Below are 274187 nucleotides of genomic sequence, written 5' to 3'. Positions count from 1 at the left end.
CTCACCTCGAACCAGGAGCTCCAGGGGGTCACTGGGGGCCGACCACACGTGGGGGGTGTCCCTGTTAAAGCCGTGACATCTGAACGTCCACCTATGACTGGGGGTCACGGGACCCACGGGGAGCAGGGCCTGCGTCTGCCCATTGGGTCGTCGCTGTGCATCCAGGGTCCAGGAGGACTTGTGTTCTCCTTCCTTAGTCAGAATGAACCCGTCCAATCCCTGCCATGAGCCACAGTGGAGGGTCACGTTCCCTCCCGAGGTCACCACAGGGCTCGGCAGGGCTGAGAGGGTGGGTTTGTTGTGGACCCCTAGGAGAGAAGGAGGGAGCTTGTGAAATGGGGTTCACACCCCCCTCCCCTCCCCCAGGGCTGGGCTGTGAGAGGGACACACCCCTGAGAGCAGACCCCCTTCCTGAGGGCAGAGCCTGAGGCCGGGACCCCCGAGTGTCCTCTCACCTGTCACCACCAGCGCCAGGGGGTCACTGCGCTCTGACCAGCCAGTGGGGCTGAGATAGTAACAGTGGTATCTCCCTGCGTCGGGCTGTGTCATGTGTGGGATGGAGAACTTGCCCTTGTCCCTGGGCTCCAGTGGGGGCTGTCTGTCCCGGGGAGCTGAGCTTCCCTCTTTATCCAAACGGAACTCCCGGGCCCCCAGGGTCCCCTGACAGCAGATGGTCACGGGGCTCCCCCAGGGGATCACAGAGCCTGGCTCAGCCCAGATGGTGGGTTTGGGGAGGGTCCCTGGAAGGACGTCAGAGGCTGGGTCACAAGGCATCCTCACCCCCAGGTCCCCAGCTCTCAGCCCCAAACCTCCCAGACTTCCCTTCCTTCAGCCCAGAACCGCTGTTCCCCATCCCCATTGCCTGGGGGTGGCCCCTTGTCCGCATGAGCAGGAGGGAGCTGGGACACCTGGGGACAGACTCACCTGCCTGCACGTGGGTCCTCAGGCCCACACGCAGCCCTGGAAGAGAGACCCCTGTGAGAGATTTGCCCTGAACCCTGAGCAGCGCCTCTCCTCCCCGTGAGCCTCCTGAGTCCTGGGGTCTCCTGACAGAGCAGCCTGGCTGTGGGGGGGGGGGTCCCTCCGTGCCTAGGGCTTCCCCTCCCCCTCCTCCATCTCACCGAGGCAGAGCAGGGCCGTGAGGCTGGGGGTCATGGCGTCTCGTCCCTGTGGTCCAGGCGGTGCAGATGGAGGAGACCACAGTGCCCTCAGGACGGAGACCCGAGGGTGTGTCCACTGGGAGGCTGGTCCTCCCCGTCACGGGGCTGTCACGTCAGCAGCCCCACAGGAAGGGGAACTGCCCCTGCTTGACAGCCTGGCTCTCATTCCCATGACAGACCCGGTGTCTTCCTGAGACGCCCCTTCCAGGTGAGGGTGACCCGGGCGCGTCCTTCCCTCTCAGAGCCTCGCCGTTGGGGTCTCCTTCATCCTCAGCCCGTCCATCAGCACGTCCCTGTGGGGGCCTCACCATGGACAGGGGTCACCCAGGCCCTGGAGATGCTTCAGGGAGGATGCAGGTTCCTGCTGCCCCGCAGAGCTCAGATCAGCAGAGACGCACGTTTAACATCTACCTACAGCTCAGTGGAGGTCAACGTGGCAATGAGCACAGAGGAGAAGTTCAGGGAAATAAGGAAGGAAACATGCCTGCTCCCCTGGCCCCGGGGTGTGGGTTTGCTTTCTACCTCAGCCCCCTTCATGGACTTCTCCCTTTTTCTTGAAACAGCGTCCGCCCCACCTTCCTGGGAACAAGCCCCTGAGTCGTTCCTGCCTGCTTGGTGGCCCTTGATCCTTGGACAGGGCTCTCCTCCCCGTCCTGTCATCCTGCCTGGAAGCTTGGGGGACGTTGAGTTGAGTTAGAGGTCTCACTTTGAAGGAAGACATCTCTATTTCAGTCTGTCCCCACTGCTCTTGTAACCTTGAGGGCAGTGCCCTTTCTGAGCCTGAGTTTCCTCCTCTGCATGTTGTCACGAGCCCCACTCCTCGGAGTGGCTGTGAGCTCAGTGTGTCAGGGTCATTGCAGGATCGTCATTGTTAATTTCCAGAGCAGGTGACAACAGGAGTGGGTGGGACAGGAAAGGACCCTGGGCTCAGACTCCACGGCAAAGTGGGTGATTGTGGTGCCCACCCAAGAGCCCTCCTTGCTCCTACCACTGAGAAATGCTATTTTGAATATTTCTGAAACACGTACCTACAGACACATGCAGAAAAAGAGAAAGAAAGTTTCCCAAATGGAGAGAGAACCAGAGCAAAGACGAGGGAACTAGGCTGAGTGGCCCCCGCTGGCCGGGATCATCAGGGGGTCATAGGGAGGAGGTTCCCACCTGTGTGGACAGAGAGAGGGACCCAGGGCCCCACAGGCGGGGAGGGGTCAGGGCTCCAGGTGAAGGCTGAAGCTGCGGCCCCCCTTCGCCGCGTTTCTGGACGGGCACTGGGTTGGCTCTGCTCGCTGCCCCAGGCCCGTGGTCAGCATTGAGCCACCTCCCCTGTGTGGCATGAAACAGACTCAGTCCGGGATTGTCAGCCATGGGCGTCCCCTCGTGGGAGTGTGAGGGTCCCATTGGACCATCCCCGAGGGCACAGCTGTGAGCAGGTGCTAAGTCTGAGACGGTGGAGAGCCCGGGGCAGGAGCGGCTGCAGAAGTCTCCCCTGGTCGCCTGACGCCCAGCACAGCCCTGGGAGAAGCCTTCTAGGAAAGATCGGGGGTGTGAGGGGAGCGCCTTTAACAGGAATGGACATCACAGTGACCCAGTAATGATGACAGTGCTACGGACAGCCGTCTGCTGACACGTGGGGGTGTCCTAGGCAAGGAAATAGAGTCAGTAGGAAGCCAATAAAGAGGTGAAAAAAATATAGAACATACTTGATGTGAATATCTTGGGTATAACAGCACAATGAGTGACTTTGCTGAAATAAAAATATGAAAAAAAATCAGTAGGAAAACACGACAGTCGATTTAAATTAAACGTGTTTACATATCTGAAAAAGAAAGGGAGGCAGCCATATGGATTATTTTATAGAAGAACTGGCAGTTATTGAAAAGAGTTAGAAAAGGTAGAGATGAAAAATCCAGTAGAATCAACACATTAAAAAATGTCATCCCATCAAGGACAAGACAGCTGAGGGACCCATTATGAAACCGAATACAGTATTGAGGAAATGTTCCAGAATGAAGGTTAGAGAGACCAGAAATGGAAATTCAAGATACTTGGGGAATAGAATGAGGAGGGCCAACGTCATATCTGTTGTGTCAGAAGGAAAGATCATGACATACAACAACAGCCAAAGAAATAAAGAATTGAACATTTTTCAGAGATGAGGACAGGCCAGCTAAGTGCTAGGACGCATGTATTTAAAGTGACATCTGTATCTTGACCCTTCTTGGTCAATTAAGAAAATGAAGGTTAAGTTAAAAAAAAAAGTATCTCAGACTGAATTGTACACTTCGAAACGGTTAATTCTATTTTGTGTAAATTTCAACTGAAAAAAAACAAGGACCTGGGGCCCTACAAATGTCCTGAAACTACTTCCTGTAGAAAATGCAAATTACCATTAAGAGAATGACAAGCTCATTGGGACCAGACTACCCCCTACCAAAAGGCGATGCCAGAAGATATTGGAGAAATACCTTCAGGGAATTCACTGGGAAGAATTTTACAGTGAGCCAAATTATTTTTAAGGGACAAAAGTGAAAGGCTCATCAGAGGGTAAATCCCTAAATGCGAGGAGATTCCAGGCACCACGTCTGACCTGTGGGAGCTGCGTCCATTCCGCTAAGCCCACCACGTCAGGCTGCGTCTTCCTGAGAGATAAGGAGGGTTCTGCGGGGATGGATCCCTTACCCATCACACGTATGTTCCTCTCCTCGTAGCTGAGTCACACACTTAGTTTGAAATAAGAAATGTTTTCAAGTAACTTGATAAAGAGAGAATGAGAGTGAAAGAAGGCATTTCCAGAGACGCAAGTTCTTAGATATTTTACTATTTTCGCACTCAGTGAAAGGAATACTAAGAGATGTAATGGAGAAAGTGAGATGTAACATGAGAAAAAAAGCACCGAAAAACTAACAAACACAACTTGTACACACACCCACAGATGCACCCACACGTGTGCACACAGACACACAGATGTGCACACGCACATACACGCATATAGAGCACCCATATTTCAGGTAAAGCATAATGAGAACATTGTCTTCTCTAATGGAGGAGGAGAATGCATAGTTGTTTAGAAATAAAAATGTAAATACATATGTTAACATGGAGTAACTGCCTAAAATTAGAAATGGAATAACTACCAGTGTGCTTGGTGTAATTAAATGAAAGAAAAAATTTTCGGCTTTATTGAGATATAAGTAACAAAAATTATATATATTTAAGATGTACAACTTAATGTTTTTATTTTTTAAAAAAACATTTATTTATTTATTTATTTGGCTGTGTTGGGTCTTAGTTGTGGCATGCAGGATCTTCGCTGTGGCAGGCGGGACCTTTCGTTGCGTGCGCGGGCTCCAGAGTGCACGGGCTCAGTAGTTGCAGCTCGTGGGCTTAGTTGCCCCGTGGCACGTGGGATCTTAGTTCCCTGACCAGGGATCCAACCTGCGTCCCAAGCACTGGAAGGTGGATTCTTAACCACCGGACCACCAGGGAAGTCCCACTTGATGTTTTTTTTTTTTTTTTTTTTTTTTTTTTTTTATTAACATATTTCCATACATATTTCCATACAAATACAAATATAAGATTTTTAGAAATTTCATGTAATGTCTGAAACATTTATATTAACATATTTCCATACATATTTCCATACAAATGCAAATATAAGATTTTTAGAAATTTCATGTAATGTCTGAAACATTTATATTAACATATTTCCATACAAATAACCCAATGAAAGTTTAGTATTAGTTGTTTTGTTTGTTTTTTTATACTGCAGGTTCTTATTAGGCATCAGTTTTATACACATCAGTGTATACATGTCAATCCCAATCGCCCAATTCAGCACATCACCATCCCCACCTCATCGCAGTTTTCCCCCCTTGGTGTCCATATGTCCATTCTCTACATCTGTGTCTCAACTTCTGCCCTGCAAACTGGCTCATCTGTACCATTTTTCTACGTTCCACATACATGCATTAACATACGATATTTGTTTTTCTCTTTCTGACTTACTTCACTCTGTATGACAGTCTCTAGATCCATCCACTTCTCAACAAATGACTCAATTTCGTTCCTTTTTATGGCTGAATAATATTCCATCGTATATATGTACCACAACTTCTTTATCCATTCGTCTGTTGATGGGCATTTAGGTTGCTTCCATGACCTGGCTATTGTAAATAGTGCTGCAATGAACATTCGGGTGCACGTGTCTTTTTGAATTACGGTTTTCTCTGGGTATATGCCCAGTAGTGGGATTGCTGGGTCATATGGTAATTCTATTTTTAGTTTTTTAAGGAACCTCCATATTGTTCTCCATAGTGGCTGTATCAATTTACATTCCCACCAACAGTGCAAGAGGGTTCCCTTTTCTCCACACCCTCTCCAGCATTTGTTGTTTGTAGATTTTCTGATGATGCCCATTCTAACAGGAGTGAGGTGATACCTCATTGTAGTTTTGATTTGCATTTCTCTAATAATTAGTGATGTTGAGCATCTTTTCATGTGCTTCGTGGCCGTCTGTATGTCTTCTTTGGAGAAATGTCTATGTAGGTCTTCTGCCCATTTTTGGATTGGGGTGTTTGTTTCTTTGATATTGAGCTGAATGAGCTGTTTATATATTTTGGAGATTAATCCTTTGTCCGTTGATTCATTTGCAAATATTTTCTCCCATTCTGAGGGTTGTCTTTTCGTCTTGTTTATGGTTTCCTTTGCTGTGCAAAAGCTTTGAAGTTTCATTAGGTCCCACTTGTTTATTTTTGTTTTTATTTCCATTACTCTAGGAGGTGGATCGAAAAAGATCTTGCTGTGATTTATGTCAAAGAGTGTTCTTCCTATGTTTTCCTCTAAGAGTTTTATAGTGTCCAGTCTTATATTTAGGTCTCTAATCCATTTTGAGTTTATTTTTGTGCATGGTGTTAGGGAGTATTCTAATTTCATTCTTTTACATGTGGCTGTCCAGTTTTCCCAGCACCACTTATTGAAGAGACTGTCTTTTCTCCATTGTATATCTTTGCCTCCTTTGTCATAGATTAGTTGACCATAGGTGCGTGGGTTAATCTCTGGGCTTTCGATCTTGTTCCATTGATCTATGTTTCTGTTTTTGTGCCAGTACCATATTGTCTTGATTACTGTAGCTTTGTAGTATAGTCTGAAGTCAGGGAGTCTGATTCCTCCAGCTCCATTTTTTTGCCTCAAGACTGCTTTGGCTATTCGGGGTCTTTTGTGTCTCCATACAAATTTTAAGATGATTTGTTCTAGCTCTGTAAAAAATGCCATTGGTAATTTGATAGGGATTGCATTGAATCTGCAGATTGCTTTGGGTAGTATACTCATTTTCACAATGTTGATTCTTCCAATCCAAGAACATGGTATATCTCTCCATCTGTTGGTATCATCTTTAATTTCTTTCATCAGTGTCTTATAGTTTTCTGCATACAGGTCTTTTGTCTCCCTAGGTAGGTTTATTCCTAGGTATTTTATTCTTTTTGTTGCAATGGTAAATGGGAGTGTTTCCATAATTTCTCTTTCAGATTTTTCATCATTAGTGTATAGGAATGCAAGAGATTTCTGTGCATTAATTTTGTAACCTGCAACTTTACCATATTCATTAATTAGCTCTAGCAGTTTTCTGATGGCAGTTTTAGGATTCTCTATGTATAGTATCATGTCATCCGCAAACAGTGACAGTTTTACTTCTTCTTTTCCAATTTGGATTGCTTTTATTTCTTTTTCTTCTCTGATTGCCGTGGCTAGGACTTCCAGAACTATGTTGAATAATAGTGGTGAGAGTGGACATCCTTGTCTCGTTCCTGATCTTAGAGGAAATGCTTTCAGTTTTTCACCATTGAGAATGATGTTTGCTGTGGGTTTGTCATATATGGCCTTTATTATGTTGAGGTAGGTTCCCTCTATGCCCACTTTCTGGAGAGTTTTTATCAGAAATGGGTGTTGAATTTTGTCAAAAGCTTTTTCTGCATCTATTGAGATGATCATATGGTTTTTCTTCTTCAATTTGTTAATATGGTGTATCACATTGATTGATTTGCGTATATTGAAGAATCCTTGCATCCCTGGGATAAATCCCACTTGATCGTGGTGTATGATCCTTTTAATGTGTTGTTGGATTCTGTTTGCTAGTATTTTGTTGAGGATTTTTGCATCTATATTCATCAGTGATATTGGTCTGTAATTTTCTTTTTTTGTAGTGTCTTTGTCTGGTTTTGGTATCAGGGTGATGGTGGCCTCATAGAATGAGTTTGGGAGAGTTCCTTCCTCTGCAATTTTTTGGAAGAGTTTGAGAAGGATGGGTGTTAGCTCTTCTCTAAATGTTTGATAGAATTCACCTGTGAAGCCATCTGGTCCTGGACTTTTGTTTGTTGGAAGGTTTTTAATCACAGTTTCAATTTCATTACTTGTGATTGGTCTGTTGATATTTTCTGTTTCTTCCTGATTCAGTCTTGGAAGGTTATACCTTTCTAAGAATTTGTCCATTTCTTCCAGGTTGTCCATTTTATTGGCATAAAGTTGCTTGTAGTAGTCTCTTAGGATGTTTTGTATTTCTGCGGTGTCTGTTGTAACTTCTCCTTTTTCATTTCTGATTTTATTGATTTGAGTCCTCTCCCTCTTTTTCTTGATGAGTCTGGCTAATGGCTTATCAATTTTGTTTATCTTCTCAAAGAACCAACTTTTAGTTTTATTGATCTTTGCTATTGTTTTCTTTGTTTCTATTTCATTTATTTCTGCTCTGATCTTTATGATTTCTTTCCTTCTGCTAACTTTGGGTTTTGTTTGTTCTTCTTTCTCTAGTTTCTTTAGGTGTAAAGTTAGATTGTTTACTTGAGATTTTTCTTGTTTCTTTAGGTAGGCTTGTATAGCTATAAACTTCCCTCTTAGAACCGCTTTTGCTGCATCCCATAGGTTTTGGGTCGTCGTGTTTTCATTGTCATTTGTCTCTAGGTATTTTTTTATTTCCTGTTTGATTTCTTCAGTGATCTCTTGGTTATTTAGTAACGTATTGTTTAGCCTCCATGTGTTTGTCTTTTTTACGTTTTTTTCCCTGTAATTCATTTCTAATCTCATAGCGTTGTGGTCAGAAAAGATGCTTGATATGATTTCAATTTTCTTAAATTTACTGAGGCTTGATTTGTGACCCAAGATGTGATCTATCCTGGAGAATGTTCCGTGTGCACTTGAGAAGAACGTGTAGTCTGCCGTTTTTGGATGGAATGTCCTATATATATCAATTAAATCTATCTGGTCTATTGTGTCATTTAAAGCTTGTGTTTCCTTATTTATTTTCATTTTGGATGATCTGTCCATTGGTGTAAGTGAGGTGTTAAAGTCCCCCACTATTATTGTGTTACTGTCGATTTCCTCTTTTATAGCTGTTAGCAGTTGCCTTATGTATTGAGGTGCTCCTATGTTGGGTGCATATATATTTATAATTGTTATATCTTCTTCTTGGATTGATCCCTGGATCATTATGTAGTGTCCTTCCTTGTCTCTTGTAACATTCTTTATTTTAAAGTCTATTTTATCTGATATGAGTATAGCTACTCCAGCTTTCTTTTGATTTCCATTTGCATGGAATATCTTTTTCCATCCCCTCACTTTCAGTCTGTATGTGTCCCTAGGTCTGAAGTGGGTCTCTTGTAGACAGCATATATATGGGTCTTGTTTTTGTATCCATTCAGCCAGTCTATGTCTTTTGGTTGGGGCATTTAATCCATTCACGTTTAAGGTAATTATCGATATGTATGTTCCTATGACCATTTTCTTAATTGTTTTGGGTTTGTTTTTGTAGGTCCTTTTCTTCTCTTGTGTTTCCCACTTAGAGAAGTTCCTTTAGCATTTGTTGTAGAGCTGGTTTGGTGGTGCTGAATTCTCTTAGCTTTTGCTTGTCTGTAAAGCTTTTGATTTCTCCATCAAATCTAAATGAGATCCTTGCTGGGTAGAGTAATCTTGGTTGTAGGTTCTTCCCTTTCATCACTTTAAGTATTTCATGCCACTCCCTTCTGGCTTGCAGAGTTTCTGCTGAGAAATCAGCTGTTAACCTTATGGGGGTTCCCTTGTATGTTATTTGTCGTTTTTCCCTTGCTGCTTTCAATAATTTTTCTTTGTCTTTAATTTTTGCCACTTTGATTACTATGTGTCTCGGCGTGTTTCTCCTTGGGTTTATTCTGTATGGGACTCTCTGCGCTTCCTGGACTTGGGTGGCTATTTCCTTTCCCATGTTAGGGAAGTTTTCGACTATAATCTCTTCAAATATTTTCTCTGGTCCTTTCTCTCTCTCTTCTCCTTCTGGGACCCCTATAATGCGAATGTTGTTGCGTTTAATGTTGTCCCAGAGGTCTCTTAGGCTGTCTTCATTTCTTTTTATTCTTTTTTCTTTAGTCTGTTCCGCAGCAGTGAATTCCACCATTCTGTCTTCCAGGTCACTTATCCGTTCTTCTGCCTCAGTTATTCTGCTATTGATTCCTTCTAGTGTAGTTTTCATTTCAGTTATTGTATTGGTCATCTCTGTTTGTTTGTTCTTTAATTCTTCTAGGTCTTTGTTAATCATTTCTTGCATCTTCTCAATCTTTGCCTCCATTCTTATTCCGAGGTCCTGGATCATCTTCACTATCATTATTCTGAATTCTTTTTCTGGAAGGTTGCCTATCTCCACTTCATTTAGTTGTTTTTCTGGGGTTTTTTCTTGTTCCTTCATCTGGTACATAGCCCTCTGCCTTTTCATCTTCTCTGTCTTTCTGTAACTGTGGGTTTTGGTCCACAGGCTGCAGGATTGTAGTTTTTCTTGCTTCTGTTGTCTGCCCTCTGGTGGTTGAGGCTATCTAAGAGGCTTGATGGGAGGCTCTGGTCTGATGTTTTTATATACACTTACCTTGTGAAATAATCACCACAATTAAGCTAATTAACATATCTATGACCTCACATACTGAACATTTGTGTGTGAGTATGTGTGTGGTGAGAACACTTAAGGTCTATCCTGTAAGCAAATTTCAAGTCTACAGTGGAATACTGTGAACTCTAGTCACATCACTGTACATCACATCTCCAGAAGCTACTCGACTGCGTAACTGAAACGTTCCCCGTGACCAGCATCTCCCCATTGACCCCTTTCCCAGCCTCTGGCAACTACCATTCTCCTGTGTTTCTATGAGTCTGACTATTTTAGATCCCCCAGGGAAGTGAGCTCGGGCTGTATTTGTCTTTCTGTGTCTGGCTTATTTTACTTCACATAATGTCCTCCAGCTTCATCCACGTTTCCCAAACGGAAGGATTCCCTTCTTTTTAAAGGCTGAATAACATTCCAGTGTGTGTGTGCGCGCGTGCGCGTATCTCACATTTTCTTTATCTCTTCATCTTTCGACAGGCATTGAGGTTGTATCCATATCCTGGCTAACGTGAATAATGCTGCAGTGAACATAGGAGTGCAGATATCTCTCTGAGGTCCTGGTTTCATCTGCTTTGGATATATACCCGGAAGTGGAATTGCTGGCTGTTATGGTAGGTAGTTCTATTTTTAATTTTTTGAGGAAACTGCATACTGTTTTCCACAGTGGCTGCACCGATTTGTGTTCCCACCAACAATGCATAGGGTTCTCTTTTCTCCACAGTTTTGCCAACACCTGTTATCTTTTTTTTAAATTAACTTATTTAATTTATTTATTTTTGGCTATGCTGGGTCTTCATTGCTGTGTGCGGGCTTTCTCTAGTTGCGGCGAGCAGGGGCTACTCTTCGTTGCGGTGCACGGGCTTCTCATTGCGGTGGCTTCTCTTGTTGTGGAGCACAGGCTCTAGGCGCGTGGGCTTCAGTAGTTGTGGCACACGGGCTCAGTAGTTGTGGGTCGCGGGCTCTAGAGTGCAGGCTCAGTAGTTGTGACACACAGGCTTACTTGCTCTGTGGCATGTGGGATCTTCCCGGACCAGGGCTCGAACCCGTGTCCCCTGCGTTGGCAGGCAGATTCTTAACCACTGCACCACCAGGGAAGTCCTATAGTGTCATGTCTTACATTTAGGTCTTTAAACCATTTTGAGTCTTTTTTGTATATGGTGTGAGAGAGTGTTCTAATTTGATGACTTACATGTAGCTGTCCAGTGAATCCCACCACCTCCTTGACGTGAAAATGAGAGGCCACCTTCACTCTGCCCTTCATATCGTGGGGCTGATTCCATAGGTGCCGTGACGACTCTAAGGGCTCCTAGAAATCAGCACCCAGACAGAGGCGAGGAGGGCACCTGCTCTTTCCCCCTCTCTCAGCTGGGCATCTTCCCTTCATGCATTTCTCCTCACTGTGACCACCCAATAGGCACCAGTGACCTCAGTTATACTTGAGACATGAAGGCCCCTTCCTTCATCTCCACTCCCACCCCCAGGTCCGGTGGGAAGCGACCCTTCTGTAAAGGTTTAGTGGGGAAGGGCTAACAGAAGCTCAGCCCAGGACTGGGGAGACGCTGTCTCCTCTAGGCTAAGAGGACGCTGTTACCCAGCAGACACGGCGCTCGTGCCTGTGGGTGAGAGTCTGCAGCCCCAGTGCCGCCTGGAACAAGGACAGAGGGAGGGTGTGGCGTGTCTGCATCTTCATGTTGTTCTCAGCTCCGTGTCTTCCCTCAAAGTTCCGCCCTCCCGCCTCCCTTCTGCACACACCTAGCACGGCCTGGACCCTGCGGTGGGGTGAGTGGCGTAGAGGGACAGGGGCTCCCCCTGTACTGTCCGTCCCTCCGTGGGGTGGGGCCACCTGTGGCTGGCGTCCCTGTGTCTCTCTTCTCCTCCTCCAGCTCAGAGCCCTCCTGGGACGGGGCTGTGAGCCGAGGGTCTGGCTCCTCAATGGATGTGGGGAGGGGGCTCCTCACCTGAGAGCAGGGGCTCCAGGGGTCGCTGGGCTGTGACATCAGGGAGGGGGAGGTGCTGAGTGAGCTGTAGCACGTGTAGGTCCCACTGTGGGCTGAGGTCACAGCACTCAAGGTGAAGCTGGCCTGAAAGGGTGGAGCCGTGTCCTGCAGACGAAGGTTCTGGGGAGGAGTGAGTGACCCCTCCTTGGACAGATGGAGGGGATCGGACCAGATCTCAGAGCCACGCTGCAGGGCCGTGTTCTCTCCCCAGGGCACTGACGGTCCCGGCTGGGCTCAGAGGGAGGGTTTCCTGTACATTCCTGGGGGCGAGGAAGGTCATGATGTGTAGAGAGCCACCCCCAAGACACCCTTGACCCTGAGCTGAGGGACCACCATCCTCTCTCCAGGGACCCTGTCTGTGACCCCCTCTCAGCTGCTCTCAGCCCCCCTGTGTGGGTCTCTCTCATCTCCCGGCACCCGCTCCATTTTTCTCACTCACTCTCCCTGGACCACTGCCCATCTCAGTGTCTGCTCTAGGACCCCCTCCCAGCACCCCATCCCCACCAGGGGTGACTCTGGGCCCAGCACGCTGAGCACACAGTCAGGACGTGGGGCAGGACAGGGGCCCCCACCAGCACCAGGCTGTCTCCACGGAGCACGAGCGAGCCCGGCTGGGCTCAGAGGGAGGCCTCCCTGTACGCGCCTGCAGAGAGGGGCAGTGGCACCGAGGGGGACGCTCACCCCACACTGCTCACTGGGGCTGCAGTGAGAGCTCTCCCTGGCCCTCCCAAGCCTCTCGCTAGTGGTTCTGCCCCAGGAGGGCAGTATCACTGACCCCCATCACCCCAGGGCTCACTGGGCACAAGGCTCAGGTCAGGGGTCCAGGAAACGATGGGGCTGGGGGCCCTCACCTGTGACCTGGCGATGCAGAGGGTCACTGGGGTGTGACCACACATGCGCAGGGAGCTGGGAGAATCATAGCATCCGCAGGTCCCCCCACGGGAGGAGTTCACGGGCCCCACAGGGCACACGGCCTGTCCCCTCCCATGGGTCCTCGATGTCCTGTGTCGGGCGGGTCAGCACCTCCCTCCTTCAGCAGGTGCAAAGTGCCCGCTGCAGACTGTGAGCTGCGTGCCAGGGACACGCTCCCTCCTGAGGCCACCACAGGGCGTGGCTGGGCTGAGAGGGGGGGCTCTGTGCACCCCTGAGGGAGGGGGAGGGGCTGGGTTAAAGGGGGAGCGTCACCCCGCTCACCGCAGGTGTGGGCTGCGAGGGGAGACGTCCGTCCCCCTGCGCCCACACTCTGCTCCCTCTGCCTGTGAGGACGCCGCCGCAGTGGGAGGGGATCCGGGTCCTCCCTCCCGCCTGTCTCCACCAGGGGCAGGGGGTCACTGCGCTCTACCTGTCTTTCCTGCTGCGCGAGACACACTGATACTGCCCTGCAGGGCTTGAGCTCGAGGATTCAAAGGGGAAACTGGCCTTGTTACTGGAGTCCCGTGGGGCCTTAGCCTCCCAGAGTCCAGAGGGCCTCTCTCTATACAGGCGGTAGACATCTGCCCTCAGAGACCCCGGACACCACATGGTCACAGGGCTTCCCTTGGTGACCATGGGGCCTAGGTCAGCCCAGATGGAGGGTGTCAGGTGGATTCCTGGAAAGGAATCAGACCCGAAGTGTCAGGGGTGCCTTTCTCCCCTCAGTTTCCCCATCTGTCACCCCCAGACCCCTTCCAGACTGGTCACCATCATCCCAGACCTGCTGTGCTCCCCCCAGATGACCAGGGGCTTGTGGGATTGAAGCAGGTCTTGGGGAGGCTCACCTGCCTGGACCTGGTCCCATGGGTCCGGGCACAGCCCTGGGAGAGAGTTCCCTGTGAGCGCCCATCCCCCAGCACACATAGATGCTCCAGGCCTGGTCTGGGCCCTGAGCGCTGGGGTCAGATCTGGGGCTGAGCACACCCTTCCTCCCCCACCAAGTTCTGCCCCCGCTGAGCCTTCTTAGACCTGGGGTCTCTCAGCTTCAGACCTGGGAGGAGAGGGGCCCCTTCCCCCTCCCTTCCCCAAAGCCTGCCGAGGCAGAGAAGGGCAGTGAGGGTCGGGGTCGTGGCTGTGCCTCCCATGGTCCCCAGCCGTGCTGGTGGCTTACAGAGTCCACAGAGGCAGCAGGACAGACAGATGCACGGGGGGTGACAAGGTGCGGGCTCTGTGTTGCACGTTACTGGTCCCTTCCTAGCAGCCGCTCAGAAAGAGGAACAGCCCCCCAGGGCCTCACGCTGCTCTCCCTGCAGGATGGGGCCCAGGAGACAGCAGGATCTGGGACCTTCCAGACCACATCTGGGTCTCAGCAGACCCCACGCACTCTGCCTCGCCTCGGGCCAAACCCAAAGACAGAGAGTGACACTCGTGCCAGGACAGAAAGTTGAGGTCGCAGGGCGGGGCCTAGGAACAGCCCAGTTTGGGCTCCGATTCTTTCTTTTTTTTTTTCCGCTGCAGAAATCTTTCCTGTTTCCCTTTGGCCCAAGGCTTGGAGAGGGCTCCAGGGTGGTTAACAAGCTGCCCAGCGGCTGCAGAGAGAGGCTTCAGGGAGGAGCCCTGACCCCAGAGGGGCTCCTCACAGCCCGCTGGGCTCCGGGGGCTCCTAGTGGTGCTTGAGGCGGAGCCTTTGGGAGAGACGCTCGCCCAGCGCAGCCTGGGGGCCGGGCAGCCTGCGGAGGTTGGGCAGGTGGTCGCCCATCTCCTGGATGAGTTTCACCTGCTCATCCAGGAAGTCCAGAGGTGGGGTCTGCGCGGGGAGAAGCCCGGGCCTGCGGAGCCGCAGGGCCTGGTGCGGGTTCTTCTCCGTCCGCCGGGCGGCTTCCGTGGCGTCCTGGGCTTCACCCACGGCTGCTGGGACGGCTTCGGCACGTCCTGGAGGCGGGCGCGGCCACTGCGCTGCTTCTGCCTTTCCCGGTGAGCTCGGGCCCTCCGGCTTCTCCTCGGCCAGTTCGCGGAACGCTGTCTCACGCCCTCGCGAGCCGCTGCGTCGGGTGGAAAGAGAAGCGCGGAGACGGGTAGGTGTGGGAGAGCGGCAGATGCTTGGTACCAGGCGGGTGACGGCGGCCTCCACCCGGCGGAGTAATGGTGACGAATGTGGGAGCTCATGCTTGGTCGGCAGTACGGAGCTAAGCTCAGAAAATGGTGTGGGCTGGTCCCGGAGGCCGAGGAGAGCTGGGTGGGTGATTCCAAGGTTGTGACTGGAGAGGAGCTTGGAGGGCGGTCAGAGTCTGGAGGAAGGGGCGCCCCTGGGTCTGTTCCGTCCAAGCGCCGTGGAAGTGAGAGACACATGCGTGGCAGCGCCCAGCGCACTGCTTGGTTCCAGTTCTCATTCTGCTTTTCATAGAACCTGTGTGACCTTGGAGAAGCCCGTTCCCTTTCCCGAGACGCTGAAAATGCAAAATGTGTTCCTTCCTTCCAATGTTTATTGAGCAGTTACTATATCCAGACATGAGATTCATTGGTGAAGGTGACCGATTCTTGCCCTGGACTCATGGAGCTCTGATGATGACAGCAGACGATACACATATTTAGACAATAAATAATTTGGGTCTAGTTTCGTTCAGTTGTACAGAAGGAGAAAAACAGTGAGGCACAGTGACAGGTGGAAGCCCAGCAGCCTTGTGATGGGAGCGTGGGGACCTTCTGGCGAAGGAGAGACCCGGGCTGATAGAGGTTAGCGCAGGAGTGGTGAGGGGCCGACACCCTGGGCCGGGAAGAGGGGGAGCTATTCCGAGCACTGGAGTTCAGGGGGTGCTGGGCCCTGCTCACACAGCGTCTAGTGCACCCTGCAAGCGTGCCTGGGTTTTATCCTTAAGACAAGAGGGTAACTTTCAGGAAAGGAAGGTATGAACACACAGCCGTGCTGAGATGGTCGCCACTCCGCAGGGACTGGACTGTAGCAGGGCTGTGACGGTGATAAACGGTGATGCAGTTCCCGCACCAGTGTGACCACTAGGTGAGGAGTGGGTCAGCACCTCCGTGGTTTATGAGGTTTCCTCATGTAACCCTTCCACAACTCCTACAACAGAGTACCTTCGCAGTTGAGTGGGATGAATCAGGAAGACTTCTAGGTGGTTTGGAAAGGGGTCTGTGGTTTTCATAATCGGCTCAAAGATGACCCCTTGAGGAGACACAAGTGTGGTGATAACGCAGGTGTGTGTGTCTGGGGAGGGGCGGTGGTTAAGTGGGCTGAGCTTGCTTTGAGGTAGGAGTTAGCTTTGCTGGTCCTGAGAGGTCAGCTCCTTCTGCATCAGCCTCAGGGAGTGTCAGCTGGAGATGCTTGGAATTTACTTGAAGGCAGGTGGAGGCCCCGGAAGAATTAGTTTTAGGGGAGTGTCCTGCAGTAGATCAGGTTGGAGCCATGAGAATCGAATTCCTCAGCTGGGAGTGAGGCCCTGGGATGGAAGAGCCAGGAAGGAGGTGCTGGGTTGCACTAGCCAGTCCTCCTGAGTCTGCCGCCGAGCTTGGCGGTGGTGCTGGACAAGGGTCCTGGATTCGCGGGGCTCGGGGCCAGGGCTGTGGGATGGGTTCATTGTACGTGAGGTGGAAGCAGGTGAAACACTGAGGGCTCCTCCACCGTCTGCCTTGCTTGTCTAGCGGAGCCGGTGGGGCTGTCACAGAACGGATGACGCCAGGGGAGAAGGAGGCTCGGGGAGATGCTTCTAATCCTGTCCACTGACACACGGAGAAACCACCACCTCCCCCCTGCACTGGGAACACGGTTTTGTTTCTCCCAAACCCTTCCTCTCTCTGACTTCCTTGTTTCTATCCACAGCAGCACCTCTGGTCATGCCTCTGCATCCAGACCTCTGAGTCGTTTCCGCTCCTCCCCACCTCTTGTCCCCCAGACAGTAAGCCTCATCTGATGCTGTGGATGGTGTCTCTGTGCTTTGGGTAAAACCCCATTTGGAGACAATAAACAGTTTGTTGTTGTTGTTGTTTATCCATTTATCAGTGATGGACTTTTGGATTGTTGTCACTTTGTGTCTACTCTGAATAATTCTGTGAACACACTTGCGTAGAAGTTTCTTTGCATACCTTTTTTGCAATTATTTTTCTTTTCTTGTTTTCATTGTGGTAAGAGCACTTAACACGAGATATACGCTCCTTACCCATTTCCCTGCAAAGCATGATATTGTAAGTGATAGGCGCATAGTGGTACAGATCTTCAGAATTTATTAACCTTGAACAATTGAAACTCCACCTAGAAGTAGAATTTCTGGTTTGACTTTTTAAGGAACTTCCAGTTGCTTTCCACAGTGGCAGAACCATTTCACATTCCCATCAGCAATGTATGTTGGTTCAGATTTCTCCACATCCTCAACACCACTTGATTTTTTTTCAAATTTTGGCCAATCTTGATGGTATCGAGTGGTATCTCATTGTGGTTTTCTTTTCATTTTCCTAATGACTAATGAATTGAACATCTTTTCATGTGCTAGCTGTCTATTTGTATCTCTTCTTTGTGTAGAAACGTCTATGCACGCCTTTGACAATTTTTTTAAAATGTGGTCATTTCTTGTTGTCGAGTTAAAGGTATCTTTACAGATCAGGAGACTGTCCTCTGATTAGATAGATGATGTGCAAATATTTCTTCAAATTTTGTAGGTTGTCTTTTACACTCTTGATAGTGGTTTTTGATGCACACACTTTAAATTTTGATGAAATTCTATTCATCTATTTTTTTCTTTTGTTCGGGTCCATTCAGTGTCATATCAAAGGAACTATTGTCAAGTTCGAAATTAAGATGATTTGCTTCATGTTTTTCTCTAAGGGATTTATAATTTTAACTCTTCAACTGATCCATTTTGAGCTAAGTTTTGTATATGGTGTGCATAAGGGTCCAGCTTCATTCTTCTGCATGTGGATATCCAGCTTTCCCAAGTCCATTTGTTGAAGAGACTGTTCCTTCCCCATTGAATAGTCGTGGCACCGTTGTGAGAAATCAGCTGATCCTATATATGGGTTTATATGTTGGCCTTCACCTTTATTCCAAGCATCAATATATCTGTTCTCATGCCAGCACCACAGTTTTGATGACTGGAACTTTGTAGTAAGTGTTGAAATCAGGAAGTGTGTGGTGTCCAACCTTGTTCTTGTTTTTCAAGATTTCTTGGCTATTGTGGGTCTTTTGCAATTACCTTGAGTTCAGAGAAATGGCTTTTTTCCTGCAGAAATAGACTTTGGGATTCTGATAGGGGTTGCCTTGAGAGTATTGTCATCTTTACAACATTAATCTTCCAAGCCGTGATCCTGGGATGTCTTGCCATTAATTTAGGTCTTTTCAAATTTTCCTCATCAGATTAAAAACAACTACAGTGTATAACTATTGTGCCTCCTTTGATAAATTCATTCCTATCTATATTTTTCTTTCGGATGCTGTTATTTTTCACCTCAGTTGCTGTGTTGAAATCACCAGCCCCAGATCCTGTGACTGACTTTCTGGAAATGGTCTTTGCAGAGTCATCAAGTGAAGAGAAGATCGTACTGAGATGGGGGGTGGGGGCTTCTCACCCAGTGATTTTGGCATTCTGATCTGATGAAGAGAAGAGACACATGGAGAGGAATGCCAGGTGACGACAGAGATACACAAGGAGATGTCAGCCCTGTGGAGCTGGGGGAGAGCGTGGAGTTGTACTGCCACAAACGAGGAGGCACCTTGGCCAGCAGTCACTAGGAAGAGGCAGGAAGGATTCTCCCCCAGAACCTTCAAAGGAACACCCTCATTGTGGGGTTCTCGTCCAGCATTGAAAGACAACACGTGTCTGTTGTTTTAGTCTCCTCATATTGTGGAAATGTTACGGCAGGCCTAGGAAACTAATACAAGGAGGAAACGCGTAGTATTTGCAAGATGGGGCTCTGCTGTCAGCAGGCTGGGCTCATGTCTGGCTCTTCTCCCCTCTGTAACTCGGAGCCTGCGGCCTGGTCTCTGAACTTACCTTCCTCAAGTGGACACATGGATGATAGTAGTAATGTCTTCCTGAGGCTTATGAGGGGAGCAAATCATCCATTGACCTTAAAACTCCACACCACTGCATGTCCTCTTGGTATGTGAAGGATGGAACATTGCTATGGGGACACTTCTGTGGGGACACGTGAGGCTCAGCAGCAGGGTGACCCAGTGCTGGTCCCTGCCGTCCCTTTAGGGGACCTGGTATGGATGGGGTCCCTGGGGGGACACAGGACCACGTCCAGCCTGAGGACAGGAGCAGAGAGTGGGGGAGCGGGCTGTGGACGCCCCTCTCCTGGCCGCGCCCCCTCCAGTGATAGTTCCCCTTGGGGGCACTTGCAGTGCCCTCGGTCACTGTACGCCTGCAGCCGTCCTCTGCGGGGATGTCAGGGTGCCTGTTTCTGCTGGAGCTCAGAGCGTCCCTCTTCGCCCAGGCCTGGATGGTCACATGCTCAGGGCTGCATTGCATGTCGTCTGGAGTTGGGCCAAGTGTTCAGAGGCCCAGCTTCTCACCTGGGCAGCAGCTGGTCATGTTGTGTGGAAAACACAAGGCTAGTGTGTAAAGTGTTTGCTGTGACTGATCAACGGCCATTTTGTTATAAATTCGGTCCCTAGTGTAGGGTGTGGCTTTCCCCACCCTGCTTCATCCCCACCTCACTAAATTGTATGCAAATAACGACAGGTCACAGAGCAAAGTGCACCACTTACCAATAATGAGGAGTAGACGTGAGTCGCTACGGGAGAGCCAAGAAGGACGTGGCCCGTGTTCTAGCCCCTGCGCTTTCCACCTGACAGCACGGCCCACCGCACCTGGTGCGTAACGACCGCAGGGATCACATGGGAGTTTTCCTTCCTCTCTTTATAAGACTAAAGTTTTGCCTCCCTAAATAATACATGCTGTCTCCCTTCTAATTAAAGTACAGTTGATTTACAATGTCGTGTTAGGCGTACAGCAAAGTGATTCAGCTATACATATATATATATATTCTTTTTCAGATGCTTTCCATTATAGGTTACTACAAAATATTAATATAGTTCCCTGTGCCACACAGTAGGTCCTTGTTGTTTATTTTATATATAGTAGTGTGTATATGTTAACCCCAAGCTCCTAATTTATCCCTCCCCCTTCTTCTGCTTTGTGGAAGTTTGTTTTCTGTGTCTGTCAGTCTCTTTCTGTTTTGTAAATAAGTTCATTTGTGTCGTATTTTCGTTTCCACATGTAAGTGATATCATATGATATTTGTCTGTCTCTTAGTATGATAATCTCTAGGTCCGACCATGTTGCTGCAAATGGTATTATTTCATTTTTTATGGGTAATACTCCATTGTATATGTACACCACAGCTTCTTTATCCATTCCTCTGTCACTGGACATTTAGGCTGCTTCCATGTCTTGGCCGTTGTGAATACTGCTGCTCTGAACATTGGGGTGCATGTATCTTTTTTCATAAGAGTTTTCTCCAGATATATACCCTGGAGTGGGGTTGCAGGGTCATATGGTAGCTCTATTTTTAGTTTTTAAAGAATCTCCATACTGTTCTCCATAGTGGCTGCACCAATTTACATTCCCACCAGCAGTGCAGGCGGGTTCCCTTCTCTCCACACCCTCTCCAGCATGTATTAATCGTAGACCCTTTGGTGGCCGTTCTGAATGGAGCGAGCTGGTGCCTCACTGTGGTTTTGATTTGTATTTCTCTAACGTTAGTGACGTTGAGCATCTTTTCGTGTGCCTGGTGGCCATCTGTATGTCTTCTTTGGAGAAATGTCTATTTAGGTTTTCTGTCCATTTTATGACTGGGTAGTTTTTTTGTTTTTTTGTTTTTTTCATATTGAGCTCCATGAGCTGTTTTTTATATTTTGGAAATGAATCCCTTGTTGATTCCATCGTTTGCAGATATTTTCTCTCAGTTGTAGGTTGTCTTTTCATTTTGTTTATAGTTTCCTTTGCTGTGCAAAAGCTTTTAAGTTTAATTAGGTCCCATTTGTTTATTTCTGTTTTTATTTCCATTACTCTAGGAGACGGATCCAAAAAAAAAATATTGCTGCAATTTATGTCAAAGAGTATTCTGCCTATGTTTTCCTCTAGGAGTTTTATCGTACCCAGTCTTACATTTAGGTGTTTAATCAATTTTGAGTTTATCTTTGTATATGGTGTTAGAGAATGTTCTATTTCATTCTTTTATATGGAGCTGTCTGGTTTGCCCAGCACAACTTATTGAAGAGACTGTCTTTTCTCCATTGAATATTCTTGCCTCCTTTGTTGGAGATTAATGGACCATAGGTGTGTGGGTTTATTTCTGGGCTCTCTGTTCTGTTCCATTGATCCATATGTCTGTATTTGTGGCAGTATCATTCTGTTTTGATTACTGTAGCTTTGTAGTATAGTCTGAAGTCTGGGAGGGTTATGCCTCCAGCTTTGTTTTTTTCCCTCAGGATTGCTTTGGCCATTCTGGGTCTTTTGTGGTTCCATATAAATTTTTAGGATTTTTTATTCTATTTCTGTGAAAAATGTCATGGGTAGTTTGACATGGGATCACATTAAATCTGTAGGCTGCTTTGGGTAGTATGGCCATTTTAACTATATTAAATCTTCCGATCCAAGAGCATGGGATATCTTTCCATTACTTTGCATTATCTTCAATTTCCTTTATCAGTGTTTCATAGTTCTCAGTGTATAAGTTTTTCACCTCCTTCATCAGGTTTACTCCTAGGTAGTTTATTTTTGATGCAGTTTTAAGAAGTTGATTTTATATTTTCTTTTTGGTATTTCATTGTTAGTGTAAAGAAATGCAACAGATTTCCCTGTGTTAATCTTGTATCCTGCTACCTTGCTGAATTCGTTTATCAGTTCTAATAGTTGTTGTGTGGAGTCTTCAGTGTTTTCTCTATGGAGTATCATGTCATCTGCATACAATGACAATTTTACCTCTTCCCTTCCGACTTGAATACCCTTTTTTTTTCTTGTCTGATTGCTGTGGCTAGGACTTCCAATACTATGTCAAACAGAAGTGGTGAGAGTGGGCATCCTTGTCTCGTTCCAGAATTTAGCGGGAAGACTTTCAGCTTTTCACCATTGAGTATTATGTTGGCTGTGGGTTTGTCATAAATAGCGTTTATTACGTTGAGATATGTTCCCTCTGTACTCACTTTGGTGAGAGTTTTTATCATGATTGGGTGTTGACTTTTATCAGATGCTGTTTCTGCATCTGTTGAGATGGTCATGTGGTTTTGTCTTTTCTTTTGTTGATGTGGTGTATCACACTGATTGATCTGTGTATGTTGAGCCATCCTTGTGACCCTGGCATGAATCCAACTTGCTTATGGTGTATGGTCTTTTTGATGTGTTGTTGGATTCGGTTTGCTAATATTTTGTGGACCATTTTTGCATCTATATTCATCAACAGTATTGGTCTGTGATTTTCTTTTTTGGTGGTGTATGTGTCTGGTTTGGGGTATCAGAGTGATGGTGGCTTCATACAATGACTTTGGGACTGTTTCCTCCTCTTTAGTATTCTGGACACGTTTGAGAAGGATCGGTGTAAGTCCTTCTTTGTATGTTTGGCAGAATTCTCCCGTGAAGTCATCTGCTCCTGGACGTGTGTTTGCAGGGAGTTTTTTTGTTTTTTTAAATTACAGATTCTATTTCACGTCTAGTGATCAGTATGTTCAAAGTTATCTATTTCTTCTTGATTCCATTTTGGTGGGCTGTATGTTCCTAAAACGTGTCCATTTCTTCTAGGTTGTCCAATGTGTAGGAATAGAATTGTTTATAGTATTAGCTTATGATTTTTTTATATTTCTTTGGGGTAGATTGTTATTTTTCCTCTTGCATATTCTTATTTGGTTTAGTCGGGTCCCAGATTGTGTGCTTTTGAATTTGATGTAATGAAATATACCGTTATAGTTTTTCTTCACTTATTCACTGTCATGCTTGAAAGTTGATCCATATTATTGTATCAGTTTAACTTTGTGTATACTTCTGTCATATAAAATTCAGTTGCATACATGAGTATATACACCAAACCATTAATTTTTGGTGAGATTTGTTTCTATCATTTGGTCTGACATGAACGACCCCTCTGTCAAAGTTCCCCTGAATGTATACTCATGGTTATGTACACATGTTCCTCTAGGTTATATAACTGTGGGTCAGAGCTGCGTGTCTCTTCCTTTTAACCAATGATTCTTATTTACTCTCCAAATTGACTGAGGCAAGTAGTACACCCACCAATAATGTACTGGGATTCAGAGTGCTCAGTGTTTCTCCCACAGCTGAGATTTCCATTGTTTTCTCTTTTGCCTCTCATGTGGACGGACTAGGAGTTTGGCATCATAATTTCATGGAAACCAGGGCATAAAACTGATGTGGAAATGATCTAATCATGATGCTCTATATAAAGGACTCATCTGTGTGCATCGGGGTCAACATTGAGCTGTGCTCCAGCTGGATCAGACTCAGTTCTCTGGGAAAGAGAATTCTACTCATTACTTCCCCACTCTGCCTTCAGCGCGTTCATACAGGTACCATGAGGTTGGCCACGAAGAGAGTATTTACACTAAAGAAAGACATGTCATGAATCTGGGCTTTTTACAAAGTGGTATATTCCTAAGCCTGTTTGATATCACAGCAGCTGGCTGTCACTTCAAACGACAGCTTGTTCCTTCACACTGATGGTGTTTCTGGAGAAACTATACCAGGTGTCATCTGACGAGGAGAGAAGGGCTTGAAGGGTCAAGAGAGGGTTTTAGGGAAGACTTTTTGATTTACCTGTTCCAAATTTGGCCCCAATTTCACCCATTCATTCAGCTTTTAAACGATATTCTGTTTCTTTTTTAAAAAATTAATTTAGTTTTATTTATTTATTTTTGGCTGTGTTGGGTCTTCGTTGCTGCACGCGGGCTTTCTCTAGTTGCGGCGAGCGGGGGCTGCTCAGTGTTGTGGTGCGTGGGCTTCTCATTGCAGTGACTTCTCTTGTTGTGGAGCACGGGCTCTAGGCATGTGGGCTTCAGTAGTTGCCGCTCGCGGGCTCTAGAGCGCAGGCTCAGTAGTTGTGGTGCACGGGCTTAGTTGCTCCGCGGCGTGTGGGATCTTCCCAGACCAGGGCTCGAACCCGTGTCCCCTGCATTGGCAGGCGGATTCTTAACCACTGAGCCACCAGGGAAGTCCGATATTCTGTTTCTGAGTGAAGGGATGGAGGTCAGTAGCACACACCAGCGAAGGTGGAATTTAAAAATAAACAAATGTATTACATGAAAGTGGGCCAGAGCAAGAACATGCGTAAGGTGTGGACGCAGACCTGCCATGTGGGATGCACCTCACGGCACAGGGGTGGGAGGGGACGGGGCAGTCAGCGAGAGTCACCACTGGCGGGGAGGGAAGGCACCACGGTTAACCGAGGCCCAGGCCTCCACAGGGACTCCCAGACCTTCTCCTGCACCCACACCGTGTCTCTCCCTCCCTGGTCAGACAGTTCACACAACACGTGCTGCAGATTCTCTTCCAGAACGTCCTGGGCACAGAAGGTCATGTCCAGGGCTCCACCACTCGGGACGGTGCATGGTTCCCTCTTGTGTTCAGCTCCTGGCTGCATCTTGGGTTCCTCCGTGGCCGTGTGGAGCCTGAAAGAGCAGAATCCCGAGGCCCAGCAGGATCAAGCCAGCCACGCCCATCCGGATGAGATTCTCCACTGTGTAGTCTTGGGGGTGTGCGGCTAGGATTTGTGGACAAAGAGGTCACAGAGGTCAGAGCAGATCAGAATCCCCCCAGAATCCAGGGTGTCCACCCAGGGAACCCGCCTCCCGTTGACAGGACATGACCCTCGGAGCCCAGCCCCATATCTGAGTGATTTCGCCTCTCGTGGGATCTGACGTGTTTTGTGATGGGTGGATGGCGTCAGCTGCTCCTGAGAAGCATAAAGTGAGGGTGTGAGTGAGGAACTGGGGAGACACGAGCCCTTCTCCCGGGTTCTGTGTCCTCAATGCCCCCAGTTCTCATATTACAGCTCTTGCGCAGTTCCTTAATGAGCCCTTCCTCTAATGTGCCAGGTCCCCTCTGCCCTCCTCATTGCATTCTCTCAGCCTCCCTGTGTGCTTTGAACTCAGAACCTGCTTTTGAATCACTTTGGAACCGAGTTGGCTGTGCCCCCGGTGCTCAGGATTAGTGAGAAAAGTGGTCTCTTAATGCAGAAATAATTGAGTGCTGTGTGTCCTGTGTTCGGTCTGAGATTGAAGACCCTGTAATCTTATTCTCCTACTTCTGGGAGTTCCCACTGATTCAACAGCTGAGGACCCAGGATCCAGTGATGAGAGTTTGGAGTCAGGGGCATTGAATGTCCTCCTCTCTGGAGCCCCCCTGTGTCCCCTCATTCATTACTACCTCAGACATTTCTGGGGACAGCGCCCTGAGCTGACTGAGTCAGCAGGGACAGGGCTGGGGTCCCTCACCTGAGACCGCGAGCTCCAGGGGGGCACTGACGTGTGACAGCAGGTAGGGGTCACTGCTGAGTGAGCTGTAGCACCTGTAGGTCCCACTGTGGGCTGAGGTCACAGGACTCATGGAGAATTCGGCCTGGATATGCTGACGTCGGTACTTTGATCTAAGACGCAGTGGGGGACGGGTCGCCCCCTCCTTGGACAGAAGGAAAGTTTCCGTCCTGCTCCCTGACTGACACAGCAGGGTCACGTTCTCTCCTGAGGCCACCACGGGGCCCGGCTGCACCGAGAGGGAGGGCGTGTCAGGGAACCATCCTAGAGAGAGGAAGGGGGGTGAGGGGCTGCCCGCCCCCTTGGTTCTGAACTGCGACTCAGCAGGGCCTCCCTGAGGCCCCTCATCGCTGTCTGTCTCTGTTTTCTCTGAGTCTCCCCCTCTCCCTGCCCACCCCCGTCTCCCTCTGTCTCTCTCCCTCCCTGGGGACCCCGCACGCCTGGTCCCAGCATCACCACCTGGGGCCCCCCTGGCAGGGCCTGTGCAGAGTCGGGGTCCCTGACCAACCCGCTGGCTCCTCACCTGCCACCAGGACGTCCAGGGGGTCACTGGGGGCTGACCACTCGGAGGAGAGGTTGTGCCCACCGTAGCATCTGTACCGGCCCCCGTGGGTGCTGGTCACCGGGCCCAGGGGGAAGTCGGCCTGCGAGAGCCCAGCCTGGGGCTGCCGGCCAGGGCGCTGGGGGAGGGCCTGTCCCCCCTCCTGGGACAGAGCGAATCTGTCGTAGCCGACGTTAGAGCGACACTGGAGGGTCAGGCTCTGTCCAGAGGCCACGACAGGGCCCTGCGGGGTCAGGAGGGAGGGCTTCCCAGACACACCTGGGGGAAGACCAGCCCTGGGCTGTAGGGGCTGGTTCCTCCCGTGAAGCCCCTTCTCCCGTCCTGGTCCCCAGGCCTCACTGTCACTCACACTCTGTGTCTCTGTCCTGTGCGCCCCACTCCCCCCTCACCCCACCCTCTCATCTGGGACAATCCTGGGAGAAAAGCATGTAATAATCTGTCTCGTGCCTCAAAAAGTGGGTGAGGCCAGGGTGGGACTTCCTCACCTGGGACCAGGAGCTCCAGGGGGTCACTGGGTGCTGACCACACCTGGGGGGTGTCCCTGTAAAAGCCGTGGCATCTGAATGTCCACCTGTGGCTGGGGGTCACGGGACCCACGGGGTGCAGGGCCTGTGTCTGCCCATAGGGGCCTTGCTGTGCATCCAGGGTCCCAGAGGACTTGGGTTCTCCTTCCTTAGTCAGAATGAACCCGTCCAATCCCTGCCATGAGCTACACTGGAGGGTCACGGTCCCTCCCGAGGTCACCACAGGGCTCGGCAGGGCTGAGAGGGTGGGTTTGTTGTGGACCCCTAGGAGAGAAGGAGGGAGCTTGTGAAATGGGGCTCACACCCCCCTTCCCTCCCCCAGGGCTGGGCTGTGAGAGGGACACACCCCTGAGAGCAGACCCCCTTCCTGAGGGCAGAGCCTGAGGCCGGGACCCCCGAGTGTCCTCTCACCTGTCACCACCAGCTCCAGGGGGTCACTGCGCTCTGACCAGCCAGTGAGGTTGCAATAGTAACAGTGGTATCTCCCTGCGTCGGGCTGTGTCATGTGTGGGATGGAGAACTTGCCCTTGTCCCTGGGCTCCAGTGGGGGCTGTCTGTCCCAGGGACCTGAGCTTCCCTCTTTATCCAAAGGGAACTCCCGGGCCCCCAGGGTCCCCTGACACCAGATGGTCATGGAGCTCCCCCAGGGGATCACAGAGCCTGGCTCAGCCCAGATGGTGGGTTTGGGGAGGGTTCCTGGAAGGACGTCAGAGGCTGGGTCACAAGGCATCCTCACCCCCAGGTCCCCAGCTCTCAGCCCCAAACCTCCCAGACTCCCCCCTCCTTCAGCCCAGAACCGCTGTTCCCCATCCCCATTGCCTGGGGGTGGCCCCTTGTCCCCCTGAGCAGGAGGGAGCTGGGACACCTGGGGACAGACTCACCTGCCTGCACGTGGGTCCTCAGGCCCACACGCAGCCCTGGAAGAGAGACCCCTGTGAGAGATTTGCCCTGAGTCCTGAGCAGCGCCTCTCCTCCCCGTGAGCCTCCTGAGTCCTGGGGTCTCCTGACAGAGCAGCCTGGCTGTGGGGGGGGGGTCCCTCCGTGCCTAGGGCTTCCCCTCCCCCTCCTCCATCTCACCGAGGCAGAGCAGGGCCGTGAGGCTGGGGGTCATGGCGTCTCGTCCCTGTGGTCCAGGCGGTGCAGATGGAGGAGACCACGGTGCCCTCAGGACGGAGACCCGAGGGTGTGTCCACCGGGAGGCTGGTCCTCCCCGTCACGGGGCTGTCACGTCAGCAGCCCCACAGGAAGGGGAACTGCCCCTCCCCAGGAGCCTGGCCCTCGTTTCCACAGGGCTCAGGCTGGAGTGGGCAGCGGGCTTCTGCAGACATATCTGACCACGTCTGAGGCCTCACTTGACCCATAAGCTGCTGCCTTCGTGGCCTGAAGTCCTTTTTGACCCAAGCATCAACACATATTTATTGGGTATTTGCAATATGCCTGGCTTAGAAGTACATCCTTGGACATGACAGATTCAAACCCTGAGCTTGCAGAGCTCAGATTGGCAAACAAACGAACAACTGAACAACGACCACCACCAGACAACCTCAGAAATATTCAGTGTATTTGTTTCCTGTTGCTGCCGTGGCAACCACTACAAGTCCATGGGTTAAAGCAACACAGATTTATTACCTTTACATTCTGGAGGTTAGAAGTCCAAATGGAAACGATTGTGTTAAAGTCACGTTGTTGTCAGGCTGTGTTGCTCCTGAGAGCTCTGGGGTGGAATTCATTCCCTCACGTGTTCAAGCTTCTGCAGGCTGCCATGTCCCTTGACTCAAACCCTCCCATCTTCCAAGCCAACAGGCACGTCTCTCCAACTTCTGCTTCCGAGTCCCATCGACCTTGGCTCTGGCCCTTCTGCCTCGCTCTTTCACTCATCAGGACCTTGGTGGTAACATGGGGCCCCCCCGGGTAATCCAGGACCGTCTCCCCATCTCCACCACTTAGAAGGTGCCTTGGGGGGATCTTAAAGGGAAATTCAAGGCTCATCCTAAGAGTACAAAATGATAGTACTACAAATAGGACTCAGTATCCTTCCTCGCGGGGTAAGGTAGAGCAGGTGGTGAGTTTCGAAATCGCGATGACTTTCCTGCCCACCCCGGCTGCGCAGAGGGACAAGAGGACAGAGCCTGGGAGGCCACGCCGACTAAGAGGACGCCCCGGGCAAGTGCCCATCACCCCCAGCGCGGATTTCAACACTAAAGGTTTCACAGGAAGCAGAACAGCTATTTCCCTACACGTCAGTCTCTGTTGCCATCCCAAATAAGATGCGTGACATCTCCTTTTTCAGAAAACAATTTCTGCCCGTCATAAACCCCAGATGTGTGCTCCAGACACGGTCCAGATACGCCGTCAAGTGCCGAGAGCCCGATGCCGGGTTTCGAGCTGGACGGTCAGAAGATCAGTGGTTCCTGCCCAAGGTGTTTCCTCTCCCCACACTTCAGTGGTTCGTGTTCATCTCCAAATGCTCCTAGATCACGGAGTCCTGTTTGGATTAATGAGATTTAAAACAAGCGCACGAATGGAGATGTTGGGTTCTTTCCTTCACAGCCTTGGTCATACTGGGGTTGATGAGAGAGGCGACTGAGGGCTCCTGAGGAAGGGGAGACCCTGCAGAGAAAGGAAGCGTGGTACACACAGAATAGGAGGTTTGCCCAAACCACTTCCTGGTTAGATGCAAGCTGTACATTTTGGGGTGGAATACCACTCAAGCCATATTGTCCTTGTTTCTCCTTTTTGGTGATTTGGGCTTTCCTAACTTGGTTAATTCGGCATGCCCCAGGTTTCTCCAGAGTAAAGCTGTTATTTGCCCTTTGTAATTAATCATTGGTTTGTGGGGAGGTACTTTGAGAGTTTGTGCATATCATGCTCCTTATTAAATTTTCACTTATAAGTTTAGCAGCTACTGACCCTATGCCATAGCAAAAGCTTCTCTTCTCCCAAATGCACCCATTCACATGGAAATCACATGGTTTATAATATCCCACTACTTTTAAATGCCTGTAAAATACGGCCAATCCTTCTTGTGTTTCTTCTGTCATAATAAGCAGACGCATCTAGGCTTTCTTTTTTTTTTTTTTTTTTTTTTTTTAATTTTATAGCTACTTTATTTATTTATTTATTTATTTTTGGCTGCGCTGGGTCCTCGGTTCGTGCGAGGGCCTTCTCTGGTTACGGCAAGTGGGGGCCACTCTTCATCGCGGTGCGGGGACCGCTCTTCATCGCGGTGCGCGGGCCTTTCACTATCGCGGCCCCTCCCGTTGCGGGGCACAGGCTCCAGACGCGCAGGCTCAGCAGTTGTGGCTCACGGGCCCAGCCGCTCCGCGGCACGTGGGATCCTCCCAGACCAGGGCTCGAACCCGTGTCCCTTGCATTAGCAGGCAGATTCTCAACCACTGCGCCACCAGGGAAGCCCTAGGCTTTCTTATTTCCTCATGACTCAGAGGCTGTATGGTGTGTTTTAATTTCTGGTTGAGCTTGTCCCCGCTACCCGCATAGCTCTTCTCTTTGTGTGTTTTCCTAGGTATTCTTACGTTTTTATTTTTCCATATGGAGCTTAGTATCAGCTTGTCTAGTTCCAGAAGAAAAGCTTGTTAAACTCAAAAGCTTTTGCACAGCAAAGGAAACCATAAACAAAACAAAAAGACACCCCACGGATTGGGAGAAAATATTTGCAGATGGTGTGACTGACAAGGGATTAGTCTCCAAAATTTACAAACAGCTCATGAGGCTTAATATCATCAAAACAAACAACCCAATCAAAAAATGGGCAGAAGACCTAAGTAGACGTTTCTCTGAAGAAGATATACAGATGGCCAAGAGGCAAGTGAAAGGATGTTCAACATCACTAATTATTAGAGAAATGCAAATCAGAACTACAATGAGGTATCACCTCACACCAGTCAGAATGGCCATCATCAAAAAATCCACAAACAATAAATGCTGGAGAGGGTGTGGAGAGAAGGGAAGCCTCCTGCATTGTTGGTGGGAATGTAAATTGGTGCAGCCACTGTGGAGAACAGTATAGAGGTTCCTTAGAAAGCTAAAAATAGAGCTGCCATCTGATCCAGCAATCCCACTCCTGGGCATATACCCTGAGAAAAACATGGTCCAAAAGGATACTTGCACCCCAGTGTTCACTGCAGCACTGTTTACAATAGCCAAGACCTGGAAGCAACCTAAATGTCCATCGACAGAGGAATGGATAAAGAAGACGTAGTACATATATACAGTGGAATATTGCTCAGCCATTAAAAAGAATGAAATAATGCCATTTGCAGCAACATGGATAGACCTAGAGGTTGTCATACTGAGTGAAGTAAGTCAGACAGAGAAAGTGAAATATCGTATGATATCCCTTATATGCGGAATCTAAAAAGAAATGATACATGGGCTTCCCTGGTGGCGCAGTGGTTGAGAATCCGCCTGCCAATGCAGGGGACACGGGTTCGATCCCTGGTCCGGGAAGATCCCACATGCCATGGAGCAACTAAGCCCGTGCACCACAACTACTGAGCCTGTGCTCTAGAGCCCGTGAGCCACAACTACTGAGCCCACGTGCCGCAACTACTGAAGCCCACGTGCTTAGAGCCCGTGCTCCACAATGAGAGAAGCCACTGCAATGAGAAGCCTGCGCACTGCAACGAAGAGTAGCCCCTGCTCGCCACAACTAGAGGAAGCCTGCGCGCACCAACGAAGACCCAACACAGCCAAAAATAAATAAATAAAAATAAATAAATTTATAAAAAAAAAAAAAGAAATGCTACAAATGAACTTATTAACAAGACAGAAACAGACTCACAGACTTGCAGAATGAACTTATGGTTACCGGGGGGAAGGATGGGGGGAAGGGATAGTCAGGGAGTTTGGGATTGACATGTACACACTGCTATATATATATTTTTTTTTTTTTACACACTTTTTACAGGCATTCATTCATTTATTTATTTATTTATTTATTTATTTATTTATGGCTGTGTTGGGTCTTCGTTTCTGTGTGAGGACTTTCTCTAGTTGCGGCAAGCGGGGGCCACTCTTCATCGCGGTGCGCGGGCCTCTCACCATCGCGGCCTCTCTTGTTGCGGAGCACAGGCTCCAGACACTCAGGCTCAGTAGTTGTGGCTCACGGGCCTAGTTGCTCCGCGGCATGTGGGATCTTCCCAGACCAGGGCCCGAACCCGTGTCCCCTGCATTGGCAGGCAGATTCTCAACCACTGCGCCACCAGGGAAGCCTCACACTGCTATATTTAAGATGGGTAACCAACAGGGACCTACTGTATAGCACAGGGAACTCTGCTCAATGTTATATGGCAGCCTGGATGGGGGGGAGTTTGGGGGAGAATGGATACATGTATATGTATGGCTGAGTCCCTTTGCCGTGCACCTGAAACTATCACAATGTTGTTAATAGACTATACTCCAATATAAAATAAAAAGTTTAAAAAAAGAAGAAGAAGAAAAGCTTGTTGGTGTATTTGGAGGGCTGGGGTACGTTTATAAACTAGCCTACGAAGAACTGACGTGTTTGTGATGCTGAGTCACTCTGTCTAAGGATGAGGTGATTTTCTTAATTTGTTCAAATCTAATTTTTGCGCCGTTCAGAAATGTTTGAAAGATAATACATTTGCATGGGTTAAGTTTTGCACATTTCTTATTACATTTATTCCATAGAATTTTCCTTTGTTGCTGTTGACATTCAGGGTGAAGTTGGGATTTATTTGTGTATATGAAAATGGTTATTTCATAGAAATTAATTTTGTAGGGACTACTAATTTGATTTTTTTTAATGGTTGAGTGACTTTTATCATTGCGTCTCTAGGGCTTTCCAGTCTGCTTCCTTTCTACACCCTCCACTCTCACTGCATGGTACAGCCCTCCTCCCCGCATCCTCTGTTTGCCCAATTCCCCAAGTTCTGCACGTGCAGCTTCTCCCTGGTGTTCACAGTCTTCCAAGAACTGCTTCATCCTGCCTCTCCAACTCTGTTTTCCCGTCAGTATCCCTATCAGAGCAGAACAACTGCAATCCATGTGCGGGCAGGGTCTTGCATTGCCAGAAATTCAGTGGAAAAAAAAAGTTGGCGATGGTGCATTCTGAGTCCTCTAATATTCCACCCTCTTTTTGGGGGGCAACTGGCCTAGTTTCCTAGCACCTAGAGAACAATGAAAAATTTATGTAGATGCAAAGAATTATAAAGATATGTCTGATTTGGAAAGCCTATAATACTACAAAATAAGAATCTAAAAGTGTAAAACCCTCATAAAAACAATAGGAATAGGACGTCCCTGGTGGCGCAGCGGTTAAGAATCCACCTGCCAATGCAGGGGACGTGGGTTCAAGCCCTGGTCCGGGAAGATCCCACATGCCGCGGAGCAACTAAGCCCATGCACCACAACTACTGAGCCCACATGCCACAACTCCTGAGGCCGCGTGCCTGGAGCCCGCGCACCACAGCCAAGAGCAGCCCCCGCTCACGCAACTAGAGAAAGCCCGCACACAGCAACGAAAACCCAACGCAGCCAAAAATAAATACATAAATAAAATTTTTAAAAAAGGAATAAATTCTTTCTCCCAGGCCAGGATTTCCAGAAGTTTCCTTAAGAGCTGATGGAACCAGATGACAACTAGGACAGGACGCCCTTTGGTTATTGCCTTTCTTTCCGGTGGCCTTCCAGAACATTCTTGCATGTTTCTCCCTTTATCCTAGTTAGCTGTCTCCACTCCAGGCCACTCTCATCTGGCCTCTGCTACCCCTGAGTCGGTGTAGAAAGGTGCAGGCTTGTAACCAGCGCCCATTTCTTTCTCTCCCTCCCTCTGGCAGCAACCTTCGGTGGCCGGGCTGTGGTTTCCTTTGCTAGAGAGCTGCCGTGTTAGGCACTGCTGGGGTCCAAGGCTAGATGTGCAGCAGTTCCAACGGGTGTGACCTGAAATGATCTAGAACTGTGGTCTGATCTAGGAGGTGACTAACCATTGTTCAGCTCTGTTCTCCTTGAAAGGGTGAGAGGACCTTCTGACTTCAGAACTGACACATTGGGTGGGAGGGAAAAGAGGAAGCAGGGATTGAAAGAAAAATTGTCATATGATCCAGAAGGCAAAGACGCAGAGGCTTTCAGAAGGGCTGGAGTCAAGTGAACAGACACTGCATTAAATCCATTGACTTTAGGTTTTCAAGCACACGTTTTTAGCCTCTGTTTCATATGCCTCTGGGTGACCTGCTGGTTTCCTGTTTGATCTGGTTGACAGCTCTGTAGGTCTCAGCATCCCACGGACAGTATCCCTTCTCAAGGATGCCTACACGGCTCTCCACATTTGGGGGAAGGACCTTATCAGCCCCAAACCGTGAAGAATGAAACCATCCCTGGGGAAAATTCCAAGCAATGGGGAATAGGGATACATTCCTATGAATGAATACATTCCCAAGTGTCCATGAGTACATTCCCAAGTGTCTCTTCCTTTGGAAGGAAGATTCTGCAGGGTATTCTGTACACTCTCAGAGATCCTGGTGGAGTCTTGTTCACATCACCTCATGCAGGGACCTCAGTAATGCATCCCTATTTCAGGAATTCCTTTCCTTCAAGCTTTCCCTATCCCACTCCCTCATTCTTGCTTCTCAAATAAACTACCCACACTTACATCCCTGTCTTAGGTCCTGCTTTCAGAGTAACTCACAGTAATTCAAGGATGGGGGAAATGCCATGAGGTGTTTTGTTTTTGTTTTTTTCCAATGACATGATCTTTTGTCTAACTGCTCGAGATCACTCACCTTAACCATTCCATGACTTCTTGGACTTTACCCATTTATGCATCCATTCACCTTTCACAAATCTTATCCCTGTTCACTAAAAAAATATTAAAGCATGTCAACCCATGGCCATCCCAGGAAATGAGGAGATAAAGTTGAGCAAAGCAGATGTATTCTCTGCCCTCATGGAAGGTCTGGTGTCGTAGGAAAAACTGAATTAACAAAACAATTACACAAATAAATCTAAAATGGGAAGAAGGATTAGTCCTATGGGAGAACAGTTTAAAGCAATAAGAAAAATAAAGAAATAACCAATTTTATTAATTTGGATTTGAAGGTGGTAAAGGAAAGCTAAATTATTTAAATTATAGATAAATGCCCAGAATCAATCAGCATTTTCTAAATTAAGTGCATTATAAGGAAAGAGAAGGAAACATTACAGACTGTCATGGGCAAGTCTTCAAATGGGTGAATCTTAACACATTAGAAGAAATAAAAATATCACAGGCATATTCAACCCTGATTGATTCCTGAATGCGTTTCACTCTACAATCAAACCTTTACGAGATACACAAAACACTATCTAACTGGGATGCATGGTTAACCTCCAGTTTACTCTGGGAGCATGGGTGTTCTGGGATCCACAGGAACCCATGTTTCATGGTCAACCACGTGTCCTGTGACATTGGGGAGGGTGGTCCCAACTCTAACCCCAAGTTGCATCTCCAGAGTGAGGTTCATGTTCTGATTGGATTTAGTTAAGGGTGATCAGTTGCAGAGTTCATTGATACGTGAGGGGAACCCCAGAATTCCAACGTGTGGAGTCTTCTCTACGGTAGGTCAACTCTCCCATCAGTTGGGTCATTCTGAGCATGTTCCAGACTCTGGCTTTCTCCATTCTGTACATAACATCCTCATTGCCTTTCTGCAGACTGTCAGTTGAGTGGAGCTGAGAAGAGATTTGTCTCAGGATAGAGTAAATCCTGTGCCTGACCCCCATTGCTTAACTGGACCCAGTGGACGATGGGACCCTAAAGTCTAGATTGATTATCTTACTCCCATTTTGAAAGCATAAGAGTACATTTAGTCTTGGATTTGCTGTTATACAGACTCTTTTATTTGTTTTTATTGAAGTATAGTTGATTTACAATGTTCTGTTAGTTTCAGGTGTACAGCAAAGTGATTCAGTTATATATATATATGTATATTTATATACTCTTTCAGATTCTTTTCCATTATAGGTTATTACAAGGTATTGAGTAATAGTTCCCTGTGCTATACAGTAGATCCTTGTTGTATATATATATATATATATATATATATATATATATATATATATATATATATATATATATATATATTGCCGTGTATCTGTTAATCCCAAACTCCTGATTTCCTTCCCCCCCTTTCCCCTTTGGTAACCAGAAGTTTGTTTTCTAGGTCTGTGAGTCTATTTCTGTTTTGTAAATAAGTTCATTTGTATCATTTTTTTAGATTCCACATGTAAGTGATAGCATATGATATTTGTCTTTCTCTGACTTACTTCACTGAATATGATAATCTTTAGGTCCATCCATGTTGCTGCAAATGGCATTATTTCATTCTTTTTTATGGCTAAGTAGTATTCCATTGTATATATGTGCCACATCTTCTTTATCCATTCCTCTGTCTATGGACATTTAAGTTGCTGCTGCAGTGAAAATTGGGGTGCATGTATCTTTTCAAATTAGAGTTTTCTCTGGATATATGCCCAGGAGTGGGATTGCTGGATGATATGGTAGGTCTATTTTTAGTTTTTTAAGAAGCCTCCATACTGTTCTCCACAGTGGCTGCACAAATTTACATTCCCACCAACAGTGTAGGAGGGTTCCCTTTTCTCCACACCCTCTCCAGCATTTATTGTTTGTAGACTTTTTAATAATGGAGCACAGAGTACTTAAAATTCCTTCCGTTGAAGGCTGTTGGCACTTGGATAGGGAAATTCTCTGACTTAAACCTATTTTTCTTCATTTGCAAGGTGCTCATTGCATGCCCAGAGACAGGTTAGGTTGACCAGATGTTCAAGCAGATGTTACAGTAGGATTGCCTAAAAGACAATATGAGGAAGAATTTGCTCTAGAACTTTCTCATGTTTTCCAAAAAAAGATACTCCAAGTTTTTGGACTATCTCTTGAGTGTAGGAGAGCAATGGGATTCAGTTTTCCATAAAGACAGTGTCCATCTTTCTCACCCTGTGTCACTTCCACACCACACACACCATGTTTCCAGAGCACCCAGTATCTCCAAGTTTTTAGAGGCTGGATTGGCTCCCTTGATTTCCATTTTCTTCTGTGATATCTCATTCGATTTATTACCGCCACACCCACTCTGCTGTCAGTCACCCAGACAATATAGAGGTCAAACCACCAGATGTCTGGAGTAGTATTTGACCAGCCAGATATTAGAGGCATGTATCCAAAGAGTAAAAATCCCTCTGCACCTAAACAGGGGCTTGAAAACAGGTGACAGGGAAGGCCTATTGCTGCTGTTTGCCTCTGCAGAGTAGGATCCAGGACTCCTCAAGACATGGCTCCTGTAGAGAAATAAGAGGAGAGGGAGGATCAAGGGAGGGGGGAGGGAAAGGGGAGGAGAGGAAGGAGAAGGGGAGGAGAGGAGGAGAGGGAGGAGCTGGAAGGACTTTGGGGTTTTTGGTGACGATGCCTTCCACCTGTTGGAACAGGAGCCCAGTGGGAGGTGGCGGTTCCTGGACGCCGAGGAGGGCAGAGGTGGGGAAAGACCTGGTGCGTCCAGAGAGGTAGGCCTGCAGGATCCTCCAGACACCATGATAGCTTGGAATAGGTGGGAAGGGAAGAGGGCACCATGGCAGCTCCTCACCTGTGACCACCAGCTCCAGGGGGGTTCTGTGCTCAGTCAAGGTGGACCTTTATTAACAGAGGCGGCGAAAATGCTGGGCAGTGTCTCCACTCACTACAGTGATGGGGAATCTGGCCTCTGCCTCGTGTGGATTGAATTGAGATGTGATAGGATTTCTACCCTGTTCCATCTCCGGGTGGAGCACCTTAACCCCAGCAGGGCCCCTGCACGCATTGGTCACAGGCCACCCCCAGGGGATCACAAATCTGGCTCGGCCCAGATGGAGGGTCTGGGCAGGGACCCTGGGAGAGAAGCACAACAGGATCTCAGGGTCCACTGTGACGACATAGACGTTCCTGCCCTTCGAGGGACGGGAGGGACATAATGCAGAGATTGACCCTCCCAACTTAGGTCAGCCCAGGCGACAGAGCACTAAGCAGGGACTGCAGGGGTGACTGTCCCCACCCCAGGAGCCTAGCAGGTCCTGGACCAGAGGCTGGACGGAGGCAGGGCCTAGATCCCACCCAGTAGCTCCTGCCCCCCTGTCCCTGGAGGCCTGAGCCCAGGAAGGGGGCGGCATCAGGGGATATGGCCAGCCTCTCGTCATTTTCTCTGTACTTGTCCCAGGGGTGGGAACAGTGCCCTGCAGGTCCGGAAGTGAGCAGGACAGGCTCCCAGGGGCCACAATGGGGCCTGCATCACTGGTCTAACAGGAGAGAAGTGGGTGCTCACAGGTCCAACTCTAGATTTCCCTGTTTGGGTCACAAAGACCTTGGTTTTTGGAAGGTGTTTCTAGCTAGATGTGTCATAACCAGACTCAACCCAAGTCCAAATGAAACAAGCATGGTATTAACTTGTCAGAGATGGATAGAAACGTGATAGGTAGATAAACAGGTAGATTGATTGATAAATAACTAGATGATACATAGATAGATATATAGATAGATACCTAGACACTAGATAGCTAGCTACACAGATACATGCACAGCTCCATAGGTAAATACACAGATACATGGTTACATAGATAGACACACAGACAGTTACATAGATAGATACATAGACACTAGATAGATAGCTACACAGATACATGCACAGCTCCATAGGTAAATACATAGATACATGGTTACATAGACACACAGACAGTTACATAGATAGATACATAGACACTAGATAGATAGCTACACAGATACATGCACAGCTCCATAGGTAAATACACAGATGCATGGTTACATAGACAAACAGATCACAGTGGGGAATATCGGTGGGGAAACTTGCTCACCTTCTGGTCCCCACAGGCTGACTGTTCCCAAAGCACACGTTTCCTCACCCACACAGCTAGGTTTCCCACCTGCAAAAGGAGAAACAAACTTCTCCCGACAACTTCATGTTACTACATTGGGAAGTGCACAGAGAGGTACGTGGCTCGTTGGGAGAAACTCAGTCCAGGCCTCCCTCACGTTCTCCAGGGCAGGTTTCACCCCGTCAGGTACCATGCTTTGTCTCTGTGCCCCTCTGTATCCTGTGACCCTAGGCTGTGCCCTCCACTCTCACCCCTGCCTCCAAGCTGGCTCAGGTCATTTCTAGACTGAAAGTTTCTTAGTCTACGGGTGTGAATGCACTAAAGAAAAAGTTGTGTTTGTCCAACGTGGGTGGGCGGGGCTTCTTGGACTGTTACGTGTGCAGAGAACCAGGAGGGCCTGGGATGGTGGCTAGATTCTTGTCTGGACCCTGGTGCGGGTCACAGGACACAGGCCCTGAGGCTGGCATGGGCGGTCTTGCGGCTCCCACCCCTGAGGACTTTTGAGTCCTACCAGCATGACACCAGGGGAGGGGCCGGGACACGGAGGGAGGGAAAGACCTGGGGTTTCCCAGGGTCACAGCCCAAGGGAGGGGCTGGCTGAGCCCACGGTACCAGGTGGGGTCACAGGCAGAGCTGGATTGTTCAGGGAGGGACTTCCTCAGGGTCCTGGGGTCAGCAAGGTGAGGTCTAACAGAGACGGAGAAGGGTCTGCAGCGCCGTCTGTGATGTCCTCCTGGGACTTGGTGGGGCTCAACCCGTCCAAGGGCTCAAACCTGAGGCTGATCCCAGGCTCTACATTCAACCCCCAGGGGACACCCAGCCCCAGTGGTCGCTTTCGTTCAAGGAGAAGAGAGCCAGGTTCTTGGTGTCTGAAATCCTTCCGGGCGTCGAGGTCCGTGTGCTTTATGATTCTTGGCTCAAACCCCCATATCTGCCCAGACCCCCAGTTCCCCCAGCCGAGCTGACCAGCGCCTCTAAGAAACAGAAGGTCCAGAGCCCTGGGCTCTGCCCTGAGACAGAACCCAGGGAGGCGTCGTGCGGATTCGGGGGCGGTGTGACTGCGGCAGGAGGGCCTGCCCCACGTGCTGCAGGGAATGTGGGCTCTGCGGCCAGAGCCACTCTCCTCTGAAAAGCACTTCCCTTTCTGTGTGAGAGCAACCACCCTCATTTCCCCGAAACACAGGATGAGAAGGCTGGCGACACACTCTCTGTTGAAACGCGTGCCTGTACAGACACTCAGACACAGCAGCTCTGCAGCACTGTTTACTTTTTTTTTTTTAAACTCCTTGCACACACGCTATTTTACATGAGTGTCTCATTTCTTTTTTTTTTAATTTTTTTTATAGCTACTTTATTTATTTATTTATTTATTTATTTTTGGCTGTTTTGGGTCTTCGTTTCTGTGCGAGGGCTTTCTCTAGTTGCGGCAAGCGGGGGCCACTCTTCATCGCGGTGAGCGGGCCTCTCACTATCGCGGCCTGTCCCGTTGCGGAGCACAGGCTCCAGACGCGCAGGCTCAGTAATTGTGGCTCACGGGCCCAGTTGCTCCGCGGCAAGTGGGATTTTCCCAGACCAGGGCTCGAACCCGTGTCCCCTGAATTGGCAGGCAGATTCTCAACCACTGCGCCACCAGGGAAGCCCCGTCACTCATTTTGATATGATGTCACCCCAGGTAGCAAGGCTGGTGGGAGAGGGGGCAGGGGGACGTTACTGACAGAGGGCCGTGCTCCATGGAACCTGCCACAAACCTACGAGTGCTGTCATGGAAGCAGCACACAGGCAAGGGCGCCGTGGGTGGATTTTTAAGTGAAAAAGCAGAAAAAGTGGCCTCTCAGTTATTTTTCTTGGTGGGAAAGAAAACAATGATATGTACACTCAAAAAAAAAAAAAGCTGGGAGAAATAATAACAAGAGTGTGCATTTGTCTAGCTCTTTTTCTTTTTCTTTTTTGTCTGAGTATCGTTTTCTTTACTCACTCTGTTGTCCAGTTCGGTTTCAGACTCAGAGAGCGACCCAACCTCACTCTCACTCACGTTCTGCCCCTGGACCTTCAGTATTGGTTCTCTTCTCCAGGACCTCAGAGAGTTCAGACAACATGGTCTCTTACAAGCCCTGTTAGAACAATGGTGTCAACTTTATTATTCAAACTGGGCATCTTTTATTTGAGTTATTCAGATTTTGAATAATTTGATTTAAACGAACCATTAATCACTAACTCTTTAAAAAAAAATTTTTTTTAAAGAAATTCACGTTCTTTTATTTATTTATTTATTTATTTATTTATTTATTTATTTATGACTGTGTTGGGTCTTCGTTTCTGTGCGAGGGCTTTCTCTAGTTGTGGCAAGTGGGGTCCACTCTTCATCACGGTGCGCGGGCCTCTCACCATCGCGGCCTCTCTTGTTGCGGAGCACAGGCTCCAGACGCGCAGGCTCAGTAATTGTGGCTCACGGGCCCAGTTGCTCCGTGGCATGTGGGATCTTCCCAGACCAGGGCTCGAACCCGTGTCCCCTGCATTAGCAGGCAGATTCTCAACCACTGCGCCACCAGGGAAGCCCCTAAAAATTTTTTTTAATTGAAGTATAGTTGATTTACAATGTTGTGTTAGTTTCAGGTGTACAGCAAAGTGATTCAGATGTGTGTGTGTTTTATATATATATATATATATATATATATATATATATATATTCTTTTTCAGATTTTTTCCATTATAGGTTATTATAAGATATTGAATATAGTTCCCTGTGCTATACAGTAGGCCCTTGTTGTTTATCTATTTTTTATATAGTAGTGTGTATCTGTTAACCCCAAACTCCTAATTTATCCCTCCTTCCCCTAATCACTAGCTCTTTATCAAGAAGCTCCAGCTTTGGGGAAGAGGTTCTGTTACTGAGTGCTGATGGTACTTGATGCCATCAGAACAAAATGCACAGTCATCTGAAATAGGGATTTTATACTATTTTATATTGTTGTTGAATCCTTTCTATAATTCAGAAAAATCATTTGTTTTGATCATTTAATCTTTTTTTTATTATATTATGAAACAACATACCACCTTCTTGGAACCACTGATTTCTCATTGACAGGACTCTGTTTTGTGTTATCAAAGCACCATTAAAAGCCCTACACGGTGTATGTCATTCCTTAGGAAATTAAAATGTGGAGAAGTTAGATGGTACTGCATATAAATGAACATGCTGTCATTGGTATGAATTAGATTTGTGTGTATGTGTGCAAGCACATGTGCCTGTGTGTGCATGTATTTGTGTGCATGGGTGTGTACGTGTGTGTGCATGTGTGTGTGTAGAAGATCATGGTGCAAGGCAGTTCAGCAGAAGAAATGAAAAGTCTTTGTCTATCAGTGATCTGGTCTCAGGAGCTGCCCCCACTTAATGGCAACACACACACACACACACACCTACACACACCCCCCCACACACACAGTACTGAAGTTTGATACTTAGCCCCTCCCAATCACTATAAACAGCCTCGCTGGCATTTACTGCGTCTCAGCGTCCCCCTGTCCACACTCCTCCCAGGATGGTGTCCAGGGCAGAGGCAGCAGTTGTCCGATGGCACTGGTGACGCCCCAGGTTGGAGCTGACTGGGTCTGTGGGGTCTGCTCGCTGGGTGGCTGGAGGCCCTGCTGACGTCTGGGTCCAGTGGGCAGGGGGTCCCTCCTCGCGGTGCTCCCTAAGGGCTTGGGGACCCTTCAGGTCGTCCCAGTGTCCACTGTGTCCAGGGGTTCAGTGTCTGAGCATCTGCTTCTGCCCCATCTGGTCCGGGTGGGATCTCTCCTCCCACCATGACAGGACCCACTGTGGCCCCCCGGTGGTCGCCCCCCTGGACACACCTGGGGGGTGAGGTGTCCAAGCGCAAGGTAGACCCTCCCTCCCTGGCCACGCAGCGCCACCACGTGGCTGTCCTCCAGCTGGCACTTGGGGACCTCAGAGCAGGAGAGGATGTCCTTCCATGCAGGCAAGTCCCTACACCCCAGGGCCCTGAGCTTGTGCTCTGTGTCCGCTGGGTCAGAGGGTCAGGAAGAAGAAACTAGTCCTGGCGTCCCGTTTCCCGTCCTCTCCCTGGGCCCTCCTCCTCTTCCCACCAATACCCCGAGATGGGAAAGGTTTTTCTTTTCTTTTTGTTTTAATTGCCCCCAAACCCTGTCTGCTCCCCACGGTGGCCTCACTGCCTGGCCTCACAGGGATCCTTTTCAGTGGAGCAGACGCTGGACCTGGCCAGCCATCCGTGCTCCAGGGGGTAGAGTAATGAGGAATCCCCTCCAGGAACGCCAGCTCTCCACACTGCTTTTTGCCACGTGCCCGCCTGTTCACCTGTCTACCTGGGGTCAGAGTCAGGCCAGATTTTAGGGGAAATGCACCATTCCAACTGTGATGGTGAAATTATGCGTCAACCTGCCTGGGCTAAGGGACCCCCAAGAGCTGGTAAAACACTATTTCTGGGTGTGTCCGTGAAGGAGATTCTAGAAGAGATTAGCTTCGGTTTAGTGGCCAAGTGAAGAGATCCACCCTCACAATGTGGGCAGCACCATCCCATTTCCTGGGGGCCCCAACAGAACAAGAAGGGCAAGGGTGGTGAATCCCCTTTCTCTTCTTGAGCTGGGACGTCCAGCATCTGCCCTCAGACTTCAGAGCCCCTAGTTCTCGGGCCTCCGGATGCTGGGATTACACCAGCCACACTCCAGGTCTCGGCCTTCACACCCACCCTGAATTCTATCACCGGCTCTCCCGGGTCTGCAGCTCCAGATGGCAGGTCATGGGACTTCTCCACCTCCTTAACCCCGTGAGCTTGTTCACATGATAAATCTCCTCTTTCAGATACCCATACAACCTATGTAACAGCACCTATCAGTTCCATGTATCTGGAGAATCCTGAATAATACAGTAATAGTGGGAAAATGAGAGAGAGAGAGAATGAAACAGAAATTCAGCCCAGAATGGAACCAAGGAAACAATGATGAAGACTTGAGTTAGGAAGCAGATCTCTGGAGGAAACTAACCTTGAGTACAAATAGGAAATTAAAGATCAGTACTAATGAAAACTGAGTTGGAAGGCTGGGCCCCCTCTGAGCCAGGACAGAAACCTCCCAGCTGGTGAGATGCAGCTGGTCCTGAGGTCAGAGCAGTGAGTCAGGTGCCCACATGGGCCTGCCCCCGTCACTCAGAGCTGGCCGACAAAAATAAAGAAAAGAATAGGGCATTCTGTGGAGGGTTTGTACAAAGTTTAAGTATGCTAATGTTTGCATAGAACTAAAATAGTCATTGCACTATTGTAAGAGCTGGCTGAAGTTTTAAAATATTCTTAAGATATATAAGAACATTTGAAATACCAGGCCTGTAACAGGCATGCAGGTTTCTTATGTTTCTATCAAAAAAATATACAAGACGCAAAAATTGAGAACTGGATGCTGGCGGCCCCTAGCGGGTCTTCAGGGTAACGTTTCGTTTTAATCCGAGTGGGAATCGCAGGTCTGAGCCCATAAGTAGGGCGGTGACCGCCTACACGTCCCACTCACAGCGGGATCGGGGCTCTCCGGGCGAGGGGCTCCCGGTGACCCCACGTCCTTGGCGGCGCAGCTGGTCCCACTCCGGAGACGTGGTCGTGCAGATCCCAAGTGTTTCCATGTTGAGACAGCACGGAGTGGCCTTGTTTAGAAGCCCTGTAGCTTCAGCAACAAGGCTCAAGTGGGGAATTGTGGACAGACCTAAATCTGTGTGAACTGACATTAGGAAAGACTATATTTGGTTATATCTGTTCATATAACACGTCCATGAGGCCCGCCCACGTGTCAGTGATGGAGCGGGGCGGGGTCAGGGAGAGAGGCATGAGGTCTCCCGGGTGTGGAATTCGGAGGACGCTGGGCGGACTGGCATTGTGCACCTGGAACAGAAGGTGAAGAGCAGACTTAGGCAGGTATGGGGATCTGCTTTCTGCACAGCCAGTGCAGGGTAAGCCCTTACCCGGGCGGAGGCCGTCTCGCTGTGCGTTTCAGCTGTGTAACTATTATGGCCAATAGACCCAAAAGTGTAACGACTCACGTGATAGGAATTAGTTCCTCTTCCAGGAAACAGGTGAAGTTGATTCCAGCTCAGCAGGGAGGTGCTCTAAAATACTGTGTATTAATTTTAAAATGTGAGGGAGCAGATCAGGAGACGCCTGCCATTGAAAAGATATTTCATCACAGTTCCCAGGAGGAGGGGGCATGCATGCCACCCGCCAGGGCCACGTAGGGAAGCACCGGAGACAGAAAGGAGATGGAGTGAGGGGGAAATGGGAGCCTTTACTGTGGTTTCCACAAGCAAGAATGGGCAGGAAAGGGTAAGCAGGCATGGGATTGGCTGGATTAATGATTTCAGCGGGTTCTGGGGTGGAGGGGGCGTCCCTAGTTGCCATGTGCTTGGCCCTAGCGTGACAAGGGCAGGTGGATCGTGGCCCAGACTGTGGACCCCCATAAAGGAGGGGGTGCGGGTATGGACTCTGGATTGACTGGTTTGTATTTGATAAGTGCACCCCAAGAAGAGGATTCTTGCTCAGGAGCTGGGGCAGGGTGGGGGGCAGTGAGGGAGGAGGCGGGAGGACAATGCAAGTGACTCAGGCATATTATCGGGTCATCTAGGAAAAGGTGTGTCCAGTGTCAACCTTAAAATTAAATGTCGTTATTTTACTGGCAAATGAGTTTATTTAGGAATGGCAGAGGAATTGCAATTCAGGACATTCAACCTATGGCAAACCACAGTCAAGTCCAGAGAACAAGGAAGAGGAATGTTACTTTATAGAGAAAAAGGAGGAAGCTGGAAGGGGCTGCTTTGACTGAAAGTCCCTTGGAGAAAACCAAGAGGTCAGGGTGGTGGTGGTTTCTCATTAGCTGGGCTGTTGCTGTTTCTCCTTGGCTAGGTTGTGGCTGTTTCTCATTGGCTGGGCTGAGGCTGTTTCTCATTGGCTGGGCTGAGGCTGTTTTCTCATTGGCTGAGTTGTTGCTGTTTCTCATTAGCTGGGCTGGTGCTGTTTCTCATTGGCTGGGCTGAGGCTGTTTCTCATTGGCTAGGTTGTGACTGTTTCTCATTGGCTGGGCTGAGGCTGTTTCTCATTGGCTGGGCTGTTGCTGTTTCGCATTGGCTGGGCTATTGCTGGGCAAGGAGAAAATCATCCTTCTTCTGAAAATCAAGCTTCTTCCTGCCCAGGAATGTAAAGTAAGCTGCAGCAGAGGGTCGGGGTGAGAGAGCTCCCCTTTAGGGCTTCCCAACTCCGTTTTAAATTAGGTTTCCCTTTATTAATTTTCACACTAGCATATGCATGTATGACACACGTTAAAGCATCAACTTTATAGAAACCTGAAATATGACTCATACAAGGGGTACAGCAGCCTCTATTCTACAGGGTCATCTGGGACCCAGGTGCCACACTGAGCGTGTGGTTCCAGGGTCACCCGGGGCATCCATAGCCAGCAGCAGAAGGGAGAGCCGTGAGGGTCTTGTGTGGGAGGTTCACGGGCCAGGCCTGGAAGAAGCTCCGTCCGTGCAGCTCACATGCCACTGTGAACTTCATCCCAGGACACACATAACTGCAGGGAGGCTGGGGAGATCATCTCGCTGGGAGCCCAGGAAGGGAGGACACGGTGCTGGTGAGCAGGCGCAGTCCTGTCACACGGGGACCACCTGTCACTTTGAGCACTGGGCGGGGCGGGGGGCTAACGGGTTGTGGGGCGCGTTTCCAGTCTCCACTGCTTCCTACCCGACCTCCTCTTACGTAGAGGTTCTAGGGACACAAGAAATAGACTCTCAAACATTGATCATTTCACAAGCTAGTGGAAGAAGGAAACATTCCTGCAAGGAGATACTTAGAATTCAGAGTGAGGCATTCAAGCCCAGAGGAGCCCACAAGCGGAGGTGGTGCTGAGGACCAACACCCAGTCAGGTAGACAGAATAACAGCCCCAAAGATGTCCACATCCGACTCCCTGGAGCCAGCTGCTGTGTTACCTTAGGTGCAAGAATGGTCTTTGCAGGTGTGATTGAGTTAAGGATCTTGAGGCGGGGGCGGGGGGGTGGCTGGAAATGAGCTTGGATGTTCCAGGTGGACCCAATGTAATCACCAGGGTCCTTGTAAGAGGGAGGAGGCAGGTCAGAGAGAGGGAAGGAGGTGTGACCACAGAAGCAGGAGTCCTAGTCAGAGGGAGGATTTGAAGAGGCTACAGTTCTCCTTGAAGGCAGAGGAAGGGGCCCCGAGCCAAGGAATGCAGACGGCCCCCAGACGCTGCTAAAGGTAAAGGAATGGATTCTGCCCTGGAGCCTTCAGAAGGACCGCAGCCCTGCTGACCCCTGATTTTAGCCCAGTTTAACTGATGTTAGCCTTCTGACCTCCTGAACTGTAGGATAATAAGTTGTGTTGTTTGGTGCCACTATGTGAGTGGTTCGTTACAGCAGCAACTGCAAGCTTATTGGGATGAACAGCCTCCAATCCCAAACCTGAAGGGCATTAGCCAGGTGACGGGGTGAAGGTCAGATCAAGGACAATGTCCTACAGCTGATGGGTCCTCTTGTGTTTGGAGAATGCATGGCGTCCAGTGGGGATGAACTGGAGTAGGGGTGGGAAATGGGGACCTGCATGTTCCTCTGGGTGGACCTAAAGCCTGAGGGACCCTCCGTGTGCAGTCGTGGTCTCATCAACTCCCTCGCCCACTCCACACGTGTCCGTGCGTGTGGGTGTGTGCATGTGTGTCTGTGTGTGTATGCGAGCATTCATGGGTGTGCACATGGTGGGGGGGATGGGAGCTGTATCAGGTGGGGCAGCTCTGTGCCTTCACCCAGACAGAAGTCCCCTCAGACATCTCCCTCTCTCATCCCTGAGACACACACTTGGATCACAAAACACGGATGCACTTTTTGTCGTTTCCCTCACTAAGTTTTGAGTGACTGTGGAGGCAGAGACTGGGACCTAGAACCTGTGTACCCAAGCGCCACATGCAGGGCTGAGGCAGTTGGGCCTGTGAGGACATTTATTGATGAACAAGGCGAAGCATGATCCAGAAAACAGGGTATCAGCAATAAGCTGCGTAAGTATAGCCCAGATTCAAGATCAACAACTGAACTCTAGGAAGGTTTGTACAGTCAGCTGAGAAAACGGATCTCTGGGGGCAGTGGAAGAGTCACAGGACATATCTGGAATCAGCTGGGCGACTGTAGGACCATAGCTGGGTCTCTAGAAACAGCCAGGAGACTGCAGCTGGGTCTCTGGAAACGGCCAAGCACTATAGCTGGTTCTCTGGAAATAACCAAGGGACCACAGCTGGGTCTCTGGAAACAAGTGCTACACGTTCTCTCCAAGGAGCTAGTTGATTGTGGGAGGGGCCACATGGTGAATGAATCTCCTAGAAGTTGACTGGGGGTCTCAGAACTCCAGCTCTTGCTTGCAGGAGAATTGACTGGATGACTTCAGGAAGGGACGATTCCACAGGGAAACCCTCCAAATGTCCACTGCAGGCTTTTGCAAGAGTGCCCTCCTGTGTCTTTAGTGCAGAGGCCAGGTGGGCCTGGGGTCAGTTTCTGGCAAGGACTGCGTACATGCTGGACTTGGCTGTGGGCTCCGTGGACAGCAGGGACACAGCTCTGGCCGCCCTCTGTGCGAGGGCCGGGTGGTCCAGCTGGGCATATATCACCTCCTGGGGGCCTCCTGCAGCAGGGGCCTGAGGAGGGAGACTCAGGGTGAGTGTGGGCAGCTGAGGTGAGGGAGGGGCTGTGGGAGGGGAAGACTTTGGTCGCCAGACTCCAGGTGCCCCCGCAGATCCCACCTCCTGAATCGCCATTATGTGGTCCCCTCCCACAGAGAAGCAGGGTTGGTCTGTGTGACCAATAGAATATGGCAGAGTGAGGCCACCTCCATGGGGAGCCCACAGAAGACACTGTGCCTTCTGTTCCTCCCTCTTCGGGGTCCCTCCCTCTGGGGGAAACGGCGCTCCTGTCCACAGCCAGGGGACTGAGCCGTCGTGGAAGTGGATCTTCCAGCCTCAGCTGAGCCTCAGATGAATGCAGCCCGGGTTAGCATCTTGACAGCAACGTCAGGACAGACCATGAGCCACCACCACCCAGCCGATCTGATTCGTAATTCCTGGCCCAGGAAACTGAGATGATTTTGTTAAGCTGCTAAATTTCAAGGACTTTGGTACCCAGCGGCAGGTGACTAATGCAAACACTTACTGAGGTATCCACCTCTCCATTCTTCTCAGGAAATCTGTAGACAGCGGCCAGATCTGGCAGGGAGAGGACAAGGGGTCAGTTCTCTGGGGTGGACCTTAGGAGGCAAATATGCCCGACCTCATAGCTTCATATTTTGTCTCCCACCCCATCTGGAACATCCTAGGATGCTCCCAAACGCCCCCTACCACATTGCTTCCTGATGGCACTGAATCCCCACTTCCCCCTCCCAGACCTGTCCCCCATCCTTGTCTTTACCTGGTGTCCCATCTGGGACGTCAACAGCTGGGCTGAGCCTGAGGAGAGAGAACATGTGAGCCCTCAGGGCTGCCTGGGGGCAGGGGATTGGGGGCCCGGGGGTCATTCCCAGGAGCCTCACCTCTCCTGGGGCCTCTGCTCCTCACCTTGGCTTCTGGGGGGCCCTGAGGACAGTCAGGTGTGAATTAAGAAGAGAAGCCTTCCTCCCAACACCCCAAACAGCCTGCCCGGGTCACCGCACCCTGTCCCTGAGACCTACCCCGTTTTCTCTCATGCTGACGATGGAGGAGAAAAAGGCCCAGGAGGAGGAGACAAAGGAGAAAGGCCACAGGGACCCCGATGAGAATATAAACATGCTCTGTCGACAGGCCTGTGGGAGCTGGGAGGATGGAATCCGATTACCAGCAGCATGCATTTATCGCGCACCTGCAGCACACCCACCACGCGCTGGGGGCTTGTCGTGTTCCCACTTACATATCGATCTCTCATGCCCAGTAGTCCTGTGACATGGGACTCATTATCCCCACTTTACAGAACCGGGTCTGAGCGCTCAAGTCCTCTGTCCACACGGCGTTGGTCGAGCTGGAATATGACCAGCACCAAAGCCCCTTCTTTCCCCCTTTCCCCAAAGAGCGCGCACCGGGTTCCTGCTTTTGCGTCGCCCTTGCCCATCAGGACGGTTACCGTCCTGCGGGTGCGTCTGTGTCTCCGAGGAGCGAGGAGGGTCTGGGTCAGAGGCCTGATCTGGACAGAGAAGCCCCTGAGTCCCCCATCCCCACCTCCAAGGGGTCTCCTCCCCGGACCCCGACCTGCTCGCTCTAGAACAGCCCCATGGACCTTTCTGTGAGGATGGTTACCACCACGGTAGTCACGCGGGACAATTTTCATTGAAATTTAGGTTAACTAAAGTTAGAAGTCAGATCGCCAGCTGCCCTAGCCACTGCGCTACCCCTGGCCAACGACACCCTCCGGGATGACGCAGATACACAGCATCTCCTTCCTGCAGGAGGCTGTGGGGGACAGCGGTGCTCTCCACGCTCTGTGCACCTTTACGGAGACGGAAACCCAGTAGGAATCGGGAGCGGGCCCCTCGGCCTGCTCACCTCCTCCTGGGTTCCCACCCCAAGCACAAGAACCCCCATCTCTGATCTCTTCCTGCTTTTCACAGCAATTCCTGATGGGGCGGAACTGCGCTTCTGTGAGTGGAGAAGCCAGGACCCGATGTCCTCTAGCTGCCTGAAGCCCAGCCTTTAGCAGGTGAGGGGACGGTGCGCCAGCCATGAGCTGGACTCCACGCATGCGCCTTCGGTCCCTCACCTCCTTTACATCCCCTAAGTGCTGTGCTCGGCATTGCTCCTTTTACAGGTGGTCCAGCTGAGGTCTTGGGGGCTGGTACACCCGCAAGGTCGGAGCCCTTCATCCCCTCCTGTGGTCAGCGCCCCCCTCCCTCCCACTGCTCCAGAGGTGGAGTCCTCAACATCCTTTAAAATAGAAAATTTCATTTCTTGGAGCATCGTTTCCTCAACACTGTGTCCTTGGTCCAGGATCCACGACCCCATCCTGCATTTTAACGCCATCGCTGCCTGAGCTTCCCCTGATGACGTTTACTACGATTTAAAATAGCATATAGGGTGGGGATGGTGGTGTGCTGAATTGGGCGATTGGGAATGACATGTGTACACTGATGTGTATAAAATTGATGACTGATATAAATTTAAAAATAAGATAATTATCTTCTAAAGATAATTATCTTCTGAAGATAATTAAGTCAGTGAAATTAATGGAGATGGGGGAACAAATACATAAAACAATCAAAAATATTATTAATAAATTAAAAGCTAAACTACCCACAGGCAAGGTCTGTGTATCTCTATATCTGACACATTGTAAATAATAAATGAAGATTTGTTCTGCCATTCTCTAAAAATAAATAAATAAATAAAATAAAATAGCATATATGTTATACACATACAAATAATATATAGCAATATATTTACATCTATAATGTATATTACATATTATATAAATATGCTTAATACTTAAATAAGAAATATAAATATATTTTAAATTATGTGTTTTTAACTTATATATGTATAATTTAATTTATATGAATAATTTAAATTATACATAATTATGCTATACATAAAAACTATATCAATTATACATATTTAATATATATTATGGTACACATTTTAATACTTACATATACAAATTATAGTAATACATAATACATGATAACATAATATATAACACACTCATGTAACAATATAGTAATGTATATTATATTGTATTACTTATATATTTAATAGTGTAACTATATTCTAATATACTTAAATTATAGATCTGAAATTTTACATTGTAAGTTATATGTTTATATTTATATATGCCCGTATATACTTACATACGTCTCTATTATTCATTCTAATGAATTTTCCCGCTAAAGTTTGGGAGCCCAGGGACCTTTTCTCCTCATTCACCATGTGCATCAGTCCCACAGCAGGAGGGTGTCTGGTGCACGTGAGATGAGAAGAAAATATTTCCTCGGTATTAATAAGATTAGCACTTCTCCAGGTTGTCCCATTTGGCAGCACATTTAAGCGGGTGTCCTGTGTAAGTGAACTCCTGTGTCCCCAAAGCAGCACGGCGGGGTCGGTGCCCCAGGAGGGTGTGGAGGGGGTCAAAGTGTCCCCAATGGGCGCTGACTCCAGGACATCCTGGGGGCTGACTGCACACAGGGACAGGGATGGCCTCATCCCAGAGGTCCCCCAAAGCACCATCCAGCCCTGGTCAGGGGTCCAGGACCATGTGACGTGCCCGAAGGAGGGTGGGACACATGGCCTAGGGGCCCCACAGATTCTCACCCAGTGGAAAGGACAGTCAACACCATCCTGAGGGAAAAGACACAGGTTCCCTTGAAGGGGTCTGTCCCCACCCCATCTCTGGAAGCCCACTCCCCGCCAGCCCAGCAGGGCAGCTCTGTGCCCACCCTGATGCTGGGGCTGAGTGTCCAGGCCAATGTGGTGTCCAGGTGAGACCAGGCTCTAGAGACCCGAGCCAGGTGTGAAGGCAGACGTGTGTGCAGAGGGAAGAGGGAACCAGAGGGCTTGGGGGTCAGGAGGGGGCAGGGGAGCCTGTGCACGGAGGACACAGCTGGGGACAGGGTCCAGGGGCCTGGGGCAAACCTGAGGGCAGGGCAGAGAGCTCCTCACCTGTCACCGCCAGCTCCAGGGCATCCCTGGGCTCAGACCAGTGACTACCTGTCCGGTAGAGGCACTGATAATGCTGGGCAGTGTCGCCACGCACAGCGGTGATGCTGAATCTGGCCTCCGTCTGGTGTGGGCCAATTTGAGACACATTATGCTCATCCTTGAAGTCACTCCTATTTTCCTTCCTCTCCAGACGGAATTCCTCAGCCCCAGCAGGGCCCCTGCACACGATGGTCACAGGCCACCCCTGGGGGCTCACAGAGTCTGGCTCAGCCCTGGTGGAGCGTCTGGGCAGGGTCCCTAGGATGGGTAAGAGCAGAATCTCAGCATCCGTTACGTGAAAATCATCACATCACATAATTCACCCATTTTTGTTGCTCAGTTCAGTACTTTTTTTTTTTTGAAACTTGCAAAGTTGTGCAACCATCACCACAGTACATTTTTTTTTCTTTTTTTTTTTTGGCTGCACTGCATGTGGGATCTTAGTTCCCCAACCAGGGATCAGACCCGCACCCCCTGCATTGGAAGCATGCAGTCTTAACCACTGGACCACCAGGGAAGTCCCGCAATCCAATTTTAGAGCATTTCCATCATCCTCCGCCAAAAGACCCCCCCATGCCCATTCTGTGAGCCTCTAAATTCTCATTACTGCGGAGTTATTTTCCCCACTTGACTTAAGGACCCTGAGACTTGGTCACATCTTGCTCAGGATGGCGTGGGAGGTGTCAGAACAGACTGGGGGCCCCCGGGCATGTCTGCTGCAGGGGGCGGCTCCCTCCTTGCCCACGGCCACTCTAGAGGGACAGAGAGAGCTGTGAGGGTGGCACAGGATGGGAATGACCGGGTCATCCCTGGGACAAGGAAAGCAGGGGTGTCAGTCGGTAGGAATGATCTGGGCTGGGTCTGAAGGGCAGCTGCCAGTGCCAGGTGGGATTGTGTGGGGTGAGGGGTGCAGTCTGCAGAGCGGCAGCGGAAGTGTGTGTGTGTGTGTGTGTGTGTGTGTGTAGGAGCTGGAGCACAGATCTGATCCCACATTCCTCAGCAGGCGAGTGTCTCTGTGTCCAATGCGAGTCTTCTGTGCTTTCATTCCTGGGTTTTCTCTGTATTTTTACCTTCGTCTCAGCTTATTTCCATTTCCCTGTTACTGAGGCTCTGGAAACCCCATCTGTCTCAGCTAGCCTGCGGGCAGGGGGCAGAGCGGGTTTGTAACCCTGAAACAGGAAGTTGGCCTCACATTCAGCAAAATCCCATAGAGGCAGGGGACTGGCAGAGGTCGCTCATTCACTCTTTCTTTCTTCTGACCACATCTTAGTTCCCATCTATCTGTTTACTGATGCCTCCGTGTACCACTGATTCCACAAATATGAGAAACACCCAGGATGCCTGCCCTCTTGGGGCTGAAAGTCTAGAGAGAGGATAGACATTGACCAATAATTGTGCAAATCCACGGGTACAAACGGTGACACGTGCCCTCGGGGTGAGTGGGGGAATCTCGGGGGCAGATGGGAGGCAGAGCTGCCGTCCTCTGGGAGGTCCGAGGGAAGAGGTATCTGAGCTGAGATCTGAGGTCAGGGATGAATTACCCAGGCCGAGGGACAAGGGGACACCAGGCATTCAGGGTGGTGAGGAGGTCCGGAGCTGAGTGGGAAGATGGCATTTAGAAAGGGAAAGAAAACCAAGGTAACTGAGATAAGTGAGCCAGACAGCGTGGGGACAGCCAGATCCAGACCAAAGAGAGGTGCGTGGGTCTCAGTCTGTCTGAAGGTAAACTGTGAGAGGACTCTAAGGAAGATTAAGGTTTTCCTGAAGATAAATTATATACTATATATATATTTAAAGTTTTTAAGTAAAACTTTAAAATGATCATTTAAAACCACATCACTGTGTGATATAGTCTGTACGGGAGGATGGAGACGGTGGGATTGAGGGTGATTCTCAGAGTCTGCCCTTGGCGAGGTCACATTCTCTGCCCAGGGGCTGCTGAGGGAGATCTGGGCTCGTGTGGGGAGAGCTCGTGGGCTCAGCCTGGTCCTTATGACCTGAATCGTCCCTGTGGGCCATCAGGAGCAGAGGTGGAGAACGCGGGAGAGACCTGGGCGAGGGTTATACGTTTGGGGTTGTTTGCAATTCGAGGTGTACGTCAGGGCCCCCAGGATCGGCTCCACTCTCACCTACATCTGCCTGCGGGGTGCAGAGGGGATTGGGGAGAAGACTCACCCGCCTGCATGTGGATCGTGTGGCCCAGACAGAGCACTGGAAGAGAAGTTCTAGTGAGAAAGACGCCCGCTATACGGTTTCCTCATGGGGCTGCAGTCAAGGGGGGGCCTTGAGGGGCCAGCGGGGTAGGGGGTGGTCATCGTCCCGTAGTTTCCCGACACCCCTGTCAACATTGCATCTGAGTACGCGCCCTCTCCTTGCTCTGAAATAGTCTCAAGACAAACCCCCAACCCGTCTTCCAAGCAGGTGTTCCTCCCCGGCCCCCCAGCCCTTCTCAGTCTGCACTCAACCCCATACCCAGGCACCATTTCCAGCACTGAACCTTCCGTGGTAAGACTTAGGTCTTGGCCAGAGCTGAGGGGGACCACTTTGCCCCCCTAGGGCCCCAGCATCTTCTGGGCTGGAGTCGGGATGGAGCTGGGAAGCAGAGACCCTCTGCCCCTGGATTCCTACCCCTCCATTCCAAGACTCACCCAGGCCCAGGAGGGTGGTGGGACGGGGCAACATGGCCCAGCCCCGGCCCCCCGCGCCGTCCTGGAGTTTGTGAGTGAAGGACAGAGCCTGCAGGCGACACGAGAGAAGAGGATGTGGTGGCTAGGGGCCCTTTCTGGGGTTTCGACATCAACGGCCTCACACAAAGGGGAAGAGCTCTCTCTCCCCTCCCATCCACGCTTCCCACTAACGAGACAGAGGCGGGGCCTGGCTTCCAAAAGATGTTTGTTCCCGCTGTGCACCGATGAGGCTGAACTCATCTCCAGAGGCGCCGCCTGAGGGGAGAGCTTCATTCTCAATCTCTGGGGCAAGCAGTACACGGATTTGTGCGGCAAACTGACTTGACTGTTGGTCCCAGCTCCTCCACACGACAACCATCTGTTCTTGGGCAAAGAGTTACACCACTTTATGCCAACGTTTCCTCGTGTTTAAAATGGGAAGCCCCAGATCCCCCTCCAAGTATTTAATATTACAATATATGTTACATTCCCAGCAAGGTACTGAGCTCATTAAAGATCTCTCACTAACATGGGTTCTGTGCCTATCTTCCCGAAGTGGCATGGGAACCAGGGAAGGGGAGGCTGGTCCGTCAGCACATGCAAAATCCTAAAGGGATGGGATAATCAGGAGACAGACCTTGGGAGCAGGGCCAGGGATGGGGAGGGCGTTTGTGCACACGGAGCCCAGCAGGACAGGCGCCCCATCACGGAGTCTCACGTCCACCGCCCCTGAGGCCAGGGAAGAGCTGCTTCTCCCAGGGGTAGCTGCGCCAGACATTGATGGTGGTCTACACAGCAGCCGATGCTCACTTTTTCCTTATTAACAGAAACCTAGTTCTGTTTGAGTGGCCATGTTCCAACCCTGGGGCTGGGGGATAGGGGGAGTGCAGAGGATAAAATTTGGGTTAAGGCAATCCAGCAATCCCATTTGCAGTGATTGGTCCAGAGGGGGCACATGACCATGTATGGCCAATGATACTTAAAGCAGGATATATCAGGGTTTCTGGGAATCATATTTCTCTCAATAACAGAGGGTCTCATAAGACTTTTACCTCCTTTTCTCCTGTCCATGGGCAGCTATATCATGATGATGTGATATCTGGAGCTGCAACAGCCATCTTGCAACCATGAGGCAACAAGCTTGACTACAATAGCAGAAATACTGAACAAACTGAGGGGAAAGAATACAAGATCCAGGGTTCATAGAAGGTCCTCAAGTGCTGAACCAGCCCTGGGACTGCCTATCCCTGGAATTCTTAATAAGTAAACAATAAATGTACTAGATTTTCTGTCAAAATTTCAGACTAAATCTGTGGGCCACACTCCATTTTAAAATAATAATTATTTTAAAAACTAAAATTGCTTAATAGACTATTTTAAAGGTCTTTTTAAATGCCTCAAAGAAATGAACACTAAGTGAAGGCTATGTAGTCAAAAATTAAAGGAAGACAGGATTCCCCAGAGTCAAGTTGAATGCTGAACATGGCTCTCACCTTGACAGTGATGCATTAAGTTTTATTTTCATGGCCTTGCAGATGGTAGAGGCTAAAGGATAAAGTCCAGGGGTCACCCTCGTTGACTAACACCAGCCAGCCCTACGTATCTGTGTCTTTCTGGTCTCTCTCTCTGTCTCTCTCTCTCATCTTCATTAGTGGCTTTTATCAGGTTTATTGAGGGGTAATTTGCAGACAACCAACTGCATCTATTAAATATGTGCAATTCAATGAGCTCTGGTAGTTGTGAAACCACCATCATAGTCAAGATTTCCATCACCACCAAGATTCCATGTTCCCTTTGTGAAAATAAGCAAAGTAACCTCATTTAAAATGGAGTCGGGAAGCCCTGAAAGGGGAACTCTCAGGCATGTAGCACTTGGTACAGCCTCCATTCCCAGTAGGGAGAAGGAAGACGAGAATTATCTAGACAAGGGAGGACATTAATTACATGGGAATTTCATCCCCTGCTTTAAGAAAAAGAAGGAAGATCCTTCCGTGCCCCAGCAACAATGCTGTAACCACTGCTTCCAGCCAATGAGAAAATGTCAAACCTCTAACTCTTGTTCTTCAGTGAATTTCTGTTCAAAATAATCCTTCCCCATTTCCTCCTAAAACCCAATAAGAGGTGACCTCCCCTTTATCTCTTTAGACTTGCCTGTGATCCACCATAGCTGGCCTGTCCCAAAGAGCAATTTTCTGCTATTCCCGAATAAACCATTTTGCTGCTAAGGTAACTGGCTATTTTATTTTTAAGGTTGATACTCTTTGGTCCCAGGTGATCACTGCCAACCAAAGAATGTCACTTTCTATCTGGCTCTACAAGGATTGAGTCATTAGCCACTGGAGTTCCTCACCTTCGACACACCCTGAAGGTTGTTCAAGGCAGGGATCAGGAAGGAGGCACTCTGTGCTCTGGGAAAACTGGCAGAACAGGCCTTCAGAGAGTTACATATTTTCAGGAGAAGATTTTATGAACCCAATTTCTTGCATCTTCTCGTACTTAGAAAAGCACTAAAGTCATTAACTAAGGTATCTATTCCTCGTGAGTAGCAGCAACTTTCTACAGAGATGTGTGCTTGACGGCATGTACCCCTTCTCCAAAATCACATAGATGCTGATATCGGAGCAGTTCCTCAGAGCTCTCTGAGAGGCTGTCTCGTGGGCCACAGTCCTCAGTATGTCCCCAAATAAAACAGAACCTCACAACTCTCACTGTGCATTTTGTGCATTTTTATTTCAGTCAACACCATTGATCTTTCTTTTCTTTTTAGAAAATATGTATCTGCTAAGTTATTTTTTTATTGAAGTGTAGTTGATTTACAATATTGTGTTAGTTTCAGGCATACAGCAAAGTGATTTGGTTATATATATATATATATATATATATATATATATATATACATATATATATATATATATATGAAAAAAGAATACGTGTGTGTAACTTACGTATTCTTTTTTCCAATTCTTTTCCACTATAGGTTATTACTAGACTTCCCTGTGCTATACAGCAAATCCCTGTTTATCTATTTAATATATGGTAGTGTGTATCTGTTAATCCCATACTTCTAATTTATCCCTCCCCTCCTTTCGCCTTTGGTAGCCATAAGTTTGTTTTCTATGTCTGTGAATCTGTTTCTGTTTTGTAAATAAGTTCATTTGTACTATTTTTTAGATTCCACATGTAAGTGACATCATATAATATTTGTCTTTTTCTGTCTGACTTCATTAAGTATGATAATCTCTAGATCCATCTAAGTTGCTGCAAATGGCATTATTTCATTCTTTTTTATGACTGGGTAATATTCCATTGCATATATGTACCACATCTTCTTTATCTATTCATCTGTCATGGACTCTTAGGTTACTTCCCTATCTTGGCTATTGGGAATAGTGCTGCAATGAACATTGGGGTGCATGTATCTTTTCAAATTAGAGTTTTCATCTTTTCCAGATATATGCCCAGGAGTGGGATTGCTGGATCATATGGTAACTCTATTTTAGTTTTTTAAGTAACCTCCATACTGTTCTCCATAGTGACTGCACCAATTTACATTCCCACCAACAGTGTAGGAGGGTTCCCTTTTCTTCACACCCTCTCCAGCATTTATTATTCATAGATTTTTTGATGATAGCTATTCTTTTTTTTCTTTCTTTCTTTCTTTTTTTTAAACATCTTTACTGGAGTATAATTACATTACAATATTGTGTTAGTTTCTACTGTATAACAAAGTGAATCAGCTATATGTATACGTATATCCCCATATCTCCTCCCTCTTGTGTCTCCCTCCCACCGTCCCTATCCCACCCCTCTAGGTGGTCACAAAGCACCGAGCTGATTTCCCTGTGCTATGCAGCTGCTTCCCACTAGCTATCTATTTCACATTTGGTAGTGTATATTATGTCCATGCCACTCTCTCACTTCGTCCCAGCTTACCCTTCCCCCTCCCCGTGTCCTCAAGTCCATTCTCTATGTCTGTGTCTTTATTCCTGTCCTGCCCCTAGGTTCGTTAGAACCTTTTTTTTTAGATTCCATATATGTGTGTTAGCATACGGTATTTGTTTTTCTCTTTCTGACTGACTTCACTCTGTATGACAGACTCTAGGTCCGTCCACCTCACTACAAATAACTCAATTTCGTTTCTTTTTATGGCTGACTAATATTCCATTGTATATATGTGCCACATCTTCTTTATCCATTCATCTGTCGATGGACACTTAGGTTGCTTCCATGTCCTGGCTATTGTAAATAGAGCTGCGATGAACATTGTGGTACATGACTTTTTGAATTATGGTTTTCTCAGGGTATATGCCCAGTGGTAGGATTGCTGGGTCGTATGGTAGTTCTATTTTTAGTTTTTTAAAGAACCTCCATACTGTCCTCCATAGTGGCTGTATCAATTTACATTCCCACCAACAGTGCAAGAGGTTTCCCTTTTCTCCATACCCTCTCCAGCATTTATTGTTTGTAGATTTTTTTCGATGATGGCCATTCTGACCGGTGTGAGGTGATATGTCATTGTAGTTTTGATTTGCATTTCTCTACTGATTAGTGATGTTGAGCATCCTTTCATGTGTTTGTTGGCAACCTGTATATCTTCTTTGGAGAAATGTCTATTTAGGTCTTCTGCCCATTTTTGGATTGGGTTGTTTGTTTTTTTGATATTCAGCTGCATGAGCTGCTTGTAAATTTTGGAGATTAGTCCTTTGTCAGTTGCTTCATTTGCAAATATTTTCTCCCATTCTGAGGGTTGTCTTTTGGTCTTGTTTATGGTTTCCTTTGCTGTGCAAAAGCTTTTAAGTTTCATTAGGTCCCATTTGTTTATTTTTGTTTTTATTTCCGTTTCTCTAGGAGTGGGTCAAAAAGGATCTTGCTGTAATTTATGTTATAGAGTCTTCTGCCTACGTTTTCCTCTAAGAGTTTTATAGTGTCTGGCCTTACATTTAGGTCTTTAATCCATTTTGAGTTTATTTTTGTGTATGGTGTTAGGGAGTGTTCTAATTTTGTACTTTTACATGTAGCTGTCCAGTTTTCCCAGCACCACTTATTGAAGAGACTGTCTTTTCTCCATTGTATATTCTTGCCTCCTTTATCAAAGATAAGGTGACCATATGTCCGTGGGTTTATCTCTGGGCTTTCTACCCTGTTCCATTCATCTGTATTTCTGTTTTTGTGCCAGCACCATACTGTCTTGATTACTGTAGCTTTGTAGTATAGTCTGAAGTCAGGGAGCCTGATTCCTCCAGCTTCATTTTTCTTTCTCAAGACTGCTTTGGCTATTTGGGGTTTTTTGTGTTTCCATACAAATTGTGAAATTTTTTGTTCTAGTTCTTTGAAGAAGAACTACCAGTGGTAGTTTGACAGGGATTGCACTGAATCTGTAGATTGCTTTGGGTAGTATAATCATTTTCACAATGTTGATTCTTCCAATCCAAGAACATGGTATATCTCTCCATCTGTTTGTATCATCTTTAATTTCTTTCATCAGTGTCTTACAGTTTTCTGCATACAGGTCTTTTGTCTCCTTAGGTGGGTTTATTCCTAGGCATTTTATTCTTTTTGTTGCAGTGGTAAATGGGAGTGTTTCCTTAATTTCTCTTTCAGATTTTTCATCATTAGTGTATAGGAATGCAAGAGACTTCTGTGCATTAATTTTGTATCCTGCTACTTTACCAAATTCATTGACTAGCTCTAGTAGTTTTCTGGTAGCATCTTTAGGATTCTCTATGTATAGTATCATGTCATCTGCAAACAGTGACAGTTTTACTTCTTCTTTTCTGATTTGGATTCCTTTTATTTCTTTTTCTTCTCTGATTCCTGTGGCTAAAACTTCCAAAACTATGTTGAATAATAGTGGTGAGAGTCAACAACCTTGTCTTCTTCCTGATCTTAGAGGAAATGGTTTCAGTTTTTCACCATTGAGAATGATGTTGGCTGTGGGTTTGTCTTATATGGCATTTACTATGTTGAGGTAAGTTCCCTCTATGCCTACTTTCTGGAGGGTTTTTATCATAAATAGGTGTTGAATTTTGTCAAAAGCTTTTTCTGCATCTACTGAGGTGATCATATGGTTTTTCTCCTTCAATTTGTTAATATGGTTTATCACATTGATTGATTTGCATATATTGAAGAATCCTTGCATTCCTGGGATAAACCCCACTTGATCATGGTGTATGATCCTTTTAATGTGCTGTTGGATTCTGTTTGCTAGTATTTTGTTGAAGATTTTTGCATCTATGTTCATCAGTGATTTTGGCCTGTAGTTTTCTTTTTTGGTAACATCTTTGTCTGGTTTTGGTATCAGGGTGATTGTGGCCTCATAGAATGAGTTTGGGAGTGGTCCTCTCTCTGCTATATTTTGAAGAGTTTGAGAAGGATGGGTGTTAACTGTTCTCTAAATATTTGATAGAATTTGCCTGTGAAGCCATCTGGTCCTGGACTGTTGTTTGTTAGAAGATTTTTAATCACAGTTTCAGTTTCAGTGCTTGTGATTGGTCTGCTTATATTTTCTATTTCTTCCTGGTTCAGTCTCGGATGGTTGTGCTTTTCTAAGAATTTGTCCATTTCTTCCAGGTTGTCCATTTTATTGGCATATAGTTGTTTCTAGTAATCTCTCATGATCCTTTGTATTTCTGCAGTGTCAGTTGCTACTTCTCCTTTTTCGTTTCTAATTCTACTGATTTGAATCTTCTTCCTCTTTTTCTTGATGAGTCTGGCTAATGGTTTATCAATTTTGTTTATCTTCTCAAAGAACCAGCTTTTAGTTTTATTGATCTTTGCTATTGTTTCCTTCATTTCTTTTTCATTTATTTCTGATATGATCTTTATGATTTCTTTCCTTCTGCTAACTTTGGGGTTATTTTGTTCTTCTTTCTCTAATTGCTTTAGGTGTAAGGTTAGGTTGTTTATTTGAGATGTTTCTTGTTCCTTGAGGTAGGATTGTATTGCTATAAACTTTCCTCTTAGAACTGCTTTTGCTGCATCCCATAGGTTTTGGGTCGTCATGTTTTCATCGTCATTTTTTTCTAGGTATTTTTTGATTTCCTCTTTGATTTCTTCAGTGATCTCTTGGTTATTTAGTAGTGTATTGTTTAGCCTCCATGTGTTTGTATTTTTTACAGATTTTTTCCTGTAATTGACATCTAGTCTCATAGCGTTGTGGTCAGAAAAGATACTTGATACGATTTCAGTTTTCTTAAATTGACCAAGGCTTGATTTGTGACCCAAGATATGATCTATCCTGGAGAATGTTCCGTGAGCACTTGAGAAGAAAGTGTATTCTGTTGTTTTTGGATGGAATGTCCTATAAATATCAATTAAGTCCATTTTGTTTAATGTATCATTTAAAGCTTGTGTTTCCTTACTTATTTTCATTTTGGATGATCTGTCCATTGGTGAAAGTGGGGTGTTAAAGTCCCCTACTATGATTGTGTTACTGTCAATTTCCCCTTTTATGGCTGTTAGCATTTGCCTTATGTATTGAGGTGCTCCTATGTTGGGTGCATAAATATTTACAATTGTTATATCTTCTTCTTGGATTGATCCCTTGATCATTATGTAGTGTCCTTCTTTGTCTCTTGTAATAGTCTTTATTTTAAAGTCTATTTTGTCTGATATGAGAATTGCTACTCCAGCTTTCTTCTGATTTCCCTTTGCATGGAATATCTTTTTCCATCCCCTCACTTTCATCTGTATGTGTCCCTAGGTCTGAAGTGGGTCTCTTGTAGACAACATATACATGGGTCTTGTTTTTGTATCCATTCAGCCAGTCTACGTCTTTTGGTCGGAGCATTTAATCCATTTACGTTTAAGGTACTTATCGATATGTATGTTCCTATGACCATTTTCTTAATTGTTTTGGGTTTGTTATTATAGGTCTTTTCCTTCTCTTGTGTTTCCTGCCTAGAGAAGTTCCTTTAGCATTTGTTGTAAAGCTGGTTTGCTGATACTGAATTCTCTTAGCTTTTGCTTGTCTGTAAAGGTTTTAATTTCTCCATCGAATCTGAGTGAGATCCTTGCTGGATAGAGTAATCTTGGTTGTAAGTTTTTCCCTTTCATCACTTTAAGTATGTCCTGCCACTCCCTTCTGGCTTGCAAAGTTTCTGCTGAAACATCAGCTGTTAACCTTATGGGAGTTCCCTTGTATGTTATTTGTTGTTTTTCCCTCGCTGCTTTTAATATTTTTTCTTTGTATTTAATTTTTGGTAGTTTGAATAATATGTGTCTTGGCATGTTTCTCCTTGGATTTATCCTGCATGGGACTCTCTGCACTTCCTGGATTTGATTGACTATTTCATTTCCCATGTTAGGGAAGTTTTCGACTATAATCTCTTCAAATATTTTCTCAGTCCCTTTCTTTTTCTCTTCTTCTTCTGGGACCCCTATAATTCGAATGTTGGTGCATTTAATGTTGTCCCAGAGGTCTCTGAGACTGTCATGAATTCTTTTCGTTCTTTTTTCTTTATTCTGCTGTGCAGTAGTTATTTCCACTATTTTATCTTCCAGCTCACTTATCCGTTCTTCTGCCTCAGATATTCTGCTATTGATTCCTTCTAGAGAATTTTTAATTTCATTTATTGTGTTTTTCATTATTGTTTGTTTGCTCTTTACTTCTTCTAGGTCCTTGTTAAACGTTTCTTGTATTTTCTCCATTCTGTTTCCAAGATTTTGGATCATCTTTACTATCATTACTCTGAATTCTTTTTCAGGTAGACTGCCTATTTCCTCTTCATTTGTTTGGTGTGGTGGGTTTTTACGTTGCTCCTTCATCTGCTGTGTGTTTCTCTGTCTTCTCATTTTGCTTAACTTACTGTGTTTGGGGTCTCCTTTTCACAGGCTGCAGGTTCGTAGTTCCCGTTGTTTTTGGTGTCTGACCCCAGTGGCTAAGGTTGGTTCAGTGGGTTGTGTAGGCTTCCTGGTGGAGGGGACTAGTGCCTGTGTTCTGGTGGATGAGGCTGGATCTTGTCTTTCTGGTGGGCAGGACCACGCCCAGTGGTGTGTTTTGGGGTGTCTGTGACCTTATTATGATTTTAGGCAGCCTCTCTGCTAATGCGTGGGGTTGTGTTCCTGTCTTGCTAGTTGTTTGGCATGGGGTGTCCAGCAGTGTAGCTTGCTGGTCGTTGAGTGGAGCTGGGTCTTAGCATTGAGATGGAGATCTCTGGGAGAGCTTTCACTGTCTGATATTATATGGAGCTGGGAGGTCTCTGGTGGACCAATGTCCTGAACTCGGCTCTCCCACCTGAGAGGCACAGGCCTGACACCCGGCTGGAGCACCAAGACCCTGTCAGCCACACAGCTCAGAAGAAAAGGGAGAAAGAAAGAAAGAAAGACAGAGAGAGAGAGAGAGAGAGAGAGAGAGATGGAGGGAGGGAGGGAGGGAGGGAGGGAGAAAGAAAGAAAGAAAGGGAGAGCAAGAGAGAGAAAGAAAGAAAGAAAATAAAGTTATTTAAATAAAAAATTTTTTAAATATTAAAAATTTAAAAAATTATGAAGTAATAAAAGAAAGAAAAAAAAAGGAAGAAAGAAGAGAGCAACCAAACCAAAAAACAAATCCACCAGTGATAACAAGTGCTAAAAACTATACTTAAAAAAAAAAAAAAAAGACAAACAGAACCCTAGGACAAATGGTAAAAGCAAAGCTATACAGACGAAATCACAAAGAAGCATACATGTACACACTCACAAAAAGAGAAAAAGGAAAAAAAAATCTATATATTTAAAAAAAGGAAGAGAGCAACCAAATCAATAAACAAATCTACCAATGATAATAAACTCTAAATACTAAACTAAGATAAACATAAAACCAGAAACAAATTAAATGCAGAAAGGAAACCTCAAGTCTACAGTTGCTCCCAAAGTCCACCGCCTCAATTTTGGGATGATTTGTTGTCTATTCAGGTATTCCACAGACGCTGGGTACATCAAGATGATTGTGGAGCTTTAATCCGCTGCCCCTGAGGCTGCTGGGAGAGATTTCCCTTTCTCTTCTTTGTTCGCACAGCTCCCGGGGTTCAGCTTTGGATGTGGCCCCGCCTCTGCGTGTAGGTCGCCTGAGGGCGTGTGTTCCCGCCCAGACAGGACGGGGTTAAAGGAGCAGCTGCTGCGGGGGCTCTGGCTCACTCAGGCGGGGGGAGGGAGCGGTACGGAGGAGGCAGGGCGAGCCTGCGGCGTCAGAGGCGTCGTGACGTTGCAGCAGCCCGAGGCGCGCCGTGCGTTCTCCCGGGGAAGTTGTCCCGGATCACGGGAGCCTGGCCGTGGTGGGCTGCACCGGCTCCCAGGAGGGGTGGTGTGGAGAGTGACCTGCGCTCGCACACAGGCTTCTTGGTGGCGGCAGCAGCAGCCTTAGCGTCTCGCGCCCGTCTCTGGGGTCCGTGCTGATCGCTGTGGCTCGTGCCCATCTCTGGAGCTCGTTTAGGCGGCGCTCTGAATCCCCTCTCCTTGCACGCCGCGAAACAAAGAGGCAAGAAAAAGCCTCTTGCCTCTTCGGCAGCTGCAGACTTTTTCCCGGGCTCCCTCCCGGCTAGCTGTGGTGCGCTAACCCCTTCAGGCTGTGTTCACGCCGCCAACCCCAGTCCTCTCCCAGCTGAGCCTCAGCTCCCAGCCCCGCCCGCCCCGGCGGGGGAGCAGACAAGCCTCTCGGGCTGGTGAGTGCTGCTCGGCGCCGAGCCTCCGTGCGGGAGTCTCTCCGCTTTGCCCTCCACGCCCCTGTGGCTACGCTCTCCTCCGTGGCTCCGAAGCTCCCCCCCCACCACCCGCAGTCTCCGCCCGCGAAGGGGCTCCTAGTGTGTGGACACCTTTCCTCCTTCACGGCTCCCTCCCACTGGTGCAGGTCCCGTCCCTATTCTTTTGTCTCTGTGATTTCTTTTTTCTTTTGCCCTACCCAGGTGCGTGGGGAGTTTCCTGCCTTTTGGGAGGTCTGAGGTCTTCTGCCAGCGTTCAGTAGGTGTTCTGTAGGAGTTGTTCCACATGTAGATGTATTTCTGATGTATCTGTGGGGAGGAATTTACTCCTCCGCCATCTTGAAAGTCTCTCCTCTTATTTGTTGACCAAATAAAATTCCTCCCTCTCCCTCTGTCTCTGTCTCTGTCTCCGTCTCCCTGTCTCTTTGTCTTTCTCTTTCCCTCTCTGTCTCTCCATCTCTCTCCCTCTCTGTGTCTCTATCTCCGTCTCTCTGTCTCTCTGTGTCTTTCTATCTCTCCGTCTCCCTCTATCTCTGTCTGTCTCTCCCTCTCTCCCCCCTGACCTCTTGTTGGCTCACTCTTCCTCCTCCCCCTTTCTAAACTTTATTTTCTGAAAGGCAGCCCTATAGCCTACACCCTTGGATTAATTCAATTTCACTTCACTGACTGCTGCCCTCAGTGGCACGTGGAGCAACCAGCTCAAGCCAGTTCCTGACACCTGGCTGTGAACATCCCTCCCCGGTGGCGGGTTCAGTGATGTCAGTTTTAGAGCTTGAATTCAGCCACGCTGTGAGTATTTACACCCCAGAAATTGACAGATACTACAAATCAGTTATTTTCTTTCAGAGGGCTAACTGTTAAGCATTTGCAATCACTGCTGGGCAATTTCCAAAGGCCACTTTAAAGAAAATTAAACAGAGCATGGAAAGAAAAACTCTGTGAAGTCAACATCCTACAGGAAAACCAGAAAAGTGATAAAATCCTGTCTGTGTCCGTGGTATCCCCCCACCTACTCCATTCCTTCCTCACCTAAAGTAACCAACTTCTGAAATCGTGTGTTCAAACTTCCCTTGCATTTTTGTAAATATAATGTGACCACACACATATATATCAGTGTTCATATAGGTACATATGTTCATTGTCATTTTTAACTTTATAACAAAATATAGTTTTCAAAATGCTTTTTGAAATCAAATACAGAGTAAATGTGTGCTAATGTTCTATTAATTCATTAACGATGGAATCATCATTCGAAATTCCTATCTTTACTCAACTATTTACCCTTTCCATTTTTCTTCCTTCCCTCCTGCATATCTGTTTCTACTGGGATTATTCTCCTTTTGCCTGAAACTTTCATTCTTTTGGTGCCCATCTGTTGGTGAAGAATACGATTTTTCATTGCCGAAATGGCTTTATTTCACCGCCAATATTGAAGTTTTCTCTTGTTGTAGAGTTCTAGGTTGGCAGGTTTTTTTTTTTTTAGCCCTTAAATATGGCATTAATCATTTTTGTTGCAAATGAACTGCAACTCTTCTTGATGCTCCTTTGAAAGTAATGTATCCTTTTTCTTTCAGTGCTTTTAAGATTTTGTCTTTGGGGTTCAGCAGTTTTCCTCTGATGTATCTCAGGGTGTGTGTTGACTTTTATTGACGTGTACTAGATTAAAAGTGCACATATCAGGGACGTCCTGGTGGTCTAGTGGTTAAGACACTGCACTTCCACTTCAGGGGGCGTGGGTTTGATCCCTGGCTGGGGAACTAAGATCCCGAATGCAGATCCCCGGTGGGGGAATTAAGATCCCACATGCCGTGCGGTGTGACCCAAAAAAAAAAAAAAGTGCACGTATCAAATGCACAGCTTGATGAATTTTCACAAATTGAGCACGCTTATGTGTTCCAGTAACTTCTCTCCAAAGGTAATGCCTACACTAACTTCTAACAGCATGGGTTAAATTTGCTTGTTTTGGTTCTTTAGGTCAACATGAAAATTCTCTTCACTCTTTTTGTGTGTGTGTGTGGCTTCTGTTCATCCAAATGTTTGTAAGATTTGTCCATAATAATGCAGGGAGCTGTAGACCTTCAGCTCTGGTTGCTCTGGAGAATTCTATTGCGTGAATCACCACAATGAGTATATCCATCCTAGTGTAAATAGGCATTTGCTTAGCTTCTAGTTTAGGTTAGTGATGGACAGTGCTGCTTTGAATTTCTTAACACATGTGAAGTGATGAACATATATGTGCATTTTTGTTGGAATAAACCTACAAGTGTAACTGCTGTGTGTTGTGCTAAACACACATTTATTCAACTTTAGTAGGTACTTCTGAACATTTTTCAAAGTGATTGTATTAATTTAATTAATACGGATTAATTAATTAATCTGAGTGTTCTGGTTATTCCACATCCTCACCAAGCCCTCCAATTTTGCATCTTTTTATTTTAGCCACGCTGTGATGGGTGGTGGTACCTTTGTGGTTTTACTTTGCATTTCTCTAATGACTGATGCACTTGGGAACATTTTCCTATGGTTTTTGTTCATTTGAGTATTCATTTTATTTTTGTGAAATGTCTGTTTGAGTCATTTTCTCATTTCAGAAAATTGGGTTGACTAACATTTTTTACTAAACAATAGGAAGCTTTCTCTTTTTCTTATTATGCATGTGAGTCCTTTATCAGATATGTTCATTGTGATTATCTATTCCTAGTCTAGCTGGGGTTCACTTTCTTATTGGGGCATTTTGAAGAATAGAATTTCTGAATCTTATTATAGTCCCATTTATCTAATTTTTATTTTATATTTAGTGCTGCTGCAAAATGTGAAGAAGCTTCCTGTGTATTCCTCCCAGAACTATATATGTACTTTTTAGATTTATGTCGTCAGTCCTTGGGAAATAATGGTGTGTGTGTGTGTGTTGCGTGCTAAGAGTACACATAACATTTTGCATGTGGAAATCCGATTGATACAGCACAGTTTATTGGAAGGACCATCCTGTTCTCATTGAGCTCCTGGGTATCCTGTGTCATATTGCAGGAGACTGAACCCATCTGTTACCAGCCTTTCCATCTGCTCTAATGTTTAGTTTGTGTGTCTGTGCACCCATATCTCATGGATCCAGACACTCTAGCTTCATGACACCTGGGAGTGTGAGTCTTCCCAGCTTTGTTTTTCTTTTTCAAGATATCATTGAATAAGTTTGGCCCTCAGTATGTCTAAGAAAAAAAAAACTCCCTGGGTTTTATATATATATAGCAGTTCGTATCTGCTAATATCAAACTCCTAATTTGTCCCTCTCCCCACCCTTTCCCCTTTGGTAACCAGAAGTTTGTTTTTGTCTGTGAGTCTGTTTATGTTTTGTAAATAAGTTCATTTGTATCATTTTTTAGATTCTACATGTAAGTGGTATCATATGATATTTGTCTTTCTAGGTCTGACTTAACTTCATTTAGTATGACAGTCTCTAGGTCCATCCATGTTGCTGCAAATGGCATTATTTCATTCTTTTTTATGGGTGAGTAATATTCCATTGTATATATGTACCACATCTTCTTTATCCGTTCATCTGTCGATGGACATTTAGGTTGCTTCCATGTCTTGGCTATTGTGAATAGTGCTGCAATGAACATTGGGGTGCATGTATCTTTTCGAATTAGAGTTTTCATCTTTTCCAGATATATGCCCAGGAGTGGGATTGCTGGATCATATGGTAACTCTATGTTAGTTTTTCCCTGGGTTTTGATTGAAATTTCATCAAATCCACAGATTCCTTTTGGGACTATCAACATCTTTACAATATTGAGTCTTTCTACTCTCTATTTAAAATTTAGGACTTCAGAGTTTCTCTCAATATGTTTTGTAGTTCAATGTGGTGTTCTTACACATCCTTTCTTAGATTTATTGCTTTTATTACATGTTTTTAGATTATTGTGTATGTCATTGGTTTTTTAAAATTTTATTTCTACCACCCCCCCTTTTTTTTTTCTTTTGCTCTTATGAAGAAACGTGGTTGGGTTTTTGTGGACCTTCTATATAACAGCCTTGCAAAATTCATTTATTAATTTTGATAGTTTGTATAGTCTCTTGGATTTTTTATGTACACAACAGTATATTCTGTTTTCAGTGACAGTTTGTATTACTTTGTTTCCAATGCTTATGGCTTTCATCCCTTTTTCTTGCTTTTTTGTACTGGCTAGAATCGCTAATGAATATAAATGATGACATCAAGATTTCACCGTTTAATATGATGCTTTTTGTAGGGCTACTTCCATCTTCTTTACCAGATTAAGAAATTTCCTATTTTACTGTAGTTTGTATTTTTTTGTTCTGTTTTGTTTCCTTTACCGTGAATGGCCATTTAATTTTCTTAAATGTGTTCTGCATCTGTCATATGTTCTGCATATAATTTGTCTCTTTTTTCCTCTGTTAATGAGGAAAGTTATAGTGATGTGTTTTTTTTTGTTGTTTTTTGTTTTTTTTGGCTGCGTTGGGTCTTCATCGCTGCACGTGGGCTTTCTCTAGTTGCAGGGAGCGGGGCCTACTCTGTTGCAGTGTGCAGGCTGTTTCTTGCGGTGGCTTCTCTTGTTGTGGAGCACAGGCTCTAGGTGTGCAGGCTTCAGTAGTTGTGGTATGTGGGCTCAGTAGTTGTGGCTCATGGGCTCTAGAGCACAGGCTCAGTAGTTGTGGTGCACAGGCTTAGATGCTCCGCGGCATGTGGGATCTTCCCGGACCAGGGCTCGAACCCGTGTTCCCTGCATTGGCAGGAGGATTCTTAACCACTGCCCATCAGGGAAGCCCCTACTGATGTATTTTTAAATGTTAAGTCATTCTGCATACAAGGTATAAATCCCACTTGGTTATGAAATAGTATTGTTATTATATAACTATATTATTTGCTCATTTTTATTAAGGATTCTTGAACAAGATTAGCTTGTAATATTTTATCACGTAATATCCTTAGTTGGGCTTTGAAATCAAGGCTTTGCTTGAATTCCAAAATGGGATATAGAAAACAGTATAGATCTTCCTCAAAAAATTAAAAATAGAACTACCATATGACCCAGCAATCCCACTTCTGAGTATATATCTAAAGGAAATGAAAACAGAATCGCTAAGAGATTTCTGAATTCCCATGTTCATTGCAGCGTTATTCATAATAGCCAAGATATGGAAGCAACCTAAGAGTCAATCAACAGATGAATGGTTAAAGAAGATGTGGTATATTTATACAGTGGAATATTATTCAACCATGAGAAAGAAGGAAATCCTACCATTTGCAAAAGTAAGGATGGACCCTGAGCGCATCATGCTGAGTGAAATAAATCAGACAGAGAAAGACAAATGCTGTATGATCTCACTTCTATAGGGCATCTAAAAAAAGCCAAACTCATAGAAACAGAGGGTAGAATGATTGTTTTTTAAGGGCTGGGGTGGGGAAAGTGAGGAGATGCTGGCCAAAGGGTACCAGCTTGCAGTTGTAAGATGAAGAAGTTCTGGGGATCTAATATATAGCATGGTATAGACAACAATACTGTACTCTAGACTTCAGCGTTGCTAAGAGACTAGATCTTGTTCTCAGCACAAAGAAGAAGAGAAATGGCAACTATGTGATGGGATGGATGTGTTAGCTAATGCTACAGTGGTAATCAAAGTGCAATATTTAAATGTATCAAATCAATATACTGTACACCTTAAACTTAAACAATGTTATATGTAATTATGTCTCAATGTAAATAAATAGACAAATAAATTCATGGGCTATAAGGTATATTCTCTCTTTTTTCTCACTGAAATGTTTTTTATAAGATTGGTGTTATTTTTCCTTTAAAGTTTGGACGAATTCACTTTGAAGTACTAAACACTGTTTTATATGTACTTATCTTGGGTTTCTCTGAGCTTCTGGAAGCAGTGGCTTGATGGCTGATCCAATTTGGGAAACAAAAATGGATCACTTTGGTTTTTTGTTTTGTTTTGGTTTGGTTTGGTTTTTGTTTGTTTGTTTTTTGGCCGTGCCATGCGGCATGCAGGATTGGGTTCCCTGACCAGGGATCGAACCTGAGCTCCCTGCACTGGGAGCACTGAGTCTCAACCACTGGACCACCAAGAAAGTTCCCAAAATGGATCACTCTGGATAATTAAAAGTTGGATAAAATTAAAATTAGATAAAACTGGATAATTTCTAGGTCATTATCTCCTCAAATATTGCTTTTTCTTCATTCTCTCTCTTCTTTGCTCCTAGGGCTCCAATTAATCATACGTAGAAACTTTTTCCTGTGCTCCACAAGTCTCTTAGAATTTTCCTTTGGGTTTCCATTTTCTTTTCTGAGTACTTCAATCTGGATAGATTTACCTTATGTCCAGTTTATTGTTTTTGTCTTCTGCACTGTTCCGGCCCCCCATGACCATGAAGTCAGGGTCCAAAAATCATTAGGATCCAATGACACGAGAGGTCGTTGTCAGAAAAGCCATTGTGACTGGAGATGTCTTCAGTGACTGAAGTCACAAAATTCAAGGGAAGCCAGAAAAGCCATGGTCTGCTAATAAGCAAGACCTGGAATGTTAGCTCATCTCTCTTAGGACAGAAAGAATAAGTCACCCCAGGTCTCTGAGTAATGCCTCTTGGTCATATGCTCTCCGGAGACTGTCTGAGCATCTCCTTCAGGGAAGATGCCCATTTTCCTTTGAGTCTCCTTTGCAAAGAGTGTGGGGTGTTCAGGTGGCGAGCCAGCTCCGTGAACCAGCATTGTCCAATGAAAATACAGTATCAACCGCAAATACTAGCCACGTGTGCGTTTTTAAATGTCCACACTAAAAAAGCAAAAAGAAACTGGTGGAAAGTAATTATACATAAGTAATTATGTTTCATTTAACCCAATCTGTTTTAAAATGTTATCTTTTCAGTGTAAAAAATGACCAACGACATAGCTCACACTCTTTCTTTTTACTATGTCTTCCAGGTCCAGGGTGTGTTTTATAATTGAAGCACATCCCGGCTGAGACTGGCTTTGTGTAGATTGATCAACAGACACCTGTGGGTAGCGGCCACCACGCTTGATGGAGCATCTCTAAACACACCCTTGGTACCTGAAGTAAGCAGAGGTCTCCTTCAGTCAGTACATCTGTCTCTGGCTCTGGCTCTTCCTCTCTTCTGTCTCGCTTAGTCTGACTTTATGCAAATTCTCTGTCTCTCCTTTTTTTTCTCTCTCTCTGTCTCTGTCAGTGTCCTTCTGTCCCACTGAGTCTGGAGGGCCTCTCTGTGTCACCAAGAACCTTTCTCTGTCCCCAAGAACCTAAGGTGGACCTCCCATACATGTCACTACCTGGGTAAAAAGCTTAAAACAGCCCATCTGAGCCCCATAGAGGACTGGGGCTAGCTGGGCATGCTCACAGGTGATCACAAGCCTCGGGGTATCAGTGGGAGCCCATCATTCATAAGAGGTTTGATGTTCACCATCCTTCAGTAGCATCTGAACGTCCTTGCAAGGGCAGAATCACAGAGCCTGGGGAGAAAACAGCCCAGGGAAGCTCATCACCATGGGAAGCTCTCCAAGGAGGATCAGGGGAGAGAGCAAGGCAGGCAGGTGCTGTCCCATCCATGGCCAGCATGTGCAAACAGAGGAACTGAAACAACCCAACTCGACAGACAGATGTGCGGGGTATAAGGTGCGGGGTATGAGGTGCAGAAGCTTAACCCCAAGTATGTTTCAGTTTTCCTGTTGATTTTCTCACAAAAAGGGAAGTAACTGCTTTCCTTGAGCTTTGTTCTTTCACCGCCACCCGCATCAGCAGTGAGGGGTGCTTCATAGCATAACTGATGTTTCACCAGCTTTGCAAGCAAACCGCTGTTCGCTTATCTGGAACACCATCCACGGCCCACCATCAAGTTCAGATGGGTAATTTGGTTCTTTTCGCAAATGAATTTTATTTCTTAGACTAGTTTTAGGTTCACAGCAAAATTGGGCAGAAGAGGGGCCTTGCCTGGTGGCACAGTGGTTGAGAATCCGCCTGCCAATGCAGGGGACACGGGTTCGAGCCCTGGTCTGGGAAGATCCCACATGCCGCGGAGCAACTAAGCCCGTGAGCCACAACTACTGAGGCTGTGAGCCACAACTACTGAAGCCTGCACGCTTAGAGCCCGTGCTCCACAACAAGAGAAGCCACCGCAATGAGAAGCATGCACACCGCAACAAAGAGTAGCTCCCGCTCACCGCAACTAGAGAAAGCCCGCGCGCAGCAACAAAGACCCAATACCGCAATAAATAAATAGATAGATAGATAGATAGATAGATAGATAGGTAGGTAACTAAATAAATATTGAGCAGAAGGGAAATTCCCTGACGGTCCAGTGGTTAGAACTCTGTGCTCTCACTGCCAAGGGCCCAGGTTCAATCCCTGGTCAGGGAACTAAGATCCCACAAGCTGTGCAGTGCGGCCAAAAAAGAAAAAAAAAAAATTGAGCAGAAGATACCAAGGTTTCCCATACATCCCCTGCCCCCAGACATGCACAGCCTCGCGCATTATCAACACGCTGGCAGCAGAGTGGTACACGTGTTACAACTGATGAACTCACATGGACTCATCATAACCACCCAAAGCCCATAGTTTACGTGACAGCTCACTCTTTTTCTTTTTTTCTGAATTGTTTTTTTTTAATACAGCAGGTTCTTATTAGTTATCTATTTTATACATACTAGTGTAAGAGGGCTCACTCTTGCTGTTGTACAGTTTATGTGTTCGGGCAAATGTATGATGCCATGCATCCACCACTGCAGTATCATACAGAGTAGTTTCACCGCCCTAAAATTCCTCTCTGCTCCACCTGTTTATCCTTCCCTCCTTCCTAACCCCTGGCAACAACTGATCTTTTTACTGTATCCATAGTTTTTCCTTTTCCAGAATGTCATAGTGTTGGAATCATAGGGCATGTAGCCTTTTCAGATTGACTTCTTCCACTGGGTAATAAGCATTTAAAGTCCCTCCATGTTTTTTCATGGCTTGATAGCTCATATCTTTTTAGCACTGAATAATATTCCATTGTGGATGGACCACGGTTTATGTATCTATTCACCCGCTGAACAGCATCTTGGTTGCTTCCAAGTTTTGGCAGTTATGAAAAAGCAGCTGCCGTAAACATCTGTGTGCAGGGTTTTGTGTGGACGTAACTTTTCAATTCATTTAGGTAAATACCAGGGAGCACAGTTGCTAGATCATATGGTAGTGAGCAGGTTTAGTTTTGTAAGAAACTGCCAAATGGTCACAATGTACCATTTTGCATTTCCCACCAGCCATGAATGAGAGTTTCTGTAGCTGCACATCCTCGCCAGCCTTTGGTGTCAGTGTTTTGGATTTTGGCCACTCTGAGTAGGTGTGTGGTGGAGACTTGGTTGTTAAGATATTGAAAGAAGTGCAGAGCATGGGCTGAGAAGTCAGACGGAATGAGATCTTCCTCTGATCCTGTCTCCTACAATAACCTTGGACAAGTCCCTTTCCCCATAAACTTTCATAAATGTGAGTTTTGTGAGTTCCCTTTCTTCAAAAGCCAGTTGACCAATACTTAGTCATTGCCTGTCACACGCTTGGTGTCTGGGGTACAGGAGTGAACAAAACAGATACGGTCCCTGCGCTCAGCAGAGCTTCCATCCAATGAGGGGTTAGAATCAATCAGTTACTTAGCTACTCATCAATTATTTAACTACCACTGTGATATGAAAAAGGGGTAACACCACTGTAACAGATCAACCCTAAAATACCAGTGTGTTAACACAAAGGGAGTTTGTTTCTTACTCACGACCGATGTGGGTCTTCCTGGGAAGCGTTTGAATTTCCTGTCTTAGGAGGTCTCAGGAACATCAGCCTCTTCCATCTGTGGCCCCACTATCCTTGTGGGCAGCAGTGTCCTCTGCTTCCAACCAAAGGAAAGAGAAAGAGAAAGCAGAAAGGGTAGGTCCCCCTGTAAGTCGCTGGCCTGGAAGTGATACACATTATTATTTTTTTTTTATAAATTTATTTATTTATTTTTGGCTGCGTTGGATCTTCATTGCTGAGCGCGGGCTTTCTTTAGTTGCGTCGAGCTGGGGCTACTCTTCATTGCGGTACACGGGCTTCCCATCGCGGTGGCCTCTCCTGTTGTGGAGCACAGGCTCTGGGCGCACAGGCTTCAGTCGTTGTGGTACAGGGGCTTCAGTAGTTGTGGCTTTCGGGCTCCAGAGCACAGGTTCAGCAGTTGTGGCACACGGGCCTAGTTGCTCCGTGGCATGTGGGATCCTCCCGGACCAGGGCTCGAACCCGTGTCCCCTGCATTGGCAGGCGGACTCTTAAGCACTGCACCACCAGGGAAGCCCAATACACATTATTTCTGCCCAACTTTCTTGGCGATAATTACTTACTACAGTCACAAGCAGATGCAAGGGAGACCAGACTCCCTTGTGGAAAGCCACCTCCCAGGAGTATGGATAGCAAAGGAGCATGTCATTATGACCCCTCCAGCTGACACACCATCTGAGCTGATGGATGCCTCCGTCCTAGAAAGCACCAGCTAAGCTGGAGTTCTGAGGAACATTAAAGGCATGCATTTCCACGTTCTCTCCAGAAACCCACCAAGTGCTGGCTAAGCTGAAGGCAGTTGTCAGCAGCAACCAGAAGAAAGGGAGGTGGCCGTGGGAAAAGGGGTTGGTTCCTCACCTCCCTCACCCTCTGTTCTTGTCTCTGTGAAGGGCTCCACATGGCCCATTCATTTCCCCCTTGATCCGAACACGACGGGTGGGACCTGAGACTGGGCAACCTCTGGATAGGCGTCCAACCTGAAATCGCCAGCCGTGGCTTTGGCTGCCATAGTGACGGTGGCGAAGGCCTGAATTGTCTGCTACCGTGTACCACGGGTAGTTGGGTAATTTGGACATGTTCCTGAACGCTGGTGAAATCTTTATCCCAGAGCTCAAGATTTCCATCTCTATGCAGACAGAACCCATCAGACCTGGATAGCTCCCAGCCCCAGAGGGTCACGAAATTCTTCTGGTCCAACAGCGAGTCTGGATCATCCAGGACGATGACTCTAGAGTAGCTTTCTAGAAGGGGATCAAATCTAGAGCCTCACGGGACTCCCCTGGTGGCCCAGTGGTTAAGACTGCACGCTTCCAATGCAGGGGGTGCGGGTTCGAGCCCTGGTCAGGGAACTAGGATCCCACATGCCGTGTGGTGCAGCCCAAAAAAAAAAACCTAGAGTCTCACGGAGTCCAAGCACTTAAGAGTTTAGACTCCAAAAGCACTCCCCAAATAAGCTCACCATCCCATCCTTTTCTTATCCAGTTCCGGCTCTGCTGGTGAGAGTCGACTGCATTGATCCAGGATAGACCTTAGCACTTTAGGACAGAGACTTACTCTCTCGTATCCAAATCTTGTGGCCCAGACTCAGCCCTAGTAGAGAAATCCAGGTTTAAAATGCTCCATTATTCACTCAGAATCTGTATTTGATTAAGCCCCTAAGCTCCTGGTTCAAGGCCGGGGCAGGGAAGCCTGATGCTTGGGTAGACAGTACCGTCTTTCCATAGTCTCTGCTCCGCCTTGAATCACTGAGGTCCCATAGCATCGATCCAGGCAGGACTGTGGTCTAGGGAAGGCCCTGGATTTTCAGCATCCTGGTCCCCCAGCCCAGAGGTCCCCTCCTGCCGTGTCAGAACTCACCAATGGAAAACCAAAAAGTAAACATGGCAGGCACGATGCTGCCTGCCCAAGGCTCAGCCTTGCCAACAGACAGATGTATGGGCTGTGGTGCTCAGAGACTCAGTCCCAACCATCTCGCAGTTTTCTTGCTAAGTGTTTTAACAGAAAGTTCATCCACGTGACCTAGTTCCTCCTTCCCTTGACTGGGGGTCTGGGAGAGGAGGACTGTTCCAACCACACTCATGCCCTAGTTGCATCTCCCATCCAAACACCAAATCCAGATGGGCAAGGCTGGCCCTAGGGTGTGGAGAGAGATTCTGAGCACCGACAGGGGTTAGACATAAATGGTGCTGTAACGCCAGCTCTGTCTCACGTAGAACATGGGGCCTTAAGCAAGTCACCTTCCTAGGGAGGTGCGACTCGGTGGCTTTCCTTTTATGTTGTTTCAACAAATACATATTTATTGGGTGTCTCTTAAGGACCTGAGTCTGTGCCAAACGTTTGAAATATGCAAATGAATGGAGCTCCCAGTCTGATGAGGAAGACACACGTCAAAGTTCTCCAAAAATCATGTGATTGCAGGGGTGATATGTAACCTCTAGTAACACTAGATTTTTTTTTCCCCACACATCAACCTCAAAAGCTCAGTAGTTTGTCTCAGTGGAATGTCTGTTTCTCGCTCATGTAACCCTTCAGTACGGGTGCCCCCAGGTCGGCAGTTGGAGTTCCTCCATGGGGTGACCCATGTTCCCAGGATTCTTCCAACTTTTGGCCCCAGCACCCACTGAGATCTTGGAGTACTCTGCTACCAGAGAGGGGAAGGAGAATGAGAGAGTGAAAATGAAGCATCCATTTCTTTCTTTCTTTCTTTCTTTCTTTTTTTTTTAAATTAATTAATTTTTTTTTGGCTGCGTTGGGTCTTCGTTGCTGTGCGCGGGCCTTCTCTAGTTGTGGCCAGTGGGGGCTACTCTTGTGGTGCGCGGGCTTCTCATTGTGGTGGCTTCTCTTGTTGTGAAGCACGGGCTCTAGGTACGTGGGCTTCAGTAGTTGTGGCATGCGGGCTCAGTAGTTGTGGCACACGGGCTTAGTTGCTCCGCGGCATGTGGGATCCTCCCAGCCCAGGGCTAGAACCCGTGTCCCCTGCATTGGCAGGCGGATTCTTAACCACTGCGCCACCAGGGAAGTCCCACATCCATTTCTTTTTTTAAAAAGTCCTGAAGTGGCAGGTATCACCTCTGCTCTCATTCCATGGATGAGAATTCATCACGAGTCCACAGCTGGGTGTAAGAAAGTCTGGTAATACAGTGTCTTGTGGGGCAGTGATAACACAATATATGAGAAGCCATGAAAGTTTGGTGCACAGTAAGCCATAGCTTACTCACGCCGTAGGCGCTCCAAGGGAAAAAGTGGGGATGACTCTGCGTAAAAAGGGGACTTGACCTTGAGTGCAGACCTCGGGGGAGGCCCCCCCCAATGATGCTGAGCTTAAGTAGGAGTGTGAGGGCGGATGAACTGTCAACAGCGCTGAGAGTTGAGGAGAATCTAGGCAGGATCCTGACTCTCGCCCTGAGTCAGGAAATAATTTTGCGAGTTCTAGGAAGTTGACACAGTTCCCAAAGCACTGGAAATCGGAAGACATTGAGGAGATGCTTCAATAGGGATTGAACGTGCAGGGCTTTGTAAAAGGCTATGTAAAGATCTGGGATTTGATCTTTAGGATAGCGGGAAAGGTTTTAAACGTAAGCCTGGCATCGTCAGATTTTTGTCTAAGATAGGTCTGTGCGGCCACTTCATGGAGACAGAATCGGAGGAGGCAATAAAAATAAGAGCTCACATTTTCTGAGCACCTGTTATATGCCAGTCACTGTTTTGAGTCCTTCATATGGATGGTTTGCTTAATTCTCACAAGACTCAGTAAAGGAATTTACTGATCTACTCCTCAGTAAAGGAGTAGATCTGTTTTATAGATGACAATGAGGCTCAGAGGGGCAACTAATTTGATTAGTGCTGTGCATCAAATAAGTGTTGGAGCTGGATTTCAACCTGGGAAGACCCTATGTTCTCACCTATTATTGTGATACTATATTTAGCAGTAATATATAATATAAATGTACATTTTATATTTATTAAAGAGAACAAAAACTGTGTGTACAGACCACTTAAGGAGCTCTTGCCCTCCGGGGAAGCGTTGAGTTGCTTGGGGTAGGATGATATCTGTCAGGATTTTTAAAAAACGCGTGGTTTCAAGAATGGAAACTAGGCTGAAGAGAAATGCTGATGGAAGTTTGGTTCCCAGAAATGTCTGACTATGTTGTTTTAGATTACACTTCCCACTGCAAAAAATAAAACAAAACAAACAAAAACAGGGAAAAAGCATAAAGAACATCTGTTTGTCAGCCTTGGAGAGCTTCCAAGGCAGACAGAATTTATGGTTCCAAGTTGCAAAAGGGGAAGGAAACCAAGAGAGGGGAATTTATCACTTGGGGATAGTTTTCCATTGACAGTTTGCTGATACTAAAAGTAAAAGCAGCAGAGAAGAGACTGAAAAGCTGGATGGAACTTTTGGCCGTCTCATTAAACAATATTTTCAAATTGAGGGCATCAGGCAGAAGGGCCAATCAGGGGGAAGTACCCCATAAACAGCCCTGAAGGACCACATCCTGGGATGAAGGTGATCTGGGCATTAGCAAGACCTCAGAAGGGGAGAAACCCGGGTTTAAAAAGTGAAAAGGACTGGTCCCTAGTCCACCTGCCTTCCAGAAGCAAAAATATATCCTCTCTGGAGGAGAACAACCATGCAGAGTGGCAAAGTGTCCCCGAAAACATCACACGCAATTATTGGCGCATAATCAAAAGCAGTAAGGCATCGTGTGGTTAAGATTAGCCCAAAGAACCCAGAGGGGGGAAAAAGTATGTAATAGAAATAGACCACATTGGACTTCAAATTACTATAACCACTATGTACAAATAAATGGCAAGATGGGGAATTTCAACAGAGAACTAGAAAATATGAAAACAGATAAATACAAATTCTAGAATTGAAAAATGTAGTTACTGAAACTGTGAACTCAACTATGGGGTTAACAGCAAATTGGACTCAGCTGACGAGAGAAAGAGTGACCTGAGACATAGGTCAAGAGACATATCCAGACAGAGGTACAGAGAGACTGAAGAATAAATATTCAGAAGAGGGCATGAGTTACCTCAATTAATAAAATAAAGGGCATGGGACAAGTATGCGACATGCTAAAAAGGTCCAACATATGCGAAACTGGAGTCCCATTAAGGGGAAGAGAGAGACAGAGGGAGGGATGGAGAGAAGGAAGAGAGAGAGAGAGAACTGCAGAATTGCAATCTCATGTCACCACTTCTGCTAACACAACCCTCGTCTGAACCACGTCAGCTGTCACCTGGATTATTGCAAGAGCCCCCTAACCGCTCCTGCTGACTCGTTATTGTTTGGTTTGGTTTGGGTTTTTAACATTCTTTTTTATATTCTTTTCCATTATGGTTTATCCCAAGATATTGAATGTAGTTCCCTGGGCTATACAGTAGGACCTTGTTTATCCATTCTATATGCAATAGTTTGCATCTGCTAATCCCAAACTCTCAATCCATGTCTCCCCCACACCCCCTCCCCCTTGGCAACCACAAGTCTGTTCTCTATGTGTGTGAGTCTGTTTCTGTTTCTTAGATAGGTGCATTTGTGGCATATTTTAGATTCCACATATAAGTGATATCATATGGTATTTGTCTTTCTCCCCCTGCTCATTTTTAACCTCCCCACTTTGGTCTAATCTCAACCAAGCAGCAGTGTCACCCCGTTAAACATAACAATTCCCTCCCAGAATTGGGGCCAAGCCCGGCAGATAGGGGAGGGCGGACACAGCCATGGCTGCCGAAGTGCTAGGGATGCCAGCCAAGCTCGGTTCTGGAGTTTGGGCAGATCTAGATGAGAGAAAATGACCAGCCAACATTATGGCTGTCATTCTAGGAAGTCATTTCCTTGAGAGTAAAAATCTGTTGAAGGAAAAAGGTGGATCTTACAAGAATGATGACGAGGCAACCGAGAAAAGCTAGCCAAAAGCTGATTCCTATGGAACGTTTTATTATTCCCGGGAAATTATGGGATAAAATAGGACTTTGGCTTTGAGCAGAGGCCTTGCTGAGAAGAGCAGTAGTGGAGGTCTTCACAGGGAGAGATTCTCCCTGTCCACCCGCAGTCTCCAGAGCCGGGAGGAGGTTGTCAAGTAAGACCCTGGTCTGTCTCCTTTGAGAGGGAAGGTCTGAGGTGTACGTCACCAGTTCCCAATTACCAGCCCTCAGGATGGAGGTGCAAGAATGATGTCTGGGTGTCCACACTGGGATGTCCACAAGAGGACCGAAGGCAGCAATCCTGAAATGGTTGGCAGTGTTTCCATATCTATAGTACACCAATACATTCATGAAAACCAAATCTCTTGTTCCTCCAAAAACTAAAGATAGAACTACCATGTGATCCAGCAATCCCACCTCTGGGTATTTATCCAAAGGAAACAAAAACTTGATCTCGAAGAGTTATCTGCACTCCTGTGTTCATTGCAGCATTATTCACAATATGCACAAGATATGGAAACAACCTAAGTGTCCATCACTGGATGAATGGGTAAAGAAGATGTGGTGTGGAACTTCCCTGGCGGTCCAGTGGTTAGGACTCTGCACTTTCACTGCTGAGGGCCCGGGTTCAAACCCTAGTCGGGGAACTAAGATCCCTCAAGCCATGTGGTTTGACCAAAATTAAATAAAATCATTTATTAAAAAAAAAAAGATGTGGTGTATATATGAATACTACTCAGCCACCAGAAAAAATGAAGTCCTACTATTTGCCATAACACGATGGTTGGATCTTGAGGGCATTATATTAGGTGAGATGAGTAAGACTGAGAAAGACAAATACTATATGATATCACTTATATGTGGAATCTAAAAAAAGTGAAATAGTAACAGAGAGTGGAATGGTGGTGACCAGGGGTGGAGGAAACAGGGAGATGTTGTTTAAGGATACAAACTTGCAACTAGTAGATAAGTCCTGGAGATCTAATGCATAGTATAGTGATTATGGACAATAAAACTGTATTCTAAACATTAAACCTGCTAAGACACTAGATCTTGAATGTTCCCACCGCAAGAAGAAATTATAATTATGTGACACAGCAGAGGTGTTAGCTAACGCTACAATGGCAATCATACTTCCATATAAACGTATCAAATCAGTATGTGGTTCACCTCATACTTACACAATATTATATGGCAGTTGTATCTCAATTAAAAAAAAGGTTGGATGGGGAACTTCCCTGGCCGTCCAGTAGTTAAGACTCTGTGCTTCCACCGCAGGGGCACGGGTTTGATCCCTGGTAGGGGAACTAGGATCCCACATGCTGCACGGCCAAAAAGAAAATAAATAAATAAATAATAAAAATTTAAAAAAAACACAAAACAACGGGATCTTTCTCCAAAATACAAGCCGGATTCCATGGAATAAAGCACGCGGATAATAAAATACAATTTGGCAATAAAATGCAACCAAAACTAGCCACTTTGTATCACTCTGCTCAGAGTCATTCCAGGGCTTGCCATCTCAGTCAGATTTACAGGGCTCTGCATCTTCTGTCATTGTATCTCTTCACCGGCTCTGCTTCAGCCACATGGGTATCTTTGCTATGCCTAGAACACACCAGGCATGCTTCTGCCTCAGGACCTTTGCACATGCCGTTTTCTCTGCCTGGAATGTCCTTCCGCCAGAGATGCACGTGGCTCCTCACCCCATCCTGTCCTCTAGTCCTGCTCCAATGTTTCCTTCTCACTTAGACCTTCCCAGACCACCATCCTTTCCAAAACTGCTACACCGCCTCCAGATTGTATATTTATCTTTTGCTGGTGTTTTTTTTTTCCTTCAGCATGTATCACTAGCCTTGTTATGTATTTTCTTACTAATATTCTTTACTGTCTGTCTCCCTCTAGAATGTATTGGTATTCTAATCTCTAGAGGTTTTTTTTTTTTTTTTTTTTGGTAGTGTTTCCCACTGTGTCCTTGCATCTAGAACAGTAACCGGCACGTAGTAGATATTCAGTAAATGTTTTTGAATGCTGATGGATGAATAGATACATACAGAATATGGGAAGTATAAGGAAGCATATAGTGCGTTATCATCGAATACAGTTCCAGAGACTAGATTTCTATATATGACTCTGGGCTCTGCTAGTTATAAGTTCTGTACTTTGAGCAAGTTAATCAATCTCTTTGTGCTTCTGCTTCTTCCTCTGTAAATTTTTTAAAGTAATTGTTCCTAGCTCAGAATCACATCAGACTTCTCATCGACCACTGTGGAAATTAGAAGATGATGGAGAAATGTATTTGAAAATAACCTATGTACCAGTAAGGAGAGATCCCAGAGTGTATTGTTAGGTATCAAATCAAGGTCAAGACAGTATTTATGGGACTTCCCTGGTGCCGCAGTGGTTAAGAATCTGCCTGTCAGTGCAGGGGACACGGGTTCGAGCCCTGGTCCAGGAAGATTCCATATGCCGCGGAGCAACTAAGCCCGTGCGCCACAACTACTGAGCCTGCGCTCTAGAGCCCATGAGCCACAACTACTGAGCCCACGCACTGCAACTACTGAGGCCCACGTGCCTAGAGCCCAGGCTCCTCAAAAAGAGAAGCCACTGCAATGAGAAGCCCGTGCACCGCTGCAACTAGAGAAAGTCCCTGCGCACAGCAACGAAGACCCAACGCATCCAAAAATGAATAAATTTTTTTAAAAAAGTGTTTTGTGTTGTTTAAATAAGTAGAACATACTATAGAAGAATAACTTTATAACATCCAGGACCGAGGAGGAGTTTCCTAGATTCTTTTCCACATTTAGTTTCTCAATCCAACTGGAGTTAATTTTTGCATATGGTGTAAATTAGGAATCTAATTGTTTTATTTTTCCAAATGGACAATTAATGCTCCCTTCTTTTTTTGCATCTAATCAATAGATCTTTATTGAGTACCTGCTCGATGTCAGACATTTGTTGAAGGAATAGCTAGGTTTCTCCTTGTGATTTATTTTGAAAATTGTACAATCAGGTACTTTTATTATTTTTAAATTTATTTTATTGAAGTAGAGTTGATTTACAATGTTGTGTTAATTTCTTCTGTACAAGAAAGTGATTCATTTCTACACGTATATATATTCTTTTTCATATTCTTTTCCATTGTGGTTTATCCCAGGATATTGGGACAGTTAATGGTCTTAATTTCATTCATGAAAGTGCTTCTTTTCTCCACTGGTATGTGATGCTCTGATAATCAAAAATAAACACATAAGTAATTGCCACCTGTAAGGCGCTGAGGGCACAGGCTTAATGAGAACAGATAAGGTACCAAGATCCCTTCTAAGACTGGTGTCCATTCCCATCACCTTCCCAAACACAACCCCAAACCTTTCACTCAAGTAGGAGTTCCCTTTTTGTTCCTCCACAGCGCCCTCTGCTGCCTCCTGTCAGATCCCACGTCGCAGAATGCCTAGATAATGAGGGACGTTTCCCGCATCTGTCCCCTACCCTAATTCACAAGCAGCTCCAGGGCTGCTTCTTCTCTGTCCCCAGAACGCAACATAGGCCCAGAAAAGTGATTGCTAAGTGTCTTAAGTGAATAAATCAGCCAGCATTTGTGGTTTTCTCTTTGGCAAAAAAAAAAAATTTCCAGATAAACTCACGACTGTTGTGGAATATTCAAAAAATACAGAACAGCACACAGAACAAGCATTACCCGTCAGTTATACACCAGAGAGAACCACTGGACTTTGCCTCCTTTTATCCACTTTTTTTTTCAATTTTCTTATTGTGGTAAAATACACATAACATAAAAGGTACCATCATAACCGTTTATAAGTGTCCAGTTCAGTAGAATTAAGGACATTTACATTGTTGTACAACCATCACCACCATCCATCTCTAGAACTATTTTCATCCTGCAAAACTGAAACTCTGTACATTAAACAACCAACCCCCAACCCCCTTCCTCCATCCCCTGTCGATCACCGTTCTACCTTCTATTTCTATGAATCTGACTATTCTAGGAACCTCACCTAAGTGGAATCATCCAACACTCGTTATTTTCTGGTTTTCTTTTATAGTAGCCATCCTAATGAGCGTGAGGTGGCTTTTATCCAGCATTAAAGGCTGTTTTAAAATATCAAAATCCTGGGTAAGAGTCCTCCCCTCCTGAACTCATCCTGCAGCCTTTTGATGGGCTCCAAGTGGTGCGGTGGTTTGGGGGGTGGACTAGGGGTTGGTCTCTGCTTCTCCTCCAGGTTACTCCTGTAGCGGGATCCCCACCAGGCACAGGGAGGTGGGCACATTGGGAGTTTGTGTCTCCCGTGTTTCAGAGAGTTGCTAGAATCCAGGAGATGGACCAGGTTCCTTTCGTGAACATTATCATTTCATGCCACTCAGACCTTTCTCCAAGATCCCAGTTCAGTTCAGTTCAGTTCAAGTGGGAAAGGGGGAGTGGAATTCCATGCAGACTCAGGCCAGCTGGGTCTTTCACTGCTCACATGCTTGAGGAGTGAAGGAAGCTGTGCCTCGAGGCTTTGGGCTGACGGATGCTGGGCAGGGGTGGGGGCGTTTGCAAGTAGGGTGATGGAAACGTAATCAAGTGTCCGATTTATATATTTAACATGAATGATAACAAGGATAGTTAGCATTTGTTAAGTGATTTCCAGGTCTGCACTAGGTCCGTGACATGTTTTACTCCCGTCAATTGCTCAGAATCGCCTGACACAACGGAAAGGATTATTGTCCAGGTCGGAGGAAGAAATGAGAGCCCAGAGGGGAGATGTCACCTTCACAAGGTCACACAGCAGCTGTTGTGGGTGATGGGACCTCTTACAGATTGTGGTACACGGAAAAATGCTCCCCCCACAAAGATGTCCACTTCCAAAGTCCCAGAGCTTGTAAATATGTTCCATTACGTGCAAGAGGCTATTAAAGTTGCAGGTAGAATCAAGGTTGCTACTCAGCTGATCCTGAGGTGGGGAGGTGAGCCTAGATTAACCAAGGTGGGTTCCAGGTAATCACGAGGATACTTATTAAAAGAAGGAGGCAGGAGAGTCAGGGGGAGACTTGAAGATGAAGGACGGGGTCACGAGCCAAGGAATACAGGCGTCTCTAGAGGCTGGAAAAGGCACGGGAACAGATTCTCCGCAGGAGCCTCCAGAAGGAATGAAGGCCTGCCCAGTGAGACCCATGTTAGACTTCTTGCCTCAAGAGATGTAAGTTAATACATTTGTGTTTTTCTGAGCCACAAAGGCTGTGGTCATTTGTTACAACAACCATAGGATATTACTACAACCCTGAGAGCTGAAAGCAGAGCTGGCATTTGCACTGATCTTTGATCTTTACGTCCTATATTAGTCTGCTAGGACCGCTGCAGATTGGGTGGCTTAAACAAAAGGAATCTATTGTCTTATAGTCCTGGAGCCTGAAATCAAGGTGTGGGCAAGATTGCTTTCTCCCGAGGCTTCTCTCCTTGGCTTGCAGACAGCCAGCTGTCTTCTACCTGTGTCTTCATGTGGTCTTCCCTCTGTGCCCGCACACGGAGAAAGATAGCTATCTGGTGTCTCTTCCTCCTCTTGTAAGGATACAAGTCCTGTTGGATCAGGGCCCCATCCTTATGACGTTGGTTAACTGTAGTCATCTCCTATTTCTGCTTTGATTTTTAGTGGAACTCATCCTGCTTTCATATTCACTGATACTCGGACACAATGACGCTGCTGCATGATAACCTTTATGAGCATGTTTCCTTCTCTAGGAACAAGGAAGTATATGGTCAGTAAGTTGCGTTTTTTAAATAAATTTATTTATTTTTTATTTTTGGGTCTTTGTTGCTGCGTGCGGGCTTTCTCTAGTTGCGGCGATTGGGGGCTACTCTTCGTTGCGGTGCATGGGCTTCTCATTGCGGTGGCTTCTCTTGTTGCAGAGCACGGGCTGTAGGTGCTCAGGCTTCAATAGTTGCAGCACGCGGGCTCAGTAGCTGTGGCTCACGGGCGCTAGAGCGCAGGCTCGGTAGTTGTGGCGCGCGGGCTTAGTTGCTCCGCGGCATGTGGGATCTTCCCGGACCAGGACTCGAACGCGTGTCCCCTGCGTTGGCAGGCGGATTGTTAACCACTGCGCCCCCAGGGAAGCCCGGTAAGATTTTTCTAAAGCACGTTACTGCCTTGGGAGATGGCATTGTTGTCGGTTCCTTTGATTATTCGTATTTTGTGGATTGTATTGGGATGTTCAGGTTTCTTGTGCCAGCCTCATGGATTTGCACTGCTGTGGATTTGCACTGTTGCTGTTGAGGCTAGGGCGGGCCTCCCCAAAATATGCCACCACAGACATGTTGTTTATTTTGTGTTGAAGTTGCTTGAGGAGCAGCTGATGTGAGAAGGACACTCTGACCTGTGTCTCCCTGAAAGCGTCTCTTATACGAGAGGTACGCTTCCTGCATCTGGAGGTAGAAGGACACCCTTATCCTCAGAGACAGGGAATTTGGAGCCAAAAAGCCTGTAGAAACAAACCTTGCTGCTTTACTAATTTACTAGCCAAGCCCCAACTCTTTAGATTCTTCACCAACTAAACATCCAAAGCCTAAGTTTCTTTGTGCTGTCAATTCCTCACCAATTTATTCTTTGTCTAAAAAGTGTAAAAGCTGCCGGCTTTAGCCACTTTCTTAGGTCCTATTTCTATGAGTCCTCTGTGCGGACTAATTAAAATTTGTTTTTCTCCTGTTAGTCTGCCTTGTGTCTACTTTATTATTAGTCCAGACACAATAAGTCAACAGGGGTGCAGGGGAAATTTCCCCCTCCCCGACATAGTTCGGTGTAATTTTAAATTTTATTTCTTTATTAACAGATTTATTGAGGTGTAATTGATATATATTTTTAGAAACCTGCACATGTTTTTTTTTAAATAAATTTATTTATTTATTTATTAAACTAATTAATTTATTTATTTTTGTCTGTGTTGGGTCTTTGTTTCTGTGTGAGGTCTTTCTCTAGTCGCGGCGAGCGGGGGCCACTCTTCATCGCGGTGCGCAGGCCTCTCTTGTCGCGGAGCACAGGCTCCAGACGCACAGGCTCAGTAATTGTGGCTCACGGGCCCAGTTGCTCTGTGGCATGTGGGATCTTCCCAGACCAGGGCTCGAACCCGTGTCCCCTGCGTTGGCAGGCAGATTCTCAACCACTGCGTCACCAGGGAAGCCCTGCACATGTTTAATGTATATTATTTGATGAGTTTCGACCCAGGTAGTAATGGTTTTAAAGCTCCTTCAAGTTCATGCATTTTCTGTCCGTTCTGCTCTTCAAAATGCCAGCTCATTCCAGGCATTTTCATCTCCCAGTACACATGGGGAGGTGGAGGCTCCCCAAGGAGAAAGGATGTGGGGAGGGGTTGGGGAGAGCTGGGGGGCGGGGAGGGCGGTCACTTGGCCCTGGTCCTGGAGGCTGATGGGCAGAGACCGCCCACCCGGGGCTGCAAAGAATTAACTTGTATCTTGGGCTCCCTCTTGTGGCCGCAGTGGAGAAATCCCCTTCCAGGTTGAAGGAAAAATGTTTATTTAGGCTGCGTTGGGTCTTCGTTGCTGCGCGTGGGCTTTCTCTAGTTGCGGTGAGTGGGGGCTACTCTTCGTTGCGGTGTGGGGGCTTCTCCTTGCGGTGGCTTCTCTTGTTGCGGAGCACGGGCTCTAGGTGCACGGGCTTCAGTAGTTGTGGCACACGGGCTTCAGTAGTTGTGGCACGTGGGCTCAGTAGTTGTAGGTCACGGGCTCTAGAGCGCAAGCTCAGTAGTTGTGGCGCTCGGGCTTAGTTGCTCCACGACATGTGGGATCTTCTCGGACCAAGGATCAAACCCCTGTCCCCTGAATTGGCAGGCGGATTCTTAACCACTGTGCCACCAGGAAAGTCCCGGAAAAATGTTTTTTTATCCTACAAATTCATTTCTTCATTCAGTAAGCATTTGCTGATCCTCTACTGCGTGCCAGACACTGTTTGAGGTTCTTGAGGTCCATCAGTAAACAAAACAAAAATCCCTGGCCTTGAGGATATTGTATTCTTGCAGAGGGAGACAGGCAATACACAGTATAGATTCAGAGTTCCATCTATGTCCCTGGTACCCAGAAGAGGGGCTTAAATACTAGAAGCTTCAATGGCACTCTACTTAGTAAATAAAATAAATTGTCTGGGTAATTATGATTGGATTTCTATAAAAGGCCAGCTAATTATAGCAGGGTTCTAGGAATTGGCGCATAATTATGTACAGTCACTGAAGTATGTAGAGTAGCTAGAAGCACCTAGGGGATCATGGTATAGTCTTAGGAACCACCAGCTGGGTAATTAGAGTCCCTGGAATCTGCTGGATAATTACCACAGACTCAAGGAATCTACAGTAATAAGAGAAGGGTCCCAAGCACAGACATCAGGAAATGCTGGAGATGTTTTTGATTGTCACAACTGGGGAGTGATGCCATGGCATCTAGTGAATGGAGGCCAGGGTTGCTTCCAGGCATCCTGCAATGTGCAGGGCAGTGCAGGACAGCCCCACAGCAAAGAGCCATCTGTCCTGTTTTAGTCTGTTCAGGCATCTCTAACAGAATGCTATATAGCGTGCAATAACAAACATTTATTGCTCACAGTTTTGGAGGCTGGGAAGTCTGAGATCTGGGTGACAGCGTGGTTGAATTCTGGTGAGGGTCCTGGTTTCCTCACATGGTGGAGAGAGAAAATGGTCCCTCACCAGACATGGAATTCTAGCAGCACCTTGGTCTTGGACAGCCTCCAGAACTGTGAGAAATAAATGTTGCTCATAAGCCACCTGGCCTCTTCTTTGTTACAGCAGCCAGAGCAGAGTAAGATGTTGATCAATGCCTGAAAACATTTTATATATACTGAACCCTTGAGTAAGGTTAGTTAGTAAAAGTAGCAGTGATTGTACTCTTATTCGTAGTGTATCAATCCAGTCTCAGTTTGCAAGCAACAGAAAATAACTGGTTAGTTTTGGCCAAGAAGGAATTTGTTACCAAGATACTGGGTAGCTTTTGGAATGGAAGGGAAGACTAGAGAAATCAAGCTGTGAGAATGGGCAGGAAACAAAGGAGGCAAAGCATCTTTGCCTTAACTCAAGAGGAAAAGTCCCACCCGTGGGACTATATGATAGGTTGAGCCCAGGACCCCTGCTCATTGTCTACCTGTGATATTGTGGTTTATAGTAAGAAATATAATTTGGTCTTTTTCCCTGTTTCTGTCACAGAGCTCCTAAAACCCTTGGAATTTCCTAAGTGATACGAGTGATAAAGGTGTCTTGATATTCCTAACAAATCCCTTTCAATCTCCCCTGAATTTGTTAATGAGGCGACTTTTGGAAGCACCTGAGGGTGGGGCTGGTTGCCAGGGGAACCAACCATGTGATTAGAGGGTTGGAACTTTCAGTCTCACCACCCTCCCCCCAACCCCGACCTCCAGGGAGGAGAGAGGGGCTGGAGGTTGAATCAATCACCAATGGCCGTGATTTAATCAGCCTTGCCTATGTATTGAAGCCTCCATAAAACCCCAAACGGAAGGGGTTTAAACGGAGAGCTTCCGGGCTGGTGAACATGTGGAGATTTGGGGAGGGTGGTACCACTCAGAGAAGAGAGTATGAAAGCTCTGAGCCCCTTCCCATGTAAATACTTTGCATCTTTTCCATTGAGTGAACGGGTAAGGCACCCAGCTGGTGTCCGGAGAATTGCTTGGTGGTATGGGAAGAAACACATGTGGGAACGGGTGTCAGAAACATACTACCTCAAACGGTGGAGACAGCTGCCACAGAGGAAGGCCGAATAGACTCCCCACTAAGGCTGGGACCGCTGGGAGCTTCTTCCCAAAGAAGAGAAGGGTCCCAGCTCGGAGATCCGACAGTGACACACGCGCTCTGCAGCGCTGTGGCCACCGATCCTGGTGACTCCTTAAATAAAACCTCTCTTCCCACGCACGTTTTGCCACGTGCCCGGAGGGGTTTTTTATTAACTGAAGAGACTAACAAGACTGAGGGTGAGATGATTGTTACAGGCTGAGTTTTTCCTGCAACATTTTATTATGAAAATGTTTCAGACACACAGAGAAGTTGACAGAATGTCACAGTGACTGCCCACATACACACTACCTGGGTTCAACCATTGACATTCTACTCTGTTTTATCACGTAGCTATCCATCAACCCACTTGGGGTGTTTGGGGTGGGTGCCTTTATTATTTTTTTAGATTATTTTATTTTTTAAATTTTCGGCTTCATTGGGTCTTCGTTGCTGCGCGCGGGCTTTCTCTAGTTGCGGCGAGCAGGGGCTACTCTTCGTTGCCGGGTGCGGGCTTCTCATTGCGGTGGCTTCTCTTGTTGCAGAGCACCGGGTCTAGAGCGCAGGCTCAGTAGTTGTGGCGCATGGGCTTAGCTGCTCCGTGGCATGTGGGATCCTCCCGTACCAGGGATCGAACCCGTGTCCCCTGCATTGGCAGGCAGATTCTCAGCCACTGCGCCACCAGGGAAGCCCCTGGGTTACCTTTAAAAGTCAGTTGCAAGGACTTCCCTGGTGGCGCAGTGGTTAAGAATCTGTCTGCCAATGCAGGGGACACGGGTTCGAGCCCTGGTCTAGGAGGATCCCACATGCCACGGAGCAGCTAAGCCCATGCGCCACAACTACTGAGCCTGCGCTCTAGAGCCCGCGAGCCACAACTACTGAGCCTGCGCTCTAGACCCGGTGCTCTGCAACAAGAGAAGCCACCGCAATGAGAAGCCCGCGCACCACAACGAAGAGTAGCCCCCGCTCGCTGCAACTAGAGAAAGCCCACGCGCAGCCACGAAGACCCAACACAGCCAAAAAATAAAATAAAATAAATAAAACAAGTAAAATAAATAAAGTCAGTTGCAGACTTCAGTATGCTTCCCCCTGAATATTTCAGCAAGTGCATCATTACCTAGAGTTCAAACTTCATGTTCCTTCTTTTTTGTTGTGTGTTAAAATGTGCATTCAGTGAAATGAAATGGACACATTTAAATGTACTAGGAGCTGTGTTTTGACAGTTAGATACCCAAACCACTATCAAGATGTAAAATACAGTCATTGTTCCTGAAAAATGGTGGGTGCAGGGGCTGGGGGCTGGGGGGGATGGGGAATTGGTGTTTAGTAGGAACAGAGTCTCAGTTTTAGAAGTTGAAAAAGTTCTGTGGAAGGTGGCGATGGCTGTACAACACTGTGAATGTGTTTGGTGCCACTGAACCGCACACTTAAAAATGGCTAAAATGGAAATTTAATGTTATGTACATTTTACCACATTTTTAAAATGAAAAATTAAAATTGAATAAAAACAACCTTAAGTGGGGATCATTAACTTCATTTTGCAGCTGAGAAAACTGAGGCCAGATCAGGGGTGTGAGTTCCATGGGACTGCAGACCTACACAGTGAGGGATTTGGGATTTGAACCCACATGTGTGTCCCTCTGAGTTCATCCATTTTCCTTCTCCAGGCAGTTTTCCATCCTCTTGTGCAAACATTCCCAGCAGTTGTAATAAAAATAGCAGAAGTAGTGGCGGTTGTAACAGTAAAAGGAAACATGATAACCAAGATGAGTTCCATCCACTCACCAGATTCTTACTCAGCCGTAAAGCGAAGAAGAGCCGATACATTCCACACTGTGGATGAACCTCGAAATGTGACTCTGAGTGAAAGAGCCACACATAGAAGGTCACCCACCGTATGATTCCATTTCTAGGAAATGTTCAGAACAGGCAAATCCAAAGAGACAGAAAGCAGATGTTCTGGAACTAGATAGAGTGATGCTTGCACTGCTTTGTGAATGTGCTAAAAGTCATTGAATTGCATGCTTTAAAATCATTAATTTTTAAATTACTTTTTAATTTATTTTTTTCAAAACTTTTTATTGAAGTATAGTTGACTTACAGTGTTTTATTAGTTTCAGGTGTACAGCAAAGTGACATTATATATATATATCCATATATATACTTTTTCAGATTATTTTCCATTATGGTTTATTACAGGATACAAAATATAGTTTCCTGTGCTATACAGTAGGTCCTTGTTGGTCTATTTTATATATAGTAGTGTATTTCTGTTCATCTCAAACTCCTAATTTATCCCTCCCCCTCCCCTTTCCCCTTTGGTAACCAGAAGTTTGTTTTCTATGTCTGTGAGTCTGTTTCTGTTTTGTAAATAAGTTCATTTGTACTATTTCTTAGATTCCACATATAAGTGATAAAATATTTGTCTTTCTCTGGCTTACTTCACTTAGTATGATAATCTCTAGGTCCATCCATGTTGCTGCATTATTTCGTTCTTTTCTATGGCCGAGGAGTATTCCATTGCGCGCGTGCGTGTGCGTGTGCGTGTACGTACCACGTCTTCTTTATCCATTCATCTGTCAAAGGATGCCTAGGTTGCTTCCATGTCTTGGCTATTATAAATAGTGCTGCTGTGAACATTGGGTGCATGTATCTTTTCAAATTCGAGTTGTCATCTTTTCTGGATATATGCCCAAGAGTGGGATTGCTGGATCATATGGTAATTCTATTTTTAGCTTTTTAAGGAATTCTCCATACTGTTCTCCATAGTGGCTGCACCAGCTTACATTCCCACCAACGGTGTAGGAGGGTTCCCTTTTCTCCACACCCTCTCCAGCATTTTTAAATGGTTAATTTGATGTGAATTTCCTCTCGATAAAGAAATAACAGCCATTGAGCATTTGCTGTGCGCCACACACCACGTAAGCCCTTGGACAGGTATTAATTTATGAATTGGCAGCACCATATGGGGTAAGGATGTCTTGCTCCATTTTTTTTGGAGAGGGATATTCCAAGCCACGGGGTCACAAAGCCGGCAAACGGCAGATCTGTGATATGTCCATCTGGCACCAGAGCACTTCCTTTTAAAAATCATCCTTCGGGGCAAAGAGAAGGACCATGTTGTGGGGATCGAGGTTCCTATCCCTTCCTCCACCAAGTCAGCTCTGCTTTCATTTCTCTCTGTTTCGGCTTCTGAGCACGGTTTCCTGTTAAGCATGAATTGAGTTGCACTCCCTGCCCCCTATCCCCCCAAGAGACTGTGAGTGAAAAAGTGAGAGCAAAAGAAAGAAAGAAGAGGAAAGAGAGAAAAAAGAAGTTCGAAAATCCCTGAACGCTCCTTTTCCTGCCAGCATGGCTCAGAGGGGATTCCAGGAGCCTGTAGCTTACGCTGCCTTTTTCTTAGCTGGTGGCCAATCGCTGTGTGGCTGTCATGGCTATAAATAAAATGGTTTAATTTTTGTCACACCTGCTAGAGCTAAACACACCTCCAGCATCTGGGCCCACGTACCATTTCCTGCCAAACTCCATTCACAGCCACAGTGCCATGCCCAGGTTTGCTTAAACCAGCACCCCCTCGCCCCCACCAGTGGCTTCCACTGCCTGAAAATAAGCTCTAAAATCCCTCTTAGACTTCAGACCCTGCACAAGCTGGCCCTGCCCACCTCCCTGGCCTCATCCTCTAGAACACCCCCTCCCTTGCTCACACCAGCCCCTCCCACCACACAGACACACACACGAATTGGTTTTCCCTCTGTTCCTCCAATGCTAAGCTTGTCCCTGCCTCAGGGCCTTTGCACAGTCTGTTATTTCCGCCTGAAGCTCTCTCCCCACAGCTTCTTCTCATCCTTCAGGTACCATCTTCTATCACTACCTCCAGAATACCTCCCCATCATACCAAATGAAGTAGATCTCTTGTTGTACCCACTCATAGCTGCTAGGCCTTTTCTATCACATCTCTGTTCACAATTTGTCATCATATAGATTGTGCTGTACATTGGGGTCCCCAGAGCCACCACCAGAAACTGAAAGTGCATCCAAGGAAAACAGCCTGCATGACAAGAAGGGCACCTCACCTCTCTGGTATTCCTCCCCCCAAATCCACAATCTCAGTCCCATCCCGAAAAAAAAATCAGACAAAATCAGACTTGGGGAGGTTGGACAAAATCCCTGACGAGGGCTCCTCAAAACTGTCAAGGTCATAAAAATCCAGGAAAGAGGGAAGAACTGTCACAGACAGGAGGAGACTCAGTGTCATGTGGGATCCTGGATTGGAGAAACATTAGTGGAAAAACGGGAAATTAGAATACAGTGAGTAGTTTATTTAATTTTAACGTGTGAATGTGGATCTCTTAGTTTTGACCAATGGACCCTGCTTATGTAAGATGTTAACGTCAGGGAACTTAAGTGAAGGGTGTAGGTACCATCTTTGTACCATCTTTACAACTCTTCTGTAAATCTAAAGTTATTTCAAAATAACAGTGTAGGGAGCCCTCTGGCGGTCCAGTGGTTAGGACTCCACACTTTCACTGCCGAGGGTGCGGGTTCAATCCCTGGTGGGGGAGCTAAGATCCTGCAAGCTGCTCAGTGCGGCCAAAAAAAAAAACCAAAAAACCCCTGCAGTGTAAAATTAAAAAGTAGAAAATAGAAACAAAAACAGACAAGCATCAGCAACTCTACTTCTGAGTATATACCCTGTTAAAAACAAAACAGGCTCAAAATGAAGTTACTTAGGCTAAGCCCCGTGTCACCCAATAAGACTTCATTACAGGGACTTCCCTGGGGGCGCAGTGGTTAAGAATCCGCCTGCCAATGCAGGGGACACGGGTTCGATCCCTGGTCGGGGAAGATCCCACATACCACGGAGCAAAGTAAGCCCGTGCACCACAACTACTGAGCCTGCGCACCTAGACCCTGTGCTCTGCAACGGGAGAAGCCACCGCAATGAGAAGCCCATGCACTGCAACGAAGACCCAATGCAGCCAAAAATAAATAAATAAATAAATTTATATATATATATATATATATATATATATATATATATATAAAGACTTCATTACAGTTTCTGCTCTCCCAGAAATGGAATCTTAAACCAGTCAATCAGGAATCACCTTATCAGCCCTGATTAGGTAACCTGCCTGATAGACCCTGCCATCCCCTAAAGGAAAGCAACCTGGTGGTAACCAACCCACTTTTTTGCCCAGTGTAACTTCCTCACTGCTGCTCCCTTCTGCCTATAAATGACTCGCATTTTGTACAGCTTCTCAGAGCTCCTTTCTCTCTGCTTACACTGGCTGCTGCCCGACTCATGAATTGTTGCATAAGCCAATAAGATCTTTAAATTTTACTCAGCTGAACTTTGTTTTTCAACAGCCCAAAAGAATTGAAGGCAGTCTCAAACAGAATTTGTCTACCCATGTTTACAGCAGCATTATTCACAATAGCCGAGAGGTGTAAGCAACATAAATGCCCATCAAAGGATGAATAGATAAGCAAAATGAGGTATATACATACAATGGAATACTACTCAGCCTGAAAAAGGAAGGAAATTGACACACGCTACAACATGGATGAACCTTTGAGGACACCATACTTAGTGGAATGAGCCAGACACAAAAAGACGAATACCGTATGATTTCACTTGTATTCAGTATCTAGAGTAACCAAATTCACAGACACAGGGAGTAGAATGGTGCTTACCAGGGGCTGGGGTTGGGGAATGGGGAGTTATTGAGTTATCATTTAATGGGCATAGAGTTTCAGTTCTAGAAGATGAAATAGTTCTGGAGATGGATGGTGGTGATGTTTGCACAACACTGCAAATGTACCTAACACTACTGAACTGTACACTTAATGAGAGCTGAGATGGTAAGTTGTATGTTGCGTCTTTTACCGTAATTTTACATTTTTTAACTAAAAATGTTTTTAAAAACAAGCAAAAACCCAACCTACTTGTAAAGTTACGGAGAGCTAGAGAGTTGTTTTTTTGTGAAGGTGCACAAACCTTCTTGGGACTTCCCTGGCGGTCCAGTGGTTAAGACTCTGTGCTTCCACTGCAGGGGGCCCGGGTTCGATCCCTGGTCAGGGAACTAAGATCCCGCATGCCTCGCGGTTTGGCCAAAAATAAATAAATAATTTTAAAAATTAAAAAAAAAAAGAACCTTCTCAAAGGAGAGCATAAAAGGATGTTAAAAGCGGAAATAAGAAAAGCCTGGGAGGTGTTGAAAACATCAGTTTCCTTGATTGTGGTGATGGTATCACAGTGTTTGCATTTGTCCAAAGTCATCAAATAGTATACATTAAATATGTGCAGTTCTGTGTATATCACTTATACCTCAATAAAGCTGGGTTTTTTTTTTTAAAGGGAATTTCCCCCATCTCTGCCCTTTGATTGAGGTCCCAGTGGGAAAGTGCATAGGTGATAAATGTCTGCCTGTTCCAAAGAGAAGCTTCAGACATACAGAGGTCCAGAGTGGCACAATTACCCCATCACCCGTCTTGAGGTAAGGGACTCATAAGAGGGTGGGGTCCTTGCAGACTTACTTTGCAGAATAGAGCGGGCATTCCCTTCTTGTAGGGTGCTGTGGACTGAATATGCTCCCACCCCCCAACCCCCAAATCACATGTTGAAGCCCCAACTCCCAATATACCACTGTATTAGGAGGTGGGACCTTTGGGAGGTGATTAAGTCATGAGGGTGCGGCCCTCATGGTGGGGATTAGTGACCTGGCAGGAAGAGGAAAGCACACCAGAGTGCCCCCCACCCTGTGTCTGTGTCTCTGACTCTCTGTCTCCCTCGCTGTCTCCCACGTGAGGACACAGCTAGAAGGGCGGTCAACTGCAAGCCAGGAAGAGACAGTGCCCCCTGCCCTTGGAACCTGTGAGTATGGCAAACCATCTTGCTGAGACAGTAGCCTCCCGATCCTTTGGCCTCACCGTGCTTGAATAATAATGAAGTCTGTTATTTTAAGCCATCTCAGAACCTCCATGGGACAGAGCTGGAGCATGGTGGAACAGGACAGGATCCCCTGAATTTGGGGCTACGGGGCTGGGGTGCGGGGAGGTGAAGCTGAGCAGCTGGGGGGAACCTCCGCCACTGGCACACCCAGCACGCACAGCAGAAGCAGGTTTGCCTGGCACTGAGACCACCCCAGAGGACTGCCAGAGGGAGAGAAGGCCCCGGGGGGTGGGGCGCGTATCCTGAAGAAGAGCAGGGGCCAGGAGGGTCACGGTAGGACAAGGGCTGAGCGAGTGCAGCACAGAGGTGGGGGTGACTTCAGGTGGTACCGTGATAGGTAAACTCCCACTGCAGAGTCTGGCGTGATCCAAGCTACTTTCCCCTCATGTTAAGATCTGCTGCAGGCGTTCCTGGACGGGCGGACCCTGCATCCCACGCAGGACCCTGCTGTGGGGTGGGTGGGGGGGCGGTGGGAGAGACAGGCCACGCCTGGAAATAAGGGATGCCCGTCATCTCTGTAAATACTGCAACGGCCAGAAGCAATCATGCCCACCAGGGAGATAAGTGCCAGTACCTGGTGGGAAAGGACACGCGGAATGGATGTAATGCTCACTGCCACGTCAGGACGGTCCGCCGCAGGATGCAAACAATCTTACGTAACATCCGCTTCTGTCAATATCACTGCGCAACCGCAAAACACCCACTCTCGCCATAGATGATGACTTGTTTCTTTGCCTGGTACCACTTTATCGCTTTCATGCGCCCTCCTGTAGAAAAGATTTCTTTTTTTCTTAATGTCAATTTTTAAAAATTGAAGTATAGTTGATTTACAATATTGTGTTAGTTTCAGGTGTACAGCAAAGTGATTCAGTTATATATATTTATTGAGATTATTTTCCGTTATAGGTTATTATAAGATAATGACTATAGTTCCCTGCGCTATACAGTAAATCCTTGTTCCTTATCTATTTTATGTATAGTAGTTTGTATCTGTTAATCCCGTAGTCCTAACTTATCCCTCCCTGCCCCTCTCTTTCTACGTTGGTCACCATAAGTTTGTTTTCTATGTCTGTGAGTCTGTCTCTGTCTTGTATATAGATTCATTTGTATTATTTTTTAGATTCCACATATAAGTGATATCATGTAATATTTCTCTGTCTGACTACTTCACTTAGTATGATAATCTCTAGGTCCATCCATGTTGCTGCAAATGGCATTATTTCATTATTTGTTTATGGCTGAGTAATATTCTTTTATATGTATATACCACATCTTCTTAAACCAATCCTCTGTTGATGGGCACTTGGGTTGTTTCCACATCTTGGCTATTGTAAATAGTGCTGCTATGAACACTGGAGTGCAGGTATATTTTCAACTTAGGGTTGTCATCTTTTCTGGATATATGCCCAGGAGTGGGATTGCCGGATCATACAGCAACTCTATTTTTAGTTTTTTGAGGAACTTCCATACTGTTCTCCATAGTGGCTGCACCAATTTACATTCCCACTAACAGTGCAGGAGGGTTCCCTTTTCTCCACACCCTCTCCAGCATTTATTGTTTGTAGACTTTTTGATGATGGCCATTCTAACTGGTGTGAGGTGAAACCTCGTTGTGGTTTTGATTTGCATTCTCTTATAATTAGCGATGTTGAGCATCTTTTCATGCGCCTGTTGGCCATCCGTATGTCTTCTTTGGAGGAATGTCTATTTAGATCTTTTGCCCATTTTTTGACTGGTTTTTTTTTTTTTTATATATTGAGTTGTATGAGCTGTTTGTAGGTAAGATTTCTTGAGACACCCAACCACAGAGTTGCCCCTGCTCCCTGACAGCACCCAAATCCAGAGCAAGCTCTCTTCCTTTGACCCTGCTCAAAATGACCCAATGAATCTAAAGCCAATTATAGCATCTTTCTAACACCCTCTGTGTCACTTTCTCAGGCTGCCACGACAAAGCACCACAGACTGGGGGGTGTCAACAACAGAAATTTATTTTCTTGCAGTCCTGGAGGCTGGAAGTCCGAGATCAAGGTGTCGGCAGGTTTGGTTTCTTCTGAAACTTCTCTCCTTGGCCTGTAGATGGTTGCTTTCTTGCTGTGTCCTCACGTGGTTGTCCTTCTGTCATGTCTGTCATGTCTGATCTCCTCTTCTTATGAGGGCAGCAGTCATATTTGATTGGGACTCCCCCTAATAACCTCATGTTAACTTAATAACCTTGTCAAAGGCCCCATCTCCAAACATAGTCACATCTGAGCCACTGGGGGTGGGAATGTCAACATATGGATTTAGGGGGACCCAGTGCAGCCCGTAGCACCCTGTTGCTTGGTCTGTGTTACCTCTCACCCCAGGATGTGTGTTCTCTCTCACTGTGATGAGTACTAAACCCAGCTTGTTCAACTGCAGGTATGTTCCTGGCGGTCTTGGGTATCACAGTAATTTGCTGCTGAAGAAGGGAAGCAGGAATTCTTGGTGGACTTGAGGGAAGGAGGAAGGGGGGGCGGCTTCCCAAGGATTCCCATGAGACAAAGAGCCATCAAACTGGCACAGCTTGGGAAGGAGAAGAAAGAAAGGAGTGTCTATCTCAGAGACTGGCCAAAGAGAGCAAGGTGAGCGGGCAAGCCAACCATGGGTCACCCCCTCCCTTGGTCTGTGGGGTCTTAGGTCAAGCCTCCGCCTGGAAACGGGGAGTGACTGCGCTGGATGCCAGATGGATGTTTTGATATTAAGTTAGGCTGGACTGTTGACCCCCTGAAATTGGGACAGTTGGAAAACCCCCAGATGGCAAGAAAATCTAGAAGATCTGCTCCTGATATAGCCACGGAGGAGGGAAAGGGGGCTCAGACAGATGGAGTGTGAAGGCAGGGTGAGAAAGAATGAAGCTGTCTCCTGTTCGCACCCGTGAGCCTAGACTTTTTTTTTTTTTTTTTACTCTTTATCATTTAAAAAAAATGGATTGCTTTTTTCTAAATAAAATTTTTATTTTAGAATAGTTTCACATTTACAGAAAAGTTGCAAGGATGGTACAGAGAGTTCCTATACACCCTTGGCCCCATTTCCCCTGCTGCTAACATCTTAGATTGCTCTGGTGCCTTCGTCACAACTAATGAACCTAGATTGATGCCCTGTTGTTAACTACAGCCCATATTTTATTTGGAGCTCCTTGGTTTTTACCTGTGTCCTTCTTCTGTTCCAGAACCCCATCTGGGAGACCACAGGACATTTAAGCTCCTGAGGCTAGCCTTGGCTCTGACGGTTTCTCAGCCTTTCCTTGTTTTGGATGAACCTGGCAGTGTTGAAGAGGACTGGTCAGGTATTTTGTAGAATGTGCCTACCTTGGGGTTTGACTGATATTTTTCTCATGATTAGACTGAGGTCCTGGGTTTAGGGGAAGCAAACCACAGAAGTAAAATATCATTTTCCTCACATCACATCAAGGGTACCGACTAGCAACATGACTTTGATGCTGACCTTGAACTCCTGGCTGAGGCAGGGCTTGTCGGGTTTCTTGACTACAAAGTTACTCTTTTTCCCTCGTTTTTGTGCTGTTCCCTTTAGAAGGATGTCATTGTGCTCAGCCCACACTTAGGGAGTAGGGAGTTATGCTCTACCCTTGAGGGCAGAGTAGCTACATAAATTATCTGGAATTCTTCTGCATGGGAAATTTGTCTCTTCCCTCCCATCTCTCACTTTATTCACTCAATTATTCATATCATTCTGGACTCATGGTCATTTCTCTTTTTTTTAACATCTTTATTGGAGTATAATTGCTTTACAATGTTGTGTGAGTTTCTGCTGTATAACAAAGTGAATCAGCTATACGTATGCATATATCCCCATATCTCCTCCCTCTTGCGTCTCCCTCCCACCCTCCCTATCCCACCCCTCTATGTGGTCACAAAGCACCTAGCCCATCTCCTTGTGCTATGCGGCTGCTTCCCACTAGCTATCTATTTTACATTTGGTAGTGTATATATGTCCATGCCACTCTCTCACTTCGTCCCAGCTTACCCTTCCCCCTCCCCGTGTCCTCAAGTTCATTCTCTACGTCTGCATCTTTATTCCTGTCCGGTCCCTAGGTTCTTCAGAACCATTTTTTTTTTTTAGATTCCATATATATGTGTTAGCATATGGTATTTGTTTTTCTCTTTCTGACTTACTTCACTCTGTATGACAGACTCTAGGTCCATCCACCTCACTACAAATAACTCAATTTCATTTCTTTTTATGGCTGAGTAATATTCCAGTGTATATATGTGCCACATCTTCTTTATCCATTCATCTGTCAATGGACACTTAGGTTGCTTCCATGTCCTGGCTATTGTAAATAGTGCTGCAATGAACATTGTGGTACAGGTCTCTTTTTGAATTATGGTTTTCTCAGGATATATGCCCAGCAGTACAACTGCTGGGTCATATGGTAGTTCTATTTTTAGTTTTTTAAGGAACTTCCATACTGTTCTCCATAGTGGCTGTATCAATTTACATTCCCACCCATTTATTTCTTATTTGGGTTATAATCCAATACTACTTTATCGTGTTGCTCTAATTATAGGCCTGTCTCTTTTTTTTCTCAACATTTTAGTATGAAAAATTTCAAACAGACAAAAAAGTTGAAAGAATGTTACAGTGAAAAAAAACAAATAATCTAATTATAAAATGGTCAAAGGACCTGAACAGACAAGTTTCCGAAGAAGATATTCAGATGGCAAACAGGTACATGAAAAGGTATATATGTATGTTGTGTGTGTATGGATATAGATATATAGATATAGCATATATATATATATATATATATACACACACACATATACATATACATATATAATCATTAGTGTACACCTTAAACCTACACAGTGTTATATATCACTTATATCTCAATAAAGATGGAAAAAATAAAGAATATTACAGTGAATACCTAGACACCCACCACCTAATGCTACCATTAATATTTTGCTTTATTACATATCTATCCCCCTGTCAACCCACCTTATTTCTTTTTTGATCCATTTCAAAGGAAACTGCAGACACCACTAAATTCCCCCCCATACTTAAGCATGCATATCATTAAATAGAGTTCTTTTTTCCCCCCCGAGGCAAAATTTGCAGTGAAATGCAAAATTTGCACAAATCTTAAGTGTACCACAAGTGCCACCCAAAACCTTATCAAGATACAGAACAATGCCATCACTCCTGAAAGTCCCCTCGGCCCCCTTCCCAGTCAGCCCTGTCCCCACCCTCCCAGAAGCAACCACTGTTTTGATTACTGTTGCCACCATAGATTAGTTTTGTCTGTTCTTGAACATCACCTAAATGGACTCATACCGTATATACTCACAATCACCTCGTGAAACTGATGAGTCTCCCAGAATTTACGTCATGGGGAGCACATGTGAGTTCTTTAGCTGGGACCTGCCCTTGTCTTTTGTCAAGAGGGGCTGGTCAGGAGGCCTTCCTGGAAGAGGTGGCATTGCTGCCTCTCTCTGGCTTCCTTCCTGCCTCTCTGGGCTGCTCCTTCTCAGCTTCTTTGTGGGCCCATTTCCCTCTGCTTGCCCCTTCCACGGCAGTGCTGCTCAGCGTCTGGCTAGACCCGAGCTTACAAAACAGCCAGCACCAACCCACGGACAGGTTTTATTTGGCCCACACAGTATTTTTTTTGTATTTGAATTAGCTTTAACATTTAAAAGCTGAGGGATTTTGCTTTTAAAAATATCCAGATTTCTGTCGTCTCTTGGAAATTTGGAACATCTGGCGATGCTGTGTCCCTCTCCCCACATGGCAAGAATTGCCTGAAACAAAATATCAATAGCAACAACCTGTGCTCTGAGCCCTCCCCCACGCTGGGGGTGGGGGTCCTAACGCACCCAAGCCCTGAATTAACACCTATAGAGTTTGGGATGGTATTGAAACGGTATTCAGCCAAGAACCCTGGAAATGCTCAGGGACCACCCTGGAATAGCCATTCGTCTTCCCCAGGAGAAGCAGACCCAGGAAACAATGGCAGGAGGTCAAGGAGAACAAATCTCTAACAGACAGCATCTCAGATCTCCCATTCATCAACATAATCCCTGTCGTCACCATCATCACCTTCATCCTCCTCCTCCTCATCCACACCGTCGACATAATCACTCTCATCACCACCCTCATCATCACCTTCATCATACCATTGTCACCATCCACAGCACCATAATCTTCATCATTGTCATGACCATCATTATCCCTAGGACCATCACTACCACCATTATTTTTCTCCCTAGTAATGAGATGGGCAACTACCCCCAGCCCTTTCTCACCAATCGGGAGCAAAATATTGGGATGAGATGGGCGGAGCACTGTCTCCCCTTTCTCCCCCCTGCCCATCACACCCCCCCCCAAGGGAGGCCATGTGTGGGGACGCCAGGTGGCGAAGTCTGGCCCAGCTCCACAGGGGTGGGGGAACCCCTGGGGCAGATTCCTGGGGACCTTAGTTTGAACTTCAGCAGTGACTGGCCGGGTGGTGACGCTGGAACAGCCAGGTCCCCTCTACTTCCTCCACTACCAGTGCAGTATCAGTGGGTTCCTGTGAGACTCAGCAGAGGTAGCGGCTGGAAAAACACTTTGTAAACCGTAAAGTGAATGACAAGGGCAGGTGGATCCTTGTATACATTGAAGTCTTTCTTAATCAGTTTAGAGATGTTCTTTAACACATGGGAGGCATCCTTATAAAGATGGGAGGGGGTCCCCCAGATAGATGAGCAAGTTCTTCTTGGAGTGGGAAGAACCCTTCTGCACGTGCCAGGGGTCCTTACTGCAGACATGGCAGGTGTACATTCTGGAGTGGTCTATGCACATAGGGAGGTTTGTGTCTAGAAGCTGTGTCCTTATACAGATTTTTTTTTTTTAAGTGGGAGAGGGCTTTTAACCCACATGGAGGCGTCCTTTACAGGTGAGAGTACGCTTACAGAAGTGAGGGGTTTTTATTGATGCGACTGACCATGATTTGTAACTGATCATTATTTGTAAAATGCTGCGCAAACACTAGCGACCTCTGCACAGACACGAAGGTTCCTCCTAAAGGTAAAGGGATCGTTATGCTGTGGGGTGATATAACACTATGAGCGGCATTCTACTGGATGTCGCTGTTCAGCCGAGCTCTGTTGGGCCGCCTGTGCGAGCAGCGCGGTACCTGCGCGGGGGCCGCAGGTGGGAGCCGCCACCGAGGGGGCGCGGGGAGCCCGACTCGCGGTGCGGCAGTCCCCCCCTCGGCCGCCAGGGGCAGCACCATCCCTGCCCTGCCCGCGCCTCCCCCCTCCTCCCCCAATCTCCGCCCCCCACCCCCTCCCTCCCCCCGCTCGCTCCTCTGAGCCCCGCCAGACCCCGCTCAGCCCGCGCCCCGCTCCGCTGCCGAGGCTTTCGCAGCCCCGGCGTCCGCCCCGCTGAGCCCTCCCCCGGGGGCCATGGGGGCGCCCCCGGGCTACCGACCTTCGGCTTGGGTGCATCTGCTGCACCAGCTGCCCCGCGCCGACTTCCAGCTCCGCCCGGTGCCCAGCGGTTTCGCGCCCCAAGAACAAGAATACCAGCAGGTGGGCGCGGGCACGGGGTCCTGGGGGCGGGGGCTGGGAGCTGGGTGACAGATTCCTGTGTTCTCTGGGGGTGGGAGCCGGGCCGGGACTTTGGGGTACCTGAGGGAACAGGAGCCTGGCGTTCCCGTACCTGGAGGTTCCCCTGGGACAGGCGCTGGGGAACCAGACCCCTTGCTCCTTAAATAAGGGAGGGCTGGGGCCTGGACCCCTGGATCTCAGAGGAGGGAGGGGACTGGGGGCCCTTGGATTCCCGGGTCTCTGAGAGCTGCGCGGGAAGCTAGGGTCATCAGGGGGATAGGTCCATCGTGTCCTAAAAGACGACCCCTTCCCTCATGGGATCAGGGCAATCCAGTTAAATACGTCCCAGTTCAGGTGGGACCCAGGAGATAGAGGAGCTGACTGGAGAGGAAAAAAGCTGGGGGATGCCCTGATTCTGGGACGGGATTGAGACCTGAAATGGGGAGCGGGGTGAGGGGTTTTAGGGCTGGAGCTGGGAAAACAGGGGAGGCGCTGGGAGAGACTTCCAGCCTGTCCCAGGACGGAAGGGGCAGGCAGGCAGGTCGATGGAGGGGGGTGAGGATGAGGTAAGGTGTGGGGACTGGAGAATGACAGAAACGGGGCCAGAGGGTGGGGCTGGGTGGGAACCTTAAGGAAGCCGGGGTCCCTGGGGAAGGGGGCCCAGCCTGGGTCAGCTCCAATAGGGGCGAAAGAACTGTCCCCTGACCCAGTTTAATTCAAGTCCTTGACTTTGAGATTAATGAGCAAGGCTTGGCTGAGCTGGGGATGGGGTAGGGGGTGGGGAGGATGGTGGAGCCCTGGGATGGGTCCTGGGCCCTGCCTGTAAGGTCTGAGCCCCTGGGATCTGTCCTGGGGGGCTCCCGGGACAGGGGGCTGGGGATTGGCAAGCTGAGAAGGAGGGGGGTCCCAGGAAGGCAGAGAGGGGGACGTGTGCTGTATTCTGAGCTATTTGGGTCATGGCTGGGCTGAGCCAGCCGTAAGAAGCTCCTCCCTGCCTACTCCACGCCACTCTGTCCCCACCAAATGGGGACTGCCAGCCCCTCTACCACAGCCTGCTGGTTACACAGTCCCAGCCTCCAGAGCCAGTACACGGCCATCTGCTCTCGGCCAAGGAGACCTCCCCACACGGATGCCACGCGCGGGGCCCCCACCCCAGCCACCGCCAGAGGCACCCAGGGAGGCTCGCTCTGCCCCCGTCGACAACAGTCAGGGTGACAGTGCTGGGACACACACCCAGGAGGGGACAGCTGGGAAAATAATCAGGGACTGGGTGCCTCCGTGCTGGGGGGACACGCTCACACACAATTAGACACACACTCTCACACGTGCATTCACACTCACGCACATATACACGCTCACATATGCACACATACAGATACACGTGTACACACCCATATACTCACACTCACATGTATACACCCATACCTTCACATTTACACACACATTGCACTCAAATGCTCACACACATGCATCAAGTATACACACATTCACACACTCATATGTTCATGTACACACATTCACACATACATTCACACACTACCTCTTTCCCTCTCTCTCTCTCTCTCTCTTCCCCCCCCCATCCTCCTCTCGCCCCTGCTCAGTCTTCACTCTCCCAGCCTCCCGGTCCCCATCTCTGAGTTGCGCGCGCACACACACACACGCACGCACACACTGTCACGGAGGCTGTCACGCCCCCTCCCCCTGAGTCCCTGGGTGACAGACTCACACTGCGGTGGGTGTGCAGAGCTCAGCATCAGGGGAGAGGAAGCAAACAGTGAGTGGGGAGGACCAGCGCGGGGGAGGGGGGAGGGAGTAGGAAGCCTGCCACCCCCAACCTGGCACACATCGCCAGGAACAGGTGCCCCCTCCCGACCCCTGATCCCACAAGGGTCTGGGATCCAGGTCTTGGCATGTCCTTGGATGGTGCTTCATTCCAACTACCTGGTTTTGGTGAGGAGAAAACCGAGGCTCAGAGAGGGGAGGGCCCCTGCCAAAGGTCACACAGCCTTTGGAGGGCAGAGCAGAAGTTGAACCCAAGACTTGGGCCTCCTAGTTGGAAGCTCCCTCCAGCCCCAAGTCCCAGAGCCCTGGCTGCCAGCCTGGGAGGGGCTGGGAATGCCGTCTTTGCTCACAAACCTGAAAACCATGGCTTGAGCTCGGCCCCCCAGCTAGCCAGGGACGCCTTCCACCCAGAGATCCCAAACCCAGAACCTCCAGCCACACAGGGAGGGAGCCTGGAACCCCTGTGATGCCTGATGTCACCCCCTTCCCCAGGCCCTGTTGCTGGTGGTGGCCTTGGCAGGCCTGGGCTTGGGCCTGAGCCTCATTTTCATTGCTGTCTACCTCATCCGCTTCTGCTGCTGCCGGCCCCCAGAGCCGCCCGGGGCCAAGAGCCCTCCGCCTGGGGGAGGCTGTGTCACCTGGAGCTGCATTGCTGCCCTTCTCGTCGGCTGGTAATGGGGCCCCAGGGTGGGTGGACACTGGGGATGGGGCTCCCCAAGCTCTCTGTCAATCATTCTTCCTGGTGGTGTCCCAGCAGGGGAGAATTGCTCCCATTTGATGGATGGAGAAACCAAGGTCAAGAGGAGAAGTGACTTCCGAAGGGCAGCCAGCCTGGCAGGATGGCCTAGGGGTTAAAGGCTGGGCAGTCAGACTGCCTGGGTTTGGTTGCTCTGCCGTGGAACAGCTGTGTGACCTAGGCGAGTGGTATAGTTTCTCCAGGCCTCGGTTTCCACATCTCTAAAATGGGCACTGTAGTCACACCCACCTCCTAGTTGTGGTGCGATTAAATGAAATGTACAGTGCCTGGTTCACAGCTGGACTCCATAAATGTGAACTAGGGATGTCACTCATTAACTCAATCATTCATTCAGCAACTATTTCCTGAGTACCTACTATGTGCCAGGAAATACCAAGCCAGACGAGGTCCCTGCCCTCATGAAGCTGATGTCCTGGTCAGGGACAGTAAAGGGATATTTACAATCCAGGAGCAGCCCTGAGCTGGTCTAACTCCTTCCCACGGTAACCCTGCTGGATTCAGAGTTGTCACAACCAGTTTTCAAGAGGGAGGCTCAGGGAGAGGCAACTTTTCAAGGCCAGGTGGGCCAAGTGGAGATTCAGACCCCAAAACCCCTAGGAGCCCAGGGGCCACCACCTGGGACACCCTCAGGGGTGGGAGGAGCAGGGCACGTGAGGGCGCACCATTTACCAAGAGCCAGCTCTGAGCGCCGCCCCTCCCCGGCAGGGCAGCACCCACCCCTCAGGGCAGATCTGGGCGCTCAGGACCTGGGGCTTGGGGGCGGGGAGGGCGGGGAGGGCGGGCAGCAGCCGGAAAGCCGCTGGTGCCCCCGCACCCCCGCCAGACCGGGCTCCGCCACTGCGGGGCAGCAGCAGTGTGGGGGGGGTGTGGGGGTGGAGGTGGGGGAGGGGGACCGGGAGTCCCAGGACGCTTCCTCGTCGGGCTCTCCTGGGCGGAGGGGGGCGGGGAGGCGGACAGAGGCCCTGTGCGGGAGAGACACGGCCAGCCCCCGTGGCCGGGGAACAAGAGCAGCTTTGTAGCCCTGTGAACAATGGGTACGGGCGCTGGAGCCGGCGCCGTCGGATCCCAGGGCAGGGGGCGGGGGCCTGCGGAGCGCGGGGCTGGGAACTGCGAGGGCGTCCGGGCGTCCGCCGCCCCGCTCCAGGCCTGGCCCCCTCCGCGGAGGGACCCAGTGTGTTGTGGAGGGAGAGGGAGGGGGCCCGTATTCAGGCCCCACAATGGAGCTCTGTGTGCCGGCAACCGAGGGGCGGGGGCGCCCGGCTTCTGGCCCGTCGGGCCCACATTCCCTTGCTTCCCTCCCAGCCGTCCAGAAGCTTGGGTCCTGGGGGTGGGGGGAGGCTGGGAGCTCCAGGCTTGGGGTCCCCCAGGAGTTGGTGACTCCGTGGAACCCCCAGGAGGCGGGGGAGGGGACGGCTGCATCCTGAAGGGACAGGTGCTGAGGACCCCGGATGCTTGGGGAAAGGATGGAGGGCCTGGGTGTGGGGTGGCAGTCACTAGCGGGGAGGACTTCCCGTCCTGGGGCTGGGCATGGCAGGGTTTCACTCCGGGGAGGTGCGAGTTAAATCTGGGGGCCTGTTCCCCTCCACCTCTCCACCCACCATTAGCATCACAATGACGTCCCTGGGCCGGGGGAGTGAGACCTTCCCGTTACCTTGGCAACTGGTGGGGGCCAGGCTGGAGACTTTCCTTTCCCACGATGGGCTGGACCAATGGGATGGGGTGGGAGATGGGATTGGGTGTGTGAGGAGGTGGGGGGAGCGTGGCGGCCCCCAGGGTCCCAGGACCGGTTGTGATTTCCCTTCCCTCCTCCTCTTAGCGCTGGCATTGGCATCGGTTTCTATGGCAACAGCGAGACCAGTGATGGGGTGTCCCAGCTCAGCTCTGCACTGCTGCATGCCAACCACACACTCACTGCCATTGACCACCTGGTGAGGGGCCAGGCACTGGCCAGACCCCAGACCCACACCCAGACTGGTTCCCCACACCTGGGCAAAGGGCCCCCTCCCAGGGAAACAGGGTCTAAACTTAGAGCCAAGACCCCAGACCCAGAATGTCAGGTTCCAACATGCAGATCTCAGACTGTATGCCCAACCCCCAACCCTGACTGCAGATTAGGGCCTCACACATGGTACCATCAGACCCTTAGCCCAGCTCTGGGATTCGAGCCTAAATCACACGCAGCCCCAGCCTTGGACTTCAGCTCACAGCCCAAACCATCCAGAGACCAAACACCAAAACCCAGCCCCTGCCCTCAGGTCAGATCCAGGACAGAGACCTGATCCTTGGCCCGGGTGCAAGGTTAGAGACCTCAGCGCTCAGACCCAGGACTCAGACGAGAAGCCTCACTCTGATCCGCAGCCCCAGGGTTCCAGACCCGGGGCTGAGACCCAGCCTGACCTCAGACCTTAGGTTTCATGTCGAGTTGCAACCCTGGAACCCAGACGTGAGACCCCAGACTCAGGAAGGCAGATGCCAGCGTCAGACCTAGGATTCCAGACTTAATCTCAGTCCTGGGGCTCCAGCCACGGACCTCTCCGAGCTCCTGACAGAAGCCACAGGGCTGCATGAGCTGGACCGCAGAGCCCCTTCCTTCCCTTCCTCAATCCTCAGATGCCCTAGCGCCCAGATCTCAGATACCCGCCCCTGCTCGCTCCTACTTCGCCCCCCCAGCCCTGTCGCCCAACCCCTGGCCACCCCAGAGAACGCCCTCCCCCGACTCCAGGCCCACCCCTGTGCGCAGGTGTTGGAGATGGTGGAGAGGTTGGAGGAGGCCGTGAGGACAGAGCTGACCACTCTGGAGGAGGTGCTGACGCAGCGCACGGAGCTGGTGGCGGCCACCCGGGGGGCTCGGCGGCAGGCAGAAGCCGTGGCCCAGCAGCTCCAGGGGCTGGCCTTCTGGCAGGGAGTGCCCCTGAGCCCCCTGCAAGTAGCCGAAGATGTGTCCTTTGTGGAGGAGTACAGGTAGGTGACCGCTCTTCTGCTCCGTGTGGCAGGGAGCCCCTGCCTGGGTGATTGTGCCCCCAGGGGACCTTGGGAGACATATCTGGGTGTCACAGCTGGGGGAGGGGCATGCTACTGGCACCAAGTGGGCAGAGACCAGAGATGCTACTGAATATCCTACAATGCACAGGACAGCCCCCGACGGTAAAGGATTATCTGTGCTAAGTGCCAGTAAGTGACAGCAACCCTGGCATAGAGAGAAGGACCCAGTGATCCCGTGCCCACTCAAGTATTCATCCATTTACTCCCTCCCTCAATGTACTCACTCCTTCATTCATCCATCCTTGACTCAGCCATTCATCAAGTCACTCTTGCACTTCACTCACTGAATCTCAGACTAACTAGTTCACTCCCTCGGTTGTCCATCTGACGCGTGTATCCATCCAACAGATATTTATTTACACCTTCTGGTGAGAGAGGTGTACCCAAATGGTCAGGACCATGAGCTCAGACGGCCACTCCCTAACCACGTGATCTTAAACAAGTTACATGCCAGCTCTGTGCCTCAGTGTTCCCATCTGGTACCCGTGGCAATAATGGGTAGCAGTACCCTCATTGGATTGTGGAGGATCTGTTGAGTCATTATCTGTCAAGTGCTTGCTTACAGGGGGGACCAGCACACGTTATATAGCTGTCTGTAAAATATGGGTTTTTTTAAGATAGAGCGATGAACAAAACAGAGGGATTCCTGCCTGTCTCACAGTGGGCGGACCAATAAGAAACAAATGCATGAATGAGATATTGTCTGTAAGGTGGTGAGTGTTAAGAGCTCTGGAGAAAACTAGGTGGGAGATGGGAACGGGATGGTCTGGGGACAGAGGATGGCAGTTTTGGGGGGTCATCCGGAAGGCCACACTGAGAAGGTGACATTTGAGGGACATCTGGGACGGCCATCTTTCCCAGCAGCCAACATGACGGAGTCCTCATTGCTTCGTCCGCGAGGAATTATTTCTTTTGTTCATCTGACAACTGAGGGTCCCAGCCAGACATGGAAGCAGAGACAGGGAAGACTTGGTCCTGGATTCTGTGCTCCAGGGGGAAGGCAGACCTGGGCTGAAGCAGTCGGCAATGAGGATGCCCCCTGCAGGGCATCAGACAGGCCTGGGTCCCAGTGAGTTCAAGTTCTGGGTTCTGGCCAAGCTCAGGGGTGCAGGCCCTGGGCCTCAGCCCTGTTTCAGGGGGGCTGGGCGGTGACTACACCCGAATGAGGCAGACCCATCATTAACAGGAATTAGCTTCTGGATGCACCAATACGAGAGTTCCTGGCACTTGGGAGTCCTTCAAGGAACATGCCGGTTTCCTGGAAGGAAATCGGGGCCCCCAGCGGGAGAGCTTTGCTGGGGGAGTTCTTGGTGGCTTAGGGCAGAAGTGCTACCTGCCCCTGACGGAAGTGAAGTGAAGCTGGGGCACGAGAGCTGGCGGTGGGGACATGGGGAGCAAAGGCCTGGAGGTCAGCTGGAGCCAGTGGGCCCAGCTTCTCCTTTCCGGGGAGAGCCTGACCCTCCAGCAGTCCGGGAAAGAAGGGCACAGTGGGTCCCCACAGGGGTCTGCGCAGAGGCTACCACGGAGGGGGGTGGCGGTTCCCTTGCCGCTCTGGCGACGTGGGGACCGCTGAGAGCGATGCTGTTTATTGAGCATCTCCGAAGTGCCAGGCACTGTGCTGTGGGCTCGCGTACGTCTTCCTCTCCAGCCAGAGTGAGCTGATCGTTAACTAATACCGAATTCTTAAATGACGTTAAAAGTTTCCTGACGCGTGTTCAAGCTAATATTCAAGTGCGTCCACGTTGGCACTCTTCTCAGTGCTTTATGGTTTAGCCTCACGACAACCTTTGGAAGTAGGTGCTGCTGTTCTCCCCGAGTCACTGGCGGGGAAGCCGAGACACAGGAGGCAAGGTTACTGAGACCAAGTTGCAGGCAGGCAGGAAGTGGAGGGGCTGGCATTGTGACCCAGGCCGTCTGCCTGCAGACACTGAGCCCTTGGGTCGTGCCCTGTGTTGCTGAGTACATGCCTGGGAATGAGTCCCTGTGTTCTCCAGGCTGGGGTGGAGGGGCCGGGGCCCTGAGAGCGTTCCACTCACAGGGCTCATGCGTGGTTCGGTCAGGGTACAGTCCCGGGACCTGTGCTCTAAATGGCTACAGTGGCCGGCCTCCCAATGCACCCATTTCACAGATGAGCCTGGCTGTGGCCTGGAGACTGGGCATCAGGGAGATCACATGTCCAGGCAGAGCCGGGAGAACGTGCAGGTGCTGTCACCCTCTGCCGAGTCCCGGTCTGGGAGCCTGGGCACGTGAAAGGCTGGAGTTGCTGCTTCAGCCTCACCCCTGTCACCCTCTCCCCAGGTGGCTGGCCTACGTTCTCCTGCTGCTCCTGGAGCTACTGGTCTGCCTCTTCACCCTCCTGGGCCTGGCGAAGCAGAGCAAGTGGCTGGTGATTGTGTAAGTCTGGGTGGCTTCCTGGCAGCGGCACATGTCACTGAGATCCCACAGCGCTCTTCCGAGAGGGGCCACGGTCCTTCCCAGGCCCACAATGGTTTCATTCCCTTGTCCCACGAACCTCCATGGAGTTCCTGGGCTGGGCTGGCACATAGAAATCAGGCTCAGAGCTGCCCACGAAGGGGGCGGGCAGGAAACAGGCTGTCTTCACAGCAAGAAGTGCACCAAATCCTAGAAAAGCAATGATAGTAAAGCTTGTGCTGAGGATTGGGGTGATCACTGACCCTCTCAGTTGCCATGACAACCCTGTGAAGGAGGTGCCTGTCAGATGCCTATCTGGAAGACGAGGGCCCTGAGGCAGAAAGCTATCACGTGGTGTGGCGGAATTAAGGACCACACTCTTACTTAAAGGTTCATTCTGTATGCCCGATGCTCTTCTGGAACCCTTGCACTAACCCTATGAGGAGGTCCTTTCCTTCTCCCCATATAACAGAAAGGGAGACGTGCTCAGAGAGGTTAGTCCACTTGCCCAAGGCTGCACAGCCAGAAAGTACTGGAGCTGGGATAGGCTGGCCTAGGATTCCACCTAGGCCAGCCTATCCCACTTGGAGGAGCCTTTGTATCCTCCCTGGCCCTGAGGGGGGCCACGCTTGTGCCCGCCACCATTCCCACACTCCCCCCGGGGTGAGAGGTCCTGCCATCCCATCCAGGGCCCCCTGAAGCTTGAAGATGGTAAAGCACAGTGGGCAGGGCAGGTCTGGGGCTTGCGGCCAGGCCTTCAGTCTGGCCCCCTCCAGGTGCCCTTCTTTCTTGCTGACCACCCTCCAATGCGGATCCCCCCCCCCAAACCCCATCCCCAGAGAAAACCTGGAAGGTGATTTCAGCCCTGGAGCTGTCTCCACTCCTGGGAGGAGGAGTCTGGGCTGAGAGGGAGGCTGACCAAGCAATGGGTGAACCTGGGAGCAAGCTCCTGCGGAATTCAGAGCAGGGAAATGGGGCCCAGGGGTGGGCGGTCCGGAGCAAGGCGGGGACAGACGCGGGCTGGATCCGGCCAGCCCCTCACCCCGTATCCTCCCCCAGCAGGGCCAGATGTTCAGTTTGACGTCAGCAGCCTCGAGTCCACACCTCTCCCCCCACAGCCTCTCTGCCCCTAGTTGTTACCCTCTTGGCTCCAGAGGTGGGTGGAGGGTAGGGCTGGGGCTGTGATGGGATTAGGGGTGGGGGGAGGCAAGAGGCGAGGTGGGAGATTAAGAACCCCAGAACCCCCAAGTCCAATCCCTCCTCCCCACCGCAGGATGACGGTGGTGAGTCTCTTGGTTCTTGTCCTGAGCTGGGGCTCCATGGGCCTGGAGGCAGCTGCAGCCGTGGTGAGTGGTGCGGGACAGGCCCTTGGGCGCCAAGGCTTACGGGTGCCAAAGGCCCCTAACTCCTGGATCCTGGGGCAGGATGGGAATAAATGCCTTAGGTCCTGAGAGGAAAGACTTGGGGGCCAGGAACGCAGGTTCTGAAGTTTCCAGCCAGTTTCCTAGGTCCTGAGGGACTGGACTTCTGGACACTTGGGTCTGAGGGAGGAGGGACTGGGGGTCTGGACTCCTGGGTCTGGGGGGGGGGGGCGGCTAGAGAGCACTCAGTTCTGTGGGAGTGTGGAATGGGGGCCGTTCCTGTTCTGAGCCTCCTTTCCTGCTGCCCCTTTCAGGGCCTCAGTGACTTCTGCTCCAGTCCGGACACCTACATCCTGAACCTGACCCGGGAGGAGACTGGCCTTGGCTCAGGTGATCGCATCTCCAAGCGCACGCCCTGGGTCCTCGGGCCTCTCTGCGCGGTCCTCCTGGGATGGGGTGAGGGTGCGCAGCCGGCAGCCAGGCCCTGCCCAGTTCCGCAGAAGCTCTCAGCACCTCCCCTGGTGCACTGGAACAGAGGGAGGGATAAAGATGATGGAGTCAGAGAAAGGGGTCCTCAGGCTGGAGCTGAGGGATGGGAGGATTTGGCCACTTGGAGAAAATGGGGGGAGCACAGTTGAGTCAAGGGGAGGGTGGCAGAAGCAGGGGCTCCCCGGGAGTGTGTAGATCAGCATGTTTCTGGCTGTGGCTGGAGCAGAAGGGATTAGGGGCTGGGAGGGGTGCCAGTCTCAGAATGCGAGGTCATTGGGACCGCAGGAGGGTCCTGAGCTGGGAGGGGTGGAAAGTGTGGCCTTGCCCCCTCCCGCCTTTCCCCAGGGAGGCCCCGGGGCTCAGGCTCACAGCCTCCCCCCTCTTCCCCTCTCCCCTTGCCGCTTCAGACATCCTGAGCTATTATTTCCTCTGCAACCAGGCCGTCTCCAACCCCTTTCAACAGGTTAGGGCTGCGGGCAAGGGAACCGGGTGGAGGAGGGCGCGGCTGGGGCCTAGACTTAGGGATCCCGGGGGAGGATGAAGGCGCCAAGTGGGCTGGGGGTGTCAACCGCTGGCTCCTCCTCCCTCCCTCTGGCTTCCCGCAGAGGCTGACTCTGTCCCAGCGAGCTCTGGCCAACATCCACTCCCAGCTGCAGGGGCTGGAGCGAGAAGCTGTCCCCCAGTTCCCTTCTGCGCAGGTCGGCGGGCCGGGTGCTCCTTCTGCACCCCGACTCCCAGGGGAAGGAGGGGCGGGAACCTGGGTCTGTGGGCGGAGCCTTCGAAAAGGGGGTGGGGTGGTGGCTGTGGGCGGGGCCCGCAGAAAGGGGCGGGGCCTGAAGAGATGGGCGGAGCCTGAAGAGTTCCTGGGATGACATCCCCCTGCCACCGCAGAAGCTTCTGCTGTCCTTGGAGGAGACGCTGAATGTGACAGAAGGAAACTTCCACCAGTTGGTGGCACTGCTGCACTGTCGTGGCCTGCACAAGGTGACCCCTGTCGCCCTCCCCGAATTCTTCTCGCAGGGGAGCCTCTGGCCTAGACCCAGAAACCTAGGAATATCCTTTCTGCTTCCTGTTCATTCGTCCAGCAAGTTCTGCTGGCCCTTCTGAAGCCCCTCTGGACTCAGCACAGCTCACACTGTCACCCCTGCTCCCGACGGCCGCAGGGCCTCTTCCCTGTTGCCTGCTTGCCTGCCCCCTGCTTGCCTGCCCCCTGCTTGCCTGCCCCCGTCTGTCCTCCGCACAGCAGCCAACAGCCCAGTGAGCCTTTTAAGCACAATCGGGTCTTCTTCCCGCGCTTAAAACCCGCAATTACCCCTGCAGGCGGATTAAGGTCTCCGGGGCCTGTGTGGTTGGCCCTGGCCGGTTTCGGCCTCAGCCCTTTGCTTCCCCCTAGCCCGCACCCTTTCCCCCAGCAGCCTGGCGGGTCTCCCAGAGGACAGTCCCCCACCTCCCATCGGCCGGGATCCTTCCTAATGGTGCCATCTTGCTGTCGGGGCCCCAGGACTGCTTTCCAAACCCCTCTCTCATTGGCTCATTGTGTTCTGCAGCGACCTTCTGGGGCCTGGTTGCTGAAGTTTCCCCGGTACTTGGAGCAATGCCGGGCACAGAGCAGGCCCTCGGCCAGCCCCTGCTGAATGACTTACGGCTGGCCATTCAGGAAGTGGTGCTTCTGCCGGTTTCCGGGGATGACAGTCATGTCAGCCGGTGTTGACTGAGTGTGCACTTTGTGCAGGCGGCAGTTCTACACCAGTTGTTCTTCTAAGCCTTGTTCTCAGTGTTGTTCTAAGCCAGCGATTTTGCCCCAGGGGACAGTGGCAACGTGTGGAGACATGTTTGGGTGTCCCGGCTGGGGGAGGGGCTGCTGCTGGCATCTAGTGGCTGGAGGCCAGGGCTGCTGCTCAAGGACCTGCAGTGCAGAGGCACGACCCGCTTCCACCCCGTTCAGCACACACACAGTGATCTGCCCCAGTGTCAGAAGTGTCCAGGCTGAGACGCCCGGCACTCAACCAAGGCGGAGCTGCTGCGGCGTCTGGGCGTGGGGGGGAGGGTTCTCGGTGATGGAGAGGAGGCCGCAACTGGGGTTCCCGCTTGCAGGTGTGATAATGACAGTGACCACAGCGCCTACCGTGTGCTGAGCCCCTTCTGCGTGCCAGGCCCTGTGCTGCGCACCGGCGACGGGAGGAAACTGAGGGACGCGTTCAGCGTTGCACAGCCAGGTGGACGGTCTGAGCCGTGTGCATTGTCCGCTGACGCCCTCTCCCCCCGCCCCAGGATTACGGTGCAGCCCTGCGGGGCCTGTGTGAGGACGCCCTGGAAGGCCTGCTCTTCCTGCTGCTGTTCTCCCTCCTGTCCGCGGGGGCCCTGGCCACTGCCCTCTGCAGCCTGCCCCGCGCCTGGGCCCTCTTCCCACCCAGGTCAGGAGGGGAGGGGGGCAGGGTCTTGGTGGAGGGTATGGGGGAGAATCACTGAGCCACTGTTAGGGGGCAGCCTCCTGATGGACCCCCATCCTGTTTCTCTGCCACTCCCCCCCTTGCACCCCAGTGACGACTATGATGACACAGATGATGACGACCCTTTCAACCCTCAGGTATTGGACCCCTGGGTCTGAGGGGGGAGGGGCTGGGTCCTGGAGCCCTGGGTCTGAGGGGGGAGGGGCTGGGTCCTGGAGCCCTGGGTCTGAGGGAGGAGGGGCTGGGGGCCTGGAGCCCTGGGTCTGAGGGAGGAGGGGCTGGGGGCCTGGACCCCTGGGTCTGAGGGGAGAAGCTGGGGGTCTGGACTCCTGGGTCTGAGGCAGGAGGGGCTGGGTCCTGGACCCCTGGGTCTGAGGGCCCACACTACAAAGCCAGATTCCCTAGTCATGCCCTCTCTCGCCCCACATCTCCCTGGCAGGAATCCAAGCGCTTCGTGCAGTGGCAGTCATCTATCTGAGCCCTTCCTCCATGCCAGACTGGAGCCTGTTCCCCATCTCCGGTGAGCATCTAGAGTGACACCCCAGCTCCCAAAGCCAGCCTCTGCCCTCCCTCCTTCCCTCCCTATGGGCTCCGGGGTGGCCCTTCTGCCTGCATCTGGTCCGATCTTTGCCTCTCTCTGCAGTTCCTTCCCCAGCTGCCGGAGAAGACCCCACTAACCCAGCCTCACTGGGCTCCCACCACTAACAATGCCCTGGCTACGGACACCTTAAACAGGACTGCCTTCCTGCCTGCCCTGCCCCCTCTATGTGTCCTTAGCCCTGGAAGTAAGCCGAGGGGGTAGGCCAGGGCCTGGAGCTGGCCGGGCAGCGGGCAGACAGCCAGACCCACAGCCTCTCAGCCCTGAAGGGATGTGAGTGCCCCCGCCCTGCCACACCCCAGTGGGCTTAGGGCCCCTGATCTCCACTTGCAGCACCAACTTGGGAAAGGGTTGATTTGAAATAAAAGGGACGACTTTATTTTACAAGCAGCTGGGTCCTTTTTTCTCCCCTCCCCCAATCTGGCCTTGTGGTTGGGGGGGTGGTGATTCTCTTCACCTCTGCTCTCGCCCTGCCTCTTGGCCACCAGGTGTTTCTCTCCTGTCCAGGCTCTGCAGCAGTTCCAAAGGGATTGTTCTTTAAAAAAAAAAAAAAAAAAAAATCCCCCCCACCCCTGATCTAAAAGCAGCACACATGTCCTGACGCAGGAAGAGACGCATATCCCTGGAACAGAAGAGACAGCCTAGAAATAGATCTCAGTGTGTGTGTACATATGACAGAAAACAGATTTCAAGTCAGGGTGAAAAGGACTGGTTTCGAAGGAATGCTGACATGATTAGCTCTCCAGCTGGAAGAAAACAGTCTACATACAATATGGGTGGAAAACCTAAATGTAGACAAGTAAAGGGACAGAAGTATTTCAAGGGAAAAGAGGAGACTTTTGTATATTGTATATCTCGGTTGAAGGGGGAGGATTTTCAGCAAGGTATCCTAAAGACTGAAAGGAAAAGATAACTTATTTGACAACTCGTGGAGTGAAAAAAAATACCGTAAAGTCAAGAGGCAAAATGACAGTCTGGGGAAAACAGTTTGTTTTTCTAAAAACACACATGGCAAAGAAATAGATAATTCTTAATACATACGTATAATCTGCAAAGCTTCCACAAACCAAGAAAAAGATGACCCAACTTGAAAATAAGCATCTAAGATGAACATTCAGTGAAGTGAAAATCCCAACGCCAGTGAACAGACTAAAGGGCATTCAAACTCTAATAATTAGGAAGCGCCCCGTGAAATAAGCAGAAACTTTGTTTTCACCACCCAGTGAAAAAGAATTATTATAAAATTAAAATTATAAGATTATCATATAAGGAAAGGAGGGCTCATGTCCCGTGCTGGCCAGGATGTGGCAGAACGGCTCGTGCACCGCTCCTGAGGCTATGAGCTGCAGTCCAATGAAAAAAATAGTCTGCTCATATGTGACAGACCCTTTGACCCGACAGTCCTACTTTTGGGAATCAATTTATGGAAATAAAGCAGAGACACGTAAGGATGTATTTTAGGCGCTGTTTGCTGCAACAATACTTCGATCAGCTAAACTCTGGAAACTAAAGTCCATGGAAAGAGGACGAGCCCAGTAAACCGCTGTACAGCAGGGCTCTCGGAACGTGACAGCTCTTGGCTGGGTTTGGAATCTTGGGAGAAAGCCTGAGAGAGGAGAGATTTGAGGTGGGAGTGACAGACAATGGCTGCGGAGTGGGCAAGTGCAGAGCAGGATCCCTGTGGTTAAGAGCCCAGGCCTGCTCCTGACCACCAGGTGGGTGTGGGTCGTCGCTCGACTAGCTGGACCTCAGCTGTGTCATCCATCACAGAGTGTCAAAGACAGCTCCCCAGTCCCTCCTCAGCAATTCCAAAATCCAAAGAGCTCCGTTAGACCAAAAGTCTTCCCTGAACTCACTGGGCAGCAAAGCCCAACCTGGCACGAGGTTACTTACAGACTATTTCCCTGCCTGGTGTGAATGTCCATCTATTTCTCTACAGAAACACTGATGGGGTTACTTCCAAGTGCTGGGCAGGGTACTGAGGGTACCGTGTCCTCTGTGGAATATACACCATGTTCTCTCTTGAAAGTCTGAAAGATCCTGAATCCCCAAACACGTAAACAGCCCCAAGGGTTTCAGGTCAGGGCTTGTTGGCCCAGAGTGCCAGATGTCAGGTGTCTAGTGGGGGCCTGCCGTAGGGGACAGCTCCATGCTTGCTAATCATTTCCATCTTGTACACCGAAAGGAATGTTCCAGGAAGCCTTCGATGTGTGGGCCTGAAGCTGGGAGAGAGAAATGGATCACAGTTTCCAGAGAGGGACACCGGGGGCCACCCTCATGGACTCACTAATTCTCATGACTGGGTGAGCTGTCTGGCCCTGGGGTTGGCCCATCTGCCCTTCTAGCCGCTTTGCTCTCAAATACTGCCCTCTAGTGACTCTGAGTCTGTGTCCGGAAGCTGGTGCTCCCTGAAGTGTAGGATGCTCACAAAGCACCCTGAGATTCAGGCTGCCTGATTTCCTGCCAAGGGGCCTGGGAGTGATCTTTAATCACGAAGCCCTAACCAAGAAAAAAAAGACCATTTTGGCCTAACCTTTACAAAAGGGAAATCTATTTTCATTTTTAAGTGACACATTTGAGGACTTCCACTTCTGAACAAGATGGAGTAATGAACTGGATTTGCTGTCCTTCCTGAAACGACCAAAATGCCAGACAGAATATGTGAAATGACGGTGCTCAAGACTTGACATCAGGCAAAGAGGGAGGAGGGAGGGTGATCGCTGAGAATTGGAAAACACCTAGGTGACCCCTGAAATCGCCACAGCCTATGAGTTTCTGACCACAGGGCAGGGGACCTCCCTAAGGCCCCACCTAAAAGTGCTCTACAAAATAAAGTCTATTTTTTTAAAACGCTCAAGCCAAAAGAAGGCAGAAAAAGAGGAAAAGGGGAACGAAGAAAGATGGGATAAACGGAAACCAAATAGCAAGACGATAGATTTAAATGTAACCTTACCGGTGATCACATTACAATAGTTAAAAACACCTCTTTTAAAAGGCAGAGATTGTACGCTTGGGTAAAAAACAAAGATCGAACTATCCGCTATGTATAATAAACCCACCTTAAATATAAGGGCTAAAAGTAAAGGGATGCTAAACGCAATGGGGTACCCTGGATTGGGCTCTGGCACAGGAAGGAGAAAGGCACATAAAGGGGAAAGTGGTGAAATTCAAATAAGGTCTGCAGTTAACAGTAGTGTGCCAGTATTGGTGTCTTAGTTTTAACAAACATACTACAGCATTGGGGGAAACTGGGTGTAAGGTAGGAAGGACTTTGAATTATCTTTACAACATTTTTGTAAGCCTAAAATTACTCTAAAACAAAAAGTTTAATTAAAAAACAAGTAAAAGGATGGAAAAAAAGATCAACTGTGTAACAGTAACAAAGTGACACGCAGTTATCAACAGAAAAGTTTTTAATAACAGAAAATGGGAAGGAAATCGCTGCATCTTAAATACCACCTGCTATAACTACAGTGACCGGCGCGTGAACTGGACTGGCTAATTCTCAATCAGAGCCCTGGGTGGAAACAGCTGGCATACTCAAAAGATTAGTTGCAAGGAGTTTAAAGAAGGGCCTTTTTAACTTGGGATGGTCCCAATTCCTCAGCCGGACATCGGTGGCCTTTCAGGATCTGCTACCTGCCCACCTCCACAGATCTATCTCTTGACGCCAGGACCCCGCACACTTCTGTTCTGCCACAGCCACCTGACCCCCGCCGTCTCCCCAAGGTACGCTCGTCTCCCGCCTCTGTGTGTTAGCACACGCCATTCCCTCTGCTAGGTACGCCATTCCAGTTTTATTTACTAGGGAAGCTCCCCTTTCCGGCTGGAGGCTATTCTCATGTTCTCTTGCCTTCTTTGGGTCCATCATTCTCTTCCCTCGTCTTCCACATCACTACACGATGGGTAGTCTTAGAACTCTCATCACACTAATTTGTGTCTAGGAATAGTAATGGCTACCACCAACTGAACCAAAACAAGGATGCATGGAAGGGCGCGGAACCTGCGAACTATGCCGCGCGTGTCCCCTCGGAGCCACCATCCCCACCCCGGCTTCCGGCTTGCATTAAGAACGCCCACCGCGTGGTAGCGTAGGCGGAAGGGGGGGGGTGCTCAAATCAAGCTCGTGGCGTCTATTGGCTGCCTGGGGACGAGGGAGGCGGGGCGAGGCCTTCGCGTGACGTCAAGACGCCACGGTCCGGGCGTCGAAGCCCAAGGAAGACAAGAGCCAGCCGGGTGGGGAGCAGTCCTGGGGCCGTGCTGCTATCATTTGAAGCCGCCGCTGATGAGTCCCGGGGGCTTACGGACGAGGTGGGTGTACTGAGCGGCGGCGGGCGGGCGGAGGCGGCGTTTCCTTTTGGCCTTACGCCCCGCGGGCCCCGAGGCCTCGGCGACGGCCGCACCAACGGACGCCGCGCGCGAGCGACGACAGGGTGTGGCGGAGCCCGCGCCACTGGGCCTGCGCACCAGTGGTGGGGAGTGCGGCTGCGCACCCTCGCGCCGGCGCCGTCGGCCTTTGCTGCCCACCAGCGCGCTCGGAATTCTTGGGCTTAGAGCACCCCTTTCTTCAACCCCCATTGACCCGTCACTTTCTTCGGGAGGACCACGTTGCCCCTGGCGACGGGCAGCCCTTGCGCTGTCTTCTCCCCGCTCCCCGCCCCCCGGGGACGTGGTGCGCACGCGCGGCTTGGCCGGGGCGGTGGCTCCGGGGCCGGTGGCGAGGATCCGGGCGAGCTCTTCCTCCACCGGGAGTCCTCCTATGCCTTCCCCGGGCCTGCGGGACGGCCAGGTGCCCCCCTGCCTCCGGTTCTCGCCCCCGCCCAGAAACCTCCCTCCAGGCTCCCCCAGACCTTACCCCCACATTTCTTCCTGTCCCGGGGCTCCCCCACTATCCCCGCTCGTGACCCCCCCCCCACCTCCCTGCCCCCCACCCTTCCGCCCAGTTTCGTTCGGGCTCTTCTTTATGGCTCGTCTTCTCTAGGCTTTTTCCCAGTTCCAGACTTTTGGTCTTATTTCTCCACCTCTTGTAGGATTTTCGGGTTCTCCAGCGGGACTCGCCTTTGAGCACCCCCATACTTCTCAGTTCCTTTCTCAAGTTTAGGTCCCCCAATTCTTGCCCCCAGGACATTCCTTCATGTTCTTGCCGTCCTCTTCTCTTCACCCCACTCCAAGTCCCTAAAGATGTTTTGGATCTCTTGGGGGCGTCCCCAAAGTTTTCCCTCCAGACCCCCAACCAAGGGGCTCGCTTCTTCTCTCTCCCAGGTTTACTGCTGCTTCTAGGTATCTCCCATGTACGGTGTTCTCTATCCTTAGGGACCTTCCTGAAATTAGTCGTCTAAGAGCTTTCTAAGAAGTCATTTCTTCACTTCCGGGGTTCCTGTCTGGCACCCTCAACTTTTTCCTGCTCCAGGAGTAACTTCCAGAAATCCGCTTTTCCTCCCAGACTTCTCCATTCTCCAGTGTTCTCTTTTCTCAAGGCTTCCTCAAACGCTTCCCTCTTTACAGACTCTCTCAGGGGTCTTTCCAGGTCTCCCAGCCTGGAGGTTCATTTAGCCCTTGTTTATTAGAGCTTCTTCTCAGAAGCCGTCTTCCTCCTTGCTCCTTGCCTGAGGTCCCCCACCCTGCCCTCTGACCCTGTCCCTGTTTCGGGGTTTCCCTCGAACCCTTCCCTTTTTTCACATGGGCTTCCGATCCTTTTCTTTCTTTTTGGTAAACTCATTTGGACTTCCCTGTTTTCAAATCCTTTGTTTTCCACCTAGAGCATTGCAGAGGGGCCAGGGTCTTTCCCTCAGGCTGTAGCCCTTTAATTCCACCCCCAGAATTCTCTTCAGATTGTTTACCCCTTGGCTCCTTCTTTTTCAGATTCCCTTTTCTGTCTGGCTTCTCGTGAGCCCATTTGCTTCTCTTCCGTATTTGTTGACATGTTTCTTGCTCCTTCTGGAGTCTCCCTAATTCGTTCTTTTTTTTGCAGGCAGTGAAAAAGCAGTCTGGCTCCCGAGGTCCACCCCGTACACCCCAGGGTCCAGATGGCGGCCAACGTGGGTGATCAGCGTAGCACGGATTGGTTAGTGAGGCTAGAGGGACGGGGGTCGGAGGGGAGGGCGAGGGGAAGCAAGACCCAGTGTTGTCTTCTGGATGGGCCGTCGCACAGCAAGGGGGGACGTGATAACCAGAGCCCCTGGGGTAGGGGTGCGGATGAGGCACTCCTTTGAGCTTTCATCTTTCGCAGCACAGTGCTTGTTTCACAGAAGTGCGATGATTCATTCCATGGGCTCCGACGCTTAATACTCAGTTATTTATTTTTTTAATTCCTCGTTTTTTCCAAAACAGTGTGATGATTTTCTGACTGAGGTGGTATCAGATAGAATTTGTGGTTTCATAAAGCATTTAGATCTGCTAGGTATCAGGTCTTGTTTTAAGTCCTGTGGTTACTGGTAATCCTTTTGTTTGATTTTTAACATCTGTATGTAGTAGGCATCTGGAAAAGTACCTTAGGTAGGTAATCGCATCTATCGCTCACTGAAAACTGTGAAGCAGAAACTGGCTGTCAGTGTGTCACAGATTAGAAAATTGAGGCTCTGGGATTCAAGCCCTGGTGTTTGCCTGCTTCCATCCTGCCCACCGTGTGCAGTGGGAGAATGGGCTGACTCGATGTCCTCTGTCTGCAGGTCCTCTCAGTACAGCATGGTGGCCGGGGCAGGCAGAGAGAGTGGCATGGAGACCCCCATGCACGAGAACCCCGAGTGGGAGAAGGCCCGCCAGGCCCTGGCCAGCATCAGCAAAGCGGGAGCTGCCGGCAGCTCTGCCAAGGCCAGCAGCAGCGGGCCTGTGTCCAGTGCACAGGTGAGCAGCGTCCCCGGGGGACCCGCGTCCCCTGAGCGGGCGCAGGGCACACACACACGCTGGGTGTCCTCTCGCATCACCAGGGCAGGGTGCTCTGAAGATGTCCTAGGAGCCCTTGCGTAGGGGAAGCAAGTCTGTCTGCTTGAGTCTAGGACACCCCGTGGTCGTGTTCCCTGGGCATCCAGCCTGAGGAGGGAGGGGTGCTCGTGTCGGTGGTAGAGGTGGTGGCTCTCTGTGGAGAGATGTGGACCGAGTTCTGTCCCTTGGCAGTTAACCACCAGTGAACAGACCTGCCCTGGCGGGGCCCTGGGCTCCTGCTTCCAGCACTGATGGCACGTGGTTCTCTCCCCGCACAGTATGTGTCACAGGCAGAAGCCTCAGCTCTGCAGCAGCAGCAGTACTACCAGTGGTACCAGCAGTACAACTACGCCTATCCGTACAGCTACTATTACCCTGTGGTGAGTGCCCGCCCCGCCCGGCAGGGGCAGGCGGCGGAGGGGCGGAGGTGGGGTCAGCCGGGCAGGGTCCAGGGGCAGTGGGTGGGTTGACCACAGCCGTGACAACTGCTGGAAAACCCTCCCTTAGCTCGTGGTCCACAAGGTAAACGCCCAGGTCCTTCTGTGGCCACCCACCCTGCCCTGCCCGTGCTCACGTTGCCACAGACTCCTCCACCTCAGCACACACCAAGTCCACCCTTGCTCCCGCCTCAGCCCTTTTCTGGTGTCCCGACACTCGCTGTGTCCTTGCCCAGCAGAGGGCTGCCCGGAGAGCGCCTGCAGAGTGCCCTTCCTGGGACAGGCTTTACTTAGAGTGGCATTCCCTCCGCTCACCCTGCCACTTGGCTTCTCTGCTTGGCTTTTTTTCTTTGCTTACTGTTGGCTGTGTTGCGTGTCTACTGTGGCACGTACTTTGAGTGCAAAGTTCATTTTGTCTTTACTTTCCATTGTATTGTAGTGTTTAGATGGGTTGGTACTCAGTAAATAGTTGTTGAAGAGAGTGGAATGTGGGACAGATGGAGGTGATCATTTTATTTGGTAATTTTTCAGCATGAGGGAGTTGGGCGCTTTTAGGCGGTGGAGAGAGGGGGAGGGTGAGAGATCGGTAAAGGATCGCAAACTGAGCAGCTGGGAGAGAGGGGCAGGTCTCGGCCTCCGGGGAAGGAATCGGGCCCGCCGCTAAGCCCTCCTTGCTGTGCCCTCGCCAGAGCATGTACCAGAGCTATGGCTCCCCCTCCCAGTACGGGATGGCCAGCTCCTACGGCTCAGCCGCACCGCAGCAGCCGTCCGCGCCACAGCACCAGGGGACCCTGAGCCAGGTAACGCCCTAGCCCTGCCCCGGCTCCCGTCCGCGCGCGGGGGGTGGTGGGCCAGCGGTGCGGACGGCTGCGTTACTTAAGCTGCTCCTGCCGAGCAGTTCCTGATCTGAGAACGAGGAAGGCAAAGCATCGTGTTTGAAACCAGGGTGGGTTCAGGGCTTGGGCACGGCCAGGGGGCTGAGGTGTCGGGGTGACGGTGGGAGCACTTGTGGCGTGGCAGCCTTTTCCTGTGCTTCCCCTCAGCACGTGGCCACACGCGGACAGTCTCGCTCCCACACTCCAGCCTCGCACTTCACGTGCGGCTGGGAGGCGCGGTGGAGCTGACGCCGGGGAGGTGGGCAGACCTGGGTGTGAACCCCAGCGGCCCCGGCGGCGAAACTACAAGTCACGCGCTCTCTGCGCCTCACGCGGTGCCATCCAGGGGGAGGGATGGCGGCGTTATCGCGGGGCTCCCGCCAGCGTGTGCCACGCGTGTGTCTTGACGGGCACGTGACACGTGCTCGGACAGTGACCGCCGGGCGGGGGCGCCGTCGGGGGCGGACGCCGCCGCCCAGCAGCGGGAGCCGTGGGGGAGTAGCGCGGTGCCTGAGCCGCTGGGCCATGGGCGGGGCGGGGCGGCTGTCGTCGCCGAAGCCCCCCCTTGAGAGGCGCTCTGCGGGTGCGGGTGGCGAGGTGGGGAGTGTCCGGCCGAGGAGCTGAGCGCCGAGGTGGGCGAGGGCCAACCCGGGGCGCCTGCTCCCGCCTCAGCGGCCGCTCCGCCCGCAGCCCCCGGTCCCGGGCATGGACGAAGGCTTGTCCTACCAGGCGCCCCCTCAGCAGCTGCCAGCGGCCCAGCCCCCTCAGCCCTCCAACCCCCCGCGCGGGGCTCACCCTCTGAGCAGCGGCCCGCAGCCCGGGACGGCCCCTGCCACGCAGCACGGCCAGGCAGGGTCCACCTCGGGCCAGGCCTACGGGCAGCATAGCTACAGCGAGCCCGCCAAGCCCAAGAAGGGCCAGCAGCTGTGGAACCGCATGAAGCGTGAGTGGCCTTGGGCCGTGGAGGGCAGGGGGCCCCCCGGGACTCCCGGCGTCGGAACGGGCGCTCTTCTCTGGAGCTCATGGCTCCTGCCCCGGGGGTGGAGCCGGGGCCGCCCATGTGGGCCTGGGGGGGCCTCACCCCAGCTTTCGCTGCCCTCACAGCGGCCCCTGGGACTGGTGGGCTCAAGTTCAACATTCAGAAACGGCCTTTCGCTGTCACAAGCCAGAGCTTCGGCTCCACCACGGAGGGCCAGCACAGCAGCTTCGGCCCCCAGCCCAACCCCGAGAAGGCCCAGAACCACAGGTGAGGGCCACCCCCTTGCCCTGCCCCAGCCCCGGGGCACCGTGCTCAGCATCTGCGTGCGGCCGCCGGCACGGCCTGCTGCTTAGAAAGCAGAGAGCCCCCCCCGCCGCCCCCCGCGGGCTCCCCCGCGCGCCCGCCCGTGAGGGGCGGCGATGGCGGTCCCGGCTGGGTCGTGGGGTGCCGCTCCCCAGCCGAGCGTCCGCAGCTGCCCTCCCTCCGCCAGGGGGAGCCTGTCCGGGAAGCCCGATGACTGGCCGCAGGACATGAAGGAGTACGTGGAGCGCTGCTTCACCGCCTGTGAGTCGGAGGAGGACAAGGACCGCACGGAGAAGTTGCTCAAGGAGGTGCTGCAGGCGAGGCTCCAGGACGGCTCGGCCTACACCATCGACTGGAGCCGGGAGCCCCTGCCGGGGTGCGTGGGGCCGGGGCGCGCTCGGGAGGGGGCCCCGAGGAGGGGGAGCGAGGAGATCGGGCCCCGGGGGCGGGAGGCTGCCAGGGGTCGGGGTCCCGGGGGCGAGAGCGCGGAGGCGGGAGGTGTGCTACTCGGCGGCTGCGAGCAGCCTCTAGACACGCAAAACCCTGGGATTGTCTCCCACCTGAGCGTCGTGTTAGCCGAGTGGTCTGGGTAAGTGCCCTTCCTCCCGAGCTCGCGTGTGCAGGGGCGGGTGGCAGGCGCCGGGGACGTCGGGGCGCCGGGTGGTGATGCCCTGCCCTGCTATATCCCCAGGCTGACTCGGGAGCCTGTGGCTGAGAGCCCCAAGAAGAAGCGGTGGGAGGCCCCTAGCAGCCTCCACCCTCCCCGGGGGGCAGGCTCAGCGACCAGGGGCGGGGGTGCCCAGTCCCAGCGAGGGACGCCCGGGGCTGGGGGTGCTGGCCGAGCCCGGGGCAGCAGCTTCGCCAAGTTCGGCAACCGCAATGTCTTCATGAAGGACCGCAGCTCCTCCTCCAGCACGGACTCGCGCTCCCGCTCCTCCTCCCGCTCCCCGACCCGCCACTTCCGCCGCAGGTGCGCAGCCTGCGCGGTGGGGGGGCGGGGGGCGGGGCCGCTTCAGGCCTCACCGGTGTGCTCCTCCGCGCAGTGACTCGCACTCGGACTCCGACAGTTCCTACTCAGGGAATGAGTGTCACCCTGTGGGCCGCAGGAACCCGCCCCCCAAGGGCCGGGGAGGCCGGGGGGCCCACATGGACCGGGGCCGAGGCAGGGCGCAGCGTGGGAAGAGGTGAGGCTGTGGGGGGCCGGGGAGGGGGAGGGCTGTGTCTGGGCAGCGGGGGAGAGGCGGGGGGTGGCGCCACGCCTGCCCCTTCAGGGCCCCCTCCTCCCTCCTTCCCCCTCCAGGCACGACCTGGCCCCCACCAAGCGCAGCCGCAAGAAGATGGCGGCTCTGGAGTGTGAGGATCCCGAGCGCGAGCTGAAGAAGCAGAAGCGGGCGGCGCGCTTCCAGCACGGACATTCCCGCCGCCTGCGCCTGGAGCCCCTGGTGCTGCAGATGGGCAGCCTGGAGAGCGGCGGGGCCGACCCCGACTGGCACGAGCTGCAGATCGTGGGCACCTGCCCCGACATCACCAAGCACTACTTGCGTCTCACCTGCGCCCCCGACCCGTCTACCGTGCGCCCCGTGGCGGTAAGTGCCCCCTGGCAGCGAGGGCAGGTCCTCCTTGTGAGGCCAGCGTCGGCACCAGGCCTCCGAGGCCAACGCTGCGAGGATGGCAGAGGCAACGTGGGAGGAGGTGGTGGGGCGGGCAGGGGTCTGGCTCGGGCAAGACCCTGACCTGCCTGTGCACAGGGGGCCTGTGGCTGACCGGGCCCCGGAGGCCGGAGGCACCGAGAGGTGAACTGAACCCAGAGCTTGTGCTTCAGAGCCGAGTTCAGGGCCTGTGCCCTCGTCGGAAGGCTGGGCCGGCCTCTGAGCCTCCGTCTCCTGCTTAGGAGACAAGGAGAAGGAAGCCGGTGTCCCTGGCCAGTGCCTGTGAGACACTGGGACATCCATGTCCCGACATCCCCTGAGGCCCGAGCTGGGCGCAGGGCTGATGTGTCCCCCCAGGGCACACGCGCGGCCTGTGCTGATGCAGAGACTGTGTGCGCTCTGAACGCTTTAGGTTCTACTCCCTTTAATGTCAGGATCGAGCCACTGGGTGGCTTTAATGTTGCAGCCCCTGCTCTAGGACCCCGAGTTTGTGGAACCGTGGCAGGTTTTAGCACATCCTTGCTCTCCCTGCTCAGGTCACGCTGAGCCACGATTCACCTCCTTCCCAGGTTTTGAAGAAGTCGCTGTGCATGGTCAAGTCCCACTGGAAGGAGAAGCAGGACTACGCCTTTGCCTGCGAGCAGATGAAGTCCATCCGGCAGGACCTGACGGTGAGGCGGGTGCCGGGGAGGGGGCCGCACTGCTGGGTCCCGCCCTGCTCCGGTGTGACACCTGCTCTCCCGCCGCCCAGGTGCAAGGTGTGCGCACCGAGTTCACGGTGGAGGTGTACGAGACCCACGCCCGCATCGCCTTGGAGAAGGTGAGGGGCTGACGGGATTCCCTCGGCTTCCCCCGCCCCGCCCCCCACCCCGCCGTCCTGGCCTCACTCTGCTCCTCCCTCCACGCCCCCCAGGGTGACCACGAAGAGTTCAACCAGTGCCAGACGCAACTCAAGTCATTGTATGCTGAGAACCTGCCAGGCAACGTGGGCGAGTTCACTGCCTACCGGATCCTCTACTACATCTTCACCAAGAACTCAGGAGGTGAGGCGCAACCCCGCAGAGCGGGGCGGCCATGGGCCCCCAGGTCCCGCCCTGCTCACCTCCTTGTCTCCGGCCGCAGACATCACCACGGAGCTGGCGTACCTGACGCGGGAGCTGAAGGCGGACCCTTGTGTGGCCCATGCCTTGGCGCTCAGGGCAGCCTGGGCTCTGGGCAACTACCACCGCTTCTTCCGGCTCTACTCGCACGCGCCCTGTATGTCTGGCTACCTCGTGGACAAGTTTGCAGACCGGGAGCGCAAGGCCGCCCTCAAGGCGATGATCAAAACGTATGTGACGCTGAGCTCTCCCCCTGGCCCTCTGCTCTGCGGCCTCACCGCCGCCCGCTGCCTCCCCTCCGTTCCCCGCTCCCCTCTGCACCTCCATCTCTGGGTGCCAGGCCTCCGGCTCCCCTGGCCTCCTTGCGTCAGGTCCTGGTCTTCTCTCCCCTTCTCTCTTTTCCGCACTCGGCCCTCCCCTCTGGTCCCTCCACTTTCCAGTGCGTGGCGGGCCCTCCTCCGTCGTCCTCTCTCACTGCTCCGGGTCCCCTGCCCCTTTGCCTCTCTTTGCCTTTTGCTCGTATCACTCTGGACCCCACTTTGTCTTCTCCGTGCTCCGGGCTCCTCTTCCTCCAAGGCCTCTGCCCACCTTCGGCGCTCCTGTGGCTGGGCTCCTGCTCTGTGGGGACGCCCAGCAGAGGCGGCCCCGCCCTTGGCAGCCGCGGTCTCAGAGACGAGGCCCCGCTCCCACCCGAGCTGTTTTGAGAGCCCAGGCGCGCTCAGGGAGCAGGTGTGAGGCAGGGCAAGCTAGGCCGGGACGGGACCCTGTGCCCACGTTCCCAGTCAGGCGGGAGACGCCCCCAGGCCACGGCAGGACACCTCTCCCGTTGTCACAGCCGGGGCTCCTCCTGGCCTCTGCTGGTGGAGGCCGGGGGGAGCTGCGCCGCGTCCTGCGGTGCACGGGGCGCCCCCCCGCTGGTTCCCCTGGCCGCAGTGTCGGTCTTGCTGAGGCTGGGAAGCCCTGCTCAGAGGACGCGGGGCCTCGAGTGCCACGTCTGTTCGGTGGGAGCCGTGGGGATGGCTTGCAGCTGGGGAGGGACACTTACCGTGCAGGTTAGGAGACTCCTAGGATCCAGTTTGGGTCAAGCCGATTTAAGGGCCAGGTGCGGGCAGGGGCCCTGGGAAGAGAGAGGAGGGAGTGGGGCAGACACAGAGGAGGCAGGGCCGTGGGACCCGCTTTCTAAGCTAGGAGGGAGGAGGAGGCCGGTTACCTGCAGGACCCTGGGCTGCCCCGGTGTGTCCTCCGTGCGCTTCAGTGCCGCCCCCGGGCCGTGGCCGGGCAGGCCTCCGGCTGCCCCTCAGCACTCCTGTTGCTGTGCCTCAGCTTGCGTGTGCTTGGCCTGTCGTTGGCCTCCCCTCCCGGTCTTGTGTCCCCCTGCTCCGGCGGGTGGCGCGGCTTCTCTCCGGCTCGCTGGCCCAGGCCAGCCCCGTGTTGGGGGGCAGCAGGCTCCTGAGCCCCGCCCCCCACGGACTTGCAGGGCTTTGAGGAAGTGGGGGCTTCAGGCAGGACGGGTTTGAGCGTTTTCTGCCACTTACTTACTTCCTAGGTGACAGCGGGCAGGTGGCTCTGCTGCTGCGCTGTCCTCGGTGTGTCTGTACAGGGTAGGGTGACAGTTCTGGGAGGGAGCTCAGCGAGCTCACGGGGCGGTACTTAGAAGAGCCGTTTCCTGGCACAGGCCAAGTCTCCTCTTAGCACTCGGACCCAGGTCAGGGCAAGCGGGGGGGCGGGTCCCCGAGTAGCCGCGCCCGGCCCCTGCCCCGGGCCCTCTCCTGAGGGGCTGCCCAGGCCCCGGCCAGCAGAGGAGCCAGCCGGGCCCTTCCCTCCCGTCCCCTCTCCTCCCGCCCCCCGCACAGGTAAGTGAGGGGGAGGGGGGGCGCAGCCGGGGTTGGGGCCCCCCCACCCCGGGCCCCCCCGAGCCCCTGAGGGGGGAGGCCGGGGCTGGGGAGGGCCGGCAGGTGACACGCTGAAGAAACCTGCGGGTGCCCGACAGGGGGGCGCCCACTCCCTGCTCGTGGGGCCCTCCCGCGCCCCGCCTCATCGCGCTCTCCTCTTGTCTCCGTAGCTTCCGCCCTGCGCTGCCAGTCTCCTACCTGCAGGCCGAGCTGGCCTTCGAGGGCGAGGCCGCCTGCCGGGCCTTCCTGGAGCCCCTGGGCCTGGCCTACACGGGCCCGGACAACTCCAGCGTCGACTGCCGCCTGAGCCTGGCGCAGCTGCCGGCCTTCTGAGCACCAGTGCCGCCGGGGGGGTGGGGGGAAGGGGGGCAGGGCTGCAGCCCCCCAGCGCCGCCTCGGCGGGTTTTGTTTTTGAGCCGTGGACTTGGGGTGTAAATTAATTTGCGGGGAGTGGGCTCCAGGAAGAGCCACCAGCCCGGCCCCCATTTTCCCACCAGGGAGTCTGTACAGAGATTTTTCTACATTTTTATTTTTTGCCTCCGAGGGATGGGATTGGGCGGGGGGGGGGGGGACAGCAGAGGGTTGGGGGCATGGTCTGTAGGGTCGTCTGTGTCCACCTTGCACCTCTACTAATGCTGTCTCAGTGTTTTTTCTCTCTCTCTCTCGAGCTTGTACTCCGGTAGCGACCCGGCACCCTGGCCCATCCCATGCCGGGGGGGGCCAGTGGAAGAAGACAGGCCGCTCCGCCCGTGCCCGCCTGCGGCGGGGGCACCAGCACACCAGCCCGCCACCCGCCGCCTCATCTGCCTCACCACAGACTCTTGTTGCCCAGCCCTCCGGGGCCTCAGTGTTTGGGGCGAGGGGAGCCGCGTAGAGACTGTGCCCTGCCTGCGGCCCCCGACCCCAGAAACGCCAACGCCTCGCCACCACCAGATCCGCACTGCCACCCTGCACTGAGGACTCCGGAGGCCATCGCGGGACCTCGACAGCCGGGCCGCCTCGTCTGCAGTTGTATTAAGTTGTCTCCGTGTCCCTTCCTCCCTCCACCCCCAGTGTTTCTTCTGGTTTTTTTTCCCTTCCCTCCCTCCCCCTCCTGCTCCCGCTCCCCCCTTGGTTCAGCACAGGTAAACGGTTACCCTCCCTCCCCGCCTCATGGATCACCAGCTCACGTCATGTTTCCTTCTCTTTTCTTTTTGTGTGTGTTTATTTAAGTTATTTTTTCTTCCTCCCCTTTTCTTTTCCGTCCTCCCTCCCTCTTCTGCCATGTAACTGGAGGATGTGCAATGAGTTTGCAAACAGCTGGACTGTCGGGCTGCTTTTTTTCCAGATGTTCCTCCTTTGCCTCCCCTACCCCTCCTCTCCCCTTCCCCTTTCCTTCCTTCATTCTTTCCTTGGAGCACTGAGCACCATTTGGAAGCTTGAGAGAAATCAAAATTAAAGAGAGAGAGAGAAAACATGCGTGCACGCTTTGTCCTTCTGCCTTGAGCTAGATTTCCTCTGGGTGTCTGGGTCCTGGCCTTTATTTCTTTTGGGGTTGAGATACCAGGGGGATCTCAGCCACGGCCTGGTAGGTGCCCCCTGACCTCCCCACGCGGCACAGCCAGAGTTTCCCCAGAGGCTGGCTCCCCAGCTCCTGCCTTGGGCTGAACCCAGGCTTGGGGAGGCCGACTTGGGAACCCTGGGGCACCTTAGCCAGGGTGAGGTGGGGGTGTAGCCCCCTGCAGGGCTGCAGCACTCTCAGCCCCCCGGCCTCCAGCCTCTGGTTGAGCACTCGGGCCATGTTCTCTAAAGGGGGGTCGGGGGGCGCACAGAGCACATGAGAGCCCAGGAATACCAGGCGCCTGAACCTCAGCCTCGGAGGGACCTGAAGCCCGGGGTCCGAGAGCACGCCTCTGAGTGCGTCGACCGCAGCCGCCAGCTCCCCGGGGCCTGCCAGCCTCAGCAGGGCCACTGTCAGGTGCAGGGCCTGAGCAGGCACTGTGAACGCCGCGCAAGCTGGTGCATTTCGTACCAGTTCTTCTTGGACCTTGGCCACCCCGGCCTGCAGCTCAGCCTCTGTCACCATGAGGGCCACGAAGTGCGTGGGGCGGGGCTGGCGAGGGCCCACAGCCCCGGCTGCTCCACCGTCCACGGGCCAGACCCCGGGACCCCACTCCACTTCCGTCTCAGAGAGGCCTTCCGAGGGCCTTCCCGGGGCTACCACAGCTGGCAGCTCCCCACCCGGGGGCTCCAGGTCCCCGATAGCGGCGGCGGCTGGCTTCAGCGCCCTTCTTGGCTGCATCCACGGGGAACCTTGGCCTCCAGGGCCGCCCAACCCCCGCTCCTGGATCCTCGATAATGTCCCCGCCAACCCCAGGCGCCCAGCTTCGGGGCCTCCGCCATCCGGGGCCAAGGCGGCCCGGAGTTCCGTCCAAGTTGGCTGTACGCGCCCTCCCGCACCGGTGCCAAGGCAGGTCGCAGCTACGCCGTCCAGTGCGCCTCCGGCCCCGGCCGTGTCCCCACCACTGAGCGCACCTCCGGCCCCGTACGCGTCCTCGCCGCCACTCTCGTCCCCGGTCCCGGTCCCGTGCACGTCCCCGCCCCTGTCTCCGCCGTCGTGCGCGCCCCCGGTCCCGCGCGCGTCCACGCCGTCGCTCTCACCTCCGGCTCCGTGCACGTGCTCGCCGTCGCTCGCATGCCCGGTCTGGTGCGCGTCCTCGCCGTCGCCCGCCTCTCCGACCCCGTGCGCGTCCCCACCGTCGAGCGCGTCCAGGATGGTGGACCCGCGGCCCGCAGCCAAGCCCGAGCCGAAGACGAGGTCCGTACGCGAGGCGCGGTCCCACACCAGACGGCCGCGGAAGCGGAAGTAGCGCACCCGGTGCTGCGGCACGGCCAGGACGCCCGGCCCGAGCGCCGCCAGAGGCTCGTCCCAGCAGAAGGAAAGGAAGGGCTCCTCGCGCGAGCCCAGGAAGCGGTCAACGTAGCCCACGGAGAAGTCGGCCGGGTCGAGGCGCGGGTCCCAGCGGATGCGCTGGATGACGGCCGCAGCCGTGCGCAGCGGCGGCTTCTTGGTTTTGGCCTCGGCTTCAGGCTCGCCTCTAGGCTGCGGCGGCGCCGGCGCCCCGGGGTGGGGCTGGCGGCAGCGGGCACCGAAGCGGCAGCGGCCCTCCATGAAGAAGCGGCAGGCCGGCGGCGGCGCGGGCTCCGCGACGGGGGCTCCCACGGGCGACTCCGGCCCCCCGGCAGCCGCCATGGGAGTGGGGTGCGTTGGCGCGCTCGCCTCGCTCAGGCCGTTCCGCACCTGGGTCAGTCCTGCCGGCATGGGCGCCAGGCGCCGCTGTGACGTCACAGGCGAGGTTCAGGCCCCGCCCCGACCTGGAAAGCACCTCGCGCGTGGGACGGCCCCCCGCGGTGCCCTGGGGGCGCCTGACCCTTGCAGCCAAGCGGTTTTTATCTGTGGCCCCGACCCCGGCCCCAGTAATTTACATATGCGGCCCCGCCCCCAATCCAAATACCTTACAGGTGCGGCCCCGCCTCTTCTGGCCCCTTAGCGAGCTTGGCTCCGCTCCCTAATGATTTACAAGTGCGGCCCCGCCACTCTTGCTCCTTAGTGAACCTGGCCCCGTCCCTAGTCCACAGTGCTCTAAAGGTGCTGCCCCTCCACTCTTGCTCCTTAGAGAACCTGGCCCCGTCCCTAGTCCAGTGCTTTAACGATGCGGCCCCGCGCTCTCTTGGCCCCTGACGAGCCTGGCTCGCACCGCCCCGACACGCCTAATGATTTGCATGTGCTGCCACGCCCCTCCGGGCCCTCGTTGGGCCGCGCCCTCCGCGGGACAACCGAACGCCTGTACGCTCAGAACGAACTTCGTAGCCCGGATTTGGGACGCAACTGTCGCCCTCGGAATAACACATATTTGGGGAGTCCCTTTTCTACGGGGACCACGCCTCTTCCCGGCCATTTTTCCTGTGCGGCCGCTCCCGGGGTAAAGGACAGCTCGCCTGGGCTGGGTCCACTGGAGACACGGAGCTCACGGGGTCACAGCCGTAGGCCGGCCCGAGGGAGCGAGTCAGGCCGGGCCCGGGGCCGCGTCCGGCAGGCGGCGGCGGCGCGCAGCCAACACTGCTGAAAAAACCAGGCTGTGGGAGCGGCCACATCGGGACCCCGCCCCTGGGAGGGGCACCGCCCAACCACGCCCCTAGCTCTCTTAAAGGGGCCGCATCCCATTACACCAGGCTAATGCTGAGACCTCCACCCACCTGGGTGGGACCGGAACCCCACGTGACATACCTAGCTCTTAAAGGCACAGGACCCCCATCACCCCTCCCCGTACCCCCTTCCCACATGCAAAGTGAACAGACAAAACCCTGGGGCACAGACCTTGTCGGTTTATGTATAAAGAAGTGGGGCGCTGGACGGTAAGGGCGCAGGGAATGGGGGTGCCTACAGGCCGATGACGTCGTCCAGCTCGAGGTCCGCGTTGGGGAGGCAGCGGGCGCTAGGGTGCTGCGCCCCGGGGCCGGGGTCCACGTCGGGCTTGGCGGCGGCGGCGCCTGGACGTTCCGCGTCCATGACGCCCAGCACTGCGTCCAGCATGGAGGGGCCCAAATCCAGGTGGAAGGACAGCAGAGGGTCGGCGGGCGCTGGCGCGCGGAGGGCGGGCGGCGGGGGCTGCGGCACGGCGGGCGGCGGCGCGGAGCGCGGGGCCCCCGCGGGCGGCGGCCGGGGCTCAGGGGGCGGCCCGCCGCCGTGGCGGCTCAGGAACGAAGTGTCTCCGAAGGCGTCGCCGCCGCGCCCCACGTGCAGAGTGTGCCGGAAGTCGCCGAGCGGCGCGGAGATGGACAGAGCGCCGCGCTCCGGCCGCTTCTTGGGATGCGCGGGGCCCAGCTGCTTCAGGACCGGCATCTGCGGGATAGGGACGGGTTAGCACGGCCTCCCCCGGGAGGGCGCTACCGACGCCTTCCGTGTTCCCAGCCCTGGGCCTAGCACGCCATTCAGAGGATGCTCTCCATAAATACAGGATGATGGTGGTGGGATTGCTCCCATTTTACAAGTGGGGAAACTGAGGCTCCCAGAGGTCCGAGGTCACAGCTGCTTGATTCAAATCTCAGACTCAAATTTAGGTCTGCCCATATGTTAATTCCACCAAGAACTAACGTTTGAGCTTTTTATAGGTCAGAGAACAAGCAACATGCTTCACCAAACCTTCTGGACTGCTTCCCAAACTTGACAGAAACTCCAGCTTGAACACAGGGCCATCCACCCTGAAGACAGGGCAGACTCTGTCCTTTAGGTGCAGCAGACACAGTGCCCAGGGCCCGCCACACTTCTAGAGGCCCGCACACATGTTTAAACATTTTAATTTATTATTATTTTTTTGAACCTCTTGTCCTTTATTGAGGCCACTGGTCCGCAGCTCCCGCAGGGCAGGGACACAGGCCCAGGTCTTCCTCTCCAGCCTCGCCTTTGGGGCCTGCAGAGCCCACAAAACCCCGGGGAGCGCAGATGAGACCCTCCCCCTCAACACATGGTGTACAGAAGCCCCTTCCCAGACGGGGCTGCCGTGTTTTATTTTAAAGCGTCTGGATTATGTTTGTCTTTATACCAACGCAGTCGTAAAATATAATTATGATATATATACATATATAATTATCTCCATGAAAGCTTTGCCTAGAACACACAAAAGTCATCATGTAGGCTGGCCTGAGGATTGTAATTTGGGAGGTTTAGGGTGGGCCTGGGAAATCTATATACTTGCACAGCATTTTATAATTTGAATTATCTGGTTTTGAAAGAAACATGTAAGTCTTACTTCTTGGAAAACAAGAGTAACAATAATAATCAAGCAACTTTTGCTATGTTAAAACATGGCAAGAATGGCATAAATTCCAAACTGGCAGCTCATGAACTGTAAACTAGGTGCCCTATAGCCACATGACTGCATCAGACTCGATGGTAAATAGATATGCCTGCCAACCTTTGCCCATATCCTGGAACTTGGCTGTTTCTATGGAACTTCTGGGAGGGACTTTGATGACCTTGTACTTTTGTTTTAACAGTCACTGTTATTATAATAATAACAATTTTTAAAAAAACAAAAAACCTTTCCATTTGAATTGAAGCCCCACCCTTTGCCAACTGTATGAATTGGGATAAATTATGTGATCGCTCTCTGTTTGTTTTCCATCTGGAAAATGGATAAAATAACACTACCTTCCTTGCAGGACACACAGAAATACTCAATCAAAGAAAACTATATTTTTAACAGTTCCAGCCAATTGATAGTGATAGAGTTGGGGAGGGGCATGTGTTCCCAAACAAAACTGTGGAACAAAATTTAGATCAAATCCTTCGAAGCAGGCAAAGCAGCCAGCCTTGTGCTTTTAGTGATCAGCGCCCTGGGAAAGATCAGTGATAACGTGGAGAAAAATTAAAGCCAAAAGGCTTTGAAATAATCATAGATGGATATGTTCTGAGAGCTGCCCTCTCCCCTACCCAAACACACACACACACACTTTACAGTTACTCCTCTGGAAAAACCAGTCTTGATTTACCACCTCTGTTGTGTTTCTCAAACTTGCCTGACCTCAACCTAGATGAATAAATATATTTTATTGCAATCGGGCACACAGTCACCATTCCTTCCCCACCCCCACCCACACCCCCTACATAAGGGAAACAAACATTTTATGAATTGAGACCTACTCTTATCACGTGCTAGGCACTCAGTTTCAATTCTGTTTTATAAATGAATGAATGAATGACGCATGTATCCTGCACCATGCAGGATCTTAGTTCCCGGACCAGGGATCGAACCCACACTCCCACACCGCCCCCCACCCCCCGCAATGGAAGCACGGAGTCTTAACCACTGGACTGCCAGAGAACTCCCTATTATTCTTTTTTAATGCTGACCTCTGCTCATTAATGAATCTCAATCCTCAGTTTAAAAAAAAAAAAAAAATCCTGTCTCAGAGCTAGCGGCACCCCTTATCCCTGGGCAGTGAGTCATAGTTCAAAAGAGCAGAACTCAGAAAGCCAGCTGCCCAGACTTGGATCTGACTGTGCCCACTGCTGTGTAACTTTGGGCAAATTACTTAACCTTTCTGACCTCACTTCCTCATCTCAAAAATGGAATGACGCTCATATAATAATTCAGTCTCTTTGCAAGAACTGGGGAGATGTTGCCCATGGAAAGTCTTAGCACAGTAGCCAGCGCACAGCAAATGCTCAGTAAATGCTCAGCGGAGTCCTACTTTGGATCATTCTCCCCTGTCCCAGAGAAGGAAATAGATGCTCAGAGATGGTACATGACTTGCCCAAGGTCACAAAGCCAGCTCTGTGGGACTCCAGAGCCCAGAGTTACTGCTTCCGCTGCCTGCTGCCCCTTGAACTGGCGCCTCCCTGGACGGCTCTCAGCTACTGCCTCTTCTCCCTGCCCACCCCCTACCTTGCCCCTCATCCCATCCTCCTATCACCCTACAAAGTGACATCACTGCCATTTTCCAGCACTTAGCAGCATATCAAGATCTTGGTTTCTGACACCAAACACAACAGGTTTGCCATTGCCTTTCTGTGGGACCCGGCACTAACTTCCTCAGCCTTAAGCCTTAGTTTACTCCTCTGAAAAATGGGAAATCAGAATGCCTGTTTGCAAGCGGTTGTCGTAGAGTATACTCATCATGCTGACATTTTATTTCCCGAGCACTTATTCTGGGCCAGGCAGGGGTCTAAGTGCTTCACACAAATGAATGAACTCATTTAATCCTCCGAACAACCCAGTGAGGGGAGACCGTTGTTATTTTGTCCGTTTTACAGATGTGGGTGGCACCTGAGGCACAGAGAGGTGAAGTAACTTGCCCTGGATCACACAGTAGCAAATGTTGGGGGCTGGATTTGGAACCCAGGCAGACGAACTCCGGAGTCAAAGGATGATATGAGATTGCTCACAGCCCCCAAAGGAGAGGGTGTGCAGACCCATGGAAAAAATAACGTTTTGATATCAAAGCCAGGGATTTCCTACACCCTTGATGGTGTTTGTTTGCTTGCTTTGCTTTTTCCTTTTTCCCATTCTAGATAAGAACAATGAGTTCAAAATTGTTTTTGAAAGCTACCACTTCTCCTCGCTAGCTCTGAGACCTCGGGGGCCAGCCACTCCGCTTCTCCGAGCCTCGGTGTCCCCTTGAACAGAAGGCTCTCTCTCCCTTGTTGTGTGCTTGATGCAATGAGGTCATACTCGGAAAAAGGCCGTCACAGGGCCAAGCTCCGTACAGAGGGGCTGTGGTGACAATCTTAAAGCAGGCAGAGAGCAGAAGCCAGGATGGGAGCCTGGGACGCGGCGAGCGCGCGCACTCGGCTAGGCCGCCTTCCTCCGCCTCCACCCGCCCCCTCTCTTTCCGGGCCGAGGCTCCAGCTGCAGGGGTGGGGGGCACAGCTGGCTCACCTCTGTCCTCTCCGGGCCCCAGCCCCGCCAAGAGGAAATAACAACCCGCTCCAGATCCAGCCCGACTGGTTCTCAGCCCTTTAGGAGAGGCAACAAGGAGGGTGGGACCCAGACGGGGCAGGGGGACCCACGACTGGGAGCCCCCGACCCCCTCGGGGCTCCAGTGCGCGCTTCCTGAGGCCACGTGGCTGCGGCCCAGGATTTCAGCGGCCGTCGCCCCTTTGGCCGGCTGGCCGGCTCCCCTCCAGACCTGACCGGGGACCCTGGGCCACCACTGCCCCTTACCTCGTGGTCCTCGCTGAACCGGGCAGGCAAACTCTCAGGCTCCGGCTCAAGCTGGGAGCCCCCTCTTCTTGGTTCGGAGCCCGCCTCCGCCTCCTAGTCCCAGGCCCACGCCTCCTTCCTTCTTCCTCCGGGCGGGATCTCACCTGGCAAAGGAAGCGGCACGCGGAACCTGGAGGGGTATCCAGGACCCAGGCGGCCGGGCCCAGAGTGCCACCGCCTTCTCGCTTAGGTTCCAGGAGTCCTGGCTCCTAGCTCTCTTGATCCTTAGCCTCGGGAGTCCAGACCCCCAGCCCCTCCCCCCTCGGACCCAGGAATCCGGGCCCCCAGCCCCTCCCCCCTCGGACCCAGGGGTCCCGGCCCCCAGCCCCTCCCCCCTCAGACCCAGGGGTCCCGGCCCCCAGCCCCTCCCCCCTCAGACCCAGGGGTCCAGGGCCCCAGTCCTCTCCCCCATCAGACCCACGAGTCCGGGCCCCCAGCCCCTCCCCCCTCGGACCCAGGAATCCGGGCCCCCAGCCCCTCCCCCCTCGGACCCAGGGGTCCAGGGCCCCAGCCCCTCCCCCCTCGGACCCAGGGGTCCAGGGCCCCAGCCCCTCCCCCCTCGGACCCAGGAGTCTGAGCCCCAACCCGGGCAGACCCTGGCATGGAGCCCCTTCTTTACCTGCACCGGGATCTGAAGTGTCAGCCCCTCTCGGGGGCCATGGTAGGAGCCCAAGGGGTCGCAGAGTCACCGCGCAGTCCAGCTCAGTCTGTCTGGGGCGGAGAGGGTTAAGGCGTAGGCCCCTCCCAGCCTTCCTTATCCCCCAAAAGTTTGCCTCTAGGATTTAAAGGACTAGGAAGTAGCAGTGGAAAAGCTGAGGCCCCTCCGGGCTCGGGGGCGGGGGCGGGGAGGAGGCTGGCACTGGGGGTGCGCCCGCCCGAGAACACGGCAGACGGGGCGGCCCCCAGCTCGGCCCCTCCCCCTGCCAGCCTGGAATTTCCTGAAACTGGGGAAGTCTGGCTGTGTAGAAGAATAATTTCTTCCAGATTGCAGCTGTTGAGAGAGTACGTGTGGGATTGAAAGAGAGAGAGAGCGAGAAACAGACCAGGTCGGGCAGTGAGACCAGCAGAAGGATGGATGTGAGCTCGGAGGCACAGCTCTCACCCCGCTTTGGGGAGTTCCCCGGATGAATATCCCTGCCTGGAGCTCCTCGTCCGCAGAAGGTCATTACATCACCGAGGGCCAGTGCCCAGCGGCGCCAAGAAGAGTCAGATTTGGGTGTGAGGAAGATCCCTCAGCGGCCAGCGTGCCAGACGGCCCGACCTGGGGGAGGCAGAGCCCCGGGGAGGCGGCTGGCTCAGCTGTGCGCTGGGGCTGGGGCGCTGGCGCTGGGGAGGGAGGGAGTGAGCTTCACAGATAACAGGGAGGTGTGGCTTGACCTGAATCTTGAAGGAGGAGCGGGAGTTCACAGGGCTGGAGACAGGAGGGAGGATATTCAGAGCGGCCGGGCCGCCGGGTGGAGCGGAGAGCACTAGAGCGCCGGCTGGAGTTCGCTTTGCCCGGAGAGATCGGCTCGAAAGCCATGGGGAGCCCACGCCTTGTCCTTTGTCCTGGGCAGGGTGCTGAGCAGGAAGAACAGGGTCGGATCCAGGTGGTAAAGTGTCCCCTCCACGATCCAGGAGGGGGGAGGAATGGAAGCAGGCTGGGACTCACACCCGAGGCAAAACTGAAGGTGGGGGTGGGGGAGTGGTCACCTGAACCTCGGTAACCACGACAAATGTTTAAATGACAGAGACAAAAAGTGACAACAACCCAGGGACTTCCCTGGCGGTCCAGTGGTTAAGACTCTCTGCTTCCACTGCAGGGGACACAGGTTCGATCCCTGGTCTGGGAACTAAGATCCTGCATGCCACGTGGCGTGGCCACAAAATAAATAAATAAACAAATAAAAGTTCTAATTATTTTCTATTGACGTTAGCTTCACATAACATAAAATGACTCATTTTAAAGTGGTATTTAGGGGACTTCCCTGGTGGCGCAGTGGTTAAGAATCCCCCTGCCAATGCAGGGGACACGGGTTCGAGCCCTGGTCTGGGAAGATTCCCACATGCCGCGGAGCATCTAAGCCCGTGCGCCACAACTACTGAGCCTGCGCTCTAGAGCCCCCGAGCCACAACTACTGAGCCCGAGTGCCACAACTCCTGAAGCCCACGCGCCTAGAGCCCGTGCTCCGCAACGAGAGAAGCCACCGCAACGAGAAGCCCTCGCACCGCAACAAAGAGTGGCCCCTGCTCGCCGCAACTAGAGAAAGCCCGTGCGCAGCAACAAAGACCCAACGCAGCCAAAAATGAATAGATTAATTAATAAAAATAAATAAATAAAGTGGCATTTAGTACATTCACAATGTTGTGCAACCATCACCCCTATCTAGTTCCAAAACGCTTTCATCACCTCAAAAACAAAAACAAAAAAAAACAAAACAAAAAACTCTTGTACCTGTTAAGCTGTCAGCTGGGGGCTGGTCTGCTCCAAGAGGCTGCCTGCATCCTTCTGGTGTTTTCCCTGTGTCTGTCCTCTGGCAACGGTAAGTTGAGCCCCTCTTATGCTTCAGGTCTCCCTGATTTGCAGGCCTGCCCCATCTCCCTCTTCCCTCTAGCCAGAGAAGGTCCTCTGCTTTTAGGGCTCATGTGATTCGGCTGGGCCCACCTGGAAAATACAGGCGTTATACATATATCACCATCGGTAATGGATATGTATTAATATATTACTTGGTAATCAATCAGTACAAGTTAATACAGAAGTATACATAATTTATGTCAAGGAATTGGACTTTGCAATGCTAAGGCCTGGCAAGCCTGAATTCCATAAGGCAGACTGGAAACTCTCAGTCAGGCTAGGAGCTGATGCCTCGGTCCTTGTTTCTGGTTTGGTTTGGTTGTTGCTTTGAGCCCTGCCGCGTGGCATGCAGGATCTTAGTTCCCCAACCAGGGATCAAAGCCATGCCCCCTGCACTGGAAAGGCAGAGTCTTAACCACTGGACTGCCAGGGAAGTCCCTGATGCTGTGGTCTTTAAGGCAGAATTTCTTCCCCATTTTGCAGTGAAGGCCTTTCAACTGATTGGGTGAGGCCCACCCACATTCTCGAGGGCCATCTCCTTTACCTAGAGTCAGCTGGTTATAGACGTTAGTCACACCTACATAGCGCCTCCCCAGCCATACTTGGGTTAGTGTTTGGTTGGACAACCAGGTACTAGCCTGGCCAAGCGGGCAAGTAAAATGAACCATCACGCCAGGATAATCTCCCCGTCTTAAGGGTCCTAACTTTAATCTTGTGTGCAAAGTCCCTTTGCTACATGATACAACATATTCATAGGTTTCAGGGATTCATGTCTGGATATCTTTAGAGGTGCGTTCTGTCTACCCCAAGGACCCTCAGAGGGCAGATCCCGGGGGATGGTGGGGTGGCCACCAAGCTGGAGAGGCTGGGAGGAGAAGCAGGCATACAAGAGATGCTAGAGACCACGCCCAGAGGAGAGCGAAGCAGGACCATCTTCATGGGCAAGCGACCTGTGCGGTCACTGGGGTCGCCATGCCCAGAAGGGCCCTCTGCACTTGCTTTAATGGTTTCCTCGATCTTCACAGTATTAATCATTTTGAACAAGGGACCCCACATTTTCATTTGCAATGCACCCCGCAAATTAGGTAGCTGGTTCTGGACTGAAGTGCGGGAAGAGCAGGGTTCTGGGATGAAGCAGCTGAGAAGGGTGACACTGAGAGATAAGAAAAGGGGAAGGAACTGGGACCGGGGCCGGGCAGCAGCCAGAGAAAGAGAAGGAGGAGGAGGAGAGAGATGGGTTGCAGAAGCCCTGGGAGGACGCACAGGTCCCCTCTCTGCAGTCTCAGTCTGATTAAAAAAAAAAAGATCCACTGGATTTAATAGCAAGCCAGAGGTCACCGGTGGCCAGAGTGAGAACTGCCCATGGGGGCTGGGCGGGCGTAAGCCAGATTGTAGCTGGGGAGGCGAGGGAGGGAGGAGACGAAAAAGTGCAGAGGACTTGGGAGTCCGCGAGCCCGCTGTGAAAGAAAGGAGAGCAAGACAGGATGGATATCGGGAGGGAGAGGTAGGGGTCAGAGAAGGAGTTCTGTTTCTTTGCTTGGTTTGGATACATTCGCTGCTATTTTGTTTCTTTTTTGAAAAAGTAATTTTTAGTTACATAAAGGATATCCTCCTTGTAAAGAGAGAGAGGAAAATAACACTAACTAATAAGGTTTTTTGTTTTTTTTTTACAGACTTTTTTTTTAACATCTTTATTGGAGTATAATTGGTTACAATGGTGTGTTAGTTTCTGCTTTATAACGAAGTGAATCAGTTATAAATATACATATGTTCCCATATCTCTTCCTTCTTGCATCTCCCTCCCTCCCACTCTCCTTACCCCACCCCTCTAGGTGGTCACAAAGCACCGAGCTGATCTCCCTGTGCTATGCGGCTGCTTCCCACTAGCTAGCTATTTTACATTTGGTAGTGTATATATGTCCATGCCACTCTCTCACTTTGTCTCAGCTTACCCTTCCCCCTCCCCATGTCCTCAAGTCCATTCTCTAGTAGGTCTGTGTCTTTATTCCCGTCCTGCCCCTAGGTTCTTCATGAACTTTTTTTTTTTTTTAGATTCCATATAAATACGTTTTAGCATACGGTATTTGTTTTTCCCTTTCTGACTTACTTTTTTTTTTTTTTTACTGCAGGTTCTTATTAGGCATCAATTTTATACACATCAGTGTATACATGTCAATCCCAATCGCCCAATTCAGCACACCACCATCCCCACCCCACCACAGTTTTCCCCCCTTGGTGTCCATATGTCCATTCTCTACATCTGTGTCTCAACTTCTGCCCTGCAAAATGGCTCATCTGTACCATTTTTCTGGGTTCCACATACATGCATTAATATACGATATTTGTTTTTCTCTTTCTGACTTACTTCACTCTGTATGACAGTCTCTAGATCCATCCACGTCTCAACAAATGACTCAATTTCGTTCCTTTTTATGGCGAGTAATATTCCATTGTATATATGTACCACAACTTCTTTATCCATTCGTCTGTTGATGGGCATTTAGGTTGCTTCCATGACCTGGCTATTGTAAATAGTGCTGCAATGAACATTCGGGTGCATGTGTCTTTTTGAATTACTGTTTTCTCTGGGTATATGCCCAGTAGTGGGATTGCTGGGTCATATGGTAATTCTATTTTTAGTTTTTTAAGGAACCTCCATATTGTTCTCCATAGTGGCTGTATCAATTTACATTCCCACCAACAGTGCAAGAGGGTTCCCTTTCTGATTTTATTGATTTGAGTCCTCTCCCTCTTTTTCTTGATGAGTCTGGCTAATGGCTTATCAATTTTGTTTATCTTCTCAAAGAACCAACTTTTAGTTTTATTGATCTTTGCTATTGTTTTCTTTGTTTCTATTTCATTTATTTCTGCTCTGATCTTTATGATTTCTTTCCTTCTGCTAACTTTGGGTTTTGTTTGTTCTTCTTTCTCTAGTTTCTTTAGGTGTAAGGTTAGATTGTTTACTTGAGATTTTTCTTGTTTCTTTAGGTAGGCTTGTATAGCTATAAACTTCCCTCTTAGAACTGCTTTTGCTGCATCCCATAGGTTTTGGGTCGTCGTGTTTTCATTGTCATTTGTCTCTAGGTATTTTTTTATTTCCTCTTTGACTTCTTCAGTGATCTCTTGGTTATTTAGTAACGTATTGTTTAGCCTCCATGTGTTTGTCTTTTTTACGTTTTTTTCCCTGTAATTCATTTCTAATCTCATAGCGTTGTGGTCAGAAAAGATGCTTGATATGATTTCAATTTTCTTAAATTTACTGAGGCTTGATTTGTGACCCAAGATGTGATCTATCCTGGAGAATGTTCCGTGCGCACTTGAGAAGAACGTGTAATCTGCCGTTTTTGGATGGAATGTCCTATATATATCAATTAAATCTATCTGGTCTATTGTGTCATTTAAAGCTTCTGTTTCCTTATTTATTTTCATTTTGGATGATCTGTCCATTGGTGTAAGTGAGGTGTTAAAGTCCCCCACTATTATTGTGTTACTGTCGATTTCCTCTTTCATAGCTGTTAGCAGTTGCCTTATGTATTGAGGTGCTCCTATGTTGGGTGCATATATATTTATAATTGTTATATCTTCTTCTTGGATTGATCCTTGGATCATTATGTAGTGTCCTTCCTTGTCTCTTGTAACATTCTTTATTTTAAAGTCTATTTTATCTGATATGAGTATAGCTACTCCAGCTTTCTTTTGATTTCCATTTGCATGGAATATCTTTTCCATCCCCTCACTTTCAGTCTGTATGTGTCCCTAGGTCTGAAGTGGGTCTCTTGTAGACAGCATATATATGGGTCTTGTTTTTGTATCCATTCAGCCAGTCTACGTCTTTTGGTTGGGGCATTTAATCCATTCACGTTTAAGGTAATTATCGATATGTATGTTCCTATGACCATTTTCTTAATTGTTTTGGGTTTGTTTTTGTAGGTCCTTTTCTTCTCTTGTGTTTCCCACTTAGAGAAGTTCCTTTAGCATTTGTTGTAGAGCTGGTTTGGTGGTGCTGAATTCTCTTAGCTTTTGCTTGTCTGTAAAGCTTTTGATTTCTCCATCAAATCTAAATGAGATCCTTGCTGGGTAGAGTAATCTTGGTTGTAGGTTCTTCCCTTTCATCACTTTAAGTATATCATGCCACTCCCTTCTGGCTTGCAGAGTTTCTGCTGAGAAATCAGCCGTTAACCTTATGGGAGTTCCCTTGTATGTTATTTGTCGTTTTTCCCTTGCTGCTTTCAGTAATTTTTCTTTGTCTTTAATTTTTGCCACTTTGATTACTATGTGTCTCGGCGTGTTTCTCCTTGGGTTTATTCTGTATGGGACTCTCTGCGCTTCCTGGACTTGGGTGGCTATTTCCTTTCCCATGTTAGGGAAGTTTTCGACTATAATCTCTTCAAATATTTTCTCTGGTCCTTTCTCTCTCTCTTCTCCTTCTGGGACCCCTATAATGCGAATGTTGTTGCATTTAATGTTGTCCCAGAGGTCTCTTAGGCTGTCTTCATTTCTTTTCATTCTTTTTTATTTAGTCTGTTCCGCAGCAGTGAATTCCACCATTCTGTCTTCCAGGTCACTTATCCGTTCTTCTGCCTCAGTTATTCTGCTATTGATTCCTTCTAGTGTAGTTTTCATTTCAGTTATTGTATTGGTCATCTCTGTTTGTTTGTTCTTTAATTCTTCTAGGTCTTTGTTAATCATTTCTTGCATCTTCTCAATCTTTGCCTCCATTCTTATTCCGAGGTCCTGGATCATCTTCACTATCATTATTCTGAATTCTTTTTCTGGAATGTTGCCCATCTCCACTTCATTTAGTTGTTTTTCTGGGGTTTTTTCTTGTTCCTTCATCTGGTACATAGCCCTCTGCCTTTTCATCTTCTCTATCTTTCTGTAACTGTGGTTTTTGGTCCACAGGCTGCAGGATTGTAGTTTTTCTTGCTTCTGCTCCTTTCTGACTTACTTTTGATGACCTTGTCCAATCCAAGCCCCATGAAACTAGTTTGCAGTATACACCTTCCAACTGGGCTGGGCTCTTATAAACACATACACCAGTGCTTCTGCACCTCGGAGCTACTGACATTTGGGGCTGGATCATTCTTTGTGGTGGGAACATCCTGTGCACTGCGGGATGTTCAGTGGCGTCCCAAGGCTCCACCCACTAGATGCCAGTAGCTTTGCCCTCCCCACGATTTAGGCGACCAGCATTGTTTCCAAGTGGCCCCTGGAGAGGGGATATTGCCCCTGGTTGAGAACAGCTGATCAACGTGGTGCTCTAAGAAAACACATATTAAACACACATTTTAAACACACAAAGGAACTTTTACTGGATGGTTTTGGGCTACCACTTTTTTCCCACTTATCAGTTTCTTTGGGGACTCATTCATTGCTACTACATACCGATTTAAAAAGGGGGCTTGAGCTTATTTCAGCATTTTGAAGAAAGTATATAACAACAATAATAGCAGCGAACATTTATCAAGGGCTTAGAATTTTTTAGGAGCTGTTCTAAGCACTTTCCATATGTAACCTTAATCTTTGCAATAACTCTATGGGCGAGAGGAGGTTGGTATTATTATTCCCATTTTACAGATGGAGAAACTGAGGCACAGAGAGGGTTTTTTGGTTTGTTTGTCTCTTAATTTTTAGGTAACTTAGCTAATGCAGCCCTAAAGTTGCGCAGGCAGGATTTGAACTCAGTCAGGCTGACCCTGACTCAGAAGGAGAGATGGAAGATACAGGAGAGGTAGGTTCTATAAAGGACAGGACCCCCAGGAGCAGGGAAGAAAAGGATCTGTCCAACAGAACTTTCTGGAATGATGGGACTGTCCAGTACAGTAGTCACATGTGGCTGTTGGGCACTTGAGATGTAGCTAGTGGGGCTGAGAAAGTGAAATTTTAACTGGATTTAATTTTCATTGATTCTACATGGAAATAGCCACTGGGGGCCAGTGGTCCAGGTATTGGGTAGCCCATGTCTAGAGCACTTGAGGTGGGTTTAGCCCAGGGCAGCAGGGGCTGCCTCTTGAAGGAGCAGGAGGCAGGATAGAGGGGTGACTGCAGCCTGGGTCAGTGTACAGGTGTGGTGGTGCTTCTGGGGCTCTACCCCACTGGCCTGGATCTGGGTGAGGCAGAGGCAGGGGTGGAAGAGGTGAGGCGTTCAGCTGTGCTGGGAAGGGAGGGGAAGCTGGTTCAGATCTGAGCCCCAGATGAACTGCAGGACAAGTCTACTGAACACTTGCTGTGTGCGGGCTCTGTTAGAAGCACTCCTTCTTGTTATCTCATTTAGTCCTCATATCAACCTATGAGGCAGGTGCTGTTATTATGTCCATTAAGCAGATGAGGAAACTGAGTCAGCATGGCAGGGCCTCTACCAAAGGCCACGGAGAGCAGAGACCATAAGCAGGGTGACCTATGCGTGGAGTTGTGGGAAGTTCCCCAGCTGCTCAGGAGTGTGGTCAGAGAATGCTGAGCAGGGAGTGACCCAGGGTTCGGGTTTCCCCATCAGGAAGTATTTCCAACAACCCAAAGGACTTTGAAAGAGCCTCTTCTAGATGCAGCGGGAGAGGAGAGGAAGTCAGAGAGGGTAGGGACAGATGGGGTGAGAGAGAGAGCGAGGGAGGGAGGGAGACAGAGAGACAGAGACAGATGACTTCCCTGGCGGTTCAGTGGTTAAGACTCCACGCTTCCACTCCAGGGGGCGAGGGTTCGATCCCTGGTCGGGGAACTGAGATCCTGCAAGTCATGTGGTGCGGCCAAAAAAAAAAAAAAGAAGAAGAAGAAGAGCCGGAGACGGGATCTGTGCCAACAGAGGGAACCCTGGGACTGCAGCCAGTCTGGTCTGAGCTCTGTCTCTGGAGCTCCCTCCTCCTTCCAGCTGAGCTGGCTCCCAATGCATTCCCCCCCCACACACACACCCCCTAACACACACACAGCTTGGAAGGAGTTTTATTTCTTTCCTTGGTTTGGATACATTCGCTATTTTTGTTTCTTCTTTTGTAAAGTAATTTTTAGTTACATGAATGATACCTGAATACATCCTTCTTGTAAAGAGAGAAAGGAAGGATTTTTTCTTTTTTCTTTTTTTTTCTTTTTTTTTGGCCACACCTCATGGCTTGTGGGATCTTCATCTCCGACCAGTGAGAGCACGGAGTCCTAACCACTGGACCTCCAGGGAATTCCCCCCCCCCAACCCCTTGTAAAGAGAGAAAGGAAAATAACCCTAACTAATAAGGTTTTAATGACCTCATCCCATCCAAGCCCCATGAAATTAGTTTGCAGTATACACCTTCCAACTGGGCTGGGCTCTTACAAACACAGAGACCAGCGTTTCTGCACCTCGGAGCTGTTGGCATTTGGGGCTGGATCATTCCTTGTGGTGGGAGGGTTGGGGGCCATCCTGTGTGCTGAGGGATGTTCAGCAGCGTCCCAAGGCCCCACCCACTAGATGCCAGTAGCTCCCCCTCCCCACAGTCTGGACAACCAACACTGTTTCCAAATGACCATCTGCAGTTCCCTCCCCCTCTGGTTACAACCCCAGCAGGAAAAGCTCCTGGGATCCTTTGCAGGTTCTGTGAAGGAAAGGAGTAGCCTGGCACAACTGGCAAAGTTGAGGAAATAGGGAAGGGCCAAGAGATAACTGCTGCAAACTCCTGGCCAAAGTACCACGAGCCTCGGTCTTCCACCTGAGGGTGGGTCGGGGATTCCTAAGGTCCTTCCTGCCCTGCTGCTAGACATGGGCAGGCGGGAATGTGGCCAAAGCCCGTGCACTGGTGTCAGACAGCCTTGGCTTGGAGCCCTTGCCTGTGTGACCCAGGCAAGTCACTTTTCAACTTGTAGCTTTAGTTTCTTCATCTGTGTCGGAGTTCCAAGGACCCTCACAGAAATCCTAACAATAATTCATAAAAGCAGCTATCGTTACCAAACCCAAGCGGTTTGCCAGGCTGTGTCTAGGCACATGATGGTGACGGTAATAGTTATAACAGCTCACATCCTTCAATGAGTGCTAAATGCCAGGCACTCTACTCCACACATCTCGTGTATGAACTATTTAGTTTCTCACCAAAACCCCACAAAGCAGGTCCTGGCATTATCCTCATTTGATAGATGACAAAGTAGAGGCAATCGAGTGACCTTCCCTAAGTCACAAAGTTAAAAAAAGGCAGAGCTATGATCAGATCTCAGGATGCCTGGCTCAAGATCCTGTGCTCTTAGCCAAACTGCTTGCTTCCTGTGAGAAGCAGAATAGAATAATCTCTGATCACCTGCTTCCTTTGAAGCAGACACCATTATCATTGCCATTTTCCAGAAAAGTAAAGTGAGCCTCAGAGAGGCAGAATGACATTCCCAGGGACACAGTGCTAGCAAGTGGCAGATCTAGGTTTTGAAACCGGTTTGGTGTGAGCCCAGGTCCATTATCTTTTGGTCATACCAAGTACCTGGTATCCTGAACCCGGTCTGGTAAAAGATAGTTCTGAGGTGGATGGGGGAAAACGAACATTATATGACACGCTGGTCTGCTCCAGTGCCTGTGATGCTGAGTGCGGGACCAACATCCTGGGCTTCTGAGCTTTATCCCTATTCTGGATGCACGGATTGTGAAGGGAGTTTGAATCATTGCCAACTACAGCCATCCCCCGTATTTTTCCAATTTACCCTCATGCTCTGACTGAATATGTCTTATCTGAATCCTGCACGGAGTCTACACAAGAGGACCAAAGATGGGGCTCAGCTGATGCCTACTTGACAACTGAGATATCAGGAAACAGGGGAGGCTGTGTTGCCTTCACAGACGCTGACCATGGTGCTGAAAGTAGACTCGACAGTCAAATCCCCATCAGCACTGTGGACAGCAGCCGCAGAACCTACCTTCCTGGGGTTGGGTCCTGATGGTGAAACAGGGAGGGTGTCCAGATACGGGTCCGGCGGTGCTGGGGCCACGCAGAGAAGGAGCCAGAATTGTTCAGGAGGCAGGGAAGCTCAATATGCAGAGATCAGACTGACCACAGAACGCTGTCATCAGGAGAAGACAACTTCTTTCCTACTCTACACTGGGGGAGGTAGAGAGGCAGCAAAATGGACGCACCCTAGACTTGGCTTGGTCATAAGGTTGTCTTTTATGGATATGCTATGGGTGTATAGTATGAGTGCAGTAAGAATGCACTCATGAAATGTCAGGGCTGTGCTGCCTGCTTTACAAACATCATTACTGTTTTTCCTATTGCAGTAAGGTTCACATAACATAAAAGCGACGGTTAACCATTTGAAAGTGTACAATTCAGTGACATTTGGTGTGTTCACAGTCTTGTGCGATCATCACTGTTAACTGGCTCCAAGACACTTTCATCACCCCAATAGGAAACCCTGTACCCATCAGCCAGGCTTTGTCATAGAAACAAGACCAGTAGGATGCATGTGAATATATATATATCATACTCCACACACAAATACACAGACACACACACACACAGATTGTATGGAATATCCTCACACGATTATGGAGGCTGGCAAGTCCAAAAGCTGAAGGGTGGGCTGCAGGCTGGAGACCTAGGAGAGCTGATGCTGAGGTTCAAGTCCAAAGGCAGTCTGCTGGCAGAATCCCTTCGCGCTCAGGAGAGGTCATTCTTTTGTTCAATTCAGGCCATCAGCTGATTGCATGAGGCCCACCCACATTATGGAGGACAATTTGCTTTATTCAAAATCCAATGATTTAGGGGCTTCCCTGGTGGCGCAGTGGTTAAGAATCTGCCTGCCAATGCAGGGGACGCGGGTTCGAGCCCTGGTCCAGGAAGATCCCACATGCCGCGGAGCCACTAAGCCCGTGTGCCACAATTACTGAGCCTGCGCGTCTGGAGCCTGTGCTCCGCAACAAGAGAAGCCACTGCAATGAGAAGCCCGTGCACCGCAACGAAGAGTAGCCCCCGCTGGCTGCAACAAGAGAAAGCTGGCGCGAAGCAACGAAGACCCAGTGCAGTAAAAAATAAATAAATAAAATAAATTAATTTTTAAAAATTCTTTTAAATCCAGTGATTTAAATGTTAATATCATCCAAAAACAGCCTTACAGAAACATCCAGAATGTCTGACCACATAACTGATCATGGCCCAGCCGAGGTGACACACAAAATTAAACCTCACAAATCCACCCCTCGGCAACTTGACATCTATATGCATCTCCTTAAACAACACTTAACCTCCAGATAAAGACAATAACAACAATGAATGAGTGAGTGACCTCTGCCAGCCCCCTGCCTCTAAGGGGGATTTTGCTGAATGTGAGGCCAACTTCCTGTTTCAGGGCTACAAACCCGCTCTGCCCCCTGCCCGCAGGCTAGTTGAGACAGATGGGGTTTCCAGAGCCTCAGTAACAAGGAAATGCAAATACACTGAGATGAAGGTAGAAAATACAGAGAAAACCCAGGCATGATTTCTGCACAGGGAACTTACACTGGACACAGGGATCCTCACCTGCCGGGGAATGTGGGACCAGAGCTGTGCTCCAGCTCCTACACACACACACACACACACACACACACACACACACACACACACACACACTTCCACTGCCGCTCTGCAGACTGCGTCCCTCACCCCACACAATCCCACCTGGCACTGGCAGACCCAGCCCAGATCATTCCTACCAACTCCAGACCCCTGCTTTCCTTGTCCCAGGGATGACCCGGTCATTCCGATCCTATGCCACCCTCACAGCTCTCTCTGTCCCTCTAGAGTGGCCGTGGGCAAGGAGGGAGCCGCCCCCTGCAGCAGACATGCCCGGGGGCCCAGCCTGCTCTGACACCTCCCACGCCATCCTGAGCAAGATGTGACCAAGTCTCAGGGTCCTTAAGTCAAGTGGGGAAAATAACTCTGCAGTGATGGGAATTTACATGCTCATAGAATGGATGTGGGGAGGTCTTTTGGGAAGGATGATGAAAATGGTCTAAAATTTGATTGTGGTGACTTGCACAACTAAGTTTGTCAAAAAAAGAAAAATTGAACTGAGTCACTGAAAGGAGTGAATCGCATTGTGTGGTGGTTTCCTTATAACAGACCCTGAGGTCCTGCTCTCATCCCTCCTAGGGACCCTGCCCAGACCCTCTATCTGGGGGCAGGGTTCTGTGATCTCCTGAGGGCAGCTGACCTTCGTGTGCCGGGGCCCTGATCGGGTTAAGAGATTCCACTTGGAGAACAAGGACAACAGAAATGACTTCAAGAATGAGGATAACACGTCTCAACTTGGTCCACACCAGACAGAGGCCAGATTCTGCATCACCATGATGAGCGAAGACACTGTCTGGCATTATTGCTGCTGCTAAAAAGAGTCTGGTTGGTCTGAGCCCAGGGATGCTCTGGAGCTGGTGGTGACAGGTGAGGAGCTCTCTGCCCTGCCCTCAGGTTTGCCCCAGGCCCCTGGACCCTGTCCCCAGCTGTGTCCTCCGTGCACAGGCTCCCCTGCCCCCTCCTGACCCCAAGCCCTCTGGTTCCCTCTTCCCTCTGCACACACGTCTGCCTTCACACCTGGCTCGGGTCTCTAGAGCCTGGTCTCACCTGGACACCACATTGGCCTGGACACTCAGCCCCAACATCAGGGTGGGCACAGAGCTGCCCTGCTGGGCTGGCGGGGAGTGGGCTTCCAGAGATGGGGTGGGGACAGACCCCTCCAAGGGAACCTGTGTCTTCTCCCTCAGGATGGTGTTGACTGTCCTTTCCACTGGGTGAGAATCTGTGGGGCCCGGAGGCCATGTGTCCCACCCTCCATCGGGCACGTCACACGGTCCTGGACCCCTGACCAGGGCTGGATGGTGCTTTGGGGGACCTCTGGGATGAGGCCATCCCTGTCCCTGTGGGTGGTCAGCCCCGAGATGTCCTGGAGTCAGGGTCCATCCAGGACACTCTGACCCCCTCCACACCCTCCTGGGGCCTCAGAGCAGACATTCCACATGGATTCTGGGCAGTAAAGCAGGGCGCAGCTGTAGGAGGTGCAGAGGGCGGGACGCCCCAGCAGAACGGAGCAAGGGCACTCTCCCTGGTCTCCTGGCCCCGGCCCCACTTTCTCAGGAGTCTCAGGGTGTTGTCTGGGATTGAGTGATGGCCAGATGTGGCCTGCTGTCGGATGCTCAGGGTGGGGAGGGGCCGGGGGACAGACCCTCAGCAGCCCCCACACAGCATCAGTCCCCCTCCTGCCCTGATCACAGGACCCGTGGAGACTTCAGCTCCGCCCACACTCAGCCCTACTCCTCAGCTGGTGAGTAGCAGACCTCAGCCTGGAGGGGTTTCTGGGGGGGGGGGTCTGTGCTGGGGATCAGGGCCTGGCCCTCTCCTGGGTTTGGATCAGGGAGTGGTGAGACCACAGGAAGGGGCTGGCCCGCACAGGGCACTGGGGTGTCTCTGATGTTCATAAGGTCCCTGATAACAACACCCACGGGACTGAGAGAACCCTACCCCAGGCACCTGATGGCAGTAATGCCACGACAGGCCAACGTGGGAGGCACTTCCCAGACCTTCTGAGAGCCGCCACCCCTTTTATTAATAATATGCAGAAACGAAGTTAAAGTTTCTCGTCCAAAGGCACAGGGCTCTGAGGGGGAGGAACCAGCCCAGGGCAGCCAGACCCCAGACCGCGGGGTTTGGCCGCAGCTCCGCACCGCCGCCTTGTGGGCAGCGCCCACTGCCGGCCCCGCTCAGCGCTGAGAGGGACGGAGGGACTGAGAGGTCATCCTCCACACCTGGACACTAGGAGCAAGAAGGGACCCCTGATGGTTATGTCTGAACAGCCTAGAAGGGAGGGCACTCTTGCAAAAGCCTGCAGTGGACATTTGGAGGGTTTCCCTGTGGAATCGTCCCTTCCTGAAGTCATCCAGTCAATTCTCCTGCAGGCAAGAGCTGGAGTCCTGAGACCCCCAATCAACTTCTAGGAGATTCATTCACCATGTGGCCCCTCCCACAATCAACTAGCTCCTTGGAGAGAACGTGTAGCACTTGTTTCCAGAGACCCAGCTGTGGTCCCTTGGCTGTTTCCAAGGACCCAGCTATGGTCCTACAGTCGCCCCGCTGATTGCAGACATGTCCTGTGAATCTTCCCCTGCCCCCAGATGTCCGTTTTCATTGTCTTCTCAGCTGACTGTACAAACCTTCCTAGAGTTCGTTTTTTGACCTTGAATCTGGGCTACACTTATGCAGCTGATAGCTAAGACCATGTTTTCTGGATCATGCTTCACCTTGTTCATCAATAAATGTCCTCACGGGCCCAACTGCGTCAGCCCTGCGTGTGGCGCTGGGGTACACATGTTCTAGGTCCCAGTCTCTGCCTCCACAGTCACTCAAGACTTAGTGAGAGAAACAAGACAAGATGAAAGGGTATCAGTGTTCTCTGATCCAAGTGTGTGTCTCAGGGGTGAGTGAGGGGGATGTCTGAGGGGACTTGTGTCTGGGTGAAGGCACAGAGCTGCCCCGCCTGCATACAGCACCAATCCCCCCAAATGCACATGGCCATGAATGCACAAACGCACACATATGTACACACACACCTGCACACACTGTAAAATGTATACAGGCATGCACAACCCATGAATGCTCGCATACACACATGCACACACCCACATGTATGGACACGTGTGGAGTGGGCAAGTGAGTTGATGAGACCACGACTGCACACGGAGGGTCCCTCAGGCTTTAGGTCCACCCAGAGGAACATGCAGGTCCCCATTTCCCACCCCTACTCCAGTTCATCCCCACTGGACACCATGCATTCTCCAAACACAAGAGGACCCATCAGCTGTAGGACATTGTCCTTGATCTGACCTTCACCCCGTCACCTGGCTAATGCCCTTCAGGTTTGGGATTGGAGGCTGTTTATCCCAATAAGCTTGCAGTTGCTGCTGTAACGAACCACTCACATAGTGGCACCAAACAACACAACTTATTATCCTACAGTTCAGGAGGTCAGAAGGCTAACATCAGTTAAACTGGGCTAAACTCAGGGGTCAGCAGGGCTGCGGTCCTTCTGAAGGCTCCAGGGCAGAATCCATTCCTTTACCTTTAGCAGCGTCTGGGGGCCGTCTGCATTCCTTGGCTCGGGGCCCCTTCCTCTGCCTTCAAGGAGAACTGTAGCCTCTTCAATCCTCCCTCTGACTAGGATTCCTGCTTCTGTGGTCACACCTCCTTCCCTCTCTTTGACCTGCCTCCTCCCACAAGGACCCTGGTGATTACATTGGGTCCACCTGGAACATCCAGGCTCATTTCCCCCCGCCCCCCCCCCCCAGATCCTTAAGTCAATCATACCTGCAAAGACCCTTTTTGCACCTAAGGTAACACAGCAGCTGGCTCCAGGGAGTCGGATGTGGACATCTTTGGGGCTTTTATTCTGTCTACCTGAGTGGGTGTTGGTCCTCAGCACCACCTCCGCTTGTGGGCTCCTCTGGGCTTGAATGCCTCACTCTGAATTCTAAGTATCTCCTTGCAGGAATGTTTCCTTCTTCCACTAGCTTGTGAAATGATCAATGTTTGAGAGTCTATTTCTTGTGTCCCTAGAACCTCTACGTAAGAGGAGGTCGGGTAGGAAGCAGTGGAGACTGGAAACGCGCCCCACAACCCGTTAGCCCCCCGCCCCGCCCAGTGCTCAAAGTGACAGGTGGTCCCTGTGTGACAGGACTGCGCCTGCTCACCAGCACCGTGTCCTCCCTTCCTGGGCTCCCAGCGAGATGATCTCCCCAGCCTCCCCGCAGTTATGTGTGTCCTGGGATGAAGTTCACAGTGGCATGTGAGCTGCACGGACGGAGCTTCTTCCAGGCCTGGCCCGTGAACCTCCCACACAAGACCCTCACGGCTCCCCCTTTCTGCTGCTGGCTATGGATGCCCCGGGTGACCCTGGAACCACACGCTCAGTGTGGTACCTGGGTCCCAGATGACCCTGTAGAATAGAGGCTGCTGTACCCCTTGTATGAGTCATATTTCAGGTTTCTATAAAGTTGATGCTTTAACGTGTGTCATACATGCATATGCTAGTGTGAAAATTAATAAAGGGAAACCTAATTTAAAACGGAGTTGGGAAGCCCTAAAGGGGAGCTCTCTCACCCCGACCCTCTGCTGCAGCTTACTTTACATTCCTGGGCAGGAAGAAGCTTGATTTTCAGAAGAAGGATGATTTTCTCCTTGCCCAGCAATAGCCCAGCCAATGAGAAACAGCAACAGCTCAGCTAATGAGAAACAGCAACAACTCAGCCAATGAGAAAACAGCCTCAGCCCAGCCAATGAGAAACAGCCTCAGCCCAGCCAATGAGAAACAGCCACAACCCAGCCAAGGAGAAACAGCACCAGCTCAGCTAATGAGAAACAGCAACAACTCAGCCAATGAGAAAACAGCCTCAGCCCAGCCAATGAGAAACAGTCACAACCTAGCCAAGGAGAAACAGCACCAGCTCAGCTAATGAGAAACAGCAACAACTCAGCCAATGAGAAACAGCCTCAGCCCAGCCAATGAGAAACAGTCACAACCTAGCCAAGGAGAAACAGCCACAACCTAGCCAATGAGAAACAGCACCAGCCCAGCTAATGAGAAACAGCAACAACTCAGCCAAGGAGAAAACAGCCTCAGCCCAGCCAATGAAAACAGCCTCAGCCCAGCCAATGAGAAACAGCCTCAGCCCAGCCAATGAGAAACAGTCACAACCTAGCCAAGGAGAAACAGCAACAGCCCAGCTAATGAGAAACCACCACCACCCTGACCTCTTGGTTTTCTCCAAGGGACTTTCAGTCAAAGCAGCCCCTTCCAGCTTCCTCCTTTTTCTCTGTAAAGTAACATTCCTCTTCCTTGTTCTCTGGACTTGACTGTGGTTTGCCATAGGTTGAATGTCCTGAATTGCAATTCCTCTGCCATTCCTAAATAAACTCATTTGCCAGTAAAATAACGACATTTAATTTTAAGGTTGACACTGGACACACCTTTTCCTAGATGACCCGATAATATGCCTGAGTCACTTGCATTGTCCTCCCGCCTCCTCCCTCACTGCCCCCCACCCTGCCCCAGCTCCTGAGCAAGAATCCTCTTCTTGGAGTGCACTGATCAAATACAAACCAGTCAATCCAGAGTCCATACCCGCACCCCCTCCTTTATGGGGGTCCACGGTCTGGGCCACGATCCACCTGCCCTTGTCACGCTAGGGCCAAGCACATGACAACTAGGGACGCCCCCTCCACCCCAGAACCCGCTGAAATCATTAATCCAGCCAATCCCATGCCTGCTTACCCTTTCCTGCCCATTCTTGCTTGTGGAAACCACAGTAAAGGCTCCCATTTTCCCCTCACTCCATCTCCTTCTTTCTGGCTCCGGTGCTTCCCTACGTGGCCCTGGCGGGTGGCATGCATGCCCCCTCCTCCTGGGAACTGTGATGAAATATCTTTTCAATGGCAGGCGTCTCCTGATCTGCTCCCTCACATTTTAAAATTAATACACAGTATTTTAAAGCACCTCCCTGCTGAGCTGGAATCAACTTCACCTGTTTCCTGGAAGAGGAACTAATTCCTATCACGTGAGTCGTTACACTTTTGGGTCTATTGGCCGTAATAGTTATACAGCTGAAACGCGCAGTGAGACGGCCTCCGCCCGGGTAAGGGCTTACCCTGCCTTGGCTGTGCAGAAAGCAGATCCCCATACCTGCCTAAGTCTGCTCTTCACCTTCTGTTCCAGGTGCACAATGTCAGTCCGCCCAGCGTCCTCTGAATTCCACACCTGGGAGACCTCATGCCTCTCTCCCTGACCCCGCCCCGCTCCATCACTGACACGTGGGCGGGCCTCATGGACGTGTTATATGAACAGATATAACCAAATATATTCTTTCCTAATGTCAGTTCACACAGATTTAGGTCTGTCCACAATTGCCCACTTGAGCCTTGTTGCTGAAGCTACAGGGCTTCTAAACAAGGCCACTCCGTGCTGTCTCAACATGGAAACACTTGGGATCTGCACGACCACGTCTCCGGAGCGGGACCAGCTGCGCCGCCAAGGATGTGAGGTCACCGGGAGCCCCTCGCCCGGAGAGCCCCGATCCCGCTGTGAGTGGGACGTGTAGGTGCTCACCGCCCTACTTATGGGCTCAGACCTGCGATTCCCACTCGGATTAAAACGAAACGTTACCCTGAAGACCCGCTAGGGGCCGCCAGCATCCAGTTCTCAATTTTTTTTTTTTTTAAATTATTATTTATTTATTTATTCATTTTTGGCCGTATTGGGTCCTCGTCTCTGTGCGAGGGCTTCCTCCAGCCGTGGCAAGCGGGGGCCACTCCTCATCGCGGTGCGCGGGCCTCTCACCACCGCGGCCTCTCCCGCTGCGGAGCACAGGCTCCAGACGCGCAGGCTCAGCAGTTATGGCTCACGGGCCCAGCTGCTCCGCGGCATGCGGGATCCCCCCAGACCAGGGCCCGAACCCGTGTCCCCTGCATTGGCAGGCAGACTCTCAACCACTGCGCCACCAGGGAAGCCCCCAGTTCTCAATTTTTGCGTCTTGTATATTTTTTTGATAGAAACATAAGAAACCTGCATGCCTGTTACAGGCCTGGTATTTGAAATGTTCTTATATATCTTAAGAATATTTTAAAATTTCAGCCAGCTCTTACAATAGTGCAATGACTATTTTAGTTCTATGCAAACATTAGCATACTTAAACTTTGTACAAACCCTCCACAGAATGCCCTATTCTTTTCTTTCTTTCTTTCTTTCTTTCTTTTTTTAAGAAACTAGGGACTAAAACATTAGTTAACCTGCCCAAGGTCGGCCAGCTCTGAGTGACGGGGGCTGCAGGCCCATGTGGGCACCTGACTCACTGCTCTGACCTCAGGACCAGCTGCATCTCACCAGCTGGGAGGTTTCTGTCCTGGCTCAGAGGGGGCCCAGCCTTCCAACTCAGTTTTCATTAGTACTGATCTTTAATTTCCTATTTGTACTCAAGGTTAGTTTCCTCCAGAGATCTGCTTCCTAACTCAAGTCTTCATCATTGTTTCCTTGGTTCCATTCTGGGCTGAATTTCTGTTTCATTCTCTCTCTCTCTCATTTTCCCACTATTACTGTATTATTCAGGATTCTCCAGATACATGGAACTGATAGGTGCTGTTACATAGGTTGTATGGGTATCTGAAAGAGGAGATTTATCATGTGAACAAGCTCACGGGGTTAAGGAGGTGGAGAAGTCCCATGACCTGCCATCTGGAGCTGCAGACCCGGGAGAGCCGGTGATAGAATTCAGGGTGGGTGTGAAGGCCGAGACCTGGAGTGTGGCTGGTGTAATCCCAGCATCCGGAGGCCCGAGAACTAGGGGCTCTGAAGTCTGAGGGCAGATGCTGGACGTCCCAGCTCAAGAAGAGAAAGGGGATTCACCACCCTTGCCCTTCTTGTTCTGTTGGGGCCCCCAGGAAATGGGATGGTGCTGCCCACATTGTGAGGGTGGATCTCTTCACTTGGCCACTAAACCGAAGCTAATCTCTTCTAGAATCTCCTTCACGGACACACCCAGAAATAGTGTTTTACCAGCTCTTGGGGGTCCCTTAGCCCAGGCAGGTTGACGCATAATTTCACCATCACAGTTGGAATGGTGCATTTCCCCTAAAATCTGGCCTGACTCTGACCCCAGGTAGACAGGTGAACAGGCGGGCACGTGGCAAAAAGCAGTGTGGAGAGCTGGCGTTCCTGGAGGGGATTCCTCATTACTCTACCCCCTGGAGCACGGATGGCTGGCCAGGTCCAGCGTCTGCTCCACTGAAAAGGATCCCTGTGAGGCCAGGCAGTGAGGCCACCGTGGGGAGCAGACAGGGTTTGGGGGCAATTAAAACAAAAAGAAAAGAAAAACCTTTCCCATCTCGGGGTATTGGTGGGAAGAGGAGGAGGGCCCAGGGAGAGGACGGGAAACGGGACGCCAGGACTAGTTTCTTCTTCCTGACCCTCTGACCCAGCGGACACAGAGCACAAGCTCAGAGCCCTGGGGTGTAGGGACTTGCCTGCATGGAAGGACATCCTCTCCTGCTCTGAGGTCCCCAAGTGCCAGCTGGAGGACAGCCACGTGGTGGCGCTGCGTGGCCAGGGAGGGAGGGTCTACCTTGCGCTTGGACACCTCACCCCCCAGGTGTGTCCAGGGGGGCGACCACCGGGGGGCCACAGTGGGTCCTGTCATGGTGGGAGGAGAGATCCCACCCGGACCAGATGGGGCAGAAGCAGATGCTCAGACACTGAACCCCTGGACACAGTGGACACTGGGACGACCTGAAGGGTCCCCAAGCCCTTAGGGAGCACCGCGAGGAGGGACCCCCTGCCCACTGGACCCAGACGTCAGCAGGGCCTCCAGCCACCCAGCGAGCAGACCCCACAGACCCAGTCAGCTCCAACCTGGGGCGTCACCAGTGCCATCGGACAACTGCTGCCTCTGCCCTGGACACCATCCTGGGAGGAGTGTGGACAGGGGGACGCTGAGACGCAGTAAATGCCAGCGAGGCTGTTTATAGTGATTGGGAGGGGCTAAGTATCAAACTTCAGTACTGTGTGTGTGGGGGGGTGTGTGTAGGTGTGTGTGTGTGTGTGTGTTGCCATTAAGTGGGGGCAGCTCCTGAGACCAGATCACTGATAGACAAAGACTTTTCATTTCTTCTGCTGAACTGCCTTGCACCATGATCTTCTACACACACACATGCACACACACGTACACACCCATGCACACAAATACATGCACACACAGGCACATGTGCTTGCACACATACACACAAATCTAATTCATACCAATGACAGCATGTTCATTTATATGCAGTACCATCTAACTTCTCCACATTTTAATTTCCTAAGGAATGACATACACCGTGTAGGGCTTTTAATGGTGCTTTGATAACACAAAACAGAGTCCTGTCAATGAGAAATCAGTGGTTCCAAGAAGGTGGTATGTTGTTTCATAATATAATAAAAAAAAGATTAAATGATCAAAACAAATGATTTTTCTGAATTATAGAAAGGATTCAACAACAATATAAAATAGTATAAAATCCCTATTTCAGATGACTGTGCATTTTGTTCTGATGGCATCAAGTACCATCAGCACTCAGTAACAGAACCTCTTCCCCAAAGCTGGAGCTTCTTGATAAAGAGCTAGTGATTAGGGGAAGGAGGGATAAATTAGGAGTTTGGGGTTAACAGATACACACTACTATATAAAAAATAGATAAACAACAAGGACCTACTGTATAGCACAGGGAACTATATTCAATATCTTATAATAACCTATAATGGAAAAAATCTGAAAAAGAATATATATATATATATATATATATATATATATATATATAAAACACACACACATCTGAATCACTTTGCTGTACACCTGAAACTAACACAACATTGTAAATCAACTATGCTTCAATTAAAAAAAATTTTTAGGGGCTTCCCTGGTGGCGCAGTGGTTGAGAATCTGCCTGCTAATGCAGGGGACACGGGTTCGAGCCCTGGTCTGGGAATCCCACATGCCACGGAGCAACTGGGCCCGTGAGCCACAATTACTGAGCCTGCGCGTCTGGAGCCTGTGCTCCGCAACAAGAGAGGCCGCGATGGTGAGAGGCCCGCGCACCGTGATGAAGAGTGGACCCCACTTGCCACAACTAGAGAAAGCCCTCGCACAGAAACGAAGACCCAACACAGTCATAAATAAATAAATAAATAAATAAATAAATAAATAAATAAATAAAAGAACGTGAATTTCTTTAAAAAAAAATTTTTTTTAAAGAGTTAGTGATTAATGGTTCGTTTAAATCAAATTATTCAAAATCTGAATAACTCAAATAAAAGATGCCCAGTTTGAATAATAAAGTTGACACCATTGTTCTAACAGGGCTTGTAAGAGACCATGTTGTCTGAACTCTCTGAGGTCCTGGAGAAGAGAACCAATACTGAAGGTCCAGGGGCAGAACGTGAGTGAGAGTGAGGTTGGGTCGCTCTCTGAGTCTGAAACCGAACTGGACAACAGAGTGAGTAAAGAAAACGATACTCAGACAAAAAAGAAAAAGAAAAAGAGCTAGACAAATGCACACTCTTGTTATTATTTCTCCCAGTTTTTTTTTTTTGAGTGTACATATCATTGTTTTCTTTCCCACCAAGAAAAATAACTGAGAGGCCACTTTTTCTGCTTTTTCACTTAAAAATCCACCCACGGCGCCCTTGCCTGTGTGCTGCTTCCATGACAGCACTCGTAGGTTTGTGGCAGGTTCCATGGAGCACGGCCCTCTGTCAGTAACGTCCCCCTGCCCCCTCTCCCACCAGCCTTCCTACCTGGGGTGACATCATATCAAAATGAGTGACGGGGCTTCCCTGGTGGTGCAGTGGTTGAGAATCTGCCTGCCAATGCAGGGTACACGGTTCGAGCCCTGGTCTGGGAAAATCCCACGTGCCGCGGAGCAGCTGGGCCCGTGAGCCACAATTACTGAGCCTGCGCATCTGGAGCCTGTGCTCCGCAACGGGACAGGCCGCGATAGTGAGAGGCCCGCTCACCGCGATGAAGAGTGGCCCCCGCTTGCCGCAACTAGAGAAAGCCCTCGCACAGAAACGAAGACCCAAAACAGCCAAAAATAAATAAATAAATAAATAAATAAAGTAGCTATAAAAAAAATTAAAAAAAAAAGAAATGAGACACTCATGTAAAATAGCGTGTGTGCAAGGAGTTTAAAAAAAAAAAGTAAACAGTGCTGCAGAGCTGCTGTGTCTGAGTGTCTGTACAGGCACGAGTTTCAACAGAGAGTGTGTCGCCAGCCTTCTCATCCTGTGTTTCGGGGAAATGAGGGTGGTTGCTCTCACACAGAAAGGGAAGTGCTTTTCAGAGGAGAGTGGCTCTGGCCGCAGAGCCCACATTCCCTGCAGCACGTGGGGCAGGCCCTCCTGCCGCAGTCACACCGCCCCCGAATCCGCACGACGCCTCCCTGGGTTCTGTCTCAGGGCAGAGCCCAGGGCTCTGGACCTTCTGTTTCTTAGAAGCGCTGGTCAGCTCGGCTGGGGGAACTGGGGGTCTGGGCAGATATGGGGGTTTGGGCCAAGAATCATAAAGCACACGGACCTCGACGCCCGGAAGGATTTCAGACACCAAGAACCTGGCTCTCTTCTCCTTGAACGAAAGCGACCACCGGGGCTGGGTGTCCCCCGGGGTTGAATGTAGAGCCTGGGATCAGCCTCAGGTCTGAGCCCTTGGACGGGTTGAGCCCCACCAAGTCCCAGGAGGACATCACAGACGGCGCTGCAGACCCTTCTCCGTCTCTGTTAGACCTCACCTTGCTGACCCCAGGACCCTGAGGAAGTCCCTCCCTGAACAATCCAGCTCTGCCTGTGACCCCACCTGGTACCGTGGGCTCAGCCAGCCCCTCCCTTGGGCTGTGACCCTGGGAAACCCCAGGTCTTTCCCTCCCTCCGTGTCCCGGCCCCTCCCCTGGTGTCATGCTGGTAGGACTCAAAGTCCTCAGGGGTGGGAGCCGCAAGACCGCCCATGCCAGCCACAGTGCCTGCGTCCTGTGACCTGCACCGGGGTCCAGACAAGAATCCAGCCACCATCCCAGGCCCTCCTGGTTCTCTGCACACGTAACAGTCCAAGAAGCCCCGCCCACCCATGTTGGACAAACACAACTTTTTCTTTAGTGCATTCACACCCGTAGACTAAGAAACTTTCAGTCTAGAAATGACCTGAGCCAGCTTGGAGGCAGGGGTGAGAGTGGAGGGCACAGCCTAGGGTCACAGGATACAGAGGGGCACAGAGACAAAGCATGGTACCTGACGGGGTGAAACCTGCCCTGGAGAACGTGAGGGAGGCCTGGACTGAGTTTCTCCCAACGAGCCACGTACCTCTCTGTGCACTTCCCAATGTAGTAACATGAAGTTGTCGGGAGAAGTTTGTTTCTCCTTTTGCAGGTGGGAAACCTAGCTGTGTGGGTGAGGAAACGTGTGCTTTGGGAACAGTCAGCCTGTGGGGACCAGAAGGTGAGCAAGTTTCCCCACCGATATTCTCCACTGTGATCTGTTTGTCTATGTAACCATGTATCTGTGTATTTACCTATGGAGCTGTGCATGTATCTGTGTAGCTAGCTATCTAGTGTCTAGGTATCTATCTATGTAACTGTGTGTCTATCTATGTAACCATGTATCTGTGTATTTACCTATGTAGCTGTGCATGAATCTGTGTAGCTAGCTATCTAGTGTCTAGGTATCTATCTATATATCTAAGTATCTATCTATGTATCATCTAGCTATTTATCAATCAATCTACCTGTTTATCTACCTATCATGTTTCTATCCATCTCTGACGAGTTAATGCCATGCTTGTTTCATTTGGACTTGGGTTGAGTCTGGTTATGACACATCTAGCTAGAAACACCTTCCAAAAACCACGGTCTTTGTGACCCAAACAGGGAAATCTAGAGTTGGGCCTGTGAGCACCCACTTCTCTCCTGTTAGACCAGTGATGCAGGCCCCACTGTGGCCCCTGGGAGCCTGTCCTGCTCACTTCCGGACCTGCAGGGCACTGTTCCCACCCCTGGGACAAGTACGGAGAAAATGACGAGAGGCTGGCCATATCCCCTGATGCCGCCCCCTTCCTGGGCTCAGGCCTCCAGGGACAGGGGGGCAGGAGATACTGGGTGGGGTCTAGGCCCTGCCTCCATCCAGCCTCTGGTCCAGGACCGGCTAGGCTCCTGGGGGGGGGCGGACAGTCACCCCTGCAGTCCCTGCTTAGCTCTGTGTCGCCTGGGCTGACCTAAGTTGGGAGGGTCAATCTCTGCATTATGTCCCTCCCGTCCCTCGAAGGGCAGGAACGTCTATGTCGTCACAGTGGACCCTGAGATCCTGTTGTGCTTCTCTCCTAGGGTCCCTGCCCAGACCCTCCATCTGGGCCGAGCCAGATTCTGTGATCCCCTGTGGGTGGCCTGTGACCAATGTGTGCAGGGGCCCTGCTGGGGTTAAGGTGTTCCACCTGGAGATGGAACAGGGTAGAAATCCTATCACATCCCAATTCGATCCACACGAGGCAGAGGCCAGATTCCCCATCACTGTAGTGAGTGGAGACACTGCCCAGCATTTTCGCCGCCTCTGTTAATAAAGGTCCACCTTGACTGAGCACAGAACCCCCCTGGAGCTGGTGGTCACAGGTGAGGAGCGGCCATGGTGCCCTCTTCCCTTCCCACCTATTCCAAGCTATCATGGTGTCTGGAGGATCCTGCAGGCCTACCTCTCTGGACGCACCAGGTCTTTCCCCACCTCTGCCCTCCTCGGCATCCAGGGACCGCCACCTCCCACTGGGCTCCTGTTCCAACAAGTGGAAGGCATCATCACCGAAAACCCCAAAGTCCTTCCAGCTCCTCCCTCTCCTCCCCTCCTCCCCTTCTCCTTCCTCTCCTCCCCTTTCCCTCCCCCCTCCCTTGATCCTCCCTCTCCTCTTATTTCTCTACAGGAGCCATGTCTTGAGGAGTCCTGGATCCTACTCTGCAGAGGCAAACAGCAGCAATAGGCCTTCCCTGTCACCTGTTTTCAAGCCCCTGTTTAGGTGCAGAGGGATTTTTACTCTTTGGATACATGCCTCTAATATCTGGCTGGTCAAATACTACTCCAGATATCTGGTGGTTTGACCTCTATATTGTCTGGGTGACTGACAGCAGAGTGGGTGTGGTGGTAATAAATCGAATGAGACATGCACAGAAGAAAATGGAAATCAAGGGAGCCAATCCAGCCTCTAAAAACTTGGAGATACTGGGTGCTCTGGAAACATGGTGTGTGTGGTGTGGAAGTGACACAGGGTGAGAAAGATGGACACCGTCTTTATGGAAAACTGAATCCCATTGCTCTCCTACACTCAAGAGATAGTCCAAAAACTTGGAGTATCTTTTTTTTGAAAATATGAGAAAGTTCTAGAGCAAATTCTTCCTCATATTGTCTTTTAGGCAATCCTACTGTAACATCTGCTTGAACATCTGGTCAACCTAACCTGTCTCTGGGCATGCAATGAGCACCTTGCAAATGAAGAAAAATAGGTTTAAGTCAGAGAATTTCCCTCTCCAAGTGCCAATAGCCTTCAACTGAAGGAATTTTAAGTACTCTGTGTTCCATTATTAAAAAGTCTACAAACAATAAACGCTGGAGAGGGTGTGGAGAAAAGGGAACCCTCCTACACTGTTGGTGGGAATGTAAATTTGTGCAGCCACTATGGAAAACAGTATGGAGGCTTCTTAAAAAACTAAAAATAGAGCTACCATATGATCCAGCAATCCCACTCCTGGGCATATATCCAGAGAAAACTCTAATTTGAAAAGATACATGCACCCCAATTTTCACTGCAGTACTATTTACAATATCCAAGACATGGAAGCAACTTAAATGTCCATAGACAGAGGAATGGATAAAGAAGATGTGGTACATATATACAATGGAATATTACTTAGCCATAAAAAAATGAAATAATGCCATTTGCAGCAACATGGATGGACCTAAAGCTTATCATATTCAGTGAAGTAAGTCAGAGAAAGACAAATATCATATGCTATCACTTACATGTGGAATCTAAAAAAATGATACAAATGAACTTATTTACAAAACAGAAATAGACTCACAGACCTAGAAAACAAACTTCTGGTTACCAAAGGGGAAAGGGGGGAAGGAAATCAGGAGTTTGGGATTAACAGATACACAGCAATATATATATATATAATATATATAAACAACAAGGATCTACTGTATAGCACAGGGAACTATTACTCAATACCTTGTAATAACCTATAATGGAAAAGAATCTGAAAGAGTATATAAATAAATATATATATATATATATATATATATATATATAAATAAATAAATATATAAAACTGAATCACTTTGCTGTACACCTGAAACTAACACAACATTGTAAGTCAACTATACTTCAATAAAAACAAACAAATAAAAGAGTCTGTATAACAGCAAATCCAAGACTAAATGCACTCTTATGCTTTCAAAATGGGAGTAAGATAATCAATCTAGACTTTAGGGTCCCATCGTCCACTGGGTCCAGTTAAGCAATGGGGGTCAGGCACAGGATTTACTCTATCCTGAGACAAATCTCTTCTCAGCTCCACTCAACTGACAGTCTGCAGAAAGGCAATGAGGATGTTATGTACAGAATGGAGAAAGCCAGAGTCTGGAACATGCTCAGAATGACCCAACTGATGGGAGAGTTGACCTACCGTAGAGAAGACTCCACACGTTGGAATTCTGGGGTTCCCCTCACGTATCAATGAACTCTGCAACTGATCACCCTTAACTAAATCCAATCAGAACATGAACCTCACTCTGGAGATGCAACTTGGGGTTAGAATTGGGACCACCCACCCCAATGTCACAGGACACGTGACTGACCATGAAACATGGGTTCCTGTGGATCCCAGAACACCCATGCTCCCAGAGTAAACTGGAGGTTAAGCATGCATCCCAGTTAGATAGTGTTTTGTGTATCTCGTAAAGGCTTGATTGTAGAGTGAAACGCATTCAGGAATCAATCAGGGTTGAATATGCCTGTGATATTTTTATTTCTTCTAATGTGTTAAGATTCACCCATTTGAAGACTTGGCCATGACAGTCTGTAATGTTTCCTTCTCTTTCCTTATAATGCACTTAATTTAGAAAATGCTGATTGATTCTGGGCATTTAGCTATAATTTAAATAATTTAGCTTTCCTTTACCACCTTCAAATCCAAATTAATAAAATTGGTTATTTCTTTATTTTTCTTATTGCTTTAAACTGTTCTCCCATAGGACTAATCCTTCTTCCCATTTTAGATTTATTTGTGTAATTGTTTTGTTAATTCAGTTTTTCCTACGACACCAGACCTTCCATGAGGGCAGAGAATACATCTGCTTTGCTCAACTTTATCTCCTCATTTCCTGGGATGGCCATGGGTTGACATGCTTTAATATTTTTTTAGTGAACAGGGATAAGATTTGTGAAAGGTGAATGGATGCATAAATGGGTAAAGTCCAAGAAGTCATGGAATGGTTAAGGTGAGTGATCTCGAGCAGTTAGACAAAAGATCATGTCATTGGAAAAAAACAAAAACAAAACACCTCATGGCATTTTCTCCATCCTTGAATTACTGTGAGTTACTCTGAAAGCAGGACCTAAGACAGGGATGTAAGTGTGGGTAGTTTATTTGAGAAGCAAGAATGAGGGAGTGGGATAGGGAAAGCTTGAAGGAAAGGAATTCCTGAAATAGGGATGCATTACTGAGGTCCCTGCATGAGGTGATGTGAACAAGACTCCACCAGGATCTCTGAGAGTGTACAGAATACCCTGCAGAATCTTCCTTCCAAAGGAAGAGACACTTGGGAATGTACTCATGGACACTTGGGAATGTATTCATTCATAGGAATGTATTCCTATTCTCCATTGCTTGGAATTTTCCCCAGGGATGGTTTCATTCTTCACGGTTTGGGGCTGATAAGGTCCTTCCCCCAAATGTGGAGAGCCGTGTAGGCATCCTTGAGAAGGGATACTGTCCGTGGGATGCTGAGACCTACAGAGCTGTCAACCAGATCGAACATGAAACCAGCAGGTCACCCAGAGGGATATGAAACAGAGGCTAAAAACGTGTGCTTGAAAACCTAAAGTCAATGGATTTAATGCAGTGTCTGTTCACTTGACTCCAGCCCTTCTGAAAGCCTCTGCGTCTTTGCCTTCTGGATCATATGACAATTTTTCTTTCAATCCCTGCTTCCTCTTTTCCCTCCCACCCAATGTGTCAGTTCTGAAGTCAGAAGGTCCTCTCACCCTTTCAAGGAGAACAGAGCTGAACAATGGTTAGTCACCTCCTAGATCAGACCACAGTTCTAGATCATTTCAGGTCACACCCGTTGGAACTGCTGCACATCTAGCCTTGGACCCCAGCAGTGCCTAACACGGCAGCTCTCTAACAAAGGAAACCACAGCCCGGCCACCGAAGGTTGCTGCCAGAGGGAGGGAGAGAAAGAAATGGGCGCTGGTTACAAGCCTGCACCTTTCTACACCGACTCAGGGGTAGCAGAGGCCAGATGAGAGTGGCCTGGAGTGGAGACAGCTAACTAGGATAAAGGGAGAAACATGCAAGAATGTTCTGGAAGGCCAACGGAAAGAAAGGCAATAACCAAAGGACGTCCTGTCCTAGTTGTCATCTGGTTTCATCAGCTCTTAAGGAAACTTCTGGAAATCCTGGCCTGGGAGAAAGAATTTATTCCTATTCTTTAAAAATTTTATTTATGTATTTATTTTTGGCTGCGTTGGGTTTTCGTTGCTGTGTGCGGGCTTTCTCTAGTTGCGTGAGCGGGGGCTGCTCTTGGTTGCAGTGCGCGGGCTCCAGGCACGCAGGCTTCAGGAGTTGTGGCATGTGGGCTCAGTAGTTGTGGTGCATGGGCTTAGTTGCTCCGCGGCATGTGGGATCTTCCCGGACCAGGGCTTGAACCCACGTCCCCTGCATTGGCAGGTGGATTCTTAACCGCTGCGCCACCAGGGACGTCCTATTCCTATTGTTTTTATGAGGGTTTTACACTTTTAGATTCTTATTTTGTAGTATTATAGGCTTTCCAAATCAGACATATCTTTATAATTCTTGCATCTACACAAATTTTTCATTGTTCTCTAGGTGCTAGGAAACTAGGCCAGTTGCCCCCCAAAAAGAGGGCGGAATATTAGAGGACTCAGAATGCACCATCGCCAACTTTTTTTTTCCACTGAATTTCTGGCAATGCAAGACCCTGCCCGCACGTGGATTGCAGTTGTTCTGCTCTGATAGGGCTACTGATGGGAAAACAGAGTTGGAGAGGCAGGATGAGGCAGTTCTTGGAAGACTGTGAAGACCAGGGAGAAGCTGCACGTGCAGAACTTGGGGAATTGGGCAAACAGAGGATGCGGGGAGGAGGGCTGTACCATGCAGTGAGAGTGGAGGGTGTAGAAAGGAAGCAGACTGGAAAGCCCCAGAGACGCAATGATAAAAGTCACTCAACCATTAAAAAAAATCAAATTAGTAGTCCCTATAAAATTAATTTCTATGAAATAACCATTTTCATATACACAAATAAATCCCAACTTCACCCTGAATGTCAACAGCAACAAAGGAAAATTCTATGGAATAAATGTAATAAGAAATATGCAAAACTTAACCCATGCAAATGTATATCTTTCAAACATTTCTGAACAGCGCAAAAATTAGATTTGAACAAATTAAGAAAATCACCTTATCCTTAGACAGACTGACTCAGCATCACAAACACGTCAGTTCTTCGCAGGCTAGTTTATAAATGTACCCCAGTCCTCCAAATACACCAACAAGCTTTTCTTCTTCTTTTTTTTTTAAACTTTTTATTTTATATTGGAGTATAGTCGATTAACAACGTTGTGATAGTTTCAGGTGCACGGCAAAGGGACTCAGCCATACATATACATGTATCCATTCTCCCCCAAACTCCCCCCCATCCAGGCTGCCATATAACATTGAGCAGAGTTCCCTGTGCTATACAGTAGGTCCTTGTTGGTTACCCATTTTAAATATAGCAGTGTGTACATGTCAATCCCAAACTCCCTGACTATCCCTTCCCCCCATCCTTCCCCCCAGTAACCATAAGTTCATTCTGCAAGTCTGTGAGTCTGTTTCTGTTTTCTTAATAAGTTCATTTGTATCATTTCTTTTTAGATCCCGCATATAAGGGATATCATACGATATTTCTCTTTCTCTGTCTGACTTACTTCACTCTGTATGCCAGTCTGCAGGTCCATCCATGTTGCTGCAAATGGCATTATTTCATTCTTTTTAATGGCTGAGCAATATTCCACTGTATGTATGTACTACGTCTTCTTTATCCATTCCTCTGTCGATGGACATTTAGGTTGCTTCCAGGTCTTGGCTACTGTAAACAGTGCTGCAGTGAACACTGGGGTGCAAGTATCGTTTTGGACCATGTTTTTCTCAGGGTATACGCCCAGGAGTGGGATTGCTGGATCAGATGGCAGCTCTATTTTTGGCTTTCTAAGGAACCTCTATACTGTTCTCCATAGTGGCTGCACCAATTTACATTCCCACCAACAGTGCAGGAGGGTCCCCTTCTCTCCACACCCTCTCCAGCATTTATTGTTTGTAGATTTTTTGATGATGGCCATTCTGACTGGTGTGAGGTGATACCTCATTGTAGTTCTGATTTGCATTTCTCTAATAATTAGTGATGTTGAACATCCTTTCATGTGCCTCTTGGCCATCTGTATATCTTCTTCGGAGAAACGTCTATTTAGGTCTTCTGCCCATTTTTTGATTGGGTTGTTTGTTTTGATGATATTAAGCCTCATGAGCTGTTTGTAAATTTTGGAGACTAATCCCTTGTCAGTCACACCATCTGCAAATATTTTCTCCCAATCCGTGGGGTGTCTTTTTGTTCTGTTTATGGTTTCCTTTGCTGTGCAAAAGCTTTTGAGTTTAACAAGCTTTTCTTCTGGAACTAGACAAGCTGATACTAAGCTCCATATGGAAAAATAAAAACGTAAGAATACCTAGGAAAACACACAAAGAGAAGAGCTATGCGGGTAGCGGGGACAAGCCCAACCAGAAATTAAAACACACCATACAGCCTCTGAGTCATGAGGAAATAAGAAAGCCTAAATGCGTCTGCTTATTATGACAGAAGAAACACAAGAAGGATCGGCCGTATTTTACAGGCATTTAAAAGTAGTGGGATATTATAAACCATGTGATTTCCATGTGAATGGGTGCATTTGGGAGAAGAGAAGCTTTTGCTATGGCATAGGGTCAGTAGCTGCTAAACTTATACAGTGAAAATTTAATAAGGAGCATGATATGTACAAACTCTCAAAGTACCTCCCCACAAACCAGTGATTAATTACAAAGGGCAAATAACAGCTTTACTCTGGAGAAACCTGGGGCATGCCGAATTAACCAAGTTAGGAAAGCCCAAATCACCAAAAAGGAGAAACAAGGACAATATGGCTTGAGTGGTATTCCACCCCAAAATGTACAGCTTGCATCTAACCAGGAAGTGGTTTGGGCAAACCTCCTATTCTGTGTGTACCACGCTTCCTTTCTCTGCAGGGTCTCCCCTTCCTCTGGAGCCCTCAGTCACCTCTCCCATCAACCCCAGTATGACCAAGGCTGTGAAGGAAAGAACCCAACATCTCCACTCGTGCGCTTGTTTTAAATCTCATTAATCCAAACAGGACTCCGTGATCTAGGAGCATTTGGAGATGAACACGAACCACTGAAGTGTGGGGAGAGGAAACACCTTGGGCAGGAACCACTGATCTTCTGACCGTCCAGCTCGAAACCCAGCATCGGGCTCTCGGCACTTGACGGCGTATCTGGACCGTGTCTGGAGCACACATCTGGGGTTTATGACGGGCAGAAATTGTTTTCTGAAAAAGGAGACATCATGCATCTTATTTGGGATGGCAACAGAGACTGACGTGTAGGGAAATAGCTGTTCTGCTTCCTGTGAAACCTTTAGTGTTGAAACCCGCGCTGGGGGTGATGGGCACTTGCCCGGGGCGTCCTCTTAGTCGGCGTGGCCTCCCAGGCTCTGTCCTCTTGTCCCTCTGCGCAGCCGGGGTGGGCAGGAAAGTCTTCGCGATTTCGAAACTCACCACCTGCTCTACCTTACTCCGCGAAGAAGGATACTGAGTCCTATTTGTAGTACTATCATTTTGTACTCTTAGGATGAGCCTTGAATTTCCCTTTAAGATCCCCCCAAGGCACCTTCTAAGTGGTGGAGATGGGGAGACGGTCCTGGATTACCCGGGGGGGCCCCACGTTACCACCAAGGTCCTGATGAGTGAAAGAGCGAGGCAGAAGGGCCAGAGCCAAGGTCGATGGGACTCGGAAGCAGAAGTTGGAGAGACATGCCTGCTGGCTTGGAAGATGGGAGGGTTTGAGTCAAGGGACATGGCAGCCTGCAGAAGCTTGAACACGTCAGGGAATGAATTCCACCCCAGAGCTCTCAGGAGCAACACAGCCTGACAACAACTTGATTTTAACACAAGGGTTTCCATTTGGACTTCTGACCTCCAGAATGTAAAGGTAATAAATCTGTGTTGCTTTAACCCATGGACTTGTAGTGGTTGCCACGGCAGCAATAGGAAACAAATACACTGAATATTTCTGGGGTTGTTTGGTGGTGGTCATTGTTCAGTTGTTCGTTTGTTTGCCAATCTGAGCTCTGCAAGCTCAGGGTTTGAATCTGTCATGTCCAAGGATGTACTTCTAAGCCAGGCACATTGCAAATACCCAATAAATATGTGTTGACGCTTGGGTCAAAAAGGACTTCAGGCCACGAAGGCAGCAGCTTATGGGTCAAGTGAGGCCTCAGACGTGGTCAGATATGTCTGCAGAAGCCCGCTGCCCACTCCAGCCTGAGCCCTGTGGAAACGAGGGCCAGGCTCCTGGGGAGGGGCAGTTCCCCTTCCTGTGGGGCTGCTGACGTGACAGCCCCGTGACGGGGAGGACCAACCTCCCAGTGGACACACCCTCGGGTCTCCGTCCTGAGGGCACTGTGGTCTCCTCCATCTGCACTGCCTGGACCACAGGGACGAGACGCCATGACCCCCAGCCTCATGGCCCTGCTCTGCCTCGGTGAGATGGAGGAGGGGGAGGGGAAGCCCTAGGCACGGAGGGACCCCCCCCCCACAGCCAGGCTGCTCTGTCAGGAGAGCCCAGGACTCAGGAGGCTCACGGGGAGGAGAGGTGCTGCTCAGGATTCAGGGAAAATCTCTCACAGGGGTCTCTCTTCCAGGGCTGCGTGTGGGCCTGAGGACCCACGTGCAGGCAGGTGAGTCTGTCCCCAGGTGTCCCAGCTCCCTCCTGCTCATGCGGACAAGGGGCCACCCCCAGGCAATGGGGATGGGGAACAGCGGTTCTGGGCTGAAGGAGGGGGAGTCTGGGAGGTTTGGGGCTGAGAGCTGGGGACCTGGGGGTGAGGATGCCTTGTGACCCAGCCTCTGACGTCCTTCCAGGAACCCTCCCCAAACCCACCATCTGGGCTGAGCCAGGCTCTGTGATCCCCTGGGGGAGCCCCGTGACCATCTGCTGTCAGGGGACCCTGGGGGCCCGGGAGTTCCGTTTGGATAAAGAGGGAAGCTCAGCTCCCCGGGACAGACAGCCCCCACTGGAGCCCAGGGACAAGGGCAAGTTCTCCATCCCACACATGACACAGCCCGACGCAGGGAGATACCACTGTTACTATCTCAGCCCCACTGGCTGGTCAGAGCGCAGTGACCCCCTGGAGCTGGTGGTGACAGGTGAGAGGACACTCGGGGGTCCCGGCCTCAGGCTCTGCCCTCAGGAAGGGGGTCTGCTCTCAGGGGTGTGTCCCTCTCACAGCCCAGCCCTGGGGGAGGGAAGAGGGGTGTGAGCCCCATTTCACAAGCTCCTTCCTTCTCTCCTAGTGGCCCACAGCAAACCCACCTTCTCAGCCCTGCCGAGCCCTGTGGTGACCTCGGGAGGGACCGTGACCCTCCAGTGTAGCTCATGGCAGGGATGGGATGGGTTAATTCTGACTAAGGAAGGAGAACCCAAGTCCTCTGGGACCCTGGATGCACGGCGAAGCCCCTATGGGCAGACCCAGGCCCTGCTCTCTGTGGGTCCCGTGACCCCCAGCCACAGGTGGACATTCAGATGCCACGGCTTTAACAGGGACACCCCCCACGTGTGGTCGGCCCCCAGTGACCCCGTGGAGCTCCTGGTCCCAGGTGAGGAAGTCCCACCCTGGCCTCACACACTTTTGAGGCACGAGACAGATTATTAGATGCTTTGCTCCCAGGATTGTCCCAGATGAGAGGGTGGGGTGAGGGAGGAGTGGGGCGCACAGGACAGAGACACAGAGTGTGAGCGACAGTGAGGCCTGGGGACCAGGACGGGAGAAGGGGCTTCACGGGAGGAACCAGCCCCTACAGCCCAGGGCTGGTCTTCCCCCAGGTGTGTCTGGGAAGCCCTCCCTCCTGACCCCGCAGGGCCCTGTCGTGGCCTCTGGACAGAGCCTGACCCTCCAGTGTCGCTCTGACGTCGGCTACGACAGATTCGCTCTGTCCCAGGAGGGGGGACAGGCCCTCCCCCAGCGCCCTGGCCGGCAGCCCCAGGCTGGGCTCTCGCAGGCCGACTTCCCCCTGGGCCCGGTGACCAGCACCCACGGGGGCCGGTACAGATGCTACGGTGGGCACAACCTCTCCTCCGAGTGGTCGGCGCCCAGTGACCCCCTGGACGTCCTGGTGGCAGGTGAGGAGCCAGCGGGTCGGTCAGGGACCCCGACTCTGCACAGGCCCTGCCGGGGGGGCCCCAGGTGGTGATGCTGGGACCAGGCGTGCGGGGTCACCAGGGAGGGAGAGAGACAGAGAGAGGCGGGGGTGGGCACGGAGAGGGAGAGACTCAGAGAAAACAGACAGACAGACAGCGATGAGGGGCCTCAGGGAGGCCCTGCTGAGTCGCAGTTCAGAACCAGGGGGGCGGGCAGCCCCTCACCCCCCTTCCTCTCTCTAGGATGGTTCCCTGACACGCCCTCCCTCTCGGTGCAGCCGGGCCCCGTGGTGGCCTCAGGAGAGAACGTGACCCTGCTGTGTCAATCAGGGAGCACAAAGGACACTTTCCTTCTGTCCAAGGAGGGGGCGGCCCGTCCCCCACTGCGTCTTAGATCAAAGTACCGAGGTCAGCATTTCCAGGCCGAATTCTCCATGAGTCCTGTGACCTCAGCCCACAGTGGGACCTACAGGTGCTACAGCTCACTCAGCAGTAACCCCTACCTGCTGTCACACGCCAGTGCCCCCCTGGAGCTCGCGGTCTCAGGTGAGGGACCCTGACCCTGTCCCCTCTGAGTCCTTGCTGGCAGCTCTGAAGGTGGCCCCCCGTCTAGGACAGGAGTGAGGGGGGCTCCAAAGGAGAGTCAAGGGAGGGTCATCGGAGGGGGGTCCACCCTGCAGAGGGACGGAGGGAAACAAGGCCCTCCTGTCCCTGTTCCTTCTCACGTCCGGTCACCAGACTTCTCAGATGGGAGGAGGGGGAAAGCCAAGGGCAGCCCCAGAGCAGATACAGGACACGAGTGTGAGCCGCGTGTGCGTAGAGGGGGGGGGTCCCAGGGAAGCCACAGCCCCTCACCCAACTACAGGCATTTTCCCAGGATCCTCTGGGGACACCACCACCCACACACAGGGCCCAATTCAAGAGCTGGTGAGTCACTGGGGCTCTCTCCAGGACGTGGACACCTGGCCCCAGGCCTGTCCCTTGAGGTCCTCAGCTGCTCTAAATCCTGACCCAATCTCAGCACAGCTTGTGTCCCAGGGGGGCTGGGCGTCAGGTGGAGATGCTGGAGCGACCACAGGCTCCCGGGGCTCTGAGGCTGGTGGATGAAGGGGGGGGCCGTGGAGAGGGAATGTAGGGGGCCATCCTGGGGGAGAGCAGTGGGCTGATGTGGGGAGAAGCAGCCCCCGACCCTCCCCTCCTGTCCCGACCCCCAGGAGGCTCTGAGGATCAGCTCCTTCCCCCCACGGAGCCAGGCCCGCAGACGGGTGAGTGAGGGTCTGTGGGACATGGTGCTGGGTCCAGGGGAGCAGGGCTGAGTTATGCCCTTGGTTCAGGCACCTGTGGAGACGCTGACTTGGACCCCCTTCCCCTGCCTGGGCCTCAGTTTCTCCAAGTGTAAAAGCAGAGAATCGTGGCCCAGAGCTTAGATTTCCTTCAGTTCTGACTTCTGGCTGTGACCCCCCAGCAGAGGAGGCCTCACAGGGAGGCCCCTGAGGATGTGACTGTACGGGGGCCTGTCCCCTCCGCTGCAGTGATGGTGGCATTGTACGGGGAGGGGGAGGGAAAGATGAAGAGTCAACTGCACACAGCCGGCCCCTCCCCCAGTCCCTGCTGTGGTGGGGGAGGGGAGGGTAACAAGGAAGGACCTTCGGCTCCAGATGAGACCCTCGGACAGGCCCCCCTGCAGATGAGAAGCCCCCAGAGCACAAAGCTGGTGTCCACCTTGGGCGGGGCGCAGCAGGAGGACAGCTCAGGGAGCCCACAGCCCTGGGTTCCAATCCCAGCTCTGCCACCTCCAGGCTGGGTCACCTGGGGTTTGTGAATTCCCTCTCTGTGCCTCAGTTTCCTCATCTGTAAAATGGGTGGAGTGGGTTAGAGGAGATAAATGCACAGACCCCAGCACAAGTCTGCACACAGTAGGCACTCAATTAAGTGGCATCTTGGGCTCACTCATGACGTCACAGGTGCCCCAGGTCTGAAATGGCACCTGAACGTTCTGATCGGGGTCTCGGTGGCCTTCGTCCTGCTGCTCCTCGTCCTCCTCTTCCTCCTCATCCGACACCGGGGTCAGAGCAGACACAGGAAGTCGGGTGAGTAGGGAACGGGGTGACCCAGGCCCCTGGACGTGGTGGACTTAGGTCACCAGCCAAAGGGAAACCTAAGAGATGGGCAAGGTCAGCTTAGAAAAAGATTGTCCAGAGTCTGAAACTCAAAAATCTAGAAAGAAAACACGTACTGTCAGCTGACATGTATAATTTAAGGTATTTTCCTCCTTTTCAATCTCATGTACTGTTGAAACATGTACGCAAGTATGAGTTCAGGTCTCCTCCTTTCCTCCTGAATCCCGTGTGAGGGGCGGGGGTCGTAACAGTCCCAGGGCCGAGCCTCTGTCATCTGCCCCAGCCCAGGGCGAGGCTGATTTCCACCCTCCCGCAGGGGCTACAGACCCACAGCCCAAGGACAGAGGCCTGCAGAGCAGGTAACTCCCGCCCCGAAGACCCCCAGGCCCACCCCGCCCGCAGCTCCCCCTCATTCTCCCCCTAACACGCCCGCCTCCTCCCCAGCTCCTGCCCAGCCGCCGCCGCCCAGGACCAGGCCCTCTGTGAGCAGAAGAGGACGGGGTGGGGGACAGAGGGTTCTGGAGGCAGTGGGGGAGGGGAAGGCTGGGAAGGGGTGGGCTCAGGGGGTGCGGACTGAAACCCCACACTTCACCTCACCCCTGGGTCTCCGTGGCCCCTTCTGGATGCACTGCGGGGGCTCCAGCCCTGAGGGACCTCAGGGAATCCCGCCAAGCGATACACACCCTGTTCCGCCCCAGCAGATGCTGCCGTGAAGGACACACAGCCTGAGGACGGGGTGCAGCTGGACCAGCCGGTGAGACCCCTGCTCCTGTCCAGGCCCCCAAAGCCTTCTTGTTGCCAAACTCAGTCCAGTGGACACGGCTCTGTCCTCACACCCCAGCTCCAGCAGCGTCCCACACTGACCTCTCCTTCCGGGCTTCCTGGGTCGTCCTGCTGTACCTCCACCCCTCCTGCTTCCTTGTGACCTCACGGCCCCTCCTTCGGGGTCCCCTTTCCTGGCTCCTCGTCCTCTGTCTGACCTTCTGGCATTGCAGAGAAGCCCCGCGTCTCAAGAGGATTTGTGACTAAGTGAATCACCTGGAAGTCCCCAGGCCCCCCTTTCTTCGTTCACCCGAAAGTGGTGCACAAGGAGAGCACATCCCCCCGGCTCCCTGTAGGTGCTGCAGGTGCAGCAGGGAGCTCACCTGGTGGGGGAGAGAGACTAAATGTAAAGAAGCAGGTAGCGTCCTAGAATGCAAGGTCAAGATAAGGAAAGTAAAGCAAGAGAAGGTGACAGAGTGCATGGTGGGGGGGCAGCAAGTGCAAAGGTCCTGAGGCAGGGACATGCTTTTGCCAGAAGATGGCTGTGCGGCTGGAGCCAAATGAGCAAGAGAGATAACGTGTTAATACAGAAATCAGAACCGCAGAAAGAATCCAGAGGCTCCAAGGTGTTAGGAAGTCCCCAGAGTTTCCATCAGGAAAGTGACCTGATCTAAGGTTTTAAAGCATCACTCTGGCAACACAGCGGAAAGCTGATGGGAGGAGATCACAGCGGATACAGGAAGTCCCCTTTCTGTCCCACTCTCTCCCTCCAGCTGAACAGGCAGGATGCAGACCCCCAGGAGGGGACGTACGCCCAGGTGAACCACTCAAGATCAAGACTAAGGCAGGGGGTGGCCACCTCTCCTTCCTCCCTGTCGGGGAGATTGCTGGACACGAAGGACAGACAAGCGGAAGAGGACGGGCAGAGGGACAGTCAGGTGGGTCCCATCCTGTCCCGGCCCCCAGGCTTCCCCCACCCCAACCACACACCCTCCCTCTCCCCCACCGCAGGCCGCGGCATCTGAAGCCCCCCAGGATGTGACCTATGCCCAGCTGAACCACTCGACCTTCAGACGGGAGACTGCACCCCCTGCCCCCCAGTCAGGGGAGCCCCCAGCAGAGCCCAGCGTGTATGCTGCTCTCGCCGTCCGCTAGCCCAGGAAGGACCCAGACCCCACGCTCCAGGGAGGAAGACTGCACGGACCCCGGAAGGCACAGGAGCTGCCCGCAGTGGACACCACCTAACGACCATTAGCCTGGACTCCCAACCAGGAGCCCCTGGGACCTTTTGGGAGTCACCTGATTCTACCCTCAAAGATAACTAATATCCTTACATTTGGGAAATAATGCAACAGACTTCTCAAAAATCAATGTGTGAACTGAAAACCAAAATCAAAATGAATAAACAAAACAAAAAAACAAAACAGAAGTGGGAAAATGTTTTCAATGAATGATAATGTAAATAATACACATCAAACATATGAACTGAGAAAATTAAGAATCATGAATGAATATATTAGAAAAGCCTTTAAAAAAATCGATGGGGCTTCCCTGGTGGCGCAGTGGTTGAGAATCTGCCTGCCAATGCAGGGGACACGGGTTCGAGCCCCGGTCTGGGAAGATCCCACATGCCACGGAGCAACTGGGCCCGTGAGCCGCAATTACTGAGCCTGCGCGTCTGGAGCCTGTGCTCCGCAACAAGAGAGGCCGCGACAGTGAGAGGCCCGCGCACCGCGATGAAGAGTGGTCCCCACTCGCCGCAACTGGAGATAAGCCCTCGCACAGAAACGAAGACTCAACACAGTCATAAATAAATAAATAAAAGAACGTGAATTTCTTAAAAAAAAAAAAAATCGATGACCTAACATATCACACCAAGACTTTAGGAAAAAATAGCAAATTATTTCAAATTAAGGTAGAACACAGGAATAATAATGACAAGGGTAGCTAATAATGAAGACAACCAAAAAGTAGAGAAAATCAATTAAGGCAAAAAATAAACTCATTCTTGAAAACATTCATGAATCCTAGCCACCACGGCCGAGGGAAAAAGAGAGAAGGCACACATTTCTAATATCATGAAAGAAATTGCAGACAGCACTACAAATCCTACAGACTTTATAAAAATAGTAACAGAACATTATGAAAAATTTGATGCCAACATACAGAAAATGTAGATGGAATGGAAATCTTCAAGTGTACAATTTACTAAATGGATATAAGAATAAATGGAAAATCTATCACCTTATACATTGATTCTGTAATCAAAACTTACCCACAACTGAACCATATAGAATCTAAAAAAGTCAAAATGAAAGAAATAGTAGAATGGTGGTTACCGGGGTTGGAGAGAGGGGGAAATGGGAAGATATTGGTCAAAAGGCACAAGCTTCCAGTTACAAGATGAATAAATTCTGGGGATCTAATATACAGCATGGTGGTTATAGCTAATAACACTGTATCACATTCTTGAGTGTTTTGAAGAGAGCAGATCTTAAATGTTCTCACCAAAAAAAGAAATTGCAACTATGTGATGGGATGGAGACAAATGCTATGGTGGTCATCATTTTCCGATGTGTAAGTGTACAGTTCAGGAGTCTTCACTGGTGATTTCTTCCAAGCACTTATGTACTCATGGAAGACACACACACAGGCACAGGCGCACACACACACACACACACACACATCCCAAAATTGCACAAACATTTCCTGAGAACAGAAAAAGAAGAAACATACCTCAACACATCAGATCAGGAAAATATTTACACCAAAACCTGACAAGGGAATTATAAATGGAAAAGTCACAGGAAGATCTCTCACATGAGCTTAGATGGAAATCCCTAAACAAAGTGTACACAAATAAGATTTAGTGATATATTAAAAAGACATTACTTCATTACTGTGGGGTTTTTTTTGGAAGGATAGAGTAACTTAAAATTTTAAAAATCTATCACATAATGCAATACCTTAATAGAACAAATAAAAAATAATCATTTTAATAGATGCAGACAAAGCCTTTGATAAAATATACCAACAATTCCTGGTGAAAATAAAATCACATCAGAAATAAAAGGGAATTTCCTTTCATTGATGAAGTCATGTTTAATAATCAACACTAGACATCATTTGTAAAGGTGAGAACCTGAGGTCCTTTCCTCTACGATTGGCAATGATCCAAGTATGTTCCCCATGACCACTTGTATTCACCAGGGCACTGGAAGCACCAACCAAGTAAGTAAAACAAAACAAAGCGAGAAGCTCTGAAGTGGATAAGAATAATATTGTATTACTAAGAGACTGCACAGTTGTGTTCGTAGAAAATCCAAAAGAATGTAAAGATGTTCTACTCTAATTAAAAAGGAGTTTTCCAGCATCGCTGCATACATGGTCAATACATAGAATTCAACTGCCTTCAAGACTTCCGGTTCTTGATTGAGATGAAGTAAATGAATGTCTCCCTGTTCCATGACTTTATACCAGTGACCTGATTGTATACTCTTGAATTCCAAGAGCCGTAAGATAATAATATTTGGGCTGTTTTAATCCACCAAGTTTGTGGTAATTTGTGGTAAAGGGAAACAATACAACCACTTGAATTTTCTTTTGATTAGTGTTTGCATAGTACATTTTTCATCCTTCTACTTTTTTAATGTGGTAAAATATACACACCATGATATTTACCGCCATTTAAACATTATTAAAGTGTGGAGTTAGTGGCCTTAAGCACATTTACCATGTTCGGCAATCACGACCACTGCCCATCTTCCAGAACATTTTCATAATCCCAAACAGAAACTCTGTACCCGTTAAGCAAGAACTCCCCATGCCCCCTAAGAACCAGCCCCTGGTCATCTCCATTCTAATTCCTGCCTTTAGGAATCTGGCTTTCTAGGCTGTTCGTGTAGGTGAAATCATACAAAACGCGACATTTTGTGTCAGCCTTATTTCACTTTGAATAATGTTTGCAAGGTTCATTCATATTGTCATTCTTTTACTTTTAACCTATTTACATGTTATATTAGAAGTGAGCTTCTGGGACTTCCCTGGTGGCACAGTTCTGGGACTTCCCTGGTGGCGCAGTGGTTGGGAATCCTCCTGCCAATGCAGGGGACACGGATTCGATCCCTGGTCTGGGAGGATCCCACGTGCAACTAGGCCCGTGCGCCACAACTACTGAGCCCTCATGCCACAACTACTAAAGCCCAGGCACCTACAGCCCATGCTCCACAACAAGAGAAGCCACCACAATAAGAAGCCCGTGCACCGCAACAGAGAGTAGCCCCCCCTCGCCGCAACTAGAGAAAGCCCGTGTCAGCAATGAAGACTCAACGCAGCCAAAAATAAATAAATTATTTATTTATTAAAACAAAAAGAAGTGAGTTTCTTATGGACTTCATAGTGTAGGTGGTGGTTTTTTCTTAAACCAATCTTACAAGCTCTTCTAATTGCTGTGTTTAGCCCATTTACATATAATATTATTACTGATAAGACTGTTATTTAGGTTTGTCATTTAATTTTTTATTTATTTATTTATTTATTTTTTAAAACAGTTTTTTGTTTTTTGTTTTTATTTTTAATTAATTAATTTATTTATTTATTTTTGGCTGTGTTGGGTCTTCGTTTCTGTGCGAGGGCTTTCTCTAGTTGCGGCAAGTAGCGGCCACTCTTCATCACGGTGCGTGGGCCTCTCACTATCGTGGCCTCTCTTGTTGCGGAGCACAGGCTCCAGACGCACAGGCTCAGTAGTTGTGGCTAACGGGCCTAGTTGCTCCGCAACATGTGGGATCTTCCCAGACCAGGGCTCGAACCCGTGTCCCCTGCATTGGCAGGCAGATTCTCAACCACTGCGCCACCAGGGAAGCCCTGTCATTTTATTTTTTTTAAAATTTTGTCCCCCCTCTTTCTTGTTCTTCTATTTACCCTTTCCTGGGATTTAAAAATATTTTTAGCATTCCATTTTAATTTCTCTATTGGTGCTGTAACTGTAAGTCTTTGAATGCTGTTGAAGTGGCTGCTCTAGAGATTATCAGATACATACCTAACTTTACACAGTAAAGACAGAGTTAGTTTTTTACCTCTTCAAGGGAAATGTAGAAACCTTACAAATCTATAGGTCTCTTTATTCTTACCCCTTTATGCTGTAGTTGTTGTATGTGTTATCTCTACATAGAAGCCCAGGGCTGTGTCGGGGCCTATGGGGCCAGGTCAAGGTGAGTGAGCTCTCCGCAGACCTCCTGCTGCAGCTCCACAACCACCACCCCCGTCACCTGAGGGGAGAAGAGCAGGTCTGGGCTGATGGCGACCAGTCTGGGGATGGCTATGGAGTGACATCTTGGGAAACTGAGGCCAGGAGGGCACCCCTGACACTTCAGGTCTGCATCCTTTCAGGACAAATTGAAACCCTACGTGTTCATCTTTGCCTCCTAATTAGATGCAAATGAGACATTGGAGATGCTCACCTCCGGGTACCGAGACTGGCACGGTTAGTTCCAGAGACTCATTCAAGATCAAAGAGATTACTTACGCATTTCTGCATCTCCTCACCTATACCCTGTCTTTTTTGTTCTCAGGGGTAACTGACATTCTCAGTCCATCACAAAATAAGTCAGACGTCAACAGTGATGAGTAGGAGAAATTCTCAATTTGGGGCTGGGCTCCGAGGGTCACAACCTGTTAATGGAATGCAGGTGACCTGAGTGGACATGTAGGGAGCCTAGGGTGATTTGGGTCTGCTCTGACCTCTGTGACCTCTTTGCCCATAGTTCCTAGCCTCACACCCCCAAGGCTACACAGTGGAGAATCTCATCCGGATGGGCGTGGCTGGCTCAATCCTGCTGGGCCTCAGGATTCTGCTCTTTCAGGCTCAACACGGCCACGGAGGAACCCAAGATGCAGCCAGGAGGTAAACACAGAGGGAACAAACCCACCATTCGGTGAGTTCGATCCTTGTATGACTAGGAGGTTTGGGAGGAAAATCTGCAGTATGAATTGAGGGAACTGTCTGCTGAGAATTTCAAGGGGTATAAACGCTGGCATGCAGGAAATGCCTGGGTTGTTGCCTGTAGAGACTCTTCTGTAATTAAAGTGTGGTAATTTCCCTCCTTACCATTACTGATTATTCTTGACTACTCCCCTTCTTTTTTCACTCCTGTGATTTGAGGCTATATCCACATCACAGGTGTGGGTCCACACCTAAAGTCACCTTCGTGCTCTGCCACTTTCTTGTAATACATTTTGCTTTATTTCTAATTTCCACACTCACTGGTGTGTGCTATTGACCTCTATCCCTTCAGCCTAGAACCAGAATATGTTTTAAGCAACTGAGTAAATGGGTGAAATTCAGGTCTAGTTTAAAACACATAAATCCAAAACCATTTCCAAAAACCCTCTCTGGACCCCCTCAAGTCTTATTCTCCTCCAAAATGATACACGGAAGTGTTTCTGCCAAAATACCGTCAGTTTGAATGAGCACAAAGTGGACTTCCCTGGTGGCGCAGTGGTTAAGAATCCGCGAGCCACAACGACTGAGCCTGTGTGCCACAACGACTGAGCCCGTGAGCCACAACTACTGAAGCCCACGCTCCTAGAGCCTGTGCTCCGCAACAAGAGAAACCACCGCAATGAGAAGCCCACGCACCGCAACAAAGAGTAGCCCCAGCTTGCCACAACTAGAGAAAGCCCGCGCACAGCAATGAAGACCTAATGCAGCCAAAGATAAATAAATAAATAAATTTATGAATGAGCACAAGGTGTCTGAAGTGACAGCCAGGTGGTGTGCTGGCAAACCAGCTCTACGAAAACATCGCTTTTTCTCAACGTTCTGATTTGTTTACATTATCTGTTTCTTTGGTAAATACTCCCTTCATGCCCAACTTCAAGATGCCAGTTTGAATGCACTGGATACACAGCTGGGAATAGAATCAACTTTCACAAGTAAGAGCCAACTGTGGCACCTCACAGATGACCCCGAGGTCCTTCTATTCTGTAGGTCATAGTAATTTCCACCTCAATCTTATGCCACGGTGTCAGTGAAATTGTGATGCCCAAATCCTAGTACATTCACATTAGAGGTAAATAGAAAACAGAGGCGTAATCAGTTGTGGGAAACGCTGAGCCTGACATGAAGGTTTCACATGGGAGATGTGAGTCCAAGCAGGTCGGACACGCCCAAGTCTCTCAGACGTATGCATTTCTCCCCTGCTGACCCCTTCACCTTTGCCCCTTAATGATAATTTGGGTGAGTATAGAATTCCTCACTCACAGTTAATTCCTTGACTGTATTTTCCCCATATCTTTTGGCATTTTCTCCCTTCAATTTCCTTCCCTTTGCTGCGAAATAGCAAGACACACATTTCACGTATAGACACATGCACCCTAGCAATTGTAAGTTCTCGCTACCTCTGTGTAAAAGACCAACTATTGGCCTTTCATACTGTCGCAGACATTGTCCTCACCGACTTCATTCTGAAATTCACAATATCCTTGGGCCCTTCTCTTTCTATTTCTCATCTACCTTAACTTTCTAATTCCAGTCTCTCTGTACTGCATCCTAAACAATCTCAACATTGTATTCCAAGTTCACAATTGGCTCGTCAGCTGTATCTTCTCCTTGATGGAAAGAATATCTTGAGTGTATTAATGAAAGTATTATTTTTTACCTGTAAGGTGTTTGCCTAATTCATTGCTAAAATCCTATATACTTCTGCAATATAATCCCTTTTGCTGTTTCCAGAATTTATTTTCCTTCTTTAATTTTTCAGATGTGTAAGCATGCTTAAATTAAAATGTTTCACATATTCCTAGTATTCTATCTCCTTGGATAGGATAATACAAGTTACTAGCTCTGTAGTTAGTCTTCTTAGCACTATTTCTCATTATTAGGATTTATCTTTTATGTTCATTCCTAATGCTCAGCTCCCAGACACCTGATTTTCTATACAGAGTTTCTCCCAGGTCTGTCTTGACATCCAGAGTGGAAATGGGTGACCTCTTGCAGCCGCCCTGCCCCACAACATCCGCTCTCTCAAACTTAGCATCTGACTAGGCATGTACCTGGCAGGGACGACCCCAAGGTGAGCCTCACACTCACAGGTGGGACAGATATCCATGTACAATTATAACGAATTGACCCTGTTTTACAACCGCCCAGAGGACACGGCTCAGTGCTGACCTTGGGGCTGGGTCAGCGGGCAGAGATATCCCAGTGCCTGGCCACAAACGAGGTGGAGGGGCAACACCGATTCCAACCTTGACCTGAAGCCCTGAGCCCTCCCTGCCTGCGAGGACCTGAGGTCCCTGTCCTTCCACACAGAGGTGGAAACCTCTATTCTAATGACCACTTGCTGGACTCAGGCACTGGTGGTCACTAAGCTTTCACCTCTTTTTTGTTGTTGTGGTTCCTTCTCTATTTAAGAAACTTTCATTTCTCTTCTCCTATAATAGACCATGCCGATGTATTTCATAAAAAACATAAGTAGTGGGAATGCCCTGGTGGCGCAGTGGTTAAGAATCCGCCTGCCAATGCAGGGGACGCGGGTTCGAGCCCTGATCTGGGAAGATCCCACATGCCGCGGAGCAACTAAGCCCGTGAGCCACAACTGCTGAGCCCGCGTGCCACAACTACTGAAGCCCGCGCACCTAGAGCCCGTGCTCCGCAACAAGAGAAGCCACCGCAATGAGAAGCCCGCGCACTGCAACGAAGAGTAGCCCCCACTCGCCACAACCAGAGGATGCCCACGTGCAGCAACGAACACCCAACGCAGCCAAAAATAAATAAATAAATAAACAACAAAAAACCCACCATAAGTAGCATTTCTCAGTGTCAGGAGCAAATGGGGGTCGTGAGTGGGCACAGCAGTCGTCCACCCTGACTGTGGGGTCTGACACCTTGACCCTCTCATGGCTCATCCCGAATGTCTTAATCAGGTCGAGAAATTAACCAGTATTGGGTCCCATCCATGTCCTGCCACCACTGAGCCCACAACCTGTCTGAAGAGTGGGGTTCAAACAGCATGCTGCAGGAGAGGAAACTGAGGCTCAGAGACATAACTTCAGGGCTCAGGGTACCCGGGGGAGGATGACGAGGAATATTTAAATTCAATCAGCTTTGTCCCCCACGTCAGAGCACTAACCCGCTCTCTGTCCCATAAAAGTGAAGACAGGAGCACGTAATAAGGAGACAATGCCCAAGGAACAAAGGGCACCGAGGAGAAAGGAATGACTCAGAGGCTTCTTCCCAGGAAGATGGGGTGATCGCTGATGCACGAAAAAGGGAGAAGTCCCTGAAGGGAGCTGAGTTAGAAAGAAAACCCACACCGCGGGGCCAGGGGAGAAGGCATGTTTCCTTCCTTATTTCCCTGAACTTCTCCTCTGTGCTCATTGCCACGTTGACCTCCACTGAGCTGTAGGTAGATGTTAAACGTGCATCTCTGCTGATCTGAGCTCTGCGGGGCAGCAGGAACCTGCATCCTCCCTGAAGCATCTCCAGGGCCTCGGTGACCCCTATCCATGGTGAGGACCCCACAGGGACGTGCTGATGGACGGGCTGAGGATGAAGGAGACCCCACGGCGAGGCTCTGAGAGGGAAGGGCACGCCCGGGTCACCCTCACCTGGAAGGAGCGTCTCAGGAAGACACCGGGTCTGTCATGGGAATGAGAGCCAGGCTGTCAAGGAGGGGCAGTTCCCCTTCCTGTGGGGCTGCTGACGTGACAGCCCTGTGACGGGGAGGACCAGCCTCCCAGTGGACACACCCTCGGGTCTCCGTCCTGAGGGCACTGTGGTCTCCTCCATCTGCACCGCCTGGACCACAGGGACGAGACGCCATGACCCCCAGCCTCACGGCCCTGCTCTGCCTCGGTGAGATGGAGGAGGGGGAGGGGAAGCCCTAGGCACGGAGGGACCCCCCCCCCCACAGCCAGGCTGCTCTGTCAGGAGACCCCAGGACTCAGGAGGCTCACGGGGAGGAGAGGCGCTGCTCAGGACTCAGGGCAAATCTCTCACAGGGCTCTCTCTTCCAGGGCTGCGTGTGGGCCTGAGGACCCACGTGCAGGCAGGTGAGTCTGTCCCCAGGTGTCCCAGCTCCCTCCTGCTCAGGGGGACAAGGGGCCACCCCCAGGCAATGGGGATGGGGAACAGCGGTTCTGGGCTGAAGGAGGGGGAGTCTGGGAGGTTTGGGGCTGAGAGCTGGGGACCTGGGGGTGAGGATGCCTTGTGACCCAGCCTCTGACGTCCTTCCAGGGACCCTCCCCAAACCCACCATCTGGGCTGAGCCAGGCTCTGTGATCCCCTGGGGGAGCCCCGTGACCATCTGCTGTCAGGGGACCCTGGGGGCCCGGGAGTTCCGTTTGGATAAAGAGGGAAGCTCAGCTCCCCGGGACAGACAGCCCCCACTGGAGCCCAGGGACAAGGGCAAGTTCTCCATCCCACACATGACACCGCCCGACGCAGGGAGATACCACTGTTACTATCTCAGCCCCACTGGCTGGTCAGAGCGCAGTGACCCCCTGGCGCTGGTGGTGACAGGTGAGAGGACACTCGGGGGTCCCGGCCTCAGGCTCTGCCCTCAGGAAGGGGGTCTGCTCTCAGGGGTGTGTCCCTCTCACAGCCCAGCCCTGGGGGAGGGAAGAGGGGTGTGAGCCCCATTTCACAAGCTCCTTCCTTCTCTCCTAGGGGTCCACAGCAAACCCACCCTCTCAGCCTTGCCGAGCCCTGTGGTGACCTCGGGAGGGACTGTGACCCTCCACTGTGGCTCACGGCAGGGATTGGACGGGTTCATTCTGACTAAGGAAGGAGAACCCAAGTCCTCCTGGACCCTGGATGCACAGCGAAGCCCCTACAGGCAGACCCAGGCCCTGCTCTCTGTGGGTCCCGTGACCCCCAGCCACAGGTGTACGTTCAGATGTCACGGCTTTAACAGGGACACCCCCCAGGTGTGGTCCGCCCCCAGTGACCCCGTGGAGCTCCTGGTCCCAGGTGAGGAAGTCCCACCCTGGCCTCACGCACTTTGAGGCACGAGACAGATTATTAGATGCTTTTCTCCCAGGATTGTCCCAGATGAGAGGGTGGGTGAGGGGGGAGTGGGGAGCACAGGACAGAGACACAGAGTGTGAGCGACAGTGAGGCCTGGGGACCAGGACGGGAGAAGGGGCTTCATGGGAGGAACCAGCCCCTACAGCCCAGGGCTGGTCTTCCCCCAGGTGTGTCTGGGAAGCCCTCCCTCCTGACCCCGCAGGGCCCTGTCGTGGCCTCTGGACAGAGCCTGACCCTCCAGTGTCACTCTGACGTCGGCTATGACAGATTCGCTCTGTCCCAGGAGGGGGGACAGGCCCTCCCCCAGCGCCCTGGCCGGCAGCCCCAGGCTGGGCTCTCGCAGGCCGACTTCCCCCTGGGCCCGGTGACCAACACCCACGGGGGCCGGTACAGATGCTACGGTGGGCACAACCTCTCCTCCGAGTGGTCGGCCCCCAGTGACCCCCTAGACGTCCTGGTGGCAGGTGAGGAGCCAGCGGGTCGGTCAGGGACCCAGACTCTGCACAGGCCCTGCCGGGGGGGCCCCAGGTGGTGATGCTGGGACCAGGCGTGCGGGGTCACCAGGGAGGGAGAGAGACAGAGGGAGACGGGGGTGGGCAGGGAGAGGGAGAGACTCAGAGAAAACAGAGACAGACAGCGATGAGGGGCCTCAGGGAGGCCCTGCTGAGTCGCAGTTCAGAACCAGGGGGGCGGGCAGCCCCTCACCCCCCTTCCTCTCTCTAGGATGGTTCCCTGACACGCCCTCCCTCTCGGTGCAGCCGGGCCCCGTGGTGGCCTCAGGAGAGAACGTGACCCTGCTGTGTCAGTCAGGGAGCACAAAGGAAACATTCCTTCTGTCCAAGGAGGGGGCGGCCCGTCCCCCACTGCGTCTTAGATCAAAGTACCGAGGTCAGCATTTCCAGGCCGAATTCTCCATGAGTCCTGTGACCTCAGCCCACAGTGGGACCTACAGGTGCTACAGCTCACTCAGCAGTAACCCCTACCTGCTGTCAAACGCCAGTGCCCCCCTGGAGCTCGTGGTCTCGGGTGAGGGACCCTGACCCTGTCCTTTCTGACTCAGCTCAGGGCTCTGTCCCCTGAGCACCCTGGGCTGGGGTGTGAGTGAGGGGGCTGTGAGGGAGGGTCACCCAGAAGGGGATCTGCCCCTCAGAGGCCCTCCCATCCCCTCCCACTCCACCCCCTCACCTGGGATCCTGGAGGTGACAGGTGGGCAGCGGGAGGGTCTTGGGTAGGACACAGGGCAGGTGAGGGGAAGAGTTTAGTGAGGTGGGGGCTCCAGGGTCAGCCCCACCCCCTTCCTGTCCTCATTCCCAGGACCCGCAGGGGGCCCCAGCCCCCCACCAGCAGGCCCCAGTTCAACAACTGGGGAGTCCCTGAGGCCTCTCTGTTCAGGGGGAGCACTGGCCACCCCAGGGCAGTTGGAGACTCTCTCGGAGGATCTAATGCCCCTCAGCTCCGCGGGGACAGGTTTGTCTCCCGAAGGGACTAGAATCCAGCAAAGATGCAGGGGGCCCCCAGGGACCCAGGAGCTCTGAGGCTGGTGGAGGAAGGGTGGGGGGAAGAGGGAGACGCTGGGGGCGAGCTTAGGGCAGGAGCATTGGGCTGCGTGGGGAGAAGCAGCCCCCGCCCCTCAGCCCCCGTCCTGACCCCCAGGGGGCTCTGGGGATCAGCTCCCCACCGTGGAGTCAGGCCCGCAGTGGGGTGAGGGAGGGTCCTTGGGACGTGGTGCTGGGGCTGGGGGGCAGGGCTGGGTCACACCTCAGTTACCAACTGAAGCGCCTGTTCAGGTGAAGGGCCCGCACTCCGCACTGTCTGAGCTCGGTCAGCTCAGGGTCCTGTCCTCAGGAATGTCTGAGACAGTAAGATAAGAGGGGGCACAGGGGGCTCCACAGAGGAGGACACAGAACCCAGGAGAAGGGCTCGTGTCTCCCCAGCTCCTCACTCACATCCTCACTTTATGATTCTCATGAGCAGGTGACACCATCCACCCACCACAAAACAAGTCAGACGCCAGCAGTGATTAGTAAAAGACGTCCTCAGTTATGGGGCTGGGCTCCGCGTTTCTGTCCTGTTGAGGATAGAACAAAAGGAACCGGTACCCTGGGTGAACATCCAGGATTCTGGGGTGATTCAGATCTGCTCTGACCTCTGTGACCTCTTTGTCCACAAATCCTAGCCTCACACCCCGAAGACTACACAGTGGAGAATCTCATCCGGATGGGCGTGGCTGGCTTGATCCTGCTGGGCCTCGGGATTCTGCTCTTTCAGGCTCCACACGGCCACGGAGGAACCCAAGATGCAGCCAGGAGCTGAACACAAGAGGGAACCATGCACCGTCCCGAGTGGTGGAGCACTGGACACGACCTTATGTGCCCAGGACGTTCTGGAATAGAATCTGCAGCACGTGTTATGTGAACTGTCTGACCAGGGAGGGAGAGACACGGTGTGGGTGCAGGAGAAGGTGTGGGAGTCCCTGTGGAGGCCTGGGCCTCGGTTAACCGTGGTGCCTTCCCTCCCCGCCAGTGGTGACTCTCGCTGACTGCCCCGTCCCCTCTCACCCCTGTGCCGTGAGGTGCATCCCACATGGCAGGTCTGCGTCCACACCTTACGCACCTTCATGCTCTGGCCCACTTTCATGTAATACATTTGTTTATTTTTAAATTCCACCTTCGCTGGTGTGTGCTACTGACCTCCATCCCTTCACTCAGAAACAGAATGTCATTAAAGTAACTGAATAAATGGGTGAACTTGGGGTCCTGTTTCGAACAGATAAATCCAAAACTCTTCCCTAAAACTCTCTCTGGACCCCTCAAGCCCTTCTCTCCTCATCAGATGACACCTGGTATAGTTTCTCCAGGAACACCATTAGTGTGAAGGAACACCCTGGCGTTCAAAGTGACAGCCAGCTGCTGTGCTGGTAAATGGGCTTAGGAATTTATCATTTTGTAAAAAGCCCAGATGTGTGGCATTTGTCTCTTTCTTTAGTGTAAATACTCTCTTCATGGCCAACCTCGTGGTACCTGTATGAACGCGCTGAAGGCAGAGTGGGGAAGTAATGAGTAGAATTCTCTTTCCCAGAGAACTGAGTCTGATCCAGCTGGAGCACAGCTCAATGTTGACCCCAATGCACACAGATGAGTCCTTTATATAGAGCATCATGATTAGATCATTTCCACGTCAGTTTTATGCCCTGGTTTCCATGAAATTATGATGCCAAACTCCTAGTCCATCCACATGAGAGGCAAAAGAGAAAACAATGGAAATCTCAGCTGTGGGAGAAACACTGAGCACTTTAAATCCCAATACATTATTGGTAGGTGTACTAATTGCCTCAGTCAATTTGGGGAGTAAATAAGAATCATCGGTTAAAAGGAAGAGACACGCAGCTCTGACCCACAGTTATATAACCTAGAGGAACATGTGTACATAACCATGAGAATACATTCAGGAGAACTTTGACAGAGGGGTCGTTCATATTAGACGAAATCATAGAAACAAATCTCACCAAAAATGAATGGATTGTTATACATATGAAACCGAATTTTATATGAGAGAAAAATACACAAAGTTAAACTCTACAATAATACAGATCAATTTTCAAGCATGATAGTCAATAAGTAAAGAAAAACTATAAGAGTGTACTTCATTATATCAAATTCAAAAGCAGACAATGTGGGACCCAACTAAACAGAATAAGAATTTAAAGAGGAAAAATAGCAATTGATACCAGAGAAATACAAAAAATCATAAGAGAATACTATAAACAATTCTGTGCTAACAACCTGGACAACCTAGAAGAAATGGACACGTTTCAGGAACATACAGCCCACCAAAACTGAATTGAGAAGATAGTTAACTTTGAATAGACTGATCACTATGACTGAAATAGAATTTAGCATTGACATATATACACTACCAAATGTAAAACAGATAGCTAGTGGGAAGCAGCCGCATAGCACAGCGAGATCAGCTTGGTGCTTTGTGACCACCTAGAGGGGTGGGATAGGGAGGGAGGGAGGGAGATGCAAGAGGGAGGAGATATGGGGATATATGTATATGTATAGCTGATTCACTTTGTTATAAAGCAGAAATTAACACACCATTATAAAGCAATTATACTCCAATAAAGATGTCAAAAAACAAAAACCTCCCTGCAAACAAACATCCAGGACTGGATGACTTCATGAGAGAATTCTGCCAAACATAAAAAGAAGATCTTATACTGATCGTTCTCAAACACTTCCAAAAGATTGAAGAGGAGGAAACAGTCCCAAAGGCATTGTATGAAGCCACAATCACCCTGATACCCAAAACCAGACAGACACTACCAAAAAAGAAAATTACAGACCAATATTTCTGATGAATATAGATGCAAAAATGCTTAACAAAATATCAGCAAACCAAATCCAACAACACATAAAAAGAATCATACACCATGATCAAGTTGGATTCATGCCAGGGTCACAAGGATGGTTCAACATACACAAATCAATCAAGTGTGATACAACATATCAACAAAAGAAAAGACAAAACCCATTCCGCACTAGGAACTCCAGTTGGAAGAGCCGGGTGCGAGGCCTCTGCACGTGGCGCTCTGTGAGCAAGTGAAACCAGACTAAACACAAAGGAAAAAAAAAAAGCCATCTCAGAGCTGTGACTATTTTCAAGGCTACTGTTTTTCTCTGTGGAGCACACTGGCTTTGGGGCAAAACAAGGAAGCAGGTGATTCTCATGTGCAGCGCAGAAGGAGAGCCGCTGCAGGCCAGCCTCCCCAACTCTGAAGGCACTCCAGCTGTGTGGCTGACAGGGTCTTGGTGCTCTGGCCGGGCGTCAGGCCTGAGCCTCTGAGGTGGGAGAGCTGAGTTCAGAGACCACCAGAGACCTCCTGGCCCCATGTAATATCAATCGGTGAGAGCTCTCCCAGAGATCTCCGTCTCAACGCTAAGACACAGCTCCACTCAATGACCAGCAACTACAGTGCTGGACACCCCATGCCAAACATCTAGCAAGACAGGAACACAACCCCACCCATTAGCAGAGAGACTGCCTAAAATCATAATAAGATCACAGAGACCCCAAAACACACCACCAGACACGGTCCTGCCCACCAGGAAGACAAGATCCAGCCTCATCCACCAGAACACAGGCACCAGTCCCCTCCACCAGGAAGCCTACACAACTCACTTACCAACCTTACCCACTGGGGGCAGACACCAAAAACAATGGGAACTATGAACCTGCAGCCTGCGAAAAGGAGACCCCAAACAGAGTAAGTGAAGCAAAATGAGAAGACAGGGAAATACACAGCAGATGAAAGAGCAAGGTAAAAACCCACCAGACCAAACAAATGAAGAGGAAATAGGCAGTCTACCTGAAAAATAATTCAGAGTAATGACAGTAAAGATGATCCAAAATCTTGGAAATAGAATGGAGAAAGTACAAGAAACGTTTAACAAGGACCTAGAAGAACTAAAGAGCAAACAAACAATGATGAACAACACAATAAATGAAATTAGAAATTCTCTATAAGGAATCAATAGCAGAATAACTGAGGCAGAAGAATGGATAAGTGACCTGGAAGATAAAATAGTGGAAATAACTACTGCAGAGCAGAATAAAGAAAAAAGAATGAAAAGAATTGAGGACAGTCTCAGAGACCTCTGGGACAACATTAAATATACCAACCTTCAAATGATAGGGATCCCAGAAGAAGAAGCGAAAAAGAAAGGGACTGAGAAAATATTTGAAGAGATTCTAGTTGAAAACTTCCCTAATATGGGAAAGGAAATCGTCAATCAAGTCCAGGAAGCACAGAGAGTCCCATGCAGGATCAATTGAAGGAGAATAATGCCAAGACACGTATTATTCAAACTATCAAAAATTAAATACAAAGAAAAAATATTAAAAGCAGCAATGGAAAAGCAATAAATAACGTACAAGGGAATCCCCATAAGGTTAACAGCTGATCTTTCAGCAGAAACTGCAGGCCAGAAGGGAGTGGCAGGACATACTTAAACTGATGAAAGGGAAAAACTTACAACCAAGATTACTCTACCCAGCAAGGATCTCATTCAGATTCGACAGAGAAATTAAAACCTTTACAGACAAGCAAAAGCTAAGAGAATTCAGCACCACCAAACCAGCTTTACAACAAATGCTAAAGGAACTTCTCTAGGCAGGAAACACAAGAGAAGGAAAAGACCTATAATAACAAACCCAAAACAATTAAGAAAATGGTAATAGGAACATACATATCAAAAATTAGCTTAAATGTAAATGGATTCAATGCTCCAACCAAAAGACATAGACTGACTGAATGGATACAAAAGCAAGACCCATATATGCTCTCTATAAGAGACCCACTTCAGACCTAGGGACACATACAGATGAAAGTGAGGGGATGGAAAAAGATATTCCATGCAAATGGAAACCAAAAGAAAGCTGGTGTAGCAATTCTCATATCAGACAAAATAGACTTTAAAACAAAGACTATTATAAGAGACAAAGAAGGACACTACATAATGATCAAGGGATCAATCCAAGAAGAAGATATAACAATTATAAATATTTATGCACCCAACATAGAAGCACCTCAATACATAAGGCAAATGTTAACAGCCATAAAAGGGGAAAGCGACAATAACACAATAAGAGCAAGGGACTTTAACACCCCACTTTCACCAAAGGACAGATCAACCAAAATGAAAATAAATAAGGAAACACAAGCTTTAAATGATACATTAAACAAGATGGACTTAATTGATATTTATAGGATATTCCATCCCAAAACAACAGAATACACTTTCTTCTCAAGTGCTCATGGAACATTCTCCAGGATAGATAATATCTTGGGTCACAAATCAAGCCTTGGTCAATTTAAGAAAACTGAAATCATATCAAGTATCTTTTCCGACCACAACGCTATGAGACTAGATATCAATTACAGAAAAAAAACTGTAAAAAAATACAAACACATGGAGGCTAAACAATACGCTACTAAATAACCAAGAGATCACTGAAGAAATCAAAGAGGAAATCAAAAAACACCTAGAAACAAATGACAATGAAAACACGATGGCCCAAAACCTATGGGTTGCAGCAAAAGCAGTTCTAAGAGGGAAGTTTATAGCAATACAACCCTACCTCAAGAAACAAGAAAAATCTCAAATAAACAACCTAACCTTACACCTAAAGCAATTAGAGAAAGAAGAACAAAAAACCCCCAACGTTAGAAGGAAAGAAATCATAAAGATCAGATCAGAAATAAATGAAAAAGAAATGAAGGAAATAATAGCAAAGATCAACAAAACTAAAAGCTGGTTCTTTGAGAAGATAAACAAAATTGATAAACCATTAGCCACACTCATCAAGAAAAAAAGGGAGAAGACTCAAATCAACAGAATTAGAAATAAAAAAGGAGACGTAACAACTGACACTGCAGAAATACAAAGGATCATGAGAGATTACTACAAGCAATTATATGCCAATAAAATGGACAACCTGGAAGAAATGGACTATTTCTTATAAAAGCACAGCCCTCCGAGACTGAACCAGGAAGGAACAGAAAATATAAACAGACCAATCACAAGCACTGAAATTGAAACTGTGATTTAAAATCTTCCAACAAACAAAAGCCCAGGACCAGACGGCTTCACAGGCGAATTCTATCAAACATTTAGAGAAGAGCTAACACCTATCCTTCTCAAACTCTTCCAAAATATTGCAGAGGGAGGAACACTCCCCAATCATTCTACGAGGCCACCATCACCCTGACACCAAAACTAGACAAAGATGTTACAAAAAAAGAAAACTACAGACCAATATCACTGATGAACATAGATGCAAAAATCCTCAACAAAATACTAGCAAACAGAATCCAACAGCACATTTAAAGGATCATTCACCATGATCAAGTGGGGTTTATCCCAGGAATGCAAGGATTCTTCAATATACACAAATCAATCAATGTGATACACAATATTAACAAATTGAAGGATAAAATCCATATTATAATCTCAATAGATTCAGAAAAAGCTTTTGACAAAATTCAACACCCATTTATGATAAAAACTCTCCAGAAAGTAGGCATAGAGGGAACTTACCTCAACATAAGAAAGGCCATATATGACAAACCCATAGCCAACATCATCCTCAATGATGAAAAACTGAAACCATTTCCACTAAGATCAGGAACAAGACAAGGCTGCCCACTCTCACCACTATTATTCAACATAGTTTTGGAAGTTTTAGCCACAGGAATCAGAGAAGAAAAAGAAATAAAAGGAATCCAAATCGGAAAAGAAGAAGTAAAACTGTCACTGTTTGCAGATGACATGATACTATACATAGAGAATCCTAAAGATGCTACCAGAAAACTACTAGAGCTAATCAATGAATTTGGTAAAGTAGCAGGATACAAAATTAATGCACAGAAATCTCTTGCATTCCTATGCACTAATGATGAAACATCTGAAAGAGAAATTAAGGAAACATTCCCATTTACCATTACAACAAAAAGAATAAAATACCTGAGAATGAACCTACCTAAGGAGACAAAAGACCTGTATGCAGACAACTATAAGACACTGATGAAAGAGATTAAAGATGATACAAACAGATGGAGAGATATACCATATTCCTGGGTTAGAAGAATCAACATTGTTAATGACGATACTACCCAAAGCAATCTACAGATTCAATGCAATCCCTATCAAACTACCAACGGCATTTTTCACAGAACTAGAACAAAAAAATTCACAATTTGTATGAAAAACAAAAGACACCGAATAGCCAAAGCAGTCTTGAGAAAGAAAAACGGAGCTGGAGGAATCAGACTCCTTGACTTCAGACTCTACTACAAAGCTACAGTAATCAAGACAGTATGGTACTGGCACAAAAACAGAAATATAGATCAATGGAATAGGATAGAAAGCCCAGAGATAAACCCACACACATATGGTCACCTTATCTTTGATAAACGAGGCAAGAATATACAATGGAGAAAAGACAGCCTCTTCAATAAGTGGTGCTGGGAAAACTGGACAGCTACATGTAAAAGAATGAAATTAGAACACTTCCTAACACCATACACAAAAATAAACTCAGAATGGATTAAAGTCCTAAATGTAAGGCCAGACACTATAAAACTCTTAGAGGAAAACATAGGCAGAACACTCTGACATAAATCACAGCAAGATCCTTTTTGACCCACCTCCTAGAGAAATGGAAATAAAAACAAAAATTAACAAATGGGACCTAGTGAAACTTAAAAGCTTTTGCACAGCAAAGGAAACCATAAACAAGACCAAAAGACAACCCTCAGAATGGGAGAAAATATTTGCAAACGAAGCAACTGACAAAGGATTAATCTCCAAAATATACAAGCAGCTCATGCAGCTCAATATCAAAAAAAAAAACAACCCAATCCAAAAAAGGGCAGAAGACCTAAATAGACATTTCTCCAAAGAAGATATACAGGTTGCCAACAAACACATGAAAGGATGCTCAACATCACTAATCAGTAGAGAAATGCAAATCAAAACTACAATGACATATCACCTCACACCGGTCAGAATGGCCATCATCGAAAAAATCTACAAACAATAAATGCTGGAGAGGATATGGAGAAAAGGGAAACCTCTTGCACTGTTGGTGGGAATGTAAACTGATACAGCCACTATGGAGGACAGTATGGAGGTTCTTTAAAAAACTAAAAATAGAACTACCATACGACCCAGCAATCCTACCACTGGGCATACACCCTGAGAAAACCATAATTCAAAAAGTCATGTACCACAATGTTCATTGCAGCACTATTTACAATAGCCAGGACATGGAAGCAACCTAAGTGTCCATCGATGAATGGATAAAGAAGATGTGGCACATATATACAATGGAATATTACTCAGCTATAAAATGAAACGAAACTGAGTTATTTGTAGTGAGGTGGATGGACCTAGAGTGTGTCATACAGAGTGAAGTAAGTCAGAAAGAGAAAAACAAATACCATATGCTAACACATATATATGGAATCTAAAAAAAAAAAAAAGGTTCTGAAGAACCTAGGGGCAGAACAGGAATAAAGACGCAGACGTAGAGAATGGACTTGAGGACACGGGGAAGGGGTAGGGTAAGCTGAGACGAAGTGAGAGGGTGGCATTGACATATATACACTACCAAACGTAAAATAGATGGCTAGTGGGAAGCAGCCGCATAGCACAGGGAGATCAGCTCATGCTTTGTGACCACATAGAGGGTTGGGATAGGGAGGGTGGGAAGGAGATGCAAGAGGGAGGGGATATGGGGATATATGTATACACATAGCTGATTCACTTTGTTATACAGCAGCAACTAACACAACAATGTAAAGTAATTCTACTCCAGTAAAGATGTTTTAAAAAAAAACCACAAAACCACAGGATCATCTCAATAGATGTAGAAAAAGCATTTGATAAAATTCAACACCCATTCATGATAAACACTCACCAAAGTGAGTACAAAGGGAACATATCTCAACATAATAAAAGCTATTTATGATAAACCCACAGCCAACATAATACTCAATGGTGAAAAGCTGAAAGCCCTCCAGCTGAATTGTGGAACGAGACAAGGATGCCCACCCTCACCACTTCTGTTCGACATAGTATTGGAAGTCCTAGCCACAGCAATCAGACAAGAAAAAAAAAAAGGTATTCAAATTGGAAGGAAAGAGGTAAAATTGTCATTGCGTGCAGATAACATGATACTCCATATAGAAAACCCTAAAGACTCCACACAACAACTATTAGAACTGATAAGTGAATTCAGCAAGGTAGCAGGATACAAGATTACACAGAGAAATCTGTTGTTTTTCATTACACTAACAGTGAAATATCAGGAAAAAAGTAAAAAATCAATCTCTTAAAATTGCATCAAAAATAAAATACCTAGGAGTAAACCTGATGAAGGAGGTGAAAGACATATACTTTGAGAACTATAAAACACTGATAAAGGAAACTGAAGATAATTCAAAGAAATGGAAAGATATTCCATGCTCTTATACTGCAAGAATTGATATAGGTAAAATGGCCATACTACCCAAAGCAATCTACAGATTTAACACAATCCCTATCAAACTACCCGTGACATTTTTCACAGAAACTAGAACAAATAATCCTAAAATTTACATGGAACCACAAAGACCCAGAATTGCAAAAACAATCCTGAGGAAAAAGAGCAAAGCTGGGGGCATAACCCCCCCAGACTTTAGACAATACTACAAAGCTACAGTAATCAAAAGAGAATGATACTGGCACAAAAACAGACCCAAGGATCAATGGAACAGATGTGAGAGCCCAGAAATAAACTCACACACCTATGGTCAATTTTAGTATTTGACAAAGGAGGCAAGAATATACAATGGAGAAAAGACAGTCTCTTCAATAAGTGGTGCTAGGCAAACCTGACAGCTGCATGTAAAAGAATGAAATTAGAACATTCTCTAACACCATATACAAAAATAAATTCAAAATCAATTAAGGACCTAAATGTAAGACCAGATACTATAAAACTCCTAGGGAAAAACATAGGCAGAATACTCTTTGACATAAATCACAGCAATATTTTTTTGGGATCGTCTCTTTAGAGTAATGGAAATAAAAAATATATATAAACAAATGGGGCCTAATTAAACTTAAAAGCTTTTGCCCAGCAAAGGAGACTGTAAACAAAATGAAGAGACAGCCTACTCACTGAGAGAAGTATCTGCAAACGATGGGACCAACAAGGGATTAATTTCCAAAATATACAAACAGCTCATGGAGCGGAATATCAAAAAAACAAACTACCAAGTCAAAAATGGACAGAAGACCTAAATAGACATTTCTCCAAGAAGACATACAGATGGCCACAGGCACATGAAAAGACGGTCTACATCACTAATTATTAGAGAAATGCAAACCAAAACCACAGTGAGGTATCACCTCTACCGGTCAGAATGGCCGTCATCAAAAAGCCTACAAATAATAAATGCTGGAGAATGTGTGGCGAAAAGGGAACCCTCCGACACTGTTGGTGGGAATATAAATTGGTGCAGCCACTATGGAGAACAGTATGGAGGTTCTTTTAAAAACTAAAAATAGGGCTTCCCTGGTGGCACAGTGGATAAGAATCTGCCTGCCAATGCAGGGGACACGGGTTTGAGCCCTGGTCCAGGAAGATCCCACAGGCCGCGAAGCAACAAAGCCCGTGTGCCACAACTACTGAGCCTGCACTCTAGAGCCCGCGAGCCACAACTACTGAGCCTATGTGCCACAACTACTGAAGCCTGCACGCCTAGAGCCCGAGCTCCGCGACAAGAGAAGCCACCGCAATGAAGAGTAGCCCCGCTCGCCACAACTAGAGAAAGTCCGCAGGGAGCAACAAAGACCCAACGCAGCCATAAATAAATAAATAAATGTACTTAAAAAAAAAAAAAAAAAGAGTTACTGTCTGGGGGACAAGAGGTGGGGAGGAGCGGAAATGACTCAGAGGTCTGGATGCAGAGGCATGGCCAGAGGTGCTGCTGTGGATAGAAACAAGGAAGTCAGAGAGAGGAAGAGTTTGGGAGAAACAAAACCGCGTTCCCAGTGCAGGGGGGAGGTGGTGGTTCCTCTGTGTGTCAGTGGACTGGATTAGAAGCATCTCCCCGAGCCTCCTTCTCCCCTGGCGTCATCCATTCTGTGACAGCCCCACCAGCTCCAGTAGACAAGCAAGGCAGACGGTGGAGGAGCCCTCAGTGCTTCACCCGCTTCCACCTCACGTACAATGAACCTATCCCACAGCCCTGGCCCCGAGCTCCGCGAATCCAGGACCCCGGTCCAGCACCACCGTCAAGCTCGGCGGCAGACTCAGGAGGACTGGCTAGTGCAACCCAGCACCTCCTTCCCGGCTCTTCCACCCCAGGGCCTCACTCCCAGCTGAGGAATTCGATTCTCATGGCCCCAACCTGATCTACTGCAGGACCCTCCCCTGAAAATAATTCTTCAGGGGCCTCCACCTGCCTTCAAGTAAATTCCAAGCATCTCCAGCTGACACTCCCTGAGGCTGATGCAGAAGGAGTTGACCTCTCAGGACCAGCAAAGCTAACTCCTACCTCAAAGCAAGCTCAGCCCACTTAACCACCGCCCCTCCCCAGACACACACACCTGCGTTATCACCACACTTGTGTCTCCTCAAGGGGTCATCTTTGAGCCGATTATGAAAACCAGAGACCCCTTTCCAAACCACCTAGAAGTCTTCCTGATTCATCCCACTCAACTGCGAAGGTATTCTGTTGTAGGAGTTGTGGAAGGGTTACATGAGGAAACCTCATAAACCACGGAGGTGCTGATCCACTCCTCACCTAGTGGTCACACTGGTGCGGGAGCTGCAACACCGTTTATCACCGTCACAGCCCTGCTACAGTCCAGTCCCTGCGGAGTGGCGACCATCTCAGCACGGCTGTGTGTTCATACCTTCCTTTCCTGAAAGTTACCCTCTTGTCTTAAGGATAAAACCCAGGCACGCTTGCAGGGTGCACTAGACGCTGTGTGAACAGGGCCCAGCACCCCCTGAACTCCAGGGCTCGGAATAGCTCCCCCTCTTCCCGGCCCAGGGTGCCGGTCCCTCACCACTCCTGCGCTAACCTCTGTCAGCCCGGGTCTCTCCTTCGCCAGAAGGTCCCCACGCTCCCATCACAAGGCTGCTGGGCTTCCACCTGTCACTGTGCCTCACTGTTTTTCTCCTTCTGTACAACTGAACGAAACTAGACCCAAATTATTTATTGTCTAAATATGTGTATCGTCTACTGTCATCATCAGAGCTCCATGAGTCCAGGGCAAGAATCGGTCACCTTCACCAATGAATCTCATGTCTGGATATAGTAACTGCTCAATAAACATTGGAAGGAAGGAACACATTTTGCATTTTCAGCGTCTCGGGAAAGGGAACGGGCTTCTCCAAAGTCACACAGGTTCTATGAAAAGCAGAATGAGAACTGGAACCAAGCAGTGCGCTGGGCGCTGCCACGCATGTGTCTCTCGCTTCCACGGCGCTTGGACGGAACAGACCCAGGGGCGCCCCTTCCTCCAGACTCTGACCGCCCTCCAAGCTCCTCTCCAGTCACAACCTTGGAATCACCCACCCAGCTCTCCTCGGCCTCCGGGACCAGCCCACACCATTTTCTGAGCTTAGCTCCGTACTGCCGACCAAGCATGAGCTCCCACATTCGTCACCATTACTCCGCCGGGTGGAGGCCGCCGTCACCCGCCTGGTAACGCGCATCTGCCGCTCTCCCACACCTACCCGTCTCCGCGCTTCTCTTTCCACCCGACGCAGCGGCTCGCGAGGGCGTGAGACAGCGTTCCGCGAACTGGCCGAGGAGAAGCCGGAGGGCCCGAGCTCACCGGGAAAGGCAGAAGCAGCGCGGTGGCCGCGCCCGCCTCCAGGACGTGCCGAAGCCGTCCCAGCAGCCGTGGGTGAAGCCCAGGACGCCACGGAAGCCGCCCGGCGGACGGAGAAGAACCCGCACCAGGCCCTGCGGCTCCGCAGGCCCGGGCTTCTCCCCGCGCAGACCCCACCTCTGGACTTCCTGGATGAGCAGGTGAGACTCATCCAGGAGACGGGCGACCACCTGCCCAACCTCCGCAGGCTGCCCGGCCCCCAGGCTGCGCTGGGCGAGCGTCTCTCCCAAAGGCTCCGCCTCAAGCACCACTAGGAGCCCCCGGAGCCCAGCGGGCTGTGAGGAGCCCCTCTGGGGTCAGGGCTCCTCCCTGAAGCCTCTCTCTGCAGCCGCTGGGCAGCTTGTTAACCACCCTGGAGCCCTCTCCAAGCCTTGGGCCAAAGGGAAACAGGAAAGATCTCTGCAGCGAAAAAAAAAAAAAAAGAATCGGAGCCCAAACTGGGCTGTTCCTAGGCCCCGCCCTGCGACCTCAACTTTCTGTCCTGGCACGAGTGTCACTCTCTGTCTTTGGGTTTGGCCCGAGGCGAGGCAGAGTGCGTGGGGTCTGCTGAGACCCAGATGTGGTCTGGAAGGTCCCAGAGCCTGCTGTCTCCTGGGCCCCATCCTGCAGGGAGAGCAGCATGAGGCCCTGGGGGGCTGTTCCTCTTTCTGAGCGGCTGCTAGGAAGGGACCGGTAACGTGCAACACAGAGCCCGCACCTTGTCACCCCGCGTGCATCTGTCTGTCCTGCTGCCTCTGTGGACTCTGTAAGACACCAGCACGGCTGGGGACCATGGGAGGCACAGCCACGACCCCGACCCTCACTGCCCTTCTCTGCCTCGGCGGGCTTTCGGGAAGGGAGGGGGGAAGGGGCCCCTCTCCTCCCAGGTCTGAAACTGAGAGACCCCAGGTCTAAGAAGGCTCAGCGGGGGCAGAACTTGGTGGGGGAGGAAGGATGTGCTCAGCCCCAGATCTGACCCCAGCGCTCAGGGCCCAGACCAGGCCTGGAGCATCTGTGTGTGCTGGGGGATGGGCGCTCACAGGGAACTCTCTCCCAGGGCTGTGCCCGGACCCATGGGACCAGGTCCAGGCAGGTGAGCCTCCCCAAGACCTGCTGCAATCCCATAAGCCCCTGGTCATCTGGGGGGAGCACAGCAGGTCTGGGATGATGGTGACCAGTCTGGAAGGGGTCTGGGGGTGACAGCTGGGGAAACTGAGGGGAGAAAGGCACCCTTGACACTTCGGGTCTGATTCCTTTCCAGGAATCCACCTGACACCCTCCATCTGGGCTGACCTAGGCCCCATGGTCACCAAGGGAAGCCCTGTGACCATGTGGTGTCCGGGGTCTCTGAGGGCAGATGTCTACCGCCTGTATAGAGAGAGGCCCTCTGGACTCTGGGAGGCTGAGGCCCCACGGGACTCCAGTAACAAGGCCAGTTTCCCCTTTGAATCCTCGATCTCAAGCCCTGCAGGGCGGTATCAGTGTGTCTCTCGCAGCAGGAAAGACAGGTAGAGTGGAGTGACCCCCTGCCCCTGGTGGAGACAGGCGGGAGGGAGGACCCGGGTCCCCTCCCACTGCGGCGGCGTCCTCACAGGCAGAGGGAGCAGAGTGTGGGCGCAGGGGGACAGACGTCTCCCCTCGCAGCCCACACCTGCGGTGAGCGGGGTGACGCTCCCCCTTTAACCCAGCCCCTCCCCCTCCCTCAGGGGTGCACAGAGCCCCCCCCTCAGCCCAGCCACGCCCTGTGGTGGCCTCAGGAGGGAGCGTGTCCCTGGCACGCAGCTCACAGTCTGCAGCAGGCACTTTGCACCTGCTGAAGGAGGGAGGTGCTGACCCGCCCGACACAGGACATCGAGGACCCATGGGAGGGGACAGGCCGTGTGCCCTGTGGGGCCCGTGAACTCCTCCTGTGGGGGGACCTGCGGATGCTATGATTCTCCCAGCTCCCTCCGCATGTGTGGTCACACCCCAGTGACCCTCTGCATCGCCAGGTCACAGGTGAGGGCCCCCAGCCCCATCGTTTCCTGGACCCCTGACCTGAGCCTTGTGCCCAGTGAGCCCTGGGGTGATGGGGGTCAGTGATACTGCCCTCCTGGGGCAGAACCACTAGCGAGAGGCTTGGCAGGACCCGGGAGAGCTCTCACTGCAGCCCCAGTGAGCAGTGTGGGGTGAGCGTCCCCCTCGGTGCCACTGCCCCTCTCTGCAGGCGCGTACAGGGAGGCCTCCCTCTGAGCCCAGCCGGGCTCGCTCGTGCTCCGTGGAGACAGCCTGGTGCTGGTGGGGGCCCCTGTCCTGCCCCACGTCCTGACTGTGTGCTCAGCGTGCTGGGCCCAGAGTCACCCCTGGTGGGGATGGGGTCCTGGGAGGGGGTCCTAGAGCAGACACTGAGATGGGCAGTGGTCCAGGGAGAGTGAGTGAGAAAAATGGAGCGGGTGCCGGGAGATGAGAGAGACCCACACAGGGGGGCTGAGAGCAGCTGAGAGGGGGTCACAGACAGGGTCCCTGGAGAGAGGATGGTGGTCCCTCAGCTCAGGGTCAAGGGTGTCTTGGGGGTGGCTCTCTACACATCATGACCTTCCTCGCCCCCAGGAATGTACAGGAAACCCTCCCTCTGAGCCCAGCCAAGACCGTCAGTGCCCTGGGGAGAGAACACGGCCCTGCAGCGTGGCTCTGAGATCTGGTCCGATCCCCTCCATCTGTCCAAGGAGGGGTCACTCACTCCTCCCCAGAACCTTCGTCTGCAGGACACGGCTCCACCCTTTCAGGCCAGCTTCACCTTGAGTGCTGTGACCTCAGCCCACAGTGGGACTACACATGCTACAGCTCACTCAGCACCTCCCCCTCCCTGATGTCACAGCCCAGCGACTCCTGGAGACCCTGCTCTCAGGTGAGGAGCCCCCTCCCCACATCCATTGAGGAGCCAGACCCTCGGCTCACAGCCCCGTCCCAGGAGGGCTCTGAGCTGAAGGAGGAGAAGAGAGACACAGGGACGCCAGCCACAGGTGGCCCCACCCCACGGAGGGACGGACAGTACAGGGGGAGCCCCTGTCCCTCTACGCCACTCACCCCACCACAGGGTCCAGGCCGTGCTAGGTGTGTGCACAAGGGAGGCGGGAGGGCGGAAGCTGGGAACTTTGAGGGAAGACACGGAGCTGAGAACAACATGAAGATGCAGACACGCCACACCCTCCCTCTGTCCTTGTTCCAGGCAGCACTGGGGCTGCAGACTCTCACCCACAGGCACGAGCGCCGTGTCTGCTGGGTAACAGCGTCCTCTTAGCCTAGAGGAGACACCGTCTCCCCAGTCCTGGGCTGAGCTTCTGTTAGCCCTTCCCCACTAAACCTTTACAGAAGGGTCGCTTCCCACCGGACCTGGGGGTGGCAGTGGAGATGAAGGAAGGGGGCTTCATGTCTCAGGTATAACTGAGGTCACTGGTGCCTACTGGGTGGTCATAGTGAGGAGAAATGCATGAAGGGAAGATGCCCAGCTGAGAGAGGGGGAAAGAGCAGGTGCCCTCCTCGCCTCTGTCTGGGTGCTGATTTCTAGGAGCCCTTAGAGTCGTCACGGCACCTATGGAATCAGCCCCACGATATGAAGGGCAGAGTGAAGGTGGCCTCTCATTTTCACGTCAAGGAGGTGGTGGGATTCACTGGACAGCTACATGTAAGTCATCAAATTAGAACACTCCCTCACACCATATACAAAAAAGACTCAAAATGGTTTAAAGACCTAAATGTAAGACATGACACTATAGGACTTCCCTGGTGGTGCAGTGGTTAAGAATCTGCCTGCCAACGCAGGGGACACGGGTTCGAGCCCTGGTCCGCGAAGATCCCACATGCCACAGAGCAAGTAAGCCTGTGTGTCACAACTACTGAGCCTGCGCTCTAGAGCCCGCGAGCCACAACTACTGAGCCCGTGTGCCACAACTACTGAAGCCCACGCGCCTAGAGGCTGTGCTCCACAACAAGAGAAGCCACTGCAATGAGAAGCCCGTGCACCGCAACGAAGAGTAGCCCCTGCTCGCCGCAACTAGAGAAAGCCCGCACACAGCAATGAAGACCCAGCATAGCCAAAAATAAATAAATTAAATAAGTTAATTTTAAAAATGATAACAGGTGTTGGCAAAACTGTGGAGAAAAGAGAACCCTATGCATTGTTGGTGGGAACGCAAATCGGTGCAGCCACTGTGGAAAACAGTATGCAGTTTCCTCAAAAAATTAAAAATAGAACTACCTACCATAACATCCAGCAATTCCACTTCCGGGTATATATCCAAAGCAGATGAAACCAGGACCTCAGAGAGATATCTGCACTCCTATGTTCACTGCAGCATTATTCACGTTAGCCAGGATATGGATACAACCTCAATGCCTGTCGAAAGATGAAGAGATAAAGAAAATGTGAGATACGCGCACGCGCGCACACACACACTGGAATGTTATTCAGCCTTTAAAAAGAAGGGAATCCTTCCGTTTGGGAAACGTGGATGAAGCTGGAGGACATTATGTGAAGTAAAATAAGCCAGACACAGAAAGACAAATACAGCCCGAGCTCACTTCCCTGGGGGATCTAAAATAGTCAGACTCATAGAAACACAGGAGAATGGTAGTTGCCAGAGGCTGGGAAAGGGGTCAATGGGGAGATGCTGGTCACGGGGAACAACATTTCAGTTACGCAGTTGAGTAACTTCTGGAGATGTGATGTACAGTGATGTGACTAGAGTTCACAGTATTCCATTGTAGACTTGAAATTTGCTTACAGGATAGACCTTAAGTGTTCTCACCACACACACACTCACACACAAATGTTCAGTATGTGAGGTCATGGATATGTTAATTAGCTTAATTGTGGTGATTATTTCACAAGGTAAGTGTATATAAAAACATCAAGTGGGACTTCCCTGGTGGTCCGGTGGTTAAGAATCCACCTTCCAATGCTTGGGACGCAGGTTGCATCCCTGGTCAGGGAACTAAGATCCCACGTGCCACGGGGCAACTAAGCCCACGAGCTGCAACTACTGAGCCCGTGCACTCTGGAGCCCGCGCACGCAACGAAAGGTCCCGCCTGCCACAGCGAAGATCCTGCATGCCACAGCTAGGACCCAACACAGCCAAATAAATAAATAAATAAATAAATAAATAAATGTTTTTTTAAAAAATAAAAACATTAAGTTGTACATCTTAAATATATACAATTTTTGTTACTTATATCTCAATAAAGCCAAAAATTTTTTCTTTCATTTAATTACACCAAGCACATTGGTAGTTATTCCATTTCTAATTTTAGGCAGTTACTCCATGTTAACATATGTATTTACATTTTTATTTCTAAACAACTATGCATTCTCCTCCTCCATTAGAGAAGACAATGTTCTCATTATGCTTTACCTGAAATATGGGTGCTCTATATGTGTGTATGTGCGTGTGCACATCTGTGTGTCTGTGTGCACACGTGTGGGTGCATCTGTGGGTGTGTGTACAAGTTGTGTTTGTTAATTTTTCGGTGCTTTTTTTCTCATGTTACATCTCACTTTCTCCATTACATCTCTTAGTATTCCTTTCACTGAGTGCGAAAATAGTAAAATATCTAAGAACTTGCGTCTCTGGAAATGCCTTCTTTCACTCTCATTCTCTCTTTATCAAGTTACTTGAAAACATTTCTTATTTCAAACTAAGTGTGTGATTCAGCTACGAGGAGAGGAACATACGTGTGATGGGTAAGGGATCCATCCCCGCAGAACCCTCCTTATCTCTCAGGAAGACGCAGCCTGACGTGGTGGGCTTAGCGGAATGGACGCAGCTCCCACAGGTCAGACGTAGTGCCTGGAATCTCCTCGCATTTAGGGATTTACCCTCTGATGAGCCTTTCACTTTTGTCCCTTAAAAATAATTTGGCTCACTGTAAAATTCTTCCCAGTGAATTCCCTGAAGGTATTTCTCCAATATCTTCTGGCATCGTCTTTTGGTAGGGGGTAGTCTGGTCCCAATGAGCTTGTCATTCTCTTAATGGTAATTTTCATTTTCTACAGGAAGTAGTTTCAGGACATTTGTAGGGCCCCAGGTCCTTGTTTTTTTTCAGTTGAAATTTACACAAAATAGAATTAACCATTTCGAAGTGTACAATTCAGTCTGAGATACTTTTTTTTTTAATTTAACCTTCATTTTCTTAATTGACCAGGAAGGGTCAAGATACAGATGTCACTTTAAATACATGTGTCCTAGCACTTAGCTGGCCTGTCCTCATCTCTGAAAAATGTTCAATTCTTTATTTCTTTGGCTGTTGTTGTATGTCATGACCTTTCCTTCTGACACAACAGATATGACGTTGGCCCTCCTCATTCTATTCCCCAAGTATCTTGAATTTCCATTTCTGGTCTCTCTAACCTTCATTCTGGAACATTTCCTCAATACTGTATTCAGTTTCATAATGGGTCCCTCAGCTGTCTTGTCCTTGATGGGATGACATTTTTTAATGTGTTGATTCTACTGGATTTTTCATCTCTACCTTTTCTAACTCTTTTCAATAACTGCCAGTTCTTCTATAAAATAATCCATATGGCTGCCTCCCTTTCTTTTTCAGATATGTAAACACGCTTAATTTAAATCGACTGTCGTATTTTCCTACTGATTCTTTTTTTTCATATTTTTATTTCAGCAAAGTCACTCATTGTGTTGTTATACAATTGAGATATTCACATCAAGTATGTTCTATACTTTTTTTCACCTCTTTATTGGTTTCCTACTGATTCTACTTCCTGGCCTAGGACACCCCCATGCGTCAGCAGACGGCTGTCGTAGCACTGTCATAATTACTGGGTCACTGTGATGTCCATTCCTGTTAAAGGCGCTCCCCTCACACCCCCGATCTTTCCTAGAAGGCTTCTCCCAGGGCTGTGCTGGGCGTCAAGCGACCAGGGGAGACCGCTGCAGCCGCTCCTGCCCTGGGCTCTCCACCGTCTCAGACTTAGCACCTGCTCACGGCCGTGCCCTCGGGGATGGTCCAATGGGACCCTCACACTCCCACGAGGGGACGCCCATGGCTGACAATCATGGACTGAGTCTGTTTCATGCCACACAGGGGAGGTGGCTCAATGCTGACCACGGGCCTGGGGCAGTGAGCAGAGCCAACCCAGTGCCCGTCCAGAAACGCGGGGAAGGGGGGCCGCAGCTTCAGCCTTCACCTGGAGCCCTGACCCCTCCCCGCCTGTGAGGCCCTGGGTCCCTCTCTCTGTCCACACAGGTGGGAACCTCCTCCCTATGACCCCCTGATGATCCCGGCCAGCGGGGGCCACTCAGCCTAGTTCCCTCTTCTTTGCTCTGGTTCCCTCTCCATTTGGGGAACTTTCTTTCTCTTTTTCTGCATGTGTCTGTAGGTACGTGTTTCAGAAATATTCAAAACAGCATTTCTCAGTGTTAGGAGCAAGGAGGGCTCTTGGGTGGGCACCACAATCACCCACTTTGCTGTGGAGTCTGAGCCCAGGGTCCTTTCCTGTCCCACCCACTCCTGTTGTCACCTGCTCTGGAAATTAACAATGATGATCCTGCAATGACCCTGACACCACTGAGCTCACAGCCACTCCGAGGAGTGGGGCTCGTGACAACATGCAGAGGAGGAAACTCAGGCTCAGAAAGGGCACTGCCCTCAAGGTTACAAGAGCAGTGGGGACAGACTGAAATAGAGATGTCTTCCTTCAAAGTGAGACCTCTAACTCAACTCAACGTCCCCCAAGCTTCCAGGCAGGATGACAGGACGGGGAGGAGAGCCCTGTCCAAGGATCAAGGGCCACCAAGCAGGCAGGAACGACTCAGGGGCTTGTTCCCAGGAAGGTGGGGCGGACGCTGTTTCAAGAAAAAGGGAGAAGTCCCTGAAGGGGGCTGAGATAGAAAGCAAACCCACACCGCGGGGCCAGGGGAGCAGGCATGTTTCCTTCCTTATTTCCCTGAACTTCTCCTCTGTGCTCATTGCCACGTTGACCTCCACAGAGCTGTAGGTAGATGTTAAACGTGCGTCTCTGCTGATCTGAGCTCTGCGGGGCAGCAGGAACCTGCATCCTCCCTGAAGCATCTCCAGGGCCTGGGTGACCCCTGTCCATGGTGAGGCCCCCACAGGGACGTGCTGATGGACGGGCTGAGGATGAAGGAGACCCCACGGCGAGGCTCTGAGAGGGAAGGACGCGCCCGGGTCACCCTCACCTGGAAGGGGCGTCCCAGGAAGACACCGGGTCTGTCATGGGAATGAGAGCCAGGCTGTCAAGCAGGGGCAGTTCCCCTTCCTGTGGGGCTGCTGACGTGACAGCCCCGTGACGGGGAGGACCAGACTCCCAGTGGACACACCCTCGGGTCTCCGTCCTGAGGGCACTGTGGTCTCCTCCATCTGCACCGCCTGGACCACAGGGACGAGACGCCATGACCCCCAGCCTCACGGCCCTGCTCTGCCTCGGTGAGATGGAGGAGGGGGAGGGGAAGCCCTAGGCACGGAGGGACCCCCCCCCACAGCCAGGCTGCTCTGTCAGGAGACCCCAGGACTCAGGAGGCTCATGGGGAGGAGAGGCGCTGCTCAGGACTCAGGGCAAATCTCTCACAGGGGTCTCTCTTCCAGGGCTGCGTGTGGGCCTGAGGACCCACGTGCAGGCAGGTGAGTCTGTCCCCAGGTGTCCCAGCTCCCTCCTGCTCAGGGGGACAAGGGGCCACCCCCAGGCAATGGGGATGGGGAACAGCGGTTCTGGGCTGAAGGAAGGGAAGTCTGGGAGGTTTGGGGCTGAGAGCTGGGGACCTGGGGGTGAGGATGCCTTGTGACCCAGCCTCTGACGTCCTTCCAGGGACCCTCCCCAAACCCACCATCTGGGCTGAGCCAGGCTCTGTGATCCCCTGGGGGAGCTCCATGACCATCTGCTGTCAGGGGACCCTGGGGGCCCGGGAGTTCCGTTTGGATAAAGAGGGAAGCTCAGCTCCCCGGGACAGACAGCCCCCACTGGAGCCCAGGGACAAGGGCAAGTTCTCCATCCCACACATGACACCGCCCGACGCAGGGAGATACCACTGTTACTATCTCAGCCCCACTGGCTGGTCAGAGCGCAGTGACCCCCTGGCGCTGGTGGTGACAGGTGAGAGGACACTCGGGGGTCCCGGCCTCAGGCTCTGCCCTCAGGAAGGGGGTCTGCTCTCAGGGGTGTGTCCCTCTCACAGCCCAGCCCTGGGGGAGGGGAGGGGGGTGTGAGCCCCATTTCACAAGCTCCTTCCTTCTCTCCTAGGGGTCCACAGCAAACCCACCCTCTCAGCCCTGCCGAGCCCTGTGGTGACCTCGGGAGGGAACGTGACCCTCCACTGTGGCTCACGGCAGGGATTGGACAAGTTCATTCTGACTAAGGAAAGAGAACCCAAGTCCTCCTGCACCCTGGATGCACAGCGACGCCCCTATGGGCAGACCCAGGCCCTGCACCCCGTGGGTCCCATGACCCCCAGTCATAGGTGGACGTTCAGATGTCACGGCTTTAACAGGGACACCCCCCACGTGTGGTCGGCCCCCAGTGACCCCCTGGAGCTCCTGGTTCGAGGTGAGGAAGTCCCACCCTGGCCTCACGCACTTTTGAGGCACGAGACAGATTATTAGATGCTTTTCTCCCAGGATTGTCCCAGATGAGAGGGTGGGTGAGGGGGGAGTGGGGCGCACAGGACAGAGACACAGAGTGTGAGCGACAGTGAGGCCTGGGGACCAGGACGGGAGAAGGGGCTTCATGGGAGGAACCAGCCCCTACAGCCCAGGGCTGGTCTTCCCCCAGGTGTGTCTGGGAAGCCCTCCCTCCTGACCCCGCAGGGCCCTGTCGTGGCCTCTGGACAGAGCCTGACCCTCCAGGGTCACTCTGACGTCGGCTACGACAGATTCGCTCTGACCCAGGAGGGGGGACAGGCCCTCCCCCAGCGCCCTGGCCGGCAGCCCCAGGCTGGGCTCTCGCAGGCCGACTTCCCCCTGGGCCCGGTGACCAGCACCCACGGGGGCCGGTACAGATGCTACGGTGGGCACAACCTCTCCTCTGAGTGGTCGGCCCCCAGTGACCCCCTGGACGTCCTGGTGGCAGGTGAGGAGCCAGCTGGTCGGTCAGGGACCCCGACTCTGCACAGGCCCTGCCGGGGGAGCCCCAGGTGGTGATGCTGGGACCAGGCGTGCGGGGTCCCCAGGGAGGGAGAGAGACAGAGAGAGACGGGGGTGGGCAGGGAGAGGGAGAGACTCAGAGAAAACAGACAGACAGCGATGAGGGGCCTCAGGGAGGCCCTGCTGAGTCGCAGTTCAGAACCAGGGGGGCGGGCAGCCCCTCACCCCCCTTCCTCTCTCTAGGATGGTTCCCTGATACGCCCTCCCTCTCGGTGCAGCCGGGCCCCGTGGTGGCCTCAGGAGAGAACGTGACCCTGCTGTGTCAATCAGGGAGCACAAAGGAAACTTTCCTTCTGTCCAAGGAGGGGTCAGCCCGTCCCCCACTGCGTCTTAGATCAAAGTACCGAGATGGGCATTTCCAGGCTGAATTCTCCATGAGTCCTGTGACCTCAGCGCACAATGGGACCTACAGGTGCTACAGCTCACTCAGCAGTTACCCCTACCTGCTGTCACAGGCCAGTGCCCCCCTGGAGCTCGTGGTCTCAGGTGAGGGACCCTGACCCTGTCCTTTCTGACTCAGCTCAGGGCTCTGTCCCCTGAGCACCCTGGGCTGGGGTGTGAGTGAGGGGGCTGTGAGGGAGGGTCACCCAGAGGGGGATCTGCCCCTCAGAGGCCCTCCCATCCCCTCCCACCCCACCCCCTCACCTGGGATCCTGGAGGTGACAGGTGGGCAGCGGGAGGGTCTCCGGTAGGACACAGGGCAGGTGAGGGGAAGAGTTTAGTGAGGTGGGGACTCCAGGGTCAGCCCCACCCCCTTCCTGTCCTCATTCCCAGGACCCGCAGGGGGCCCCAGCCCCCCACCAGCAGGCCCCAGTTCAACAACTGGGGAGTCCCTGAGGCCTCTCTGTTCAGGGGGAGCACTGGCCACCCCAGGGCAGTTGGAGACTCTCTCGGAGGATCTAATGCCCCTCAGCTCCGCGGGGACAGGTTTGTCTCCCGAAGGGACTAGAATCCAGCAAAGATGCAGGGGGCCCCCAGGGACCCAGGGGCTCTGAGGCTGGTGGAGGAAGGGTGGGGGGAAGAGGGAGACGCTGGGGGCGAGCTTAGGGCAGGAGCATTGGGCTGCGTGGGGAGAAGCAGCCCCCGCCCCTCAGCCCCCGTCCTGACCCCCAGGGGGCTCTGGGGATCAGCTCCCCACCGTGGAGTCAGGCCCGCAGTGGGGTGAGGGAGGGTCCTTGGGACGTGGTGCTGGGGCTGGGGGGCAGGGCTGGGTCACACCTCAGTTACCAACTGAAGCGCCTGTTCAGGTGAAGGGCCCGCACTCCGCACTGTCTGAGCTCGGTCAGCTCAGGGTCCTGTCCTCAGGAATGCCTGAGACAGTAAGATAAGAGGGGGCACAGGGGGCTCCACAGAGGAGGACACAGAACCCAGGAGAAGGGCTCGTGTCTCCCCAGCTCCTCACTCACACCCTCACTTTATGATTCTCATGAGCAGGTGACACCATCCACCCACCACAAAACAAGTCAGACGCCAGCAGTGATTAGTAAAAGACGTCCTCAGTTATGGGGCTGGGCTCCGCGTTTCTGTCCTGTTGAGGATAGAACAAAAGGAACCGGTACCCTGGGTGGACACCCTGGATTCTGGGGTGATTCTGATCTGCTCTGACCTCTGTGACCTCTTTGTCCACAAATCCTAGCCTCACACCCCGAAGACTACACAGTGGAGAATCTCATCCGGATGGGCGTGGCTGGCTTGATCCTGCTGGGCCTCGGGATTCTGCTCTTTCAGGCTCCACACGGCCACGGAGGAACCCAAGATGCAGCCAGGAGCTGAACACAAGAGGGAACCATGCACCGTCCCGAGTGGTGGAGCACTGGACACGACCTTATGTGCCCAGGACGTTCTGGAAGAGAATCTGCAGCACGTGTTGTGTGAACTGTCTGACCGGGGACGGAGAGACACGGTGTGGGTGCAGGAGAAGGTCTGGGAGTCCCTGTGGAGGCCTGGGCCTCGGTTAACCGTGGTGCCTTCCCTCCCCGCCAGTGGTGACTCTCGCTGACTGCCCCGTCCCCTCTCACCCCTGTGCCGTGAGGTGCATCCCACATGGCAGGTCTGCGTCCACACCTTACGCACGTTCTTGCTCTGGCCCACTTTCATGTAATACTTCGTTTATTTTTAATTTCCACATTGGCTGCTGTGTGCTATCGACCTCCATCCCTTCACTCAGAAACAGAATGTCGTTAAAGTAACTGAATAAATGGGTGAACTTGGGGTCCTGTTTCGAACAGAGAAATCCAAAACTCTTCCCTAAAACTCTCTCTGGACCCCTCAAGCCCTTCTCTCCTCGTCAGATGACACCTGGTATAGTTTCTCCAGAAACACCATTAGTGTGAAGGAACACCCTGGCATTTGAAGTGACAGCCAGCTGCTGTGCTGGTAAATAGGCTTAGGAATTTATCATTTTGTAAAAAGCCCAGATGTGTGGCATTTGTCTCTTTCTTTAGTGTAAATACTCTCTTCATGGCCAACCTCGTGGTACCTGTATGAACGCGCTGAAGGCAGAGTGGGGAAGTAATGAGTAGAATTCTCTTTCCCAGAGAACTGAGTCTGATCCAGCTGGAGCACAGCTCAATGTTGACCCCAATGCACACAGATGAGTCCTTTATATAGAGCATCATGATTAGATCATTTCCACGTCAGTTTTATGCCCTGGTTTCCATGAAATTATGATGCCAAACTCCTAGTCCATCCACATGAGAGGCAAAAGAGAAAACAATGGAAATCTCAGCTGTGGGAGAAACACTGAGCACTTTAAATCCCAATACATTATTGGTAGGTGTACTAATTGCCTCAGTCAATTTGGGGAGTAAATAAGAATCATCGGTTAAAAGGAAGAGACACGCAGCTCTGACCCACAGTTATATAACCTAGAGGAACATGTGTACATAACCATGAGAATACATTCAGGAGAACTTTGACAGAGGGGTCGTTCATATTAGACGAAATCATAGAAACAAATCTCACCAAAAATGAATGGATTGTTATACATATGAAACCGAATTTTATATGACAGAAAAATATACAAAGTTAAACTCTACAATAATACAGATCAATTTTCAAGCATGATAGTCAATAAGTAAAGAAAAACTATAAGAGTGTACTTCATTATATCAAATTCAAAAGCAGACAATGTGGGACCCAACTAAACAGAATAAGAATTTAAAGAGGAAAAATAGCAATTGATACCAGAGAAATACAAAAAATCATAAGAGAATACTATAAACAATTCTGTGCTAACAACCTGGACAACCTAGAAGAAATGGACACGTTTCAGGAACATACAGCCCACCAAAACTGAATTGAGAAGATAGTTAACTTTGAATAGACTGATCACTACGACTGAAATAGAATTTAGCATTGACATATATACACTACCAAATGTAAAACAGATAGCTAGTGGGAAGCAGCCGCATAGCACAGCGAGATCAGCTTGGTGCTTTGTGACCACCTAGAGGGGTGGGATAGGGAGGGAGGGAGGGAGATGCAAGAGGGAGGAGATATGGGGATATATGTATATGTATAGCTGATTCACTTTGTTATAAAGCAGAAATTAACACACCATTATAAAGCAATTATACTCCAATAAAGATGTCAAAAAAACAAAAACCTCCCTGCAAACAAACATCCAGGACTGGATGACTTCATGAGAGAATTCTGCCAAACATAAAAAGAAGATCTTATACTGATCGTTCTCAAACACTTCCAAAAGATTGAAGAGGAGGAAACAGTCCCAAAGGCATTGTATGAAGCCACAATCACCCTGATACCCAAAACCAGACAGACACTACCAAAAAAGAAAATTACAGACCAATATTTCTGATGAATATAGATGCAAAAATGCTTAACAAAATATCAGCAAACCAAATCCAACAACACATAAAAAGAATCATACACCATGATCAAGTTGGATTCATGCCAGGGTCACAAGGATGGTTCAACATACACAAATCAATCAAGTGTGATACAACATATCAACAAAAGAAAAGACAAAACCCATTCCGCACTAGGAACTCCAGTTGGAAGAGCCGGGTGCGAGGCCTCTGCACGTGGCGCTCTGTGAGCAAGTGAAACCAGACTAAACACAAAGGAAAAAAAAAAAGCCATCTCAGAGCTGTGACTATTTTCAAGGCTACTGTTTTTCTCTGTGGAGCACACTGGCTTTGGGGCAAAACAAGGAAGCAGGTGATTCTCATGTGCAGCGCAGAAGGAGAGCCGCTGCAGGCCAGCCTCCCCAACTCTGAAGGCACTCCAGCTGTGTGGCTGACAGGGTCTTGGTGCTCTGGCCGGGCGTCAGGCCTGAGCCTCTGAGGTGGGAGAGCTGAGTTCAGAGACCACCAGAGACCTCCTGGCCCCATGTAATATCAATCGGTGAGAGCTCTCCCAGAGATCTCCGTCTCAACGCTAAGACACAGCTCCACTCAATGACCAGCAACTACAGTGCTGGACACCCCATGCCAAACAACTAGCAAGACAGGAACACAACCCCACCCATTAGCAGAGAGGCTGCCTAAAATCATAATAAGATCACAGAGACCCCAAAACACACCACCAGACACGGTCCTGCCCACCAGGAAGACAAGATCCAGCCTCATCCACCAGAACACAGGCACCAGTCCCCTCCACCAGGAAGCCTACACAACTCACTTACCAACCTTACCCACTGGGGGCAGACACCAAAAACAATGGGAACTATGAACCTGCAGCCTGCGAAAAGGAGACCCCAAACAGAGTAAGTGAAGCAAAATGAGAAGACAGGGAAATACACAGCAGATGAAAGAGCAAGGTAAAAACCCACCAGACCAAACAAATGAAGAGGAAATAGGCAGTCTACCTGAAAAATAATTCAGAGTAATGACAGTAAAGATGATCCAAAATCTTGGAAATAGAATGGAGAAAGTAGAAGAAACGTTTAACAAGGACCTAGAAGAACTAAAGAGCAAACAAACAATGATGAACAACACAATAAATGAAATTAGAAATTCTCTAGAAGGAATCAATAGCAGAATAACTGAGGCAGAAGAATGGATAAGTGACCTGGAAGATAAAATAGTGGAAATAACTACTGCAGAGCAGAATAAAGAAAAAAGAATGAAAAGAATTGAGGACAGTCTCAGAGACCTCTGGGACAACATTAAATATACCAACCTTCAAATGATAGGGATCCCAGAAGAAGAAGCGAAAAAGAAAGGGACTGAGAAAATATTTGAAGAGATTCTAGTTGAAAACTTCCCTAATATGGGAAAGGAAATCGTCAATCAAGTCCAGGAAGCACAGAGAGTCCCATGCAGGATCAATTGAAGGAGAATAATGCCAAGACACGTATTATTCAAACTATCAAAAATTAAATACAAAGAAAAAATATTAAAAGCAGCAATGGAAAAGCAATAAATAACGTACAAGGGAATCCCCATAAGGTTAACAGCTGATCTTTCAGTAGAAACTGCAGGCCCTACTGAGCTCTGACTGCCACAGCAACAGTCAGCTCTACCCATCACCAGAGCCTCCCATCAAGCCTCTTAGATAGCCTCAACCACCAGAGAGCAGACAACAGAAGCAAGAAAAACTACAATCCTGCAGCCTGTGGACCAAAAACCACAGTTACAGAAAGACAGAGAAGATGAAAAGGCAGAGGGCTATGTACCAGATGAAGGAACAAGAAAAAACCCCAGAAAAACAACTAAATGAAGTGGAGATAGGCAACCTTCCAGAAAAAGAATTCAGAATAATGATAGTGAAGATGATCCAGGACCTCGGAATAAGAATGGAGGCAAAGATTGAGAAGATGCAAGAAATGATTAACAAAGACCTAGAAGAATTAAAGAACAAACAAACAGAGATGACCAATACAATAACTGAAATGAAAACTACACTAGAAGGAATCAATAGCAGAATAACTGAGGCAGAAGAACGGATAAGTGACCTGGAAGACAGAATGGTGGAATTCACTGCTGCGGAACAGACTAAAGAAAAAAGAATGAAAAGAAATGAAGACAGCCTAAGAGACCTCTGGGACAACATTAAACGCAACAACATTCGCATTATAGGGGTCCCAGAAGGAGAAGAGAGAGAGAAAGGACCAGAGAAAATATTTGAAGAGATTATAGTCGAAAACTTCCCTAACATGGGAAAGGAAATAGCCACCCAAGTCCAGGAAGCGCAGAGAGTCCCATACAGAATAAACCCAAGGAGAAACACGCCGAGACACATAGTAATCAAAGTGGCAAAAATTAAAGACAAAGAAAAATTACTGAAAGCAGCAAGGGAAAAACGACAAATAACATACAAGGGAACTCCCATAAGGTTAACGGCTGATTTCTCAGCAGAAACTCTGCAAGCCAGAAGGGAGTGGCATGATATACTTAAAGTGATGAAAGGGAAGAACCTACAACCAAGATTACTCTACCCGGCAAGGATCTCATTTAGATTTGATGGAGAAATCAAAAGCTTTACAGACAAGCAAAAGCTAAGAGAATTCAGCACCACCAAACCAGCTCTACAACAAATGCTAAAGGAACTTCTCTAAGTGGGAAACACAAGAGAAGAAAAGGACCTACAAAAACAAACCCAAAACAATTAAGAAAATGGTCATAGGAACATACATATCGATAATTACCTTAAACGTGAATGGATTAAATGCCCCAACCAAAAGACATAGACTGGCTGAATGGATACAAAAACAAGACCCATATATATGCTGTCTACAAGAGACCCACTTCAGACCTAGGGACACATACAGACTGAAAGTCAGGGGATGGAAAAAGATATTCCATGCAAATGGAAATCAAAAGAAAGCTGGAGTAGCTATACTCATATCAGATAAAATAGACTTTAAAATAAAGAATGTTACAAGAGACAAGGAAGGACACTACATAATGATCCAGGGATCAATCCAAGAAGAAGATATAACAATTATAAATATATATGCACCCAACATAGGAGCACCTCAATACATAAGGCAACTGCTAACAGCTATAAAAGAGGAAATCGACAGTGACACAATCATAGTGGGGGACTTTAACACCTCACTTACACCAATGGACAGATCATCCAAAATGAAAATAAATAAGGAAACAGAAGCTTTAAATGACACAATAGACCAGATAGATTTAATTGATATATATAGGACATTCCATCCAAAAACGGCAGATTACACGTTCTTCTCAAGTGCGCATGGAACATTCTCCAGGATAGATCACATCTTGGGTCACAAATCAAGCCTCAGTAAATTTAAGAAAATTGAAATCATATCAAGCATCTTTTCTGACCACAACGCTATGAGATTAGAAATGAATTACAGGGAAAAAAACGTAAAAAAGACAAACACATGGAGGCTAAACAATACGTTACTAAATAACCAAGAGATCACTGAAGAAATCAAACAGGAAATTAAAAAATACCTAGAGACAAATGACAATGAAAACACGATGACCCAAAACCTATGGGACGCAGCAAAAGCGGTTCTAAGAGGGAAGTTTATAGCTATACAAGCCTACCTAAAGAAACAAGAAAAATCTCAAGTAAACAATCTAACTTTACACCTAAAGAAACTAGAGAAAGAAGAACAAACAAAACCCAAAGTTAGCAGAAGGAAAGAAATCATAAAGATCAGAGCAGAAATAAATGAAATAGAAACAAAGAAAACAATAGCAAAGATCAATAAAACTAAAAGTTGGTTCTTTGAGAAGATAAACAAAATTGATAAGCCATTAGCCAGACTCATCAAGAAAAAGAGGGAGAGGACTCAAATCAATAAAATCAGAAATGAAAAAGGAGAAGTTACAACAGACACCGCAGAAATACAAAACATCCTAAGAGACTACTACAAGCAACTTTATGCCAATAAAATGGACAACCTGGAAGAAATGGACAAATTCTTAGAAAGGTATAACCTTCCAAGACTGAATCAGGAAGAAACAGAAAATATGAACAGACCAATCACAAGTAATGAAATTGAAACTGTGATTAAAAATCTTCCAACAAACAAAAGTCCAGGACCAGATGGCTTCACAGGTGAATTCTATCAAACATTTAGAGAAGAGCTAACACCCATTCTTCTCAAACTCTTCCAAAAAATTGCAGAGGAAGGAACACTCCCAAACTCATTCTATGAGGCCACCATCACCCTGATCCCAAAACCAGACAAAGACACTACAAAAAAAGAAAATTACAGACCAATATCACTGATGAATATAGATGCAAAAATCCTCAACAAAATACTAGCAAACAGAATCCAACAACACATTAAAAGGATCATACACCACGATCAAGTGGGATTTATCCCAGGGATGCAAGGATTCTTCAATATACGCAAATCAATCAATGTGATACACCATATTAACAAATTGAAGAATAAAAACCATATGATCATCTCAATAGATGCAGAAAAAGCTTTTGACAAAATTCAACACCCATTTATGATAAAAACTCTCCAGAAAGTGGGCATAGAGGGAACCTACCTCAACATAATAAAGGCCATATATGACAAACCCACAGCAAACATCATTCTCAATGGTGAAAAACTGAAAGCATTTCCTCTAAGATCAGGAACGAGACAAGGATGTCCACTCTCACCACTATTATTCAACATAGTTCTGGAAGTCCTAGCCACGGCAATCAGAGAAGAAAAAGAAATAAAAGGAATCCAAATCGGAAAAGAAGAAGTAAAACTGTCACTGTTTGCGGATGACATGATACTATACATAGAGAATCCTAAAACTGCCACCAGAAAACTGCTAGAGCTAATTAATGAATATGGTAAAGTTGCAGGTTACAAAATTAATGCACAGAAATCTCTTGCATTCCTATACACTAATGATGAAAAATCTGAAAGAGAAATTATGGAAACACTCCCATTTACCATTGCAACAAAAAGAATAAAATACCTAGGAATAAACCTACCTAGGGATACAAAAGACCTGTATGCAGAAAACTATAAGACACTGATGAAAGAAATTAAAGATGATACCAACAGATGGAGAGATATACCATGTTCTTGGATTGGAAGAATCAACATTGTGAAAATGAGTATACTACCCAAAGCAATCTACAGATTCAATGCAATCCCTATCAAATTACCAATGGCATTTTTTACGGAACTAGAACAAATCATCTTAAAATTTGTATGGAGACACAAAAGACCCCAAATAGCCAAAGCAGTCTTGAGGCAAAAAAATGGAGCTGGAGGAATCAGACTCCCTGACTTCAGACTATACTACAAAGCTACAGTAATCAAGACAATATGGTACTGGCACAAAAACAGAAACATAGATCAATGGAACAAGATAGAAAGCCCAGAGATTAACCCACGCACCTATGGTCAACTAATCTATGACAAAGGAGGCAAAGATATACAATGGAGAAAAGACAGTCTCTTCAATAAGTGGTGCTGGGAAAACTGGACAGCTACATGTAAAAGAATGAAATTAGAATACTCCCTAACACCATACACAAAAATAAACTCAAAATGGATTAGAGACCTAAATGTAAGACTGGACACTATAAAACTCTTAGAGGAAAACATAGGAAGAACACTCTTTGACATAAATCACAGCAAGATCTTTTTTGATCCACCTCCTAGAGTAATGGAAATAAAAACAAAAATAAACAAGTGGGACCTAATGAAACTTCAAAGCTTTTGCACAGCAAAGGAAACCATAAACAAGACCAAAAGACAACCCTCAGAATGGGAGAAAATATTTGCAAATGAATCAACGGACAAAGGATTAATCTCCAAAATATATAAACAGCTCATTCAGCTCAATATCAAAGAAACAAACACCCCAATCCAAAAATGGGCAGAAGACCTAAATAGACATTTCTCCAAAGAAGACATACAGACAGCCACGAAGCACATGAAAAGATGCTCAACATCACTAATTATTAGAGAAATGCAAATCAAAACTACAATGAGGTATCACCTCACTCCTGTTAGAATGGGCATCATCAGAAAATCTACAAACAACAAATGCTGGAGAGGGTGTGGAGAAAAGGGAACCCTCTTGCACTGTTGGTGGGAATGTAAATTAATACAGCCACTATGGAGAACAATATGGAGGTTCCTTAAAAAACTAAAAATAGAATTACCATATGACCCAGCAATCCCACTACTGGGCATATACCCAGAGAAAACCGTAATTCAAAAAGACACATGCACCCGAATGTTCATTGCAGCACTATTTACAATAGCCAGGTCATGGAAGCAACCTAAATGCCCATCAACAGACGAATGGATAAAGAAGTTGTGGTACATATATACAATGGAATATTACTCAGCCATAAAAAGGAACGAAATTGAGTCATTTGTTGAGACGTGGATGGATCTAGAGACTGTCATACAGAGTGAAGTAAGTCAGAAAGAGAAAAACAAATATCGTATATTAATGCATGTATGTGGAACCTAGAAAAATGGTACAGATGAGCCAGTTTGCAGGGCAGAAGTTGAGACGCAGATGTAGAGAATGGACATATGGACACCAAGGGGGGAAAACAGCGGTGAGGTGGGGATGGTGGTGTGCTGAATTGGGCGATTGGGATTGACATGTATACACTGATGTGTATAAAACTGATGCCTAATAAGAACCTGCAGTATAAAAAAACAAACAAAACAACTAATACTAAACTTTCATTGGGTTATTTGTATGGAAATATGTTAATATAAATGTTTCAGACATTACATGAAGTTTCTAAAAATCTTATATTTGTATTTGTATGGAAATATGTATGGAAATATGTTAATATAAATGTTTAAAAAAAAAAAAAAAAAAGAAACTGCAGGCCAGAAGGGAGTGGCAGGACATACTTAAACTGATGAAAGGGAAAAACTTACAACCAAGATTACTCTACCCAGCAAGGATCTCATTCAGATTCGACAGAGAAATTAAAACCTTTACAGACAAGCAAAAGCTAAGAGAATTCAGCACCACCAAACCAGCTTTACAACAAATGCTAAAGGAACTTCTCTAGGCAGGAAACACAAGAGAAGGAAAAGACCTATAATAACAAACCCAAAACAATTAAGAAAATGGTAATAGGAACATACATATCAAAAATTAGCTTAAATGTAAATGGATTCAATGCTCCAACCAAAAGACATAGACTGACTGAATGGATACAAAAGCAAGACCCATATATGCTCTCTATAAGAGACCCACTTCAGACCTAGGGACACATACAGATGAAAGTGAGGGGATGGAAAAAGATATTCCATGCAAATGGAAACCAAAAGAAAGCTGGTGTAGCAATTCTCATATCAGACAAAATAGACTTTAAAACAAAGACTATTATAAGAGACAAAGAAGGACACTACATAATGATCAAGGGATCAATCCAAGAAGAAGATATAACAATTATAAATATTTATGCACCCAACATAGAAGCACCTCAATACATAAGGCAAATGTTAACAGCCATAAAAGGGGAAAGCGACAATAACACAATAAGAGCAAGGGACTTTAACACCCCACTTTCACCAAAGGACAGATCAACCAAAATGAAAATAAATAAGGAAACACAAGCTTTAAATGATACATTAAACAAGATGGACTTAATTGATATTTATAGGATATTCCATCCCAAAACAACAGAATACACTTTCTTCTCAAGTGCTCATGGAACATTCTCCAGGATAGATAATATCTTGGGTCACAAATCAAGCCTTGGTCAATTTAAGAAAATTGAAATCATATCAAGTATCTTTTCCGACCACAACGCTATGAGACTAGATATCAATTACAGAAAAAAAACTGTAAAAAAATACAAACACATGGAGGCTAAACAATACGCTACTAAATAACCAAGAGATCACTGAAGAAATCAAAGAGGAAATCAAAAAACACCTAGAAACAAATGACAATGAAAACACGATGGCCCAAAACCTATGGGTTGCAGCAAAAGCAGTTCTAAGAGGGAAGTTTATAGCAATACAACCCTACCTCAAGAAACAAGAAAAATCTCAAATAAACAACCTAACCTTACACCTAAAGCAATTAGAGAAAGAAGAACAAAAAACCCCCAACGTTAGAAGGAAAGAAATCATAAAGATCAGATCAGAAATAAATGAAAAAGAAATGAAGGAAATAATAGCAAAGATCAACAAAACTAAAAGCTGGTTCTTTGAGAAGATAAACAAAATTGATAAACCATTAGCCACACTCATCAAGAAAAAAAGGGAGAAGACTCAAATCAACAGAATTAGAAATAAAAAAGGAGACGTAACAACTGACACTGCAGAAATACAAAGGATCATGAGAGATTACTACAAGCAACTATATGCCAATAAAATGGACAACCTGGAAGAAATGGACTATTTCTTTTTTTTTTTTTTTTTTTTTTTTACAACGTTTTTATAGCTACTTTATTTATTTATTTATTTATTTTTGGCTGTGTTGGGTCTTCGGTTCGTGCGAGGGCCTTCTCTAGTTACGGCAAGTGGGGGCCACTCTTCATCGCGGTGCAGGGACCGCTCTTCATCGCGGTGCGCGGGCCTTTCACTATCGCAGCCCCTCCCGCCGCGGGGCACAGGCTCCAGACGCGCAGGCTCAGCAGCTGTGGCTCACGGGCCCAGCCGCTCCGCGGCACGTGGGATCCTCCCAGACCAGGGCTCGAACCCGCGTCCCCCGCATTAGCAGGCAGACTCTCAACCACTGCGCCACCAGGGAAGCCCTGGACTATTTCTTATAAAAGCACAGCCCTCCGAGACTGAACCAGGAAGGAACAGAAAATATAAACAGACCAATCACAAGCACTGAAATTGAAACTGTGATTTAAAATCTTCCAACAAACAAAAGCCCAGGACCAGACGGCTTCACAGGCGAATTCTATCAAACATTTAGAGAAGAGCTAACACCTATCCTTCTCAAACTCTTCCAAAATATTGCAGAGGGAGGAACACTCCCCAATCATTCTACGAGGCCACCATCACCCTGACACCAAAACTAGACAAAGATGTTACAAAAAAAGAAAACTACAGACCAATATCACTGATGAACATAGATGCAAAAATCCTCAACAAAATACTAGCAAACAGAATCCAACAGCACATTTAAAGGATCATTCACCATGATCAAGTGGGGTTTATCCCAGGAATGCAAGGATTCTTCAATATACGCAAATCAATCAATGTGATACACAATATTAACAAATTGAAGGATAAAATCCATATTATAATCTCAATAGATTCAGAAAAAGCTTTTGACAAAATTCAACACCCATTTATGATAAAAACTCTCCAGAAAGTAGGCATAGAGGGAACTTACCTCAACATAAGAAAGGCCATATATGACAAACCCATAGCCAACATCATCCTCAATGATGAAAAACTGATACCATTTCCACTAAGATCAGGAACAAGACAAGGCTGCCCACTCTCACCACTATTATTCAACATAGTTTTGGAAGTTTTAGCCACAGGAATCAGAGAAGAAAAAGAAATAAAAGGAATCCAAATCGGAAAAGAAGAAGTAAAACTGTCACTGTTTGCAGATGACATGATACTATACATAGAGAATCCTAAAGATGCTACCAGAAAACTACTAGAGCTAATCAATGAATTTGGTAAAGTAGCAGGATACAAAATTAATGCACAGAAATCTCTTGCATTCCTATGCACTAATGATGAAACATCTGAAAGAGAAATTAAGGAAACATTCCCATTTACCATTACAACAAAAAGAATAAAATACCTGAGAATGAACCTACCTAAGGAGACAAAAGACCTGTATGCAGACAACTATAAGACACTGATGAAAGAGATTAAAGATGATACAAACAGATGGAGAGATATACCATATTCCTGGGTTAGAAGAATCAACATTGTTAATGACGATACTACCCAAAGCAATCTACAGATTCAATGCAATCCCTATCAAACTACCAACGGCATTTTTCACAGAACTAGAACAAAAAAATTCACAATTTGTATGAAAAACAAAAGACACCGAATAGCCAAAGCAGTCTTGAGAAAGAAAAACGGAGCTGGAGGAATCAGACTCCTTGACTTCAGACTCTACTACAAAGCTACAGTAATCAAGACAGTATGGTACTGGCACAAAAACAGAAATATAGATCAATGGAATAGGATAGAAAGCCCAGAGATAAACCCACACACATATGGTCACCTTATCTTTGATAAACGAGGCAAGAATATACAATGGAGAAAAGACAGCCTCTTCAATAAGTGGTGCTGGGGAAACTGGTCAGCTACATGTAAAAGAATGAAATTAGAACACTTCCTAACACCATACACAAAAATAAACTCAGAATGGATTAAAGTCCTAAATGTAAGGCCAGACACTATCAAACTCTTAGAGGAAAACATAGGCAGAACACTCTGACATAAATCACAGCAAGATCCTTTTTGACCCACCTCCTAGAGAAATGGAAATAAAAACAAAAATTAACAAATGGGACCTAGTGAAACTTAAAAGCTTTTGCACAGCAAAGGAAACCATAAACAAGACCAAAAGACAACCCTCAGAATGGGAGAAAATATTTGCAAACGAAGCAACTGACAAAGGATTAATCTCCAAAATATACAAGCAGCTCATGCAGCTCAATATCAAAAAAAACACAACCCAATCCAAAAAAAGGCAGAAGACCTAAATAGACATTTCTCCAAAGAAGATATACAGGTTGCCAACAAACACATGAAAGGATGCTCAACATCACTAATCAGTAGAGAAATGCAAATCAAAACTACAATGACATATCACCTCACACCGGTCAGAATGGCCATCATCGAAAAAATCTACAAACAATAAATGCTGGAGAGGGTATGGAGAAAAGGGAAACCTCTTGCACTGTTGGTGGGAATGTAAACTGATACAGCCACTATGGAGGACAGTATGGAGGTTCTTTAAAAAACTAAAAATAGAACTACCATACGACCCAGCAATCCTACCACTGGGCATACACCCTGAGAAAACCATAATTCAAAAAGTCATGTACCACAATGTTCATTGCAGCACTATTTACAATAGCCAGGACATGGAAGCAACCTAAGTGTCCATCGATGAATGGATAAAGAAGATGTGGCACATATATACAATGGAATATTACTCAGCTATAAAATGAAACGAAACTGAGTTATTTGTAGTGAGGTGGATGGACCTAGAGTGTGTCATACAGAGTGAAGTAAGTCAGAAAGAGAAAAACAAATACCATATGCTAACACATATATATGGAATCTAAAAAAAAAAAAAAGGTTCTGAAGAACCTAGGGGCAGAACAGGAATAAAGACGCAGACGTAGAGAATGGACTTGAGGACACGGGGAAGGGGTAGGGTAAGCTGAGATGAAGTGAGAGGGTGGCATTGACATATATACACTACCAAACGTAAAATAGATGGCTAGTGGGAAGCAGCCGCATAGCACAGGGAGATCAGCTCATGCTTTGTGACCACATAGAGGGTTGGGATAGGGAGGGTGGGAAGGAGATGCAAGAGGGAGGGGATATGGGGATATATGTATACACATAGCTGATTCACTTTGTTATACAGCAGCAACTAACACAACAATGTAAAGTAATTCTACTCCAGTAAAGATGTTTAAAAAAAAACCACAAAACCACAGGATCATCTCAATAGATGTAGAAAAAGCATTTGATAAAATTCAACACCCATTCATGATAAACACTCACCAAAGTGAGTACAAAGGGAACATATCTCAACATAATAAAAGCTATTTATGATAAACCCACAGCCAACATAATACTCAATGGTGAAAAGCTGAAAGCCCTCCAGCTGAATTGTGGAACGAGACAAGGATGCCCACCCTCACCACTTCTGTTCGACATAGTATTGGAAGTCCTAGCCACAGCAATCAGACAAGAAAAAAAAAAAGGTATTCAAATTGGAAGGAAAGAGGTAAAATTGTCATTGCGTGCAGATAACATGATACTCCATATAGAAAACCCTAAAGACTCCACACAACAACTATTAGAACTGATAAGTGAATTCAGCAAGGTAGCAGGATACAAGATTACACAGAGAAATCTGTTGTTTTTCATTACACTAACAGTGAAATATCAGGAAAAAAGTAAAAAATCAATCTCTTAAAATTGCATCAAAAATAAAATACCTAGGAGTAAACCTGATGAAGGAGGTGAAAGACATATACTTTGAGAACTATAAAACACTGATAAAGGAAACTGAAGATAATTCAAAGAAATGGAAAGATATTCCATGCTCTTATACTGGAAGAATTGATATAGGTAAAATGGCCATACTACCCAAAGCAATCTACAGATTTAACACAATCCCTATCAAACTACCCGTGACATTTTTCACAGAAACTAGAACAAATAATCCTAAAATTTACATGGAACCACAAAGACCCAGAATTGCAAAAACAATCCTGAGGAAAAAGAGCAAAGCTGGGGGCATAACCCCCCCCAGACTTTAGACAATACTACAAAGCTACAGTAATCAAAAGAGAATGATACTGGCACAAAAACAGACCCAAGGATCAATGGAACAGATGTGAGAGCCCAGAAATAAACTCACACACCTATGGTCAATTTTAGTATTCGACAAAGGAGGCAAGAATATACAATGGAGAAAAGACAGTCTCTTCAATAAGTGGTGCTAGGCAAACCTGACAGCTGCATGTAAAAGAATGAAATTAGAACATTCTCTAACACCATATACAAAAATAAATTCAAAATCAATTAAGGACCTAAATGTAAGACCAGATACTATAAAACTCCTAGGGAAAAACATAGGCAGAATACTCTTTGACATAAATCACAGCAATATTTTTTTGGGATCATCTCTTTACAGTAATGGAAATAAAAAAAATATATAAACAAATGGGGCCTAATTAAACGTAAAAGCTTTTGCCCAGCAAAGGAGACTGTAAACAAAATGAAAAGACAGCCTACTCACTGAGAGAAGTATCTGCAAACGATGGGACCAACAAGGGATTAATTTCCAAAATATACAAACAGCTCATGGAGCGGAATATCAAAAAAACAAACTACCAAGTCAAAAATGGACAGAAGACCTAAATAGACATTTCTCCAAGAAGACATACAGATGGCCACAGGCACATGAAAAGACGGTCTACATCACTAATTATTAGAGAAATGCAAACCAAAACCACAGTGAGGTATCACCTCTACCGGTCAGAATGGCCGTCATCAAAAAGCCTACAAATAAATGCTGGAGAATGTGTGGCGAAAAGGGAACCCTCCGACACTGTTGGTGGGAATATAAATTGGTGCAGCCACTATGGAGAACAGTATGGAGGTTCTTTTAAAAACTAAAAATAGGGCTTCCCTGGTGGCACAGTGGTTAAGAATCTGCCTGCCAATGCAGGGGACACGGGTTTGAGCCCTGGTCCAGGAAGATCCCACAGGCCGCGAAGCAACAAAGCCCGTGTGCCACAACTACTGAGGCTGCGCTCTAGAGCCCACGAGCCACAACTACTGAGCCTATGTGCCACAACTACTGAAGCTCCGCGACAAGAGAAGCCACCGCAATGAAGAGTAGCCCCGCTCGCCACAACTAGAGAAAGTCCGCAGGGAGCAACAAAGACCCAACGCAGCCATAAATAAATAAATAAATGTACTTAAAAAAAAAAAAAAAAAGAGTTACTGTCTGGGGGACAAGAGGTGGGGAGGAGCGGAAACGACTCAGAGGTCTGGATGCAGAGGCATGACCAGAGGTGCTGCTGTGGATAGAAACAAGGAAGTCAGAGAGAGGAAGGGTTTGGGAGAAACAAAACCGCGTTCCCAGTGCAGGAGGGAGGTGGTGGTTCCTCTGTGTGTCAGTGGACTGGATTAGAAGCATCTCCCCGAGCCTCCTTCTCCCCTGGCGTCATCCATTCTGTGACAGCCCCACCGGCTCCAGTAGACAAGCAAGGCAGACGGTGGAGGAGCCCTCAGTGCTTCACCCGCTTCCACCTCACGTACAATGAACCCATCCCACAGCCCTGGCCCCGAGCTCCGCGAATCCAGGACCCCGGTCCAGCACCACCGTCAAGCTCGGCGGCAGACTCAGGAGGACTGGCTAATGCAACCCAGCACCTCCTTCCCGGCTCTTCCACCCCAGGGCCTCACTCCCAGCTGAGGAATTCGATTCTCATGGCCCCAACCTGATCTACTGCAGGACCCTCCCCTAAAAATAATTCTTCAGGGGCCTCCACCTGCCTTCAAGTAAATTCCAAGCATCTCCAGCTGACACTCCCTGAGGCTGATGCAGAAGGAGTTGACCTCTCAGGACCAGCAAAGCTAACTCCTACCTCAAAGCAAGCTCAGCCCACTTAACCACCGCCCCTCCCCAGACACACACACCTGCGTTATCACCACACTTGTGTCTCCTCAAGGGGTCATCTTTGAGCCGATTATGAAAACCAGAGACCCCTTTCCAAACCACCTAGAAGTCTTCCTGATTCATCCCACTCAACTGCGAAGGTATTCTGTTGTAGGAGTTGTGGAAGGGTTACATGAGGAAACCTCATAAACCACGGAGGTGCTGATCCACTCCTCACCTAGTGGTCACACTGGTGCGGGAGCTGCATCACCGTTTATCACCGTCACAGCCCTGCTACAGTCCAGTCCCTGCGGAGTGGCGACCATCTCAGCACGGCTGTGTGTTCATACCTTCCTTTCCTGAAAGTTACCCTCCTGTCTTAAGGATAAAACCCAGGCACGCTTGCAGGGTGCACTAGATGCTGTGTGACCAGGGCCCAGCACCCCCTGAACTCCACTGCTCGGAATAGCTCCCCCTCTTCCCAGCCCAGGGTGCCGGTCCCTCACCACTCCTGCGCTAACCTCTATCAGCCCGGGTCTCTCCTTCGCCAGAAGGTCCCCACGCTCCCATCACAAGGCTGCTGGGCTTCCACCTGTCACTGTGCCTCACTGTTTTTCTCCTTCTGTACAACTGAACGAAACTAGACCCAAATTATTTATTGTCTAAATATGTGTATCGTCTACTGTCATCATCAGAGCTCCATGAGTCCAGGGCAAGAATCGGTCACCTTCACCAATGAATCTCAAGTCTGGATATAGTAACTGCTCAATAAACATTGGAAGGAAGGAACACATTTTGCATTTTCAGCGTCTCGGGAAAGGGAACGGGCTTCTCCAAGGTCACACAGGTTCTACGAAAAGCAGAATGAGAACTGGAACCAAGCAGTGCGCTGGGCGCTGCCACGCATGTGTCTCTCGCTTCCACGGCGCTTGGACGGAACAGACCCAGGGGCGCCCCTTCCTCCAGACTCTGACCACCCTCCAAGCTCCTCTCCAGTCACAACCTTGGAATCACCCACCCAGCTCTCCTCGGCCTCCGGGACCAGCCCACACCATTTTCTGAGCTTAGCTCCGTACTGCCGACCAAGCATGAGCTCCCACATTCGTCACCATTACTCCGCCGGGTGGAGGCCGCCGTCACCCGCCTGGTACCAAGCATCTGCCGCTCTCCCACACCTACCCGTCTCCGCGCTTCTCTTTCCACCCGACGCAGCGGCTCGCGAGGGCGTGAGACAGCGTTCCGCGAACTGGCCGAGGAGAAGCCGGAGGGCCCGAGCTCACCGGGAAAGGCAGAAGCAGCGCGGTGGCCGCGCCCGCCTCCAGGACGTGCCGAAGCCGTCCCAGCAGCCGTGGGTGAAGCCCAGGACGCCACGGAAGCCGCCCGGCGGACGGAGAAGAACCCGCACCAGGCCCTGCGGCTCCGCAGGCCCGGGCTTCTCCCCGCGCAGACCCCGCCTCTGGACTTCCTGGATGAGCAGGTGAAACTCATCCAGGAGATGGGCGACCACCTGCCCAACCTCCGCAGGCTGCCCGGCCCCCAGGCTGCGCTGGGCGAGCGTCTCTCCCAAAGGCTCCGTCTCAAGCACCACTAGGAGCCCCCGGAGCCCAGCGGGCTGTGAGGAGCCCCTCTGGGGTCAGGGCTCCTCCCTGAAGCCTCTCTCTGCAGCCGCTGGGCAGCTTGTTAACCACCCTGGAGCCCTCTCCAAGCCTTGGGCCAAAGGGAAACAGGAAAGATTTCTGCAGCGGAAAAAAAAAAAGAAAGAATCGGAGCCCAAACTGGGCTGTTCCTAGGCCCCGCCCTGTAGCCTCAACTTTCTGTCTTGGCACGAGTGTCACTCTCTGTCTTTGGGTTTGGCCCGAGGCGAGGCAGAGTGCGTGGGGTCTGCTGAGACCCAGATGTGGTCTGGAAGGTCCCAGAGCCTGCTGTCTCCTGGGCCCCATCCTGCAGGGAGAGCAGCGTGAGGCCCTGGGGGGCTGTTCCTCTTTCTGAGAGGCTGCTAGGAAGGGACCGGTAACGTGCAACACAGAGCCTGCCCCTTGTCACCCCCCGTGCATCTGTCTGTCCTGCTGCCTCTGTGGACTCTGTAAGCCACCAGCACGGCTGGGGACCATGGGAGGCACAGCCACGACCCCGACCCTCACTGCCCTTCTCTGCCTCGGTGGGCTTTGGGGAAGGGAGGGGGGAAGGGGCCCCTCTCCTCCCAGGTCTCAGCTTCACCTGAGAGACCCCAGGTCTAAGAAGGCTCAGCGGGGGCAGAACTTGGTGGGGGAGGAAGGGTGTGCTCAGCCCCAGATCTGACCCCAGCGCTCAGGGCCCAGACCAGGCCTGGAGCATCTATGTGTGCTGGGGGATGGGCGCTCACAGGGAACTCTCTCCCAGGGCTGAGCCTGGACCCATGGGACCAGGTCCCGGCAGGTGAGCCCCCCCAAGACCTGCTTCAATCCCACAAGCCCCTGGTCATCTGGGGGGAGCACAGCAGGTCTGGGATGATGGTGACCAGTCTGGAAGGGGTCTGGGGGTGACAGCTGGGGAAACTGAGGGGAAAAAGGCACCCCTGACACTTCAGGTCTGATTCCTTTCCAGGAATCCACCTGACACCCTCCATCTGGGCTGACCTAGGCCCCATGGTCACCAAGGGAAGCCCTGTGACCATATGGTGTCCGGGGTCTCTGAGGGCAGATGTCTACCGTCTGTATAGAGAGAGGCTCTCTGGACTCTGGGAGGCTAAGGCCCCACGGGACTCCAGTAACAAGGCCAGTTTCCCCTTTGAATCCTCGATCTCAAGCCCTGCAGGGCGGTATCAGTGTGTCTCTCGCAGCAGGAAAGACAGGTAGAGCGGAGTGACCCCCTGCCCCTGGTGGAGACAGGCGGGAGGGAGGACCCGGGTCCCCTCCCACTGCGGCGGCGTCCTCACAGGCAGAGGGAGCAGAGTGTGGGCGCAGGGGGACAGACGTCTCCCCTCGCAGCCCACACCTGCGGTGAGCGGGGTGACGCTCCCCCTTTAACCCAGCCCCTCCCCCTCCCTCAGGGGTGCACAGAGCCCCCCCCTCAGCCCAGCCACGCCCTGTGGTGGCCTCAGGAGGGAGCGTGTCCCTGGCACGCAGCTCACAGTTTGCAGCGGGCACTTTGCACCTGCTGAAGGAGGGAGGTGCTGACCCGCCCGACACAGGACATCAAGGACCCATGGGAGGGGACAGGCCGTGTGCCCTGTGGGGCCCGTGAACTCCTCCTGTGGGGGGACCTGCGGATGCTATGATTCTCCCAGCTCCCTCCGCATGTGTGGTCACACCCCAGTGACCCTCTGCATCGCCAGGTCACAGGTGAGGGCCCCCAGCCCCATCGTTTCCTGGACCCCTGACCTGAGCCTTGTGCCCAGTGAGCCCTGGGGTGATGGGGGTCAGTGATACTGCCCTCCTGGGGCAGAACCACTAGCGAGAGGCTTGGCAGGACCCGGGAGAGCTCTCACTGCAGCCCCAGTGAGCAGTGTGGGGTGAGCGTCCCCCTCGGTGCCACTGCCCCTCTCTGCAGGCGCGTACAGGAAACCCTCCCTCTGAGCCCAGCCGGGACCGTCAGTGCCCTGGGGAGAGAACACGACCCTGCAGCGTGGCTCTGAGATCTGGTCCGATCCCCTCCATCTGTCCAAGGAGGGGTCACTCACTCCTCCCCAGAACCTTCGTCTGCAGGACACGACTCCACCCTTTCAGGCCAGCTTCACCTTGAGTGCTGTGACCTCAGCCCACAGTGGGACCTACACGTGCTACAGCTCACTCAGCACCTCCCCCTCCCTGATGTCACAGCCCAGCGACCCCTGGAGCCCCTGCTCTCAGGTGAGGAGCCCCCTCCCCACATCCATTGAGGAGCCAGACCCTCGGCTCACAGCACTGTCCCAGGAGGGCTCTGAGCTGGAGGAGGAGAAGAGGGACACAGGGACGCCAGCCACAGGTGGCCCCACCCCACGGAGGGACGGACAGTACAGGGGGAACCCCTGTCCCTCTACACCACTCACCCCACCGCAGGGTCCAGGCCGTGCTAGGTGTGTGCACAAGGGAGGCGGGAGGGCGGAAGCTGGGAACTTTGAGGGAAGACACGGAGCTGAGAACAACATGAAGATGCAGACACGCCACACCCTCCCTCTGTCCTTGTTCCAGGCAGCACTGGGGCTGCAGACTCTCACCCACAGGCACGAGCGCCGTGTCTGCTGGGTAACAGCGTCCTCTTAGCCTAGAGGAGACACCGTCTCCCCAGTCCTGGGCTGAGCTTCTGTTAGCCCTTCCCCACTAAACCTTTACAGAAGGGTCGCTTCCCACCGGACCTGGGGGTGGGAGTGGAGATGAAGGAAGGGGGCTTCATGTCTCAAGTATAACTGAGGTCACTGGTGCCTACTGGGTGGTCATAGTGAGGAGAAATGCATGAAGGGAAGATGCCCAGCTGAGAGAGGGGGAAAGAGCAGGTGCCCTCCTCGCCTCTGTCTGGGTGCTGATTTCTAGGAGCCCTTAGAGTCGTCACGGCACCTATGGAATCAGCCCCACGATATGAAGGGCAGAGTGAAGGTGGCCTCTCATTTTCACGTCAAGGAGGTGGTGGGATTCACTGGACAGCTACATGTAAGTCATCAAATTAGAACACTCCCTCACACCATATACAAAAAAGACTCAAAATGGTTTAAAGACCTAAATGTAAGACATGACACTATAGGACTTCCCTGGTGGCACAGTGGTTAAGAATCCGCCTGCCAATGCAGGGGACACGGTTTCAAGCCCTGGTCTGGGAAGATCCCACATGCCGTGGAGCAACTAAGCCCGTGCACCACAACTACTGAGCCCATGCTCTAGAGCCCGCGAGTCACAACTACTGAGCCCACGTGCCACAACTACTGAAGCCCACACGCCTAGAGCCCGTGCTCTGCAACAAGAGAAGCCACCGCAATGAGAAGCCCACGCACCACAATGAAGAGCAGACCCTGCTCGCTGCAACTAGAGAAAGTCTGTGTGCAGCAACGAAGACCCAACACAGCCAAAAATAAATAAATAAAATAAATAAATTTTTTAAAAAAGACATGACACTATAAAACTCCTAGAAGAGAGCATAGGCAAAACACTCTTTGATATAAATTGTACCAATATTTTCAGAGCCTTATTTATTTTTTTGGCCATCCCGCGCCTCTTGCAGGATATTACTTCCCCAACCAGGGCTTGAACCCGGGCCACGGCAGTGAAAGTGCTGAGTCCTAACCACTGGACCACTAGGGAACTCCCAATTGTACTAATATTTTCTTAAATCAGTCTCCCAAGGCAAAAGAAATAACAGCAAAAATAAACAAATGGGGCATAATCAAACTTAAAAGCTTTTGCACAGCAAAGGAAACCATCAACAAAATGAAGACACAACATACGCAATGGGAGAAAATATTTGTAAACGATACGACCAAAATATACAAACTGCTCATATGACTCAAACTCAAAGAAATAAACAACCCAATCAAAAAATGGGCAGAAGAACGAAATAGACATTTCCCCAAAGACATACAGACGGCCAACAGGCACATGAAAAGATGCTCAACATTGTTAATTACTAGAGAAATGTAAAGCAAAACTACAGTGAGGTATCATGACAGTACAGTCACCAGGGCTAACATCAAAAACTGCAAATAATAAATGCTGGAGAGGGTGCAGAGAAAAGGGAACCCTCCTACACTCTTGGTGGGGATGTACATTGGTGCAGCCACTGTGGAGAACAGTAAGGAGGACGCTCAAAGACCTCCAAATAGAGCTACCATGTGATCCAGCCCCCTGGGCGCATATCTGGAGAAAACCGTGATTTGAAAAGATACATGTACCTCGGTGTTCATAACAGCACCATGTACAAGACAAGCCACACAGCCAAGACATGGAAACAACCAAAGTGCCCGTCAACAGATGATGGACTAAGAAGATATGGTATATATATGTGTGTGTGTATATATATATACATAATGGAATATTATTCAGCCATAAAATATGAAAATTGCCATTTGCAGCAGCATGGATGGAACTAGACAATATTATGTTTAGTTAAACAAGTCAGAGAAAGACACATACCATATGATATCACTTATATGTGAAAAATAATACAAAGAAAGCTGTACACGAAATAGAAACGGACTTACAGACATAGCAAACAAAATTATGGTTACCAAAGGGAAGAGATAGGGGGCGAGATAGAAATTTAAAGTATGGGATTAACAGATGCAAACTGCTATATGTATAATAGATAAGCAACAAGGATTTCCTGTATAGCACAGAAAATTATACCCAATATCTTGTAATAACCTATAAAGCAATATAATCTGCAAACCACACACACACACACACACACACAAAATAATCACTATGCTGTACAACTGAAACTAACAATATTGTAAATCAACTATACTTCAATTTTAAAAAGAAGTATAATTGATATGACAAGAGATGACAGAAAATGAAAAAAAAAGAACTACAGGCACCACAAATAGTCAAAGAATCTTGAAAAACAACAAGCTGGAGGCATCACTGCCTGATTTCAAAATATACTACAGAGATATAGTATTAAAACAGTATGGTAATAGAAAAAAACAAACAGATATATAGACCAACGGAACAGAATCAAAATCCTAGAAATAAACCGACACGTGTATAGTCAACTAATATTTGACAAGAGAGTCAAGAGTACACAATGGGTAAAGGACAGTCTCTTCAATAAATTGTGTTGGTCATATATACAATGGAATATTACTCAGCCATAAAAAGAAACGAAATTGAGGCATTTGTAGTGAGGTGGATGGACCTAGAGTCTGTCATACAAACTGAAGTAAGTCAGAAAGAGAAAAACAAATACCATATGCTAACACATATATATGGAATCTAAAAAAAGAAAAATCTTTCTGAAGAACCTAAGGTCGCAGACGTAGAGAATGGACTTGAGGACACGGGGAGGGGGAAGGGTAAGCTGGGACGAAGTGAGAGAGTGGCATGGACATATATACACTACTAAATGTAAAATAGCTAGCTAGTGGGAAGCAGCCGCATAGCACAGAGAGATCAGCTCGGTGCTTTGTGACCACCTAGCGGGGTGGGATAGGGAGGGTGGGAGGGAGACGCAAGAGGGAGGAGATATGGGGACATATGTATACGTATAGCTGATTCACTTTGTTATAAAGCAGAAACTAACACACCATTGTAAAGCAATTATACTCCAATAAAGATGTTAAAAATAAATAAATAAATGGTGTTGGAAAAAACGGTATATTGACATGCAAAGCACGTCATTAGACCTTACCTGATCTTACCTCTACTTTTTTGTGATTAGAACATTTACGATTTACCCTCTTAACAACTTGCAAGTATATACTACATTATTGTTAATTATAATCACAATGCTGTGCATTAGATCCCCAGAACTTATTCATCCTCTACCTGGAAGCTAGAAGAACTGTAGTTTGTTAATTTTGCCTGCTGTATTATATACTGGAAACATCCTTGTAGTATTTTATTGTCTATATGTGCAAGTTTTTCTAGGTTTTATATGGGAAGAATCTCCTGGGTAGCATAAACATATTTGAAAATCTAAGGGATAATGATGCATTTCTCATTTAATTGACTGTCTTATTTTATATAACCAGAAACAATGTGGAGTAATTCCTTTTGTCCCAGACCTTCACTAACACTTGTTATTGTCAGACTTTAAAAATAGTTTGCTAGTCTCACATTCAAGATATTGAATTCTTAGATTAAAATTTTCCCAAAGAAATCTCCAGGCCTAAATGGTTTTACTTGCAAATTCTAGAAAACATGTAAAAACAATAATATCAATTCTATTCAATCTCTTCTAGAAACTAGATGAGAAGGAAATGAGGCCAGACCAACTCTCATAGTAAAAGTAAACAAAACGAAAACAAAATAAAACAAAAATTTGCAGGCCAGTCTCCCTCATGAGCATAAACACAAACGTCTTCAGCAAAATATTAGCAAATCAAATTTAACAACATATGTTTAAAATACTACACCACATCCAAGTGGGGCTTATCCCAGGAATGCAACATTAGCTTGATATTCAAAAATCAAGCAACCATATTATTTGTCTAAAAAAAGAAAAACCACATGATCCTATCAACAGATACAGAAAAAAGACTTCGTAAAATCCAATCTCCATTCATGATTAAAGATACAACAAAACAAAACACTTGGCACTCTAGTATTTTTTTTTTCAATGTGGTCCTTTTTTTTTTTTTTAAACTTTGGGGTTTATTTATTTATTTATTTATTTATTTATTTATTTATTTATGGCTGTGTTGGGTCTTCGTTTCTGTGCGAGGGCTTTCTCTAGTTGCGGCAAGTGGGGGCCACTCTTCATCGTGGTGCGCGGGCCTCTCATCATCGCAGCCTCTCTTGTTGCGGAGCACAGGCTCCAGACGTGCAGGCTCAGTAATTGTGGCTCACGGGCCTAGTTGGTCCGCGGCATGTGGGATCTTCCCAGACCAGGGCTCGAACCCGTGTCCCCTGCATTGGCAGGCAGATTCTCAACCACTGCGCCACCAGGGAAGCCCGGCACTCTAGTATTGAAGGGCACTTCCTCAGTCGGACATAGGACCCCTACAAAAGCCTGGAGAGAACATCATATTTAATGGTGAAAGGCTAAATTTAGGTGGAAAATATGGAGGAGGGAGGTGGAGACAAGTACCCTTAGCTCAAGAAAGAACTCTCATCTGTCAAATGGAGTGGCCTTGAAAAGCACTTTTCTTCCGCTTAGAGCCATACCCCCTGTGGCCATCAGAGGGCACATAAGAGACACGGCAGAGTCTGTCCTTGGACTAAGACCCTGTTCAGAATGAGACACACTCTAGAACGTCTTGTTGAACGGGGGCATTATTTCCCCCAAATGAGTATCTGCCCTCAGGAAAAGCCAGGTGAGTCCAGGAGAGACTATGCACCCAGCTGGTCCAGCAGAGTATCTTAAAGACCCTTCAGCTACAGTCCTCTCACCTGTTTTCCCCTGAGCCTCTGCTGCTTATATGAACTTCCCACATAAACCAGTAGCCCCCACAGCTCTGCACGTCATAGCACAAGAGACTTCAAAGAGATAAGTCTCAGTAAAAAGCACTGGACTGGGAGTTTGAACCATCTGGTTCTTGCAAGAGAATCACCTGTTGGCATGCTGAATGTGAATAAATCACATGTACTCTTTCAGGGAGTTTCATCCTTTTTTTTTTAAAGTAAATATTCTTCCACAAAGTAGCTGGGAGGCTTACAAGAGATGACACATGGGTTATAAAATACAAAATATAATTACTATTATTAAGTATTTGCATCTCTTGAGACAGTAGTCCACCAAATCTCACTAAGAGCCAAGAGCTTCGATGCATTTCTATCCCTAAATATGGATACTCAAAGGGCTACAGATTCCCTGGAAGGTCAATTAGAAATAAATGTACCCCAGGGAAAGATATACTGTGTTCTTGGATTGGAAGACTCAATATTGTAAAAATGACCACACTACCCAAGGCAATCTACAGGTTCAATGCAGTCCCTATCAAATTACCAATGGCATTTTTCACGGAGAAAGAACAAAAAATATCTTCATTTGTATGGAAACACAAAAGACCCCGAATAGCCAAAACAATCGTGAGAAAGAAGAATGGAGCTGGAGGAATCACACTCCCTGATTTCAGACTATACTATGAAGCTACAGTCATCAAAACACTATGGTACTGGCACAAAAACAGACTCATAGATCAATGGAACAGAATAGAGAGCCCAGAAAAAAACCCACACACTTATGGTCAATAAACCTATGACAAAGGAAGCAAGAATATACAATGGAGAAAAGACAGTCTCTTCAATAAGTGGTGCTGGGAAAACTGGACAGCTCCATGCAAAAGAATGAAACTTAAGAGTCTCTAACACCATATACAAATAAACCCAAATGGATTAAAGACCTAAATGTAAGACTGGACACTATAAAACTCCTAGAGGAAAGTATAAGCAGAACACACTTTGACATAAATTGCAGCGATATTTTTTGGGATCCATCTCCTAAAGTAATAGAGTTTAAAAAATAAACAAATGGGAACAAATTAAACTTAAAACTTCTGCACAGCAAAGGAAACCATAAACAAAATGAAAAAACAACCTAGGACTGGGAGAAAATATACGCAAACAATGCTAAGGACAAGGGATTAATTTCAAAAATATACAAACAGCTCATACAGCTTAATATATTAAAAAAAAACAATTAAAAACTGGACAGAAGACCTAAATAGACATTTCTCCAAAGAAGACATACACATAGCCAACAGGCACATGAAAAGATGTTCAACATCACTAATTATTAGAGAAATACAAACCAAAACCACAGTGAGGTATCACCTCACACTGGTCAGAATGGCCATCATCAAAAATCTACAAATAATAAATGCTGGAGAGGGTGTGGAGAAAAAGGAAACTTACTACACTGTTACTGGAAATGTAAATTGTTGCAGCCACTATGGAGAACAGTGTGACGGTCACTTAAAATCTAAAAACAGAGTTACCATATGATCCTGCAACCTCACTCTTGGGCATATATCTGGAAAAAACTCTAATTCGAAAACATACATGCACCCCAATGTACCTGGCAGCACTATTAACAATAGCCAAGACGTGGAAGCAACCTTAATGTCCATCGACAGATGGATAAAGAAGATGTGATATATGTATAATGGAATATTACTCAGCCATAAAAAAGAATGAAATAATGCCCTTTGAAGCACCATGAATGGACTTAGAGATTATCATATTAAGTGAAGTATGTCAGAAAGAGAAAGACAAATATCATGTGATTTCACTTATATGTGGAATCTTAAAACATGATACAAATAAACTTATTTATAAAACAGAAATACACTCACACACAGACAAAACAACCTTATGGTTACCAAAGGGGATAAAGGGGGAAGGGATCAATTATGAATTTGGGATTTGCAGATACACACTACTTTATATAAAATAGATAAACAACAAGGACCTACTGTATAGCACAGGGAACCATGCTCAATATCTTATAAAAATCTATAACGGAAAGAATCTGAAAAATAATATGTATATATAACTGAATTACTTTGCTATACACTTGGAACTAACGCAACATTGTAAATTAACTATACTTCTATTAAAAAAAAAAAAAAAAGAAGAAGTAATTTTGCCCCCACTGAGGGTGAGGGAGAACCCTATTCCCCTTGAGTGGAGGAGGTCCTGTTGTCTAGGTCTGTGGTCTCTTCAGGTGCTGCCTAACGTCATTCTTATTTCTCTCATTAGAAACTGTGACAGATATCTGTTTAGTCTTCTCATTTTATTTCCTGGGTAGATTAGCTATTGTTTCTATTTTTCCATTTCTGGTCTCACTAGGATGCATTCTAGAAAAATTAATCAACCTTTTAGGCAAGATGGCAGAACAGGAAGTCCCAGCTCTCATCGCCGCACATAAACACTGATAAAACTACGGTATTTGGGGGAAATAAATTTTATGCGAACTGCAGGATCCGGTTAGCAAGGGGCAACACCGCGAAGGAGCACAGAACCAAGAAAAAGCACTTAGAAAGGATAAGAGGAGCAGCTCCCTCCCCCTGCCCCCCCCTCCCCCAAGCTGGTACCCTCCGCGCTGAGCGGCCCCGCCCTTCGGCCCAGGCCAGAGGGACTGAAGCTGCACCCACAGCCCCAGGCTCCGGGCCTCTCACCTCACTCAGAGCCCGAGGCCGCAGGCCCACGTCGGGGCAGCAAAGAAGGAAGCGAGGGGCAGGCGCTCGAGTAGCCGGCAGAGCCCGGCAGGATGGGCAGGAGGGCCGATCCTGAGACTTCTCCCTCAGGCGGAGGAAAATGGAGACCGCCCCCAGCCCGCGCGGTCCCCTGCACCCCTCCAGGGGGAGGGGGGACACGGCGAAGGCACACAGCTCGGAATCCTCTCCCCAGGAGGGAGGGATGTGGGGCTTGCGCGTGCACGGAACACGTTTGAGAGGCTCCAGAATCTCTAACTGGGCTGATCTGCAAAATCCGACCATAAAGACTGGAGCAGGTGCTGTTTCTTCCAACGCACAGACACCAAAGCAAAGCTATAAGACACACGAAGAATCAGGGAATGTCACACTGCCGAAGGCGAAACATAAACCGAAAAAGATGAAGATCTATCAGTTGCCTAATTGTTCAAAATAACTGTCTTAAAGAAGCTCCGTGAACTATCTTCCACAAGGGTGCCAAGAACACACAACATTGGAAAAGATAGTCCTTTCAATAAATAGTGCTGGGAAAACTAGACACCCACATGCAGAAGAATGAAACTGGACCCTCAGCTCACACCATATATAAAATCAACTCAAAATGGATCAGAGACTTAACCATAAGACCTGAAACCATAAAACTACAAGAAGAAAGCATAGGGGAAAAGCTTCTTGACGTGAGTTTGGACAATGGTGTTTTGGATATGACACCAAAAGCCCAGGCAACAAAGACAAAAATAGACAAGGGGATTGCATCATATTAAAAGCTTCTACACAGCAAAGGAAACAGACAACAGAGTGAAACGGCAACGTATAGAATGGGAGAAGGTATTTGCAAACCATATATCTGATAAGGAGCTACTTGTCAAAATATACAAGGAGCTCACACGATTCAATGCAAAGTAGTAACAACCCAATTTAAAAAATAGGTAAAGGACCTGGATAGGCATTTCTCCAAAGAAGACATCCCGATGGCCAAACAGTACATGAAAAGGTGCTCAACATCACTAATCCTCAGGGAAATACACATCCAAACCACAATGAGATATCACCTCACACCTGTTAGAATGGCTGTTATGAAACAGACAAAAGATAACAAGTGTTGGGCTTCCCTGGTGGCGCAGTGGTTAAGAATCCACCTGCCAAAGCAGGGGACTATGGGTTCGAGCCCTGGTCCGGGAAGATCCCACATGCCACGGACCAAGTAAGCCTGTGTGCCACAACTACTGAGCCTGCTCTCTAGAGCCCACGAGCCACAACTACTGAAGCCCGTGCCTAGAGCCTGTGCTCCACAACAAGAGAAGCCACTGCAATGAGAAGCCCGCGCACCGCAAGGAAGAGTAGCTCCCGCTCGCCGCAACTAGAGAAAGCCCACGCACGGCAATGAAGACCCAGTGCAGCCAAAAATAAATAAATTAAATAAGTTAATTTTTAAAAAAGATAACAGGTGTTGGCAAAACTGTGAAGAAAAGAGAACCCTATGCATTGTTGGTGGGAACGCAAATCGGTGCAGCCACTGTGGAAAACAGTATGGAGTTTCCTCAAAAAATTAAAAATAGAACTACCTACCATAACATCCAGCAATTCCACTTCCGGGTATATATCCAAAGCAGATGAAACCAGGACCTCAGAGAGATATCTGCACTCCTATGTTCACTGCAGCATTATTCACATTAGCCAGGATATAGATACAACCTCAATGCCTGTCGAAAGATGAAGAAATAAAGAAAATGTGAGATACGCGCACGCACGCACACACACACACACACACACTGGAATATTATTCGGCCTTTAAAAAGAAGGGAATCCTTCCATTTGGGAAACATGGATGAAGCTGGAGGACATCATGTGAAGTAAAATAAGCCAGACACAGAAAGACAAATACAGCCCGAGCTCACTTCCCTGGGGGATCTAAAATAGTCAGACTGATAGAAACACAGGAGAATGGTGGTTGCCAGAGGCTGGGAAAGGGGTCAGTGGGGAGATGCTGGTCACTGGGAACAATGTTTCAGTTACACAGTCGAGTAACTTCTGGAGATGTGATGTACAGTGATGTGACTAGAGTTCACAATATTCCATTGTAGACTTGAAATTTGCTTACAGGATAAGACCTTAAGTGTTCTCACCACACACACACTCACACACAAATGTTCAGTATGTGAGGTCATGGATATGTTAATTAGCTTAATTGTGGTGATTATTTCACAAGGTAAGTGTATATAAAAACATCAAGTGGGACTTCCCTGGTGGTCCGGTGGTTAAGAATCCACCTTCCAGTGCTTGGGACGCAGGTTGGATCCCTGGTCAGGGAACTAAGATCCCACATGCCACGGGGCAACTAAGCCCACGAGCTGCAACTACTGAGCCCGTGCACTCTGGAGCCCGCGCACGCAACGAAAGATCCCGCCTGCCACAGCGAAGATCCTGCGCGCCACAACTAAGACCCAACGCAGCCAAATAAGTAAATAAGTAAATAAATAAATAAATGAATGAATAAATGTTTTTTAAAAAAATAAAAACATTAAGTTGTACATCTTAAATATATACAATTTTTGTTACTTATATCTCAATAAAGCTGAAAATTTTTTCTTTCATTTAATTATACCAAGCACATTGGTAGTTATTCCATTTCTAATTTTAGGCAGTTACTCCCATGTTAACATATGTATTTACATTTTTATTTCTAAACAACTATGCATTCTCCTCCTCCATTAGAGAAGACAATGTTCTCATTGTACTTTACCTGAAATATGGGTACTCTATATACGTGTATGTGCATGTGCATATCTGTATGTCTGTGTGCACACGTGTGGGTGCACCTGTGGGTGTGTGTACAAGTTGTGTTTGTTAATTTTTCGGTGCTTTTTTTCTCATATTACATCTCACTTTCTCCATTACATCTCTTAGTATTCCTTTCACTGAGTGTGAAAATAGTAAAATATCTAAGAACTTGCGTCTCTGGAAATGCCTTCTTTCACTCTCATTCTCTCTTTATCAAGTTACTTGAAAACATTTCTTATTTCAAACTAAGTGTGTGATTCAGCTACGAGGAGAGGAACATACGTGTGATGGGTAAGGGATCCATCCCCCCAGAACCCTCCTTATCTCTCAGGAAGACTCAGCCTGACGTGGTGGGCTTAGCGGAATGGACGCAGCTCCCACAGGTCAGACGTGGTGCCTGGAATCTCCTCGTATTTAGGGATTTACCCTCTGATGAGCCTTTCACTTTTGTCCCTTAAAAATAATTTGGTTCAGTGTAGAATTCTTCCCAATGAATTCCCTGAAGGTATTTCTCCAATATCTTCTGGCATCGCCTTTTGGTAGGGGGTAGTCTTGTCCCAATGAGCTTGTCATTCTCTTAATGGTAATTTGCATTTTCTACAGGAAGTAGTTTCAGGACATTTGTAGGGCCCCAGGACAGTCGTCCTTGATTTTTTTCAGTTGAAATTTACACAAAACAGAATTAACCGTTTCGAAGTGTACAGTTCAGTCTGAGATACTTTTTTTTTTAATTTAACCTTCATTTTCTTAATTGACCATGAAGGGTCAAGATACAGATGTCACTTTAAATACATGCGTCCTAGCACTTAGCTGGCCTGTCCTCATCTCTGAAAAAGGTTCAGTTCTTTATGTCTTTGGCTGTTGTTGTATGTCATGACCTTTCCTTCTGACACTTACAACAGATATGACGTTCGTTGGCCCTCCTCATTCTATTCCCCAAGTATCTTGAATTTCCATTTCTGGTCTCTCTAACCTTCATTCTGGAACATTTCCTCAATACTGTATTCAGTTTCATAATGGGTCCCTCAGCTGTCTTGTCCTTGATGGGATGACATTTTTTAATGTGTTGATTCTACTGGATTTTTCATCTCTACCTTTTCTAACTCTTTTCAATAACTGCCAGTTCTTCTATAAAATAATCCGTATGGCTGCCTCCCTTTCTTTTTCAGATATGTAAACATGCTTAATTTAAATCGACTGTCGTATTTTCCTACTGATTCTTTTTTTTCATATTTTTATTTCAGCAAAGTCACTCATTGTGTTGTTATACAATCAAGATATTCACATCAAGTATGTTCTATATATTTTTTTCACCTCTTTATTGGTTTCCTACTGACTCTATTTCCTTGCCTAGGACACCCCCACGTGTCAGCAGACGGCTGTCCGTAGCACTGTCATCATTACTGGGTCACTGTGATGTCCATTCCTGTTAAAGGCGCTCCCCTCACACCCCCGATCTTTCCTAGAAGGCTTCTCCCAGGGCTGTGCTGGGCGTCAGGCGACCAGGGGAGACTTCTGCAGCCGCTCCTGCCCCGGGCTCTCCACCGTCTCAGACTTAGCACCTGCTCACAGCTGTGCCCTCGGGGATGGTCCAATGGGACCCTCACACTCCCACGAGGGGACGCCCATGGCTGACAATCCCGGACTGAGTCTGTTTCATGCCACACAGGGGAGGTGGCTCAATGCTGACCACGGGCCTGGGGCAGCGAGCAGAGCCAACCCAGTGCCCGTCCAGAAACGCGGGGAAGGGGGGCCGCAGCTTCAGCCTTCACCTGGAGCCCTGACCCCTCCCCGCCTGTGAGGCCCTGGGTCCCTCTCTCTGTCCACACAGGTGGGAACCTCCTCCCTATGACCCCCTGATGATCCCGGCCAGCGGGGGCCACTCAGCCTAGTTCCCTCTTCTTTGCTCTGGTTCCCTCTCCATTTGGGAAACTTTCTTTCTCTTTTTCTGCACGTGTCTGTGGGTACGTGTTTCAGAAATATTCAAAATAGCATTTCTCAGTGTTAGGAGCAAGGAGGGCTCTTGGGTGGGCACCACAATCACCCACTTTGCCGTGGAGTCTGAGCCCAGGATCCTTTCCTGTCCCACCCACTCCTGTTGTCACCTGCTCTGGAAATTAACAATGACGATCCTGCAATGACCCTGACACCACTGAGCTCACAGCCACTCCGAGGAGTGGGGCTCATGACAACATGCAGAGGAGGAAACTCAGGCTCAGAAAGGGCACTGCCCTCAAGGTTACAAGAGCAGTGGGGACAGACTGAAATAGAGATGTCTTCCTTCAAAGTGAGACCTCTAACTCAACTCAACGTCCCCCAAGCTTCCAGGCAGGATGACAGGACGGGGAGGAGAGCCCTGTCCAAGGATCAAGGGCCACCAAGCAGGCAGGAACGACTCAGGGGCTTGTTCCCAGGAAGGTGGGGCGGACGCTGTTTCAAGAAAAATGGAGAAGTCCCTGAAGGGGGCTGAGGTAGAAAGCAAACCCACACCGCGGGGCCAGGGGAGCAGGCACGTTTCCTTCCTTATTTCCCTGAACTTCTCCTCTGTGCTCATTGCCACGTTGACCTCCACTGACCTGTAGGTAGATGTTAAACGTGCGTCTCTGCTGATCTGAGCTCTGCGGGGCAGCAGGAACCTGCATCCTCCCTGAAGCATCTCCAGGGCCTCGGTGACCCCTGTCCATGGTGAGGCCCCCACAGGGACGTGCTGATGGACGGGCTGAGGATGAAGGAGACCCCACGGCGAGGCTCTGAGAGGGAAGGACATGCCCGGGTCACCCTCACCTGGAAGGGGCGTCTCAGGAAGACACCGGGTCTGTCATGGGAATGAGAGCCAGGCTGTCAAGCAGGGGCAGTTCCCCTTCCTGTGGGGCTGCTGACGTGACAGCCCCGTGACGGGGAGGACCAGACTCCCAGTGGACACACCCTCGGGTCTCCGTCCTGAGGGCACCGTGGTCTCCTCCATCTGCACCGCCTGGACCACAGGGACGAGACGCCATGACCCCCAGCCTCACGGCCCTGCTCTGCCTCGGTGAGATGGAGGAGGGGGAGGGGAAGCCCTAGGCACGGAGGGACACCCCCCCCCCCACAGCCAGGCTGCTCTGTCAGGAGACCCCAGGACTCAGGAGGCTCACGGGGAGGAGAGGCGCTGCTCAGGGTTCAGGGCAAATCTCTCACAGGGCTCTCTCTTCCAGGGCTGCGTGTGGGCCTGAGGACCCACGTGCAGGCAGGTGAGTCTGTCCCCAGGTGTCCCAGCTCCCTCCTGCTCAGGGGGACAAGGGGCCACCCCCAGGCAATGGGGATGGGGAACAGCGGTTCTGGGCTGAAGGAGGGGGAGTCTGGGAGGTTTGGGGCTGAGAGCTGGGGACCTGGGGGTGAGGATGCCTTGTGACCCAGCCTCTGACGTCCTTCCAGGGACCCTCCCCAAACCCACAATCTGGGCTGAGCCAGGCTCTGTGATCCCCTGGGGGAGCCCCGTGACCATCTGCTGTCAGGGGACCCTGGGGGCCCGGGAGTTCCGTTTGGATAAAGAGGGAAGCTCAGCTCCCCGGGACAGACAGCCCCCACTGGAGCCCAGGGACAAGGGCAAGTTCTCCATCCCACACATGACACAGCCCGACGCAGGGAGATACCACTGTTATTATCTCAGCCCCACTGGCTGGTCAGAGCGCAGTGACCCCCTGGAGCTGGTGGTGACAGGTGAGAGGACACTCGGGGGTCCCGGCCTCAGGCTCTGCCCTCAGGAAGGGGGTCTGCTCTCAGGGGTGTGTCCCTCTCACAGCCCAGCCCTGGGGGAGGGAAGAGGGGTGTGAGCCCCATTTCACAAGCTCCTTCCTTCTCTCCTAGTGGCCCACAGCAAACCCACCTTCTCAGCCCTGCCAAGCCCTGTGGTGACCTCGGGAGGGAACGTGACCCTCCAGTGTAGCTCATGGCAGGGATGGGACGGGTTCATTCTGACTAAGGAAGGAGAACCCAAGTCCTCCTGGACCCTGGATGCACAGCGAAGCCCCTACAGGCAGACCCAGGCCCTGCACCCCGTGGGTCCCGTGACCCCCAGCCACAGGTGGACATTCAGATGCCACGGCTTTAACAGGGACACCCCCCACGTGTGGTCGGCCCCCAGTGACCCCGTGGAGCTCCTGGTCCCAGGTGAGGAAGTCCCACCCTGGCCTCACCCACTTTGAGGCACGAGACAGATTATTAGATGCTTTGCTCCCAGGATTGTCCCAGATGAGAGGGTGGGGTGAGGGGGGAGTGGGGCGCACAGGACAGAGACACAGAGTGTGAGCGACAGTGAGGCCTGGGGACCAGGACGGGAGAAGGGGCTTCACGGGAGGAACCAGCCCCTACAGCCCAGGGCTGGTCTTCCCCCAGGTGTGTCTGGGAAGCCCTCCCTCCTGACCCCGCAGGGCCCTGTCATGGCCTCTGGACAGAGCCTGACCCTCCAGTGTCGCTCTGACGTCGGCTACGACAGATTCGCTCTGTCCCAGGAGGGGGGACAGGCCCTCCCCCAGCGCCCTGGCCGGCAGCCCCAGGCTGGGCTCTCGCAGGCCGACTTCCCCCTGGGCCCGGTGACCAGCACCCACGGGGGCCGGTACAGATGCTACGGTGGGCACAACCTCTCCTCCGAGTGGTCGGCCCCCAGTGACCCCCTGGACGTCCTGGTGGCAGGTGAGGAGCCAGCAGGTCGGTCAGGGACCCCGACTCTGCACAGGCCCTGCCGGGGGGGCCCCAGGTGGTGATGCTGGGACCAGGCGTGCGGGGTCACCAGGGAGGGAGAGAGACAGAGGGAGACGGGGGTGGGCAGGGAGAGGGAGAGACTCAGAGAAAACAGAGACAGACAGCGATGAGGGGCCTCAGGGAGGCCCTGCTGAGTCGCAGTTCAGAACCAGGGGGGCGGGCAGCCCCTCACCCCCCTTCCTCTCTCTAGGATGGTTCCCTGACACGCCCTCCCTCTCGGTGCAGCCGGGCCCCGTGGTGGCCTCAGGAGAGAACGTGACCCTGCTGTGTCAGTCAGGGAGCACAAAGGAAACTTTCCTTCTGTCCAAGGAGGGGGCGGCCCGTCCCCCACTGCGTCTTAGATCAAAGTACCGAGGTCCGCATTTCCAGGCCGAATTCTCCATGAGTCCTGTGACCTCAGCCCACAGTGGGACCTACAGGTGCTACAGCTCACTCAGCAGTAACCCCTACCTGCTGTCACACGCCAGTGCCCCCCTGGAGCTCGTGGTCTCAGGTGAGGGACCCTGACCCTGTCCCTTCAGACTCAGTCAGCTCAGGGCTCTGTCCCCTGAGCACCCTGGGCTGGGGTGTGAGTGAGGGGGCTGTGAGGGAGGGTCACCCAGAGGGGTTCTGCCCCTCAGAGGCCCTCCCATCCCCTCCCACACCTTCTCACCTCGCCTGGGATCCAGAACCTGACGACTGTAGAGGAGACCACAGGGCAGGTGTAAGGAAAAGGTTTGGTGAGGTGGGGACTCCAGGGTCAGCCCCACTCCCTTCCTGTCCTCATTCCCAGGACACGCAGGGGGCCCCAGCCCCCCACCAACAGGCCCCAGTTCAACAACTGGGGAGTCCCTGAGGCCTCTCTGCTCAGAGGGAGCACAGGCCACCCCAAGGCAGTTTCAGAGTCTCTGGGAGGATCTAATGCCCTCAGATCCTCAAGGACAGGCTGGGGGTCAAGCAGAGACGCCAGGAGGACCCCAGGGCTCCAGGGGCTCTGAGGCTGGTGGATGAAGGGGGGTGGGTCATGGAGAGGGAATGTCGGGGCCCATCCTGGGGCAGGAGCAGCAAGGCTGATAAGGATCGAAGCAGCCCCTGACCCCTGACCCCTGACCCCCGTCCTGACCCCCAGGAGGCTCTGAGGATCAGCTCCTCCCCCCCCACGGAGCCAGGCCCGCAGACAGATGAGTGAGGGTCTGTGGGACATGGTGCTGGGTCCAGGGGGGCAGGGCTGAGTTATGCCCTTGGTTCAGGCACCTGTGGAGACGCTGACTTGGACCCCCTTCCCCTGCCTGGGCCTCAGTTTCTCCAAGTGTAAAAGCAGAGAATCGTGGCCCAGAGCTTAGATTTCCTTCAGTTCTGACTTCTGGCTGTGACCCCCCAGCAGAGGAGGCCTCACAGGGAGGCCCCTGAGGATGTGACTGTACGGGGGCCTGTCCCCTCCGCTGCAGTGATGGTGGCATTGTACGGGGAGGGGGAGGGGGGGCAGGACAATGGCCCAGGGCGTCCAGGCCCTCCCCCTTCAGCTCAGGGAGCCCAGCTTGAGTGGAAGGAGCAAGGGCTGGAGTCAGACTCCAGGTTCAGACCTAGCTCTGCACTCCTGCTGTGGGCCCTGGGCAGGTGGTTTCTCTCCTCTGAGTCTCAGGTTCGTGGTCTGTAAGCTCCTTGGTCCCACCATGCTCACAGGCCTGCTGTGAGGTGAGATGAAATGACGGGCGGGCTTCACAGAGCTCAGGAGGGCAGAGCCCCAGCCCAGCCCGGACCTTCCCAAGGGCATCAGGGCCCTGCAGGGTGGGGTAGGAATCCTGGGGAGAGACACAGAGTCCACCCCATGTAGCCCTGCAGACCCCCCTGCAGATGAGGAGCCCCCAGAGCACAAAGCTGGTGTCCACCTTGGGCGGGGCGCAGCAGGAGGACAGCTCAGGGAGCCCACAGCCCTGGGTTCTAATCCCAGCTCTGCCACGTCCAGGCTGAGTCACTTGGGGCTCATGGTTTTCCTCTCTGTGCCTCAGTTTCCTCGTCTATAAAATGGGTGGAGTGGGTTAGAGGAGATAAATGCACAGACCCCAGCACAAGTCTGCACACAGTAGGCACTCAATTAAGTGGCATCTTGGGCTCACTCATGACGTCACAGGTGCCCCAGGTCTGAAATGGCACCTGAACGTTCTGATCGGGGTCTCGGTGGCCTTCGTCCTGCTGCTCCTCGTCCTCCTCTTCCTCCTCATCCGACACCGGGGTCAGAGCAGACACAGGAAGTCGGGTGAGTAGGGAACGGGGTGACCCAGGCCCCTGGACGTGGTGGACTTAGGTCACCAGCCAAAGGGAAACCTAAGAGATGGGCAAGGTCAGCTTAGAAAAAGATTGTCCAGAGTCTGAAACTCAAAAATCTAGAAAGAAAACACGTACTGTCAGCTGACATGTATAATTTAAGGTATTTTCCTCCTTTTCAATCTCATGTACTGTTGAAACATGTACGCAAGTATGAGTTCAGGTCTCCTCCTTTCCTCCTGAATCCCGTGTGAGGGGCGGGGGTCGTAACAGTCCCAGGGCCGAGCCTCTGTCATCTGCCCCAGCCCAGGGCGAGGCTGATTTCCACCCTCCCGCAGGGGCTACAGACCCACAGCCCAAGGACAGAGGCCTGCAGAGCAGGTAACTCCCGCCCCGAAGACCCCCAGGTCCACCCCGCCCGCAGCTCCCCCTCATTCTCCCCCTAACACGCCCGCCTCCTCCCCAGCTCCTGCCCAGCCGCCGCCGCCCAGGACCAGGCCCTCTGTGAGCAGAAGAGGACGGGGTGGGGGACAGAGGGTTCTGGAGGCAGTGGGGGAGGGGAAGGCTGGGAAGGGGTGGGCTCAGGGGGTGCGGACTGAAACCCCACACTTCACCTCACCCCTGGGTCTCCGTGGCCCCTTCTGGATGCACTGCGGGGGCTCCAGCCCTGAGGGACCTCAGGGAATCCCGCCAAGCGATACACACCCTGTTCCGCCCCAGCAGATGCTGCCGTGAAGGACACACAGCCTGAGGACGGGGTGCAGCTGGACCAGCCGGTGAGACCCCTGCTCCTGTCCAGGCCCCCAAAGCCTTCTTGTTGCCAAACTCAGTCCAGTGGACACGGCTCTGTCCTCACACCCCAGCTCCAGCAGCGTCCCACACTGACCTCTCCTTCCGGGCTTCCTGGGTCGTCCTGCTGTACCTCCACCCCTCCTGCTTCCTTGTGACCTCACGGCCCCTCCTTCGGGGTCCCCTTTCCTGGCTCCTCGTCCTCTGTCTGACCTTCTGGCATTGCAGAGAAGCCCCGCGTCTCAAGAGGATTTGTGACTAAGTGAATCACCTGGAAGTCCCCAGGCCCCCCTTTCTTCGTTCACCCGAAAGTGGTGCACAAGGAGAGCACATCCCCCCGGCTCCCTGTAGGTGCTGCAGGTGCAGCAGGGAGCTCACCTGGTGGGGGAGAGAGACTAAATGTAAAGAAGCAGGTAGCGTCCTAGAATGCAAGGTCAAGATAAGGAAAGTAAAGCAAGAGAAGGTGACAGAGTGCATGGTGGGGGGGCAGCAAGTGCAAAGGTCCTGAGGCAGGGACATGCTTTTGCCAGAAGATGGCTGTGCGGCTGGAGCCAAATGAGCAAGAGAGATAACGTGTTAATACAGAAATCAGAACCGCAGAAAGAATCCAGAGGCTCCAAGGTGTTAGGAAGTCCCCAGAGTTTCCATCAGGAAAGTGACCTGATCTAAGGTTTTAAAGCATCACTCTGGCAACACAGCGGAAAGCTGATGGGAGGAGATCACAGCGGATACAGGAAGTCCCCTTTCTGTCCCACTCTCTCCCTCCAGCTGAACAGGCAGGATGCAGACCCCCAGGAGGGGACGTACGCCCAGGTGAACCACTCAAGATCAAGACTAAGGCAGGGGGTGGCCACCTCTCCTTCCTCCCTGTCGGGGAGATTGCTGGACACGAAGGACAGACAAGCGGAAGAGGACGGGCAGAGGGACAGTCAGGTGGGTCCCATCCTGTCCCGGCCCCCAGGCTTCCCCCACCCCAACCACACACCCTCCCTCTCCCCCACCGCAGGCCGCGGCATCTGAAGCCCCCCAGGATGTGACCTATGCCCAGCTGAACCACTCGACCTTCAGACGGGAGACTGCACCCCCTGCCCCCCAGTCAGGGGAGCCCCCAGCAGAGCCCAGCGTGTATGCTGCTCTCGCCGTCCGCTAGCCCAGGAAGGACCCAGACCCCACGCTCCAGGGAGGAAGACTGCACGGACCCCGGAAGGCACAGGAGCTGCCTGCAGTGGACACCACCTAACGACCATCAGACAGCCTGGACTCCCAACACAGACCACCAGGAGCCCCTGGGACCCTTTGGCAGTCACCTGATTCTACCCTCAAAGATAACTAACATCCTTACATTTTAGAAAAAAAGCAACAGACTTCTCAATTACCAATGATTTTGAAAAAGAATAGCAAATTATTCCAAATGAAGGTAGAAGCAGGGAAATAACAATGACAAGAGTAGCTACTAATGAGGACAAACAAAAAGTAGAGAAAAATCAATAAAGCCAAAAAACTTCATTCTTGAAAACATTAATCACACGTATAAACCCTAGGCACAATGACCAAGGGAAAAAGAGAGAAGGCACGCTTTACTATTGTCATGACGCTACGGCAGATCCTATAGACTTTATATAAATAAAGAATTTTATGAACAATTTATGCCATTGTATTAGAAAATGTAGATGAAATGGACAAAAATTCTCAAAAATATAATTTACCAAAATGATGGACATTAGGATAAATAGAAAATCTGGACTGTTGTATATATTAAATATGTTGACTCTGTGATTTAAAATTTTCCCAAAAAGTGAACTCTGAGTCCAGAAAGCTTCACTGGTGAATGCTTCTGAACACGTATGCACTTCTGAAATACACACACACACACACACACACATACCAAACTTACACAATCTTCTGCAGAGAATAGGGAAGGAAAGGAATACTCCCCACAACACCTTTTGTCGGGCCAGAAAAAAATTGAGACCAAAACCTGACAAAGAAACTACAAAATGGGAAAATCACAGGAAGCTCTGTTTTTCTATTTTTTGTTTTCCTAAACAAAATACTCACAAACAAGATTCATTGCTATATAAAATGAGTAATATATCATGAACATGCAGGTATTTTTTTTTAAGGAATGCATGGGTCGTTTCATCCTCAGAAATCAATCAATACAATTCAAACATTAAAAGAAGAAATTTTTAAAATCATCATATCAACAGATGCAAAGCTTCTGATAAAATACATCACCAATTTATAATGAAAAAAACTCAGGAATAAAAGGGAATTTCCTATTATTTGTAAAAGCATCTTTTAAAATCTACAATAGAAATCATTTTTAAAGGTAAAAACGGGGGCTTCCCTGGTGGCGCAGTGGTTGAGAGTCTGCCTGCCAGTGCAGGGCACACGGGTTCAAGCCCTGGTCTGGGAGGATCCCACATGCCGCGGAGCAACTGGGCCCGTGAGCCACAATTGCTGAGCCTGCGCGTCTGGAGCCTGTGCTCCGCAACAGGAGAGGCAGCGATAGTGAGAGGCCCACGCACCGCGATGAAGAGTGGCCCCCGCTTGCCGCAACTGGAGAAAGCCCTCGCACAGAAACGAAGACCCAACACAGCCATAAATAAATAAATAAATAAATAAAAATTGTATAACTTTAAAGGTAAAAACGTGCAATCTTTCTGTCTGCAATTGAGACTGAGCCAAGAACGTTCACTATTACCCTTCTATTCAGCAGGCCTGGAAGAACCAACCAATTAAATAAAGAAAAAAAAGTGATAGGCACTGAGGGACGGAATAAAACTGTATTGCTCAAGATTACAAAATTGTGTGAGTGGAAAATCCAAAATAGAATAAGGACCTATTATTCGAATTTGAAAAGAATTTATCTAACGTCACTGGGAACATCATCAATATATAAAAGTCAGTTGCATTTCAGACTTCCAGTTTTGGAGCAGGAGAAAATAGAAGTATGTCTCCCTAACCCCCCACAAAGCACAGTAAAACTCCTGGACTTTACATACACAACAAACATAAGAATACAGGCATAATTCCATTTATTGTACTTCCCAGATATTGCAGGGATTTTTTTGTTTTTGTTTTTGTTTTTACAAATTGAAGGTTTGTGGCAACCCACATCAAGCAAGCCTATCAGTGCCATTTTTCCAACAGCATTATTATTATTATTATTATTTTATTGATTTTTGGCTGTGTTGGGTCTTCCTTGCTGCGCGTGGGGCTTTCTCTAGTTGTGGCGAGCGGGGCTACTCTTTGTTGCCGTGCATGGGCTTCTCATTGCAGTGGCTTCTCTTGTTGGGGAACATGAGCTTTAGGTGCACGGGCTTCAGTAGTTGCAGCACATGGGCTCAGTAGTTGTGGTGTGCGGGCTCTAGAGCGCAGGCTCAGTAGTTGTGGTGCATGGGCTTAGTTGCTCCGCGGCATGTGGGATCTTCCCAGACCAGCAATCGATCCATGTCCCCTGCATTGGCAGGTGGATTCTTAACCACTGCGCCACCAGGGAAGTCCCCAACAGCATTATTTTTTAATTAAAGTATGTACATTGTGTTTTTAGACCAATGCTATTGCACACTTAACAGACTACAGTATAGTGTAAACATAACTTTTATATGCACTGGGAAAACAAAAAACTGTGGGACTCGCTTTAATGTGATATTTGCTTTATTGCTGTGGTCTGGAACTGAACCTGCAATATCTCCAAGGTCTACCTGTACTCTGAAGGGTAGAGAGAAGGCGGCAGACACACTAAGACTGCTAAGACCCCAGGAATGACACAGTGGGTGTCAAAGGAGACCGAGTAGGGTACCTGGACTGCCCCATCCACCTGGCAGTAATGAGTCAGTGCCCCAGCCACGTGTAAGAAAAGTCCTTCTATAACAAGATTTACATAAGACCCAGACTCTCAAAACATAATATCCAAAATGACCAGGTCTAATTTGAAAAATCATTTGTCACAACAGGAACCAGGAAAATCTCATCTTGAGTGAGAAAAAACCATCCTTAACAGCTGCTAACACTGAGATGACACAGATTTTGGAATTTTCTGACAAGGATTTTAAAACAGCCATAATAAAAATGCTTTGAGGAGCAATTACACACATGCTTAAAATAAATCTAAAAAACTAGAAAGGCCCAGCAAAGAAAGAGAAGACATAAAGAACACAACGGAGGACTTCCCTAGTGATGCAGTGGTTAAAAATCCGCCTGCCAAAGCAGGGGACACGGGTTCGAGCCCTGGTCCAGGAAGATCCCACATGCCGCAGAGCAACTAAGTCCCTGAGCCACAACTATTGACCCTGCACTCTAGAGCCCGCAAGCCACAACTACTGAAGCCCGCACGCCTAGAGCCCGTGCTCCACAACAAGAGAAGCCACCGCAATGAGAAGCCCGCCCACCGCAACGAAGAGTAGCCCCCGCTCGCCGCAACCAGAGAAAGCCCACGCGCAGCAACGAAGACCCAACGTGGCCAAAAATAAAACAAATAAATTTTTAAAAAAGAACGGAATGGATATTTCAGATCTGAAAGATACAATAATTAAAATAAAAGGCTCCATGGATGGACGGACCCAACAGCAGAATGGAGGCAACAGAGGAAATGATGTAAAGATACAAGGATAAAAATTACTCAGTCTGAACACCAGTGAGCACATATTCTGGAAAAGCATGAGAACGGAGTCTCAATGACCTCACATCCCTGGGATCTGAGTCCTAAAAGCAGAGGAGAAAGAGGATGAGACTGGAAAACTATTCGAGAAATAATGGCTGAAATTTCCCCAAACTTTGCAGAAGCCATGAGTCTATGCATTCATGAAACGCAGTGAACCCCAAACAGGATGAGCCCCAAGAAATCCATGCCAAGACTCATCACAATCCAGAAAAAGAGGAAGAAGTTCCTTGAATGCAGTGAGACAGAAATGCCTCCTCACTGTGGAGGGAACCCGCCACTCACGTGACCTTGGACTTATCAGAAGGTAGTGGCACAACAGTTTCAGGTGCTGAAAGAAAAGAACTGTCGATCCCCAATGTTATGCATTGTGAAACTATCCTTCAGGAATGAAGGGGACATAAAGACAATCTCAGGTGAAGGAAAACTGAGAGGATTTATCACAAGCAGACCTACCCTTCACAGTAAGACCAAACTAATCCTAGGATGTACCCAAAAGCAGATTTTTTTTTTTAAGCCTTGAAAAGAACCACAAAGCTGAACCACAAAGTCATTTAATCAACTTCCAAAACATAGTTACACAGTCTTTAAAGAAAGGAAGCAGAATCTGTATACTTAACAATATAACTTTCCAGGGAATTCCCTGGAGGTTCAGTGGTTAGGACTCTGCGCTTTCACTGCCCAGGGTGCAGGTTCAATCCCTGGTCGGGGATCTAAAATCCTGCAAGCTGCCCGGTATGAACAAAAAAACAATATAACTTTCATATAACCCAGTGTATGGTAAATCAAAAACAACCCTGCGGTCAGGTGGAATAGCAGAGGTTACTGCTGCCCTCAAAGACTTAAGGGAGGGAGTGGTGGTGGCCCATCGCACCCCTGCTTAGTACCCCAGCCTGGCCCCTGCAGAAAGTGAGCGGATCAGGGGTGGTTGGTGGTGGAGGGCCTCAGACTTCACCCAGCGCTAAGCCCTGTCACAGCTGCTGTGCGGGATGCATATTTTTCCTAGAACAGAATCAGTCAGCCTTTGGTCATTTCTAGGCAGCTGTGGATCTGGTAACTAAGAAGCCGTTCTTCACCTAGGATGGACTGCAGTACACGTTCATACTTTGTCCAGAGAGAAATTAACTCTCCCTCTTTCACAGCACAGTCCAAAGAGACCCTCGGCATCGTGACATTGGGCAGAACATCCCATTTGTCCACAACGTTGATGACATCTTGCTAATTGGACCTGATGGTTAGAGGGTGGAGAGTACTCTGGTATGTATTCCATATGGTGGGAGATGAAGGAAGGAAGGAAGGAAGGAAGGAAGGAAGGAAGGAAGGAAGGAAGGAGGGAAAAGAAAGAAAGAAAGAAAGAAAGAAAGAAAGAAAGAAAGAAAGAAAGAAAGAAAGAAAGAAAGAAGAGAGAGAGAGAGAGAGAGAGAGAGAGGGAGGGAGGGAGGGAGGGAGGGAGGGAGGGAGGGAGGGAGGGAGGAAGGAAGGAAGAAAGAAAGAAAGAAAGGGAAATTCAAAGATGCAGAACCTGCCAAAGCAGTGACCTTTATAGAGGTCCTATTCTCTGAGGGCTGCCAAGACACACCCTGTGTAGTAAAGCACGTGCCATTGCACCTCGCAACACCTAACGCTGAGAAAGAGGCACAATTCTGGGTATGCATTCTTGCCTTGTGGAAGCAGCATATATCATCCTCGAGAAAACAAGTGACTTCTCAGGTTACTGAGAAGCTTGCAGGTCTGAGTGGAGCCCCCAGGAAGGTGGGGCTCTGCAGTAGCTTCAGGCTGCAGTACCAGGACCCCAGGTATCCGGGTGTACCGGAGGCTGTGTGAATTCTCTGCTGAGCCCCAGTGGCAGAGGTGACGTTTAGCCCTATGGGTTCATGTCACCACATCCACCACCTGCAACAGAGAGCTAGACGCCACTTAAAAAACTGCTCCTAAGGACTTTCCTGGTGGCGCAGTTGTTAAGAATCTGCCTGCCAATGCAGGGGACATGGGTTTGAGCCCTGATCCCAGAAGATCCTACATGCCACGGACCAACTACGCCTGTGCGCCACAACTGAGCCTGAGCTCTAGAGCCCACAAGCCACAACTACTGAAGCCCGTGCCCCACAACTACTGAAGCCTGCGTGCCTAGAGCCCGTGCTCCGCAACAAGAGAAGCCACCGAAATGAGAAGCCCGTGCACCACAACGAAGAGTAGCTCCTGCTCGCTGCAACTAGAGAAAGCCCGGGCGCAGCAACAAAGACCCAACGCAGCCAAAAATATAATTAATTAATTAATTAATCAAAGCAAAAACTGCTCCTGGCAGGCTCCGGGTTCCCAACAGACACTGACTGACTGACAAAGAGACATCAAGTGTCTGTGCAGCTGGAACTTCCCGTGATGAGCCAGGGGTTGTCATTCCCACCAAGTCATTGGGTTGCAACCCACTGTTGGATGAGTGGTAAACCTGGGGCCAGGAATAGGTCTGGAGAACAAGGTAAGCCCCACAAAGACAGGGGTTAGAGGCACAGGATACCTCCACAGCTACCTGTCATGGTGACATCCCTCCCTCAGCTGTCCTCTGCAGCTTTACGGCCTGGGTCACGTCTGGGCAGCGTCAGGTCTGGGGGTGGTGTTGCTCTACAGCCCTGTACCTGAAAGATACTAATGAGGGAAAATGCTTTCAGGGGGCAGACACCTGGGTGATGAACAGGATAACACCTTTTGTGTGTGTGGATAGAGAACAGGGTAGAGGGAAAGATGTACACAGACCCGGGGACGGGAGCAACCGCCCTGCCTAGACAGTCAGGGGAACTGAGCGGGAGGAGACAAGGATATCCAGGAAGGAGGAGTGGGTACAGGAGTGGGCACAAGGCACGTGGTCTTTCAATGAGGTATTAACGTCCCCCCCAGAGCCTCACTGCAGACAGGGTCCTTAACAGCCAAGGGGACAGGACGCCTGGTTGCGTGGATGTTTGCCAGCCTCTGCCTCCTTGCTGACACACTGGGCCTTTGAAGGATGGCCGTGGAGACAGAGATGGAGGCTAGTCACGAGCCTGGACTCGGGGACTGACTGCCATTCACCGGGAGTGACCTAACTACAGATACTGCTGATGTGTGTTGTGTCACCAGAGGAAAGGAACACTTGAGTCCTTAACATTGTATCATTTCTTATGGAAGCAAATCAGACACGTGGTTGCAGGTTGACTTCATCCTGGTGGGATGGACACTGGTTGAGCCTGCCTAGTATGCATGTGTATGTATATTGAGACGTGGAATGGACCCCCTTTGTGCTGCTTGATCAGCTTTGGCAAATGTAGAAATTCACGTAGCAACTGTCACCACAATCAACATATGAAACATTGCCATCACTCCTGAAATTCCATGGTGACCTTTTAGTCAACCTACAGTCTCCAAACCCACACTGAGCCAAACAGCAAGCAGTGCCCCTCACTAGGAATTCGTTTTACCAGGTCTAGAATTTCATAAAAATGGAACTATAAAGTCTGTACTCTTCTGTATCTGCCCTCTTCGGTGCAGTATAATTTTTTGATTCATCAACTTTATTGGTAACTCATTTGAGTTTTCATTTCTCTAATCATTATAGATGTTAAGCAGTTTTTCATGTGCTAATTGGTCATTTATATATCTTCTTTTGAGAAATGTCTGTTTAAACTGTTTTGCTCAAGTGGGAAGGTTTTATTATTATTTATTTGTAAAAGTCCTTATTTATTCTACATACAAATCCTTTATCTCGTGCACACACACACACACACTATATATATATATATATATATATATATATATATATATATATATATATATATATATATATATATACTGTATATATTTTCTCTTAGTCTTGGCTTGTTTCTTCCATTACCTAACACGGTCTTTTTTTTTTTTTTTTTTTTAATTTATTTTCTGGCCGCGCCATGTGGCATGCAGGATCTTAGTTCCCTGACCAAGGATGGAACCCTCGCCCCCTGCAGTGGAAGTGCAGAGTCTTAACCACTGGACCATCAGGGAAGTTCCCTAACACAGTCTTCTGAAGAACAAAAGTTTTTAATTTTATGAAGTCCAATAAATCTTTTGTTTTTGTTGTTTTCTGTGCTTTTTGTACCTTTCTTAAGAAATCTTTGTTTGGGACTTCCCTGGTGGTCCAGTGGTTAAGACTTCGCCTCCCAATGCAGGGGGTGCGGGTTCGATCCCTGGTTGGGAGCTATGATCCCACATGCCTCGCGGCCAAAAAACCAAAACATAAAACAGAAGCAATATTGTAACAAATTCAATAAAGCCTTAAAAAAAAAAAGAAAGAAATCTTTGTCTAATCCAAGGTTGTGGAGATTTTCTTTAATGTCTCCTTTTAGACACTTTATGGTTTTGCTTTTGCAATTAGATCTATGATCCATTTCATGTGAATTATTGTGTATGGTGTGAGGTAAAGGTGAAGCTTCATTTTTTCCAAATAAATATCCAGTTCTTCCAGAAACATTTGTTAAGAAGATTATCTTTTCCTCAAGGAAGTACTCTGTTCCTTCGTTAAAAATCAATTGATCATATATGTGTGTTTACTCCTGGGATCTCTGTTGTTTATTTTTTCTACTTATCCTTATGCAAATTCCACACTGTCCACTACATTTGCTCCTTCCATAGAAAGTCTTGGAATAAGACGTCCAATTTTATTCCTTTTCTAAATTCTTGAGCTATTATTGCTCTTACATATTTCTACCTCCATTTTAGTATCAGCGTGTCAATTGCTACAAAAGCTAGTTCAGATTTTGATTGGTGTTTCTTTGAACACATATCAATTTAGAGAGAGCTGATATCTTAAAATACTGAGTCTTTCAATCAATAAATGTGGTATATCTTTTTTTTTGTTCTTTAATTTCTCTTACCTACGTATTATAGTTCTTAGTCTTCAGATCTTACACATATATACTTATGTTTATTCCTACACGTTCATGGTTTTCGGTGCTATAGTAAATAGTATTGTGTTTTAATTTTGCTTTCCAGTTGTCCTTTGTTAATTTGTGGAATGAAATCAATTGGTTTTTGAATATTGATCTTTTATCTTGAGAACTTGCTCCTTCACCTACTAGTTGCAGAAGCTCTTTTGTAGATTCCTTAGGAACTCCTCCATACAGGATCATGTAGATTGGGCATAAAGACAGTTTTATTCCTTCCATTTCAATCTGTAAGCTTCTTTTCCCTCTTACTTGTCTTACTGCACTGGCCAATTCTGAACAGAAGTCATGAGAGCATCATTGTCTGCTTCCCAAACACAGAGGGAAAGCATTTGGTATGACATCAGGTAAATGTAGATCCCAGACGCTCTCCATCTGATTAAGGAGGTTCCCTTATATTCCTATATAGCTGGGCATTTTATTAATTTTATCAAATCGTTCTGTGCATATGCTTATATAATGATGTGGGTTTTCTTTGTTAGTCTATTAACATGGTGGATTAACCTGACTGGTTTTCAAATATTGAACCAGCCTGGCATCTGATGATAAATCACACTTGGTTATGATATGTTATCCTTTTCAGATATGGTTGGCTTTCATATACCAATATGTTGGTGAGAATTTTTCTATGTTCTTGAGGGATATTGGTCTGCAGCTCTCTTTCCTTGTACTGTCTTTGCCTAATTTGAGTTTGGAGTAATGCTTACCTCATAAAATTGCTGCAAAGTGTTTCCTTCCCTTCTATTTCCTGGAAGAGATTGTGTAAAATTGCATTATTTCTTCCCTAAATGTTTAGTAGTACATGCCAGTGAGGCCACTCTGGACAGGAGTCTTCTTTGTTGGAAAGTTGTTTTAACTACAAATTCAATTCCTTTAATATTTTTAAAGAATATTCAGATTATTTCTTCTTAAGTGAGTTTTGGTAGTCTATGTCTCTCACGAGTTGTCAAAATTATGGACACAGAATTGTAATATTTTCTTATTACCCTACTAATATCAGTGGGGTTTGTAGTGATACCCTGTCATTCATTCCAAATATTGGCAAATTGTGTCTTCCCTCTTTTTTCCATGATTTCTCTGACTAGTGGTTTGTCAATTTTATTGGCCTTTTTAAAGAATCGGCTTTAGCTTTCATTTATTTCTGTTATTGTTTTTCTGTTTTCAGTTTCATGGAGTTCTGCCCTTTAATGTTTATTACGTTTACTTTGAGGTGAGTTTGCTCTTCTTTTTCTTGTGTCTTAAAATGAAAACTTAGGTTAGCGATTAGAAACCATTCTTTCTTTCTTTCTTTCTTTTTTTTTTTTTTTTTGGCCTCACCGCAAGGCATGTGGGATCTTTGTTCCCCAACCAGGGATAGAACCCATGCCCCCTGCACTGGAAGTGCAGAGTCTTAACCACTGGACCACCACGGAAGTCCCAAAAACCATTCTTTTTTTAAATATGAGCACTTGCTGGTCTTACTTTCTTTCTAAACACTGCTTTAGCTGCATCTCACAAGGTTAGTGTATTTTCATTTTCATCCAGTTCAAAATATTTTCCAATTTTCCTTGAGTTCCTCACCATGGATGATTTAGAAGTGTGTTGTTTAATTTCCAAATAGCTGAAGATTTTCCAGATAGCTTTCTAATAATAGATTTTAACTTAAATTCCATTAGGGTCAGAAAAGAAGTGATGTATGATAGTAATTCTTTTAAATCTGTTAAGCTTTGTTTAATAGCCAAGGATAAAGACTATCTTGGCCAGTATCCCATGCACACTTGAAAAAGGTGTATTTTGCTGTTGGTTGAGTGTGCTCTGTGTGCCAGTTAGGTCAAGTTGGTTGATAGTATAGTCAAGGTTTTCTATATCCTTGCTGATTGGCCATCTATTTGCTCTATCACTTACCAAGAGAGGAGTCTCAAAGTCCCTGACTATAACTGTTGATTTATCTACTTGTCCTTTCATTTCTGTCAGTTTTTGCTTTATATACCTTGAAGCTCTGCGGTTTTGTGTGCACACATTTGGGATTACTATGTCTTCTTGATGAATTGACCTTTTTATCTTTACCCCTGATAATTTTCTTGCTCTAAGGCCTCTGATACATTTTATTGTACTGTCTTGTATAGCACAGCCACCAAGGAAGGTAATGTCACTTCCTTGCTGTCCCAAAGATATCCAAGCCCTAATCCCTGCAACCTGTGAATATGTTACCTTACATAGCAAAAAGGGGCTTTGCAGATGCGACTAAATTAAGAATCTTGAGATGGGACATTATCCTAGGTAATCTGGGTGAGCCCAGTGTATTCACAAGGCTTCTTGTAAGAGGGAGACAAAAGGATCAGAATCAGGGGTAGGACATGTGATAACAGGGGTTGGAGTGGTGGAAGGAAGGGGCCACAAGCCAGGTGCTGCATGCAGGCAGACCCTTGTAGCTGAAAAAGGCAAGGAAACAGATTCTCACCACAGAGCCACTAAGAGCAACCAGCCCTGCTGACACCTCGACTTTAGCCCACTGAGACTGATTTTGTATCTGTGACCTCCAGAACAGTAAGACAACACATTTGTGTTGCTTAAAGCCACTAAGTTTGTGGTAATTTGTTACAACACCAATAGGAGACTAATGCAGCCATGTAAGCTTTCTTTTGATGAATGTTTGCATAATACATTCTTTCACCCTATTAACTTATTTATACCACTTTTAACCTATTCATACCACTGTATTAAGTGAACCTCTTGAGGACTGCATATACTTGGGTCTTACTTGTTGTTAATCCAGTCTTACAATCTCTGTCATTTAATTGTGCTTTCACCATTTATATTTAATGTAATTACTGACAAGGCTGTATTTACATTTTCCCTTTTATTGTTTGTCTTCTCTTTATCCCCTCTATTGTTTGCTATTCAAGTTTCCCTTCCCTGCCTTCTGTTGGCTTTTTGGAGTATATTTTTAGTATTCCATTATATCTATTGATATTCTAACTGAAAATCTTCACGTTTTTTTAGTGGCCGTTGCAGGCATTGTAATACACACATCTAATTCCACAGAGTTAATATTTTAACTCTTCAAAAGAAACACAGGGGCCTTCCCTGGTGGTCCAGTGGCTAAGACTCCACGCTCCCAATGCAGAGGGCCTGGATTCGATCCCTGGTCAGGGAACTAGATCCCATATGCTGCAATTAAGAGTTTGCATGCCACTAAGAGTTCGCATGCCGCAACTAAAGATCCCGCATGAAGCAATGAAGATCCTGTGTGCCGCAACTAAGACCCAGAGCACCCAAATAAATAAATAATTTTTTTTTTTTTTTTAAAGAGAAACACAGAAACCTTATCACCATACAGGTCCTTTCACCCTCATTCCCCATCATATTGTAGCTGTTATATGTATTCATCTACATATATTAAAAGCCCAACCAGACACTGTTATTTTTGCTTTCAACAGCCATACATATTTTAAAGAACTTAAGAGGAAATGAGAAAAATATGCTGTTACATTTACTTAGATATTTACCACCTTTTGCTCTTCCTTTATTGTTGAATTTCCAAGTTTCCCTCTAGAATTATTTCCTTTCTGCCTGAAGAACTTACCTTATCATTTTTTTTAGAGCAGTTCTGCAGGCAACACATTCTCTCAGTGTTCCTTCCTCTAAGAATGACTATTTTGCTTTCATTCCTGAAGAATATATCCAGAAGAAGTCCAGGTTAGCTCTTCTTGTTTTTCAGAAGTATAAATCTGACCATAGTGGTTTCTGATGTGAAATCTGTAATCGTTCAAATCCTTTTTGCTCTGTATGGAACCTGGCACTTTTCTCTGGATGCTTTCAAATTTTTTCCCACTGGTTTGATTATGATTGTGATGTGTGGGCATCGTTTTTATTTTACTTTATTTTATTTTACTTTATTATTGAGGTATAGTTGACATACAATATTATATGTTACAAGTGTACAATATAGTGATATACAATTTTTTTTTTGTCAATCCCAAACTCCTTGACTATCCTTCCCCACCACCCTTACCCCTGGTAACCATAAGTTTATTCTCTGAGTCTGTTTCTATTTTGTAAATAAGCCCATTTGTATCATTTTTTTAAGATTCCGCATATAAGTGATATCATACGATATTTCTCTTTCTCTGTAAGACTTACTTCTCTCAGTATGACAATCTCTAGGTCCATCTATGCTGCTGCAAATGGCATTATTTCATTCTTTTTTATGGCTAAGTAATATTCCACTGTATATATGTACCACAAGTTCTTTATCCATTCCTCTGTTGATGGACATTTAGGTTGCCTCCAGGTCTTGGCTATTGTAAACAGTGCTGCAATGAATATTGGGGTGCATGTATCCTTTCAGACCATGGTTTTCTCTGGATATATGCCCAGGAGTGGGATTGCAGGATCATATGGTAGCTCTATTTTTAGTTTTTTAAGGAACTTCCATACTGTTCTCCACAGTGGCTGTACCAATTTACATTCCCACTGACAGTGAAGAAAGGTTCCCTTCTCTCCACACCCTCTCCAGCATTTATTGTTTGTGGATTTTTTGATGATAGCCATTTTGACTGGTATGAGGTGATATCTCATTGTAGTTTTGATTTGCATTTCTAGTAATTAGCAATGTTGAACATCTTTTCATGTGCCTCTTCTGTATGTCTTCTTTGGAGAAATGTCGATTTAGGTCTTCTGCCCATTTTTTGATTGGGTTGTTTGTTTGATGATACTAAGCCTCATGAGCTGTTTGTAAATTTTGGAGACCAATCCCTTGTCGGTCATATCATTTGCAAATATTTTCTCCAATTCTGTGGGTTGTCTTTTCGTTTTGTTTATGGTTTCCTTTGCTGTGCAAAAGATTTTGAGCTTAATTAGGTCCCATTTGTTTTTTTATTTCCATTACTCTGGGAGACTAATCAAAAAAAAATATTGCTGCGAGCAGGCTTTCTCTAGTTGCGGCGAGCGGGGGCTACTCTTCGTTGTGGTGCACGGGCTTCACCTTGCAGTGGCTTCTCTTGTTGCAGAGCATGGGCTCTAGGTGCACGGGCTCAGCAGCTGTGGCACGCAGGCTCAGTAGTTGTGGCATGCAGGCTCAGTAGTTGTGGCTCGCAGGCTCTAGAGTGCAGGCTCAGTAGTTGTGGCACATGGGCTTAGCTGCTCTGCAGCATGTGGGATCTTCCCAGACCAGGGCTTGGACCAGTGTCCCCTGCATTGGCAGGCAGATTCTTGACCACTGGGCCACCACAGAAGTCCTCCTAACCACTGTGCCACCAAGGAAGTCCTCCCATTTTGCTTTTAATATTTTTCCTTTGTCTTAATTTTTGTCAGTTTGATTACTATATGTCTCAGCGTGTTCCTCCTTGGGTTTATCCTGCCTGGGACTCTCTGCGCTTCCTGGACTTGGGTGACTGTTTCCTTTCCCATGTTAGGGAAGTTTTCAGCAATTATCTCTTCAAATATTTTCCTAGGTCCTTTTTCTCTCTCTTCTCCTTCTGGAACCACTATAAGGTGAATGTTGGGGCATTTAATGTTGTCCCAGAGGTCTCTTAGACTAACTTCATTTCTTTTCATTCTTTGTTCTTTATTCTGTTCTTCAGCAGTGATTTCCACCATTCTGTCTTCCAGGTCACTTATCTGTTCTTCTGCCTCAGTTATTCTGCTATTAATTCCTTCTAGTGTATTTTTTATTTCAGTTATTGTGTTGTTCATCTGTTTGTTCTTTAGATCTTCTCGCTTTGTTAAACATTTCTTGCATTTTCATCATTCCTTTTCTGAGATCCTGGATCATCTTCACTATCATTATTCTGAATTCTTTTTCTGGAAGGTTGCCTATCTCCAATTCACTTAGCTGGTTTTCTGGGGTTTTATCTTGTTCCTTCACCTCGGACATAATCCTCTGCCTTTTCATTTTTTCTGTCTTTCTGTGATTGTTGTTTTTGTTCTGCAGCCTGCAGGATCATAGTTCTTCTTGCTTCTGCTGTGTGCCCTCTTGGGCATCGTTTTAAAATCTTATCCAATTTTTCATTTGTGGAGCATCTTGGACATGTAAATGGATGACTTGCAACAAATCTGGGGACTTCCCTGGTGGTCCAGTGGTTAAGACTTTGCCTTCGCCAGGGAGCGCAGGTTCAATACCTGGTCAGGGAGCTAAGATCCCACATGACTCAGTGCCAAATAAATAAATAAATAAATAAATAAATAAATAAATAAAGCAGAAGCAATAGTATAACAAATTCAATAAAGACTTTTAAAAAGTGGTCCACATCAAAAAAAAATCTGTAAAATAGTCAGTATTTAGCTCCTCAAAAAATTTTTTTTGTTCATTGATATCATTCTCCCTTTGCTGGGAGAGCAATGATATAAATGGCCTCATAGATCCTGGCTGTGTGTTCATTTTAAAAACTCTTTGCTTCCAACCTATGCTCTTACCCCATGCCTGGAGAAAGAATTCACAGAATGAGATGAAGAGTTCTGCCCAGGGGAGGAAGGGGCACTGAGGAGGCATAAATGACTCAGAGGTTTTGAGGAAGGGAGATGAAAAAAGATGGTGCTGAATTATAGACACAAGGAAGTCAGTGAAGGGAAGTGTTTGGGGAAAAGAAAATCCAGTCCCAGCTCAGGAGGCGGGCTGTGCTTCACTCTAAAGAACGGTGATCAGTCTTCCAAGCATCTCCGCATGCGTCCCTCTCTCCCAGGGTCACCCCATTTATGACCCCCCCGTTGGCTCCTCCAGACAACCAAGGCAGAGAGTGGGAGCGCTTTCAGTTCCCCAGTCTCCTGCACTTCACATCCAACCACCAAATCCACACAGTGTGCCCCTTGAGCCCTTAACAATGTCCCTGATCCATTGCAAGGCTCAGGACATCTTGTCTGTTTCATCACATCAGCCTCCTTCCTGGTCCTCCAATCTGGGCTCCACTCCTTACTCCAGCTCATTCCTCTCACCACCTCCAAAGGATCTGAACCTGCCCTGCTCAAAACCCTTCCAACAGTTTCCACCTTTGAAACAAAGTCAAGGTGCATCATCTGATATTCCAGGCTGTGAATGATCAGCCCCAGCAAACGCCGCTCTCCCTCTGCAGCCAAACTCATCACACTTAACCATGTCTCCCCCAAACACACACATACACAGAGCTACTGAGCAATTCCGTACCTCCTCAGCCTGCCCCCTTCGCCAGTGTGAACGGAGCCATGTCCTTTCCAACCTGCCAGACCAAGAAGCCTTCCTTTTTCATTCCACTCAACTATAAATACATGTTGAGTTATAAGTTCGTGTAAGGTTTATAGGAGAAAACCACATGAATGACTTAAAATACTGGTCAACACATCATCCAGGAGAGAGATTAATGTTGGAATTTTACTATTAATAGAGTTAATTCTC

The 274187-nt window shown here is 49.3% G+C and overlaps 9 protein-coding genes, 1 long non-coding RNA gene and 4 pseudogenes across 28 annotated transcripts; 8 read left to right on the top strand and 6 right to left on the bottom strand.

Annotated features, from left to right (window-relative positions):
* Nucleotides 1-1220, bottom strand: part of LOC130705661 (leukocyte immunoglobulin-like receptor subfamily A member 6) — a 3562-nt pseudogene extending 2342 nt beyond the window's left edge.
* Nucleotides 1221-11626: 10406 nt separating this feature from the next.
* On the bottom strand, nucleotides 11627-14107 carry LOC130705691 (leukocyte immunoglobulin-like receptor subfamily A member 2; annotated as a pseudogene).
* Nucleotides 14108-24238: 10131 nt separating this feature from the next.
* On the bottom strand, nucleotides 24239-27725 carry LOC130704549 (leukocyte immunoglobulin-like receptor subfamily A member 6; annotated as a pseudogene).
* A 19688-nt stretch (nucleotides 27726-47413) lies between these two features.
* On the bottom strand, nucleotides 47414-54877 carry LAIR1 (leukocyte associated immunoglobulin like receptor 1). The gene is made up of 8 exons (XM_007181390.2): nucleotides 54797-54877; nucleotides 54324-54359; nucleotides 52110-52406; nucleotides 49160-49279; nucleotides 49022-49064; nucleotides 48901-48938; nucleotides 48646-48698; nucleotides 47414-48134 (listed from the first exon to the last, which is right to left on the bottom strand). Exons 1-8 carry the CDS (start codon nucleotides 54828-54830, stop codon nucleotides 47988-47990), a joined length of 768 nt encoding a protein of 255 aa, XP_007181452.2. The 5' UTR covers nucleotides 54831-54877; the 3' UTR covers nucleotides 47414-47987.
* Nucleotides 54878-97835: 42958 nt separating this feature from the next.
* Nucleotides 97836-105196, top strand: LOC103013824 (uncharacterized). The gene is made up of 6 exons (XR_009006031.1): nucleotides 97836-97906; nucleotides 99923-100022; nucleotides 100385-100587; nucleotides 101175-101291; nucleotides 102564-102706; nucleotides 104904-105196. It is a non-coding gene; the product is annotated as an uncharacterized LOC103013824 (long non-coding RNA).
* Nucleotides 105197-105318: 122 nt separating this feature from the next.
* TTYH1 (tweety family member 1) lies at nucleotides 105319-118830 on the top strand. 3 transcript variants are annotated; one of them, XM_007181389.3, is made up of 14 exons: nucleotides 105319-105540; nucleotides 107833-108011; nucleotides 109914-110025; nucleotides 110838-111058; nucleotides 113438-113533; nucleotides 114825-114897; nucleotides 115227-115302; nucleotides 115809-115864; nucleotides 116007-116099; nucleotides 116293-116385; nucleotides 117673-117815; nucleotides 117943-117988; nucleotides 118291-118371; nucleotides 118495-118830. In XM_007181389.3, exons 1-13 carry the CDS (start codon nucleotides 105415-105417, stop codon nucleotides 118327-118329), a joined length of 1353 nt encoding a protein of 450 aa, XP_007181451.2. In that variant the 5' UTR covers nucleotides 105319-105414; the 3' UTR covers nucleotides 118330-118371; nucleotides 118495-118830. The 3 variants fall into 3 exon arrangements, 2 of the variants coding, with proteins under 2 accessions (XP_007181451.2, XP_007181450.2); XM_007181388.2 differs by lacking the exon at nucleotides 117943-117988; XR_009006018.1 differs by lacking the exons at nucleotides 115809-115864; nucleotides 118291-118371; nucleotides 118495-118830.
* A 3809-nt stretch (nucleotides 118831-122639) lies between these two features.
* Nucleotides 122640-133157, top strand: LENG8 (leukocyte receptor cluster member 8). 7 transcript variants are annotated; one of them, XM_057533482.1, is made up of 16 exons: nucleotides 122640-122760; nucleotides 124421-124513; nucleotides 125118-125292; nucleotides 125649-125750; nucleotides 126497-126607; nucleotides 127355-127625; nucleotides 127787-127928; nucleotides 128152-128340; nucleotides 128656-128934; nucleotides 129008-129148; nucleotides 129265-129550; nucleotides 130183-130284; nucleotides 130365-130433; nucleotides 130527-130656; nucleotides 130736-130943; nucleotides 132776-133157. In XM_057533482.1, the coding sequence occupies exons 2-16, from the start codon at nucleotides 124476-124478 to the stop codon at nucleotides 132936-132938; spliced, it is 2406 nt and encodes an 801-aa protein (XP_057389465.1). In that variant the 5' UTR covers nucleotides 122640-122760; nucleotides 124421-124475; the 3' UTR covers nucleotides 132939-133157. The 7 variants fall into 7 exon arrangements, with proteins under 7 accessions (XP_057389465.1, XP_057389466.1, XP_057389462.1 ...); XM_057533483.1 differs by having other exon boundaries at nucleotides 127373-127625; nucleotides 132776-133156; XM_057533479.1 differs by lacking the exon at nucleotides 132776-133157 and having other exon boundaries at nucleotides 127373-127625; nucleotides 130736-132471.
* A 130-nt stretch (nucleotides 133158-133287) lies between these two features.
* Nucleotides 133288-136983, bottom strand: LENG9 (leukocyte receptor cluster member 9). Of its 2 annotated transcripts, none has more exons than XM_057533536.1 (4): nucleotides 136963-136983; nucleotides 136267-136704; nucleotides 136100-136200; nucleotides 133288-135921 (listed from the first exon to the last, which is right to left on the bottom strand). In XM_057533536.1, exon 4 carries the CDS (start codon nucleotides 135904-135906, stop codon nucleotides 134125-134127), a length of 1782 nt encoding a protein of 593 aa, XP_057389519.1. In that variant the 5' UTR covers nucleotides 135907-135921; nucleotides 136100-136200; nucleotides 136267-136704; nucleotides 136963-136983; the 3' UTR covers nucleotides 133288-134124. The 2 variants fall into 2 exon arrangements, with proteins under 2 accessions (XP_057389519.1, XP_057389520.1); XM_057533537.1 differs by having other exon boundaries at nucleotides 133288-135896.
* CDC42EP5 (CDC42 effector protein 5) lies at nucleotides 136962-210858 on the bottom strand. The gene is made up of 6 exons (XM_057533660.1): nucleotides 210750-210858; nucleotides 143784-143993; nucleotides 142393-142909; nucleotides 141969-142056; nucleotides 141311-141453; nucleotides 136962-137487 (listed from the first exon to the last, which is right to left on the bottom strand). The coding sequence occupies exon 6, from the start codon at nucleotides 137485-137487 to the stop codon at nucleotides 137026-137028; it is 462 nt and encodes a 153-aa protein (XP_057389643.1). The 5' UTR covers nucleotides 141311-141453; nucleotides 141969-142056; nucleotides 142393-142909; nucleotides 143784-143993; nucleotides 210750-210858; the 3' UTR covers nucleotides 136962-137025.
* Nucleotides 176418-182562, top strand: LOC114235407 (leukocyte immunoglobulin-like receptor subfamily A member 6). The gene is made up of 13 exons (XM_057533542.1): nucleotides 176418-176503; nucleotides 176664-176699; nucleotides 176884-177168; nucleotides 177316-177618; nucleotides 177845-178141; nucleotides 178403-178705; nucleotides 179374-179424; nucleotides 180124-180249; nucleotides 180596-180638; nucleotides 180724-180761; nucleotides 180981-181033; nucleotides 181815-181859; nucleotides 182053-182562. The coding sequence occupies exons 1-13, from the start codon at nucleotides 176470-176472 to the stop codon at nucleotides 182194-182196; spliced, it is 1758 nt and encodes a 585-aa protein (XP_057389525.1). The 5' UTR covers nucleotides 176418-176469; the 3' UTR covers nucleotides 182197-182562.
* Nucleotides 190810-194473, top strand: LOC103014281 (leukocyte immunoglobulin-like receptor subfamily A member 6). Of its 5 annotated transcripts, none has more exons than XM_057533588.1 (8): nucleotides 190810-190897; nucleotides 191059-191094; nucleotides 191279-191563; nucleotides 191711-192013; nucleotides 192238-192534; nucleotides 192794-193096; nucleotides 194045-194086; nucleotides 194247-194473. In XM_057533588.1, the coding sequence occupies exons 1-8, from the start codon at nucleotides 190864-190866 to the stop codon at nucleotides 194381-194383; spliced, it is 1437 nt and encodes a 478-aa protein (XP_057389571.1). In that variant the 5' UTR covers nucleotides 190810-190863; the 3' UTR covers nucleotides 194384-194473. The 5 variants fall into 5 exon arrangements, with proteins under 5 accessions (XP_057389571.1, XP_057389569.1, XP_057389570.1 ...); XM_057533586.1 differs by having other exon boundaries at nucleotides 194042-194089; nucleotides 194238-194473; XM_057533587.1 differs by lacking the exon at nucleotides 194045-194086 and adding an exon at nucleotides 193385-193433 and having other exon boundaries at nucleotides 194245-194473.
* A 4022-nt stretch (nucleotides 210859-214880) lies between the features above and the next one.
* LOC130705662 (leukocyte immunoglobulin-like receptor subfamily A member 6) lies at nucleotides 214881-218464 on the top strand. 6 transcript variants are annotated; one of them, XM_057533575.1, is made up of 8 exons: nucleotides 214881-214951; nucleotides 215111-215146; nucleotides 215331-215615; nucleotides 215763-216065; nucleotides 216291-216587; nucleotides 216845-217147; nucleotides 218096-218137; nucleotides 218298-218464. In XM_057533575.1, exons 1-8 carry the CDS (start codon nucleotides 214918-214920, stop codon nucleotides 218432-218434), a joined length of 1437 nt encoding a protein of 478 aa, XP_057389558.1. In that variant the 5' UTR covers nucleotides 214881-214917; the 3' UTR covers nucleotides 218435-218464. The 6 variants fall into 6 exon arrangements, with proteins under 6 accessions (XP_057389558.1, XP_057389556.1, XP_057389557.1 ...); XM_057533573.1 differs by having other exon boundaries at nucleotides 218093-218140; nucleotides 218289-218464; XM_057533574.1 differs by lacking the exon at nucleotides 218096-218137 and adding an exon at nucleotides 217436-217484 and having other exon boundaries at nucleotides 218296-218464.
* An 18554-nt stretch (nucleotides 218465-237018) lies between these two features.
* LOC130705690 (leukocyte immunoglobulin-like receptor subfamily A member 6) lies at nucleotides 237019-246711 on the top strand (annotated as a pseudogene).
* A 5673-nt stretch (nucleotides 246712-252384) lies between these two features.
* Nucleotides 252385-258326, top strand: LOC103000930 (leukocyte immunoglobulin-like receptor subfamily A member 6). The gene is made up of 11 exons (XM_057533544.1): nucleotides 252385-252485; nucleotides 252649-252684; nucleotides 252869-253153; nucleotides 253301-253603; nucleotides 253829-254125; nucleotides 254385-254687; nucleotides 256305-256430; nucleotides 256777-256819; nucleotides 256905-256942; nucleotides 257162-257214; nucleotides 257996-258326. The coding sequence occupies exons 1-11, from the start codon at nucleotides 252452-252454 to the stop codon at nucleotides 258245-258247; spliced, it is 1770 nt and encodes a 589-aa protein (XP_057389527.1). The 5' UTR covers nucleotides 252385-252451; the 3' UTR covers nucleotides 258248-258326.
* Nucleotides 258327-274187: the final 15861 nt, after the last annotated feature.

This window comes from Balaenoptera acutorostrata, chromosome 19, assembly GCF_949987535.1.
Source record: "Balaenoptera acutorostrata chromosome 19, mBalAcu1.1, whole genome shotgun sequence".
NCBI classification, from domain to species: domain Eukaryota; kingdom Metazoa; phylum Chordata; class Mammalia; order Artiodactyla; family Balaenopteridae; genus Balaenoptera; species Balaenoptera acutorostrata.
The sequence above is the reverse complement of the archived record's forward strand: the minus strand, read 5'-3'. Positions and strand labels throughout refer to the sequence as shown.

Coding starts and splice junctions, on each gene's coding strand:
- LENG8 (XM_057533477.1), top strand. CDS start 124,476: ATGGCGGCCAACGTGGGTGATCAGCGTAGCACGGATTG. Junction 127,626..127,786: donor GCTGTGGAACCGCATGAAGC/GTGAGTGGCCTT, acceptor CTGCCCTCACAG/CGGCCCCTGGGACTGGTGGG. Junction 128,341..128,655: donor AGCCGGGAGCCCCTGCCGGG/GTGCGTGGGGCC, acceptor CTATATCCCCAG/GCTGACTCGGGAGCCTGTGG.
- LOC114235407 (XM_057533542.1), top strand. CDS start 176,470: ATGACCCCCAGCCTCATGGCCCTGCTCTGCCTCG. Junction 178,142..178,402: donor CCTGGACGTCCTGGTGGCAG/GTGAGGAGCCAG, acceptor TCCTCTCTCTAG/GATGGTTCCCTGACACGCCC. Junction 180,250..180,595: donor GAGCAGACACAGGAAGTCGG/GTGAGTAGGGAA, acceptor ACCCTCCCGCAG/GGGCTACAGACCCACAGCCC.
- CDC42EP5 (XM_057533660.1), bottom strand. CDS start 137,487: ATGCCGGTCCTGAAGCAGCTGGGCCCCGCGCATCCCAAGAAGCGGCCG.
- LOC130705662 (XM_057533573.1), top strand. CDS start 214,918: ATGACCCCCAGCCTCACGGCCCTGCTCTGCCTCG. Junction 215,616..215,762: donor CCTGGCGCTGGTGGTGACAG/GTGAGAGGACAC, acceptor CTTCTCTCCTAG/GGGTCCACAGCAAACCCACC. Junction 216,588..216,844: donor CCTGGACGTCCTGGTGGCAG/GTGAGGAGCCAG, acceptor TCCTCTCTCTAG/GATGGTTCCCTGATACGCCC.
- LAIR1 (XM_007181390.2), bottom strand. CDS start 54,830: ATGTTGCCCCGTCCCACCACCCTCCTGGGCCTGG. Junction 49,280..52,109: donor CCTGGAGCTGGCGGTGACAG/GTGAGGAGCTCT, acceptor CCATCCTCCCAG/CTCCCACAGGCCTGTCGACA. Junction 48,939..49,021: donor GAGCAGAGGCCCCAGGAGAG/GTGAGGCTCCTG, acceptor CTCTCTCCTCAG/GCTCAGCCCAGCTGTTGACG.
- TTYH1 (XM_007181388.2), top strand. CDS start 105,415: ATGGGGGCGCCCCCGGGCTACCGACCTTCGGCTTGGGTGCATCTGCTG. Junction 113,534..114,824: donor AGCAAGTGGCTGGTGATTGT/GTAAGTCTGGGT, acceptor TCCCCACCGCAG/GATGACGGTGGTGAGTCTCT. Junction 115,303..115,808: donor GGAGACTGGCCTTGGCTCAG/GTGATCGCATCT, acceptor TTGCCGCTTCAG/ACATCCTGAGCTATTATTTC.
- LENG9 (XM_057533536.1), bottom strand. CDS start 135,906: ATGCCGGCAGGACTGACCCAGGTGCGGAACGGCCTGAGCGAGGCGAGC.
- LOC103014281 (XM_057533586.1), top strand. CDS start 190,864: ATGACCCCCAGCCTCACGGCCCTGCTCTGCCTCG. Junction 191,095..191,278: donor GAGGACCCACGTGCAGGCAG/GTGAGTCTGTCC, acceptor ACGTCCTTCCAG/GGACCCTCCCCAAACCCACC. Junction 192,014..192,237: donor CGTGGAGCTCCTGGTCCCAG/GTGAGGAAGTCC, acceptor GTCTTCCCCCAG/GTGTGTCTGGGAAGCCCTCC.
- LOC103000930 (XM_057533544.1), top strand. CDS start 252,452: ATGACCCCCAGCCTCACGGCCCTGCTCTGCCTCG. Junction 253,154..253,300: donor CCTGGAGCTGGTGGTGACAG/GTGAGAGGACAC, acceptor CTTCTCTCCTAG/TGGCCCACAGCAAACCCACC. Junction 257,215..257,995: donor GGGTGCAGCTGGACCAGCCG/GTGAGACCCCTG, acceptor CTCTCCCTCCAG/CTGAACAGGCAGGATGCAGA.